This window comes from Cryptomeria japonica, chromosome 8 (assembly GCF_030272615.1).
Source record: "Cryptomeria japonica chromosome 8, Sugi_1.0, whole genome shotgun sequence".
Classification (NCBI taxonomy): domain Eukaryota; kingdom Viridiplantae; phylum Streptophyta; class Pinopsida; order Cupressales; family Cupressaceae; genus Cryptomeria; species Cryptomeria japonica.
In genome coordinates this window covers 685,971,286-686,259,643 of record NC_081412.1, presented here as the reverse complement: position 1 = coordinate 686,259,643, position 288,358 = coordinate 685,971,286, and the positions used below count along the sequence as shown (strand labels likewise).

The following is a 288,358-nucleotide window of genomic DNA, read 5'->3' as shown; positions in this document are numbered from 1 at the left end:
CATTATTCTTCTAATTTTTAATTCCCTCCACTCATTCTCTCTCCTAGTCAATTCCTCCTACAAAATCTTATCTACCCTAATCCCATCTAATCATTCTTCTAATCCTTCTTCTAATGAGTTGCTAGTGGCCAATCATCATGATTAGCCACAAAGTCAACTCCTTGTCCCTTCCATCCAACCACCCTCCTTAAATGCTCTTTCCTAGGTGAATGTGAGATTTTCAAATTCTCACATTCCTCTAGGCATCCCATCCTCCAAGGAATTTTTAATTCCTCCAATCACCATGAACATCCTTTTTGAAGAATTTTTAATTCTTCATCTCTATCCCTCAAGGAATATTTTATTCCTTGTTCTTCCCTAGGCACATTGGGAAGTCTTCCCAATGAGCCTTGAGGAGTGTGGAGACAAGAAATGCCTTTAAGGCATATCTCTTGATATCCACACTTGTCTTGTCATCCCCTCTTGGGCCTTATGTGGACTCACAAGAAATCTCGACCCTCCATCTTGGGTCAATCCTAGCCCTCCATTTCTCCTCTTCTCTTCCTATAAATCGAGGACTCCATCCCCTCATATATCATCTCCAAGTTTAGTAAATCCATGCTGCTAGTTTGTGCCCAAGAAACCATCCTCATACCCTTACTATACCAAAATTTGCACCCATCCATACTTAGCCATTTCATCCTTTGATCATCAATCCATCCTCTCTCATCCATCTATCATATATCATTTGTGCACAATATTAGAGAGTCAACCACATTATTCCTATCGGACCAATCATATCAAGCTAGGAAGAGGCGCATTCTTGACTTCAACAAGAGTCTGAATTGGAGGAACAAGAGAATCCTCTCTTGGCAAGCTATAAAGGTCGATTTATATTTTGATCTTTTGGTTGTTTTATATCCTTTGTCATTGATTCAATCTAACCTTGCATTTTAGAGTTTTCCCTTGTTTCAAGTTGTACTCATAAAAGAATATAGTCTTGAAATCATTTTTGCAATCAGCACATCAAAGTTATAGTCATTGTAATAGATTAAAGGTATAGTCCTATAATTCTTAAAAGGCAGTCAACATTGCAAAGGTAGTGAATGAAATAATAAAGTTAGAAAAGATCATCATAATAGGTGTCCTTCACTCTCACGAAGGTAACCCTAGAGACAAGGACTTGAAAAGCACATGACCAACAAAACAGTCATAACAACCTTCTTAATAGTCATTACTCCTCATGAAGGATAGTGCAAGGAGCAGTAAAAGTCATGAGAATTGTTTTATCAATGAACACACGGGAATGCCTTCCAAATTTACCTTATAGCAGTCATAGCTACAATGATAATGTAGAGATGACATGAATGAAAGATCTGAGATACAATTAATTACACTAAAGGCAATAACTTCACAAAGGAGAGAAGGTTTTCACTGTCATAAAGTGAAAATGAGCCATATTCATATCAGAGCAGCCAAAGATCTCAGTATGAGTAATGATCTCAAGAATCATTGTCAAAGAGATAGTTCTAAAAGTTTGCTACAAAGTAGTAAGGACATATTATGAGACAATAATAGCAATGAAAATGGTCATGCATACAAAAGACTAGATGGAGGGTTGAAAGTCAAGCTTGATCAGCCAAAAGACTAAGTCAAAATAGAGGAGCAAACCCTTTATAAGTAGTCTGTGGAACTTTTTTTTGAAGGATGGAAAGGTCATGTAAAGGACAATGTTATATGAATGAGTGTGTTTAATTAAAGAGAGAATTTCTTGTTCTTAAGATGGCAAACTCATTCTCATTCAAACCCATGACCATGGAAGACACTTCTCTATCCATCACAAAAGTTCCAAGTTGCAAAAAAATGAAACAATTATTTTCAAAAGATAATGAAAAGAACATAGCAGCCAATCATTACAATCCTAGTAGAGGGATATGAGATTGAAAGACAATTTCAAATGATGCAGCCATGACAGAGTATGTAGTAGACTTGTGGAACACATTGTTACAACATATAGGGAAACTCTCCCAAAGTCTAGAAGCAAGGAGTTGTGACAAAATTTATAGCAACAAAAGAGGAGAGTCAAGTTCAATGCCAATATAAATGCTAACAAAGAAAGCAATCTTTGAAATAGAGTACTATGGTAGTTTAAAATGCAGTCCCAATGAGCTAAAACTATAGAGAATGATGTAATCATAATACAAATATTAAGAGGTGAACAACATCTTCTAAGAGGCACACAATGCTTGTCAAAGGACAACCTTTAGGGTTGGAAGACACTCAAAGATCAAACAACAACCGTAGTTACTATTTTTTATGAAACTCAATAACAGTGAATAAGGTCAGTAGGAACCATCAACACAATTGGATCAGCCCTTCCTGAAGTAGTTATGCCTTCAAAGAATGCAGGTTCTTCGTCACAGTCATGATTCTGTCACTACGAAGACCAAGCTTCATCAAGGTTTTAGTCTAAAAGACACTCCATGGAGCATACATAGTCATCATGACAAGGAAAGATCATAGCTTGCCGGTCAAAATAGAGTTTCAAGAAAGCAACACCAAGAACAATGAAAAATGAAAGATCTAATTTATTCACAGCCTCAAACAATAGAACAACATGGCTTTCTTTGAGAAGGCAAAATGTAGACCTAAAGGCAGAGATCACACAAGGTTTGCATGACTATAAGGAAGGAAAATTCTTAAACAACCAAAGATAATCAAGGCATACAATAAATACAATCTATGAAGATCCAAGGTCATAACCAAGCACTCTTTGATAGGTAACAAGGCATAAGGGATAACATTAGAATTTTTTGTAGTAGTCCATGAAAATGATAGTGAATACACTGTTCATAAAGGGAAGTTATAACTCTAAAAGTACAATACACAACTCCAAAACACAATAAAGTCAAGGAAGTCCTATCAAAAGATTCATGAAGGAAGACATCAACAATAAGAGATTATCAAATATTGTTGAAGGAAGACATCAACAATAAGAGATTATCAAATGCCTATATAAGACAAAAAAAAGTTTGTAGAGAACCTCAAGTGTTTGGAAGGTTCTCAAGAATGACAGAGAATGCAAAGTTAAGTTTGAAGAAAGCAACGACCTTATGGAATGAAGACCATGATGTTTTCAAAAGATGATAATAATGTGTTCATGCTAAGATAGTGAAGATGAGGATTATGAGCAGTACTCTTTGTCAAAAGAAGAAGTCGTCCTAATAAGAAGAAGTAGTCAAGATAGTGTAGACACTTAAAAATAATTATTTTTAATTCTTCACATAATTAATTAATTAATTATGTTAATTCAAATTCTCCTCAATATTAATTAAATATAATTGATATTGTCACTATAGTATGTGACTGATTTATTTAATAAATCAATCCCTTTTTTTATTCTTCTAAAAATTGAATTCTCACAAATCTCCCTCTTAGCTAATTAATTTCAATTAATTAGTTAACCCACATGCTTCCTACAAACCATCTTCTTAATTCATCATTAACCTAATAAAGTCTTCTAGAAACTCCCTAAACTCACTTAACCTTATTCTTCTAATTTTTAGTTCCCTCCACTCATTCTCTCTCCTAGTCAAATCCTCCTACAAATCCTAATCCCACCTAACATTTCCTCTAATCCCCCTCCTAATGAGTTGCTAATGGCTAATCATCATGATTGGCCATGAAGTCAACTCCTTGTCCCTTCCATCCAACCACTAGCTTTTAATGCTCTTTTCCTAGGTGAATGTCAGATATTCAAAATCTCACAATCCTCTAAGCATCCCCTCTCCCAAGGAATTTTTAATTCCTTCTTATTCCTCCAATCCCTATGATTATCCATTTTTGGAGAATTTTTAATTCCTCCTCTCCATTCTTCAAGGAATGTCACATCCCTTGATCCTCTCAAGGCACATTGGGAAGCCTTCCCAATGCACCTTGCTCTTCTCAAGGTACCTTGGGAAATCTTCCCAATGCACCTTGAGGAGTGTGGAGACAAGAAATGCCTTTAAGGTATATCTCTTGGTCTCCACACCCACTCTTGAGCCTTGTGTGAGCTCACAAGCAATCCTAGCCCTGCATCTTGAATCCATCCTAGCCATCCATTCTTCCTCTCCTCTTCCTATAAATTGAGGACTCCATCCCTCCATTCTTCATCTCTAAGTTTAGTAATCTTATGTTGTCCTTTTGAGCCCAGGAAATCATCTTGGCAACCTTATCATGTTCAAATCATATCTCATCCACATTTGATCATCTCATCCTTATCATCTTCCAAATCCATTCCATTTGTGCACAACATTGGAGAGGCATCCACATCAAGCAAGCAAGAGGAGCACATCAAGTAGAGCATCACCAAGGGGCGCCTTCACTTCATCAAGCTCAATCCGAGGGAGAGGTATAAGGTTTGTGAGGTATATGCATTCTTATTCTTGTTTTAAGCATTTCAAATTATGTTTGATTTGCATGTTTTTTATGAATTTTTGTGCGTTGTGAGACGCAGATTCTGGAATAGCGCGACTACAGAAAAAAAAAAAAAAAAAAAAAACACTTTGGTGGCTCTGTATTTCAGCACGAGCACTCTGCGCATTCTCCCATCTCCTCCTCATTCTTCTTCTTCTATCTATCTTTTGTTTCTTTTCTATTTCTATTTCAGCACGACAGCTCTGCGATTAGCGCGAGCATTTTTGTAAAAAATTGAATTCCTGTTATCTTCTCTGTTATCTGCTTTGTTTAATTTCAATAATCTGTCTGACCGCAGGAATTAATTAAAAATTTTGTTTCTGCGTGATCCTCATTTCTGTTTCTTTTCTGTTCCTGTGCAATCCTCATTTTTGTAAAAATTCAAATTTGAAATTTTTAGACACTAACTGTGTTTTCGATTTTTAGGCACTTAGGCTTAATTAGGGGGATAAATGAATCATTGTCTTTTGTGTTTGTGGAAAGTGTGTAAGTAGGAGAGTATGCTCTTGTCTATCTAGACAATCAGAAATCTAGACCTTTGGCACTTTTCTATCTGTTTAGCGCGACTGTCTGCAAATCTGCCCTGTTAAATTTAGGAATTAAAAAAAAAAAAAAAAATTAATAATCTGTTTAGTTTTAATAATTTGTCTGTCCGCAAGAATTTTTCCCTCCAAACTTCACTAGATCCCCCGCATGGCCATTTTGCACATTTCCTTCCTAGGGGACCTTTTCCCAAAATCCACTTTTTAAAGCCCAAAATCCCACATTCCTCTATTTTTAGGGTTTGCCATAAGTCCTTCCACTTTTACCCAATCACCTCCAAATTTTTCCACATTGTCTATCTCCAACTTTTGCTTCTTTGTCCCTCTTGGACAAATTTTTCCATTCCTTCACCTCTCCTCCAAAATCCTCATTTTAAGCTTGCCTATCCCTTGGAAAGTGGCAAAAACCTAGTCAAACCCCACTTACCCATCAAAGCTTCCTCCAAATCCACATTTGTCATTAGTAAAAAAAAATTTACTCATGTTTTTCTACTTATTCCCAAAAATTCAAAAAAAATAATATTTTTGTCATTTTGTTGTCTTTTGCAGGACGCTTGTTGAAGACTCCATTTTTCAAACTACTAATCAAGTTGTTTTGCAGGTTGCCTAGCTGATTCAACCAAATATTGTGCATTTATTTAAATTAGGCACCTAGATATTGATTAAAATGGAATGAACCATTGTCTTATGTGTCTTTAAGAAAAGCATAAAGGTAGGAGAGTATGCTCTCGTCTTACTAGATGATCAGAAATCTAGACCCTCCAACCTTTTCTTGTTTGATTGCGTGTTTACCCCTAGCGGGCCTGCCCTCCCAACTTGCTCTTTGAGAAGGTAAGAGGGGAACGACCCAAGTGAGTACACCCAGACTTGGGGTTCCCAACTCACTATAATAAATAGGCCATTGACTACGAAAGGGTCAATGGTTGGGGCTATATGAGAGTTCACTCTCACATTGGGTGCTTAGTAGGATCCTAGAGATCTCAATCACGCCTGCGTGACTACTAATTTCTTGGTGCTTTGTTGGGTTATAGGCCTCAATTGCGCTTGCGCAACTTCGAAGGGTAGCTCCTAACGGGAAGACTTACTAAACACCTTGTTCATAGTGGCCAAAAACCTTCTAGTCATTGGTGCAGGAGGTCGAACCTCCGAAGCCGCCCATATTTTTACAGCTCTTAGTAGAGACACAAAGTTCGCCATGAGGATTTTTCATGGGAATTGATGCTTGGCTACCCTGAGAAGTGAGTGTCGTGGAGGGGAGCCAGTGGGGTCAAGCATCTAAGTGTCCGCTCTGGGTAAGCGTAGCTGGGAAACTGATTGGGATCCAATGACTATTGTCCTCGCCAGCCTTAAGAATGTTGTATATGGGAATGAGTGTCTTTGAGATAATATGCATTTGATCATTGTGTTTATTTTGTTTGATACATACTTTCCAAGAGAAGACTAAAAACACATCACTATCCCCAAACACTTTGCAAAAACACTTGTCAACACACAAACAATTGTCCAAGTCATTACCCACACAAAGTCCAAAATTGCGTCAAAACTCCGTCCGTCCCATGTTTCATAAGCCCAAGAGAGAAGCTAAGAGTTCATCCTCTCCATCAACATTCAAGATTGTCCTCTGAAACACCAACTATCATCCAAATTAGGGTGGTCGTGTCCCTTCATATAACTTGTCATTCGAATCTATCCTCCATTGAGTCATGTTCATGCCAAGAACAACCTAGTCATCAAGTTTCTTCTAAGCCATCACTATCATACCTCCTCCATCAATCATCCTCAAATTTCCTAAGGACTTAGCACATCAAATCAATCTCCCTCCATTATCAAATCAATTATCAAAATTCAAATCCAATCATCCTCTAATCCAATTTAACCTCGCATTAAGGTTACATGCCTTGTGAAATTCCATTTAGACCTCATCATTAATCAATTTGCTCTCGTGTTTGAAGGGGAATCCTCTCCAAGTACCTTTTGCCTATTCCTTTTGAGGCAATCAAGACTCTTAACTCACGTCTTTACTTTGCTTAGGGTCATTAGTCAACCCTTGGTATAAGAGAGGCTTTTTTAATCATCAATCCAAGGTCTAAATTCTACACAACTTGGCCATCACCTTACTTGTGGTTGCATCCACCACCTAAAATCCTCATCCAAGGACTTAGGTGTCAAATCCGGGCTCTAATCCAAGAACCATACCAATCAACAAAATCCCTTGTCATAAAAGACAAAAACCAAAATTCCACAAGTATCTTGCTAAGTCCTTTCATCACAAATTTCCCCCTCCAAACTTTTCCAAGGTTATTCGTGTATGGTCACAACTCGATCCCAAAAGAGAAAGATGGTTGAACAACAATATGGCATGTCAGACATTAGTGCCCTATATGAAGATCCCACACAAGATCCTACACAAAGTGGGCAACCTAGCAATCAAGATCAAAGTCAAAATCTTAACATGGTTAGCCAAGATGAACTCTCTCCGGAAGTGCAAACTTTCCTAGTGGATTCTTATAACCAAGAGATGATGGAAAAGTTTATTCAACACAATCCCATTGCACTTCTAAAAACTCTCCTTGAAAATGGAGCTCAACTTCTGCCTGAATTTAATAGATCCGCTCTCGCCCAACAACCACAAGGAGACCTCACTCCCACACAAAGTGTTGCACCTATTATTCAAACTCAATCAATCACAGCCCCATCAATCATCCAAGCTCAATGCCACCCGCGACACCTCCCACCGTGGTCTCTATCCCACCTTCTTCCTCCTTACCATCTATACCACTATCAAATCCGATCTCATCTATTCTCCAACACACTTCTATACCACCTCCTTCTATTCAACCACATATTTCTATTCCACAAACTTCCCTTCCTGCCAACAATGTTGCAAATTTCATACGGGTCGTACTCAATCCCGTCACAATAGTTTGCGGACCGCAACCAACTATCACACAAATCCCTGTGACATCGGTCCTCACATCTCATGTTCCCACCTCCTCATCATATCAATACATTGGTGGTGGTGCACCTTCTTTGGCTCACCCAATTCTTGGGGCAAATACAATTCATCATTATCAAAGTCCACAACAAGACCTCATCAAGGAAATTCAAGACATGAAAAATATCATCAAGGACATGAAACAAAGGACTAATAAAAGGAGAACTTACTCATTCGAAGAGTTTTACCCTTGTCCTTACGACCCGTCTATATCAGTTGCACCCTGTCCCTCGGGATTTGAGATCCCCAAATTCACCAAGTATGAAGGCAAGGGAGACCCCCGCGACCATGTCCGAGAATTCCACATCTTATGCCAAGAAGTCTCCTATAGTGACCTTTATCTTCACAGACTCTTTCCCAAGAGTCTCACAGGAGACGCCCTGGCATGGTTCTCATCTCTACTGCGAGGTTCCATTGTCTCCTTTCCAGACTTGGTAGAAAAATTTGTGGCCCACTATGCTTACAACATGGTTAATGATGTTTCTATGATGGACCTATGCAATACAAAACAAAGGCCCGGAGAAACCTTCGCCAATTTCCTACAAAAATGGCAACATCTTATCAAGAAATTCCAGTGGGACATGCCAGAACAACATCAAATTGAGCTATTTCAAAAGAACTTGGTGCCTGAACTTTCGAGACCCTTAATATCCCAATGTATCAAATCCTTCCAAAAATTAACCGATAAGGGCCTTGCCCTCGAACGTGTCTTGATGGAGAAAGGAACCTTGAAACATTACCAGAAGTCGACACAACGTTCTCCCTCTTATCATAATGACAAGCCAAAATTCTGGTCTAAAAACAAAAACATGGTCAATGATGGTGTAACTGATGCAAAGCAAGTCCAAACCGTGGCCGCTCCCCCAAAATCCACCACCAATAATCATCAATTCAATAATCAAAACAATCAAAATAAATCCCAAAAACCTCACAACAATGTCTCAATCCAGGGATGACTACCCCGATCGAATAACAAGACCCCAAGAGACTTCACTCCTCTTGCTGAGCCTATTGAAATGGTTTTTCAAAAACTTGTCCAAGCAAGTGTGGTGGTTTTTCCAATCACTCGCTCGTTTGACCCCAATCAACCTAAACCAAGATGGTATAATGAAAATGAGTATTGTGAATACCATCGTATCAAGGGGCATGATACATGAAAGTGTATGAAACTCAAAATCTACAGACAAGACCTCATTGATAGGGGTGAGATTGAAGTAGCAAATGCAAAACCTAGTAATAACAATGACAAACTCAAAATGTACCAGGAACCCTTCCCGAAGCATGATAAAGGAAAAGCCTCATCATCTAACGCAGTGGGTTATGACTACGCTAATCACATAACCGGCTTTGATTTTTTAGTAGGTCGCATTGAACCTATAGACAATCATATCAATGTCATAACCATCCAAGGAGTTAATCCTCCTTCTTCCCAAAGCAGACCAAATCCTGCTAGGATGGTCATTCAAGGCACCACGCCTTCCACCTCCCATTTCCAGAATGACTGCAATATAACTACACGCTGAGGTAAAATCACCATCCAAGGAGTCCCTCCCCCACCAAATCCACCGCCCATGTCTTCCACCTACTGATATGACCTCCTGGACCAACTTGGGAAGACCCCCACTCAGATCTCCATTTTGGAACTTCTTAAAACTTCCCCGGTCCATAAAGAAATTTTGGAACAAACCTTTCTTGAATCATGCATTCCTGATAACATCAACGCCACCCAATTCCAAGCTCTCATTGGAAACCTTGTTGCCTAGCAGCACCTTCTATTTACCTCCAAAGATGTGCTCGCAGATGAAGACCATAACAAACCTTTGCACATCGAAGCTCTTATCCACAAGCACAAGGTCAAATGTATCCTAATAGATGGTGGATCCAGGCTTAATCTGTATACATACAAATTAATAAAACAATTGGGACTTTCTGAGGACCTAGTAGACACATCAGGAAGGATCACAATAAAGGCATATGATGATGCAGAAAGAGTTTCAAAGGGCATGATCACCTTACCTCTTCAAGTGGGCCCCATTACAATTGAAACCCCTTGCCAAGTACTAGATCTTGATCTCCCCTACAACATTCTCCTTGGTCGGCCATGGATTCAGTCCTTGAAGGCTGTACCCTCCACCTATCACCAATGCATCAAATTCCCCTTCAATGGAAGAGAGATAACTATCAAAAGTGATCCACAACCCTTCCAGTATTGCAAACTCCTAGAGGAAAACCATCCATATCATTGCCCATTAAATAGACCCTCACCAACGCCTCCATCTGACACATCAAATGTTACCTCCACATCATCCCAACCAGATAATCAAATCAAGATCTTGGAAAATGGCTATGGAGAATATAAATTGGAGGACGTCTTATTAATAGGCAACCTCCCTCTCTCTCCTAAGTCATTTGGCAAACCAAAAGAGCTCAAAAAGGACCCAAAACCAGTCGTGCAATGCCAAAATACCACCTTCCAGCAATGGGGCCCACTTAATGAGGAGAGCCTTGAAGCAGATGTCTCTTCTTGGTTGTACCGGGAAGAGGATGATGATCCAACAAGAATATCCAAAAAAATGTACCCAAAAGCATCTACCATAGTTGAAAGAATGGGTTACAAAGGACACAACCTGGGACCAGAGGAAAAAGGAAGAAAAGCACCCATAAATCCTATCTCCTACAGATACAACAGAAGCTTGAGGTACACCTCGGTGCCTAAGATTACTATCGTTGGTGCCCCTTCTAGTCCTTCTTCGGATATCGAAAGCGCGGACGAAGAGGAATTTCATGAAATGCCTTATGAATACGAGAAAGATATCTTCTTTGACACTTACATCAATAACATCACCCCCGTAGCCCCTCCCACTTCACACAAGCTACATCTTGTCCATCCTGAACTCATTGACTGGGGCCAACGAGACAAACCCACTTTAGATATCTGCACCGATGATAATGCTCTCATTACTCTCCTGACGACGCAAAACTTGGAAGATTGTAACAGAATCGAGGGTATTCAACTACACGAAAAGGGATACTTTGGTAGTCAGGTCAATTCCCTTAGCCACAAAAAAGATAATAAAAAGAAAAGACATGATTCCCTAGGTGAAAACCTCCCTGAGGCACCTTTGGATGAACAAAAAATAAAAACAAAGGGCGTATCCGAAAGTGAAAACTTGGAAAAGGCACTTGACGATGAGGGACTTGACCTCCCTACCATTGGTTACCTTCTGCAAGACAAATCAAATTTGTTGATAGAAGAAACAAACAACATCAACATGGGCACCAAAGTCATTCCGAAAAATGTGCTCATTACCAAATCCTTCATAGAAATAGAGAAACAAGATTTCATCAACTTCCTTACAGAGGTAAAAATTAATTTTGCATGGTCCTATGCCGATATGCCAAGGTTGGATCCTGCCTTGGTGGTTCACAATCTTGTTGTCCGCCTAGATGAAAAACCTGTAAAACAAAATCTATGCAAAATGCATCCACATATTGCTCTCCTGGTCAAGGCAGAACTCCAAAAGATGTTAGATGCAGAATTCATCAAACCCATAGACTACACTGAATGGGTCTCTAACATTGTACCTGTCGGGGGCATCCGCATCTACACAGATTTCTGAGATCTAAATAGAGCTTGTCCTAAAGATGATTTCCCACTCCCCAATATAGACATGTTTGTGGACCTTACAACATGACATGAAATGTTATTGTTAATGGATGGGTTTTCCAGATACGACCAAATCAGGATAGCAGATGAGGATCAACATAAAACCACATTCACAACACCATGGGGTACTTTCTGTTATTGGGTCATGCCTTTTGGTCTCAAAAATGCTGGAGCTACATACCAACGTTCCATGACAACAATTTTTCATGACCTCTTACACAAAATTATGGAGGACTATGTGGATGATCTTCTAGGCAAGTCTAAGACAAGACAAGAACACATTCTCATTCTAAAGCAGATCTTTGAAAGATTAGAAAAATACAAACTACGCCTGAATCCCAAAAAGTGTGTGTTTGAAGTCACATCAAGAAAATTATTAGGATTCATTGTTTCCCACAGAGGCATCGAGGTCGATCCTGCAAAAGTAAAAGCTATCATTTAAATGCCTCCACCAAAAAATCTCAGACAACTGCGCAGTCTCCAGGGAAAACTCCAATCTGTTAGACGTTTTATTTCACAACTAGCAGATAAGTGTCATCCATTTGCACACCTCCTGCGCAAGGACACAAAATTCAAATGGGACTGCTTATGCCAAAAGGCCTTTGAGAAACTAAAAGAATATATCTAGCATCACCTCCAGTGTTGATGCCTCCTACTCTTGGAAAACCCCTTATTTTGTATATATGTGCTACTGCAGTGGCATTGGGGGCATTATTGGCACAGACAAACGACCAAGGGAAAGAACATGCCATTTACTACATCAATCAAACACTGGTAGGATATGAACTCAATTATACCCCCATTGAAAGAGCATGTTTGGCATTAGTGTTTAGCACACAGAAACTACGACACTATATGTGAAACAACAAGACAAAATCAATTGCTAAAATTGATCCCCTTAAATATCTCCTGTCAAAAGTTGCTCTCACTGGTAGAACCACCAAACGGGTCATGCTCCTAAGTGAGTTTGACATCGAATATGTGGACAGAAAGGCAATCAAGGGACAAGTCATTGCAGATCAGTTGGCCGAAGCTCCACTTCCAGGTGACCATCCTATTCTCATAGAATTACCATATGAGTTCAGTATGACTGTTTCCACATCCTCCACATGGCAATTATACTTTGATGGCTCCTGCACCCAAAATGGATCAGGGGCAGGATTATTATTGGTCACACCTCAAGGAGATGGCATCCCCAAATCATACAAGATAGCCTTTGCATGTACCAACAATATAGCAGAATACGAAGCACTCATCACAGGTTTGCGCTTGGCTGTCCACTGAAAAATAAAGGAATTACAAGTCTATGGTGATTCTCAGCTCGTCATAAAACAAGTCAATGACGAATACCAGACAAAAGATGATAAACTCCTTCCCTACCATACCATGGTTGAAGATATTAAGCAACATTTCACGACAATCAAGTTTGATCAAATTCCACGAACAAACAACAGGGTTGCAGATGCAATGGCCACCATTGGCTCCCTCCTTCAAATGCTAGCACACGGTCAGAAGTGCGAGTTTTTGGTTGAGCAATTGTTTATACCGGCATATGACCTACCAGAGTCTGAAATGGTGTGTGTTCTTGTTGGTCCTGAGTCCCCTTGGTACCAAGAAACCTTCACTTTCCTCAAAGACAACACCATTCCCCCACATCTCACCAAAACCCAACAACAAACATTCATTCGCCGATGTGCTTGTTACACCATCCTTGGAGACACCTTGTTCAGAAGGCATTTTGATGGTTCCCTCCTAAGGTGTTTAGATAAAAAAGCGCATTACACGAAGTACACGAGGGCATCTGTGGGGCACACTCAAGTGGGCTCACATTGGCTAAAAAACTTTTAAGAACAGGATACTATTGGCCTAAAATGGAAGAATATGCATACAACTATGTGAAGAAATGCATCCCTTGCCAGCAACATGGTGACAAGATTCATGCACCGTCACAAGAATTGCAGCCATTCATTACACCATGGCCCTTCTCATAGTGGGGGCTCGATCTCATTGGGAAAATCCACCCCTCATCCTCCAATGGACATAAATTCATTATCACTGCCACCGAGTATTTTATCAAGTGGGTAGAGGCTATCCCTCTCACTTTTACCACTGGTAAGCAAATATCCAAATTCATCCCGAACTATCTAGTCTGTTGGTATGGCATCCCAAAATTTATTATCATAGATAATGGCAAACAATTTAAAAACTAGGATATCAAAGAACTCTGCCAAAAATTCAACATCCAACATCGCTTCTCCACCCCATATTATCCCCAAGGCAACGGCCAAGCTGAGGCTTCTAATAAAACCTTAATCAAAATCCTCAAAAAGACAGTCAATGAAGCTGGCCGTGATTGGCACCTCCAACTCCATCCCACTTTGTGGGCCTACCGTACCTCCATCTGCACCCCCATAGGTGCCACCCCTTATTCCCTGGTCTTTGGCTCCAAAACCATCCTTCCCCTTGAGAGCGAGATCCCCTCTCTAAGGGTATCACTGCAAGACATCCTACCAGAGGAAGAATACAGAATTGCCCACTTACAAGAGCTAGAATTATTAGATGAAAGGCGCCTCAAGGCCTTGAACCATCTCCGGGTATATCAAACCGCTTGCGAATGAGTTATCACAAAAGAGTCAGAACCCGGGAGTTCCAAGTTGGTGATCTTGTCCTCATGGAGAATCAGAAAAATCTACAAGAAAGAGAAAAGAAAGGCAAGTTCGAACCTAATTGGCTTGGACCATATGTAATCACAACAAAATATGGATCAGGAGCTTATCAGATGGCTACTCCTGAAGGCAATCCTTTGGATGATCCAATGAATATCATGCACCTCAAAATATTTTATGCTTAGTCCTCAGAAAGTCTTAAATTGTCAAAAAAAATTAAAAAAATAATAAATAAATATATTAAAAATAAATAAAAAATCGTCCATTAGTGAAAACCACTTTGTGGTGCTATGGACAAGTACCTTGGTGAAAACCTCCATGCAAGCGCCAAGGTAAATAATCAGATCCACTGTCTATCCGATCGACACTACAAATCGTCTGCCATCCAGCCCACCCATGCACAACATTCCTTCTTTTCCGTCTCCCAATAAAACATGCGTATGATGATGAGTCTTTGCCTGAGTCATGAACAAGGAATGTCCCATTAAAACTGAGCTTTTATGCCTCTGTGTAAGCTTCAAGAAGTCTTCAGAAACAATCCCAAGTCCACGGGTCACTCTCCAAAACTATAGAATCACTTGCCTAATCCAAAAGCCCACTTTGCCCTAGGGATGACCCCTTCCCTCGCCGGGCAACCTAATCCTTCCTCCTAGTTCTACTCTTGGCAAGAGGTATCATTTGGTTGCAAGGAAGTGACTTGTTAGATTTTGTTAGATCTTTTTATATAGACTTGCATCTTTTTCCCTATGACTGCCTGGGTTCTTCCATATCCAGGTACGTTATGATAGGCGCATACTGGGGCATATTTCATCGTATGGCATGTTTTGGATCCCTCTTGTATAAACCGACGACCTGGTACTAGTGTTTATCAATACTTACCTTCTCGTGTACAAGAGGTATCGATGTGTTTGAGGGTTTCCTTGCACGAACCCACAACTTTGTATTAGTGTTTCTTAACACTTGCATTGTTGTGTGCAAGAAATTCTCGTTTGTCTACAGAGTCAGTCCACGCCCTGGGTTTCTCATGGCATCCCGATTTCTTTTATCAGTGGTGCAAGCCACTCAGGGCAACATCAAACTAGGTTGGCTCTCCACATTTGTTGTGCACAAAATCTCACCATCATTCCATCAAATCCTAAACTCAATAATCCCATGGAGTTCTCAATTTCCCCCACTTCCCATCTATTCCATATTCTTCTATCTAAGATCATTGTGTTATTATTGGCATATTCCCTCTTTTTATTAATTCATTCACATTATGTAAAGTGCATTTCTTAGACAAACATTTTTATTTTTATTTTATTTTTCCACAAAACATTTACCATATAAGATTGCATCACATAAATAAAAGATACACTCATCCATATAGCATTACATTTAGACTGCATCATAAATCATTCCCACATGTGTATTTATACATAAAACATAAAAATCACTCATCCTGCATCCAAAAACTATGTCAGCAACACATCATAAACATACATACATAAGCATCCACTTTGCATCACAAAATAGATTAGCATAGCACATCCATGATTGCATCCATATATGACATCATAAGAGAAACAAAAATAATCCATCACAATAAATGCTACACATCATCTGTCACCAATCGAATCATGTATACATATATATATAAAGAGGAAAATATGTCTGTCATGATACAATGACCCCTCATTGGGTCCGTTGTGGTGTATATGGGCCCCCGTGAGGGCCCATCTTCCCCTGCGGTCTTACCTCTCCTATTCTTCCTTCCAAATTCTTCGCGACTGCTTCATATTTCTTCCTCATTTATCCCTTCCACCCTGATTCTTCTTCCTCTCTTTTTTTGAGAATTTTTCGTCCTTTTTTTCGAAAAAATTCTCGAGGGGGCATACACCTCCCATGCTTTATGCTGGGGCATCCTTTTCTTCTTCTATCTTCTACACATCGCCAAAATGTAGACACTTCAAAATAATTATTTTTTATTATTTTTAATTCCTCACATAATTAATTCTGATTCTGATCATGTCTTATACAGGATGAATCCTTCCTAAAACAAGATGTTGTGATCAATCATGTCTTATACAGGATGAATCCTTCCTGAAACCAGACGTTGCGCTTTGATCATGTCTTATACAGGATTAATCATTCCTGAAACCAGCCGTTGTGATCAGTCATGTCTTATACAAGATGAATCCTTCCTGAAACCAGACATTGCGCTCTGATCATGTCTTATACAGGACGAATCCTTCCTGAAACCAGACGTTGTGATCAGTCATGTCTTATACAGGATGAATCCTTCCTAAAACCAGACGTTGCGCTCTGATCATGTCTTATACAGGATGAATCCTTCCTGAAACCAGGCATTGTGATCAGTCATGTCTTATACAGGATGAATCCTTCCTGAAACCAGGCATTGTGATCAGTCATGTCTTATACAGGATGAATCCTTCCTAAAATCAGACACTCTAATCATGTCTTATACAGGATGAATCCTTCCTAAAACCAGACGTTGTGATCAGTCATGTCTTATACAGGATGAATCCTTCTTGAAACCAGACGTTGCGCTCTAATCATGTCTTATACAAGATGAATCCTTCCTGAAACTAGACGCTCTGATCATGTCTTATACAAGATGAGTCCTTCCTACAACTAGACGCTCTGATCAATCATGTCTTATACAAGATGAATCCTTCCTGAAACCAGACGCTTTGATCATCTTTGTCTTATACAGGATGAATCCTTCCTGAAACCATACTGAATCTAGATCTTATCAATCGAATCGATCAAAAAAATTCAATCTTATCTAAGCAATCAAGCTAATTGAAGAACTTGCATTTTCATCAAAACACAGTTGCAAGAGCTGGGGCATCTTATCAAATCAATATCATCATCAAAAAACAAGATTATTCTTTGAATCAACGCGTCATCACACCTCACTTCAAAGAGGGGCAAAATGTAGACAGTTAAAAATAATTATTTTTAATTATTTTTAATTCTTCACATAATTAATTAATTAATTATGTTAATTCAAATTCTCCTCAATATTAATTAAATATAATTGATATTGTCACTATAGTATGTGACTGATTTATTTAATAAATCAATCCCTTTCTTTATTCTTCTAAAAATTGAATTCTCACAAATCTCCCTCTTAGCTAATTAATTTCAATTAATTAGTTAACCCACATGCTTCCTACAAACCATCTTCTTAATTCATCATTAACCTAATAAAGTCTTCTAGAAACTCCCTAAACTCACTTAACCTTATTCTTCTAATTTTTAATTCCCTCCACTCATTCTCTCTCCTAGTCAAATCCTCCTACAAATCCTAATCCCACCTAACATTTCCTCTAATCCCCCTCCTAATGAGTTGCTAATGGCTAATCATCATGATTAGCCACGAAGTCAACTCCTTGTCCCTTCCATCCAACCACTAACTTTTAATGCTCCTATCCTAGGTGAATGTGAGATTTTCAAAATCTCACAATCCTCTAGGCATCCCCTCTCCCAAGGAATTTTTAATTCCTTCTTATTCCTTCAATCCCTATGATTATCCATTTTTGGAGAATTTTTAATTCCTCCTCTCCATTCTTCAAGGAATATCACATCCCTTGATCCTCTCAAGGCACATTGGGAAGCCTTCCCAATGCACCTTGCTCCTCTCAAGGCACATTGGGAAGCCTTCCCAATGCATCTTGCTCTTCTCAAGGTACCTTGGGAAATCTTCCCAATGCACCTTGAGGAGTGTGGAGACAAGAAATGCCTTTAAGGCACATCTCTTGGTCTCCACACCCACTCTTGGGCCTTGTGTGAGCTCACAAGCAATCCTAGCCCTTCATCTTGAATCCATCCTAGCCATCCATTCTTCCTCTCCTCTTCCTATAAATTGAGGACTCCATCCCTCCATTCTTCATCTCCAAGTTTAGTAATCTTATGTTGTCCTTTTGAGCCCAGGAAATCATCTTGGCAACCTTATTATGTTCAAATCATATCTCATCCATACTTGATCATCTCATCCTTATCATCTTCCAAATCCATTGCATTTGTGCACAACATTGGAGAGCCATCCACATCAAGCAAGCAAGAGGAGCACATCAAGTGGAGCATCACCAAGGGGCGCCTTCACTTCATCAAGCTCAATCCGAGGGAGAGGTATAAGGTTTTTGAGGTATATGCATCCTTATTCTTGTTTTAAGCATTTCAAATTATGTCTTTCAATTTCGTATGATTATATGTTTGATTTGCATGTTTTATAACTAAATCCACTTCACAAGTCTTTTTCCCCTCTTCAGATAGTAGTCACAACAGTGAATAAAAGTCTCATTGAAATCAAAAGAATAATCATGGTATGGGAAGTATATACAGACCAGGTTCTTTGGGCATTGGAGTAGTCATCATTCATCAAAGATAATATTATGTGCCAAGTGTCATAAATAACAATCAGGAAAGAAGTTCAGTATTTTTTAAAGGCTTATGACTGTCCAAATAGAGCACAGAGAACATTAGAGAGTTACACAACATTCCTTAAAGAGCAATGAGGTTAAAATACAATGAGATCATGATAGTAGTGAATAGTAGCATAATAAAGATTACTGGAGATAAAGTGAACAACTCAAATAGAGGATCTACAAACTTCAATATCAATACCCTAAGGGCAATCATCATACCAATAAAGGTCCCAAAACACAGTCAAGGTGCTGAAAATTAATAGACACATTCATAGAGCTAATGATCAAAGTTGTTACAGTCATGGATGGAATGGATGATAGTGCTCCAAATACAATATCAATGAATAGTAGTGATCGATCCAAATCAATGGCAGTGTAAAGATATAGTGTCATCATAAGGCTCATAATTCAGTGAGTAGAGTCTTTGAGTTGGAGAGCAACAAATAGATTGAATGGTGACACTAAGTTGACCCTCTACAAACCTGAAACTAAATGCAATGGTATCCCAAAAGGTGAAGTCACGATCCAGCAATGATTCATTGCAAACTTAGACAGTGACAATAAAGCTAAATACAGTCCCAAATATCCATGCAACAGTCAAAAGGATAGTCAATGACAAATTATGCTACTAACAAAAGGAGGGTTTCCATCAAAATATTATGAAGGAGATTATGTCTAGAGTTGTGATTATCCATCACAAGGGAAATATATGGATAGTACATAGTGCAACTATGAAGAAATAACACAAAGAACAATAATGATAGTTAGTGATTCATTATGAAGAGGAAGGGTCATAAATGCAGTCTTTCATTAACCCTTTGTAGCAGTTCAAGCATGTGCAATGCAATCACATTCATCAAATGGAGTTTATAGAGCATGATGGTAAGATTCAAATTCAAACTAATCATTAATGCAACCAAGCTCAAATTTCAAAAAATGTTAAGGGGTTGTCCAAAGAGAAATCCCACAATTTGAGGAGTTTTTTGAGGGTTAAACAATAGTTTTCACCTGATTTGAGGGTGCTTTTGGGAGCAAAATTAGCTCCATATCTTCAATTCTAGTCCTCGTTTTGAGGGATTTCCAAGTCCATCCGCCCAACCAACTAGCTTTCAAATTCAAAAGTCAGTTGGACCTAATTTTGAGGAGAAGGAGCAGCCAACTCATCAAGTCAACTCAGTCATGGAGCCAAAGGGATCCAAGGAATTCAAATTTCAAAATTTTGGAGCCTTCTCTTAGTATAAGTCAGATTTCTTCTTCTCTCATCTCTAGTTCTAAGTTTTATCTTTGTTGTAGAAGCATGATATGGACTTGTAACTCATTCCTCATGAGATTTTTAGTCAATCTATAGCATTTTTGCAGACTTGTAATGAGCTTTGTTCCTATTTTTCAATAAAGAAGCCTAATTCTTTCTCAATTATTTCTATTCCAGTTTTGTAAGTGAGTAATATGATAGGAATATTGTGATTTTATTTTGAAACCCTTTATTTTTGTTTCATTCCTTCAATGCTTTGGTTTAGAAACAACATGTTATAGTGCGAGTCAATGAAGGTGTTGTTAATTTTGATGTATGAAATTGTGAAAACAACATTGTTTTCCCTTATACAAACATCAAAAAATATTAAACCTTTCATATGAAACATTATTATGGACATGTGTAGTTAGGTTGTGAGCTAATATAGCTTCATAGTTGAGTATATTGCGAGTCCAACAACAGGACAAGTCTTTTCATTCAATCGATGTAGAACCTGTTAATCAGTATTTTCAGTTTTAAAAACATCTTCTTATCCCTTTTCTCAAGCGAAATCAATAGTTTCTAGGATATCTAAAGGGGAGCCAGCCTATAATTTGGAGGTTCGTCTTCATAATGAGCAACCTAGAGGCTCAAAGATGTTCCAATATTTCATGGGATTGTTGAGCATCACGCTTAGCTTTTGGGTGCTAATCCTTGTGACAACAATAACATAGAGGGAGTACGAAATATGATATACAAAGAGAAATAAGTTATTCCCAAAAGAGGTTAATAATTAGATGACCCCATCAAGACTATTGTTGGAACATTTGTTGTCATTTTTATTAAAGATTGAGGCTCAACTAATTTTGGAGCATCAAACCCATGTTTATCAAATGTTATTATGAAAAATAGAAAGCATGGTACAAAATGTAGTTTTAGGCTCACCTACTTTTGGATAATAAAAAACCATGTGTTATCAATTGTTGCAATGGAAAATATAAAGCACGATAGCTTGTAAACTTTCTCTTGATTATGCTCTTCTATAGGCTTAAGCTTATTTTTTCTTTTATTAAAGGACAACCTAGAAACGTGTCCTTGCTAACAAAGGCCATAAACATTGACATAAACTTAATAGTTGGTACTTAAAATAAGCTACAAAATTTGATATCTAGAAATCTTGATTTCAAGTCCCTAGATAAGCAAACCACTTCTCACATTTTGTCAACATGAAACTAGGTCAAACCTCTAGCAATCAGTAATTAATTTCTCATATTATCTTGTTAAAACCTCCACAATCAACAATCAATTTCTCATATTTTCTATAGTTGTGTCTAAGCCATATCTTAAACTCCTAATGTAGCTTATAACCCTAATTTCATGTCCTAAAACAAGCAATGCTACTTCTTAAGTGCTCCTAGTATAAACCAAGTCAAAAATTTAAGGCTATTGCACTAATTCATAAAAATTCTTGTTTTTACATGGTAAAGAGAGCCTTGATGTCAATTTTTTTTATTATACGCAACTATTGCTTCCCACTCGTCCTGCCTTCCTCTTGGAGATAGATTAAGCTGGACTTGCTTAAAAAACATTGTCTACTCATATCTATTGTATTATAAATCTTATGTGGTGCTTTAATATTTTTAAAATTATTCTTCATTTAGAGTAGTTCTATTGAGATTTTATGGCAACTTTAAGGGCAAAGTTTAATTCCATTTTACATTGAGTACCCTTGCAACTAGGTGTATGTTAGCAAATGATTTTTTGTTGTGTGCCATGCATAGGTTTATAGATTTTACAGTGCCCTAAACCCCTTTTTAATTTGGCTTTTGTAGATGTCCTTTTGTCTTTTTTCTATCAAAGTATTGTTGATGGTGTTTTGATGCACTATCAAACACAGATAAAATACTAAGTATTATATCCTCTTGAGTAAAGAATCTCAAATACTTAAAATATGTGAAGGACCACTTGAGATGACTCCAAGGTTCTTTTATGTTAGGTCTTGACTTGTTGGATAGCTTCAATGGTATTGATGTGATTTGTTGTACGTACGAGAGGACTTACGTTGAACACTTGAATGCTCGAATGATGCTGGAACGTGGATTTCACTTGACTTGATTTTAAAAAAGGAAAAAAGGAATAAGGGTTGAAGAGACTATTCTAACTCTAAGAATGTAGGAGCAATGAATGATCTTTGATTAAACTCTAGTTAAGTCTTGCTTCGACATGCAACGAACATCTCCAAAGGCCTAGTGCAATCTTCTAAGGATAGCTTTAATGATTTTCAAATCATCACTACAAGCATAGACACCATCATGTTTATGCATATCAATGAAGGAATGATAATTGAAGTTAAGCTTCGCTGAATGATTCCAGTTGACTACGCAAGGCACATTACCATCGGCAAGGTGTTAGTAGTATGGATATACAAATTTCACCATTGATCACACAAGTCTTCCATTCATCTAAATAACATGAAATTAAAATGAGAAGTATAGAGACCATGCAAATTTTTCAATCAACACATAGATTCACCATTTCTTCAATGAAGTTTACATGTCTTTTGCAACAATATCTTGGCAACAATCTTTGCCTTCTCTTTCTACTCTACTCTAAAATGCTATCTGCTCTTGAACTACTAGCTATTGACTATTAACCTTACAAATGAAGAAGTGAGGCCTTTTATAGTGCTCTCATTACATTTCAGTGGCTCAGATCGATTTGAGATCAATGGCCAAGATTACAAGACATAAACCCTAATTAGGGTTTGTTGAACCCATTACAAAGCATTAAATGCTTGACCAATGAAATGTTTATATTTTAAGGGACACATGTCCTTCTGTGAAAATTCAACCAATAAGTGACAAGGGCAGGTACGTAGATCTTCGTGCCCATGTAGCAGTTATCTTCTTTGTTAGGTTCATCGAATCTGGATGCCTTCTTGTGAAATAATGTAATTGGATGTAATGATGACTAGGGGCCACTTTATCTTGATTGATCTTTGTAACTCATCACAAGTATGTAATTGAATGAGGCATATCTCTTGATACTCAACATTTGCAAGTGCTTGATGTGATGATGACTTTTCTCAAGTTGATCTTCAAATTTTGATTAACTCTTTTGAAACAATCGCTTCGTCTCAATCACCTGCGAGCTTTCATTTGGCTATACTGGCAATGATTCTTGGATTTCTGAAGATTGTAAAAATTCCATCTTGAGTGCGTGATGTTGATAGTTGTTCGTCATGTTGATAGCTCGCATTAGACCCTATCGTTGCCTATACATGATCTTCATCGTGCCTTGAAGTGCATAGATCCTACTTTTCTTTGCGTGGCCTCGCAACTTGACGATCACTTTCTTCGACAATTTGTCTCTCTTTCACCTGTTTCTCTTCTCGTGGAGGAGATGTCACATCTTGTTCATCATCATCTTCAATGTACACATATGTGTCGCTACCTACTTTGTCATTGACTGGTTTGGGTGACGCTACTTTGTCTTGTGCAACCTGTTGTTTCCCTTTGTCTGTGATCGCTTGACTTGTTTTCATCCGATACGGTATCGGGATCGTAGTGTCTCGCCCATTCAACGATGAGCTCGTTGCATTGCATTGCTAAAGTGAAGCTAGCTGCCTTGACAATGCCACTTTCTTCATGTCGACGCGTCTGAGGTTCCTATCGCCTACATTGCTCCAATATGACTTGATCTTTGACTCGACGATGATGCTCTTCAAGTCCTCCTTGATAAGCACCTGCCGCAACCCTGCCATCATGTGCCTGCGAGAATTGGCTAAGTTAGTTCTTTGTCATTGCGAATAAGTAATTAATAACTAAAAATCCTTAACGGTAATTCAGACCTTAATCGAACAAAACACCCTAAACAAAGCAAAGGCAATGAAAACCTCATGACGACCACTAAATCAGCCATAATGAAAGGCTTGACTATTGATGAAACATCGAGGGAAATTACATGACAAGTTGACCAAATATATATATTTTTAATGATTAATCGTTGGTTGCATTCAAACCTTCAGATTGTCAACTTAGGAGAGCCTATGAGGTGACTTCAATCTGAATGTCGTCTGAAACATTAATGAAAATCAGCCTAATTCACTGACAAAAGCATCCAACAACATCATTTTTGTTAATGAAGTCAATTTGGAGGAATGAATCGATATTTTACCACTTCTCAAAATTATTCCAAAGAGGATCAATCTGATAGAATGTTGATAATTACTGAGACAACTTAAATTTCATTTCTGAACTCAGATCGCCATCCTGGGGTCAGATTTTGACTGTCCTCCTATCGCTGTTGAAGTACAAATTTCTGACCAAAACTCAGAATCGTGGCCTTTCAAAGTCAAACTCAGTGTGACCTGTATATTGTGATGCTTCCCTGAACATATATCGCTGAGTATAGTTGACTGTTGACAATCAAAATCTGATCACTGTGGGAATAATATAAATTCAGATTACTTGATCAGAAGTGACCATGTCGCAAGGTATCAAATCGCATTAGAATAAAGTTGCCATCTCTGAACGAGATTGCTATCCTTGTCAAGGGTTTAAACATAGAGTCGTTGATCACCAATTCGCTGTCATCAATTTGGAGGTGTTGTCATTGCCAAGTGAAGTCGCGACATGAAATGTAGTCACTGATGCCTCTGAGATAAAATCGTTGAAGTCCAAATGGTGAATTCGCTGATACAGAAGATCATAATCGCTGCCAAAGATGAAAGGAGTTCGCTGATATTGATAACTCGGTCAAATCATATACACAGGACAATATCGCCCTGAAATCGATCAATAAAATGATCAATTTCAACTTATAATTGTTTTGAGGGAGATACATCATCACACACGCCTTAGCCATCTTGCATTCAATGTCGCCACAATTAAAATAAAGAGGCGATCTGATCATAACCACCTAATATCGCATGGGTAAATGAGGCGCTATGTACAAATTCGAGGCATGTTTATAAATCGCTTTCCCCACAATTGGCTACATGGCCCCACATATTGAATGATAGGCATCGATGAAAGGTTTGCAATCTGATTCAGTAGTCATGGCATTGGAGTTTGGACAGATACACTTGAGTGCCACTTTCATTTAATGCCTTTGATGGCCACTTCAACATCATCGCTTGATCCTTGACCCCCACTTTGTAGTCACCATATCATAAAGAATCGATTTTAAATACTTGTAATAAAGCGATCATCTTCATTTGATGCCTGCCATTCCTTATTTAAACCTTTTCATCACGTTTGCATCGATCATGGGACAAGACTTCCTCGTGGGCACTGGCTATCCAGGGGAAAATTTGCACCGCCTGGATAGCCGTGCTTTCCGTGCCTCTGCCACTCCGTATACGGTGCCTCGAAAATAAGCCACCATCTGCCTGTCGTGCGTGGAAACCGAGACCACCGGCTTTGACTGGGAAAGGAAGCAAAATTTTTTTGTAAGGATCCCTTTAAAAAAATTAATTACATTTTTAATTTATTTTTTTATTAAATTTTCAATATATTTTTTATATTTTTTTTTACTAATATGTTTTTTAATTTTTTAATATATTTTTAGTTATATTATATATATTTTTTAATTAATAAATTTTAATTATATTTTTATCGAATTATATATATAATATATTTTCTTTTTTAACACACTTTATTTATATTTTTAATATATTTTATGTAATATTATTTAATATTTTTTTAATAAATTTAAATTATATTTTTAATAATTTTTTAATACATTTTATTTATATTATATTAATGTTAATTTTTAAAAAAAATTTAAAAAATTGGAGAGAGAGAGAGAGGGAGCGTTGAGAGAGAAAAACAAATAAAGAGGGGAAGGGAGAATAGGGAGAGTGAGGTTGAGAGAGACAGAGTGGGGGGGATTGAGGGTGAAAGAGCTATAGAGAGAGATGGAGAGAGGGGTTGAAAGAGAAAGAGGTAGAGTGAGGGAGAGGGAGAGAGTGAGAGGTTGAGAGAAATAAAAAGATAAAGAGAGATTGAAATTTTAAAATGTTAAAAAATTGGAGAGAGAACAAAGAGAGAGAGATTGTTCACTTCACAAGATTAAGGTAGACATGTATTTCATTTGGACTATGTAATTAAATGTAGAATATACATTTATTTATGAATTATGTAATATAATTTAAAATTTAATATATATAATTAAATATAATAATACATTTAAAAATATAAATAAAATACATTAAAAAATAAAGAAAATATATTAAAAAATAAATATAAAAAACTATTAAAAGTTTACTAAAAAATATTTATGAAAATATAAATAAAATATTTAAATTTAAAATATGATAAATAAACAAATATAAAAAAAAAAAATACATTTAAAAAAATAATATAATTTTTTTTTATATTTAAAAAAATTATTTATATTTAAAAAAAAAAATTATATTATTTTTTTAAATGTATTTTTTTTTTTATATTTGTTTATTTATCATATTTTAAATTTAAATATTTTATTTATATTTTCATAAATATTTTTTAGTAAACTTTTAATAGTTTTTTATATTTATTTTTTAATATATTTTCTTTATTTTTTAATGTATTTTATTTATATTTTTAAATGTATTATTATATTTAATTATATATATTAAATTTTAAATTATATTACATAATTCATAAATAAATGTATATTCTACATTTAATTACATAGTCCAAATGAAATACATGTCTACCTTAATCTTGTGAAGTGAACAATCTCTCTCTCTTTGTTCTCTCTCCAATTTTTTAACATTTTAAAATTTCAATCTCTCTTTATCTTTTTATTTCTCTCAACCCCTCACTCTCTCCCTCTCCCTCACTCTACCTCTTTCTCTTTCAACCCCTCTCTCCATCTCTCTCTATAGCTCTTTCACCCTCAATCCCCCCCACTCTGTCTCTCTCAACCTCACTCTCCCTATTCTCCCTTCCCCTCTTTATTTGTTTCTCTCTCTCAACGCTCCCTCTCTCTCTCTCTCCAATTTTTTAAATTTTTTTTAAAAATTAACATTAATATAATATAAATAAAATGTATTAAAAAATTATTAAAAATATAATTTAAATTTATTAAAAAAATATTAAATAATATTACATAAAATATATTAAAAATATAAATAAAGTGTGTTAAAAAAGAAAATATATTATATATATAATTCGATAAAAATATAATTAAAATTTATTAATTAAAAAATATATATAATATAACTAAAAATATATTAAAAAATTAAAAAACATATTAGTAAAAAAAAATATAAAAAATATATTGAAAATTTAATAAAAAAATAAATTAAAAATGTAATTAATTTTTTTAAAGGGATCCTTACAAAAAAAATTTGCTTCCTTTCCCAGTCAAAGCCGGTGGTCTCGGTTTCCACGCATGACAGGCAGATGGTGGCTTATTTTCGAGGCACCGTATACGGAGTGGCAGAGGCACGGAAAGCACGGCTATCCAGGCAGTGCAAATTTTCCCCTGGATAGCCAGTGCCTTCATCGTGTGAGTTGGTGCCATTAAATGTTTTCGCTTGCGTTATCGGTTCTCCTTCGTGCATTGCTTCAATTCAATAACTTGCATTGCCTACAATTCCAATGTGTGCATTGCATCGTTGAATGCCCTCTTTTAGTTATTGTCGTTCACCATCTTCATTAAATGTCTTCAAATCGATCATTGTTAAGACACATCGAACTTAAACACACAATGTCTCATATTGAATGTACCTTTATCGATCCATTGAGTCATCATGTTGAACGCGACATGAGGATACGTAGCGCAATGCAAGTGTTGCAGATAGCGTTCATAAAGCGTTTGTGAGGTAGTATCGTTTTTCTCTATTGCATTGATTTCGCGACATCATTGTGTGACGCTCCTTGTTCATTTCTTTATTTTTTCGTTCGCCGCACAACATCTTCTTTGTTAATTAATTATGTCTTCAATGCATGACGCGTGCGAGGCATGACAAGCACAACGCTATCGCGTAAGTGCAAAGGCTTGATGTGATGTATGTAAAAATCCATGATAAGTGCGAAAGCAACACGCGACGAGCACATGGCAACAATGCGCAAAGGTAATGGGTGACGACTAAGCGCAGTAAGTGCAATGCGATGTGTGCAAGCAACACACAAAGCGATGCACGACATATGTGAAAATCCATGATAAGTGCGAGAGCAACACGCGATGAGCGCATGATAGCGATGCGCAAAGGTAATGCATGACGACTAAGTGCATTAAGTGCAACGCGATGTGCGATAGCAACATAAAGGCGACAACGACGCGACATCGTTGAACGACAACGACGCGACACCGTTGCGCGATCACAACACAACATCGCTACACGACGACAACGCAACATCACTGTGTGACGTATGTGAAAGCAAAGCGCGATGCATGTAAAAGCAAAGCGCGACGTATGACCATGCCTTAGTCAAAATTTTCAATTTTTTGGATTTTTCACTTTTTACATTTTTTTGGATTTTTTAAATTTTGATTTTCTTTTTTAAAATTTTGAATTTTTTATTTTTTTGGTTTTTTTAAATTTTGAATTTTTTTTGTATTTTTTTATTTTAAAAGATGTTAACTCTAAACTATACTAAAGTAGGAAACCTATAGTTACAACTATGCTTAAAAAAGTGGGGGTCCCTATTTGCAATGGGGCGATGTGTGATTTGGTCACAACAAGTATTTTATGTGTTAGAAACCTCTTAACAAAAGTAGAGGAAGTAGTGTCCAAGTATTCCTAGCGAATTGGAAGATAGATTGGAGATGGAATTAATTAATGACAACAACAACCAATGTACGAGCCATGTTTTTATAGTTAGTTCTGAATAAGGTTTTGTTTGCACATTGTAATGGCTCCCTAGAGATTGAATTTTTTTTTTTTTTTTTGGTTTAAATAAACTGATTACATTCATTTTGTAAAGAATTTTGATAGTTCAAAACCTTAAGTAAAAAAAACTAAAAATTGACAAATCACACAAAAATCATACTTAGGAATATCTTTTGATGCCTTGCAAATGTCGTTCCGGATGATTTCTATCATCTTATGTCTACTTCTCTCTCTAGATGCCGACAAAGAGCACACAATCAAGTAGAAGGACTAGTTAAAATAGAGTGCAAACAACATAAATATAAATACAGCTGTAAATTTTACAGACGAAAACAGTCATCCAGGAGGAGCTCTTCTCGACGGCGCTGTTCTTCTGGCTCTGATTTCTTTGACAACAGAGTAAAAATTAGTGCAAAACTTGCACTTCAAAGGTTAGTTCAGCATTTTCTTTTTGTTCTTGTTTTCCCTCAAATTGGCCTCGGTTTCGATTGTATGTAGAGGGGTTAAGGTTGTCAGTGTTTTGATTTCTTGATTAGGATTTACTTTTTTGAGAATTTGAATTAGATTTTAAAGCTGTTTCAATTTTTATTAGGGTTTTTTGTGATTTCGTCTCCTGCGATTTAGCTTGGTTAGGGTTTTGAAAAACTCAGCAGAGGTTATTTGGGGGTTTTGGGAAGATGGATACGCTGGACGCAGACATAGAAAGGATTCAGGAGGAAAGACGGAAAAAAGAACAGGAAATGGCAGCGCTGTCCGCCGTTACATTTGACAAAGATTTGTACGGGGGAAACAACAGATTTGAGGGTTATGAGCGTTCCATTCCCGTGAATAATGAGGATGAAGAGGAAGGGGACGCGGCAGAGAGAGAGATTGCGAGGAAATTGGCGTCTTACACGGCCCCCAAGTCTCTGCTAAAGGATTTGCCACAGACTGGGGAGGATGACGATCTAGGGTTTAAGAAGCCGCAGAGGATTATTGATAGAGAGGATGATTATAGAAAACGGAGGCTCAACAGAATTATATCGCCCGACAGAAATGATGCCTTTGCCATGGGGGATAAAACCCCGGACACTGCAGTTCGAACCTATGCGGATGTTATGCGCGAGGAGGCACTGAAGAGGGAGAAAGAGGAAACGTTGAGGCTGATTGCGAAGAAGCATCAGGAGGAGAAGGAGAAGGGGAAGGAGGCCGGGGCCACTCAGCAGGATGTGTCGCAGGCATCTCAGAAAAGGAGGAATAGGTGGGATCAGGCTCAGGAACAGGAGAATGCTGCCAAAAAGGCAAAAGTTTCTTTGGCTTCTTCGGATTGGGACGCCCCTGATGCCACCCCCGGGATTAGTAGATGGGATGCCACACCGACTCCAGGGAGGGCAAATGTTGATGCCACGCCTGCAATTAACAGGCGGAATAGATGGGACGAAACACCTACTCCTGGGAGGCTTGCCGATGCGGATGCAACTCCTGTTGGAGGCGTCACACCTGGTGCTACTCCGGCAGGGATGACTTGGGATGCAACTCCAAAGCTTTCTGGATTGGCCACTCCTACACCCAAGAAGCAGAGGTCAAGGTGGGACGAGACACCGGCAACAATGGGCAGTGCCACACCAATGGCCGGTGCAACGCCTTCATCCTTTACGCCAGGTGTTACTCCCATGGGTGGGATTGATCTGCCTACACCCACTCCTACGGCTATCAATTTGAGGGGTGCCATTACTCCTGAGCAGTATAATTTGCTGAGGTGGGAGAAGGATATCGAAGAGAGAAATAGGCCTCTGACAGATGAGGAGCTGGATGCTATGTTTCCACTGGAGGGGTATAAGATCTTGGATCCTCCAGCTTCTTACGTGCCCATCAGGACTCCAGCTAGGAAGCTCCTTGCGACACCCACTCCACTCATGGGTACACCACTTTACAGTATTCCCGAGGAGAATAGAGGCCAGCAGTTTGATGTCCCCAAAGAGGTTCCTGGTGGCTTGCCTTTCATGAAACCTGAAGATTATCAGTACTTTGGTGTGCTATTGAATGAGGAAGATGAGGAGGAGCTTTCTCCAGAGGATCAGAAAGAGCGTAAGATAATGAAGCTGTTGCTGAAGGTAAAAAATGGTACGCCACCACAGAGAAAAACAGCATTGAGGCAGCTTACTGATAAAGCAAGGGAGTTTGGTGCTGGACCTCTTTTTAATCAGATTTTGCCTTTGCTCATGTCCCCAACGCTGGAAGATCAAGAGAGGCATCTCCTAGTGAAGGTTATTGATCGAGTTCTTTACAAGTTAGACGAACTGGTTAGGCCATTTGTACATAAGATTCTTGTGGTTATTGAGCCACTTCTTATAGATGAAGATTACTATGCCCGTGTGGAAGGGAGAGAAATTATCTCAAATTTGAGCAAAGCTGCAGGACTGGCCACTATGATTGCTGCCATGAGACCTGATATTGATAATATTGATGAATATGTTCGATGCTGAAGGTAAAAAGTGGTACGCCACCACAGAGAAAAACAGCATTGAGGCAGCTTACTGATAAAGCAAGGGAGTTTGGTGCTGGACCTCTTTTTAATCAGATTTTGCCTTTGCTCATGTCCCCAACGCTGGAAGATCAAGAGAGGCATCTCCTAGTGAAGGTTATTGATCGAGTTCTTTACAAGTTAGACGAACTGGTTAGGCCATTTGTACATAAGATTCTTGTGGTTATTGAGCCACTTCTTATAGATGAAGATTACTATGCCCGTGTGGAAGGGAGAGAAATTATCTCAAATTTGAGCAAAGCTGCAGGACTGGCCACTATGATTGCTGCCATGAGACCTGATATTGATAATATTGATGAATATGTTCGAAACACAACTGCAAGGGCTTTTAGTGTTGTTGCTTCTGCTTTAGGAATTCCAGCTCTCCTGCCTTTTTTGAAGGCAGTGTGTCAAAGCAAGAAGTCATGGCAAGCTCGACATACCGGTATAAAGATTGTTCAACAAATAGCTATTCTTATGGGTTGTGCTGTTCTCCCACATTTGAGGTCACTAGTTGAAATCATAGAGCACGGTCTTAATGATGAGAATCAAAAAGTGAGAACTATCACTGCATTGTCCCTTGTTGCCCTTGCAGAGGCGGCAGCACCTTATGGTATTGAAAGTTTTGATTCTGTTCTTAAACCTCTGTGGAAGGGAATCCGCTCCCATAGAGGTAAGGTTCTTGCAGCCTTCTTGAAGGCAATTGGGTTTATCATACCTTTAATGGATGCTATGTATGCAAGTTACTATACAAAGGAAGTGATGGGCATCTTGATCCGTGAGTTCCAGTCTCCTGATGAAGAAATGAAGAAGATTGTTCTGAAAGTTGTTAAACAATGTGTCAGTACAGAGGGTGTTGAAGCAGATTATATCAGAGCAGAAATTCTTCCTGAATTTTTCCGTAATTTCTGGGTTCGTAGAATGGCTCTGGATCGAAGGAACTACAGACAACTGGTAGATACAACTGTTGAGATAGCTAACAAGGTAGGAGTTGCAGACATTGTGGGAAGAACTGTTGAAGACCTTAAAGATGAAAGTGAACCTTACCGTCGGATGGTAATGGAGACAATTGAAAAAGTAGTTGCCAACTTGGGTGCTTCAGATATTGATGCTCGCTTGGAGGAATTGCTGATTGATGGTATACTTTATGCTTTCCAAGAGCAGACCAGCGATGATGCAAATGTGATGTTGAATGGTTTTGGTGCTGTAGTGAACGCGCTAGGTCAGAGGGTTAAACCATACTTGCCTCAAATTTGTGGTACCATCAAGTGGAGACTCAATAACAAGAGTGCAAAGGTCCGACAGCAAGCTGCAGATCTTATTTCCCGAATTGCTGTTATAATGAAGCAGTGTCAAGAAGAGCAGCTCATGGGTCACTTGGGTGTTGTGCTTTATGAATACTTGGGAGAAGAATATCCAGAAGTTTTAGGATCCATTCTAGGGGCATTGAAGGCTATAGTAAATGTTATTGGTATGACCAAGATGACTCCTCCAATTAAAGATTTGTTACCCCGTTTAACTCCAATTTTGAAAAATAGACACGAAAAGGTCCAGGAGAATTGTATAGATCTCGTTGGAAGAATTGCTGACAGGGGAGCAGAGTTTGTACCTGCTCGAGAATGGATGAGAATTTGCTTTGAACTGTTGGAGATGTTGAAAGCCCATAAGAAGGGGATTCGAAGGGCAACCGTGAATACATTTGGATACATTGCAAAGGCAATTGGACCACAGGATGTGCTTGCCACTTTGTTGAATAATTTAAAGGTTCAAGAACGCCAGAATCGTGTCTGTACGACAGTAGCTATTGCTATAGTGGCAGAGACTTGTTCTCCATTCACTGTTCTGCCAGCACTCATGAATGAATATCGGGTGCCAGAGTTGAATGTTCAAAATGGTGTGCTTAAGTCACTTTCATTTCTTTTTGAATATATAGGGGAGATGGGAAAGGATTACATATATGCTGTGACACCATTACTTGAAGATGCACTTATGGATCGAGATCTCGTGCATAGGCAAACAGCAGCTTCGGCAGTGAAACACATGGCTTTGGGTGTTGCAGGACTTGGCTGTGAGGATGCTTTGCTACACTTGCTAAATTATGTATGGCCAAATATATTTGAGACATCACCTCATGTCATAAATGCTGTCATGGAAGCAATTGAAGGGATGCGGGTTGCTTTAGGAGCAGCAGGTGTTCTCAATTACTGCCTCCAAGGTTTATTTCACCCAGCAAGAAAAGTTCGTGAGGTCTACTGGAAGATTTATAACTCACTTTACATTGGAGCTCAAGATGGACTTGTGGCTGCTTACCCCACTCTAGAAGACGAGTTTAATAATGTATACAGTCGTCCAGAGTTAATTATGTTTGTTTAGATTAGACAGAGAAAAGAAATGCTTCTCTGAGAGATTTCTACTGTTACTGTACACTTATTTGAATAAATCCCATGGCATATTGCTTTATTGTATGTATTTTATAAACCTTCTGATTATACTTGTTAACTGCATAAGCAACTTCCAATGCCTGTAAATATTTGGAGCTCTGAGTTTACTTGCTTCCTTACATCTGTCTTGGATCCATGCTCTCTGTTTCTCTCAATGCATTAAACACCATGCAAGATCGCTTAGTTTCTTACTGTCACGACTCGAATTAGACCTTAGTTAGATTTATTTATTATGTCAGATACCTTTTGATTAACTTTTAATAATGATAGATGATATTGTGTGGTTTAGTGACAATGATGATGGTTAGTTATTTTATGATGATAATGTTTTAATGATACTTTACTGTTATGATTAATAATACTTAATAATGATGTTTTATTGATATGATGTCGTTATTTAATGATGATAAATAATAATGTTATGATGTTAATATTTTGCTAGATTTTTATGTAATGGGATCTGACGAATTTTTGTCAAGTATAAGTTGCAGGGTAACCGTCAAAGGCGGACATATGATCGAGGAGGGGTTTTTCTAGCTCGCCAGTAGCAACTTAAGTATTGGAACCTTGTGCAAAGTACCCAATTAGATAAGCAATTAGTAAATTAAATTAGGGAGTCTAAAATATATTGATAAAATAAAAATAATAATAAGGATAAATTATTAAATATACAAGTATTTAATATTACAATCAAGTTAGAAATAATTATAAAATAATTATTTAAAAGAGAGTAAATAAATTAATTAGTTGAGTAATTAAAAATAAAATTATTTCATAATTAAATTATAAAATATAAAAGATATTTAAGATATAATATCTTATAAATACTAAAATTAGAGGACTAATTAAAATAAATAATGAGATTAATTCAAGAAATTAATTAAAATATTAATTAATAAATTTAAATAAATGATCAAGGCATGCAAAAATACAATGTTAGAATAAACTTATGTACTAAAAATATAGACGATATGTGAGAGCCTAATAATTAATTATTTTCTTAAAGACTAAATCTTTAACAAATTGTAATTTAATAAAATCAATTAACTATTTTGTGAGTTCTAATTTTAATAATTAGTTTTATTTTAAGAATTTAATCATGCAAACAATTAAAATTTATTTTTAGAGAATTCAATGTTTATAAATATAAGAATAAACCTGTTATTTGATCATTCCAATTCTTTTTGAGCTTCTTGATTCGTGTGATTGCTGTGAAGTCGACAAGGTAGATTGAAGAGATTGTTTAAAATTTGGGAAACGCCTACAATTCTTCTTTCTTACAACCAGTTGATTTATTTTACATATTTTATTGAGTCTTTATTTGATCTTTTTCTTTTAAAATTGGGTATTGTGGATTTAATGCTAATTTGTTTGATGTGTCAGTTGTGTTGTCAACACCTTCTTCTCGATTTATCATAAAAAGTAGATACTGGGTTTTTAGGAAATTTATTGGGTTTTTGTGTTTCCAATATTTTTAGTTACTGTGAAAATTTCAGAGAAATTGGGATCTGGGTTTTTAAGAAAATACTGAAACATTACGACTGTATTTGGAAAGTCTTGATAGTGGTAAATTCTAACTTAAATAGAGATTCTTAATTTAAAATTATTGAAAATATTAAAATTTAATTTTGATTTGAGGAAATTATATTATAAAGGGAAAATTTATAAAAATCTATAAAGAAAACATATAATAATATTATTCTGACATTAATCCGCGGAGGGTTAATTATTTTTCTGTCTATGAGGGATGATTATGGAACGAGAGTGCTTGTTTATGGGCTAACCAGGGAAGGGTGATTTTCTTCACCTCCCCAATAGGGTAATGATGGCCATCATATTTATTTATTTATTTTTCTCCCTGCCATAACACATGTAGTTAGTTCAACCAGGATGGGTTGTTAGTTCTACATGATTGCACAAGATTAATTTTGCTACTAGTTGGTACCGGCTTGCTAGGATACTCCGTCGTGAGTGACGGGAGCTTATCAAGAGCACCGGGAAGCTTATGCTTCATTTGGTTGGGCGGATAAAACGCCTAGGTCATATGTCTGTCATCCGGTTTGCGAGAGGAGGTTATCCAGGTCAAACGGAGGCGACACATCCGGAGACAAAGAAAGTCAGAGATTCCAGATAAAATTTTATGTAATAATTAAAGATGTATATTTTATTTCATTGTAAAGACCAGAATGGTCGCATGTAGAGGTTATGAAAAAAGACCTATAAAGGTCACATGATGTAAAGCGACAAGAAGTCGCCATGCAATGTAACTGACAAATTAAAAAAAAGAAGAAAAAGGGCTACTAACATACTAACCCACTAACATGCATGATTTACTTTCTTAGATTAGTTTTCATTTACGCATGCACGCATATTTAATTATCTGGTAGATTATTTAATTATGAGTTTTTGCATATTAATTTAATTCGTAATAATTTCATGCATATGATTTACGCTACTCATGCGCACACGTAACTTGACATCGTAACTAATTATGGTTTGCATTCTATTGGACCTCATACGTAATTTTAGATTGTTATTGTTCACATGCACATTTAATTCCTACAAGTTATTTATGAGTTGCATGGTTGTTCAGTTACTTATCTATTACTTGCATGTTAATAATTATTGCTTTTGCATGTGTAATAATAGTTAATTTAATAATTAATTAAAACAGTGAGTTTAAGTTTGGTTTAACTAGGGTTAGGACAAGCGGGTCCTTACACTTACATTCTGTAGTATGGATGGAGATCGAATTCTGATGTTAGTCTTTATGAGTTAGATGCAAGCTACTGTTAATTCCTCTTCATTCGTAAGAAGTATGCTCTTGCCATGATCAATTACTACAAGCATGCTATGTTTATGTTGGATACAAGCAAACTCTAGAATATCTGAATTCACCTTTTTTACTCAATGTATGTACTCCAATTCCAGTTACTTTTCTTTGGATTGACAGTTCTTGCTAGGACAAAGCAAATAGATGTTTATCTTTCAATCTTTGCCCAGCTTCTTGACTTAAAGAAAATTGATCCATATGAAACTCTTTGTAACTGCGCCTGAATGTTGTGAAGGAAATTAACTGATTGCAACATTAGACAGGACAGATTTTATTTGTTGTTTGTAACTAGGTAAGATGGGTTCGGATTGCCTTAAGGCAACATTCGAACCCATATAGGACTGGGTCCTATCCTAAAGGGGTAACGTGCCCCCAAGTTAAGGTCAGGCCCTATAACCTTCACGCCACCCTAAAATGCACCACGCCTCAATAAATAAATTGGCGCCAAAAGGAGGAAGGCCAACTTGGATTTAACAAAGGTTAAAGACTCATATAAATAAAGTCAACTTGCAAATACAATCATTCACTTCACTTCATATGCAATCAGCGAACTATCTCTGCAATTAAAGGTGCGAAACTTGAAGAGGATTGTGCGAACCTGTCCAAAGGATATAAGGCATTTTTGGTGGAGACTTGGTGTATTTAGAAGGGCAGATCTGATATACAAAAGAGGATCAGATCTGGAGAATCAAGCTAAGTATTGTAGTTGTACAATTAAGAGTGAATACATAATCTGACCTGTGGGTCTTTAGTGTTGGGTTTTTCCTCCGTGTTGGTTTTCCCAGGGTATTTTGTGTTTGTCTCCTGATCTCTTGTTTCATTTGTGGATTTACTTGATTATTATTTACTAAATGCTAACAAATAATTAATGTTACAAATCTGATTACTAAACTAGGGCACAAATTTAACATTATTTGGTTGGTTTTACCTACTTTATATATTGGTGTCATTTATGCCATCTCTTACCTTAGTTGTTGATCACGAGCTTATGCAAACACTGTACATATTGGATTCTGAGTTTGTGAAATGTATAATGGTTGGCTCCTTAATGATCTTAGATATTAATAGTTTGTGTTCATCAAATGAAATATCCCATTATCGTACTAGTTCTAGCAAAGAGAAGGCCAGCGAAGGAATTTAGAAATTAATTTGATAGGACCGAGAGTCACCATTAAAAACATGATACTTCACTTGATAGGAGACCTCTGGTATTGCATAATGAGCATACTGTATATGGAAAACAACAAATTCCTCCAAGATAATCATAATCTTCTACATACAAACGATGTCAGTATTAGTTTGCAAAGGGCAAACAAAGGGCAAAACCTTCTGGTGGGTAAATCCCTAGGGGGAATTGTAATTAGATGTAATCACAGAGCAATGGAAGTTGAAAAAAATGAACACTCTAAGAGTATTTTCAATTGTTCATCATTTGCAAACATGTTTTTGAGCTTTATTGCTATATGGTAGTACTCTAGGTATAAACAATATTTAAATTGTAAATTAGACCTATTGTGTTTGCTTTTCTTGTGTTGTTTTCATATATTCAGTCACTTTAATATTAACTAGTTTTTGCAAGAGCAATCTTAGTAATTTGCGACTGTAAAACCTCCAAATTCTGATGAAAAAGGGCACATTTAATTAATATTACGGTTTGTTAAATTTTTAACTTTTGGGTGAGCCCTCCAGATTTATATTTTATTAAGTGTAGGACCTTTGGGATCTACCCTGATGGGTTGTCTTGTTTTGTAGCACTCCCACACCATTGTCCAAGGTGGCTCAATATTGAGCTTGATTTACTATTTACATTGTAATTGTTTAACGAATCATGCTTAAATTCAGGCAATCTTTAGGATCCTTCTAGGGGTTGAAGTATCATCACATTTGTATTCTGTGTTCTACAATTTTAGCTTAGGTTGAGTAGGGAATCTTTAAGGTCCTTTTAAGAGACAGGTATTATTATATTTAGCACATCATACAAAAGAACCACTTAGCCTGTGTTTTTTAAAGTCTTATGGGTGATGTGATAAAGGCTAGATAGCCACCAGCTTAGCCTTTTTTTAAAGTCCTGTTGTGACGTATTCACACATCGCCCCATTGGAAATGGGAACCCCTATTTTTTTTGCTTTCTGGGGTTTGCTTTCTAGGTTTTTAGGGTTTTGTTTGTTAGCCTTTGCATTTTGAGTGTCGCCAGAGAGATCACTAAGATGGCAAGCTCTGCTTGAGCTAGGGGGAGTCAACATGTGCTCTAGGTTAGGGTTTCTTTGAAAGTCTCCCTTAGGCCTAGTCTTGCTCTTGTTGCTAATAGTGTCTTGTTTGAGTTTTAGGAGGTCAATAAAGCTTGGTGAGTGAATATCATCTTTGAAGATTTGAGTTAGGTCAAATTGGTGAGTGATGAAATCTGGAATGTCATCCTAATCTTCAAATGTCCTAAAATTTGGCTAAGTCCGGAATGTCATCGTGATCTTGAAATTTGACTAAGTCTGAAAAATTGAAGAATCCTCCAAAAACTAGATTTTGCATTATAACTCTTGGATGTCCGAAACCACTCTCAAACATCCTGACAGTATATATGGAATATAACTTGAAGTATAAGAAGAAAGATATAAATGTTATATTCCATATATGAATCTTGATAGAGAGACCAAAATGTCAAAGTTCGCTCCTGACCCTTCCAAAGGGTCCAAAGCGAATTTCAATTTCGCTCCTAACCCTTCCAAAGGGTTCAGAGCGAATTCCTCTATAAGGCATTCTACTTTGATCCAAACTTAGAACTAACTCATTCTCAGGCATTAATGAGGGCCAAACACTTATTTGGAGTGAATAAATATGAAAATGAAATCATGATTTGAGCATAAGGAGGAATTTCGCTCCTGACTCTTCCAAAGGGTCCAGAGCGAAATTCATATGAGACCCTTTTTTCTTCACAAAACCTTGAAGTGAATGCTAACTGGGACTGGAGGATGATCAGGAGGGGCCTAATAAGTTATATCCAAGCCAAAGAAGGGAGGAAAAAGGTGAAAATGAGCCTAAAATGAGAATTTCGCTCCTGACCCTTCCAAAGGGTCCAAAGCGAAATCCACTTTTCCTCTATTTTGCTGTTTGATATGGCCAAGTTTTGGATTTTTGAGGCATGGTTGAGGAGGTTTTGATGCATATTTGCCTTTGAGAAGAGGTTTGAGGCGATGAAGTGGTAGAAATCAACCCAAAAGGAGAATTCCGCTCCTGACCCTTCCAAAGGGTCCAGAGTGAAATTCCCTATAGGTCCTGTCCTTGGCCTCTAGAGTGAAATCCTCAGTTTGACCCCCTATCTTGCCTAAAATGATGAAAATGACCTTGTTTTGAGCTAAAAGGATGGCAGATGGATTTTTATTATTGTGAGGAGAAGTGAGTTTGATCAAGCTTGAAGGCAAAGAGAAGCAATGGAGTGTGAAATCAACCTTAGTTAAGAAATTCGCTCCTGACCCTTCCAAAGGGTCCAGAGCGAAATTCCAAGAACACACCCTTTTCTTCCTTGTTTGGACCAAGATCTTAGTTCCTTGGGAGTATTTGGAAGTAAATCAACATGTTTTGCCTTAGGAAGGGAATGAGGGCAAAGGGAATGAAGAATCAAGCCTCAATCTTGAATTTTGCTCCTGACCCTTCCAAAGGGTCCAAAGCGAAATTCCTAAAACCTACCTTTTCCTCTCAATTCAATGTCTAGCATAGTGTGGATCAAATTTGAAGATGTCCTTAGGCAGCTTTGATTTGCTTATGATCATCAAACGTGAAGGAATTGAGCTAAAACTAGAATTTCGCTCCTGACCCTTCCAAAGGGTCCAAAGTGAAATTCTTGAAGGACACCTATTTCCCTTTCAAAACAAGTCAAGTTCTTGGTTTTTATGGCATATATAGGTGTGGAGTGGCGTGTCCTTGCCTTTTGAGGTGGTTTGGAGTTGAAAGAATGCAGAAATGTGCTCAAAACTAGAATTTCGCTCCTCGCCCTTCCAAAGGGTCCAGAGCGAAATTCCTAAAATCCACCTTTTCCTTTCATTTTTGTGTCAAGCTTAGTGTGGATCAAGGTAGATTGAGCTTGGAGGGACCCCTAGGCATGCCTTGGAATGGATTGTGGCCACCAATGACCAAGATTTTGAGCTAGGACAAGGATTTCGCTCCTAACCCTTCTAAAGGGTCCAGGGCGAAATCCTAAATAGGTCCTGTCCTTGGCCATGACTTTTAGTGAAATTCTCCTTTCTAGCCATTTTGAGGGTCAAGCAAGTGTTGCATGTATGGGAGAGGGATCCAAAGATGAGAGTCCAAGTATAGAGAGTGAAAAGGATAGACCTTGGTGAAGGAAAACAAGCAAGTCAAGAATTTTGCTCCTGACCCTTCCAAAGGGTCTAGAGCGAAATTCTCAATTTCACCTAATTTTCTCATGATGAAGGTCAAGTTGTGGATTCCTAGGCTTTGGTGAAGAGAAGGATAGTGTATGCTTTCCTTGGAAGACATTTTGGAGTAGAGACATGATAAAACTTATCCTAAAATGCAAATTTTGCTCCTGACCCTTCCAAAGGGTCCAAAGCGAAATCCTTAAAAAACTCCATTTTGCTCCAATTTTGCATCAAACTTGGTGTTGGTTGAGATTGAGGGCATCCATAGACATGTATCTGAGCAAGTATGGTCACAAAGTGAAGAATTTGAGCCAAGAATGCAAATTTCGCTCCTGACCCTTCCAAAGGGTCCAAAGTGAAATTCTAAATAGGTCGTGTCCTTGGCCTAGGTCCAAAGCAAAATCCTCTTTTTGGTCTTTTTGGGGGTCAAATCAATGATATCTTCAGGAGAAAGCAATTCAAAGGTCAAGAGAAGTTCAAGGCAAGGAGATGATGAAATTTGAGCTAAAATGCGAATTTCGCTCCTAACCCTTCCAAAGGGTCCAGAGCGAAATTTTTATAGGGCCTGTCCCTAGAGAGGATATTGAGAAAAATTCCATTTTGATGTCTTCTCATTAATGATTTAAGGTGGAAAATGCTATGTTGAAATGAATATGTCATATGTGCTTAATCATCCTTTGGTTTATTTTGCAGATGAAAGAAAATCAAGCCTGGACAAGGACAACCTATTCCAGTCCATCCTCATCAAGGACATTCCAAAAGCACAAAGATGGACTCAAGGTATTTTGAAATGTTGGAAAACTACAGGTGTTCAAGAAGTTGCCAAAACCTTCACTTTACCACGCTAAGGAACCACATGATGACAAAGAAAGGCTTTGACAACACTTCAGGGTGAGATGTGCTACTAGAGAAGGAAGACTTGACAATAAGGAAGCCTCATCAAGCAAAGGAAGTACATCATTCATCACGTCAGCGACAAAAAAGGATCAACCAAGTCACAAGCGTTAGACAAGGTGGCATCCCAGTCATCATTCCTCCAGTCGGATTGGTCCACCTCAGCATGACCAGATTCAATGTACCTAATTTATCGGAGGTGACACAAACTTCGGTTTACCTACCCCTGCTTCCTATTGGTCCTCGCTCCGAGAATGTAATTTTCTAATTGGCTAAGGAAGTTTGTTGTAACAAACCCTAATTAGGGTTTCTATCTTGTAATCCTAGCCATTGGTTCTAAGTCAATCAGAGTCGTCTGTTTGTAAAGGGTTCTCTATATAAAGCCCTGGCTCCTCATTTGTAAAGGTTAATAGGGAAAAGTCAGAGAGTAGGAAATAGTTAGAGTAGAGTAGAAAGAGAAGGCAAAGATTGTTGCAAAAGACTTGTAAACTTCATTGAAGAAATGGTGAATTATATGGGTCGATTCAACAATTTGCATGGTCTCTATACTTCTCAAATTTTATTTCATGTTATTAAGTGAATGGAAGAAATTTGCATGATCAACGATGAAATTCGTATATACATACTACTAGCGGTTTGTTGATTGCAGACTTGCCTTGCATAGTCAGCTAGAATCATTCAGCTTAACCTTAACTTCAATTATCGCTTCTTCATTGATATGCATCAACCCGATGGTGTCCATGCTTGTAGCGGTGATCTAAAAATCATGAAGCTTTCCTCAGAAGACCGCACTAATCTTTTGGAGATGATCCTAGGATGTCAAAGCAAGACTTAGTTAGAATTTTATCAAAGGTCATTCATTGCTCTTACGTTCTTAGTGTTAGAAATAGATCCTGTTCCAACCCTTATCCTTTTTCTCTTTTTCAAAATCAAGGGCCGGTGAAATTCCACGTTCCAGTAATATCCAAAGCAAATCAGACATTCAGGTTGTCGAAAGCAAGTCCCCTTGTGATTCCAGCAAAATCACATCATACCGCAAAGAGCTTATCCACACGTAGAGAACCTACATATCAAAACCTTTGAGTTACTCTGACTGATCCTTCGGCGAGATCTTTAGCAATCAGGAAACTTTGTTCAAAAGAGGATAAGGTACCTTTAGGTATTTTATTCTGTGTTTGGTCGTGTACAAAAGACACATCAACAAGTCCTTCGTGTGATGTGTTGGATAGCCACTAGCTTATTTATTTAGAGCTCAATAACGACCATAAATTTAGATTAGGTGATCGTATCTGAATTGAAAATTTGAAACATTCACCAATCTTCCACTACTCATGTAGTAATATGCTCTCCACAATGCTAAGTAGTGTGTCACATCCCTAATTACACGCACGGAAAAAAAAATTCTATGTTACCTATTATATTGCTTAAAATAAAACAAAAATAGGATTCAAATTCAAAATTACAAAACAACAGGCCAACATATTCATAAATATCAAATATTGGTAGGAACATGGAGGCATGAAACACATTAATTAAGTTTGGAGGTAGGGAACACATAAATTAAGTTTGGAGGTGACATGACAAATGCATTATTGATAGATATTGTGCTAAATAATTATTAAATAGCAATAATCAATTAGATATAATTGATTATTAGATATATGCATTAATAAATATGTTTCAACTTTATGATATACTTTATTTCATTTTTTTTTTTTAAATTTAATTGAACAAAGCAAAATACAAGTATTATATATGTAGTCACATAAATCTGTCCACTTAATTAAATGAATACTTAGTATTTATTTGATTATTTAACCATCAATTAATAATTAATTAAATTAATATTTAATTAATTCATCTTAACCCTATTCTCCTATTAATTAAATAAATTATTCAATTTATTTGATTTAAATCACTTAACCAAATTCAGACCATTAATTAAATAAATAAATCATATTTATTTAATTAAATATTCTCTCACATTTAAATAACTTAATATTTATTTAAATCCCCCAAAATCCCACCTCTCACATTTAAATAAATTAACATTTATTTAAATCACCTTTATCCTCTACCCACTTGCATTTTCCTACAAATGCAAGTTGCACAATTATTTTAAATAAATAATTTATTTAAAACACCTTTATCCTCCACCCACTTGTATTTTCCTACAAAAGCAAGTTGCACAACTATTTTAAATAAATTATTTATTTAAAATCCTATTTATCCTCACCCACTTGAAACCTTTAATGGTTTCCCTTAAAGTCTTCAAACTTGATGGCTTCCTTCTATAGTCTTCTTAAGCCTTTAATGGTTTCCCTTAAAGTCTTCAAACTTAATGGCTTCCCTTAAAGTCTTCTTAAGACTTTAATGGTTTTTCCTTAAAGTCTTCAAGCCTTTAATGGTTTCCCTCAAAGTCTTCAAGCATTTTAATGCTTTATCTTCCCTTTTCTCATTTAAATAAATTAATATTTATTTGAATATTTATCCAAATGCAAATTACACCATTTAATTGAAATAAATGATTTTATTTTAATTGAAAATACCAAAATTTCTCCCACTTGCATTTTCCTACAAAATCCACTTGCATGCTTAAACCCCTTCTAGATTCTTCTAAACCCTTCCTAATTAACCTAATCCATCCCCTAAATATTGTCACATTCCTAAGCAAATTGGAGTCACTTCTCAAAGACTCCAAAGTCTTTGAAAAACAATTAATGCTTTGTGTGTTCAACGAATTAACCTCTAAAGTCTTCCAAACCACTTATGGCTCTTACATGACCATTAATGGTTAATTCCACTTGCACCCATGGTTAAGGACTTTGACCCCTAACTTAACCCTCATGTAACCCATGTGTCTCTTCAAAGCATTTATTTCTTTGACTAAGGTAACCATCATGTCCCCTCAAGCATTTAATGCTCCTTATCACTCCTCTCAAGCCTCCTCATGGTGACACCTGTCAACATGGGATTGGGTTGAAAGTCTCACATGGATTGAATATCTTTCACTTCTAACCCTTGTTAAGATTGCTCAATCTTAACCCTTCATTTCCCCATTTCTTCTATAAATAGAACCCTTCTCCTCAAGCAAAAGAGAGAAGCATTTTAGAGGATTGTTGTTATACTGGCATTAGCATAGAGCTTTCTCATAGCATCACTATCTACACTTGCATAGCATTTGCTTATCATATTCAACTATCTTGAATCTCCATATGGCATCCATGGCTAGTGCTAAAAGCTGAGAGCTACACTCATTTGGGACTTGGAGAGGAGAGGAACAAGGGAGGAGCAACTATGAGCATCTTGATTAGCTATTTTATTCTATGTTTATATGCTTTCTATTTCATGCTTAATATCTCTCTTGATATGCCTGTTTAGGATAATCTTTTGTTGCTAACACTAACGTTTGTTTCTTGTGCTCTTGTGTGTGTTGCCATCAAACAGATTTTCTAATCCTTTTTGCAGAGCATCAATATAAAATTTTGTTTGTTTGACACTCATGATGTGGGTTGTCTTTCATATTTTGAAAGCTTTGTTAATTATATTATTGATTAGTATCTTGATAATCTTTTAGTTTGATGATTGTAATATGATACTAGATCTTAGTTGAGTTTGTAATATGATTTATTGTATTAAAGGTTATGGATAAATGTTTGTACATATCAAAGAATTGTGAGCATTGCACATTTGAGAGTAAGACATTTAGATTGCTGCCCATAGATACATATAGAAGAATTGTGACGATGTCACCATTATAGAGTAAGAAATATTTGAATATGAAAGTTGTATAGAATTCTTTTTTTCATAGTCTCGTTAAGTAGAATCAAAGGGCAACATTTGTTGGCAAAGCATGTCATACAATTCATACAAAATGTGCCAAGGTTCGTTGCTGAAAATTGCACAATATTTTGTTTGAAAAAACATGACATTTTGCTATCGAAAATTGTGGCCTCCTTTTTCAAAAAAACTATGGTTTTTTTTTTCTCGAAAATCGCGTATTTTAGAAATTATGCCTTTTTTTTTGGAACAAAATTGAGCTGGAAAATCCAATATTTCTCTTTATAAAAATGGAATTATAGGTTTTTAGAGAAATGGAGTATTTTTTTAAGTTTTTTAATTTTCTTTTTTGAAGGTTTTTAAATCCTTGATTGGGTAGAAAATAGACATTTTTGGATGATTTTCAAGGCCAATTACAACTATGGTAATTGTTTGAGCATTCAAAACACTTCCGTACATCAAGAATCCTATTTGCTACATTAGGAATCAAAGTAGGAGGCATTTATATATTTTTCTTACTTAGAGATTGCAAGTTGAGGGAGAGGAACAATATAAATGGCTTCATCACCCAACATTGTGTAGAAAGACAACCAAAATGTTAATTAAAAATGTCATGCAAATATTGTTCCTAGTAAAATAAATCGACTAGCTATTGCAAATAAAAAGTGAAAAATTTGGTGCACATGACCATGAAGTGGTAATGCTAATCAAGTTATTTGTGATAGAATAAATGGTTTCTAAAATCTAATCAGGAAGGACTATTTGTTGAAATTTGGAAGTATTTGTGAGATTCGTATACGTAGACAAGGGCAAATACTTCTTCATAAAAAGCGTGTTATTTTCAATTTTTATGAACACAATTATTTCATTGCAAGGGCATTCACCCAAGATTAAGGGTATTAGGGAATTTTGGAATATACACTCCAATAATAAACATGATGAGTCAAGAGTCTTAGTTGGCTATCTATAACATCTAGTTCGTTGTCAATCATTTCAGTTTATTGTCAAATGTATTTGTTATTTTATATGAAAATGGTCGAGTCTTCTAAACCTTTAAAATTGTAATTTGTGATGAATGAAATAAGTTTTCTTGGTCCTGTTTTGATCTACACTTTGTTCTCTGTTTTTAATTTTGTATCACACCCCACTCAAAAACTTGGGTGCATAGTAAGAGTTTAAGGAGTAATGGGGAAGAGAGCCCAACCCCTTTATAAAGGAGAATATGCTAAGAGCATTGTTTATGTTGATCTTGATGCTATTGTCACTTCTTTTTCCTTAGTCACTACCATTTCTAGCCCGCATTTGTCAATTGTGGAAGTTTTGTTGTTTGAGATTTTTCATTTTTGGTGGCAGAAGGAATATCCATGGGATTTGGGGACTTCATGTCAATTATTTGATGCAGGAGCATCCTCGGTCTATGAGCAATCTTTTTTTTTTGCTCGATAATGGGTCGTAGCCGAAAATTTTATTGAAATAATTTTAAACCTATTATAACCTGACTCACTAGGGGCACATGTAGGAAAGAGTCAGGCAGAGAAAACCACTTGTCCAGCCCTGTGAAGAGAAAAGAAAAATAAGATACAATCTGGACCCGTCAATTCACGGGTTTACAAAGGAGTTGGTCATGTCAGAATATATGTTACAAATTCCTTACTAATCATACAAATTACATTGCACTGAGGTGACATACATTGTCCCATATTATACATTTGACCAAATTAATTACATACATCTGTCATAAACATTTCTTGTCCTATACCACTAATCCCAGTGGTACTGTTCATTTTCTGGATCTGCTGCTTGAATTAATTGCTCTAAATTATAGAGCCTACTCACCATCTCAGCCCTAGGCTAGTCCGAATTTCACCTGCACTCACAATGCAATCTAAACCAATCTTCCATGATATGTTAGTTGGTCCCTATGAAAATTTCATAAGCGCTTTCTGTAACTTGATTATGCATATGACAGGCAAGATTAAGATAGCTAGAATCACTAGAATATTAAAACATTAGTAAAATGCTAACATTGTCACAACATACAATATGCCTTTTTTGATACCACCATGTTACTATAACGGTATGCCACTATACAATATGATAGGCCACCATGACAAACCAGATACTAAGAAGTAAGTGACCAAGGGCAGAGTATGCCAATACTATATATATATATATATATATATATATATATATATATATATATATATATATATATATATATATATATATATATATATATATATATATATATATATATTGGCATTAATCTGAATAAATGTGTAAATCAAGGAAATATACAGTCCATATATATATATATATCTATCAATTCGAATTGCAAACTATATATATATATATACATATATATATATAGAGAGAGAGAGAGAGTATAAATAAGAACTATACAATCATCAACAAATGCCATAATCAACCAATTAAAGTTTGTGTACCAGGTGTATTTAGTCTATATATATTGTATATACATCCTAGTTTAAATTACGTATATAATGATGTATGCACAAATCCAGAAATGCTTGAAGAAAATAGATACAAGGATATATGATGTAAATAAACCCATGCCTTAGTCTGAGAAACACCTAATGTCTGAGATGCAAATGAATACTTAACTTTTTGAAGGTATATATATGCCAAATATGTGTAAGTGTTGATGTAGATTTGTAGGTGAATACAATTATCACTATCTCTAGTTCATCCTAAGCTCGATCACCTCAAAGAGACTGATTGAATAAGGTCCTATTTGCCCCATCTGCACCATCATTTCCCAGTTTGTCCACCATAGTGTTAGCCTCCCTATATAAATGATTCACAGTAAAATCGTTAAAATTTGTTAACAAAGATAGAGCTTTGTCCAACAAGCATCTTAGCTCCCAATTTGGCATATGTTTAGATCTCAGGGCATTAATTATGATTGCAGAGTCCCCATCCACTTCTAACCTGTTAATCTTGAGTTTCATGCATAGATTCAAATCTTCGATTAATCCAAAGAGCTCAACCATATTGTTGGTGCAGTGGCCTAAGTGAGTTGATTTGGATCCAATCCATATCCCATTATTTGCATGAATAATGCATATAGCACCAGCCTTGCCTGGATTCCCATGAGAAGCCCTATCGAAATTCAATTTATGCCAACCATATTTTGGAGGTATCCATTTGCATGCCAATATTAATGCCCTTTTATCAATGTCATCTCTACCTGAGAAAGGGGGAATCTTGATCCCACACCATTGTTTTTTGATAAGATTGTCCCAATCTGTGAAGACTTTTGTTAATACATAATAGCTTCGGTAAGATAAATGATTGAATGAGAGATAAATGAAGTCTCTCATTCAATCATTTATCATATCGATAACTATGATAAAACCATCAAGCAATTAATTCATCCTTGATAGCGATTCTATATTTGCATATGAGCAATCTATTGATAATCACACTATCTATCTTCCTCATGTTCATCTATCTAATGAATTTTGTATTTAGATGAATATCAACTAAACATAAATGATGATGACACCAATTAATATATACCGAATTGAATATATATTATATCGGGTTACATGTAATATTATATCAGGGTGCATATAATATATATCGGGTTGCATATAAGGTATATATATCGGGTGGTAATGTATTAATCACCGATAGTTATCGGTTGTCAAGGCTAACACACCGAAAACTATCGGCTGTTAGCATTGACAGTCACCGATATACTATCGGTTATTAATGCTGAGTTAAATACACCGATGAACTTCTAGTTATGATCACCGATTGGCATTTACCGTAACATGCTTTTGTTAAGTATAAACAAAAGGTATGATCAAGTAATGTCTTGATCGGTCATGACCGATCAAGGCATTGCTTGATCGTGCCTCCTTTGTCATATACTTATAGTAAGTGGCATTCTTGAGATAGGACATAGAAAATATTAAATGCTCCTCTCATCTACCACAAGAAAGAAGATAGTTAGACATATACAATAAGAACTTAATAATACAAATCAGATAATAGAATTATAACTTGCATATTGAATGTAAATTGAACATCATTTACAACTTTATCATGTTGTGGGATGGTCAAGTTCTTATTATTGTAAACTTTCGTTATGGATGCCTCAATTTTGGCCAAAAGGTTTTCAACCTGCATCTCAGATTCCTTAAAAATACAACGGTTTCTCTCCTTCCAGATTTTCCATATAACTAGGGTCGGGCTGCAGATACAAAGATTATAGAATAAACTATTTGTTTTGATGATTGACTAACTTCTAAACCAATCTGAAAGATTGGGGAGAAGGGCACTTGACCAACCCAATTGCCCCATTAACCAGTTCCAACATTTTTGGGTGTAATTGCAAGTCATGATCAGATGTGAGTTTGTTTCTTCATCTTGTCTGCATAGAAGGCAGATCGAGAAACCTTCAAATCCTCTTTTCTTGAATTGCTCTGCTGTCATAACTCTTCCTTGAATGGCAAACCAAGCAAAGACTCCAGCCTTAGGAAGGCAATATTTGTCCCACCAGAGTCGGAATGGAATGTTGTCTTTGAAGATGCTTGCTTCATTATATATTGTTTTAAAGTCATCTTTGTAATTGTATTGCCCGTCTTTAGCCTTCAACCATACAAGTTTTTCTGACTCTTGCCTAAATATGATTAACCTGTTCCTCAAAATTTGTGGTAGTTTCTGAGCTCTACTATCATCCATGTGATTGCTCAGTACTTTCCATTTCCATCCAACAGTTAGATCAGGGTCAAATACAACATAATCCCTGACATACTTGCCCCAAAGCTGGATAAGGTGATCTTGGATACCTCTGGTGTCCATTAATTTTTCTATTGGTGGATGCCCCCCCATGAGTCCTCCCAGAATAGGGCAGACCTGCCATCATGAATACCCCAGAACAAGTATTGAGTTACGTGCCTTTTGCAATCTAGCATAGAGTTCCATATTCTAGACCCTCTAGGGGGGTTAGGGAGTCTAAAAATCGATTCTCTACAATTGCTCATAAGATATTTGTGTCTAAGAATCTTTTCCTATTTGGCCTCCAAGTGAATGTAGGCCCTCCAAACCAGTTTTGCCCCAAGAGCCCTATTTTGCCAATGAATGTTTCTAATCCCCGTACCTCCATCTTGCCTTTCTCTGCAAATTTTATCCCAAGAAATTAAAGCCATCTTCTTCTTCTCTACTGAACCTTGCAAATAAAAATTTCTAATAATCTTAAACAACCTTTTGTGTGCCCCCGAAGAGAGTGGGATGCAAGATAGAAGATATATGGGCATAGCAACTAGAATTGATTTAATTAGTGTAACTCTTCCTGTACCAAACAACCAATGCTCCTTCCAAGTAGATAACCTTTTTAGCAATTTCTCAGTCAGAGGGTCCCAAAGTCTTCTTGTCGTGGTTCCTTTGTCAATGGGAATACCAAGATAAATGTTGGGAAGGTGTCCAATCCTAAAGCCAAGGATCGAAGCAATTTGTGTCTCCTCAATTGGCTTTGTGTTGAAGAAGAATATCTAAGATTTTTCAACGTTGACAATCTCGCTTGAAGCCTGACCATATTGATTCAACACATTTTTTAGCTCACGTGCCTCTTTAACATCCCCTTTCCTTAAGAGCATTGTGTCATCTGCGAATTGTTGGTGTGTGCAGGGATCCACCTCGTTGGTGATTCTAATACCATTAATTTTCCCTAGCCTACAAGTGCTTTCAAGCTCCTTCTTAAGGCTTCAAACATAATTATGAATAGGAAGGGAGACTGAGGATCACTTTGTCGTAAACCTCTTGATATCTCAAAGAATCCCTCAGGTTTCCCATTGATTAAAATTGAGAATCTGGGGCTTGAGATGTAGTAGAATACCACTCCACCCATTGTTTGTCAAAACCAAAGGCTCTCAGGCAACTCCATAAGAAGTGCCAATCGATTTTATGATAGGCCTTCTTGATATCTGATTTGATCAACATGATGGGCTTCCTCTGGGATTGTATGGAGTGTATAGCTTCTTGGACTATGACAATTCCATCCAATATCAATCTATTCAGAACGAATCTTGTTTGTTCTTCTGAGATTATATTAGGGGGCAATTTTTTAATCTATTTGCGATAACTTTGGCTAGTAGTTTATATAGCATGTTGCATAAGGATATGGGCCTGGAATCATCCCATTTTGAAGGGTTTTCCTTTTGGGGTAGTAACACGATAAATGTATTATCTATTTCTTTTAGTAATCTCCCAACATTTCGAGCAGATTCAAGGGCCACTGTTACCTCATCATCAATTATGTGCCAACATTTCTGATAAAAGCCCACAAGGAAACCGTCTGGCTCGAGTGCCCTATCAACTTGAAATTGTGATAGGGCAAGATCCACCTCAACCTTTGTAAACTTAGCATTTAGCATTTTGTTATCATCATTGTCTATAAATTTAGGAATGTTCTTTATCAGTTCTTTGTTATTAGATAAGTCTGAGAATTCCCAATTGTTCAGAATATTCCTAAAGTATAGCATTACCTCTTCTACGATCTGCATATTATTGTCTATTACTTGCCCATTTTCTAGGGAGATCTGAGTGATTCTATTCATTGCTCTCCTCATTTTGACACTCATGTGAAAGAATTTGGTGTTCTTATCACCATCTTCTAACCAAGCTTCTCTAGATTTTCGCTTCCATAAAATTTCCTCCTTGGCTAGGATATTTTCATATTCACATAACAATTTTTTTCCCGCCACATAAGTCTCTTGAACCATACCATTGAGCATCACCTCTGGATTCACACCTTCTAATTCCATTTCAATCCTGGCTTTTTCCTTGAAAATGTCTTTAAATATCTCCTTGTTCCAATCCAGTAATCTATGTTGATCATTTTCAATTTTGATGCTAGGCAATACATCTTAGATCCAGAGAAATGCCCAGTTGTCCACCAATTCTGAATGTTAGGGATGAAGTCCTCATGTTTAAGCCACATTAATTCAAACTTAAAGGGGCGGCCTATTGTTTTAACTTCTCCCATTATTTCCAGCAATGTTGGGTAATGGTCAGATCCAGACCATGGCAGAACAGAGGCTTTCATTTCAGATGAAAAGGTGGAAAGATCACCTTTGAAGAAAAATATGTTTAGTGTCTCTGCAATGTTGCAAAATCCAAGTCTTCTATTGTTCCAAGTGTGAACCCCTTCCTCTGTTTTTATTTCCAGCAAGTTACTATCACAAACCCAGTTTATAAAGTCAATTTGAGGTTGGCGTATGGTTTTAATTCCCCCACGTTTATCAGATTGATAAAGGATAGTGTTGAAATCCCCTACGATTATGAAGTATTGGGAGGGTTGACCACACAAACATCGACTGATTTCTTGCCATACCAATCTCTTTTTATCTGTAGGGATTGGCCCATAAACATTCAAAAGGGTGAATTTCAATTTATCAGTGACGGATCTAATTGAGCTAGCCATCCAGTGTTGCATTCTGACACTACTAGTGTAGGAGATTGTGCCTTTCTTCCAAAATATAGCTAGACCCCCCAAAATCCCTAATTGAATCAACAGCCTCCACATGCCAATTAGTAAGTTTCCTCCCAAAATTGGATAACTCGCTTAAACATAGTTTAGTTTTTTGCAACATCACTATGTCAACTTGAGATTTCATGATGTTGCGCTTGATCAAGCGCTGCTTATTAGGGGCACCCATGCCCCTAACATTCCAAGTTAGAATGTTTACTGCTCTTCGGGGGGGATTCTCTTTCCCTGAGCAAAGGAGAGTGGTTATCTTTACCTACCCTTTTACCTCTCTGTCCATCCTCCTCTTGTCTAAAAAAGACTTTCTACCTCTTCTAGCGGAAGATAAACCACAATCAGGTGCCTTTATATTTCATGTTTCCTGAAGGATCCCTCTATCTTCATTATTCTCATGGCTCCCAACCAACTCCAATTTGTTCTCTTCCTCCTTCATATTAATAAGTTCATTGATAATGAACCTTTTTTCCTCCTCTTCATTCATCCCTACCACTACAGGGCATGTCTCATCAAATTCCAGAGGGGTATCCTTCACTATCTCAACCTAACTTTGCACAGGCGAGATCATCTCCATCGGATTCTGGGACGTAGGAACACTCACTGCTCCATCCAACCTACCAACTCTAGGCAAGGGATCAACAACAACATTAGTCTGAGTAGCGGTATTAGATTCATCCACAATCTCCTCTGCAATCTTGCCCATCAGGTTGTTGATGACACTGTCAAGCTCCTTCTGGATAATCCTCTCATTATCATTCAAAGGAGATCTCTCTTTACTGCCAGTATTGGAAGCCATAACAACTCTTGCGCTCCCAGACCCCCTACTCCTATCAAGGTTGTGGGGAAGGACCCGAGCTGGAATGTTAATGTCATTCTGTTGGGGCTGGACATTGATCATGAAACCCCCAATGTCATTGTTAAATCTAATATCTATCTTTTCTACTGGTTCTATCAGTTTCGAATTTTGGGATTTCTCATTGCTAGGGCATTTTGATGATCAAAAGGATATGACATCAGATATCGAGCCGGAATAGCACTCTGGTTTAAGGTCGTACTTACCATCTATTGTTGTTAGAATTATGTTTTTTAATTTGTTGATATTAGAATCTACATCAATAGGGCATTTTGATGATCAAAAGGATATGACATCAGATATCGAGCCGGAATAGCACTCTGGTTTAAGGTCATACTTACCATCTATTGTTGTTAGAATTATGTTTTTAAATTTGTTGATATTAGAATCTACATCAATAAGCATTTTAATATCCGAGTTGTCAGTCCAGTTTTCCTCCAAACCAATGAATCCCCCAAGTTTATCCCCAATATCAATAAGAATGCATAGATGCATAAGTTCAACAGGAGTATTATGAAAAATAATCCAATTCAAGACCGTTTTCAATTCGAAATTTTTTGCATCAAATTTGGGTTGTCAGTCAAAAAATTTAAAATTGTATCCCTTGAAAAATAAATAATTACCATGAAGTATTTTATGTTTTAGCGATTCATTGTTGCATTCTATATAAATAAAGTTATTTGAGAGTGTTGTGATACTTAGTCATTGAATATATCCCTCCACCAATCAATAATGGCAGATACAGAGATACCACTACCACACCACTTGGCAAAGGGGTCGTGCTCCAGGCAAAATTCTCTGAGATCCAAGGCAGCCTTAGGTGCTGAAATTTCAATGCATTCAGAAGCATTCGATAAGATTTTGGGGCACCTGCTTGGATGATGCCATAAGATCAACATAGTTTGATTTTTTTTTTGGGAACCTTTTGTATCTTGGTTTTGGTCTAGAGTATCTAGCGCCCTTCTGAAGATTAAGCCTATTAAGATCGCAAGAATCCCCGACACAAGTAGGTTTTAACAAAACCTCCACAGGATCCTTCAGGGGGTGAAATCAGTTCTGGGCCAAGTTCATGGGAGGTCGTTGATTCCTGGGTTGAGGAGCTCTGAATCCTAGAGGTATCTGATTTGCCCCTGAAGCGAATGGAGGGGTCGCTGATGTGATTGGAACTACCCAAATTTGAGAGGGTCGATGGCCTTCTTTAGCCTGAGCGACCCATCTTCTTTCACCCCTGAGCGTCTTCCTACTCTTCACCGTCCTCCATGGATGATCCTGCAGAGGGGGAGCCCTACCAAAATTCAAGGCGATGTCGGGGCCTCAAATCACCAATACCAACACATGAATTCACGTTGTCACCGAAAAATTGCAGAGCCATATTTTTTGGATTAAGAAATCTCATAATTTGGTCTATGAGCAATCTTGCATCAACCAAAAATATTTCCTTTCGGTTTAGTTCTTGTTAAGTTTTGTGTGCAGTTTCTGTGTTCCTACCGATATGTTTCGATGGTGGCTTTCTTTTCATTACAGATCAGATTTTTGATTTCCAGGCTTGTTTATATGCTTAATTCTAGATTCTCAGTCCATTTGGATTCTTTTTCAGCAAGATATTGCTTCCGGTTTGGCTATTACTGGGTTTTGGGCAGTTTTTGAGCTTAACGGCTAATTGGAGATTTCTTCCTTATCAGAGCGGTTTCTCGACGTGTGGATCTATTTTGTGTCTTGCTAGATATTCCTAAGTCCTTGGCCGACCTTCTTGTTGATCTGCACTTCTTGGTTGTTCTTCTTTGAAGAGATTTACTTTCATTCTTGGGGCCAACCTATTTACATGTTTCATTTTCTTGCATTGGTAAATGTAATCTTTTGTGGCCGACCCGGATATGTTCCAGAGGGTATATATATGGTATTATGTAATCATTTGTTGGGCAGTAGATCAGAATAAGGATTTGGATTCAAGATTAGAGATTCAAATGACTCTGAGAGTTCCGGATGGATTGTATCTGGCATGTTATCCTACATGTAACCGGTTGATTACCGGATGTTCTATTATGAATGTATGATGATAACTGAATGGTTGCCGAAGGTTATAAGACAATGATATGATCTGATTCTATAATCCATCAATGTTTCATTGTTGCTTCCATTGTGTTACTCTTGCTGTATGAGTCGATCAATTCTTTTTGAGGATCCACCGGTCATGGCTGCACCAAGTGGCATCAGAGCGAGTTATGAGTCGGTTGGTGGAAGAGCTAGTTGCGAACCTTGAGGCATTTCTTTGGGTGAACAATTCACTGAGTGGAGGAAAGTTGCGAGTGTGTTCAATAGATCGCCAAGTGTGAGACAATTGAAACCAGTAGTCAGATCGTCGAGTTGAAGCAGTTCATCGGAGCAAAGGAGGAGAGGCCACCTAGAAGGATGAACCCCCAGAGGGTAGAGTAGATGATGGAGGATTTCAAGAATGAGATGAAGAATGAGATCTAGAACGCATTGGTTGGTTTGCAGAGGAATTCGGAGTCTGAAGATGAGTATGAAGAAGCTGGAGAGGATCTTGAGGCCAAAGAGGTTGATGTACCAGAAGATGGAAGAGAGGAAAGATTTCTGAGAGTAGTGGCACAAGCGAGTAAAGTGCATAAAGTGGACGTTTCAAACTTTTCCAGGATGTTGAATCCAAAGGATCTGATTGATTGGATCGAAGAGATGGAGGACTACTTCGAGTTTGAGGATATTAAGGGCCCACAGAGAGTCTGGTTGGCACAGACTAAGTTGAAAGGGCATGTTGCCTTATGGTGGGAAGAATTGTAGAGAGATGGGGAGGAGAATGGTGAAATGAAGATCACCCGGTGGAGAAAAATGATTGCAATATTAAAGGCCAAGTTCATACCGAGAGACTATGAGTTGGAATTGTTCAAGAAGTTGCAGAACCTAAAGTAGAGAAACATGAGTGTGAAAGAGTATACTGAGGAATTCTACAAGGTGATGATCAAATCTGGGCATAGAGAGATGGATAGAGAAAAGGTGGTGAGGTAAATAATTTGACTTGCATTTAACATTTAGGATGAGATGAGTATGTTGAGGATTTCCACACTTCATGAAGAAGCTTACTAGTATGCTTTGAAGGCTGAGGAGAAGGTGAGAAGAAGACAACAAAATAACCCTAGAGGGAAGGAGAGATACAAAGGATATATGAGTGGCAGTATAGAGAAGTAGAATGTTGAAGATGAATCAAAACCTAAGTGGAGTAAAGAATCGGATTAGAAAACACAGAGAAAAGGCAATGGTAGTAGCAGTAGAGACTTTCCCGGTAAATGTTTCAAGTGTGGAGAAACTGGACATAGATTTTATGAATGTAAGTAGGGAATGGAAAGAAGTCATGTGGCAAATGAGGAATCGGAAGGTGGAGTTACCAGAACTGGGTGTGCACCAGAGCAAAGAGAGTCTCTTATGTTCAGAAGAGTCATGATGGAGCAGAGCAGTGAAGATATCGGACCTACTCAAAGGAGTCTTTTTCGAACTGTGCACAAATTAGGTGGTAAGTGTTGCAAGGTTATTGTGGATAGTGGAAGTACTGATAATTTGGTATTTGAGAAGATGGTAGTGAAGCTTGGATTGAAGAGGCTTGAACACCCTTGTCCTTACAAGGTAAGTTGGTTACAAGATGATCAAAAGTTACAAGTAAAGGAACAATGTTTGGTGAGTTTTAATATTGGACCTTTTAGGGATGAGGTCTTGTGTGATGCATCTATGAGTGCTTGTCATGTCTTGTTTGGAAGACCTTGACAGTTTGATAGAGGAACTATTTATGACTGTAGAAGAAACCTAATCACTATTGAGAAGGATGGGTAGAAGTTCACATTGGCTTCTTTGAAGGAGAAAGAGAAGGAGGTGAAGAATTAGGGTCTTGAGAGAAGTTGTAGTACTAAGAAACCAGTTGCAGAGGTTATATCAGAAAGTGGCATGAATTTGCAGAAGGATTTGATAGATAAGTTTGATAGACAGATCGAACTAGATGGCAGTAAGGTTGTGATAGTGAACCAGATGAAGTCTTGTGGTAGAAACAAATCAGAGTTGCAGAGGAAAGAGAACAATAAGAAGAGACAGTGTGCAGATCTGAAGCAAGGGAAGATAAATAAAGAGAATCAAGAGTTAGAGAATCCGGTTGAGGTTCCGGAGGAGCTAAGAAAGATTTTTGGATCATAAATGAGCATGTGATCTATATCCCGAATCCTTTTCGATGTTCATGAGTTGCCTCTCATGGAACATCTCTTTCTACCTAGGGTGTCTGATGCAAGAGCATCCCCGATCTATGAGCAATCTTGCATCAACCAAAAATATTTCTTTTCAGTTTAGTTCTTGTTCAGTTTCGTGTGCAGTTTATGTGTTCCTACCAGTATGTTCCAGTGGTGGCTTGCTTTTCATTGCAGATCATATTTTTGGTTTCCAGGCTTGTTTATGTGCTTAATTCTAGATTCTCACTCCATCTGGATTCTTTTTTGGCAAGATATTGCTTCTGGTTTGGTTGTTACCAGGTTCTAGGCAGTTTCTAAACTTAACGCCTAATTGGAGATTTCTTCCTTTCCAGAGCAGTTTCTTGGCATGTGGATCTATTTTGGGTCTTGGTATATGTTCCTAAGTCCTTGATCGACCTTCTTGATGATCCACACTTCTTGGTTTTTCTTTTTCGGAGAGATTTCCTTTCATTCTTGGGGCCAACCTATTTACACATTTCATTTTCCTGCATTGGTAAATGTAATCTTTTGTGGCCGACTCAGATATGTTTCAGAGGGTATATATATGGTATTATGTAATCATTTGGAGGGAAGTATATCATAATGAGGATTTAGATTCATGATTAGAGATCCGAATGACTCTGAGAGTTTCAGATGGATTGTATCCGGCATGTTAGCCTGCATGTAACCGATTGATTACCAGATGTTCTATGATGAATGTATGATGATAATCGGTTGGTTACCAGAGGTTATAAGACAATAATATGATTTGATTATGTAATATTTCAATGTTTTATTATTGCTTCCGTTGTGTTACTCTTGCTGCATGAGCCAAACATTTCTCTTTGAGGATCCATCGGTCATGGTTGCACCGATATTATAGGGAGAGTTTTGACTTGCAATGAAAGAGAAGTTACAGAGTGGGATGTGCATTAGAATTTGCCTCCTTAGGTAACACAACTTGTAGCCACTTGTTAATCTCTTGGAATGGCCCATCAAGTTGTAGCCATGGTTGTGGAAATATTTTTGAACTGTACCAATAAAATGGACCCAAAAAAAGGCTATCCAAAAGGGGATTTTGCCTCCTAGCGAAGGAGAATGTGCATGGGAAATGGGAACAATAGGTCAAATAGTATTTTGAAGAGGTCTCATTTTTTAGACATCTAGGGACATAGTAGAGAATAGTAGAGGCTCAATAGTCTGAGGTACTTGTGGATCAAAGAAAATATATCCCATTGGTGTTATGAGACATACATGTGAGAATTGATATCCAATAGTTTAAAGACGGATCCGAAATCGAAAAGTTTAGCATATACCTTTACGAGGGTGATGAAACACTTCATGATAATAAATGGTGTCCAATGATGTTGGGAACTTGGATGCATGCTAGGTGACTATACTTGCAATTGGGGAGGATCTTGAAGAAGTCTTACTAGTCTGAGAACTGTTTTCAAATAATAAGATTCTACATAATGTATTATTTTATGTTCTTATTTAGCTTATTATTGTAATGCTAATAGGGGTGTTGGAATATACACTCCAACAATAAACACATGTCAAGTTTTAGTTAGATGTCTATATCATCTAATTTGTTATCAATCATTTCAATTTGTTGTCAAACATCCTAGTTAATTGTCAAATATATTTGCTATTTTGTAAGAAGATAGTTGAGTCTTATACACCTTTAAAATTGTAAGTTGTTGGTGAATAAAGTGTTTTTTGTCGTATTTCAATGTTCTCTCTTTTCTTTGTTCTTTGGTTTTAATAGGGGGTAATTCATAAAAAAACTTAAGAGGAGTACATGGTAGTAATCACACTAAAAACTTACCATGTTCTTACAAACATTTTATTGAGACCTTAAAAATCACCCTTACAAATGTCGACCTAAAGTTTGTTGAGTTAGGAATGAGATAGTTCAATAGTAGTAGTGAAACAAAGTGTCAAATAAGACTTTATAGCCAAAGAGAAGGGCAAATAAAATGGTCACTAAAGAGAGGGCAAAACAATAGTAAGGTTGTAATAAGGAATCTAGAAAACATCACATGTCATTACTATGATAAGATGGGTCATATGAAGAAGCACTACAAAAAAAGGTTGGCTAATAAAAAATCCAACTTGGGAGGGTCTTAGTAGAAGGATTATATTAGAAGACATATAGAGTAGTCAACCTCTATGCATTCATGGCATACAAAACCATAGAGCCATCCACAACATCTACTTGGTCGTGATTAATGTGTACCTATTTATGCTTGATTGTGTTTAGTTTCAGGACCGTTTCCATTAACTTGGTGCATTCCCCTATTCACAACTTTTTTCCCAACCCAAAATACTAGGACTAGGGTGCCTAACGTCCCTATCCAGACAACTTGGCCTTGAAATTTAAAATATGAATGTTGGTTGTGTGAGTAGTGGAAATTTTCCCTTCGATGGCGACCCTCACTAAAAATTAAATTTGAAAAGGTGTAAGTTGTATATAAATACAACCCCCTCTCTAATTTTAAACTCTAACTATCAACTATCATATCCTATGAGCATTCAATCAAGCACAAGTAATCAAGGAGAAAAGCATTCAAGCGTACATCTTTATTATTACAACATGATCAATCACAATATGTTTCTGCATGATGAAAGCATGCATTAACATCTTCTAGCAACATCAAGCCTTATGTGAGACTTCATGCCAAGGGTTTCATATTTGAGGTAATATTTGTCATTCCAACTTTTCCATTATTGTTTAGCCTTTGTCCTCCTTAGGACAAACTCTCTTTAACATCAATCATAGTTGTGGTGGAGGTGGAAACACCAACATGGGATTTAGCCTTTGTCCTCCTTAGGACAAGCTCTCTTTTACATCAATCATAGTTGTTGTGGAGGTGGAAACACCAACATGGGGTTTGACTTAGGCAAGCCCCTATACAACACAACCCTTTTTTCCCATTTTTCATGTGTGCATGTTCAAATCTAACAACATAAAGTGTAATAGGAACATAAGTAAGCTGCTACAAGTTGCAACGACTTTTGAATAGGCAAAAACATTTGGACTAGGGTACCCGACACACATGTTTGGCTATTTTCGATCGAATATTTGAGAGACAAACCTACATGACCTACTGATTGCAATTTTGCTCCTTTCTATTCACACAAACACTCTCAAAATGGGGTGTCCAAACACACCAATCCGACACTTTTAGGCTTAGTTTGCAGTTTCAAGTTCACTTATATGTCTTATTTCCAACTATGATCTAATGTGTTGAATTTTTGTTCTATAATTTATTGTTATCACTTAAAGTCATCATTTTCATATCACCAAACCTAAAGCATACATACACTCATCTCAATTCTATTACATTTTTAAAAAGGGAACACATATCCAAGTGTTTAGCTCTCACATTAAGATTGGAATTGAACCTATTTATGTGTCCCAATGATCACGTGCACACATTTGAGATCTTAGTTTGCATCAATAGACCTAGGATATCATTTTCACACATATTAATAAGCTTTCCAAAAATTATAATTTTAAATATATTATAAATATTTTTTTATATCTTTATTGAACATAAGTTTTTTTAGTGATCTCACCAAGGTCATTGTTGTCCACGCAAGACAAGAATAGTAAAACAGGTTTTAAAATTTTTTAAAATATCTATGCACAAGGTAATGGTGTTGTTTCAACAAAAATAGTTAGTTTGGATATATATAGAAAAAAGTGCATTGTGAAATAAACATGTGTCTAATTTCAATTTGCTCTCACTTCAAAAATTAATTAAAAAATGTAACATAAAATTATGAAAAAAATTATGTGCACTAGATAAAATAGTGTTACAAATCTATGTTTAAGAATTTATAAATTTATTCTTTTTTGTAAAAAATAGTTATACATTATGGAATAAATGTCTTTTTAAAAATGTAGTTAACTATATTTTTTAATTATTAGAATTTAATAAAAAATTCACAAATAATTTAAAAGATATATATTTAGAATCTAAATATAAATTAGTTTGGATATATATAGGAAAAGGTGCATTGTGAAATAAACATGTGTCTAATTACAATTTGCTCTCACTTCAAAAATTAATTAAAAAATGTAACTTAAAATTATGTGCACTAGATAAAATGGTGTTACAAATCTATGTTTAAGAGTTTATAATTTTATTCTTTTTGTAAAAATTAGTTATGCATTATGGAATAAATTTCACTTCTTAAAAATGTAGTTTACTATATTTTTTAATTATTAGAATTTAATAAAAAATTCACAAATAATTTTAAAAATATATAATTAGAATCTAAATACAAATTTGGAAAAATCACTAGTTCACATCATCTTCAATTTCTTAATGGTTTAGTTGTTATGGGTGACATAAAGTGAGAATTTGGTTAAAATTGTTTATCAAAATGCCCTGATTTGACTAAAAAGTGGGTTGCACTATTGTGGGATCACCTTGTACCCTAGACTATCAACAAAATACAAGGCCTAATCTTTATATGCAAAGGTTTAATTTTCACGTGTGTTGATCTCTAATTTGATACTTGGGGAGACTATCATGGTTTTATCTCTTCATACTTTCATGGAAACCTTGAATTACCATAGTTACAAGTCATGGAAAAAGGTCATACAAGAAGTTAGAATGGACAAATAATATTGATCATGTCTTATTATTAATTTCTTATAGTATCTATTATAACTTATTTGAAATTTCACTCATTGATTGTTTTCTCGCTCTATGGACCAAATTTAGGGGTTGCATTAAGTCACTCATTCTTCTCCGTTTCATAATAGACAACCTCATACTCATTAATGATGCAAATAATATTCCTTTTGATGATAGTAATATACACGAGCTTGTATATCTAGAGGGTTTTTTCTTTTTGGGGGGAGTTTTTTCCTATGGGTCCCTTTAGAGAGTTTTATGTAATTGGGTACCTCATCAGACCTAGTGCTAGTGAAAGGAAACTTGCAACCTCATAATGACAATTTCCAATAATTTATAAGAGAAATCTATGCAAATATGTGCTCAGAATCAATATGCAAAAGAATAGACAACATATCCATCAAAGGTGACACAAGATATAGCCTAGGAAAAGCCTTGTAAGGAAAAAACTTAGCCTCGATAAATATCCATCCTTGATGTATTATTCAACAATGCAACATTACAATACATCCATGAACACCTTTAAATCATAATCCCTCTACAACCACTCCATGTGAACAAGTATGCAACCACACATCCCATGCCATACTTCAAACCCTCACAAATGCTACAAGAGATTCTCTCAACAAAATAGCCAAAATAGCCAACCTTAAACAACTACCCTTGTGGTTTATTTTATAGAAACAAACTCCCACAAAATCACCAAGTGGTATTATATAAAACCATGTGACTAACACCTTGGATTATAAACCGTTGACTCCACATTCAATATTGGGTACTAAGTTTTCACTTTATTAAATTACTCTCCCCAATATATAATAAATACATTACATGTGACATGCTATACATAAAATGGTCCCAAGAATGTTAACTCCTAGTGATGCAAGTCCATCTAGGTTCCCCTAGATGCAACCCACACATAATAATAAATAATACATTACAAACATTATGCAAGGTGCACAACACCTAATTCCCAACAACTAGGACCCATCATTTCAATCTACATCTTTAAGTTACACTTAAGGGGGTGTTAGAGTACAAAAAGGGTTGTGGACATGATTGGTTCATAATTCTAGTAACCATTCAACCATCATAGATTAAGCTTACTTAGGAAATCTTATTATCATAGGTAATATTTGTCTTTTTAGTATCATTTCATAGGATTAAGATACATATCATATGTTACTACTTATCAAGTTGCCATTAGTTTTTATATTCAAAGTCATACTATATATTCTAGTCGGTTAACACTACCGAATCATGCAGTCAGTATAAACAGAGAAGTCGGTATGCACAGTCTAGTCAGTTAAAGAAGAAAGCAGTCACAGAATACAGTGTACACCGAAGTCGTCTACCGAATATCTTTTTATGGCCACCGAGGAGTAAAGTTAACACACTGAGTTGATATTCATCGAGTGAAACGTGTTACCAGATACATTGAACCTGGACATGCATATGAAAACATGTTACAAGAATCGAGGCACATCTAACCGTTATACATTGGAAATTGCACTAGAAGATTGTGTATGATTACAAGGTCAATCTAACAAATGAAATATTTTGTTTAGTTATTCATTCGAGGAATCTTGTTTGTAAGATCAAAGCAATGAATTGGATCACCGTTTTAAGAGATCTATTTATACAGCATGGATTAAGAACAAGGTGTGTGCATATATGTATGAAGGAAGACTGTTATAGAGACACAGAGGTCACCGAGAAGGTTTTCAGAGAACAGTTGAAGAACAGAGTAAACAGAAGGGTTTACCGAGTTACTATATGGGTTACCGAGGTATACTATAAGCAAGGTAATCTTATTCTGAGCACATAGAATCTTCTATAACATTTCAGATGTAAAGTTGCAGATGTTTGTAATGATTTTATTGTAATATTGTGAAGTTGAAAGAGAAACCTTTAACAGGGTAAAAGACTCTAACCAGGTCTATAAATTGTAAAGCCTCTAACCAGGTGCAGCTTTCAGAATAATGTTGTGAAATCCTTTAGCAAGGTACATCTAATAGATCTTGTTACTCCTAACAGGGTAAGCTATCAGAAATAGCTAAATGTAGCTCTAATCGAGCAATCTTTATTATTGCAATAGTGAAGTTGTGGGTGCCATCCCCACCGCAGTTTTTCTCTCTAACCAAGAGTTTCCGCGTAACCAAAATATATGTGTTATGGAGTGAATCATGTATGATTGTTATCTGTTTGTTTTAACTTTATTTTATGTTACTGCACTATTCTGTTTATGCATAACAGTAAGGTTATTATTAAAGAAAAGTTTTGGAGTACTGATTCACCCCTCCCCTCTCAGTACATTAGTTTTCCATATTGGGCCTGACAATTGGTATCAGAGCTTGAATCTTGGAAAAGGGTTTAACTACCTAAAGAGAAAGATCTTATCAATGGAAGGCTATAAACAATCTAGGAGGATTGTGTATCTACAAGAAGAGCTGGATCATGCAAATCAAGTGATTGCAGACATGCAAAGGCAAATGCAAAAATCTCTGAAAGTAAGAAGAAGATTATCTGATGACTTACAGGATTCTCAAGAGTTAGTGGAACAAATTGAGACATCATTTGAGAATAGTATATCTGAAGAGACTGAAGAAATGATTGGAGCACTGAAAGAAAAGAATAAAGCATTGACTGATCAACTAAAAGCAATGAAAAGAGAACATGAACATTTCAGTACAGAGATGACTGAAAATCTAGATGCATTGAGGACAACTGAGGATAAAGCAAGAGATCTACAAAGAGATAAACAACAACTTGAAGTCTTAGTATCTGATAAGAATGATGAAATCATAAGGTTGACTGGGATTCAACAAAATATGACAGATCAACTAGGTTATGCACATCATGAAGCAATTCTAAAGAATGATGAAAATCAAGCATTGAAACTTGAAGTATCAAGGTTGACTGATGAACTTGAAACAGAGAAGAAATCCAAAGAAACATTGAAGAAGAGTTATGATGCATCAAAGATGTTGGATGAGCAACTGAATACAAGAAGACCCAACAAAGATGCAGGACTCGGTTACAAAGGAAAAGACTCTACCGAGAAAGGAATTCATACTACCGAGAGAGGAGAATCATCAAAGCAAGCTGGAAACAGGAATAACATCAAAAAGAAGAAGCCTATTTGCTACTACTATGGAAATCAAGGTCACACTGCCAACATATGCCAGATCAGAAAAGGTAAGCAACTGAATATCACTAAGTCAAATGAGTATTGTTACAATTGCAATAAATATGGTCACACATCTAATCAATGTAGGACAAAATCTGTTAACAACTATCAGAATGCAAAATTCAAAGGATTTTGTAGAAACTGCAATAGATATGGACATAGTACCGAGAAGTGCTGGTCTAAGCAAAAGAATCACATGCGGTGTGTACACCGAGCAAACACCAGTGGTTACCGAACTCACACAAATCTTTACCGACAATATGTAGCAGTACCATGGGATTATAATACAAGGATATGGTGTGAATGTTGTGGAAGATATGGACATATTAATGCCAATTGTTTTATAAGGTTTCAAATGAACAACCGAAGATCATGGAGAAATCCTGGTATGGCATGTTTTCATTGTCACAAAGCTGGACATTTAGCTAGAGATTGCAGAGATCAACCTAGAAGAGACACTGAAGAGATAAAAGAAAAATTTAAGATGATTTGGAAAAAGAAGGAAATCATGTCAGATGAAGAAAGCACCTTACCTACCGAGTTAGGTGCACCTATTCCAAATTAATCAGAAAAGGTATGAAGGGACTGCATTCTCTAAAGGTTAAATCATAAGAGTTCCTATTCTATTATGTACAAAATTCAAAATTTGCATAGTCAAGATGCATTAGTAAGTTTGAAATTCTATCAAAAGTACTTTACAGGAAACCTATCACGTCGGTGTATACAGGAAGCTTGTCAAGTCGGTAAATGAGGGAAATTTGGTTACTTGGTTAAAATGAAAAAAAAGGAGTAAATCGGTTAAAGGTAAACCGAGTGCATTTAATGTTTTGACCTAATCCGCACGGAGCTCGATAAGGTATTTTCGTGGTCATTCTCATTCACCAAGTTTTCGAGAAAGCAGAGAAGAACGAATCAAGGTGATCAAACTTCATTCAGAGCGAATTTCAAGGTATTTACATCAAATCTCATCACACTGTTAAGCTGGTTTTCAATCTTGTCAAATTGCTACTATCTACCGAGTGTGAAGCGTCAGTCGTTTGTAAACCGTCAAACCCTAAGGATAGTTTGCTAAGTTTTCCCTTCAATCTATAATGGTGCCCAAGATCCAAGATCCCATAGTTGTCAAGAATGTGGAGAAGCCCTCGCTGAAGTATTCTTTGACTCCTAAAGTCGCCTCTGAACCGGATGACAAAACTACATTCTCACTCATCCCTGATCAAGTCTTGTTAGTAGAAGATGTTAGATTCTTCACCAAGTGTCGTGTTGAAGAACTCAGTCATGTTGAGATTGGTGATACATATGATGAACTTTGTACCGATGGCAAAATGGATAGCAAGTCATATCAAAATTAAGGGATTAACTGAAGCCCTAGCCTATCCCCGTGTGTTCAAACCCCAATGGGTTAAGTTTGTTTTAATCATAGTCAATGATGATTTTATGTGGCTAGAGGAGCAACCATTCAAAATCACTAAGGAAATCATTCACGTGATCACCGGGTATCCTATCTATGATCATGCACAAGCACAGAAAATGATATCACAGAAGGAGTTAATCAGTCTAACTGGAGTAGAATCTGATTATCGAGGACTGAAATTGAACAATGTCACTGATGCAGAACTTAAATTTGCAATTAGAGTTATTGGTTACTGTTTCTTCCAATCAGCAAGGGAAAACAGTGTACCATGTGCAGCAGTTGACTTAGCCTACAAAATAGTGAAAAAGGGAATGAAAGTAGACCTATGTGAAGTACTACTGAAGAACTTATTTGAGAACCTGAACACAATAAGAAAGCCGAAGAAGAACAACTCGGCAAATACACTGAAGTTTGGTTCACTTCTTGTATGCATGTTTTTCTACTTTGAGAAGTTCTTTCCCTCGGTCGGTAAAGTAGTTTGGGAGCTACACCGACCTATCACCCATCAAATAAATGACTTTATCAAGAAATTGGGAGATAATTTTAATGATATCATGGATGACTATTTCAGCAAATTTCAAGAGAAGATGCACAACAGGTATAGGATTCCACCACAGCTGGTAGAAAAATATAAGGATGATATATGTTTTGAGGTAGACTCCGATTACTGTTATATGAACGTTGTTGAACCAAGGACTCAATCTTTGCCACCAATGGGTTATGAGATTGACTATGATTTTACACAACAACAAATTGATGCCTATCTGTCATTGCCAAGGCATGCTACTGAACTAAGATATGGTACTTATGAAGAAGTGAAAGAAAAAGTGAAAATGAGCATTGTAGTACCTAAAGCTACAAGAAAGGCTACCAAGATGATAAGGTTTTATCTAAGAAATTCAAAGAAGAATCCTCCTCTACACCTGTCAAAGGCACTCTTGCCATTACCGAAGAGGAATCAGAAGCTCAAGAGGCAGCAATAACATTAAGTACCGAGTTGCCTAAGGGTAAAGTTTTGAAAAGAAAGAAACAGGACATTACAAAGGCCCTACCGACTCCACCAACAAAGAGACCCAACACTAGAGCATCAGCTGCATCACCGAGGAAGAAGCAAAAGAGTGTTATTGTTCCCAAGGTAACCAAGACCTACAAGAAATCTACTTGAAGACTCATTTTGGCAAAAGAGTCCAGTGATACATAATCCGATGATGCAAACAAAGTTCAGATTGTAAAAAGCAAGAAGGTAAATATTCACAGTGTTGAAAACTTTTGTGCCAATCTTAAAGAATATGGTGGATTTGTAGGATTTAGATATGTTAAGTATGAGACTAGGAATAATGATGAGAAGTGACAAATTGAAGAAGCTATCATCTGCACACTTTTAAAGTTTCGGCTAGCTCCATTAGAACTAGTAAAGTCACTTCCAAGTGAATTATACCTACATATTGATAACAGATGGAAATATGCAATGGACTCAGAGAAACAAATAAGAGAAAGAAATCTAGTCCATCTATTTCCTTATAGGTCTGTAGCAGAAATAAAGGAGCATTTGACAACATACAATTCTAAATTTCTTGTCAAACAGAGAGCCTTAAAATTGATGAATGGGCTATACATTGATGTAGAAAATGAGACAAAAGCCAAGTGGCTGGATATCTTCAAACGAAAGGATGTCGGTGAACAATCTCAAATTGAAATTGTTGATGTCACCAAGCAAGATGCTGATGTCACCGAGCAAGGTCCTGATGCTACCGAGCAAGACCCGACTGACACTATTCAAATTGATGAAGATGTCATGGATGCAGAAGCACCAGAGCAGGAAATGATAGAAGGCACTACCTATGCAAAACTTGTATCTAGTGAATCTGTGATAGTACAAGTTCAGCCTTATCTATCGGTCAAGCCACCTATCTCTACCGAAGCTCCTAAGGATACAGATCAAGGTACCGAAGGTCATAAGTCTGAAGCAGCAGAAGATACAACTAAAGATCAGAAGTCTCAAGCACCATCAAGCACTGCAAATGTTACAACTGAGACCCCTAGTACCAAGACACCCAAGGACACCACAACGACTACAGGAATAGACCAAAGTGTTGCATCTACCGAGCAACCTACCGAGGGTCAGCAAGCCTCACAAGCACTTGTCTTAGTGCACCCGACCAAAGGTAAAGAGAAGAAGGTGAGAAAGCATAGTTTCAAGATTGATTTAACTAAACCGATAGTGTTGCCCAATGTGGATATCTCAAAATTAAAAGGGCAAGCACTTACTGATTTCGGTGAACTATGCAAAGCAAAGGCCAAACAAGAAAAATAATTGGCTATTCAAAAGAAGAATAAAGTACTACAGAAGGTGAAGACACTACTCACAGATATGCTACCTTCAGCAACAGTGTCAACCGATGCAGCCATCCACATTCAACTAGATGAACTCCTTACTCAAATAGAAACATCTGGAGTTGATGCATCTGAGTACTTAAGCAAGCTAAGAGATAAAGAGCTTACTGCAAAGATGATAGAAGAGGTACAAAAAGCTCTCGCTATAGGAAAAGTAAAGCTTGTCAAATTCATTGCTGAGTTGTCCCCTCAACTCAAGCATATTCTTTATTTATTTCAGAAACTTTGTACATTTTCCTTATTCATTAAAGATATCAAGAATAAAACTGATGCAATTGAGAAAGAGATCACCGATCTCTCCAATAAGTTGACCACCGAGCCTAATTCAGCTTAGAATTTTTATACCAAGCTTCAACAGCTCATGGCTCAACAGTTAGAACTCAGAAATGAAGAGCATCAGATTAGGATGGATATAATGACCCTGCAGACATTATTCCTTCCTCATCTCTCATCAGTTCAAGAGCAGATTAACCAAGCTACACGCCTATCAACTACACAAGAGGGAAGCACTCTTGATGGCTTAATATCACTATTGGCTGATATTCAAGCACAAAATTCTTTAATGGAAAGTGTAAAGGATGCACTCTCAGTCACACTCACCGATGCCCGGAACAAGTATAAATCTATTTTTTATCAGTTACCGCCCCCGGATGGAAATTAAGTTTTTGATGTTTGTCAAAAAAGGGGAGTAATACTACATAAGGATACTACATAAGGGGGGTAATATATTATATTTGGAGTGATACAGTTTTGATAATACAATTTTGAGTATTGTATATGAGGGAGTATACCGAGCAGAGTATGCACAACTAGCAGAGCAAGCATAGAACAACACCAAGCATGCAAAATCCAAGTAATATACAGAATAATGATAAGGGGAGTATATCTACATATACTATTTCATTGACTATTGTATATATTGTCAAGTGTAGTCATTTTGCAAAGTATATAGATTTTTGAGTTATGACTTTGAAAGTAGTTTTTGTCAAACATCTCAACTAATGTCAAAAGGGGAGATTGTTACTACTTATCAAGTTGCCATTAGTTTTTATATTCAAAGTCATACTATATATTCTAGTCGGTTAACACTATTGAATCATGCAGTCGGTATAAACAGAGAAGTCGGTATGCACAGTCTAGTTGGTTAAAGAAGAAAGTAGTCACAGAATACAGTGTACACCAAAGCCGTCTACCGAGTATCTTTTTATAGCTACCGAGCAGTAAAGTTAACACACCAAGTTGATATTCACTAAGTGAAACATGTTACTAGATACATTGAACCTGGACATACATATGAAAACATGTTACAAGAATCGAGGCACATCTAACCGTTATACATTGGAAATCACACTAGAAGATTGTGTATGATTACAAGGTCAATCTAACCAATGAAATATTTTGTTTAGTTATTCATTTGAGGAATCTTGTTTGTAAGATCGAAGCAATGAATTGGATCATCGTTTTAAGAGATCTATTTATACAACATGGATTAAGAACAAGGTGTGTGCATATATGTATGAAGGAAGACTGTTACAGAGACACAGAGGTCACCGAGAAGGTTTTCAGAGAACAGTCGAAGAACAGAGTAAACAGAAGGGTTTATCGAGTTACTATATGGGTTACCGAGGTATGCTATAAGCAAGGTAATCTTATTCTGAGCACATAGAATCTTCTATAACATTTCAGATGTAAAGTTGCAGATGTTTGTAATGATTTTATTGTAATATTGTGAAGTTGAAAGAGAAACCTTTAACAGGGTAAAAGACTCTAACCAAGTATATAAATTGTAAAGCCTCTAACCAGGTGCAACTTTCAAAATAATGTTGTGAAATCCTTTAGCAAGGTAGATCTAATAGATCTTGTTACTCCTAACAGGGTAAGCTATCAGAAATAGCTAAATGTAGCTCTAACCGAGCAATCTTTATTATTGCAGTAGTGAAGTTGTGGGTGCCATCCCCACCACAGTTTTTCTCTCTAACCAAGAGTTTTTGCGTAACCAAAATATATGTGTTATGGAGTGAATAATGTATGATTGTTATCTGTTTGTTTTAACTTTATTTTATGTTACTGCGCTATTATGTTTATGCATAACAGTAAGGTTATGATTAAAGAAAAGTTTTGGAGTACTGATTCACCCCTCCCCTCTCAGTACATTAGCTTTCCATATTGGGCCTAACATCATAATCCTATTGTATACTCCTATCTAACATTTTTTGTATCATTGAGGATACCAACGGCTCTCATGTCCAATGACTCTCCCACCCAAGTGCATTTGAACTCCCAGAGTGAACCTACTAGGATTCCCCCCCCTTTGGTTGCCCCTATGGGTGCTATCACTCCTGGTGCTGCTATCGTGTTTGGGTTGGAGGCCCCCTCGTTGATCATTGGTGTCCCCACCTTCGTTGGTGTTGCCAGTCGTTCTGTTGTGCGTGCTCCCAAAACCTTTTTTCCTGGTCGTCACAAATTTTCTCATGTGGCTCATTCTACAATGCACCCCTCCAAGCAGATTTGTCCTCTGCCCTATGCCAAATACTCCTCAGTGGTGGTTTGTGGACAAGATGTTGTGGATAACATCAACTTCTATCAACGTTGCGTCGTAGTGTGTAGATTTGCGGGTTTTTGGTCTTCTCTTCTAGACCTTCATCATTGGGTAAGTGACTCCTGGAAGCCTTTGGTTACTCATAGCATTGAGCTTTTTCCTTGTGCCAAGGGGTTTTTTATTACTTCTTTTACCTCTGCTCGTGATAGGGACATGATTTTGGGCATGTTGTGGGCTTGGGAGGACCAATCTCTCTCCATTAAACCCTGGATAGCTTTGTTTAACCCTCTTACTGAACCTCTTAACATGCAACATGTTTAGGTTCGCCTCCCTAATCTCCCCCTTCATGTCTGGGAACATTCTTGCTATGAGGCCATCGACAACTCCATTAGACGTTTCTTGAAGGTTGATGATGCTACTTCTTTAATGGGTCACTCCATTTTTGTTCGCATCTTAATGGATATTGACATTTTTGCATCTCTCCTTAGGGATGTGGTTTCAATGGTTGGGGATAGGCCCTTGACCCAACTACTGGACTTTGAGGGACTCCCCTTTTGTTGTAGGAGATATTTTTCTATAGGTCATCTTGCTTCTAATTGTTTGTTGCCTTGACACAAAGGTACTGCCACCTGGTGAAAAGACACTACTACTGAACACTTGGTGATTAATGCTTTGGACTTTACCTCTATGGGCTCTTCTCAGGAGGATGACGTCTCATCTCAGGATGATATTGTTGTTGAATCTTGATACCCACTTGCCTCTTCGACCGTTGAATCCTTTGTCCCTGTGACTCCTCTAGATCTGCAACGTTTTTCTTCTTCGGTTGTTTCTACTCATGATGGCTCTCTTCTGCAACAACATGTTGTTGTCTCATCCCCCGTTGTTGTTGCTATTTGCATCCCTCCCTACAAGACTCCCCTTTTGTTGAGCTTAATGATAGCATTACCTAGACTATTGTCAGTCACAAACGTAAAGGGAAGTCTCCTTCCACCCCCCAAAACACTCTTACTTGAGTTGGGTTTTGGGTTGTTTCTTCTTTAACAGGGTCAAGTGTTTTCATGTCAGGCTTGTTCTGGGGTTTGTACCCCTCTAAGTTTTCTTTACTGCCTATGGGTTGTTGTAATAAGGGTCAACACCCTTGTTTTTTGTTGCTTCTTTAATAAAAAACATTGTCCGTATTAAAACAAAAATCTTGTCTTAATAAGATGAATTAGAAGTAGGTAATTTATACTTTAATACTTTATTGATCTCATTTAGAATTGTGTTCTCCATCTTAAATTTTCTAATTTCTTGTTTGTCTAGAAGAATTGATGTTATTGTAAATATTGGCTAATCGTTGGCTTTTAAAATAAAAAGTGTGGTCTCTTTGTTAATAAAATCTTACACTGAATTTGTCCTTCATTTGAGAACAAGTATGTAGGTTTAGATCAATTATCAATCATGGATTCATCCTTTGCATCTAGATTTGGACTTGACAATACAATTTTTCTTTATTTCTCACTTGGTTGACCTTCACCTATTTTTCTCTTATTTGATATCTAATTATTGGTGATATTTAAAAATTCCTTGGAAGAGTTATCATTATTTTTCCCCTAGGCCAACCTTAAAAAATGTGTAAACGATCAAAGTAAACAAGCAAAGGCTCTCTAATAATTCATGAAGCTTTGTTACTCCTAGTGCACCAAATCCAAATATTTCAATATAACTTACCAATGTAATACTCTATATGAAAGAATTTGTGAATTTTAGACAATAAAAATGCATGCTAGTTAACACTTTTAAATACTAATGCAATATATCATGTTTCTAAAACATGTACTTAGTTGACTCAAAGTTAGAAAATAAGGGACCCAAGTGGTGAGAATTTTGACTTTAAATTTTAGCAAAACAAGGGTTAAGTCTATGACCACAAAAAATGACTTTAGGTGGGTGAACTATAATGACCTAAATAAATTTTAAGAAAAAATATTTAAATTTTTAGTCACATGAGGGCTAGGTGAGAGCAAACAAAATCATTCAATTCTTACAAGGGATGAATAATGATTTTATATCTTATTCTAAAATGCTTAAAAGATGAATTAATAGATTGCATGAACAATACAAATAAGCAAGAATATCATAAATAGACAACATAGAAATATGAATCAAATATGCTATTACAATGGGGATGACCCTACAGTGCAATGGTGTTGCAACTCCATGTTAATATGGAGGTCATGAGTTTGATTCTTCAGACTCGCTTGATGTTGTGTGGTGGTTTCGTTGCAGTTTATTCGTGCAGGTGACCATTGATGACTATTGTGGGGGTGTTAATATCCCCATCTTTTCCCATGTACCCATTCGCGGTTTTAGTTGTTGGTTTGGTCCCTTCTACAGTGGAGCTTTGCCCTGCTCTTACAGTTGTGGTGTTCATGCCATGTTGGATGATCTCGATGTTTCTCCAACCTGCATTGGCCCTACTTTGCCCCTGACGGTTCCTCCTCATGTTGCGGTCAACCCAATACTGTGCCATAATGTTGATGATTTATGATTCCCCTTACTAGATTAAGGAGTGATAAGGTGCCTTGTGTTGGAGAGATAAGGAGAGAAGTATTGGAGTGATAAGGTGTGTGGAGTGATAAGGGGAGTTAGATAGGTGTGGCATAACATAAATATGAAAAGAGGTGTTGAACATTGTTGCAGCTAGGATATGTTGTTGTCATTAATGTCAACATATCCATGTGATTTATTGCTCTAGTGTTTGTAGATTGGTTTATTGGCTTCATGATTCAGTGTTTGGAGTATTTCTAGTATCAGTACATCTTTCTGTATTGGTTTTGGTGATCCGGGAAGCTTAATTGATCATATCATATGATCCGGTTTGCAGTTTGGTTTTTTTAATCAATGCTTTGCAGAGTTTGTTATTTCCTCTAGTATATTATGTTGTGATCAGATCTTGAGCTGAGTTTCTGGGAAATTGTTTGGGATGTTCATGTGTATCTTCATTGTAGATGGTTCATGATTTGGTGCTTTGCAAGTTATCTTTCTTCATGACAATTGTTGGTGTTTGAGTATTCTTGAGGTTCAGATGTTGATCGATGAAGATTTGATAAGTGGTGTTGGTGCAGCTGTTACAGATGATTCTAACATGCTTGTTGGTGTTTCCTAATCATGTCCTATTTGTTTTGATGATCTACATTGATCGTTGTGCAAGTTTTTGGTGATTTTGCTAACCCGGCGATGTTCTTCATGTTATGCGGTATTCTTGGTGGTGTAGTGTGTTGCAGTTGATCTTGGTGTGATTTCCAATGGTGTTGCATATTTGGAGATTTGATTTAGGTCCATGTTATATCATTTATATCATTACATTGATCTGGTGGTCGGTCTTGGTATTGTGTAATGTAATTTTATAATTGTGAGATGAGGGTTTAGTCGGCCTTGTTGTCAAGATTGATGAATTGTATAAATAGGTGATAAAGTCATGTAATTTTGATAAAAGGGGTAGTGTTTGCATTATCAAAGAGTGGTGTATGTGAGCTTAAGAGAAATTATCCTTCGGTATTGATATTGAGAAAAAAATTTGGAGGGTTGAAAAGAAGACATATGTGCTTAACTGGAATTGTCATTAGGCATTAGCAGATGTTGTTATTGCAGTTCATTCCTTCCAGATTGTAATCTGAATCTTGTTGTAAGTCAATGAGACTTCCCTAAGGGTTGTAGCCTTTCAGGTTATTATATTTGAGCAGTGATCTCTAGGCAGTGAGCCTGAATGCAAGTGCATTCCCCATTGTAATATTTTCACATACTACTGCAGAGTATCATCTTATTGTGGGTAGGTTCCTACCGTGGTTTTTTCCTTAACCGGGTTTTCCACATAAAAATCTTGGTTTTGTGTGTTATGCCATCTATTTGTCTATGTTTGTTGTTGCATTTTATTAGATTTGTGATTATGATTAAGTTTGTTAATCCAGTGAAAACTGATTCAGCCCCCTCCCCCTCTCAGTTTTCCTTCATTGTTGTTGCCAACAATCTGTATCAGAGCTAGATCCTTTGGAAGAAGCTTAATCGCTTGAGAAGATCCGGGATGGCAACTGGAAGTAGAATTGTTATCTTTAGGAAGGAGATTTTGAGATTTGATGGAAGTAACTATGCTATATGGAAGAATCGAATGGAGGTGCACTTGAGATGTCTTGGAGAGGATTACTGGAAGATTACTAAGAATGCATATTATGTTCCTCTGAATGGACAGGTTTTTGCTAATGAGATCAAGAAAGATAAAAATAACATTAGAGCCGAGGAAGCATTGTCGAGCGCCCTAACTAATTCAGAAATGACAAGTGTAATGGGACTTCATATTGCACTTGAGATTTGGGAGAAGCTTGAAACCTTGTATGAAGGAGATAAACAAGTCAAAGTTGCTAATTTGCAAAGTTTGAAAGGGAAGTATGGGATGCTAAGAATGGGAGAAGATGAGAACATAAATTCCTTTATGGCTAGGGTGAATGAACTTGTCCTAGGCATCAGATGTGCTGGTGGAACCCTTGAAGAAGATGAAAATTGGATAAAGGCTATGGAAGAAGAATTAGATCATATTGAAAAGAATAACACATGGGAACTTGGACCTAGACCTAAAGACAAGAATGTGATTGGTACTAAATGGGTATTCAGGAACAAATTGAATGAAGTCGGTGAAGTTGTCAAAAACAAAGCAAGATTGGTATGCAAAGGATATTCACAGAAAGAAGGAATTGATTATGAGGAGAATTTTCCTCTGGTAGCTATACTTGAAGCCATTAGACTGTTTCTTGCATATGTTACGTATAAGGATTTCAAGGTATATCAGATGGGTGTCAAGTCATCTTTTTTAAATGATGATCTTGAGGAAGAAGTCTACATTGAGAAACCTAATGGATTTTCATTATCAGATGATGGGGACATGGTATGCAAACTGACAAAAAGCTCTTTATGGATTGAAGCAAGCCCCTAGAGCCTGGTATGCTAGATTGGATAAGTATTTGTTGACATTGGGATTTAATAAAGGTACGACTAATAGTAATCTATATTTCAAGATTGAGAATGATAACATTTTAATTGTTGAAATTTTTGTTGATGATATTATCTTTGGAGGAGATGATAACTTGAGTATGAAGTTTGTCAATGATATGCAGGAAGAATTTGAGATGTCTATGATAGGAGAGATGAAATTTTTCTTAAGATTGCAGATTTCACAAACTAAAAAAGGTATTTTTATATCTCAAACTAAATATGTGAAGGAATTACTGAAGAAATTACTAATGTGAAGGAATTACTAAATATGTTGATCGATGAAGATTTGATAAGTGGTGTTGGTGCAGTTGTTATAGATGATTCTAACGTGTTCGTTGGTGTTTCCTAATCATGTCTTATTTGTTTTGATGATTTGCATTGATCGTTGTGCAAGTTTTTAGTGATTTTGTTGAACCGGTGATGTTATGTGTGTTATGTGGTATTCTTGGTGGTGTAGCGTGTTGCAGTTAATCTTGGCGTGATTTTCGGTGGTGTTGCGTATTTGGAGATTTGATATAGGTTCATGTTATATCATTATATTGCTCTGGTGGTCGATCTTTGTATCGTGTAATGTAATTTTGTAATTGAGAGATGAGGGTTTAGTCAACCTTGTTGTCAAGGTTGATGAATTGTATAAATAAGTGATAAAGTCATGTAATTTGGATAAAAGGGGTAGTGTATGCATTATCAGAGAGTGGTGTAGGTGAGATTAATTGAAATTATCTTTCAGTATTGTTATTGAGCAAAATTTTTGGAGGGTAGCAGAGCAGACATATGTGCTTAACCGGAATTTTCATCAGGCATTAGGAGATGTTATTATTGCACTTCATTCCTTTCAGATTATAGTCTAAATATTTTTGTAAGTTAGTGAGACTTTCCTGAGGGTTGTAGCCTTCCAGATTATTATAGCAGTGAGCTCTAGGCAGTGAACCTGAATGCAGGGGCATTGGTGCAATCACCAGTTAGGAGGGAACTCAAAGAGATCAATCTGGGTTGGTTGGCAAGAGTAAACACAACTGAAACAGAAGGATATGATGGAGGCAATGCATAACTGAATGAATTATATCACAAAGACTTATTACAATCAATCGATAACAACCAGGTTATAGAAATCGGCTCACTGACCTACTAAAACATGCTTGATTACAGAATAGGTCACAACAAGGACCTCAAATCTTAGGATCTATCTTCTATGTTCTATCTATTAACTGATCTCTACTTGTCTACATTCTAGTGCTCAATTACAATGATTTATACAACCCAAGGGGATTCGGTCGGCCTAAAAGGGATCAAATGCCGAAGAACAAGACTTAATGTGTAAAAGAACAAGGTCGGCCTCTGCCAAATAAATTTCTCGGGAAAACCCAAAGGTTGAAGTGTAGATCAAAGGGAAGGTCAGTCACATAATAAGAAACATCGAAATCCATTCGCAGGGCTCTGCAAGCTACGAAAGGGATCTGATAGATCCCGATAGATCACAAATGCAAATAAGTCCAGGCAACCGGTACTAGAAAACTGTCATGGAAACTGATAGTGATAACATGCCTGAAAATGATTCAAATGCTCCACGGCTTGGGAATAAAGTAGATGATCAAGTCCTCAAGAAAAATCCAACTCCTCAAGATCGGGTGAGCCAATGCCAGAAAATGTTGAAACTGTAAAACATAAAGGAAATACTTTTGGTTGATGCAAGATTGCCAAGAACCCGGGATGCTCCTGCATCAGACATCTGGGGTTGATGAAAAATGTGAGTCTCTCACTTTGCTAGGGTCAGAGGAAAACCAAGGTGGTCTACCTCTACCTGAGAAATCGAAGATGAATCTTCAACTGGTCTGCCTTTCCACTTTGCTAGATACTCCTTATATTGACAACTCTGACTACTACACCCAATCCTTCTATCCAAAATGTCTTCAATCTGATTTGGTTCCTTTCAGAGAAATTGTTTCTCCAAGTCTGCAATACTATCCTCACTGAATTCTGATTCATGATCCCAATGTAGTTCTACAATGTTAAATACAGGTGAAATACTTAGACTATCCGGTAAGTCTACTTTATATGCATTTCCGAAACTGAACTTTCTCAAAATCTTGCAAGGTCCAAACTTCCTCATCTGCAACTTATTATAAGTTCCAACTGGGAATCTTTATTTTCTCATATATACCATCACTTCATCACCAACTTCAAATTCCTTATGTATCCTCTTCTCATATTCTTTCTCCTTATACTTGTTGTTCATGTTCTCCAAATCCTGCTTAACTTGAATATGTAAGTCCTTTTTGTGATTTGCTAATTCTTCCACTTCTGCATTTCTCCAGTCTTCACTGCTAATATCTCTTAATTCTGATATAACTCTAGGGTGTGCTCTGGTAACAATCTCAAAAGGTGTCCTTCAATACTCTTATTTATTGAATTATTGTAGGCAAACTCTGCTTTTGCAAGAATCAAATCCCAACTTACAGTTTTGTCTCCAACTAAGCATCTTAACAAATTTCTCAAGCTTCGGTTAACTACTTATGTTTGTCCATCAGTCTGTGGGTGAAAAGTAGAAATGAACTTCAAATATGTCTTCATCTTCTTCCAAAGTGTTCTTCAAAAATAACCAACAAACTTAGTATCTCTATTTGAAACTATTCTCTTAGGTAATCCATGCAATCTCACCACTTCCTTGAAAAATAGGTCAGCTATATGCACTGCATCTAATGTCTTCTTACAAGGTATGAAATGAGCCATCTTCGAGAAACTATCCACTATCACAAATATAGAATCATTCCCTCTCTGTGTTTTAGGCAATCCAAGTATGAAATCCATGATTATGTGTTGCATTGATGTTTTGTCATTGATGCCAACACTAGTTGTTTGGATGTTTTACTGGAACGCTTCTGGTCCCAATAGGTTGAGTGGTTTTTGGTTAACTTGGATCCGACATGATCTAGTAGGCTCTGGTATAGTCTGGTGATGGAATAAGCTTGTTCATAATACTCATGCTCATATTTGGTCAGTTGGTTTTGGTTTGGAGATCAGATGCTATCCTACTTGCTTAGAAGATTGGTTTCTAGTTCCGGCAAGGGTTTCACTGGCAGAGATTTTGATGGAGATCTTTGATGAATTGCATAAGTGGTATTGGTGTAGCTTCTGGTGAAGATTCGGGATGTTGTTGGTGATCATGTTCAAGACTTGGTGGATGGAGATTATTGTTGTGGCGTGTGGACCTATACTTGGTCCCGCTTGATCTAGGTTATGGACGACCTTTAATGTAATGTGTGGGTTGGACCTATTAATGTATTTTTAGGATGTCTTATGTGTTGATATTATTTGTTTTTTCTAAGGCCGACATGGTTTGTAATTATGTAATTGGTTTACTGTCTGGTGGCAGACCTGATTTTTTTTGTCAAGGATTTGTATATATAGATGTAAGATCTCATTGTAGATCATCATGGCTTTTGTTAGAGGTCATGGTCAAGGAATGTAATGTATGAATAATGTAATATCATTCGGGAAGAGGAGTTGTTCGATCATTGGAGATCGAATTGGGTTTATGTAAGAGGATTTAGTCCTCAAGTATTGAGCTTAACCGGAACTGTACTCAGACATAGGAGATGTTATCTTTTGCATTTCAAAACTTCTCTAGATTGTAGTCTAGATTTGTATGTAGTCAGTGAGGCTCCTTTTGTGATGAGCAGTACGATCTAGGCTGTTGGCCTTCCTGCAAGTGCAAGCCCCTCAATTGTAATTCACATACTTACTGCCGAAGTATTATCTGACTGTGGGTAGAATTCCCACCATGGTTTTTCCCTTTACTAGGTTTTCCACATACAAATCTTGGTGTCATGTGGATGGTATTTATTATGTGATTATTGTTTATGCTTAATTTGTTTGTCTGTTGTTCTGGTATTAAATTTTAATTTGCTAATGGTTCTGGTAATATATGACAGCTGATTCACCCCCCTGTCAGTTGTCTTATGGCTATTTGAATTGTCTAACAATTGGTATCAGAGCTTTGGTCCTCTCTGCAGAAAGCTTAACCACTTGAGGAAGATCCTATGGCGACTAACAACTCAAGTTCATCCAGTTCTTCTGGAACTATCTTTCAAAGGGATATTGTGAGGCTTGATGGAACAAATTACACAGTATGGATGATTTGGATGGAGACTCATCTGAGATGTCTTGGCAAGGAGATTTGGGAGATCACACACAATGGTGTCACACCCTATAATTTGGGATCTGGCAATCCTCCTTTGGAAAACCTAGACAAGGAGCTTGAAAATGATTGAAGAGAAAGAGAAGCCCTCTTGTGTGCACTTTCTAATAAGAAAATAATGGGATTAACAGACAAATCATCTGGAGAGGCTATATGGGATAACTTGGAGACTCTTAATGAAGGTGACCCTACAGTAAAAATTGCTAAACTTGATGGTTACCAGGTGAGATATGAAAACCTGAAGATGGAAGAAGATGAAAAGATTACTGCATTCATGGAAAGGGTAAATGAGATTGTTATGGGAATTCAATGTTGTGGTGGAACTCTGAGGGAAAATGAAATTGTTTCTAAAGTCCTAAGAGACCTACCACCGCCTTACAAAATGAAGGCTACTACTATTAATGAGTTCAGAACAATGGCTAATACATCTATCAACAGTGATACCTTGGTTGGGAAACTATCTGCTTTTGAGCTTGAAGAATTTGGACCTTCTAGAGCTGTGAAGTCTGAACTCACTTTTCATGCATCTACATCTACAACCGGTAAGCAAGAGTGGAAAGATTTTTATGCAAAGGAATTAGAAGAGATGAAGAGAGAAGATGATGAGTTTGAGAAACTTGAAGCACTATTTGCTAGAAGAGTACTGAAAGGACCGGTAGGAAGTAAGTATGAAGGAAAAGCACCTTTTAAATGTTTTGCACGTAATAAGATTGGTCATTTTGCGTCTGGATGTCATGAAAGAAATTCAAGATTTGAAGAAAGAGTTAGAAGATCATTTAAGCCTAAACCTGGATATCAGAACAAGTATAAATACAAGAAAAATAGAGACAAATCATGCTACATAGCGGATGAGGAAGGCATTACTGATTTTGATATTGAACCGACAGAAGACTCTACTAGTGGATCCGGCAATGGGAAGGAATGGGTATTCCTGGCTATCAAGGAAGATAATCCGGCACTGGAAGAGAATGTACCTGAAGAGAAGGCACTTGCTGCTAAAATTGAAGACAAGGATGAATGGGTAATTAACAGTGGTTGTTCACATCATACGACTGGAGATAAAGGGAAGTTTATGTCTTTGCAAGAATTTGATGGTGGTCTAGCTAGATTTGGAGATGACAAGGCATGTATGATCAAAGGAAAAGGAACTATATCATTGGATGGTAAGAACAATAATGACAATTTTTATTATGTTGAAGGTTTGAGGCATAATCTTTTGAGTGTAGGACAATTGGTAGATGAGGGATTTCAATTACAATTCAAGGATGGGAAATACAAAATCATTAACAGATCTGGCTTGGAGATTGCAACAAGTAAACCGACAAAAGGTAATATATTTCATTTGAATTCCGATGAGAAGACATGTTTGATTACATCGATTGATGAGAGTTGCCTTTGGCATAAAAGGCTATGTCATGTTAATTTTGATTGCATTGTGAAGATTAGTTCAACTAAGGCAATTAGGGATATACCTAAGATTATAAAGCCCTATAATTCAGTATGTAAAGAATGTCAAATGGGTAAACAAGTCAGAACCTCTTTTAGGAGTATACAAGATAAATCAAATGATGTTCTTGATCTTATTCATACTGATTTATATGGTCCTGCTAGAGTTAAAAGTTTTCAAGGTGATAGATATTTCATGCTAATCATTGATGATTATTCTAGAATGATGTGGGTTACTTTTCTGAGAGAAAAATATGAAGCATTTGAAAAGTTTAAAATCTTTAAGGCTAAAGTGGAAACTGAGACAAGATTAAAGATTAAATGTTTGAGATCAGATCATGGTGGTGAATTCACATCCGGTGAGTTTAATAACTTTTGTGACAAGCATGGTATAAGAAGACAATTTTATGCTCCTTGGTTACCTCCACAGAATGGAGTTATGGAAAGGAAGAACAAAACTTGTTATTATTTATTAAGTTGTCATTAGTTTTATGTCCAAAGTCATCCTATATACTCTAGTCGGTTAATACTACTGAAATATTCAGTCGGTAAGCACTAAAGCAATTGGTTACAGAAGAAAGGAGTCACAGAGTTAAGTATACACCGAGTTGTCTACCGAGTAACATTCTATGTCTACCGAGCATCAAAGAAGGTATAACAAGTAATCTGAACCAAATAGAAACATGTTACTAGATTCAATGAACCTGGACACATATGTAGAAACGTGTTACAAGATTCAAGAACAGGGAACAGTTATTGCATAGGAAATTGCACTTCAAGATTTTGTATGATTTTGAGGAAGTTTATCCAATGAAATAATTTCTATGTTTATTCATTCGATGAATCTTGTTTGTAAGATCGAAGCATGAACAAATCACCATCCCAGAGATCTATTTATATAGAATGATTTGAGAATCAAAATAAGAGACATGTGTGTGATAGATAAGTTGAAAAAGGAAAATCATAAAAAGACACATTGAGTTGTGACTACTACAACTGTCAGAGATATTCAGAGGTCACTGAGAAAGTCTTCAGAGAACAGTTTAAGGGACAGAGTAAACTAAAGGGTTTACCGAGTTGATTTATCAATTACCGAGGTATGGTATGAGCAAGTTAATTTCATATTGAGCATATAGAATCTGCTATAACATTTCAAATGTAAAGTTGCAGATATTTGTAAAGATTTTATTGAATCATTTGAGTTGTAATAGAAACCTCTAACAGGGTAAAAGACTCTAACAAAGTCTATAAATTGTAAAGCCTTTAACCAGGTACAATATTTTGTATAAGTGTTGTAAAATCTTTTAGCAAGGTAGATCTAAAGATCTTGATACTCCTAACAGACACATTGAGTTGTGACTACTACAACTGTCAGAGATATTCAGAGGTCACCGAGAAAGTCTTCAGAGAACAGTTTAAGGGACAAAGTAAACTAAAGGGTTTACCAAGTTGATTTATCAATTACCGAGGTATGGTATGAGCAAGGTAATTTCATATTGAGCATATAGAATCTGCTATAACATTTCAAATGTAAAGTTGCAGATATTTGTAAAGATTTTATTGAATCATTTGAGTTGTAATAGAAACCTCTAACAGGGTAAAAGACTCTAACAAAGTCTATAAATTGTAAAGCCTTTAACCAGGTACAATATTTTGTATAAGTGTTGTAAAATATTTTAGCAAGGTAGATCTAAAGATCTTGATACTCCTAACAGGGTAAGCTATCAGAAATAGCTAAACATGTAGCTCTAACCGAGCAACCTTTATTATTGCAGTAGTGAAGTTGTGGGTGCCATCCCCACCGCACTTTTTTCTCTCTAACCAAGAGTTTTTGCGTAACCAAAATATTTGTGTTATGGAGTGAAATGTGTATGAATGTTACTTCTATAATTATGTGTTAGCTTTATATTATGAGATCAACAGTTTACAGTTTATGTTTATCAGTAAGATTGTTTTTGGAGAAAAGTTTTGAAGTACTGATTCACCCCTCCCCTCTCAGTACATTAGCTTTCATTGTTGGACCTAACAAAACTATCTTGGATGTTGCTAGAATAATGATGATGGAAGTGAGTCTACCTCATATCTACTAGAGAGAATCAGTTAGCATAGTGGTTTATACATTCAACAAAGTACATATCAAAGGAGAAACTGGTAAGACGCCTTATGAATTATGGTTTGGCAATACACCTACAATTAAGTATTTCAACATTTTTGGTAGTAAAGTTATATCAGGAGAGATGATATTATTGGGAAATGTGATCCTAGATGTGATGAAGGCATATTTCTTAGTTATTCTAATGAAAGCAAAGCATATAGATCTTATAACAAGAGATTGCACAGGATTGTGGAGAGTGCTAATGTCAAAGTAGATGAGCTGAACAGAAGTCAAATCAGAGTTTATGAGAAGGAACCAATAGTGGAAATGATTATATCTCAATCGGTAGCACCTTTACTAAAAAAAGAGTTGAACCAGTTACTCCGGTAGTATGAGAGAATTCTGCAGTAACTGAAGAATGAGGAAGAGGAGCAGAAAGTCAGAAGACTATTAGGTATGTGAGATTGAATCATTTAGAAGATCAAATCATTGGGGATAAGAGAAATGGAGTGATGACAAGAAGAAGACTAGAAACTAATGAGGTGTGTTTAATTTCACAAGTTGAACTGGTATCAGTAATTGAGGCATGTAAAGATGAATATTGGTTGAAAGCTATGGAAGAATAATTAGATCAGATTGAGAAAAATAACACATGGACCTTGGTTCCCCGACCTAAAAATAAAAATATTATTGGAACTAAATGGGGTTTTAAGAATAAATTGAATGAGGATGTCAAGTTATAAGGAATAAGGCTAGATTGGTTTGTAAAGGATATTCTCAGAAGGAAGGAATTGATTATGGAGAGACTTTTGTACCTGTAGCTAGGATTGAAGCTGTAAGATTATTTCTTGCCTATGTTGCTTTTAAAAACTACAAGGTTTATCAGATGGATATTAAATGTGCATTTTTTAATGGGGATCTTGATGAGGAAGTTTATATTGAGCAACCTGATGGTTTTTCACTATCAGATGATACTGATATGGTTTGCAGGCTAAGGAAAGCTATATATGGATTGAAACAAGCACCTAGAGCTTAGTATGCAAGGTTGGATAAATATCTTTTAAATCTTGGTTTTACTAAGGGTAGTGCTGATAATAATTTATATTATAAGATCATTGATGATCATATACTGATTTAATCAGTATTTGTTGATGACATTATTTTTGGAGGTGAAGATAAGTTATGCATTGAATTTTTAAAAAATATGGAGAAAGAAATTGAGATGTCTATGATTGGTGAGATGAAATTTTTCTTAGGTTTGCAGATTACTCAGACTAACAAAGGTATTTTCATCTATCAAGCTAAATATGATAAGGAATTGTTGAAGAAATTTGGTATGGAAGATTTTGAACCGGTAAGTACTCCTATGGTTACAAGTGAGAAATTGACAAGAAAAGATGTTTCTACACCAGTAAATCCTACAAGATACAAATATATGATTGGAATTCTGTTTTATTTGACTCAAACTAGGCCTGACATTATGAATTTTGTTTGTATTTTTTCAATATTTCAGAGTGATCCTAAAGAAAATCATGAGATGGCAGTGAAAAGGATTTTTAGATACTTGCAAGGTACATCAGAATATGGCTTGTGGTACCCTAAGGATGATAACTTTACTTTATGTGCATATACAGATGTTGATTAGGCTGGAGATGTTGATGACCGGAAAAGTACTTCTGATGGAGCTTTCTTTCTTGGAAAGAAGTTGGTTTCATGGATCAGCAAGAAATAGTCATGTACTTCTTTATCTACTGCTGAAGTTGAGTATGTTGATGTTGCTACTAATTGTACACAAGTTTTATGGATGAAGCAAATGTTGAGTGATATAAAGGTGAATTATGATGCACCGGTATTTATTCACTGTGATAACTCTACTGCTATTGATATATCAAAGAATCTGGTATTTCATTCTAAAACAAAGCACATATCTATCAAATATAACTTTTTGAAGGAGAATGTGGAAGCAAATAAAGTTAGACTAGTTTATGTGAACACTAAAGAGCAGATTGCAGATATTTTCACTAAACCTTTGTCAAAGGAATCATTTGAGTACCTGAGAGACAGATTGGGAGTTTCTACCCCTCCAGTAGAGACTTGATTGATGCAGTTTGGCATCAGTCTGGCATGCATTATCAGAAATACTATTCATTCTGGCATTGATGTGGGATGCTACTACTCAGGGGGAGTAGTCAGCTTTGTGATTCAATGGCTTATGTTTTTGCTTTGATATTTTTGTTAGATTTCTGGCATTGATGTCAAAGGGGGAGTGATATTGATGAGAAAAAGGAAGAGAAATTCAGAGCTTTACAAAGATATTATTTAGAGGGGGGGATATTGATTTTCAAAGCTATCTGTGGGAGATTGTTGGTTGTTTTCTATTGGGGGAAATTTGTTTGGCATTTCTTGGTACTTAGATGGTTTTCACATCTAGTGTTGCCATCAATTCCAAAGGGGGAGATTGTTGGCCATTTGGTGGAATTCATTATGTGTTGCATTGATGTTTTGTCATTGATGCCAACACTAGTTGTTTGGATGATTTATCAACACCCTTTTGGTCTCGATAGGTTGAGTGGTTTTTGGTTAACTTAGATCTGGCATGATCTGGTAGGCTCCGGTATAGGCTGGTGATGGAATAGGCTTGTTCATAATACTCATGCTCATATTTGGTCAGTTGGTTTTGGTTTGGAGATCGGATGCTATCCTGCTTGCTTAGAAGATTGGTTTTTGGTTCTGACGAGGGTTTCACCGGTAGAGCTTTTGATTGAGATCTTTGATGAATTGCATAAGTGGCATTGGTGCAGCTTCTGGTAAAGATTTAGGATTTTTTTGGTGATCATGTTCGAGACTTGGTGGATGGAGATCATTGTTGTGACGTGTGGACCTATACTTGGTCCCGGTTGATCTAGGTTATGGACCAGCTTTAATGTTACGTGTGGGTAGGACATATTCATGTATTTTTGGGATGTCTTATGTGTTGATATTATTTGTTTGGTCTAAGGATGACATGGTTTGTAATTATGTAATTGGTTTATTGTCTGGTGGCCGACCTAATTGTTTTTGGTTGAGGATTTGTATATATAGATGTAAGATCTCATTGTAGATCATCATGGTTATTGTTAGAGGTCATGGTCAAAGAATGTAATGTATGAATAATGTAATATCATTCAGGCAGAGGAGTTGGTTTATCATTCAAGATCGAATTGGGTTTATGTAAGAGGATTTAATCCTCTGGTATTGAGCATAACTAGAACTGTACTCGAGCATAGGAGATGCTATCTTTTGTAGTTCAACACTTCTCCCAATCATAGTCTGGATTTTTATGTAGTTAGTGAGGCTCCTTTTGTGATGAGCAGTGTGCTCTAGGCTATTGGCCTTATTGCAAGTGCAAGCCCAATTTTAATTCACATACTTACTGGAGAAGTATTATTTGACTGTGGGTAGGCTTCCCACCGTGGTTTTTCCATTTACCATGTTTTTCACATACAAATCTTGGTGTCGTGTGGATGGTATTTATTCTATGATTATTGTTTATACTTAATTGGTTTGTTTGTTGTCTCAGTATTAAAGTTTAAATTGCTAATAGTTTCGGTAATCTGTGACAACTGATTCACCCCCCTCCCTCTCAGTTGTCTTTCAGTTATTTAAATTGTCTAACAATGTCTTCCCAAGGTCTCTCTGGTACTGTCAAATGTTTATACAATCCCGCATTCTGGCTACTACCCTTAGCAACTTGACAAACTCTACAACTTTGCACATATTTCCTAACATCCTTATGAATCTAGGGCCAAAAGTAATTCTCACTCACCACTGGTACTATTTTATCAACACCAAAGTGTCTTGCTAATCCTCCACTATGTTTCTCCTTTATCAAATTATCCCTCATAGAACTCTTAGGTATGCACAATTGAACTCCTATGGATAATATCCCATCCTGAATGAAGTAATTCAACCACTTGTTTATATCTGTCATAACCGGTTCTCTACATGCTCTCCAAGGTTCTCCAAAATCAAGGTCATCATCATACAAGGTTTTCAACTCCTCAAATCCTAATAATGCCACTCTCATCTCTGTCAGCAAATTCCTTCTTCTACTCAATGCATCATCAACTTTGTTAGATTTCCCACTTCTATGCTTCAACACAAAGGTGTTACTCTGCAAAAATTATACCCATCTCATATGTCTCTGATTCAACTTAATCTGACTGTTCAAATACTAGAAAGATTGATGATCTATATACAACACAAACTCTTTAGGCAACAGGTAATGTCTCCACTTCTTCAAGGCTTGAACTATGGCATAAAATTCTTGATCATACACTAAATATCTCCTCCAGACATCATTCTATTTTTCACGGGAATAAGCTACTGCTCTCCCTTCCCGACTCAATACGGCTCCAATTGCAGTTCCACTTGAACCACAATCCACTTGAAATACTTTATTGAAATCCGGTAAAGCTAACACAGGATGCTCAGTCAATTTTGCTTCAACAGTTAAAAACTTTTCTTTGCTTTGGAGGTCCACCTGAATTCCTTCCTATCTCCCCTCATTGTCTCAGTTATAGGGTTACAAACTGAATTGAAATTTCTAATGAACTTCTAGTAGAAACTAGCCAATCCATGAAATCATCTTACATCTCCAATGCTTTCGAGTGTAGGCCATTCAACAATTGCTTTTACTTTCTCAGGGTCCATCTTCAAACCATCCTCAGATATCACAAATCCCAAATAGACTAACTCTTCCCTAATGAGAGTACACTTCTTAAGGTTTATCACCAACTTTTCTTTTCTCAACCTCTACAAAACTCATCTCAAATGCAACACATTCTCCTCTTTTGTCTTACTAAAAATCAGAATGTCATCCAAATATACAACAACAAACTTACCCAAGAATTTCTTCAATACCTCATTCATCAACCTCATGAAAGTACTCAGTGCATTAGTTAACCCAAAAGGCATCACCTACCATTCATATAGTCCTTCATTTGTCTTGAATGTTGTCACCCACTCATCTCCTTCTCTGATACTGATCTGATGATATCCACTCTTCAAGTCTATCTTTGTAAAGTATTTGGCTCCACTTAAACAGTCCATTATGTCATCCATCCTAGGCAAAGGAAACTAGCATTTCATTGTGATCTTGTTTATTGCTCTAAAATCGATACACATCCTCCATTCTCCATTCTTCTTAGGTGCTAATATTTTTGGTACTACACAAGGACTCAAAATTTCTCTGATCAAACCTTTCTTCAAAAATTCATGTACTTTTCTATTCAACTCTTCATTCTTTGTTGGTGTCATCTGATGTGCAGCTTTGTTAGGCAAACTAGCTCCGGGAACCAACTCCATGCAATGACTGATACTTCTCACAGGTGGTAATCCATCACGCACTTTATCTGAAATGATGTCTTCATACTCTATCAGCAACTCCTTTATCTCTTCTAGTTGTTCTTCTACATGCTCTGGATTCTCAGTCTTCTTAGGAACTAAGGCAAAACACACATTCACATGTCTCATTCCATCCAGGAATTTCCTTTCATCCACTATATAGATTCTAGCATTCGTACAAACTTCACTCTTCAAAGGCTCCTCCAAGGGCAACAAATTTTTCTTCATCCCATTGGCCACAATAGTGTATGTATTATTCCTCCCATCATGTATTGCCTATCTATCAAACTGCCAAGGTCTACCCAACAAAAGGTGACAAATATCCATAGGCATAATATCACACAAGACTTCATTGTGATTATTCTTAATTTTCAATTTCACCAAGCATTGCTCACTTACTAATAACTTATGATCATCCTGAATCCATGCTATCTGATAAGGCTTAGGGTGTTTCAATCTTTTCAAATTCAACTTATTCACCATCTCTTTTGAAATAAGATTATATGAACTACCACTATAAATAACAACTTTATAGCACTTATCGGATACCTTACAGCTAGTTTTGAACAAATTCTTCCTCTGCAAGGGCTCTTCATCTCTCCCGGTGTGTAACAAACCTCTCATCATCATCAACAGTTCTCCATCTTCCAGTTTATTAGCTAATCCGGTGAGGCTTTCTTCCACCACTACTGTTGTTCTAGTATTCTTTGTCTTCTTATACTCGAAAGCACAATGTCCTTCTCCTCCACACTTATAGAAAGTTCCTCTAAACACTCTCTTGTCTTGTTTTCTATCATATTTTCCAAAATTCTTATTCCGGTAGCCATTTGGTTCTCTCCTCTAGTAGAAATTTCTATCATATTTCCAATATGAATCACCTTCTTTGCTCACTTCCTTGTTTGTGTTCTGATCCATACATGTTTCTCTACCTCTGGTATATCCTCTTCCTCCTTGAAATCTTTCTCCGGAAAACCTTCCACCTCTACCTCTCTGTCTCTGCTCATGTCTTTTGTTCAGCTTCTCTTCTACTTTAAGAGCATACTGGTAAGCTTCTTCAACACTCTGTACTTTCATCAAACTGAGTTCATCTTGTATAGACATCTGCAATCCATTCAAATATCTTGCAACTTTTTCAACTTCATCATCAATATGTTTGGCTCCGATATTCAACTTGTAAAATGTTTTAGTGTACTACTTCACACTAGATTCCTTCTGCCTCAAATTATGCAACTTCTGGAAAAGATTCACTTGATAATCAACTAGCATAAATTTTGATTTCACTTAGCAACCATATGATCCCATGTTTTGATCTTCTCTTTACCTCTTCTTTGTTTATCAACCTACAAATGCTCCCACCAAAGAGATAGATGACCCTTCAACTGGGTACAGGCATATTTCACCTTTCTTTCTTCTGCAGTGTTTTCAAAATCAAAATATTTCTCCATCTCCGAGATCCAATCCATTAATTCAACTGAATCCAACTTTCCATCATATTCTAGTGGGGTAAAATGAGGTTTAAAATTCACCCTACTCAAAAAACCTCAAAAACCTCTCTTTATCTGGATTTATCGCTTGGGGGTTTACTTGTTCTATCAGGGCTTCTTCTCCTTCATCTTCACTTACATCTTCAATATGTCGGCCTCTACTCTGGGTTGTCTCAACGACTTCCAATCGGGTTGCAATTCCTCACAATATTTCCATCACAACAGGGTCTGCATTCCCACGCGCTCTACCATTCCTCTTCGTGTTGATGGTATGATGAAAGAATAAGTATTTGGTCAACTACTGAGAGGGGGGGTGAATCAGTAGATAGAAAAAATGATATAAACCTCACCAATCTCAAAAATTAATCTCTCAAAGTAAACTTAGAATTAACAATGTAATACCTTTGTCAAGATAAAAACTCATAGGATAAACTAGTTGACTGTTACAACAAATTAACAGTAAACAACTTCTTCATTTCTCAATACTTCTGGTTATCATGAATTATCAAAATAGTTTAGTTAAGTAATTCAACCATGAAAACATAACCACAAAAACATTCACCACTTGACACAAATTTTTTGACATGGAAACCAAAATAGGTAAAAACCACGGTGAGATGAGACTCACAAGATAACTATCTGAACTTTTCTGAAGTTTGCCTTGTTAGGAGCCTAGCTTGTTAAACCTTTACAAAAAGTCCTGTGAAGAACTGATCTTGTTAGGAATCACCCAGTTAAGGGATTGACTACAAATGCCTTGTTAGAAGCAATACTTTGTCAGGAGTAACCTTGGTAGAGGATTTGAAAATCCAATCTAATGGATCACCTTGTTAGAGGATTTGAATAACACCAAGCTTATTAGAGCTTACCCGGTTAGGGGATTTCAATTTTGCTGTAATTGTTAGAAAACAATAGGATTTTGTTGATCTATCTAAATAGTACTACACTTGCTTGATCAGATCCATTTCATGCTCCTATCTATCTTTACTCAAATTGCAAATACATCATCCAGTTCGGCAACCACACACTCAACTGATATGTGCTCACTCTTTGCCAACTCATTAAACTAAACAACTTCATTGACCTTATAAACAAATCAATCAAGTTGGTAACACAACAAAAACCTAATTCTCATAGAGATTACAAACAAATCGGTTCAAGTGTGACCATTGGATTACATAGCAATCTTTGCGCATCAATCAAGAAAACCTTGATCACTCCATGATCACTACTTCATCGAACTTAGTAACTCATCACGTTCTTTGCATTAGATGCAATACATTTGCTCATTCCCTAGATAAAAACCATTACAACAACTCGCCAAAATCTCTTGGAATTGTCTTCATACAATAATTATACGTGTCATAATCATTACCGCTCATCATCAGATCATAAACCAATATAACTAATTCACCAAACTTAATTGGCTAGGGTTTATCAAAAACAATAGGTAGGGTTTACTAGTTACAACAATAGATAAGGTTTACACTGGTTACCGGTTCACTCCAAAAATTCTTCCTACCGGTTACAGTAACAATATTACAATAATATTAACAATATCATTACCGATTAATTGACATCAATGACAACATAACATATCATTAATGCAATCTTCATGCAAATGCCAACAATCTCCCCCTTTGGCATTGATGGAAATACAAATATCAATACCATTGATCGTTGTGTGATTGTGAATAGGAATCCTGGTTTACATTACCAAGTATTCACCATGCTCTCCATGTCTTCATCTTGTCACTATTTCTCCTTCCCATAATCACATAATTCTTCTCCCCCTTCGACAGCAATGCCAATTTGAAAGTAAAACATGTAATGTCAAATTTCACTGTGCATTATCAACAATCTGCAACTTGATGCTCCCCCTGCGGAATGAATCCACTTCTACACCAGTCCTTCTGTAAAATTTTACAAGTACCTTCGGGACTCATGTAATCTACATCATACTTAACTAACTTCATGAAGAGGGACAACACCTAACTGACTTGTAAGATACTCAAAAGTAGTCTTAGGTAGAGGTTTACTAAAAATATGTGCAAGTTGTTCATTGGTAGAAACATGCTCCAAGATCACATCTTTACTCTGCACTTTTTCACTCAAGAAATGATACTTCAATTCAATATACTTGGTTTGTGCATGTAAAACAGGGTTCTTGGAAATATTTATGGCACTTGTATTATCACATAAAATATTTATAGGATCTGAAATCTTCATCTTAAAACCTTCCAAAATGTGCCTCATCCATATAGCCTGTGTGCAATTCATGTAAGCTACAACATACTCAGCTTCAGCAGTAGATTGTGAAGTACAACTTTGCTTCTTACTACTCCATGAAACAAGTCTTCCTCTAACAAAAAATGCTCCATCAGTTTTGCTTTTCCGGTCATCAACATTTCCTACCCAATCTGCATTTGTGTACACCTTCAAGTCAAAATTTCCTCCATATGGATACCATAACCCATAATCAACAGTACCTTTCAAGTATCTAAAAATTCTTTCAGTTGCTATCAAATGTGTTTCCTTAGGATTCTTCTAGAATCTAGCAACTATTCCAACTACATGAGCTATGTCTGGTTTGTTGTGGACAACATAGTGCAATTTCCCAATCATTGACCTGTATTCCTTCTCATCAATAGATTTGGACTCAACTTCCTTAGACAACTTACAACCTGTAACCATAGGTGTCCCAACTGGCTTATAGTCACTCATACCAAATGTCTTCAAGACCTCTTTCACATACTTAGATTATGTGACAAAAATACCATTCTTCATTTGTTGTATTTGCAAGCCTATGAAAATTTTTTATTTCTCCCACTAAAGACATTTCAAACTCATTTTTCATTTCATCTGCAAAATTGTTGCTCGTGTCATCATTACCTCCAAATATGATATCATCAACAAATACTTCGCTGACTAGTATTTTATCTCCTTTGGATTTGAGATAAATGTTACTATCATCATTGGTTCTCAGAAAGCTTATCTTCATCAGATGTGTATGAAGCCTTTCATACCATGCTCTTGGTGCCTACTTTAATCCATATAAAGCTTTATGCAATCTGCATACCATTTTTTTCTTATCAGTCAGAGCATAACAATCTGGCTACTCAATGTATACTTCTTCTTCTAGTATCCCATTCAAAAATGCAAACTTAACATCCATCTGGTATACCTTGAATTTCTTGTGTGCTGCAAATGCAAGTAAAGTTCTGACACCTTCCAGTCTTCCCACTGGTGCAAAGTCTTCTCCTTCCTCTTGTGCATAACCTTTGCAAACCAACCTAGCTTTGTTGCGAACTACAACACCATCTTCAGTCAACTTGTTCCTGAATACCCACTTAGTACCTATCACATTTTTATTTACTAGTCGGGGTACTAAGGTCCATGTGTTGTTCTTCTCAATTTTATCTAATCCTCCTCCATAGCTTTAACCCAATGATCATCACCAAATGCTTCCTTAGTAGTTCTTTGTTCAATAGTGGAGATCATGCAAGAATTCTCTTTGATTCTTCTTCTGGTTAGTACTCCAACATCCTTATCCCCAATAATTTGTTCAGGATTTCGATTCAGTCTCACATATCTTGAAATAACATGATCATTATTTTCAGGTTCAACTTCTTCATTATCATCATCTTCTTTTGAATTTATCTGTTCCGGTTGAACTAGTACATCAATATTTGCTTTGTCAGTTTCAAATTTCACTGTTTTTTGTTCCAAAGACAAAATGCGAGGATCTTCATCCTTTTTCTCTGAACCGGTTTCCTCTGAAACTTTAGAATTTTCATCCACTCAAACATCAACACTCTCAATAATTCTTTGTGTTCGGTTGTTAAAACACTTGCAGGCCTTACTCTTGGTGGAATAGCTAACAAATATACCTTCATCACTTTTAGCCTCAAATTTTCTAATATAATCACTAGCAGCTTCAACAACTGACCGGTTGTTTCTCTCTGCGATACCATTCTATTGTGGTGTCCTATGTGCAGAAAGATGTCATTTGATACCATTTTCTTCACAATACCTAGTGAATTCCTCAAAAGTAAATTCACCACCTTGATTTGTCCTCAAACACTTTATCTTCTTACCGCTCTCTTTCTCAACTAAGGCTCCGAATGCCTTGAACTTACCAAAAGCTTTAGTCTTATCCTTCAAGAATGTGACCCACATCATCCTTGAGCAATCATCAATGAGATCGTAAAATATTTGTCACCTTGAATACTTTTTGTTCTTATTGGTCCACAAAGATCAGTATGAACCAAATCTAACAAATGTTCCATTGAAAAAGATTTGCTTTTGAAAGTTGAGGATGTCATCTTTCCCAACTGACATTCTTTGCACAGAGCATTAATCGGTTTGTCTAACTGAGGCAAATCTCTCACTGTCTTGGACTTACTCACTTTAACAATGATATCAAAGTTTATATGACAAAATATCCTATGTCAAAGCCAACTATCATCTATCTTTGCAATTAAATAGTTGTTGACTTTAGGATTAAGGTGAAACAATTTACATTTAGTTTTCTTCCTGGTTGCACTCAGTTCACCTTTATTGCCATATATTTTGTACATACCATTTTTAAACTCCAATGGGTATCCTTTGTCATTGATTTGTGCCACACTTAAAAGATTTTGCTTTAAACCTTCAACCCAGTAGACATCATCTGCATTACTCTTTCCATTAAGAGAAATAGTTCCCTTACCTTTAACCATGCAGGGTAAGTCATTACCAAATCTTACCACTCTGCCCTCAAATTCCCTCAGAGAAATAAATTTTCTCTGATAACTGGTCATGTGTGAACAACCACTATTAATGATCCAATTATCAGAGTTATCCATCTTGGATATTAATGCCTTCTGGTCTGACATCCCTTCTTTAACGACTACAAACACAATGTCTTCATTAGCATCACCATCAGATTCTTCATCAGTGATACCACCATCAACAATAATAAGACAATGTCTTTTTCCTTTACCCTTATACTTCTTGAATTCCCTCGTTTGTGCTCATTATCACCATTAGGACAGTTAGAAGCAATGTGTCCAATCTTGTTGCATGCAAAACATTTCAAAGGTAATTTGCCTCTATATTTACCTCTACCTCTAGGCAACCACTTGGCCAACAATGCTTCAAGCTCAACTAAACTCTCTTCATCATCACCTTCTCTATTGGATTTGGATTCATAACTGTGACTAGCATCTCTACTTTTCCTCACAGATGGGTTAGAAATAGAAGCTCTAAATGTAGACTCATATTTTTCTCCACTACCATCATAACTATTTAATTCAAAAGCAGTAAGCTTTCCAATGATGGAGTCAAGAGTTACCTTAGTTTTATTTATGGACTTCAGCTCCTGAATAGCTGCAACTCGGATAGCATAGACCGGTAGCAAGGTTCTCAATACCTTACTGAACACTATGGAATCTTTCACTTTACCTCCTACACTCCTAATTTCACCAACTATCTATTTTATCCTTTGACCATAGTGTTGGATATTCTCACCTTCAACCATTCACATGTCATCAAACTTCCCTCTTATACTCTCTTCTTTAACAATCTTAATATGTTCATTACCACTATAAATCTCTTCAAGTTTTTTCCATACCTCATATGCAGTTTCAAGACCATGAACATCTACATACTTTGCATCAGACAAAGAAATGATAATAGCCTCCAGTGCTTGATGGTTTTTTTGTTTCTCTTTCTTCTAATCATCAATCAACATCCCAGTAGGTGCAACATACTTAGTATCGACATGCTCCCAATACTGACTTCCCAAACTCTTGATGTAAAGTTTCATTCTGTCACTCCATATCCAGTAGTTCTCTCTATTAAACTTCATACCTTCCTTCTTCATCATGATCTACAAGATCTTTACCTCAAGATATTAGGCTTAGACCTTAGAGGACCTGATACGCTCTGATACCAATTGATGGTATAATGAAAGAATAAGTATCTGGTCAACTATTGAGAGGGGGGTTGAATCAATAGATAGAAAAACTGATATAAACTTCACCAATCTCAAAAATTAATCTCTCAAAGTAAACTTAGAATTAACAATGTAATACCTTTGTCAAGATAAAAACTCATAGGATAAACCAGTTGACTGTTACAACAAATTAACAGTAAACAACTTCTTCATTTCTCAATGCTTCTGGTTATCATGACTTATCAAAATAGTTAAGTAGTTAAGTAAATCAACCATGAAAACATAACCACAAAAAAATTCACCACTTGACACAAATATTTTTGACGTGGAAACCAAATTAGGTAAAAACCACGATGAGATGAGACTCACAAGATAACTATCTGAACTCTTTTGAAGTTTGCCCTGTTAGGAACCTAGCCTGTTAAAGCTTTACAAAAAGTCGTGTTAAGAACTAATCCTATTAGGAATCACCCGGTTAAGGGATTGACTACAAATGCATTGTTAGAAACAATGCCCTGTAAGGAGTAACCTTGGTAGAGGATTTGAAAATCCAATCTAATTGATCACCTTGTTAGAGGATTTGAATAACACCAACCTTGTTAGAGCTTACCCGGTTAGGGGATGTCAATTTTGTTATAATTGTTAGAAAACAACAAGAGTTTGTTGATCTGCCTAAATAGCACTACACTTGCTTGATCAGATCCATTTCATGCTCCTATCTGCCTTTACTCAAACTGCAGATACATCATCCGGATCGGCAACCACACACTCAACTGATTTGTGCTCACTCTTTGCCAACTCATTAAAATAAACAACTTCATCGACCTTATAAATAAATCAATTAGGTCAATAACACAACAAAAACATAATTCTCATAGAGATTACAAACAAATCAGTTCAAGTGTGACCGTTGGATTATATAGCAATCTATGCACATCAATCAAGAAAACCTTGATCGCTTCTTGATCATCGCTTCATCGAACTTAGTAACTCATCGCGTGCTTTGCATTAGATGCAATAAATTTTCTCATTCCCTAAACAAAAACCATTACAACAACTCGCCAAAATCTCTTAGAATTGTCTTCATACAATAATCATGTGTGTCATAATCATTACCACTCATCATCAGATCATAAACCAATATAACTAATTCACCAAAATTAATTGGTTAGGGTTATCAAAAACAACAGGTAGGGTTTACCAGTTACAACAATAGATAAGATTTACATCGGTTACCGGTTCACTCCACATTTCTTCCTACCAGTTACAGTAACAATATTACAACAATATCAATAATATCATTACCGGTTAATTGGCATCAATTAAAACATAACATATGATTAGTGCAATCTTCATGTAAATGCCAACACGCGCTATCTTAACGCCAGTCCTCTGCAGCTGCAGGTCAGATCCACATTCTGCCACCCTACAACAAAATTTCTTAGGACAATGCAATCTTCGAAATGAAAGCTTGCTCTAATACCACTTGGTGCAGTCATTGGTTAGGAGAGACCTCAAAGATATCAATCTGGGCCAGTCAGCAAGAGTAAACACAAGGATATGATGGAGGCAATGCAAAACTAAATGAATTATATCATGAAAACTGATTACAATCAACTAGTAACAATCAGGTTACAGAAATTGACTCACTAACTTGCTAAAACATGCTTAATTACAGAACAAGTCATAACCGGGACCTAAAATCTTAGGATCTATCTTCTATGTTCTAATCTCTACTTGTCTATATTCTAGTGCTCAATTACAATGATTTATACGATCCAAGGGGATCAAGTCAGCCCAAAAGGGATCAAATGCCGAAGAACAAGACCTAATGTGTAAAAGAACAAGGTCGGCCTCCGCCAAAGAAATTCCTCCAAAAAATCCAAAGAATGAAGTGTAGATCAAAGGGCAGGTCGGCCAAACACCAAGGAACATCAGAATCCATGCTCAGGCCTCCGCAAGATATGGTAGGTCTCTAGTAGATCCCGAGAGATCACAAATGCAAATAGGTTTAGATTGTTAGGATAACCGGTGAACAACTGAGAGGGGGGGTGAATCAGTTGTTAATAGATTATAACTTTTAACCCACAATACAACCTTAAACAAATCAAGTACTGGTAAAGCACATACACATGTCGATAAACAACACAACTTAACAATTAACCAGATAATCAATGTAAAGCAACCATACCACATAACACCATGATTTGTACGTGGAAAACTTGGAAAGGGAAAAACCATGGTGGGAAGCCTACCCACAGTCAGATGATACTTCTGTAGAAAGTATGTGTTACAATGATGGGCATGCACTTGAAGGATGACACACTACCTAGAGCGTACTACTCATTACAAAAGAGTCTCACTGACTACAGAGAGGCTACAACCATCTCAAGATAAATGGACAACAATCCAATAGAGTGAACTGCTAGAAATAACATCTACCATGCCTGAATACAGTCCCAGTTAAGCTCAGTGTTGGAGGACTAAATCCTCTTCTGAATCCAATTCGATCACCAATGATCGACCAACTCCTCTGCCTAAATTATATTATAATATTCGCACATTACTTTCCTTGAACATGACCTTTCCAATAGCCATGATACACTACAAAGAGTTTGGACCTCTTATTTATACAAACCCTAAGGCCTAAACCAATTAGGTCAGCCACCTAAAGATATTACAATAAGATCATTACATGATTCCATATTACAATGATATGCCATGTTGGCTTAAGACCGAAACAATAATAACTGTAGTCACATAAATCTGTCCATTTTAATTAAATGAATATTTGCTATTTATTTGATTAAAAATCCACTAGCCATTAGTTAATTAAATTAATATTTAATTAATTCATCTTCAAAACATTCTCCTATTAATTAAATAAATTATTCAATTTATTTTAATTCATTCATTATACCAATTTCAAATCAATTAAATAAATAAAATATATTTATTTCATTTAATCCTCTATTCCTCTTTTAAATAAATTAAATCAAACATTTATTTAAATCATTTATCCCCCCCACTTGCATTTTCCTACAAATGCAACTTGCACACATTTATTGAAATAAACTAATTTTATTTTAATAAAAATCCTATTTTCCCTCACCCACCAAATCCAATTGCATTCCTAAACCCCCTTCTAGATTCTTCTAACCCCTTCCTAATTAGCCTAATCCATTCCCTAATTATTGTCACATTCCTAAGCAACTTTAAGTCACTTCTCAAAGACTCCAAAGTCTTTGAAAAGCATTTAATGCTTTGTGTGTTCAACAATTTAACCTCCAAAGTCTTCCAAAACCACTAATGGCTCTTACATGACCATTAATGGCTCTACATAACCATTTATGGTTATTTCAACTTGCACTCATGTGTCTCCTCAAGCATTTATTGCTTTGACCATGGTTATCACTTTTGCCTTTGCACAAGAGTTTATCCATTGGATAAAAGCTTTATTCTTTGAATAAGGAGTATTCATTCAATTAACCTTGACCCTAACCCCCAAGTTAACTCCCAAGGTCATGTCAAGCATTTAATGCTTATTCCCTCTCCTCTCAACCTATCTCACATTGACACTTGTCATCCTAGGATTGGGTTGAAAGCCCTCACATGGATTTGAAATCATTCAATCCTGACCCTTGTTGAGATGGCTCAATCTCAACCATCCATTGCTCCATTTTACCTATAAATAAAGCTCATTTCTTCATAATCCAGATCCTGAAAACTTGTATGCATTTAAGCTATAGGCATTTTGAGAGAGCATTTTAGTATAATCGACTAATATCTTGTCATTTTGGTTAAAATGAATCATTTTAGTATCAATAGCATAGTATTAGCTTTTTATTCACATTTAGAGCAAATACTTCAATCTCAAACCTCCATAAGCATCCATAGTGCAAAAATATGCTGAGAGATACACTATTTTGGAACTTGGAGAGGAGAGGAACAAATGAGAAGAAACCAAGAGCATCTTAGGAGGCATTTGGAGACGCCTCATCATATTTACCTTCTTAGTTAGATATGTTATCATGCTTTTGATATCTCTTTTGATATGCTTGTGTAGGAAAGTATTTTGTTTGTGATTTCTGACACTAACAGTTTGCCTTTTCTTTTTGTTTGTGTTTGGTTATCATTGACTAACCTTCCCTTTTTGCAGAGCACCGATAACAAATCCATAAATCATCTCAAGACATCCTGGTAACGTGTAGAGTACACGTTAGCATGATACCAGTCCATAAACTAGATAGGTATCAAACCTAATCTAGGTCCACCACACCAAAGAATTATCTTCAAACAATTGAAGCACAATCAAAGAACATATTCAGCATCCTGAAATCCATGAAGAAGCTGCACCAATACCAATTATGCATCCTATCACAATTCCTTAATGAAAGCTCTATCGGTAAAACCTTAAACCAGTGTCGGTAAGGGTTTACCAGAGTGTATGATAGCATCTGATTACCAAGCCAATACCAACTGACCAAAACATGCTCATGGAGCATATAACACATGAAATCAAACATACTTTACTGATCCAAACATGTCGGAAGTTTCCAATAGATAGTATCTTCTGTCGGTACCACTAGATCTTCTACCAGTAACCAAAACTTGTATGTCGATAACCAACCATAATAGCTAGTGTTGACATCAATGACAAAACATCAATGCAACACATTATCAATTCATCCATGATGCCAACATGGACAACCCATACCAGAAAACTATCACGGAAACTGGTAGCGATAACTTGCCAAAAAATGATTCAAATGCTTTATAGTGTGGGAATAAGGTAGATGATCAAGTCCTCAAGAAAAATCCAACTCCTTGAGATCCGGTGAGCCAATTCCAAAAAACGCATAATGAAATGTTGAAACTATAAAACAGAAAGAAAAACAGAGAGGAAATATTTTTGGTTGATGCGAGATTGCCAAGAACCGGGAATGCTCCTGCATGAGACATCTAGGGTTGATGAAAATAGTGAGTCTCTCACTTTCCTGGGATCAGAGGAAAACCAAGGTGGTCTACCTTTGCCTAAGAAATCCAAGATGAATCTTCAACTGGTCTTCCTTTCCACTTTACTAGATACTCCTTCTTTGATTGCTCTGGGTACTATGCCCAATCCTACTGTCCAAAATGTCTTCAATCTGATCTGGTTCCTTTTGGGGCAACTGATTCTCCAAGTCTGCAATACTGTCCTTACTGAATTCTGATTCATGATACTGATGTAGGTCTGCAATGTTAAATATAGGTGAAATACTTAGACTATCTGGTAACTCCACTTCATATGCATTTCTGGAACTGAACTTTCTCAAAATCTTGCAAGGTCCAAACTTCCTCATCTGCAAATTGTTATAAGTTCCAACCAAGAATCTTTCTTTTCTCAAATATATTATCACTTCATTACCAACTTCAAATTCCTTATGACTCCTCTTCTCATCTTCTTTCTCATTATACTTGTTGTTCAAGTTCTCCAAATGCTTCTTAACTTGAATATGTAAGTCCTTTATGTGATCTGCAAATTCTTTTGCTTTTTCACTTCTTCGATCTTCACTAGTAATATCTCTTAATTCTGATATACCTCTACGGTGTGCTCTGGTAACAATATCAAAAGGTGTCCTTCTGGTACTCTTGTTTATTGAATTAATGTAGGCAAACTCTCCTTATGCAAGAATCAAATCCCAACTTCCGGTTTTGTCTCCAACTAAGCATCTTAACAAAATTCCCAAGCTTTGGTTAACTACTTTTGTCTGTCCACCAGTTTGTGGGTGAAAAGTAGAACTGAACTTCAAATCCATCTTCATCTTCTTCCCAAGTGTTCTCCAAAATAACCAAAAAACTTAGTATCTCTGTCTGAAACTATGCTCTTAGGTAATCCATGCAATCTCAGCACTTCCTTGAAAAATAGGACAGTTATATGCACTACATCTAATGTCTTCTTACAAGGTATGAAATGAGCCATCTTTGAGAATCTATCCACTATCACAAATATAGAATCATTCCCTCTTTGGGTTTTAGGCAATCCAAGTATGAAATCCATGCTTATGCCTTCCCAAGGTCTCTCTAGTATTGTCAAAGGTTTATACAATCCCACATTCTCACTACTACCCTTTCCAACTTGACAAACTCTACCAACTTTGAACATATTTCCTAACATCCTTATGAATCTGGGGCCAAAAGTAATGCTCACTCACCACTAGTACTATTTTATCAACACCAAAGTGTATGTCTAATCCTCTACTATGTTTCTCTTTTATCAGATTCTCCCTCATATAACTCTTAGGTATGCACAACTGAACTCCTCTTAATAACATCCCATTTTGAATGAAGTAATCCAACCACTTGCTTCTATCTATCGTAACCAGTTCTCTATATACTCTCCAAGCTTCTGCAAAATCTGGGTCATCATCATACAAGATCTTCAACTCCTCAAATCCTAATATTTTCACTCTCGTCTCTGTCAACAAATTCCTTCTTCTACTCAATGCATCAGCAATTTGGTTAGATTTCCCACTTCTATGCTTCAACACAAAGGTGTAACTCTGCAAAAATTGTACCCATCTCATATGTCTCTGATTCAACTTACTCAGACTGTTCAAATACTACAAATCTTGATGATCCATATATAACACAAACTCCTTAGGCAAGGAGTAATGTCTCCACTTCTTCAAGGCTTAAACTATGGCATAAAATTCTTGATCATACACTAAATATCTCCTTTGGGCATCCTTCAATTTCTCACTGAAATAAGCTACTTCTCTCCCTTCTTGACTCAATACGACTCCAATTGCAGTTCCACTTGCATCACAATCCACTTGAAATTCTTTATTGAAATCTAGTAAAGATAACACATGTTGCTCATTCACTTTCCGCTTCAACAGTTCAAAACTTTTGTTTGCTCTGGTGGTCCACTTGAATTCCTTCCTATCTCCCCTCATTGTCTTAGTCATAGGGTTAAAAACTGAACTGAAATTTTTGATGAACTTTTGGTAGAAACTAGCCAATCCGTGAAATGATCTTACCTCTCCAATACTTTCCAGTGTAGGCCATTCAATAATTTCTTTTACTTTCTCAGGGTCCATCTTCAAACTATCCTTAGATATCACAAATCCCAAATAGAATGATTCTTCCTTCATGAATGTACACTTCTCAAGGTTTATCACCAACTTTTCTTCTCTCAACCTTTGCAAAACTTGTCTCAAATGCAAAAAATGCTTCTCTTTTGTCTTACTAAAAATAAGAATGTCACCCAAATATACAATAACAAACTTACCCAGGAATTTCTTCAATACCTTATTCATCAGCCTCATGAAAGTACTTGGTGCATTAGTTAATCCAAAAGGCATCACCAACCATTCATACAATCCTTCATTTGTCTTGAATGTTGTCTTATACTCATTTCCTTCTCTGATCCTGATCTGATGATATCCACTCTTTAAGTTTATCTTTGTAAAGTATTTGGCTCCATCCTAGGCAAAGGAAACTAGTATTTCACTATGATATTGTTGATTGCTCTAGAATCGGTACACACCTTCCATTCTCTATTCTTCTTAGGTGCTAATATTGTTGCCACTGCACAAGGACTCAATATTTCTCTAATCAAACCTTTCTTCAACAATTCCTGCACTTGTATATTCAACTCTTCATTCTCTGTCGGTGTCATCTGGTGTGTAGCTTTGTTAGGAAAACTAGCTATGGGAACCAGGTCCATGCAATGAATGATACTTCTCATAGGTGGTAATCCATCAGACACATTATCTGAAATGATATCTTCATACACAATCAACAACTCCTTTATCTCTTATGGTTGTTCTTCTTCATGCTCCAGATTCTCAGTCTTCTTAGGAACTAAGGAAAAACACACTTTCTCATATCTCATTCCATCCAAGAATTTCCTTTCATCTGCTAAATAGATTCTAGCATTCGTATAGACTTTACTCTTCAAAGGCTCCTCCAAGTGCAACAAGGTTTGCTTCATCTCATTGGCCACAATAGTGTATGCATTCTTCCTCCCATCATGTGTTTCCTATCTATCAAGCTGCCAAGGTCTACCCAACAAAAGGTGACAAATATCCATAGGCATAATATCACACAAGACTTCATCATGATAATTCTCAATTTTCAATTTCACTAAACATTTCTCACTTACTAATAACTTATGGTCATCTTGAATCCATGCTATCTGATAAGGCTTAGGGTGTTTCAATCTTTTCAAATTCAACTTCTTCACCATCTCTTCTAAAACAAGATTATTTGAACTACCACTATCAATCACAACTTTACAACACTCGTTGAATACCTTACATTTGGTCTTGAACAAATTCTTCCTCTGCAAGGGTTCTTCATCTCTCCTAGTATGACACAAAGCTCTCCTCATCATCAACAGTTCTCCATCTTCAGGGTTTATTAGTTGATCTAGTGGGGCATTCTTCCACCATTGTTGTTCTTCTGATATTCTATGTCTGCTTACACTTGAAAGAACGATGTCCTTCTCCTCCACACTTATAAAAAGTTCCTCTAAACACTCTCTTGTCTTGTCTTTTGTCATCTTTTCCAAAATTCTCATTCCGATAGCCATCTGGTTCTCTCCTCCAGTAGAAATTTTTATCATTTTTCCAGTATCAATTAATTTATTTGCTCACTTCCTTGTGCTTGTTTTGATCCATACAGGTTCCTTTACCTTTGGTATATCCTCTTACTCCTTGAAATATTCCTCCAGAAAACCTTCGACCTCTACCTCTTTGTCTCTGCTCATGTCTTTTGTTCAGCTTCTCTTCTGCTTTCAGAGCATACTGGTAAGCTTCTTCAACACTCTGCACTTTGATCAAACTGAGTTCATCTTTTATAGACATCCACAAAATTTAAATATCTTGCAACTTGTTCAACTTCATCATCAATATGTTTGATTCCAGAACAAATTCACTTGATAATCAACTACCATAAATTTTGATTTCAACTTAGCAACCATCTGATCCCATGTTTTGATCTTCTCTTTACTTCTTCTCTGTCTATCAACATGCAAATGCTCCCACCAAAGAGATACATGACCCTTCAACTAGAAACAAACATATTTCATCTTTGTTTCTTCTACGATATTTTTAAAATCAAAATATTTCTCCATCTCTGAGATCCAATCCATCAATTCATCTGAAGCCAACTTTCCATCATATTTTGTTGGGGTAAAATGAGGTTTAGTATTCGCTCTACTCAAAAACCTCTCTTCATCTGGATCGATCATCGGTGGGTTTACTTGTTTTGTCGGGGCTTCTTCTCCTTCATCTTCACTTACATCTGCAATATGTCAGCCTCTTCTCTCGGTTGTCTCAACAACTTCCAACTACATTGCAATTCCTCGCAACATTTCCATCACAATAGGGTCTGCATTCCCATGCGCTTCACCATTCCTATTTCCTCTTCCCACCATCTTCATGCTAGTCCTCTGCAGTTGCAGGTCACATCCATAGTCTTCCATCCTACAACAAAAAAAAATTAGGACAACACAATCTCTAGAATGAAAGCTTGCTCTAATACCACTTGGTGCAGTCACCAGTTAGGAGGGACCTCAAAGAGATCAATCTGGGCCGATCATCAAGAGTAAACACAAGGGAAACATGAGGAGATGATGGAGGCAATGCAAAATTGAATGAATTATATCATGAAAACTGATTACAATCAATCGATAACCACTAGGTTACAGAAACCGGCTCACTGACCTGCTAAAACATGCTTAATTAATGAACAGGTCACAACTAGGACCTCAAATCTTAAGATCTATCTTCTATGTTCTATCTCTTAACTGATATCTACTTGTTTACATTCTAGTACTCAATTACAATGATCTATACGATTCAAGGGGATTCGGTCAGCCCAAAAGGGATCAAATGTCGAAGAACAAGACCTACCGTGTAAAAGAACAAGCTCGGTCTCCGCCAAATAAATTTTTTCAGAAAATCCAAAGAATGAAGTGTAGATCAAAGGGAAGGTCAACCACACATCAAGGAACATCAGAATCAATGCTCGGGATTCCACAAGCTATGAAAGAGATCCGATACATCCCGGTGGATCACAAATGCAAATAGGTCCAAGCAACCGGTACTAGAAAATTGTCACAGAAAACTATAGCGATAACTTGTCGAAAAATGATTCAAATGCTCTGTGGTTTGGGAATTAAGGTAGATGATCAAGTCCTCAAGAAAAATCCAACTCCTCAAGATCCGATTAACCAATTCTAGAAAATGCATCATGAGATAATGAAACTGTAAAACAAAAAGAAAAACAGAAAGGAAATATTTTTGGTTGATGCAAGATTGCCAAGAACCAGGGATGCTCCTGCATCATGCATTCCTCATTGTAATATTTTCACATACTACGGTCGAGTATCATATTATTGTGGGTTGGTTCCCATCATGTTTTTTCCCTTAATTGGGTTTTCGATGTCAAAATATTGGTGTCGTGTGTTGTGCCATCTATTTGCCTATCTTTGTTGTTGTTGCAGTTAATTAGATTTGTGACTGTGCTTAAGTTTGTTAATACGGTTAAAACTGATTCACCCCCCCTCCTGCCCTCTCAGTTTTTTGTCATTGTTGTTTCCAACAATAGGAAATCAAAATCATTGAGGTGTTATACCTAATCATGTAATTCCACAGGGAGGGGGTCCCCCATTTTGACCCCCACTGGTTTGTAGCTTTGGTCAAAAGAGATTACTAATAAAAAAATGCTATTAGAATATGTTGTTCAAAGTACAAATGCTTTTGACAAAATGAAACAAAAGATAAGCACAATTATAACATTTGAATAAGATTTTTTTGGGAAGAGGTTTTATCCTTTAATTTTTAAATCCAAGTGTTTTCATTCTTAAATTGATAGTTGACCATGAGGCTCAAGCTATGGGAAAGTTATATGAAAAATTATAGTTGTCTCAAAGGCTATGAAAGCACCTTTTTATAGTAGTAGGACATAAATTCCAATGCTCCATTCCTCTTCAAAATTAGCAATTAATTTATTAATGAGATTCATTTTTAAAAATAACTTTTGTTGCATGGTGTGCGACCTTGGTCTCCTTGTGTTGTGAAGCGTAGCGCTTGGGTTTTTGACATGGCTTAATTGCCTCCTACGGATTCTATTCAAACCTTTCTTCAACAATTCTTGCACTTTTCTATTCAACTCTTCATTCTCTGTCGTTGTCATCCGAAGTGCAGCTTTGTTAGGCAAACTAGCTCTGGGAACCAAATCCATCCAATGACTGATACTTCTCAAAGGTGGTAATCCATCAGGCACTTTATCTGAAATGATGTCTTCATACTCTGTCAGCAACTCTTTTATTTCTTCTGGTTATTCTTCTTCATTCTCTAGATTCTTAGTCTTCTTAGGAACTAAGGCAAAACACACATTCACATGTCTCATTCCATCCAGGAATTTCCTTCCATCCACTAAATAGATTCTAGCATTCGTATAGACTTCACTCTTCAAAGGCTCCTCCAAGGACAACAAAGTTTGCTTCATCCCATTGGCCACAATAGTGTATGTAGTATTCCTCCCATCATGTATTGCCTGCCTTTCAAACTGCCAAGGTCTACCCAACAAAAGGTGACAAATATCCATAGGCATAATATCACACAAGACTTCATCATCATTATTCGCAATTTTCAATGTCACCAAGAATTGCTCACTTACTAATAACTTTTGATCATCCTGAATCCATGCTATTTGATAAGGCTTAGGGTGTTTCAATCTTTTCAAATTCAACTTGTATATGGTGAAAATGGATACAACAATATTGAAAGACTAAATGAATTCAACCACAAAACCCTAGCCTAACAACAACAAAGATCCACCATAACATATGAAGATTACCTAAGACAATGAAAATCAAATGAAATCACACAGATTATACCATCACATGTCCAATAGGGTTTGGATCTCCATTCTTCCTATCTCCATTGATCTTGCTTGATATATTTGCTCTCAGATTTTATATGCACAAGATCTCAACAAAGAACGGAAATGTGGCTGCAAGTAGGATCGCATATGAAAGTGCAAAAGTGTAGTGTAGTCGAGTGCGTAATTGAGTTAGGGTTTGATAATGAAGGAAGCATCTCTTTATATAGAAGACACTATATGAAATGGAGGGATAAGATTGAGAGGTGTAAAAAGAGGTCGGCTATGATTAGAGGGTAGGTAGAGGAAATAAGAAAATAATGAAAGGGTAGGTAGTGTAGGAATTAAGAGATGAATGACATGTGTCATGGGTAGAAAAGGCTAATGAATTAATTAAATAAATAAAGATTTATTTAATTAATAGAAGAAGTGGGATTAATTAAATAAATAAGATATTTATTTAATTTAGGAAAAAGATAATTTAAATAAATAAATGTATTTATTTAAATGAGAAATAAGGCTAGAAGAGGATAAATGAATTAATTAAATAAATAAGGATTTATTTAATTAATAGAAGAATTAGGCTCAAATAATTAAATAAATAAATTAGACATGACAATTTTAGGTGTCTACATTTTGCCCCTCTTTGAGACAATGCAGCTTGTCACGTTGTTTCAAAGAAGATAAGATAAACTGATACAAAGTTGCCCCAAGATGGGAATGATATGCCCCCTCGAGAGATTGGATGAAAATGTCTGAAAAGATCGCAGACAATCTCTCGATAAGAAAGAAAGGCTAGAATGGACTGACCGGATAGAGTGACAGAGTCATGGGATAAAGAAGACTGACTCGGGAGACGAGGGTTAGGGCTAGGTTAGGGCTAGGGAAGTCTATAAAATAGACCACGAGGGGAATACATCCTCATTGTCATCCACACATCCAAGAGATCAGAGTGCAGAGTGAGAATAGAGCAGTAGCAGTCAGCAGCAATGGCATTGGTGCATAGATTCGATGGCGTTCGCCGATTTCAAAGGCCAGTCGATGCAGGAGAGCCAGTAAGTACCACAAAACCTCTTTGTGCCTTATTGCATTAATTGTTGTCATTAATGCATCTCAGGTAGTGCAATAAATGCACTTTAGGATAATGTCAAATAATGTCAAAAACGTGTAGGCGTGTCTGTGTTTGTTCCAGGCACGTCTATGAATTCAGTAGTGTCTATGTCAAATGTGAACGCATCTATGTTGTGCAGGCACATTTGTGAAATGTGGGTATGTCTGTGCAGGATAGGCACATCTGTGCAAAACAGAGGCACGTCTGTGTAATGCAGGCACATCTGTGCAAAGCAAGCGCGTTTATGTCATGAAGGCGCGTTTATGTCTTCAAGGTCAAATCGGCAGTTCTGTGATGAACATACGTTGTCGATTGGATAAGCCACTAAGAGGATACACTCAAGCAGGTCCTCTAGGGAAGACTAGAATAGCAGATAGGGCTAGGTTTGACAATTCTGTGATAGAACATACGTTGCCAATTAGGAAACTACTCAAGAGGATTCACTCAAGCAGAGGCCCTAGGATAGGATAGATCAAGGCACTTTGTGATGAATAGTGAGTACCAAGACATAGTACTGTGTGATGAAGAGGGAGTACCAATAGGTGCAGCACTTTGTGATGAACAGTGAGTGCAAATATGAGCAACACTTTGTGATGAACAGGGAGTGCAAAACTCATAGTACTTTGTGATGAATAGGGAGTACCACTAGGATAGATAGCAACACTTTGTGATGAACAGTGAGTGTCACTGGGATAGATAGCAACACTTTGTGATGAACAGTGAGTGTCACTAGGATAGAAGCAACACTTTATGATGAACAGTGAGTGTCACTTTGACTGACATGATTGCTTTGCTTGACTGCAGGAGTATTTGCCTATGCTAGAGTCACGAGAGAGATTCCCGTCGACGCAGAGATTACAACCAGAGCTAACATTCGAGGACCGAGCTACTATTGAGGGTATGGATCTACAATACATTCTGTATGTGCCTGAGTTTTGGGCGAACATGGGGTTGCTGACTGCGCTGGCTGAGAGATGGCACTCAGAGACATGCACGTTTCATTTGCCGATGGGCGAGATGACAGTCACCTTGGAGGATGTATACAGGATTCTGTGGATACCGATCAATGGGGAGTTAGTTCCTTACGATCAAGATGGAGATAGGGATGCACTGAGACGAATGTTTCAGGATCCAGGACTGGAGATGAGGGTTGGACATATGGCTTGGGACACGATGATATGGACTAGATTGGCGCTAGCGGCGGTGCTAGTAGGAGTGATCAGTGGGTTCCTCTGTATCAGTTTTGTACCATTTTGTATGATGATGTAGACACCTGCGGGTGATTGTAGCCATATGATTTTGACATCATTGTATCATGACACTTATGATTTTAATATATATATGAGATGATTCATCCTTGCAGCACCTATATGCATGTGTATCTATGTGATGTATGTTTCTATGTGATGGTTATGATATGGATGCAAATATGTACATAATGAAATGCAATATTTTTGTTCTGTTATGTTTTTAATATGTTATGCCAATGCAAATGTGAATGTATGAAATGCAAATGAATATGATAATGCAAATGATTATTTACATGATGAAAATGTAAAATGTGCTAATATGTGTTGTGTGCAGGATGTGATGCAATTGTAATATCTATATGTATGTATGAAATGCTAATATGTGATAATGCAGGTGCAACTACATGAAATGCAAATATTTTTGGTGTGTCGTTATACTCAGTCATGTGATAATGGGCTACACGGACTCAAGAAGGACGATGGAAGTCAATCAAGAAATGGGGATGGAAGATAGAAGATATGAAAGTGAAAGAGCTTCTTGTGCGTTATCATCATTGAGCTTTATTATGGCAAGTAGGTTATGACAATCAAGGCATATGTTTGACCCAGAAAGTCATTGTACCTGTTTGCATGGAGACAAGATAGTTGCAAACAAGGAATGGCCCAGTTCACACTAGACTCACAGTGTCCTCATATCCTTGGACAAGTCATAGCATTACTAAGAGACAATCCACAGACAGCAAAAGAAAATAGGTGACGATACCCCATCCTCGCCTTTCTAGTCAAAGACATCCTGGAGATAGAATCTCTAGTCATAGACATCCTGGAAAAGCTAAAAGACATGTCACCAAAAAGATAAAATCAAAAGAAAACCAAGACTCGACACCAACATCCACTGTAGTCTTCAAGTTTAGTGTCTCTTGTCACTTGTATAAGTCTATTGATTATGGTCACAATGTTTACTTTCATAAAAAGGCTAGATAGCACTGAACCATATGTTGTCTGAGTCTGTTGAAAGATTTGATTTGTTGAAGCCCATTGTTGTTGTTGTCTCATCTGAAACTGACTGAATCCATAAAATTGATACTTTATTGCGGAGAAGACGAAACTTTATTGCGGATTGGTGATGCGAATGTTTCTTTATTGCGGATTATGCGTGGATAGACTGAAGAAAACTGGAAGAAATTGTACTCCTAAGAACGTGCGATGCTCTCAGTTCCACACACATCACTAGACATAGGATTTGCCTTAGCCATAGATAGGAGCTGATTTATTATGGATGGAAAAGGGGCGAAAATGAATGTTTATTATGAATGGCGAACCAATCTTGGGTAGATCAATAATAAGCCATGATAGGAATGGGTAAGTTTATTATGGATGGATAGGTTGTGAGTGTGTGCAAAAAGTGAAAGGATGAAATGGAATCCTAAAGGAGGGAGGAGCAATGTCTCTACACATGGCGCTGGTGACCCAGTTTTCACCATGGTACTTGCCCAGGGCGCCACTGAAGTGATTTTCACTGTTGGACAAAATGTTTTTTGTTTTTCAATTTTTATTTTTGTGTCACAAGGCACCTGTTTGCCAGGTTTTCACCAAGTAACAATTTTTTTTTTTTTATGATTTTTTTGTATTTTGAATTTTTTTAATTTTTTTGTATTTTGAATGAGGATACTCTGAAGAGTTATGTGTAAAACCTATGAAGGTGCATGCTATTGATGGGATCCTCCAAAGGTTAACCCTCTATGGTTGAGAGCTGATATGCACCAGATCCATAGGTTGTTGTAATGATGTAAGGGCCAAGCCAATTTGGTTCGAACTTGCCTTTCTTCTCTCTATCTTGCTGATTTCTAGGATTTTCTCTGAGAACCAAATCACCTACCTCAAATGTGCAAGGCTTGACTTTGTGATTGTAGCTGCAATGTTCCTTGACTGAATTATGTGTAGCTCAAGTGACTTTTTTCCTTGATAAAGGAACTGAGATAGAATTACTAGCGTGTGGACTACGTAGGCCCATATGCATGTCGCCTAAAGAAGTTTGGGCATCCCTGACAACAAAGTCCCTTGAGAAAGCTCCATTAAAGGTCCATGATGTATCGCCAAAAGGTAAAGTATGTGTGGAACAAGTGGATGAGTTATGAAGGCTTATGATTGTGAAAAGAAGTGAAAGTAGGATAGCATGATGGAGACTTAGGATCAACAAGTATGCTTTTTGACTTGAAATTTTAGAACTTTTGCCCCCAGTTATTTTGGTATTAGGGGAGATCAACTCTTGCTCTTTTTGCTTCACAGGATTTTTATCCTTGACTTTGATTTTTGCAGAGCCCAGTAGCTTTTGATTTTGATTTGGACCGAAGGACTTTTCTTTATTTTTGACTTTTAGATTTTTCTTTTCAAAGCTTGATTTTTGATCCCCAATGAGTAAAGGCTTTTGTAATTCTTGTTGATCCAATTCTGGAAGTGGAGTGGAAATAGAATGAGTGGATGATATGGTAAGGCTATGTGAGTTCTCAAGAGGGCTGGCGATACGCTCAATAGATTCTTTGTTGGAACCACTCTTAGGATTATTGATATCAAGAGATGCTTGCACCACTGGAGGAGATTTGCATTCGGACTTAGTAGCCACAACACTAGGTGGTTCACACCCAATTCCTTGCAAATTGTTTATAGATTGTTCCTGTCAATTGAATGTCTTAGGAGATAGTGAGAATTGATCAACATGAAAGATATACTCACCACATCCCACGTCTTTAATCTTGAACTTTTCTTTTAGCTCTGTTTGCTTTGATGTTGAAGCTTTTAATGATTTTGGATCCACATATGTTGATGAAGGAATAGCTTCTCGATTGACTGGGATTATTATTTCTGATCTAGGTCACAGATTGTTGCAATATATGAATGGATTTGGGTCAGCTTTGACAGTCACTTCAACTCCATTGTGTGGAAACTTGATACATCGATGATATGTAGATGGTATTGCGCTCATCTCATGAATCCATGGATGTCCTAGCAATATGTTGTATGTGAGATCTAGATCAAGGACTTGACAAACCACATCTTTAGTAACTAGACCAACTCTAAGAGGCAAGGTGATTGTGCCTCTGGATGAACGCTCTTCATCATCATATGCTTTGATGGTAATTTTGTTTGCAGCATTCACAGCTTTGTCTGAATATCCCAATTGTTTAATAGTGCTCAATGTGCAAATGTTCAAACCTGCTCCTCCATCTATCAAGACTCGTTTTATTCAATGTTTGTGTATGAAGGCTTCGATGTGTAAAGGTGCATTATGTGGCCAACTTATGGAGGCGTCATCAGCTTCTGTGAATGTAAGGGAATGTGGAACGGAAAGGTATCCCACCATGGCTTGAAACTGGTCCACGTTCAGATTAGTAGGGATAGGAGTGTCTCTCAAGATTCTGTCAAGAATGGCTTTATGTGTAGGAGATATGCATAAAAGCTCAAGGATGGAGATGAGTGCGGGTGTCTTCCCTAACTATTCTACAAGATCGTACTCAGGCTTGGTTGATGAGGAAGCGGTTTTTTTAGTTGGAACACCTTGCAAAGTGAATTTACCTCGACGAGTTGTGACATTACATTCAGAGGTAGGTTCGGAAGAAGATCCAACGCCTTTTAGGACAATCTTGGGTCTTTAGGTAGAATTCTCAGGTGTTTTGTCCTTGATGATAATGGTAGAGACATAATTGTCCATCGAGATGTGATTGATAGTTGAATCATAGTTATAGGATGCTCTGGTATAGTTGGTTTGGTCATCTGTGGCTTTAGCTTTTCCCTTGTCATGTTTTGGGATGGTTCCTTAAAAATTTCATGTTCTTGATTGGATGAGTGTCCTTCAACCTCAATGTCACCTCTATCAATGAGATCTTGTATGATGTTCTTCATTCGATGGCAATTTCTTGTTTTATGTCCCTTGCTTTTATGAAATTCACAATACTCATCATCATTCCACCAATTTGGTTTGACCTTTGGCTCATATGGAGGTAGATCTGGAATTGTTATTATCTTGTTTGCCACTAGCTTTTTGAAAACTAACTCAAGTGGTTCTCCCAATGGGGTGTACTTCCTTCATGACTTTGAAGTTGTTTGAGTATTCACGTGATTGTTTGTAGAACTTGATCCAGAAAAAATGATTTTTGGTCGTACCATATTGGCATCAACAACACCATCATTGACTGTGTTCTTGTTTTTATTCCAAAATCTTGGCTTGTCTTTTCCTTTAAAGTCATCTTTGTTTTCCTTGAATATCTTAATGACTCCTTGTTCAATTAGGACCTTCTCTATTGTTAAGCCTTTTTCAATGACATCCTTGAAGGTGGACAAACAAGCTTTCCTCAAGTCATAACCAATGTCTTTGTTGACATTCTGGGTGAACATCTCTACCATTTGTTTTTGTGGAATTTCACAAGAGCATCTTCTAGCTAGATTTTTCCATCTTTGTAAAAATGATGAAAAGGATTCTCCATCCTTTTGCTTGGTGTTGCACAAGGTAGTGACTGATATGTCTGTCTCTATGTTATATGAGAAGTGTTGGATAAATGCCTCTGCTAGATCACCCCAAGACTTAATTCCAGGTGGAAGTTGGGAGAACCATTCCATAGCTTGATCACCTAAGCTTTGTGGGAATAATCTCATCAAATATGTCTCTTCTGCTGCTACCTCAATGCAAGTTGTGAAAAATTGTCTTATATGTGCCTTAGGATCCCCTTTTCCTCTGTACTTATCAAACTTAGGTGTCACAAAGTGTGTAGGAAATGGAGGCATTGGAATGCTCTTGTCAAATGGATAAGGACATATGTCTCTCATTGTGTATGTTGGCTTCGGTGTATTTATGTCCTCCATTTTCTTTTGTAAATCCTTGATTTGTTGTTCCAAATTGCTCGTAGGTGGAGACCGACTTCTTGGACCATACCCCATACTTGAGGCACCAATTGGAGGAGGAGCATGTTGCATATATGGATGATATTGATCATACACATGTTCATATGGAGGAGGTCTATAATGATGTTGTGTATATGGACCACTTGGTATATAGTCATGTTGAGGAATGGAATATCTGCTTTGTCCATGTATACCATACTCTATAGGCATGTCATGAGTTTGTTCTAGTGTGTTGCCCCCAAATTTGATGCAGGGTTTCCTTGTGTCCAAATTTTGAGCATGACTTTGAATATCCAATTGCTTGGGTGGTTGATCCTTAGCATTGGTATGTGATTGAGCATATTTTTCTGCATAAGACTTCCATAATGGTCTACGAAGGTGAGTATCATATGCTTGACCATATGTATGTGGGACCTCTGGTTTTTGAAACAAAGATGATGGTGATTCAGGCACCATATGTGGTCCTCTATTGCCTCCACTATTAGACCTCCTTTGATCCATGTTGGAGTGAGGTTGTTGCAAAGGTCGATTTTCCATTATTTGAGACATGTCAAAATCATGAGGGATCTTGGTTCCACTTTGTGTCATCACTTGTAGAAAATATTGTCTATCTCTCCTCATTATTTCCTCAACCAATCGATCGAAATGAGGATTCATAATGGTTTCTTCCACTTCTGCTGAATGTACGGAAAAGTTGTCCATATTGTCATTGTGTGTATCATTGTTGTTTGTAGTGTCCATGTTCTCAACATTTGGAATGTTTCTATAGGCATCCATGTCAGGTAATGTAGTATGATCAGAATTCAAAAAGATATCATTGTCATACTCATAAGAACTCATGTTTGCAGATTCTTAAGCCTCTTTAGCTTCTCTCCTAGATTTTTGTAAACGGGTTTCAACCATGAACTAGGTATTGATCAAGATGTGTGAGACTAGATGAAAATGGAAAGATATGAAAGACCAAGAGTTGGATGGAATGTAAATGAATCTAAAGTGTAAGACCAAGTATGTATGTAGTAGAGTAGGTGTGGCTTCCAAAGAGATGATAGTTTCTCTTGATGAGGTAAGTTGACCTTGACTCTAAGTAAGACCAAATGAGACCCAAAGGTGATAGACCTTGATGAGGGACCACTTAGCAAAGTGTTGTTGTATGTAGTATGTTGACAAAGCAAGATGAGGACAAGCAAGTGACCTTTTGACTCAAGTTTAGACAAATGTGAATGTAATGTAAGGTGTAAAGCAATGATGAACTTTGTGAGACCCAAAGACAGGTTGAATGCTAGATGAAAACCCTAGAGAGATAACCTAGGAAGCTCAATAAGTCTGAAATTGACTGTTCTTATTTGCTGAATTATGAAAGTTTTCAATTCTGAACACAGACGTGCCTGTATACTTCACAGACGCGCTAAAAGGACACAGATGCTATTATGTCAGACACAGACGCGTTTCTGAAATGTTGCAATGTTGCTCAAAAGACACAGATGCATTTCTACCCTTCACAGATGCGGTTATATGACACAGACGCGGTTCTGTTGGACACAGACGTGTTTCTGCAAAATTTGTGCAATTTTTCCAATCTGTGAAACTGTTTTGTTGTGACCAAATCTGAATGTTTGACTATTTTTCATGACAAGAGGACATAGTGTTGATGAGGACTCAATGTTTGCAAGTGTTTAGACTCCAAAATGACTCAAAGACAAGTGTGTTGTTTGATGTAAAATTGTTTTGCATACACTTGAAGACACAAAAGACACAATGTTTTGATGTTTGGTCTTGAATGTTTGATTGTTCAAAATAAGTCAAGCACAATTCTTATGGCTGGCCAAGATAATAGTTGTTGATCACACATTGAGTTTCCCCCGAGGCTACGCTATTCAGAGTGGATACTTAGATGCTTGACCCCACTGGCTCCACCCTCGGCACTCACTTCTTGGGGCAGCCAAGCATCAGTCCCCATGAAAACTCCCCATGGTGAACTTTGTATCTCTACTAAGAACCATATGTGTGTAGGCCGCTACTAGAGGTCCAACCTCCTGCCCCAACAACTAGAAGGATTTTGGATTCTAAAGCAAAAAGGTGCTAGTAAGGGCATCCGCTCGTGTGGCCATACATGTGGCACTTTCAGCTCTGTAAATACAGAAGGCTGCCAGCCAGTAGGGGTTACGCCCTACAAATGATCAAATAAATTTGATCAAATGGGTTTATGGGGAGACATAGTGTCAGTATGAACTAATCAGCACACGTTATTCATAGTTTTCACCATGAATACAGTTATTTATAGTGGTTTGGAAGAAGATAGCTTTTCTTTTGCTACCACTTGGGTCGTTCTTTCCTCACTAGTAGTCCTAATGACCACACAGGGAGATAGACCCCCTAAAGATTAAACAAAAAGAGCCTATTGCCCAAGACACAAAGGACACTGGTTCAATTTTAGTGCACCAATTGAAGTGTTTGATAATCTATGAAAACAAGGCACACAATAAAGATCAAAATAAAATCCTTGTCAGGGTCCTACAACAAATATTTTTTAGTAGTTTGGATTGTTTCAAATGATCACCCCTTCCTGCAAGCACACAAGTTAGGTAAATTTTAGATCCAAAAGACTTTGTGAAATAGGGGCCTTCAACAATGCGTTTTGTTGACCAATTCAAATATCTGATTCATCACAAAAAAAAACACCTATAAAATTTCAAGAGATTTCCATAAATGTAAGAAAATCCAAAAAAATTGCTAATTTGCTCCAAAAATTAATTTTTTATGAAAAATCATAAAAAATTCATATAAAATGCAAAATAGATCCAAAAAATCTGAAATTTTTATTGGAAAGTCCTGATAGTCTTCCAAACCTGCATAAAAAAAATTCTACAACAAATCCAATCAGTTTGTGAGATATGAGTAAAATAATGCAAAACCCTAATTTTCAAAGATCCGATTTTTGAGGAATAATTTTGCATCAAATTTAAAATCACAAAGAACAGATCCTACGTATAATTTTGAGAGATTTCCAAAAATGTAAGAAAATCTGAAAAATTCACTAATTTTCTCTCAAAATTAATTTTTTATGAAAAATCATACAAAATTCATATAAAATGAACCTTTGATCCAAAAAATCTGAAATTTTTACTGAACACTTCAAATAAATTTCTTGACTTGCAAAAAAAATTTTATGCCAAAATTCAAAGTCGTTTGTGAGATTTAATCCAAATAAGCAAAAACTCTAATTTTTAAAGATCCGATTTTTAGGGAAATATTTTGCATCAAAATTAAAATCACAAAGAACATATCCTGTGTATAATTATGTGAGATTTCCAAAAATTAAGAAAATCCAAAAAATTCGCTCATTTGCTCTCAAAATTATTTTTTTATGAAAATTCATAGAAAATTAAAATATGTTCTAATAGATCTGAATTTTTCATTAAGAGCTCCTGATACTGTCTTCAACTTGCAAAAAAAAATTGATGCAAAATTTCCAAGCCGTTTGTGAGATATGATCAAATCTCTCGAAGATCTTGATTTTGTGTCCAAAACCCTAGCTGCACAAGGTTATTCTCCAAATTGTTTTATAAAACAGCAATATAGGGTTAGAAAAACCTGCAAAAAACACAAATCTAACAAAAATCAATGTCCCACAGGGTGTGCCAAAATGTATATGGTGAAAATGGATACAACAATATTGAAAGACTAAATGAATTCAACCACAAAACCTTAGCCTAACAACAACAAAGATCCACCATAACCTATGAAGATTACCTAAGACAATTAAAATTAAATGAAATCACAAAGATTATACCATCACATGTCCAATAGGGTTTGGATCTCCATTCTTCCTATCTCCATTGATCTTGCTTGATATATTTGCTCTCAGATTTAATATGCACAAAAGCTCAACAAAGAACGGAAATGTGGTTGCAAGTAGGATCGCATATGAAAGTGCAAAAGCGTAGTGTAGTCGAGTGCGTAATTGAGTTAGGGTTTGATAATGAAGGAAGCATCCCCTTATATAGAAGACACTATATGAAATGGAGGGATAAGATTGAGAGGTGTAAAAAGAGGTCGGCTATGATTAGAGGGTAGGTGGAGGAAATAAGAAAATAATGAAAGGGTAGGTAGTGTAGGAATTAAGAGATAAATGACATGTGTCATGGGTAGAAAAGGCTAATGAATTAATTAAATAAATAAAGATTTATTTAATTAATAGAAGAAGTGGGATTAATTAAATAAATAAGATATTTATTTAATTTAGGAAAAAGATCATTTAAATAAATAAATGTATTTATTTAAATGAGAAATAAGGCTAGAAGAGGATAAATGAATTAATTAAATAAATAAGGATTTACTTAATTAATAGAAGAATTAGGCTCAAATAATTAAATAAATAAAATATTTATTTAATTAGACATGACAATTTTAGGTGTCTACACAACTTATTCACCATCTCTTCTGAAATAAGATTATCTAAACTAGCACTATAAATAACAACTTTATAGCACTTATCGGATACCTTACGGCTCGTCTTGAACAAATTCTTCCTCTGCAAGGGTTCTTCATCTCTCCCGGTGTGTAACAAATCTCTCATCATCATCAACAGTTCTCCATCTTCCAGTTTATTAGCTAATCTGGTGGGGCTTTCTTCCACCACTGCTGTTTTTCCACTATTCTTTGTCTTCTTACACTTGAAAGCACAATGTCCTTCTCCTCCACACTTATAGCAAGTTCCTCTAAACACTCTCTTGTCTTGTCTTCTGTCATATTTTCCAAAATTCTTATTCCGGTAGCCATTTAGTTCTCTCCTCTGGTAGAAATTTCTATCATCTTTCCAGTATGAATCACCTTCTTTGCTCACTTCTTTGTCCGTGTTCTGATCCATACAAGTTTCTCTACCTTTGGTATATCCTCTTCCTCCTTGAAATCTTTCTCCGAAAAACCTTCCACCTCTACCTCTTTGTCTCTGCTCATGTCTTTTGTTCAGCTTCTCTTCTGCTTTCAGAGCATACTGGTAAGCTTCTTCAACACTCTGCGCTTTGATCAAACTGAGTTCATCTTGTATAGACATCCGCAATCCATTCAAATATCTTGCAACTTGTTCAACTTCATCATCAATATGTTTGGATCTGATATTCAATTTGTAAAATGTTTTGGTGTACTCCTTCACACTAGATTCCTTCTGCCTCAAATTATTCAACTTCCGGAACAAATTCACTTGATAATCAACTAGAATAAATTTTGATTTCAACTTAGCAACCATCTGATCCCATGTTTTGATTTTCTCTTTACCTCTTCTTTGTTTATCAACCTGCAAATACTCTCACCAAAGAGATAGATGACCCTTCAACCGGGTACAAGCATATTTCACCTTTCTTTCTTCTGCAGTGTTTTCTGTAGACACCTAAAAAAGTCTCATTGATCATGTACTAATTATTCCTTTAATTGATTAAATAATCTTTATTATTTAATTAATTTAGTTAATCTATTTCTTCTATTTTCATATTTCCTCATCATTTCACTAATTATTCTATTTTCTTATTCTATCATCCTTTAATCATTTTAAATCCTTTTCTAAATATTAATTAAATATTTATTATTTAATTAATTATGGTTAATTTCTCAATTTAAATAATCTCTATTATTTAAATAAATTACTAATTATTCAATTTCTCTCTCTAATCATCATTCAATCATCAACCCTTTTCTAAATATTAATTAAATATTTATTATTTAATTAATTATGATTTAATCCTTTAAAATTAAATAATCTTTATTATTTGATTAAATTCCATTTCTAAAATAATTAAATTGTTTCTTTAAATTATTTAATTAACTAATTAATTCTTCCATTTTCAAATCCCCAAATTCTAATTTCATTTAATTTCTCATTTGTTCTAATTTCTTCCAAATTCAATACAAATTCAATACATGTGCATGATTTCAAAAACTAAATTGAAAATCAAAATCAAGTTCTAAATATATTCAAATACTAAATTGAATTAATAAATTCAATATTTGAATTAAAATCTTATGCAAAAATTAAATTAAAAATCTAAATCTAAATGCAAGCACATGCTAAATTAATTAATTCAATCAATTGATTAATTAAATCATTTATCTCTCCAATCTCTATTTCTATCTTTCAGTTAGCTTTTTCTAAGTTAAGCTCTTTGTGTCATCTTCTTTATTTCCTCCAATCATCCTTTTTCTATCTTCAGTTAGCTTTTTCTCAATCAGTTGACTCAATTAATCTATTCAATCTATTGAGTTTCACTTCTACAATCAGCAGTTCAACTATCAATTTTCATTTGAGCTCACCTGAGTTCACACCTCTTAATCAATCTGTTCCACCTTTCAATCAATCTTCTCCAATTTTCTATAAATTGAGCATCCAATCTCCATTTTCAATAATCACAAACTTTGAATCTTTTTGTCACTTGCAAGTTACCAGTGCAATATCTGAGAGCCATCATACCACGAAGAGGAGAAGAGCAATGGAAGCAATACGCAGTCACGGAATAGGGAGTTTTTTATTTGATTTGATGATTTATAATTCCTATTTCTCAATTGCGTTATTCCATTGTATTGTTTGTCAAATTCTGATTAAGATAGGTATTCATGATTTCCCTTGTTTCTAAATGATTACTTTGTTTATAGAAGATGAATTTTGCATCCCACATTTTCAAAATCAAAATATTTCTCCATCTCTGAGATCCAATCCATCAATTCATCCGAAGCCAACTTTCCATCATATTCCGGTGGGGTAAAATGAGGTTTAGTATTCTCCCTACTCAAAAACCTCTCTTCATCTGGATTGATCACTTGGGGGTTTACTTTTTCTGCCAGGGCTTCTTCTCCTTCAAGTAGTATCACGCAATCACCTCTGTCAAGTTTTGAGTTTCAGTTTTTTGTTGGTTTAATTTTACTGCTAATCTTTTGTTTGCAGCCTGTGGCGGATTCGAAGAGGGGATTAGATTAGTAATTTTGCATGCACACCTCACTGATAGTTCTAATACTTAATATAAGTACAGATCCAATAGCCAACAAGATGTGAGGGGGGGGGGGGGGGGGGTGTGAATCATACAAACTTAATCTTCCATTAAAACATCAGATTCAACCTCGGTAACATATATATCAATAATATAACCAAAACTGTCAAACATGCAAACTCAAAAGCACATAAACATCATAAACCTCATAACACCAGATTTAACGTGGAAACCCAAAAAGGGAAAAACCACTGTGGGATTTCGGACCAACTAAGAAATATACTCTTCTAGAGTATGCTCGATTAAAAGCAAATCCTGTTAAAGATTACAAACACATTGCTAGATGTGACCCAGTTAAGGGATTTCCCTCAGATCTGTTAGGATCTTCACCTTGTTATAAGTGACCTTGTTAAAAGATTTCAAACACTCAATTAGAATGTCACCTTGCTAGAGGGTTTTACAAATAAGACTGTTAAGTCCACTCGGTTAAGAGATTTTCTGTCACTTTCACAAAATAACAGTAATAAAAATCTATCTGCAACTTCACATCTAAAATGCTAAAGTAGATTCCTATTTGTTCAATATAATCTAGACATAGAACTAATCTTGTCTATCTGTTGGGCTTCTATACTCTGTTATTCAAACAGGTCTTCAAGCTTCTGTGCTCGGTAATCACTATGTAGCATCCCTGTGCATACACTTGCCCGCATACCTTGTTTATCAACAATTTCCTATTTATAAACAATTAGGTAACCGCTTAATCTCCTTGATCACATTTCCCATGATCAATCATAGCCATCAAATCTTCAATCTTGTCCAGGTTCAATGCATCTTTCGATCTGAAAATGTTTTACCCTGCCTTGGAACTTGCATATTAGTCTTGGAACTTGTGCCAGGGTATTGCGGTTCAATCTACGTTGTAGATCTTTATGCCGACTTTCCATTGCCTTAGATTCATTAACAAACTTCATCCACGACTCACCAATCATTTAATCAGCTCCATCTCATCAGCTTCCTTCATTAAATAACGCATGCAAACATTTAATGCATTCTGTTATAGCTCGGTTACAACTCGGTTATAACTCGGTGAATACTAAACTTCACTCGGTAGACATTCCGCTTTCATTAACCGATAGCGATAACCTTAGGGTTTACCGACTAGGTTCCTTAGGGTTTACCGACTAGGTTCTTTGCTTGGTAACATAGTATAGTATTAACCTTCACAATTTACAGCATATGTATGATGTTAAAACAATCTAAACATCATGATCTCATCATTGTCTGACTCGGTAGTAGTTGCCCATTGTATACCTTATTCATCATAATCTTTCCTGTGTCTTTTACCGACATCTTTATACTCTTTTAAATCATACTTCTCAAGATATGGCAACATCATACTGAATTAGAAAATCAATTTCTTGACATCAATGGAAAAATAATAATATCAAGACCGTAAACATCTTTAATCAGTTATATCCATAATCATCAACAACCTTCTCAATATCCTTATGAAATGCCAACAATCTTTCATTGTTTGCTATAATGCAATATTGCCAACACTCACACTTCAATTTTTAGTGCTTAAAATCAACAATAGTTAAAATAGTTAAAATTGACATGCATGGATAATCTCACAGTTCAATGTTGGTGCTTAAAATAAACATGGGCTAAAATTGACATGCATGCATCTTACACTTGGTTTTTGGTGCTTAAAAATCAAACAAATGGTTAAAATTGACATGTATGCCTTCATCCTTGGATTTGGTGTTTAAAATTGACATGTATGCCTTCATTCTTGGATTTGGTGTTTAAAATTGACATGCACATGTGGATCTAACACCTAAATTTGGGTTATAAAACGAACGTGAATCAGGCTGCATTAGATTAAATCATTTTTAATTTTCTTAAGGGAAAAGAACTTTTTATTTGTTTCTGGGTTGGACCTACTATTGCACTAATTGACTTTCTACTCGCCATCGGGCTCTTAGGAGAAAGAAGGAAGGTGACAATGACATCCAAATTTTCTTTTGTTCTATGTAATGAGGGGTATCTTTGACTAGGGATTTCATCACCCCACAGAGGTACTTCGAATAGGGATTCGTTGGGGATATCATCTCTCCCAGCGTACTCTCGAGCGGGTTTTTCAAGCCGCTATATAAATATATTGGTCAGGCGGCTAGAGTGTTGAGTGAATTTGATGTATGTGGGGGCCTTCCCTGCACCAATAAGCTCAACTAAAGCCTTAAGTGGCTTGCTCTGAGAATCCGTCGTTGGATCGGGATCCCTTGAAACCTAATACTAAGAACCAAATTAGTTGACAAAAATCCTACGTTTAGTGGTTCTAAGAGTGTGGATCGTACCCCATAGATACCCCTCATGTACCTTACATTATGAGACAAAAATCCCTTGGTGATAAGATCTTTGGATCTTTGGGGTAAGAGAAACTGGCATGCCCAAGAAGTGTGTGTCATGGAGTGGAGCTAGTGCTACCAAACTCTCTATCTGTCCATCTTGTTTCGGTATTTTGTTGTGGGGGCCTCACTGAATGGTGTCCAATATCTAGCCTAAGATTGTATTCCATGTTTTTTTATGTATCGTTGTGATAGACCAGTATTGAGTCAGTCCCTTGGGCTATTTCAGGCCCTATCCCACGTATCTCTGAATTTTTTGAGATTGTATGAAAATTGAGTCAGATAGCTATACATACTTACCAGCCATTGTTCTCAGATTTGGAAAACTGCAAAACATTGTCCTACACACGAACTTACCAAAAACAAAGTCTATTTTGAAACTGATTCTCAGAAGTCCTTACATACTTGTGACTATAGGCAGTCCCTTACATAGTCTTTTGCATAGTCCCACTTACGTCCTCATTATCGTCCTACATAGTCTCATTTACGTCCTCATTATCATCCTAAGTCTTTTGCATTATCATCCATATTAGTTGCATAGTCTTGCATTATCATATATGTCTTCATCTAGACCTCATATATGTCTAAGTCCATTGTAAATTATAGGTTCATAGCATGTGCATTCATGGGTCTCCTGGGTGATGGTTTGCTCCCCTTCGAGCAACCTAATCTAGTTCCAAATGGCGGTCAATGAGAAATCATTGATGGTCTAGCTAACTTAGCTTGGGATTTGAGAAGAAGCACACCTCAATATATAGGAGTCATACACGAGATAAACATTGAGTCTAGGATTTCCCATATAATTGATAGAGAGATTGAGGTTGAACAACTTCGTCAACAAATGGAAAGACTTTCTTTAGAGAAATCTAGAAATTCTAAAAAGATCTCACATCAAAATCCTCAATAGAGTCTAGTGTAGTCTTGCATACCTCATATTTACGTCTACTGTCTAGTGTTAGGTCATCATCTTGCATAGAACCATCCTCATATAGGCAATTTTAGATGCTCGTCACAAGGTCCTAGAAAGAAAAAGGAATAATGGACCCGAACAACACACAATCTATAAACCCTACTTGGAACATGGACATGTCAATAGGTCAACACTCAGGTACACAAACAATGTCCACCTTAAATGAATTACAACAACATCTGAAAAAGGAAGAAATTAAGTTTGCACGGCAAGACCCACATGTCCTCATGATCCTAGATGCACTTATACATAGCGATAGGGATAAGTATCTTACGATGTTAATACAAAATGGGGCAAAACTACCTGAGGATTTTGATGTCACAAAGATTTTACCACCAAGAAAACTTTAGGTCAAGATAACAATCAAACACCACCCTTGACACAAATACAAGAAACAACCCCCAGTCAAACGTGCCTCTCCAAACAAATGTCAACACCAATGCAAACTTTCAAACAAGCGTGTCATCTTCAGCGTTCAATGCTAGTATACCATCACAGAGCATACCAATAATATCAAGTGTCTCAGCACCTATTCAAATGCAAGCAACAAGTGCAACCCAACCTCCAGCTTCCTATTATATGGGATCCACGTATAGTTATCAAAATGCAAATCTAGGTATTGCCAATACAGCAAGTACAACTCAACCAAACATGGGTTTGCATATCGCCTATTTCACAGTACCTATTGGAACACACAACACACAAGGTTATAATCTTGGTACCTTCCAACAACCTCCTAGTTGTGCAACCATGAATCCTTTTGTGGGACATACACAAACACAAGGTATACCTTTGACACCAACAGATATTCTGACACAACAAATACAGAATTTGCAACAACAAATGACGACCATGCAAACTGGTAACGATAAAAAGAGCTACACAATGCAGGACTTACGTCCTTATCCATTTGATCACACATTATACATGCCACCTTTCCCAAAACACTTTGAAACACCCAAATTTGATAGATATCATGGGAAGGGTGATCCTAGAGATCATATCAGAGAATTTTTTACAGCATGTATAGAAGTTGCCTCAGAAGATACTTATCTAATGAGACTATTTCCTAAAAGTCTGGGAGGCCCGACTTTAGAGTGGTTTTCACATTTACCACCAACCATCACGTCATGGGGGGAATTAGCTGAACAATTTATTGCAAACTTCTCGCACAACATTGACACCCCAGTTACTTTGATGGACTTATGTGCCACTAAAAAATACGAGAATGAAACATTTGCATCCTTCATACAACAATGGAGTGCTCTCTATAGGAGGTGCAAGACAGTTATCCTAGAAACAGAGCAAGTGGATATGTTTATAGAAAATTTGATTCCTAAGATTAAATATCCGATACAAATGCAATGTCTAACCACATTTAAACAAATCACCGAAAAGGCTCTTAAATGTGAGAAGGGATTAGTAGAACAAGGTCTTATTAAGTATGGCAACACCAACAACAATGACAAATCTAAGTTTTGGTCGAAAAAAAAAATGTGACCAATGATGGTATTGTAGACGCCAGAACAATAAACAAAACTCAACTCGTCTTATCTTTGGGAACGAGTCAGTCAACAAATCCACATACAGGGAATAACACAACATCAACAACTGTAAATGCTACGCAAAACACGAACACAAGATACCTCTAGGTAAACGCTCCAAGAAGAAATTACACACCTTTAGGAGAACCTATTGAGTCAGCACTCAAAAAATTAATACAGACAAACATGATTACTTTACCTAAAGTAAGAATATATGAACCAGGTCCTTTCAAACCCACATGGTGGAACGACAATGATTTATGCGATTATCATAAGACTAAAGGTCACAAAACGGCAAGTTGCTACAAATTGAAAAACTTGGTCCAAGATATGATAGACCAAGGGGACATCACAGATGATATTGATAAGACCTCAGCAAACACAAACCATACAATTTTTAAGGATCCTTTTGTTAAGCATGACAAAGGAAAAGCTACCACATCAGGTACCCAAGACAATACGACTAACCACACGAAGGTCTCATATGACTACACTATTCATGCCATTAGCTCAAGAGATACAACAAACAATGATTCACAAGAAACACCTGCTTAGGAGGACCATCATCAAGACACTCATAAAGATGACAACCAAATTTGCATGATATCCGAAGCACCAAAGTACGATGATGACACAAATCTTTGTCTCAGAGACTAGGGGCATGATCAACCATCTCACTCAGGTTGGTTTGAAGATGAACTCATAGAACATATTATGGATGTCAAACATACACATCAAGAATATGAAGAGGGATTGAACATAAATCTTGATAAAATAGCCTATGATACAAATGATACAATTGCTACAATCACAATTACTCCCAGAGATAGAGACTGTGCAGTGGTTACTCGTAGGTCAAAGGTAACTTTACAAGGGATACCACAAAATCAACCACCACCAGCAGGGACTTACAATGTAGTTGAGCAACTTAAGAAAACTCCAGCACAGATATCATTATTCGAACTATTGTGTATTTCACCCAATCATAGAGCTATACTGGACAAAGCACTTTAAGATTCAGTAGTGGACAGAGATATACATGAACATGCTTTCCAGTCTATGGTAGGAAATCTGACACAAAGCACACATATTACATTCATAGAACAAGATATTCCTAATGATAAATTGCTTCATAATGACCCACTACATCTAGAAGCTTACATTCATAAGAAAAGAATCAAAAGAGTACTCATAGATGGGGGAGCCAGTCTCAATATTTGTACTTTAAATTTGGTCAAAGCATTGGGATATTCTGAACTTCACATTGATGCTTCCAAAAGGATAAATATCAAGGCTTATGATGACGAAGATCGTCCATCTAAAGGCATTGTAATATTACCTGTACAAGTAGGACCAGCAACAACAGAGGTCGCTTTTCAAGTCTTGGATAGAGAGCTGGGATATAACATGTTATTGAGCCACCCATGGATTCACACCATGCAAGCAGTACCATCCACATTCCATCAGTGTGTCAAATTCCCATACAATGGTATTGAAATCACCATAAAGGGGGATCCAAATCCATTCCAACATTGTAATTATTTGAAAGACAGTGTCAATAATCAGGTCGCACCTCTCACTACACAGCTGGAAACATTAAAGATCACATAAACAAAAAAACATATGCCTACAACATCCTCCTTACAAATAAAGGATATGGGTTATGGAGAGTACTCTATTGCAAATACTTTAAGTGGGAAAGAGTTGTCTCTTTCACCTAAGTCCTTAAGGAAACCTCACACTACAATGCAAAAGCAAGACAAAGGAAAAGAAATTATCAGATACACAGACTCGTGCTCTTTCATTAGATGGGGTGACTTACAAGAAGAATCCTTGAATGAAGATGTTAACCATTGGATATATAGAGAAGAAGATCATATGACAATACCCAGAATACACACAGATCAGTATGGCAATGGATTCAAAATACTCCAAAGACATGGATATGATGGTACCACAAGCCTTGGGTTATAGAAACAAGGAAGACTAGAACCTATCATTCCTAATGATAATCCAGGAAATCAAGGATTATGGTACAAGCATGTACAACATATCACTGAAGCAAGACAACGTACTCTTGATATACTAAATCAACCAAGCAAACCCTTAGATTACATATCACAAAGTAATTTGTCCACACAAGCGCTTCCATCTTCATCTCAAACAAGAAATCGGGTACTTACATCACCAAGTGCAGAATCAGATGGGGAAGACATGAGACAACTCTTGCAAGAACCTACCATTGAGTTACAAAATGATGCAGCTAGTGACACAACAGTACAGGCTAATGTGGCAACAGAGGCAGGATTACCCCCACCACCTGAATCCCACCCATGGTTATTGTCACTACTTCTACCACGAGAAGCAACTCAAGCTCAACCTAACGAGATAGATGAAGAAAGATTGCAAAGGCTTATACCAGGCTTAAGAAGGGTCACTAATGGGAAAAGAAGACCAGTCAATCTACAACAGAATCAGGGACATGAACAAGAAGAAATAAGTGATGATAGCTCATATGATGAAACATATATTGAAAGTGAGACAGACTCTCATGATTACGAATTCTTATCACTCCATGATTCTAGCCCACCAGAAAGGGTAATATTACCCCTAGAGAAGGGAGTAATGATTTACTCCATGATTCTAGCCCACCAGAAAGGGTAATATTCTAGCCAATCAAACAATCAAGTCTTCATGTTATCTGAGTCTGCTAAAGAAGGGAGTAATGATTTACCCCTAGTACATTCACACTTGATTGATTGGGGCAAGAAGGAAAACCAATGCTAGATTGGTTTGAAAACGATGAAGCAATTTCAAAATTTCTAGGAGCCAAAGAGGGATTTCTGCAAGGTGATCATAAAGCAGGGTTTGCTATAGACCTAAATAGAACGGCATACTTTGGAGAAGAAAGTAGTCCTCCAACAGAAGATAAGGATCAAACTATCTATAATGACAAAAGTGACTTGGGTAATCTTCCTATGGAAAGAGAAAGTTCAGCACTGCTTACAAAGGAAATAGAAGAAGTAAACATAGTAGAAGGGGAGGTTGTACATAACATCCATCTGGAAAAATCATTGAGCAAAGAAGAAAAAGATAGATTCATTCACTTTTTTAAGCAATGACCTATCAACTTTTCTTGGTCCTATTCAGACATGTCGAGCTTAGACTCTGAATTAGTGTTACATCACTTACCATTGATACTAGGAGTTAAACCTTACAAGCAAAAATTGAGAAAAATGCATCCAAGTATCGCATTACTAGTTAAAATATAACTACAAAAGTTGTTGGATGTAGGTTTTATCAGACCTATTGACTACGCAGAATGGATATCCAACCTGGTACCTGTGACCAAGCCCACATGAGGCATCAGAATCTGTACGGATTTTTGAGATCTAAATCTGTTGGCAAATGCACACTCCAATGAGACATTGTAGGTGATTGAAGGTTTTGTCATTGATGGCAACCTTACAATCCTATGACACTGGCAAGGCAATCCACCGGCACTAGCAAGATCAGACTCTACACCGACACATAGATCACCGGCACCGGCAATGAAAGGAAGCATACCGGCACAAGAAGCAGACAGGAATTTTGTTAATTATATATTTTGTTTATTATTATAAAATCATTGTAAGCCGACTTGGCAAATTGTAAAATGACTCTTATATAAAAGAGTTCATTGTAGTTTATTGAAAGAAGAATTATGCAAGCATGGAAGAATGTAATTAGGTGAAATAAGGCAGACCTATTACGCGAATTATAGGTTAAGGGTTTATGTAAGAAGCAGAGCTATAAACCGATACTGGATCTAGCATAGTAGATGCTATTTTGAAGCATTACATCACATTGGATTTATATAATCCATTTTGTAAGTCAATGAGACTTCCCATTTTGTAATTGAGCAGTGAGCTCTAGGCACTTGGCCTTCCTGCATGTGCAGGCCCCTCTTGTAGCAGTAATATTCTCTTATTGGCCAGTAAGTGAATATTGTGGGTCATAAATCGTTAAACTATTGTGTTATGGTGTGTTTTTCATGTGGTTGTTTCTATCTCTGTTTACTGCATTACTTTTTGTTTACCGGTGCACAGTATTAATTTGTTCTTCATGTTTTAAGTTAAGAAATTCATCAAACTGGATAGATACTGATTCACCCCCCCCCCCTCTCAGTATCTGTGGGAATCCTAACAAAATAAAGCTTGCCCTAAGGATGACTTCCTGCTACCCAATATCGACATGATAGTTGACCTAACAGCTGGAAATGAGATGCTATCCTTAATGGATGGTTTTTCAGGATACAACCAAATTAAAATTGCACCAGAAGATCAACATAAAATGGCCTTTACATGCCCATGGGGAACATACTACTGGAATGTAATGTCATTTGGTCTTAAAAATGTCGGAGCAACATACCAAAGAGCCATGAAAACATTGTTTCATGACATGATTCATAACATAATGGAAGATTACGTAGATGACATATTGGCTAAATCACAAACCAGAGAAAGTCACCTTGCAGTTCTTACACAAATATTTGATCGGTTGAAACAGTATAATGTCAGATTAAACCCGAAGAAGTGTGTGTTTGGTGTAACAACAGGTAAACTGTTAGGGTTTATAGTATCAAACAGAGGAATTGAAATAGACCCTGCCAAGGTCAAGGAAATCATTGATATGCAACCTCCGTCAACACTTAAACAACTCAGAGGGTTACAAGGAAGATTGCAATCCATAAGGAGATTCATAGCAGAGTTGGCAAATAAGTGTCACCCATTCCAACATTTATTCAGGAAAGGAGTTTCTTTTAAATGGACAGAACAATGCCAGGAAGCTTTCCAAGCTCTAAAAGATTATCTTTTGAACACACCAATGTTAATATCTCCTACTCCAGGACAACCTCTATTGTTATACATATCAGCAATGAACTCATCTCTGGGAGCTCTATTGGCACAGCATGACAAAAATGGAAAAGAAAGAGTCATTTATTATATAAGTAGGACTCTGATCGTCTATGAGCTTAATTATACCCCCATAAAGAGAGCATGCTTAGCATTAATCTTTGCATCCCAAAAGCTCAGACATTACATGTTGATTCATAAGGTACAACTCATTGCACGCTTTGACCCACTCAAGTACCTATTGAGCAGAGCAACATTGACCGGGCGATTGGCTAAGTGGGTTATGATCTTGAGCGAGTTTGATATAGAATACATAGACAGAAAAGCTATCAAAGGACAAATCATAGCAGATCAATTAGCAGAAGCTCCTATACATGATAGTCACCCATTGCTGATAGACTTTCCAGACAAATCCATGTTTACACTAACTGCCTCAGTAATGTGGAAGTTATACTTTGATGGGTCATATACAAGTCACGGATCTAGAGCAGGCATTCTCTTCATTACTACTTAAGGGGATGTTATACATAAGTCATTTAGGATCAATTTCCCATGTACCATCAATATGGCCGAATATGAAGCTCTCCTCATAGGGCTTCGTACAACTGTACAATGGAAAATACAAGAGTTACAGGTCTATGGTGATACGCAGTTAATCATAAACCAAGTGAATGATGATTACAACATGAAGGATGATAAACTCATCCCTTATAAAAAGTTAGTCGAAGATTACAAGGAGCACTTTAGAAAAATTACCTTCGAACAAGTCCCAAGAATACAAAACAAGGCAGCAGATGCAATGGCAACCATAGGATCTCTTCTGAATATGCCTGCTAACGAAACTCAGTTTGAGTTTATCATAGAACAGTTAATGCTACCTGCATATGAGACTCCCCTATCAGACTATGTATGTGCAATTGTGGGTCCAGAATCACCTTGGTACAATGAAATATATACATATTTGTACACCCAATACATGTCACCGGATCTATCTAGAAATCAAAAGAAGACCTTTATTCATCAGGCATCTAGATACACCATTATAGCTAATACTTTGTATAGAAAGGGTTTCGATGGAACTCTTCTCCGATGTGTGGATGAGAATGAAGCACACCTTGCTTTAAAAGAAGTCCATGATGGAATTTGTGGGGCTCACCAAAGCGGTCCGCCATTGTCAAAGAAATTGCTGAGAACAGGGTATTACTGGCTAACCATGGAAAAGGACGCTTACAAGTATGTACAGAAGTGTAAACAATGCCAAATGCATGGAGACCTTATTCATGCACAAGCACAAGATCTTCAACCCATCACATCACCATGGCCATTTTCACAATGGGGATTAGATCTAGTGGGTAAAATCAACCCTACTTCTTCCAATGGGCACAAGTTTATCTTGGCAGCTACTGAATACTTTACCAAATGGGTTGAGGCAATTCCTTTAACATACACTACTTGAAAGAAGATAGCAAAATTTATGCTAAATTACATTATATGTAGATATGGAGTTCCAATGTGCTTTGTTACAGATAACGGTCGTCCATTAAAAAACCAGGAAGTGAAAGAATTGTGTGACAAATTTCACATACAACGGAGATTTGCCATGCCATATTATCCACAAAGTAATGGACAAGCAGAGGCTACAAATAAAACAATATTGACAATTCTTAAGAAAGTAGTCACTGACACAGGACGGGACTGGCATCTCCAGTTAAATCTCGCTCTCTGGGCTTACAGAACAGGAGTACGCACACCTACAGGAGCAACACCATATTCCTTGGTCTATGGTACAGAAGCGATACTCCCTATTGAAATAGAAATACCATCTCTAAGAGTATCCTTATAGAACATTATATCAAAAGAAGACTACAGGGTAGCAAGGTTGCAAGAACTCAAGACCCTTGATGAAAAACGACAAACAACATTCAATCATTTACAAGGATATCAAAACAAACTGAGACCAAGTTATAATAAAAGGGTCCGCCCATGAACTTTTCAAGTGGGAGATCTAGTACTTAAAGAGAATCAAAGGAACTTAGCAGAATGAGAAAGGCTAGGGAAATTCAAACCTAATTGGCTAGGTCCTTTCATTATAACAAGGGTCATAGGCAATGGAGCCTATCATTTGGCTACCATGGAGGGAGATCCAATCTCTGACCCTATGAACAACATGCACCTTAAGCGATATTATACCTAAAGGTTGTGTAGTTTAGGTTTTACTTTCTGCATTGCATATCATATCATTTAAAACACTGCATTACATGTAGTTTCCTTTTTTAGACGCATCGCATTCTTAAATTTTCCACATTTTCATATAGCAGCATCAATAAAACAAGACAACTGTTTGATTTTATCATTCGTTTACATCTAAGGAAAACAAGGGTCATCTCCTTTCTTAGACATTCGGACATGAAGTCTTTGAGGTCCTAAGGTCATTCATTTTCAACATTACCCTGTGACGACGCTTTACTTATGGTTGGGTAGTGATTTCACTATTTGAAACTTGTTAACCCACAATCTATCAATTGCTATATCTCAAACACAATAAATCTTTAATTTACTCAAGACACCTAGTTGATCATATGACTAGTGAAAAATCTAAAATTCTACTTCAGCGCCACTGTAATTTTCATACCCAAGTAGGTTTCATTACTTACAAGTCAAGGCAAGAAAAAAAAAAGAACTATGCCAAATATCCATCTAAAGGCAAAAAGAGCAATGATATATAACTGAAATATCATGTATACAAATGCGATAAAAATCTTGACTATGGGAACATACAAGTAACTCCATCAGGGCTATGAACACCTACTGGCAATGGAGCCATATTTGAGAAATTACAGTCTATAACCTCATCGAAGCTCTCAAGGCTTGCTGGCAGCGAGGCTCTATTCAGGATGCTTTTGAAGTTAGGAAAACCATGTAGCTAGTCATATAGGATACTAAGGATCTTTAGTGAACACAAGAGCAGGAATTAACTCATCTGCACACACATGGGCAAAAGAAGATCAAAGTTTCAAGAACCAGTGGGGAAGTTTTCCGCATCTCCATTTGTAAATCCTAGTCACTAAGTGTGTTGAGATGAATGTTCTGAAGGGCCTTAGAGATCGACCGACTGCTTATCTATGAAATGTTTTGCACCTCCATTTCAAATTGGTGTATTACAAATGCAAAAACAAACACAGTCAACCTTGTTCGAATAGGAAATGCATTTTAATCCTACATATTGCATTCACATAGGTCATGTCAAAAATCCATTTGTCTCCACATACATTCTACAAATCATCATGTCATACAAGTCTGCACACTGGGGGCATAACTGAAAAAATCCTAAAAATCAGATAAAGTCCTGAAAAAATCCTTAAAATCATATAAAGTCCTGAAAAAAATCCTAAAAATCAAATAAAGTCTTGAAAAAATACCAAAAACAACCATATAACGTCCTTCAAAAATATCCAAAAACATTGAAAAATTCAAAATTCAAAAACATTGAAAATCCAAAAACATTGAAAAAACTCAAAATCCAAAAACAATGAAAAATTCAAAATTCAAAAACATTGAAAAAACTTAAAATCCAAAAACAGTGAAAACCAAAAAATACCAAAAACATCCATATAATGTCTTGAAAAAATACCAAAAACATCCATATAACACCCTTCAAAAATATCCAAAAAACATTGAAATATTCGGAAAAATTCAAAAACATTCAAATACGATCCTAAAAAATATCAAACAAAAACATTCAAATACAAGTCTAAAAAAATACCAAAAACATTCAAATATTGATCCACATAATCCAAAAACATCAAAAAAAGCTCTTGGAAAAGACCTAAAAATCAAAAATCAATCAATCAAAAACTTGCAATAACATGTCTTGTGAGAAACAAATACCCTAGAAGATATCCAGCAAACACTTTGCACGAAGTTAACAAAGAATATGACTATCCAGTCAAACATCTGCAATCAACTGATCAAACTGTCTTATCAATCGTATCATATCCATATCAACGTGATCATTATCTTGTCTTAAACAAAAGAGGATACACTCGAAATCAGACACGTCAGTCTTAAACGGGGTCCTCAACTTTCTAAGATCAGACATTATCAACCATCACATCAAACAACTGAGAACGAAGGCACAAGGTCAGTATAGCTGCTGAATTTTGTCCGGCTCAGTCTTTATCTTTTTATCATTTTGGTGACAGATATTGTTCCTATGCTACTCAAGGATGTCCACAAGTGACTAGAGGAGCAATGATGGGCATTATCTTTTTCTTTGTTTGTTGCTTGTTTGCTACGTGTTTGTTTCTTCAATGAGATATCTTTACATCTTGGTTCCTTATACCCGGATGTGCTAAGCTCCATTGTTCAATAATAAGGCTCAGTGATGAATATATATTGCGCAATAAATAATGACACATGTTCGTGAATCATTCAATTTCATTCTCATTCTCATCTCATCTTCTTATTGCTAGTTGGTTGATTCTTTTCTCATCATCTCTTTCTAAATCATTTTCTATCATCTAACATTATTCTATTTCTTTCATCAATGCATTCTCTCATATTTTGTCTCAATGTCATCTTCACATCACCTATCTCTATCTGCAATCAACTAACTATTCTTTCATCTCACATTCTTCTTTTTTCGAGAGATCATTCATGTCTTTAATGCACAAACAATCTCTCGAGGGGGCATTACACCCTAAGTATCACCAAGGCATACTGGGGCAGAATTTTTCATTTTCTTTGAAACAACATCGTTCTGACATTGTCTCAAAGAGGGGCAAATGTAGACACCTAAAAATGTCTCATTGATCATGTACTAATTATTCCTCTAATTGATTAAATAATCTTTATTATTTAATTAATTTAATTAATCTATTTCTTCTAATTTCATATTTCCTCATCATTTCACTAATTATTCTACTTTCTTATTCTATCATCATTTAATCATTTTAAATCATTTTCTAAATATTAATTAAATATTTATTATTTAAATAATCTTTATTATTTAAATAAATTACTAATTATTCAATTTCTATCTCTAATCATCATTCAATCATCAACCCTTTTCTAAATATTAATTAAATATTTATTATTTAATTAATTATGATTTAATCCTTTAAAATTAAATAATCTTTATTATTTGATTTAATTCCATTTCTAAAATAATTAAATTGTTTCTTTAAATTATTTAATTAACTAATTAATTCTTCCATTTCCAAATCCCCAAATTCTAATTTCATTTAATTTCTCATTTCTTCTAATTTCTTCCAAATTCAATACATGTGCATGATTTCAAAAACCAAATTGAAAATCAAAGTCAAGTTCTAAATATATTCAAATACTAAATTGAATTAATAAATTCAATATTTGAATTAAAATCTCATGCAAAGATTAAATTAAAAATCTAAATCTAAATGCAAGCACATGCTAAATTAATTAATTCAATCAATTGATTAATTAAATCATTTATCTCTACAATCTCTATTTCTATCTTTCAGTTAGCTTTTTCTAAATTAAGCTCTTTGTGTCATCTTCTTTATTTCCTCCGATCATCCTTTTTCTACCTTCAGTTAGCTTTTTCTCAATCAGTTGACTCAATTAATCTATTCAATCTATTGAGTTTCACTTCTACAATCAGCAGTTCAACTATCAATTTTCATTTGAGCTCACCTGAGTTCACACCTCTTGATCAATCTGTTGCACCTTTCAATCAATCTTCTCCAATTTTCTCTAAATTGAGCATCCAATCTTCATTTTCAATAATCACAAACTTTGAATCTTTGTGTCACTTGTAGGTTACCAGCGCAATATCTGAGAGCCATCATACCACGAAGAGGAGTAGAGCAATGGAAGCAATACGCAGTCACAGAATAGGGATTTTTTTATTTGATTTGATGATTTATAATTCCTATTACTCAATTGCGCTATTCCATTGTATTGTTTGTTAAATTCTGATTAGGATAGGTATTCGTGATTTCCCTTGTTTCTAATTGGTTACTTTGTTAATAGAAGATGAATTTTGCATCCCACATTTTCAAAATCAAAATATTTCTCCATCAATTCATCCGAAGCCAACTTTCCATCATATTTTGGTGGGGTAAAATGAGGTTTAGTATTCGCCCTACTCAAAAACCTCTCTTCGTCTGGATTGATTGCTTGGGGGTTTACTTGTTCTGCTAGGGCTTCTTCTTCTTCATCATCACTTACATCTTCAATATGTCGGCCTCTACTCTGGGTTGTCTCAATGACTTCCAATCGGGTTGCAATTCCTCGCAATATTTCCATCACAACAGGGTCTGCATTCCCACACGCTCCACCATTCCTCTTCACGCTGATGGTATGATGAAAGAATAAGTATCTGGTCAATTACTGAGAGGGGGGTGAATCAGTAGATAGAAAAATTGATATAAACTTCACCAATATCAAAAATTAATCTCTCAAAGTAAACTTAGAATTAACAATGTAATACCTTTGTCAAGATAAAAACTCATAGGATAAACTGGTTGACTGTTACAATAAATTAACAGTAAACAACGTCTTCATTTCTCAATGCTTCCGGTTATCATGAATTATCAAAATAGTTTAGTTAAGTAATTCAACCATGAAAACATAACCACAAAAACATTCACCACTTGACACAAATTTTTTGACATGGAAACCAAAATAGGTAAAAACCACGGTGAGATGAGACTCACAAGATAACTATCTGAACTTTTCTGAAGTTTGCCTTGTTAGGAGCCTAGCTTGTTAAACCTTTACAAAAAGTCCTGTGAAGAACTGATCTTGTTAGGAATCACCCAGTTAAGGGATTGACTACAAATGCCTTGTTAGAAGCAATACTTTGTCAGGAGTAACCTCGGTAGAGGATTTGAAAATCCAATATAATGGATCACCTTGTTAGAGGATTTGAATAACACCAAGCTTATTAGAGCTTACCCGGTTAGGGGATTTCAATTTTGTTGTAATTGTTAGAAAACAACAGGATTTTGTTGATCTATCTAAATAGTACTACACTTGCTTGATCAGATCCATTTCATGCTCCTATGTGTCTTTACTCAAACTGCAGATACATCATCCAGTTCGGCAACCACACACTCAACTGATATGTGCTCACTCTTTGCGAGCTCATTAAACTAAACAACTTCATTGACCTTATAAACAAATCAATCAAGTTGATAACACAATAAAAACCTAATTCTCATAGAGATTACAAACAAATCGGTTCAAGTGTGACCGTTGGATTACATAGCAATCTCTGCACATCAATCAAGAAAACCTTCATCACTCTGTGATCACTAATTCGTCGAACTTAGTAACGCATCATGTGCTTTGTATTAGATGCAATACATTTTCTCATTCCCTAGATAAAAACCATTACAACAACTTGCCAAAATCTCTTGGAGTTGTCTTCATATAATAATTATGTGTCATAATCATTACCGCTCATCATCATATCATAAACCAATATAACTAATTCACCAAACTTAATCGGTTAGGGTTTATCAAAAACAATAGATAGGGTTTACTGGTTACAACAATAGATAAGGTTTACACCAGTTACCAGTTCACTCCACAAATTCTTCCTACCGGTTACAGTAATAATATTACAATAATATCAATAATATCATTACCGATTAATTGACATCAATGACAATATAACATATCATTAATGCAATCTTCATGAAAATGCCAACAATCTCCCCCTTTGACATTGATGGCAATACAAATATCAATATCATTGATTGTTGTGTGATTGTGAATAGGAATCTTGGTTTACATTACCAAGTATTCACCATGCTCTCCATGTCTTCATCTTGTCACTATTTCTCCTTCCCATAATCACATAATTCTTCTCCCCCTTTGACAGCAATGCCAATTTGAAAGTAAAACATGTAATGTCAAATTTCACTATGCATCATCAATAGTCTACAACTTGATGCTCCCCCTACAGAATAAATCCACTTCTACACCAATCCTTCTGTAAAATTCTACAAGTACCTCGAGGACTGATGTAATCTACATCATACTTAACTAACTTCATGAAGAGGGACAACACCTAACTGACTTATAAGATACTCAAAAGTAGTCTTAGGCAGAGGTTTAGTAAAAATATATGCAAGTTGTTCATTGGTAGAAACATGCTCCAAGATCACATCTTTACTCTGCACTTTTTTACTCAAGAAATGATACTTCAATTCAATATGCTTGGTTTGTGCATGTAAAACAGGGTTCTTGGAAACATTTATGGCACTTGTATTATCACATAAAATCTTTATAGGTTCTGAAATCTTCATCTTAAAACCTTCCAAAATGTGTCTCATCCATATAGCTTGTGTGCAATTCATGTAAGTTGCAACATACTCAGCTTCGGCAGTAGATTGTGAAATACAACTCTGCTTCTTACTACTCCATGAAACAAGTCTTCCTCCAAGAAAAAATGCTCCATCGGTTGTGTTTTTCCGGTTATCAACATTTCCTACCCAATCTGCATCTGTGTACACCTTCAAGTCAAAATTTCCTCCATATGGATACCATAACCCATAATCAACAATACCTTTCAAGTATCTAAAGAATCTAGCAACTATTCCACCTACATGAGCTATGTCTGGTCTGTTGTGGACAACATAGTGCAATTTCCCAATCATTGACCTGTATTCCTTCTCATCAATAGATTTGGACTCAACTTCCTTAGACAACTTACAACCTGTAACCATAGGTGTCCCAACTGGCTTATAGTCACTCATACCAAATGTCTTCAAAACCTCTTTCACATACTTAGATTATGTGACAAAAATACCATTCTTCATTTGTTGTATTTGCAAGCCTATGAAATTTTTTTATTTCTCCCACTAAAGACATTTCAAACTCATTTTTCATTTCATCTGCAAAACTGTTGCTCGTGTCATCATTACCTCCAAATATGATATCATCAACAAATACTTCGCTGACTAGTATTTTATCTCCTTTGGATTTGAGATAAATGTTACTATCATCATTGGTTCTCAGAAAGCCTATCTTCATCAGATTTGTATGAAGCCTTTCATACCATGCTCTTGGTGCCTACTTTAATCCATATAAAGCTTTATGCAATTTGCATACCATGTCTTTCTTATCAGTCAGAGCATAACCATCTGGCTACTTAATGTATACTTCTTCTTCTAGTATCCCATTCAAAAATGCAAACTTAACATCCATCTGGTATACCTTGAATTTCTTGTGTGCTGCAAATGCAAGTAAAGTTCTGCCACCTTTCAGTCTTGCCACTGGTGCAAAGTCTTCTCCTTCCTCTTGTGCATAACCTTTGCAAACCAACCTAGCTTTGTTGCGAACTACAACACCATCTTCATTCAACTTGTTCTTGAATACCCACTTAGTACCTATCACATTTTTATTTATTGGTCGGGGTACTAGGGTACATGTGTTGTTCTTCTCAATTTTATCTAATTCTTCCTCCAAAGCTTTATCCCAATGATCATCACCAAATGCTTCCTTAGCAGTTCTTGGTTCAATAGTGGAGATCATGCAATAATTCTCTCTGATTCTTCTTCTGGTTAGTACTCCAACATCCTTATCCTCAATAATTTGTTCACAATTTCGATTCAGTCTCACATATCTTGAAATAATATAATCATTATTTTAAGGTTCAACTTCTTCATCATCATCTTCTTTTGAATTTATCTGTTTCGATTGAACTGGTACATTAATATTTGCTTTGTCGGTTTTAGATTTCACTATTTCTGATTCCAAAAACAAAATGCGAGGATCTTCATCCTTTTTCTCTGAGCTGGTTTCCTCCGAGACTTTAGGATTTTCATCCACTTGAACATCAGCACTCTCAATAATTCTTTGTGTTCGATTGTTAAAACACTTGTAGGCCTTACTCTTGGTGGAATAGCTAACAAATATACCTTCATCACTTTTAGCCTCAAATTTTCTAATATAATCACTAGCAGCTTCAACAACTGATCGGTTGTTTCTCTCTGCGATACCATTCTGTTGTGGTGTCCTAGGTGCAGAAAGATGTCGTTTGATACCATTTTCTTCACAATACCTAGTGAATTCCTTAGAAGTAAATTCACCGCCTTGATTTGTCCTCAAACACTTTATCTTCTTACCACTATCTTTCTCAACTAAGGCTCTGAATGCCTTGAACTTGTCAAAAGCTTCAGTCTTATCCTTCAAGAATGCGACCCACATCATCCTTGAGCAATCATCAATGAGATCGTAAAATATCTGTCACCTTGAATACTTTTTGTTCTTATTGGTCCACAAAGATCCGTATGAACCAAATCTAACAAATGTTCCATTGAAAAAGATTTGCTTTGGAAAGTTGAGGATGTCATCTTTCCCAACTGACATTCTTTTCATAGAGCATTAATCGGTTTGTCTAATTGAGGAAAACCTTTCACTATCTTGGACTTACTCACTTTAACAATGTTATCAAAGTTTATATGACAAAATCTCCTATGCCAAAGCCAACTATCATCTATCTTTGCAATTAAACAGTTGTTGACTTTAGGATTAAGGTGAGACAAGTTACCTTTAGTTTGCTTCCCAGTTGCAATCAGTTCACCTTCATTTCCATATATTTTGTACATGCCATTTTTAAACTCCAATGGGTATCCTTTGTCATTGATTTGTGGCACACTTAAAAAATTATGATTTAAACCTTCAACCCAGTAGACATCATTTGCACTACTCTTTCCATTAAGAGAAACAGTTCCCTTACCTTTAACCATGCAGGGTGAGTCATTACCAAATCTTACCACTCTGCCATCAAATTCCCTCAAAGAAATAAATTTGCTCTGATCACTGCTCATGTGTGAACAACCACTATCAATGATCCAATTATCAAAGTGTAGTCACACAAATCTGTCCAGCCTAATTAAATAAATAAACGCTATTTATTTGATTAAAAATCCACTAGCCATCAGTTAATTAAATTAATATTTAATTAATTTATCCCCAAACATTCTTTTATTAATTAAATAAATTATTCAATTTATTTTAATTAATTCATTAAATCAAATTCCAATCAATTAAATGAATAAAATCTATTTATTTAATTAAATCCCCTTTTTCCTCTTTTAAATAAATTAAATAAAACATTTATTTAAAATCATTATCCCCCCCACTTGCATTTTCCTACAAATGCAACTTGCACACATTTATTGGAATAAATGAATTTTTATTTTAATAAAATCCTATTTTCCCTCACCCACCAAATCCACTTGCAAAATCTAATCCCCTTCTAGATTCTTCTAACCCCTTCCTAATTAGCCTAATCCATCCCCTAATTATTGTCACATTCCTAAGCAAAATGGAGTCACTTCTCAAAGACTTAAAAAGTCTTTGAAAAGCATTTAATGCTTTGTGTGTTCAACAAATTAACCCCCAAAGTCTTCCAAGACCACTAATGGCTCTTACATGACCATTTATGGCTCTTACATAACCATTTATGGTTATTTCAAACTTGTCCCCCCGAACATTTATTGTTTTGACCATATTCATTCATTTCACATTTGCACAAGAGTTTATCCATTGGATAAAAGCTTTATTCTTTGAATAAAAAGTTTATTCATTCAACTAACCTTGACTTTAACTCCCAAGGTCATATCAAGTATTTAATGTTTATTCCCTCTCCTCTCAACCTATCTCACATTGACACTTGTCATCCTGGGATTGGGTTGAAAGGCCTCACATGGATTTGAAATCATTCAATCCTAACCCTTGTTGAGATTACTCAATCTCAACCATCCATTGCTCCATTTTCCCTATAAATAGAGCTCATTTCTTCATAATCCAGATCCTGAAAACTTGTATGCATTTAACCTATAGGCATTTTAGAGAGCATTTTAGCATAGAAAACTCATGTATTGTCATTTTGGTTAAAATAAATCATTTTAGTATCAATAGCTTAATATTAGCTTCTTTATTTACATTTAGAGCAATATTTCAAATCTCAATCCTCCATAAGCATCCATAGTGCAAAATGTTGTTGAGAGCTACACTATTTTGGAACTTGGAGAGGAGAGGAACAAGGGAGAAGGAGCTAAGAACATGATAAGAGGCATTTGGAGATGCCTCATTATCTTTGTTTCGTTTTTTAGATATATTAGCATGATTTTAGCATCTCTTTTGATATGTCTGTTTAGATTAGTTTTTGATTGACTAACACTAACTATTTTCTTGTGTGTCTTGTGTTGTTTGTCATTTGCTAACCTTGTCCATTTGGTAGAGCATCATTTGGTGAACCCGACGTGAATCGAAACACCAAAAATATCATTTTTTTTTTAAAAACTAACATGTCTGAATGTTGAAAGTATCACACAGGTTGCGCTTTGGCGCTATTGAACTCGTTCTAGCGCTATCGATACTTATGCTTTTAGCGCTATTGTTTTTACAATAGCGCTATTGTCTCAAGTTCAACGCTTTTGAAACCGTTTTGGTGCTTTTGACGTTGTTTTGGTGCTATTAACCCTTTTTCTGCGCTTTTGCCTCTCTGTCTTTCCCCTTCTTTCAACGCGTTTGCGTTAAATAGCGCCTCTGTTCAAACACAGACTAGCGCTATTGTAACAGAATGTCGTAAAAATCACCTTGTAACCAAAAAAAATAAAAAAATTTAGGCTTGTGGAAGCCCCCCTTGGATATGGATTTTACTAACTGGTTATTGTTTGTGCAGGTTTAAAACTCACCATTAAAAATCACAAACTTTCTTTTGGTGCTTTAAAACTTGAACAAAACAAATTTTCTTTGTTTTCTAGTTAGGGTCACTTGTCTTTGGGGCATTAAAACTGAACAAAAACAAACATTTGCTTTCATTGCAAGTTAGGACTTTATTTCTTTTGGGGCTTAAAATAAACAAAATTTATTTTCTTGCATCAACCTAAAGAAATTTACAATCAACACTTTGTTTTGGGCAATCTAAAAAGAACAAGTCATTTTTCATTCAAGCTCAAAAACAATTTTACTTCAAGCAAAACATGCTTTTTGTTAAGTTGACCAGGATTTCATTTTTCCTAGTTTACAAAACATATTGCCTTTGAAAGTTAAAAAGAACATCATGACTGTTGGAGCAACATCTCCAAATAGTTAGACCACATTGCGATGATGAGTTAAAAAGAACAAAGTGTTTTTCATGCTTAGCACACTTGTGCAAAAAGTCGGTCGAGTGGTCCCACTTCTAACACACACTATCCTATCCCTTGGCTTTTGTGGTCTTAGGTGCAAGAGAAAAGTGTTAGTAACACTCAAATTTTATCTTTTTAAGAGAGGTCTGCCAAGGGATCGATACTCTTGGGAACGACCTTGAGCGGTAAATCCTTCGAGCCGCTATAGAAATCAGGTGAGAGCGAAAGCTGTAGCCTTGGGTATAGTTGTTCCTATAGTGTAACTGGCCGAAAGGACAAATGGGCCCCACCACCAGTTACAAGGCTCTTAAGTGAGTCACTGCAGAATGAACTTATGTCCAAAAACATCGAACATGACTAAACACCTTTTAGTAGTAGCCCACCCGTTCTATTGATTGAGGATATTTGCGATATAATTTAGTGCAAGAGCATAGATGGTTTTGCTCCCAAGATACTCACCATACATATTTCCTTGAGTAGAAACATAGCTTTTTGAAAAGTCACTTGTGGCTTGATAAAAGTGGTGACTTCCCCATCATAGGGATCATCTATTTGTTATGCTCGTGCAAGACATAGTATATCACATCCTTACCTACCACGGCGGGATTCATAAAGTATGTAGTACCAAAGTCGAAGAAATATCAAGATGTGGGCTAAATTTATCACAACTAGCCATTTGACCTTAGGGATAAAAAGTGTTTGAAGTGTGTTCGTTTTAAAGACCAAGTGCAAATTGAGCCGACTTCAGGCTTTGGAAATACACCTTAAAATACATCTAAAGGAAGGGTCATATAAAAGTCCAAGGATTGGGTTGATCTAGACCCATACTCATTTGTGCCTTTGGGGGCAACATTCTTGTGTTTGTGTGCTTGCTTTGTTTTCTTGTCAAAGAAACATCAAATCAGAAAATCAATCCCAAAAACAAAGTATTCATCCAACATCTTTCAAAACAACCCAGCACATCAAAAACAAAGTGCAAAATAACAAAGAGTCAAATTTTATGACCATTCTTCACATCTTGCGAAAGAAGAAGCGTCATCAGAATATCAACTTGAAAAGAAGACCATTAAGCTCAAAGGCTTTGATCAAAAGGAGGAAATTATTGTATATAAATAGACAAATCTTTGTCTCCCATAGAGTTTTTCTGTGTCACTTGCGCCTCTACCTTCAAGGCAAAACAAATGAATTTGATTCAGAATCATTGAACCGCAGAGCTTTTATGCAATATAGAGCTCTAAGTTATCACAAAAACCAAGGAGGAAAGATTAATCCCAACTTTTTCCCAAACGTTTGTATCACATACAACACAGCTCGAGAAATACCACCAACACCCAAAAGGGAAGAGGTAGAGTTTGTCCCATTTGTAACACAAAGTTTTTATTGAAGTTGAAAACATTTCATCCATTATTTTACTCATACATCATCACTTCATCATCAATCCATCCCAACTCTCAAAACATTAAGAAGTTCTTGTCCCAAGTTCTCTTTTAGATATTGCTTGAATCAAAAACATCACATCACTTTTTAGATTGTTTCTACATCTAGGATAAGCTCATCCTAAGAGACACATCTACGCAGGTTAAAACTAGTTCATGAGTGAATCCTCTCATTACTAGGTAGTTAAATCTGTAACACATCTCAGATTTCTCTAAACCTTATCACATCCAACCTTATCAAAACAAACAAGCAATTCAAAGAAGGAATTTCGGTTACATCTACCTTAAAAGTGCTAGAGATCCACATGCAACACAATTCACCAACCATCAATCTCTCATTTCATCAAAAACTCATCATCATTTTCACACAACTTCAACAAAAGCTTGTAAACAAAATGGCCCAAACCCAATCACAGTCAAGGCAACGAGAAATAGAAATGGAAGAAGAAGAAGAGGAAAATCTCAATGAATTTCAAGAAGCACTTGGAGGAAATGCAAATGATGAAAACCCAAGTACTCCCACTCCTGCAACAATAGAAAGGGCCCAGCATAACCCTCTCTTTAACAGATTTTTTGATGAAATACTCAGGAGCAATGCGGATGCTCATTTTTTAAAGCTCGCTCAAGAAGGAGCAAAACTCCCCTCTGACTTTGATCTGGCCCAATTAAGACAAGCATCAGAATGACAAAGTCACCATGAAGAGGACAGAGGAAGAGATCCCATCAGATATAACATTCCTCGAGGTAACCCACCACCTCCTCCTCCAAATGAAATGGAGATGTTGCAGCAACAAGTCAAGAATCTCGCCCAACAACTTCATAGTGGTGTCAAAACTAACCAATTCTCACTTAATGACATATGTCCCTATCCTTTTGATAGGAATCTTTATATGCCACCCTTTCCATGAGGATTCGAAACACCCAAATTCAAAAAATATAGAGGAAAGGGAGATCCTCGTGATCATGTCAGAGAATTTCATTCTGCTTGCCTCGAAGTGGCATATGAAGACACCTACCTAATGCGTCTTTTTCCCCAAAGCTTGGGAGGAACAACCACATCATGGTTTTCCCGACTATCAGGTGGCATTAGAACATTTGAGGAACTCATCCAGAAATTCCTAGCTCATTACTCTCATAACATTGAACGCGACATCACCATGGCTGATCTGTGTAACACTAAACAAAAACCAGGTGAACTATTCTCAGTCTTCCTGCAATGATGGCGTCAAATGTCTAGCAGACGTTCTCCTCAGTTACCTGAACAAGAACTAGTGGAAATATTCATTTCCAACTTAAACGAAGAAATGGAATTTCACCTGGATGTCAAAGACACTGACTCTTTTAATGATATGATCACCAAGGGTTTGAAATGTGAAAGGGCACTTATCAAGAAAGGACTCATCAAAATCTATAATGAACCAAAGGATGGTCCTCGCCCATTCTTCAATAGTGATAAACCAAGCTTCTGGAATAAAAATAAGAATATCGTCAACGATGGAGTTGTGGATGCCAAGACTATACAAAATGCACAACCTGTGGTTCGGTTTGCAGGACAAAATCCTTCACCTCAGAATAACACAAATGTCCCTTCGAATCAAGGTCGCATCACATCTCATGATGAACCTAGACCTCGTCAGCAAAAACAAAAACGCACATACACTCCCTTAGGGGAACCCATTGAAACAGTGTTGCGACAACTCATTTCTCAAAATTTGGTCACTCTACCAAAAACATCAAACTATGAACCTCAGGTCAAACCTGCATGGTGGAGAGATACTGAACACTGTGATTTCCACCAAGGAAGAGGACACAAGACAAGTAATTGTCACCGATTGAAAGATCTTATTCAGGATCTTATTGACCGAGGAGAAATTGAAATTGAAGGACATGACCCAAAAACAACCAATAATGATCATCTAATGTTCAAAAATCCACTTCCATCACAAGATCAAAGGGGTCCTTCCACTTCCAGGTGAGGCACTGATACCACTGATTATACACAGGCTACATATAATTACACTGTAAATCATTTGTACGATGCTAGTGAACAAGTTGCAACTATAACCTTCAAAAATCCCAACTCAAATTGCAATGTTGTTACACGTCATGGCAAAGTCACCATAAAGGCAGCTCCATAAGGCACCACCTCCATCCCAAAGCAGTACAATCTTGTGGAACAATTAGACAAAATGCTTGCGCTTATATCCATTTTAGAGCTTTTACACCTATCACCATCCCATAAAACTATCTTGGATCAAGCACTCCAAGAGGCATCAGTCCCTGCAAACCTGAATACAGACCAATTTCAAGCCATGGTTGGAAGTCTAAAGTCATCACCTTGTCTCACTTTTTCCGAAAGTGACAACTCTTCCTTCCAACAATCTCATAACGCTTCGCTACACATTGAAGGCTTTATCAACCAGCATAGGATCAAGCGAGTCTTGATTGATAATGGAGCAGGCCTGAATATTTGTACACTACAGTTGGTCACAGCATTGGGATATGAAATAGAATCAGTGGATCCTCGTAAGAAGATCACAATCAAAGCCTATGACGATGCGGAGCATTCCTCCAACGGAGTTGTGGTACTACCAATCCGAGTGGGCCCTGTGGTAAAGCACATCATCTGTCAGGTTCTGGACCTTCCTCTACCATACAATCTATTGTTAGGAAGACCTTGGATACATGCCATGCAAGCCGTTCCATCTACCTACCATCAATGTATCAAGTTCCCACATAACGGTGTAGAGGTCACAATCCTGGGCGATGCAAATCCCTTTGCGTATTGCCATAATATCAACCATCAACCAGAGATTACCGTTCCTAATAATAGAGAAGCTATTTCCTTCACATCATATATAAGTCCTGCCTCTCTTACCAGTTCGAACACCACTATACCCAAGCAAGAAAAGCTTAAGATGAAGATAGCAAAGGAAGGTCCTGGGGAATACAACTTGAGTCAACTTTTGTGTGGGACAAATACCCATTTCCCCTAGAACACATGGTAAACCACAGCAGGTACTCCAGCAACCACTAGTCATGCCAGCATGTGCTTTGACGCCTTTCATCCTTGGAAAGAGTCAAGAAGAAGAAACCCAAGATGAAGACTTGGCGGACTGGATCTATAAAGATCCCATCATCACTGATATACCGCAAGTTAAACTTCCTATAGATCAGTATGGCAAAGGTCTCCTCATTATGCAAAGAATGGGGTATGATGGTCAGAGTGCTTTGGGATATTGCAAACAAGGACAACATGAACCCCTGCTGCCAGAATTAAAGCCCAAAGGTAATACAGGCCTAGGCTTTGAAAAAGAGATCTTTCCTAAACTCAAATTCAAAGGAAAACCCAGCAAACCATTATGTCAGCCTACTGCCAAAAGGATACCTTTCATTATCAAAGCAGCCTCAAGCACCATCCCAACTGCCCCACCGAGGCTCAAAACCCCAACACCACCATCTACAATACCACTCATTCCACCAAACGAACCTGTAATCCCATCAGCAGCACCATTAGCAGCAGCAACTGTATCAAAACCCGTAGCAACATCTATAGCACTAGCAGTTCCAACAGAAGCAACTAAGTCAATATTACCAATACTCTCAGTACCATATTCTTTTATCCCCATCAATCTTCCTGTAGCACCGATCACTACAAAGGTACATCAACCAATCACACCTGCAGTATTTAACTCAAAAGACATCCCAGTATGGTATAGTAATCGGATGCTAGAAAGTGACTCAGAGACCGACTCACATGAGTGGGAATTTGATTCTGTATAGCTTCACACTTCAGATGAGGAAGATGCATCACTACCTCCGCCACACAAAGACATCCCTGTTTACGAAGAAGCACAGATAAAGACCTCTTGGGTTCCTGAGCTGGAAACATCTTCCACAGACCTTACATCTCATCCTACGCCTGATTCTGGCAGGGAGAGTACCATCAATGACCTTCACCATAACGTCTTAACCCTCACTGATACATCTAATGCACTTAACCTAATCGATGAAGTAATGCCCATTATCCACCCTGAACTCATCGAATGGAACCAACCAAATCCGCCATTTCTTGACTTCTTCCAAAATGATGAGGCCATCATTGACTTTTTGGAATTAAGGGATAACCTACCAAGTGGGGATCACAAAGCTGGGTACGCCATTGAACTTAATAGCGCAGCATACTTCGGGGCGGATGCCAAACCTTTCAGCTGCAAAAATATAACAATAAAACATGGATCTTCCAGTGAAAACCACACTATGGCACTGTTTGATCCAACAAAAGTAAAAAGAAAGAGCGTATCCAATGGTGAAAACCTCTCTGAGGCGCCTGAGGATGAATGGTTTGACATTCTCCCTGCTAATGCACAATAGGAACGATCAATGATTCTCATCGAGGAAACCAAAGAATACAATGTGGGGACTCCTGAAGATCCTCACCTCATACATCTGGCATCTCTTCTCACTCCAGAGGAACAGCCTAAGTTTATAGAGTTCTTCCAAAAGTGCCAGATCAACTTTGCATGGTCATATGTAGACATGCCTGGGCTTGATCCTGATTTAGTCATGCATCATCTTACCGTAGTAGCAAGAGCCAAACCTGTCAAGCAGAAGCTTCGTAAGATGCATCCTCAAATTGCAGTACTAGTCAAAACAGAACTCAAGAAACTCCTAGATGTTGGTTTCATTAGGCCAATTGATTATGCAGAATGGATCTCCAACATTGTGCCTGTCGGCAAGCCAAAAGGGGGCATTTGCATTTGTACTAACTTCAAAGATCTTAATAAGGCCTGTCCTAAGGATGACTTCCCCCTTCCAAATATCGACATCATAGTGGATCTGACAGCAGGACATGCCATGCTTTCACTCATGGATGGCTTTTCAAGATACAATCAGATAAAGATCGCACCAGAAGATCAACATAAGACAGCCTTCACATGTCCATGGGGCACATATTCCTAGAATGTAATGCCTTTCGGTCTAAAGAATGCAGGAGCGACCTATCAAAGAGCAATGACCACCATCTTCCATGACATGATGCATACTATGATGGAAGATTGTGTGGATGACTTACTAGCAAAATCACTCACTAGAGAAGGTCATTTGGACATATTAGAGAGAATCTTTGATAGACTGGAACAATATCATGTTCGACTCAACCCAAAGAAATGTGTCTTTGGAGTAACCTCCGGGAAACTTCTGGGATACATTGTCTCAAGCAAAGGCATTGAGGTCGATCCAGCAAAGGTTAAGGCAATCATGGACATGCCACCTCCAAAGAATATCAGTCAACTAAGGACACTACAAGGATAGCTCCAATCAATCTGCAGATTCATCGCACAACTGGCTAATAAGTGTCACCCATTCACACACCTGCTACACAAGAACATCCACTTTTAGTGGGATGCCCGATGCCAACAAGCATTTTAGACGCTTAAAGACTATCTCATGAATACGCCATTGCTAATCCCACCAGATCCAAGTAGACCGTTGTTACTCTATATCTCAGTGACAAGTACAGCATTGGGTGTACTACTGGCACAACATAATACAGAAGGAAAAGAGTGTGTTGTTTACTACATCTCTCGCACACTGGTGGGCTATGAACTCAATTACACACCTATTGAGCGAGCTTGCCTAGCAGTAATCCTGGCAGCCACTAAACTGAGGCACTATCTGTTAACGCACAAGGTACAACTCATTGCAAAGATTGATCCACTCAAGTATTTACTTAGTAAAGCAGCATTGACAAGCCGCTTGGCCAAATGGGTGATGATTCTGAGTGAATTTGACATCGAGTATGTAGATCGTAAAGCTATCAAAGGTCAAGTTATTGCAGATCAGTTGGTTGATGCACCTCTCATAGGTGATCATCCTCTCATTTCCAATTTTCCAGATGAAGAGATATTCATGATCACAACAACACAAACATGGAAACTATACTTTGATGGTTCGTACACTAGGCATGGCTCGGGGGCAGGCATCCTATTTATCACACCCCAAGGTGATAGCATCCCGAAGTCTTACAAGCTCACATTTCCATGCACCAACAACATAGCAGAGTATGAGGCCTTGATCACGGGACTCAGGTTAGTCGTACAATGGAAATTACAAGAACTACAAGTATATGGCGACTCACAACTGGTCATTCGACAAGCAACTGATGAATATCAGACCAAGGATGATAAACTCATGCCATATAAGCAAATGGTGGACAATCTAAAGTCATCATTTACTACAATTTCCTTTGAGCAGATACCAAGAGATCAGAATCGAGCTACTGACACTATGGCTACCATCACATCTCACCTAGATCTTCCACAAAATTCAACATGCTATGAGCTCTTGGTAGAACAGCTTTGGATTCCCGCTTATGATATCCCCGAATCCGAAATGATATGTCGCCTTGTCGGTTCTGAATCCCCATGGTAGGGTGAATTCTACACCTATCTCCGCAATCACACCCTTCCTCCCAACCAATCAAATAACCAACGTAAAACCTTCATTCGCCAAACTGCTCGCTATACCATTATTGCTGAAACCCTATACCGCCGCGGTCTTGATGGTACTCTCCTTCGATGTATGGAACAAGGTGAGATAACAAAGGCTTTGGAAGAAGTCCATGAAGGAATTTGTGGGACTCACTCAAGTGGTCCATCACTAGCCAAGAAACTCCTGCGCAATGGATACTATTGGCCATCTATGGAAAAAGATTCCTACTACTTTGTCAGAAAATGCAAGAAATGTCAAGTTCATGGCAACCTGATACATGCACCAGCATAGGAATTGCAACCAATCACAACACCATGGCCTTTTTTTCAATGGGGCCTTGACCTTGTAGGTAAGATTCATCCATCTTCATCCAATGGCCATAAATTCATTATTACCGCCACTGAATATTTCACAAAGTGGATTGAAGCTGTTCCACTTACCCAAGTCACCGGCAAGCAGATCGCCTCATTCATCCTCAACTACATCATCTGCCGGTATGGTGTGCCCATGTCCATCATCACAGATAATGGTCTTCCTTTTAAAAATCAGGATGTCTGTGAACTTTGTGAGAAATTTCACATCCAACACCGCTTTTCCACTCCCTATTACCCACAAGGCAATGGTCAGGCCGAAGCATCCAATAAAAACATATTAAGAATCCTAAAGAAGACAGTCAATGATGTCGGCTGTGATTGGCATGTTCAACTAAATCTAGCACTATGGGCATATCGAACTAGCATTCAAACCCCTACAGGTGCAACTCCTTATTCATTAGTCTATGGTGCAGAAGCTATCTTGCCTATTGAGGTCGAAATACCATCATTACAGGTTTCCTTGCACAATCTCATCGATGATGAAGCATATAGAGTATCCCGTCTTCAGGACTTAGAGTTACTTGATGAGAAGCGACAAGCTGCATATAATCACCTCAAAGCCTATCAGCAAAGCATGAGTAAAAGCTACAATCACCGAGTTAGATCTCATACATTTGAGGTAGGTGATCTTGTTCTACGAGAGGATCCTCGTAATCAAGCAAATAGAGAACATCAAGGCAAGTTTGAATCAAACTGGCTAGGCCCATATGTTGTCACTGCTGTATTCGGGTCCAGGGCATATCAGTTGGCTACATCAAAAGGAGAACCGCTTGCAGATCCAATCAACAGCATGCACCTCAAATGGTTTTATACCTAAGCTGAACAGAGCATCAGGCTCCCCTACATACCATAAAATACCAAAAACATTCAAACAAATGTCCTGAAGAAAATACAAAAAAAAAACACCAAAAAGAGTAAGAGAAAAATCATGCATCCAAATGGTTAACAACCACTCCGGTGGCACCTTGCGTAAGTACGATGGTGAAAACCTAGCAAACAGGCACCACTCGTAAAGGCTATGGCTCCATTGTCTTTCAGACTTGTTGCGATCACATCTACTTCATACATACATCCATCCATCCAAAACCATGGCTTGTTATTCATCTGCAATTAAGATAGTACTCCATGCGTCTTGCATCCCACTTTGTCATAGTCATGTCTACACTTGGGGGCAATGCCCTTAAATCTAGTTGGTGGAAGTGGATTCTACATTACTGGTGATTCATTGGGTAAAACATTCAAAACTATTTCACAAAATCCAAAAACATTCAAAAATGACTCACAAAATCCAAAAACATTCAGAAATGTCTCACAAAAGTCCAAAAACATCGAAAAACCATCAAAAATCAAACAAAAACACAGCAACACCTCGTACATACTCATCCATGCAGATACAAAGCAAACATTGACATAATACTCACACGATGACCATTTACCAATCAAACCACACAATCAACATCAACAAATCGGAAATTGTCTTTAACAAGGATGCATCCTTCCTTACCAAAACAAAGACAAAAGTGACGTTTTCTTTGACAAGAAAATTATGTTAAGCTATCAAATACTTGGTTGATTTGTGAGTACAATCATTCGTTTATCTGTATCAGGATCTTTCAGCATTATTTTGTATCATTTGCACATTATTTCCGATGAAGTTTTGGGGCATGTACTAATGGTGTCTACGTGGGAAGTTCACCAAGCTACGTGATCTTATGCCAAATGCAGTCATAGATCATTACGGCTTGCTGACTACAGCGTATACCTCGACCATATGGGCATGAACCATTACCAAGGATTCTTATTCTTTATGTATATACTGTTTGTTTAGAGGTACAATGCTCTTCCTTTGGTTCCTCCTACCTCATCCAAACTGGATAAAGGTTTTGTATCTCTTAGTACGGTATGCACTTGTCTCAGGATATGATCAGCCTAAGATCAAGCAGGACAATCCAAGTCATGCATGAACGGAGATAATCCTTGTCTGTTCCGCAAGCAATACTCTGGTCGACTTGACCCTTATATCAAGTCGTTTGTATTAACTTGCTATATAAAATCCATGTAAGGAATACTCAGGTCATCTTGAATCATTATGTCAAGATGCTTGTATTCTCTTCCAACATTTTAAAAGCTCAATGATGAAAATAGAGCACTATGGATCGTCATTTCATCTCATCTGTTTATATCTTGCATTTTGTTGCATATCACCCATCCACTCATTATTCATATGTAGGCTTTATATACAAAAGTGACCATTAAAACTGGTCTTGGATACAATCACGACCGAGTACTCTGCGACATCATCAATGCATCATGCAAAGTCTTAAAAACCTTGCATTCCTCATGGTCATATCATCATCGCATTTAGTTGCATCTTGCATTAAGTACATTCATGTCATTTTTAAACATTGCATATAGTTCATTTTTGACATTAGTTTTTATTAAACATTTGCATCATTACATCAATCATAAATAATTAGATTCATTCGTAGGATCAAATTGTCTTTGATTGTTTTAAATCATTTACTAGGCATTCATTCAGTATCAATTATCCATCCTCATTTTATTATCCTTTTCTCATTTATTATTGCATACATTCATTTATAGTTAAAAGGTGCATTCATTCATTATTAAGTACCTTATTATGCTCATTTTAGGATTCATTCACATTTCATTCATTATCCTCTTTTTAATTGCATTACGGCGCAGTTATTAAAAACCATAAGTTATAATATCATCACATTATCATTTTTACTTAAAATCATATTTAAAGCATTTAGAATCATAAAACCATTTGTTTCCAAAACACATTGGTTCATACCATTTTATATATATCCATTATACATATGCATTCATTTAAACATTATCATATAAACATTTGTACTTTACATTTTGTTTATCCATATTACATTCATCTAAACACATCTAGATGCATATCCATACATAAAATCATTCATTCAACCATTGCATTAACATCATCGCATAAATTATCATCGCATAGGAAACACCAAAATCCTGTTCATAAATCATCATAAGCATACATCATCATCATGGCATCACATACATAAAGCATTACATCAAAAATCAAACAAATCATACATATATAAACCTGCATTCATATGTCAGTATCCCACATCATAAATCATCATAAAAACATGCATATAAGAAGCATCTCATCAAATGCATACATATACACATATCCATCTAAGCAATAACTCATCATCCTGCATAAGCATCCATACATATCAACTGCATATCACCAAAATATGGGATCTCCTCATATATATCATCTCATACCTCAAAGTACAATGAAGTCTACAAAATCAGCTACCAAGAGCCATCCAAGATACAGTCCAAAAAATAAAAAAAGATACAATACATGCATGCAAAAATGCTCTCTCAAATGCCACTCTAGCTAGATGTTGTACCACCACCACCATCGCCACCTGCTCTCCCACTGGTGCCCGCACCAGCTGATCCATCTCTCCGTGGAGGCCTCATCGAACCACCACTCCCTCCTGCATCCCCTGATCTCTCCCTCCGCAGCGGACCCATCACACCCCCACTGCTCTGCACCCTCTGCGATCGCTCTGATCTAGCCTGCTGCATCTAAGAATAGCTAAGAGCTCGCTGACTAACTAGCACCACCTGCTCATATAAACCCTGCCAGTAGTCTATCTCCGCCTGTACTCATCGCATCTCCCTCATGACCTCCCCCGTAGGCCCCTGTGCTCCTACTTCGACCCGAACTCTCTCCTGCAGCTCTGCCAATCTCTCCACTGCACTATCCCTCTCTCGCATCACCACCACCAGCTCTGACTCCCATGCAAATAGCTGCACATCCCTAGCTGCCACCTCTGCCTCCAAATCCTCTATCCGAGTCTGCAAACGTACTATCATATGATCTCGCAGATCTCCAGTGGCTCCCTCCCCAGTATCCATAGCCACCTCACCTGCATCACCCTCTCCAGTAGTCCCCTCCCCTCTGTCCATCGGGATCTCCCTCTCCATCCCCCTCCCACTCAGCTAAACTCCTCCCTGTATCAATGGTCCCTTTGATATCTGTAGAGGCAGTCCACCTCTCCCTCTCCGCTGACTCCGCATCCCCAACCCACCACCTCCTCCACCTCCACCTCCTCCTCCTCCACCTCCTCCTCCTCCACCTCCTCCACCTGCCCTCGGTCCTCAACCTCCTACCCTCCTCTGCCTCCGTCCCCTCTCATCCTCAAAATCCGGGATCGGCTCTTCTAGATCAGAGATCCGTAAGATCGGGTGCGCTGCCCGGTACTGCGTGTACTCATCTGTAACACCTGCATCCACGACCCTCGATCGTATGTCCCATAGTCTTGCCTACAGTGTCTGGAACTCTACCAGTGCCTGATCATATGGTAGCACTGGCCCCCATGCGTACCTCTCCCGAATAACCCATGCATACTCTCCTGACCCACTGGACAGTCCCTGCTGCCGTCCAAACTGTCTCAGCACTCTCCCGGGCACCTGTCTCTCCACATGGTATGAGGTCCTCCCAATGAGGAATCGAGTCATAAAAACATAAGGCAGGGCCTCTGCATCATCATCCCATGGCTCACACTTCAGGTAGGATTGCCATATCACTATATCCAGATCGTCCAGCGCCCGCCGCCACCACTCTAACTTCCCCAGGTGGGGCTGACTCATCATACCACTATACATGAACATGTACGGCTGATCTACTGCCCAGAATCTCAAACTCACTGGTCGAGTCACTGGTAGGTGCTCCCAAGCCCAAATTTGGAGCAACGTCATGCCCACTACTAAGGAACCCCTCTCCTGGTAAACCACCTCATGGAGCTCCTGGTACAGGTGCACCAGCATCCACGGCCCCCACGCAAATCAGGTCCCCTTGGTCATCATCATCTCGATAACCTGTCCCCACCCCACAGCCAATCCATGTGATCGTCTGTCTGGACAAAGAAGTCCTCCCACAATACCTGATAAAACTGCTGGAAGAGGCTCATATAACGCCGCTATCTCCTCCCAGGCAATGGAGCCATCATCAATGAAAATGTCCTCATCAAAAATCCTCTACACTGTAAGAGTCCCCCAGGATCTGTCATATGTAACTAGCTCCCCCCGAATCAGAATCCGCAGGATGCGCCACACATCCTCTAAGGTCACTGTCATCTCCCCCTGTGCCAGATGGAAGGTGCACATCTCGTTGTGCCACCGCTCTGCTAAAGCTGTGATCAATCTGTGATTCATATGAATCACGGGCATGTGCATCACCTCATATAGTCCCATCACGGCAATGCAATCTATCTCTGCCTGTGTCAATCGATCCCGCAACCCCTGTGTCGCAGGATGTCGCTCACATAATTGCAACGCGCCCAGCTCCTCCTACACATGGGCATTCATCAATCACCATTAGTTGTTTTGTTTTCAAACTTTTTTAAGTTTAAACCTAGACTATCAGCAGATACTTTGATCAAGTATCTTCGGGTCTCAACAGGTAAGCAATCATGGCCACCTAGACTTCAACGGGCATTTATCTTAAATGACCTAAGTCTCATCAAGCTGCTATGGTTCAAAACAACTCCCACTTCACATCGCCATCCATCCATCAATGGCATCAGAAGATTTTCTTCATCCAAACTAGGGCATCTCTTTATCCTAAGGCAAAAGTGTTATTTTACCAACAAAAGCGCTAGTTTCTCAACAATAGCGCTACAACCCTAACAAAAGCGCTCAATCAACTATCCAATAGCGCTCAAACTGCAAATGCGCTAAAACAACTACACAGTAGCGCTACTTAAGATCAATAGCACTCAAACAAACCCTCAATAGCGCCTAAACTTGCATACAATAACACTACAACAAAATAAAAGTGCTCAAACAATGGGGCAATAGCGTCATTGCGGCACAGTAGCGCTAATTCATAGAGCAAAACCGCCAAAACCGTAGTTCTAGCGCTCTTGCTCCGACTTGACTTGGACTTAGTTAAAAACCTATCAAAAATGCATAAAAATTAAAATTTCGAATTTGCGTACTGCTGGTCCGTAGTCATCTGGGCGCTGGAACCGTCAGACTCACTCAAATCTGTGCTCTACAATCGGTATTGGCATCCTGACTGCTGCTCACTCCTCCAAATGTCACTCTCAGAGCTCTGGTTTTCACACTGGTCGCGATTACAAATGATCCTGTTTTCACCCCTTTCACCCCATTTATACCCTTTGTTGTCACCGTAACTTCCCCCCGCTCACCGCCGTGGTCCCCGTGAATTTCCCAAGCCCCCCATTTCTCCATTTTTCTCCCGTTTTCTTCTTTTTTCACCCGTATGGCTAACTCCTCTTCTACCACCCTGCCAATTTTCATTATTTTTCGAGAGATCGCTCGATTTTTCAAAAAAATTCGGCCCATCTCTCGAGGGGGCATACCACCCATTAAATTTACATTTTATGGGGCATTTCTTCACACCAGTTTTTCTTTCTTTGAAACGACGTGATAAACCGCACCGTCTCAAAGAGGGGCAAATATAGTCACACAAATCTGTCCAGTCTAATTAAATAAATAAACGCTATTTATTTGATTAAAAATCCACTAGCCATCAGTTAATTAAATTAATGTTTAATTAATTTATCCCCAAACATTCTTCTACTAATTAAATAAATTATTCAATTTATTTTAATTAATTCATTAAATCAAATTTCAATCAATTAAATGAATAAAATCTATTTATTTAATTAAATCCCCTTTTTCCTCTTTTAAATAAATTAAATAAAACATTTATTTAAAATCATCGTCCCCCCCACTTGCATTTTCCTACAAATGCAACTTGCACACATTTATTGAAATAAATGAATTTTTATTTTAATAAAATCCTATTTTCCCTCACCCACCAAATCCACTTGCAAAATCTAATCCCCTTCTAGATTCTTCTAACCCCTTCTAATTAGTCTAATCCATCCCCTAATTATTGTCACATTCCTAAGCAAAATGGAGTCACTTCTCAAAGACTTAAAAAGTCTTTGAAAAGCATTTAATGCTTTGTGTGTTCAACAAATTAACCCCCAAAGTCTTCCAAGACCACTAATGGCTCTTACATGACCATTTATGGCTCTTACATAACCATTTATGGTTATTTCAAACTTGTCCCCCCAAACATTTATTGTTTTGACCATATTCATTCATTTCACATTTGCACAAGAGTTTATCCATTGGATAAAAGCTTTATTCTTTGAATAAAAAGTTTATTCATTCAACTAACCTTGATTTTAACTCCCAAGGTCATATCAAGCATTTAATGCTTATTCCCTCTCCTCTCAACCTATCTCACATTGACACTTGTCATCTTGGGATTGGGTTGAAAGCCCTCACATGGATTTGAAATCATTCAATCCTGACCCTTGTTGAGATTACTTAATCTCAACCATCCATTGCTCCATTTTCCCTATAAATAGAGCTCATTTCTTCATAATCCAGATCCTGAAAACTTGTATGCATTTAACCTATAGGCATTTTAGAGAGCATTTTAGCATAGCAAACTCATATATTGTCATTTTGGTTAAAATAAATCATTTTAGTATCAATAGTTTAATATTAGCTTCTTTATGTACATTTAGAGCAATATTTCAAATCTCAATCCTCCATAAGCATCCATAGTGCAAAAAGCTGCTGAGAGCTACACTATTTTGGAACTTGGAAAGGAGAGGAACAAGGGAGAAGGAGCTAAGAACATGCTAAGAGGCATTTGGAGATGCCTCATTATCTTTGTTTCGTTTGTTAGATATATTAACATGATTTTAGCATCTCTTTTGATATGTTTGTTTAGATTAGTTTTTGATTGACTAACACTAACTATTTTCTTGTGTGTCTTGTGTTGTTTGTCATTTGCTAACCTTGTCCATTTGGCAGAGCATCACAAAGTTATCCATCTTGGATACTAATGTCTTTTGGTCTGACATCTCTTCTTTAATGGCTACAAACATAATGTCTTCATTAGCATCACCATCTGATTCCCCATTAGTGATACCACCATCAACAATAATAAGACAATCTCTTTTGCCTTTACCCTTATACTTCTTGAATTCGCTCGTATGTGCTCATTATCACCATTAGGATAGTTAGTAGCAATGTGTCTAATCTTGTTGCATGCAAAACATTTCAAAGGATTTTTGCCTCTATATTTACCTCTACCTCTAGGCAACCACTTGGCCAACAATGCTTCAATCTCAACTAAATTGTCTTCATCATTAGCTTCTTTATTAGATCTAGATTCATAACTATGATTGACATCTCTATTTTTCCTCACAGATGGGTTAGAAACAGAAGCTCTAAATGCAAACTCAGATTTTTGTCCACTACCATCATAACCATTTAATTCAAAAGCAGTAAAATTGCCAATGATGGAGTCAAGAGTTACCTTAGTTTTGTCAATGGACTTCAACTCCTGAATAGCTGCAACTCGAATAGCATAGACCGGTAGCAGGGTTCTCAATACCTTACTGATCACTGTGGAGTCTTTCACTTTACCTCCTACACTCTTAATTTCAACAACTATCTATTTTATCCTTTAACCATACTGCTGGATATTCTCACCTTCAACCATTTTCATGTCATCAAACTTCCCTCTTATACTCGCTTCTTTAACAATCTTAATATGTTCATTACCGCTATAAATCTCTTCAAGTTTTTCCATACCTCATATGCAGTTTCAAGACCATGAACATCTACATACTCTACATCAGATAAAGAAATGATAATAGCCTCCTGTGCTTGATGGTTTTTTTGTTGCTCTTTCTTTGGATCTTCAGTCAGCATCCCAGTAGGTGCAACATACTTAGTATCGACATGCTCCCAATACTGACTTCCCAAACTCTTGATGTAAATTTTCATTATGTCACTCCATATCCTATAGTTCTCTCTATTAAACTTCATACCTTCCTTCTTCATCATGATCTGCAAGATCTTTACCTCAAGCTATTAGGCTTAGACCTTAGAGGACCTGATACGCTCTGATACCAATTGATTGTATGATGAAAGAATAAGTATCCGGTCAACTATTGAGAGGGGGGTTGAATCCGTAGATAGAAAAACTAATATAAACTTCACCAATCTCAAAAATTAATCTCTCAAAGTAAACTTAGAATTAGCAATGTAATACCTTTGTTAAGATAAAAACTCATAGGATAAACCGGTTGACTGTTACAACAAATTAACAGTAAACAACTTCTTCATTTCTCAATGCTTCCAGTTATCATGACTTATCAAAATAGTTAAGTAGTTAAGTAAATCAACCATGAAAACATAACCACAAAAACATTCACCACTTGACACAAATATTTTTGACGTGGAAACCAAAATAGGTAAAAACCACAGTGAGATGAGACTCACAAGATAACTATCTGAACTCTTTTAAAGTTCACCCTATTAGGAGCCTAGCTTGTTAAATCTTTAAAAAAAATCATGTTAAGAACTAATCCTGTTAGGAATCACCCGGTTAAGGGATTGACTACAAATGTCTTGTTAGAAGCAATACCCTGTAAGGAGTAACCTCAGTAGAGGATTTGAAAATCCAATCTAATGGATCACCTTGTTAGAGCTTACCCAATTAGGAGATTTCAATTCTGTTGTAATTGTTAGAAAACAACTAGAGTTTGTTGATCTACCTGAATAGCACAACACTTTCTTGATCAGATCCATTTCATGCTCCTATCTGCCTTTACTCAAACTGTAGATACATCATCCGGTTGGGCAACCACACACTCAACTTATTTGTGCTCACTCTTTGCCAACTCATTAAACTAAACAACTTCATCGACCTTATAAACAAATCAATTAGGTTGGTAACACAACAAAAACATAATTCTCATAGAGATTACAAACAAATTAGTTCAAGTGTGACCATTGGATTACATAGCAATCTCTACACATCAATCAAGAAAACCTTGATCGCTCCTTGATCACCACTTCATCAAACTTAGTAACTCATCACGCGCTTTGCATTAGATGCAATACATTTGCTCATTCCCTAGACAAAAACCATTACAATAACTCACCAAAATCTCTTAGAATTGTCTTCATACAATAATCATGTGTGTCATAATCATTACCACTCATCATCAGATCATAAACCAATATAACTAATTTACCAAAATTAATTGGTTAGGGTTATCAAAAACAACAGGTAGGGTTTACCGATTACAACAATAGATAAGGTTTACATCGGTTACCGGTTCACTCCACATTTCTTCCTACCAGTTACAGTAACAATATTACAACAATATCATTACCAGTTAATTGGCATCAATTACAACATAACATATCATTAATGCAATCTTCATGTGAATGCCAACACGTGCTATCTTCACGCCAGTCCTCTGCAGCTGCAGATCAGATCCACATTCTGCCACCCTACAACAAAATTTCTTAGGACAACGCAATCTCTGGAATGAAAGCTCGCTCTAATACCACTTGGTGCAGTCACCAGTTAGGAGAGACCTCAAAGAGATCAATCTGGGCTGGTTAGCAAGAGTAAACACAAGGATATGATAGAGGCAATGCAAAACTAAATGAATTATATCATGAAAACTGATTACAATCAAACAGTAACAACCAGGTTATAGAAACTGACTCACTAACCTACTAAAACATGCTTGATTACAGAACAAGTCATAAGCGGGACCTAAAATCTTAGGATCTATCTTCTATGTTCTATCTCTTAACTAATCTCTACTTGTCTACATTGTAGTGCTCAATTACAATGATTTATACGATCCAAGGGGATCAAGTCAGCCCAAAAGGGATCAAATGCCGAAGAACAAGACCTAATGTGTAAAAGAACAAGGTCGGCCTCCGCCAAAGAAATTCCTCCAAAAAATCCAAAGAATTAAGAGTAGATCAAAGGGAAGGTCAGCCACATGCCAAGGAACATCAAAATCCACGCTCAGGGCTCCGCAAGATATGGTAGGTCTGTGGTAGATCCCGATAGATCACAAATACAAATAGGTTTAGATTGTTAGGATAACCGATGAACAACTGAGAGGGGGGGTGAATCAGTTGTTAACAGATTATAACTTTTAATCCACAATACAACCTTAAACAAATCAAGTATTGGTAAAGCACATACAGATGTCGATAGGAAGAGATATCGGTAAACAATACAACTTAACAATTAACCAGATAATCAATGCAAAGAAACCATACCACATAACGCCATGATTTGTATGTGAAAAAACCATAAAGGGAAAAACCATGGTGGGAAGCCTACCCACAGTTAGATGATACTTCTGCAAAAAGTATGTGTTACAATGAGGGGCTTGCACTTGCAAGACGACACACTACCTAGAGTGTACTACTCATTACAAAAGAGTCTCACTGACTACAGAGAGGCTACAACCATCTCAAGATAAATGGACAACAATCCAATAGAGTGAACTACTAGAAATAGCATCTACCATGCCTGAATACAGTCCCGATTAAGCTCAGTGTCGGAGGACTAAATCCTCTTCTGAATCCAATTCAATCACCAATTATCTACCAACTCCTCTGCCTGAATTATATTATAATATTTGCACATTACATTCCTTGATCATGACCTTTCCAATAACGATGATACACTACAAAGAGTTTCGACCTCTTATTTATACAAACCCTAAGGCCTAAACCAATTAGGTCAGCCACCTAAAGATATTACAATAAGATCGTTACATGATTCCATATTCCAATGATATGCCATGTTGGCTTAAGACCGAAACAATAATAACAAATCCATAAATCATCTCAAGACATCCCGGTAACATGTAGAGTACACGTTAGCATGATATCGGTCCATAAACTAGATAGGTACCAGACCTATTCTAGGTCCACCATGCCAAAGAAATATCTTCAAACAGTTGAAGCATGATCAAAGAACATATTCAGCATCCTGAAATCCATGAAGAAGTTGCACCAATACCAATTATGCATCCTGTCACAATTCCTTAATGAAAGATCTGTCGGTAAAACCTTAAACCAGTGTCGGTAAGGGTTTACCAGAGTGTATGATAGCATCTGATTACCAAGCCAATACCAACTAACCAAGACATGCTCATGGAGCATATAACACATGAAACCAAACATCCTTTACTGATCCATACATGTCGAAAGTTTCCAACAGAAAGTCTCTTATGTCGGTACCACTAGATCTTCTACCAATAACCAAAACTTGTACGTCGATAACCAACCATAATATCTAGTGTTGACATCAATGCAACACATAATCAATTCATCTGTAATGCCAACACAAACAACCCGTACCAGAAAACTATCACGGAAACCAGTAGCGATAACTTGCCGAAAAATGTTTCAAATGTTTTGCGGTGTGGGAATAAGGTAGATGATCAAGTCCTCAAGCAAAATCCAACTCCTCGAGATCCGGTGAGCCAATGCCTAAAAATGCATAATGAAATGTTGAAACTGTAAAACAGAAAGAAAAATAGAAAGGAAATATTTTTGGTTGATGAGAGATTGCCAAGAACCGGGAATGCTCCTGCATGAGACATCTGGGGTTGATGAAAACAGTGAGTCTCTCACTTTGCTGGAATCAGAGGAAAACCAAGGTGGTCTACCTTTGCCTGAGAAATCCAAGATGAATCTTCAGCTGGTCATCCTTTCCACTTTACTACATACTCCTTATACTGATTGCTCTGGGTACTACACCCATTTTTACTGTCCAAAATGTCTTCAATCTGATCCGGTTCCTTCCGGGGCAACTGATTCTCCAAGTCTGCAATACTGTCCTTACTGAATTCTGATTCATGATACTGATGTAGGTCTGCAATGTTAAATATAGGTGAAATACTTAGACTATCTGGTAACTCCACTTCATATGCATTTCTGGAACTGAACTTTCTCAAAATCTTGCAAGGTCCAAACTTCCTCATCTGCAAATTGTTATAAGTTCCAACCAAGAATCTTTCTTTTCTCAAATATATTATCACTTCATTACCAACTTCAAATTCCTTATGACTCCTCTTCTCATCTTCTTTCTCGTTATACTTGTTGTTCAAGTTCTCCAAATGCTTCTTAACTTGAATATGTAAGTCCTTTATGTGATCTGCAAATTCTTTTGCTTTTTCACTTCTTCGATCTTCACTAGTAATATCTCTTAATTCTGATATACCTCTATGGTGTGCTCTGGTAACAATATCAAAAGGTGTCCTTCTGGTACTCTTGTTTATTGAATTAATGTAGGCAAACTCTCCTTATGCAAGAATCAAATCCCAACTTCCGGTTTTGTCTCCAACTAAGCATCTTAACAAAATTCCCAAGCTTTGGTTAACTACTTTTGTCTATCCACCAGTTTGTGGGTGAAAAGTAGAACTGAACTTCAAATCCATCTTCATCTTCTTCCAAAGTGTTCTCCAAAAATAACTAACAAACTTAGTATCTCTATCTCAAACTATGCTCTTAGGTAATCCATGCAATCTCACCACTTCCTTGAAAAATAGGTCAGCTATATGTACTAAATCTGATATCTTCTTACAAGGTGTGAAATGAGCCATCTTCAAGAATCTATCCACTATCACAAATATAGAATCATTCCCTCTCTGGGTTTTAGGCAATTCAAGTATGAAATCCATGCTTATGCCTTCCCAAGGTCTCTCTGGTATTGTCAAAGGTTTATACAATCCCACATTCTCACTACTACCCTTTCCAACTTGACAAACTCTACCAACTTTGAACATATTTCCTAACATCCTTATAAATTTGGGGCCAAAAGTAATGCTCACTCACCACTGGTACTATTTTATCAACACCAAAGTGTATGTCTAATCCTCCACTATGTTTCTCTTTTATCAGATTCTCCCTCAAAGAACTCTTAGGTATGCATAACTAAACTCCTCTTAATAACATTCCATCCTGAATGAAGTAATCCAACCACTTGCTTCTATCTGTCGTAACCGGTTCTCTATATGCTCTCCAAGGTTCTGTGAAATCCGGGTCATCATCATACAAGATCTTCAACTCATCAAATCCTAATATTTTCACTCTCGTCTATGTCAACAAATTCCTTCTTCTACTCAATGCATCAGCAATTTGGTTAGATTTCCCACTTCTATGCTTCAACACAAAGGTGTAACTCTGCAATTATTCTACCCATCTCATATGTCTCTGATTCAACTTACTCTGACTGTTCAAATACTACAAATCTTGATGATCCATATATAACACAAACTCCTTAGGAAAGGAGTAATGTCTCCATTTCTTCAAGGCTTGAACTATGGCATAAAATTCTTGATCATACACTAAATATCTCCTCTTGGCATCCTTCAATTTCTCACTGAAATAAGCTACTGCTCTCCCTTCTTGACTCAATACGGCTCCAATTGCAGTTCCACTTGCATCACAATCCACTTAAAATTCTTTATTGAAATCTAGTAAAGATAACATAGGTTGCTCATTCACTTTCCGCTTCAACAGTTCAAAACTTTTGTTTGCTCTGATGGTCCACTTGAATTCCTTCCTATCTCCCCTCATTGTTTGAGTCATAGGGTTACAAACTGAACTAAAATTTTTCATGAACTTCTGGTAGAAACTAGCCAATCCATGAAATGATCTTACCTCTCCAATGTTTTCCAGTGTAGGTCATTCAATAATTTCGTTTACTTTCTCAGGGTCCATCTTCAAACTATCCTGAGATATCACAAATCCCAAATAGAATAATTCTTCCTTCATGAATGTACACTTCTTAAGGTTTATCACCAACTTTTCTTCTCTCAACCTCGCAAAACTCATCTCAAATGCAAAAAATGCTTCTTTTTTGTCTTACTGAAAATAAGAATGTCATCCAAATATACAATAACAAACTTACCCAGGAATTTCTTCAATTCCTCATTCATCAGCCTCATGAAAGTACTTGGTGCATTAGTTAATCCAAAAGGCATCACCAACCATTCATACAATCCTTCATTTGTCTTGAATGTTGTCTTCCACTCATTTCCTTCTCTTATCCTAATCTGATTATATCCGCTCTTTAAGTTTATCTTTGTAAAGTATTTGGCTCCATCCTAGGCAAAGGAAACTAGTATTTCACTATGATATTGTTTATTGCTCTGGAATCGGTACACATCCTCCATTCTCCATTCTTCTTAGGTGCTAATATTGTTGCCACTGCACAAGGACTCAATATTTCTCTGATCAAACCTTTCTTCAACAATTCCGGCACGTGTCTATTCAACTCTTCATTCTCTGTCGGTGTCATCCGGTGTGTAGCTTTGTTAGGAAAACTAGCTCTAGGAACCAGGTCCATGCAATGAATGATACTTCTCATAGGTGGTAATCCATCAGGCACATTATCTGAAATGATGTCTTCATACACAATCAGCAACTCCTCTATCTCTTCTGGTTGTTCTTCTTCATGCTCCAGATTCTCAGTCTTCTTAGGAACTAAGGCAAAACATACTTTCTCATATCTCATTCCATCCAGGAATTTCCTTCCATCCGCTAAACAGATTCTAGCATTCGTATAGACTTCACTCTTCAAATGCTTCATCCCATTGGCCACAATAGTGTATGCATTCTTCCTCCCATCATGTATTGCCTGTCTATCAAATTCCCAAGGTCTACCCAACAAAAGGTGACAAATATCCATAGGCATAATATCACACAAGACTTCATCATGATAATTCTCAATTTTCAATTTCACCAAACATTGCTCACTCACTAATAACTTATGATCATCTTGAATCCATGCTATCCGATAAGGCTTAGGGTGTTTCAATCTTTTCAAATTCAACTTGTAGTCACATAAATATGTCCACTTAATTAAATGAATACTTAGTATTTATTTGATTATTTAACCATCAATTAATGAATTAATTATATTAATATTTAATTAATTCATCTTAACCCTCTTCTCCTATTAATTAAATAAATTATTCAATTTATTTGATTTAATTCACTTAACCAAATTCAGACCATTAATTAAATAAATAAATCATATTTATTTAATTAAATCTTCTCTCACATTTAAATAAATTAATATTTATTTAAATCCCCCAAAATCCCACCTCTCACATTTAAATAAATTAACATTTATTTAAATCACCTTTATCCTCCACCCACTTGTATTTTCCTACAAAAGCAAGTTGCACAACTATTTTAAATAAATTATTTATTTAAAATCCTATTTATCCTCACCCACTTGAAACCTTTAATGGTTTCCCTTAAAGTATTCAAACTTGATGGCTTTAAAGTCTTCAAACTTGATGGCTTCCTTCTATAGTCTTCTTAAGACTTTAATGGTTTTCCTTAAAGTCTCCAAGCCTTTAATGGTTTCCCTCAAAGTCTTCATGCATTTTAATGTTTTATCTTCCTTTTTCTCATTTAAATAAATTAATATTTATTTGAATATTTATCCAAATGCAAATTACACCATTTAATTGAAATAAATGATTTTATTTTAATTGAAAATACCAAAATTCCTCCCACTTGCATTTTCCTACAAAATCCACTTGCATGCCTAAACCTCTTCTAGATTCTTCTAAACCCTTCCTAATTAACCTAATCCATCCCCTAAATATTGTCACATTCCTAAGCAAATTGGAGTCACTTCTCAAAGACTCCAAAGTCTTTGAAAAGCAATTAATGCTTTGTGTGTTCAACAAATTAACCTCTAAAGTCTTCCAAACCACTTATGGCTCTTACATGACCATTAATGGTTAATTCCACTTGCACCCATGGTTAAGGACTTTGACCCCTAACTTAACCCTCATGTAACCCATGTGTCTCTTCAAAGCATTTATTTCTTTGACTAGGGTAACCATCATGTCCCCTCAAGCATTTAATGCTCCTTATCTCTCCTCTCAAGCCTCCTCATGGTGACACTTGTCAACATGGGATTGGGTTGAAAGTCTCACATGGATTGAATATCTTTCAATCCTAACCCTTGTTAAGATTACTCAATCTTAACCCTTCATTTCCTCATTTCTTCTATAAATATAACCCTTCTCCTCAAGCAAAAAAGAGAAGCATTAGAGTATTGTTGTTATATTGGCATTAGCATAGAGCTTTCTCATAGCATCACTATCTACACTTGCATAGCATTTGCTTATCATATTCAACCATCTTGAATCTCCATATGGCATCCATGGCTAGTGCTAAAAGTTGAGAGCTACACTCATTTGGGACTTGGAGAGGAGAGGAACAAGGGAGGAGCAACTATGAGCATCTTGATTAGCTATTTTATTCTATGTTTATATGCTTTCTATTTCATGCTTAATATCTCTCTTGATATGCCTGTTTAGGATAATCTTTTTGTTGCTAACACTAACGTTTGTTTCTTGTGCTCTTGTGTGTGTTGCCATCAAACAGATTTTCTAATCCTTTTTGCAGAGCATCATTTGGTGAACCCAACGTGAATCCAAACACCAAAAAGATCAACTTTTTTTTTTAACCAATAACATGTTTGAATGTTGAAAATGTCACACAGGTTGCGCTTTTGACACTGTTTTGGCGCGTTTGACATTGTTTTGGTGTTATTCACCTTGTTTCAGCGCTTTTCCCTTCTCTGTCTTTCCCTTTCTTTTAGTGCGTTTGTGTTAAATAACGCCTCTGTTCAAACGCAGACTAGCGCTATTGTAACAGAACGTTGTACAAATCACCTTGTAACCAAAAAAAAAAAAAAAAAATTAGGCTTGTAGAAACCCACCAAAACATGCGGATTTTTCTAACTAATTGTCTTTTATGCAGGTTCTAATCTTTTTGTGCAGAGGAAGGAGTTAGTTTAAATGCTTTAAAAGTTTCTTTTTTACTTTCTTTCAACAAAAGTTGGTTAAAAAGAATCCATTTTTCCTTCTTGCACAAGTTAAAATAAACCTCACATTTTATTTTAGAGTGCATAAAATGAACCTCAAACTTGTTTTTGGTGCTTAAAAAGAAAATTCATCTTTCTTTATTGCAAAGTAAAAAAAACAACAAATTTCAAAATTTTGCTTTCATTGCAAGTTAGGGATACATTTTGTTTTGGTGCTTAAAATCAACAAAACAAATTTTCTTTCTTACATCAAACTTAAAAATCACAAGCCACACTTCAATTTTTGGGCAAATAAAAAGAACAATCCACTTGTTTTGATTTTTGCAAAAACAAATTTTACTTCAAGCAAACGTGTTTTTCATTAAGTTGACCAGGATTTCCGAATTCTAGGTTACAAAACACATTGCCTTTGAAGTTAAAAAGAACACCATGGTTGTTGGAGCAACATCTCCAAATAGTTAGATCACATTTGTAATGGTGGATTAAAAAGAACAAGTGTCTTTCGTACTTGGCACACTTGTGCAAAAAGTCAGTCGAGTGGTCCTACCTCTAACACACACTATCCTCTCCCTTGGCTTTCGTGGTCCTAGGTGCAAGAGAAAAGTGTTAGTAACACTCAAAATTTTATCTTTTTAAGAGAGGCCTGCCAAGGGATCGATACTCTTGGGAACGACCTCGAGCGGTAAATCCTTCGAGCCGCTATAGAAATCAAGTGAGAGCAAAAGTTGTAGCCTTGGGTATAGCTGTTCCTACAGTGTAACTGGCTGAAAGGACAAATGGGCCCCACCACCAGTTACAAGGCTCTTAAGTGAGTCACTGCAGAATGAACTTATGTCCAAAAACATCGAACATGACTAAACACCTTTAAGTAGTAGCCCACCCGTTCTATTGATTGAGGATATTTGCGATATAATTTAGTGCAAGAGCATAGATGGTTTTGCTCCCAAGATACTCACCATACATATTTCCTTGAGTAGAAACATAGCTTTTTGAAAAGTCACTTGTGGCTTGATAAAAGTGGTGACTCCCCCATCATATGGATCATCTATTTTTTATGCTCGTGCAAGACTTAGTATATCACATCCTTACCTGCCACGATGGGATTCATAAGGTATGTAGTACCAAAGTCGAAGAAATATCAAGATGTGGGCTAAATTTATCACAACTGGCCATTTGACCTTAGGGATAAAAAGTGTTTGAAATGTGTTCATTTTAAAGACCAAGTGCAAATTGAGCCGACTTCAAGCTTTGAAAATACACCTTAAAATACATCTAAAGGAAGGGTCATATACAAGTCCAAAGATTGGGTTGATCTAGACCCATACTCATTTGTGCCTTTGAGGCAACATTTTGGTGTTTGTGTGCTTGCTTTGTTTTCTTGTCAAAGAAACATCAAATCAGAAAATCAATCCCAAAAACAAAGTATTCATCCAACCAAACATCTTTCAAAAACAACCAAATATATCAAAAACAAAGTGCAAACAACAAAAGAGTCAAAAAATTTATGACCATTCTTCACATCTTGTGAAAGAAGAAGCATCATCAAAATATCAACTTGAAAAGAAGACCATTGAGCTCAAAGGCTTTGATCAAAAGGAGGAAATTCTTCTATATAAATAGACAAATCTTTGTCTCACATAGAGTCTTTCTGCGTCACATGCGTCTCTACCTTCAAGGCAAAACAAACGAATTTGATTCAGAATCATTAAATCGCAGAGCTTTTATGCAATATAGAGCTCTGAGTTATCACAAAAATTAAGGAGGAAAGATTAATCTAAACTTCTTCCCAAATGTCTGCATCACCTACAACACAGCTCGAGAAATACCTCCAACACCTGAAAGAGAAGAGGTAGAGTTCGTTCCATTTGTAACACAAAGCTTTTATTGAAGTTGAAAACACTTTCATCCATCATCTTTCTCATACATCATCACTTCATCATCAATCCGTCCCAACTCTCAAAACATTAAGAGGTTCTTGTCCCAAGTTCTTTTTTTAGATATTGCTTGAAATCAAACACATCACATCACTTTTTAGATTGTTTCTACATCTAGGATAAGCTCATCCTAAGAGACACATCTACGCAGGTTAAAACTAGTTCATGAGTGAATCCTCTCATTACTAGGTAGTTAAATCTGTAACACATCTCAGATTTCTCTACACCTTATCACATCAAAACTTATCAAACAAACAAGCAATTCAAAGAAGGAATTTTGGTTACATCCACCTTAAAAGTGCTAGAGATCCATGTGCAACACAATTCACCAACCATCAACCTTTCATTTCAACAAAAACTCATCATCATTTTCACACAACTTCAACAAAAAGCTTATAAACAAAATGGCCCAAACCCGATCACAGTCCAGGCAACAAGAAATAGAAAGGGAAGAAGAAGAAGAGGAAAATCTCAATGAATTTCAAGAAGCACTTGGAGGAAATGCAAATGACAAAAACCCAAGTACTCCCACTCCTGCAACAATAGAAAGGGCTCAGCATAACCCTCTCTTTAACAGACTTTTTGACGAAATACTCAAGAGCAATGCGGATGCTCACTTCTTAAGACTCGCTCAAGAAGGAGCAAAACTCCCCTCTGACTTTGATCTTGCCCAATTAAGACAAGAATCAGAAAGACAAAGTCGCCATGAAGAGGAAAGAGGTAGAGATCCCATCAGATATAACATTCCTCGAGGTAACCCACCACCTCCTCCTCCAAATGAAATGGAGATGTTGCGGCAACAAGTCAAGAATCTCGCCCAAAAACTTCATAGTTGTGTCAAGACTAACCAATTCTCACTCAATGACATCTGTCCCTATCCTTTTGATAGGGATCTTTACATGCCACCATTTCCACGAGGATTCGAAACACCCAAATTTGAAAAATATAGAGGAAAGGGAGATCCTCGTGATCATGTCAAAGAATTTCATTCCGCTTGTCTTGAAGTGGCATATGAAGACACCTACCTAATGCGCCTTTTTCCCCAAAGCTTGGGAGGAACAACCACATCATGGTTTTCCCGACTACCAGGTGGCATTAGAACATTTGAGGAACTCATCTAGAAGTTCCTAGCTCATTACTCTCATAACATTGAATGCGATGTCACCATGGCTGATCTATGCAACACCAAACAAAAACCAGGTGAGCAATTCTCAGTATTCCTGCAATGATGGCGTCAAATGTCTAGCAGACGTTCTCTTCAGTTACCTGAACAAGAACTAGTGGAAATATTCATTTCCAACTTAAACGAAGAAATGGAATTTCACCTAGATGTCAAAGACACAGACTCTTTTAATGATATGATCACCAAGGGTTTGAAGTGTGAAAGGGCACTTATCAAGAAGGGACTCATCAAAATCTTTAATGAACCAAAAGATGGTCCTCGCCCACGCTTCAACAGCAATAAACCAAACTTCTAGAATAAAAACAAGAATATCGTCAATGATGGGGTTGTGGATGCCAGGACTATCCAAAACGCACAACCTGTGGTTTGGTTTGCAGGACAAAATCCTCCACCTCAAAACAACACAAATGTTCCTTCTAATCAAGGTCGCATCACATCTCATGATGAACCTAGACCTCGTCAGCAAAAACAGAAACGCACATACACTCCCTTAGGGGAACCCATTGAAACAGTGTTGCGACAACTCATTTCTCAAAATTTGGTCACTCTACCTAAGCTATCAAACTATGATCCTCAGGTCAAACCGGCATGGTGGAGAGATACTGAACACTGTGAATTCCATCAAGGAAGAGGGCACAAGACAAGTAATTGTCACCGATTGAAAGATCTTATTCAGGATCTTATTGATCGAGGAGAAATTGAAATTGAAGGACATGACCCAAAAACAACAAATAATGATCATCTGATGTTCAAAAATCCACTTCCATCACAAGATCAAAGGGGTCCTTCCACTTCTAGGCGAGGCACTGATACCACTGATTATACACAGGTTGCGTATAATTACACTGTAAATCATCTGTATGATGCCAATGAACAAGTTGCAACTATAACCTTCAAAAATCTCAACTCAAATTGCAATGTTGTTACACATCGCGACAAAGTTACCATAAAGGCAGCTCCATAAGGCACCACCTACATCCCAAAGCAGTACAATCTTGTGGAACAATTAGACAAAACCCCTACGCTTATATCCATTTTAGAGCTTTTGCGTTTATCGCCATCTCATAAAACTATCTTGGATCAAGCACTCCAAGAGGCGTCAGTCCCTGCAAACCTGAATACAGACCAATTTCAAGCAATGGTTGGAAGTCTAAAGTCATCACCTTGTCTCACTTTTTCCGGAAGTGACAACTCTTCCTTCCAGCAACCTCATAACGCTTCGCTACACATCGAAGGATTTATTAACCAGCATAGGATCAAGTGAGTCTTGATCGATAATGGAGCAGGCCTGAATATTTGTACACTGTAGTTGGTCACAGCATTGGGATATGCAATAGAATCAGTGGATCCTCGTCAGAAGATCACAATCAAAGCCTATGACGATGCGGAGCGTTCATCCAAAGGAGCTATGGTACTACCAATCCGCGTGGGCCCCGTGGTAAAGCACATCATTTGTCAGGTTCTGGACCTTCCTCTGCCATACAATCTATTGTTAGGAAGACCTTGGATACATGCCATGCAAGTCGTTCCATCTACCTACCATCAATGTATCAAGTTCCCACATAACGGTGTAGAGATCACAATTCTGGGTGAAGCAAATCCCTTTGCATATTGCCATAATATCAACCATCAACCAGAGATTACCGTTCCTAATAATAGAGAAGCCATTTCCTCCACATCATATATAAGTACCGCCTCTCTTGCCCGTTCAAACACCATTATACCCAAGCAAGAAAAGCTTAAGATGAAGATAGCAGAGGAAGGTCCTGGGGAATACAACTTGAGTCAACTCTTTTGTGTGGGACAAATGCCCACTTCTCCTAGAACTCATGGTAAACCACAGCAGGTACTCCAGCAACCACTAAACATACCAGCATGTGCTTTGACACCTTTCGTTCTTGGAAAGAGTCAAGAGGAAGAAACACAAGATGAGGACTTGGTGGAATGGATTTATAAAGATCCCATCACCACTGATAAACCATGAGTTACACTTCCTATAGAACAGTATGGCAAAGGTCTCCTCATTATGCAAAGAATGGGGTATGATGGTCAAAGTGCTTTGGGATATTGCAAACAAGGACGACATGAACCCCTGCTACCGGAATTCAAGCCCAAAGGTAATACAGGCCTTGGCTTTCAAAAAGAGATCTTTCCTAAACTCAAGTTCAAAGGACAACCCAAAAAACCATTTTGTCCACCTACTGCAAAGTGGGCACCTTTCATAATCAAAGCACCCTCAAGCACCATCCCAACAGCCCCACTGAGGCTCAAAACCCCAACACAACTATCACCAATGCCACTCATCCCATCAAACGAACTCATCAGTCGCACCATTAGTAGCAGTAACTGTATCAGCACCCGCAGCAGCATCTATAACACCAGCAGTCCTAGCAGAAGCAACGGAATCAATATTACCAATACTCCCTATAACAGATTCCTTGATCCCCCTCAATCGCCCTGCAGCACCGATCATTACAAAGGTACATCAACCAATCACACCTGCAGTATTTAACTCAAAGGACATCCCAGTATGGTATAGTAATCGGATGCTGGAAAGTGATTCAGAGACTGACTCACGTGAGTGGTAATTTGATTCTGTACAGCTTAACACTTCAGATGAGGAAGACACATCACCACCTCCACCATGCAAAGATATCCCTGTTTACGGAGAAGCACAGATAAAGACCACTTGGGTTCCTGAGCTGGAAACATCTTCCACAGACCCTACGTTTCATCCTACGCCTGATTCTGACAGGGAGAGTACCATTAACGACCTTCACCATAACGTCTTAACCCTCACTGATACATCTAACGCACTTAACCTAATCGATGAAGTAATGCCCATTATCCACCCTAAACTCGTTGAATGGAACCAACCAAATCCTCCATGTCTTGACTTCTTCCAAAACAATGAGGCCATCATTAACTTTTTGGAATTAAGGGATAACCTACCAAGTGAGGATCACAAAGCTGGATTCGCCATTGAACTTAATAGCGCAGCATACTTCAGGGCGGATGCCAAACCTTTCAGCTGCAAACATATAACAATAAAACATGGATCTTCCAGTGAAAACCACACTGTGGCACTATTTGATCCGACAAAAGTAAAAAGAAAGAGCGTATCCAACGGTGAAAACCTCTCTGAGGCACCTGAGGATGAAGGGTTTGACATTCTCCCTGCTAATGTACAACAGGAACGATCAACGATTCTCATCGAGGAAACCAAAGAATACAATGTGGGGACTCCTGAAAATCCTCATATCATACATCTGGCATCTCTTCTCACTCTAGAGGAACAGCCTAAATTTATAGAGTTCTTCCAGAAGCGTCAGATCAACTTTGCATGGTCATATGCAGACATGCCTGGGCTTGATCTTGATTTAGTCATGCATCACCTCACCGTAGCAGAAGGAGCCAAACCTGTCAAGTAGAAGCTTCGTAAGATGCATCCTCAGATTGCAGTGCTAGTCAAAACAGAACTCAAGAAACTCCTAGATGTTGGCTTCATTAGGCCAATTGATTATGCAGAATGGATCTCCAATATTGTGCCTGTCGGCAAACCAAAAGGGGGCATCCGCATTTGTACTGACTTCAGAGATCTGAATAAAGCATGTCCTAAGGATGACTTCCCCTTACCAAATATCGACATCCTAGTGGATCTAACAGTAGGACACGCCATGCTTTCACTCATGGATGGCTTTTCAGGATACAATCAGATAAAGATTGCACCAGAAGATCAACATAAGACAGCCTTCACATGTCCATGGGGCACATATTGCTAGAATGTAATGCCTTTCGGCCTCAAGAATGCGGGAGTAACCTATCAAAGAGCAATGACCACCATCTTCCATGACATGATGCATACCATGATGGAAGATTATGTGGATGACTTACTAGCAAAATCACTCACCAGAAAAGGACATCTCCACATCTTAGATAAAATCTTTGATAGACTGGAACAATACCATGTTCGACTCAACCCATAGAAATGTGTCTTTGGAGTGACCTCCGGGAAGCTTCTAGGATACATTGTCTCAAGCAAAGGCATTGAGGTCGATCCAGCAAAGGTTAAGGCAATCATGGACATGCCACCTCCAAAGAATATCAGTCAGCTAAGGACACTACAAGGATGGCTTCAATCCATCCGAAGATTCATTGCACAATTGGCTGATAAGTGTCACCCATTTACACATCTGCTACACAAGAACATCCGCTTTCAGTGGGATGCCCGATGCCAGCAAGCATTTCAGACGCTTAAAGACTATCTCATGAATCCACCATTGTTGATGCCACCAGATCCAAGTAGACCATTGTTACTCTATATCTCGGCAACAAGTACAGCATTAGGTGTATTACTGGCACAACATAATGCAGAAGGAAAAGAGTGTGCTATTTACTACATCTCTCGCACACTGGTAGGCTATGAACTCAATTACACCCCTATTGAGCAAACTTGCCTAGCAGTAATCTTAGCAGCCACAAAATTGAGACACTATCTGTTAACACACAAGGTACAACTCATTGCAAAGATTGATCCACTCAAGTATATACTTAACAAAGCAGCATTGACAGGCCGCTTGGCCAAATGGGTGATGATTCTAAGTGAATTTGACATTGAGTACATAGACCGTAAAGCTATCAAAGGTCAGGTTATTGCAGATCAGTTGGCTGATGCACCTCTCATAGGTGATCATCCTCTTATTTCCAATTTTCTAGATGAGGAGATATTCATGATCACAGCAGCACAACCATGGAAACTATATTTTGATGGTTCATACACTAGGCACGGCTCGGGGGCAGGCATTCTGTTTATCACACCTCAGGGTGATAGCATCCTGAAGTCTTACAGGCTCACATTTCCATGCACAAACAACATAGCAGAGTATGAGGCCTTGATCACAGGACTCAGGTTAGCCATCCAATGGAAATTACAAGAACTGCAAGTATATGGCGATTCCCAACTAGTCATTCGACAAGCAACAGATGAATATCAGACCAAAGATGATAAACTCATGCCATATAAGCAAATGGTGGACACTCTAAAGACATCATTTACTACTATCACTTTTGAGTAGATACCAAGAGATCAGAATTGAGCTGCTGACGCTATGGCTACCATCGCATCTCTCCTAGATCTTCCACAAAATTCAACACGCTACGAGTTCTTGGTAGAACAGCTTTGGATCCCCGCTTATGATATCCCTGAATCCGAGATGATATGTCGCCTTGTCGGTTCTGAATCCCCATGGTACGGTGAGTTCTACACCTATCTCTGCGATCACACCCTTCCTCCCAACCAATCAAATAACCAACATAAAACCTTCATTCGCCAAACTGCTCGATATACCATTATTGCCGAAACCCTATACCGACGCGGTCTTGATGGTACTCTCCTTCGATGTTTGGAACAAGGTGAGATAACAAAGGCTTTGGAAGAGGTACATGAAGGAATTTGCGGGACTCATTCAAGTGGTCCATCACTAGCCAAGAAACTCCTGCGAGCTGGATATTATTGGCCATCTATGGAAAAAGATTCCTACTACTTTGTCAGGAAGTGCAAGAAATGTCAAGTTCATGGCGACCTGATACATGCACCAGCTCAAGAACTGCAACCAATCACGACACCATGGCCTTTCTGTCAATGGGGCCTTGACCTTGTGGGTAAGATTCATCCATCTTCATCCAATGGCCACAAATTCATTATTACCGCCACCGAATATTTCACAAAGTGGATCAAAGTTGTTCCACTTACCCAAGTCACCGGCAAGCAGATCGCCTCATTCATCCTCAACTACATCATCTGTCGGTATGGTGTGCCCATGTCCATCATCACAGATAATGGTCTCCCTTTCAAAAATCAAGATGTCTGTGAACTTTGTGAGAAATTTCATATCCAACACCGCTTTTCCACCCCCTATTACCCACAAGGCAATGGTCAGGCCGAAGCATCCAATAAAAACATATTGAGGATCCTAAAGAAGATAGTCAATGATGCCGGCCGTGACTAACATGTTCAACTAAATCCGACACTATGGGCATATCGAACTAGCATTCGAACCCCTACAGGTGCAACTCCTTATTCATTGGTCTATGGTGCAGAAGCTATCTTGCCTATTGAGGTCGAGATACCGTCACTACGGGTTTCCTTGCACAATCTCATTGATGATGAAGCTTACAGAGTCTCACGTCTTCAGGACTTAGAGTTACTTGATGAGAAGCGACAAGCTGCCTACAACCATCTCAAAGCCTATCAGCAGCGCATGAGCAGAAGCTACAATCACCGAGTTAAACCTCGTACATTTGAGGTAGGTGATCTTGTTCTACGAGAAAAATCCTCGCAACCAACCAAACCGAGAACATCAGGGCAAGTTTGAATCAAACTGGCTGGGCCCATATGTTGTCACTACTGTGTTCGGGTCCGGGGCATATCAGTTGGCTACATCAGAAGGAGAACCGCTTGCAGATCCAATCAACAACATGCACCTCAAACGGTTTTATACCTAAGGTGTTTAGAGCATCAGGCTCCCCTGCATACCAGAAAATACCGAAAACATTCAGAAAAATGTCCTGAAAAAAAATACAAAAACAGTCAAAAAAAAAGTAAAGAAAGATCACGCATCCAAACGGTGAACAACCACTCTGGTGGCACCTTGGGTAAGTACGATGGTGAAAACCTGGCAAACAGGCACCACTCGTAAAGGCTATGGCTCCATTGTCTTTCAGGCTCATTGCGATCACATTCATATACACATACATCCATCCGAAAAACCATGGCTTGTTATTTCTCTGCAATTATGATAAATACTTCATGCATCTTGCATCCCGCTTCTTCATAAGTCATGTCTAAAATTGGGGGCAATGCCTTTAAACTATTGATGGAAGTGGATTCTACATTGTCTTATGATTCATTAAGTTCTTCATTCAAGCAATCATCAAAATACCAAAAACATTGGAAAATGTCTCAACACAATCCAAAAACATTCAAAAATGTCTCACAAAATACCAAAAACATTCAAAAATGTCTCACAAAATACCAAAAACATTCAAAAACAATACAAAATCCAAAAACATCAGAAAACATCAAGCATCACACAAAAACATGGCAACACCTTGTACATACTCATCCATGCAGATACCAAAACAAACATTGACAAAATACTCACACAATGACCACTTATCAATCAACCACACAATCCACATCAACACTCAAAAACTGTCTTCAACAAGGATGCATCCTTCCTTACCAAAACAAAGAAAAGATGACGTTTTCTTTGACAAGAAAATTATGTTAAGCTATCAAAATACTTGGTTGATTTGTGAGTACAATCATTTGTTTATCTGTATCGGGATCTTTTCAGCATTGTTTTGTTTTGTTTGCGCATTATTTCCGATGAAGTTCTGGGGCATGTACTAATGGTGTCTACGTGAGAAGTTCACTAAGCTATGTGATCATAGGCAAAAATACAGTCATAGATCACTATGGCTTGCTAACTACAGCGTATACCTCGACCATATGAGCATGAACCATTACCAAGGATCCATATTCTTTATTCTTAATGTATATATTCTTTGTTTGCAGGTACAATTCTCTTTCTTTGGTTCCTCCTACCTCATCCAAACTGGATAAAGTTTTTATCTCTTAGTACGGTATGCACTTGTCTCAGGATATGATCAGCCTAAGATCAAGGAGGACGATCCAAGTCATGCATGAAAGGAGATAATCCTTGTCTGTTCCGCAAGCAATACTCAGGTCAACTTGATCCATTATATCAAGTTGCTTGTATTAACTTGCTATATAAAATCCATGTAAGAAATACTCTGGTCATCTTGAATCTTTATGTCAAGTTGCTTGTATTTTCTTACAACATTTTAAAGCTCAATGATGAAAAATAAAGCACCATGGATCGTCATTCCATCTCATCTGTATATATTGCATTTCATTGCATTCCACCCATCCATACATTCATAATAGCTGCATATCATGCATACATAGTCATAATAATGCATACTCTATTTTACTCATCTTCTTCCATAGGACTCGGTCCTAGTCCTCCATATCTTCTATCTAACATCAAATCCCCCCTCACCCTCCCTATCTTGATCATCAACATCATCCTAATCCCTTCATCGCTTCCCATCTTCACTCATCCACAAAATTAAGCCAGTTACTCTGTCTACATAGATACATCGACTCCCACACACCTAGACTATCAACAGATACTCTGATCAAGTATCTTCGGGTCTCAACAGGTAATCGATCATGGTAATCCTAGACTACATCAGGCATTTATCATAATGACCTAGTCTCAACGGGGCTGCCATGATTCCCCACAACCATCCATCACACGCACACACTATCAATTGATCAACCAATCAAACACAATCCAACGGACAATTACATCCATTGTCTACGTCTCAACGAGTATTTTGCTTCATATACCTTGACTTCATCGGGCAATTACATCAATTGTCTAAGTCACATCAGGTCACTTTGATTCACTTACTCAGACTTTATCATGTCCAAGCGACCAACTGACATCAACTGTCACGCTTTGACTTGACTGGGGCAATTAAACCGATTGCACCAGATTGTCCAACCAATTTTGATCAATTGTATAGCATCAATGCAAACCCCACACTACATCTGCTATGTATCTCTTGCATGACCTCAGGGTACCCACTGGCTTGTTGTTTCTTCATATTCACTCCATTTTCTCCCATTCTTTCATCATTAGTTCTAATTTCTTCTATTCTACCTCCCCTCCACTTTTCATTCTTTTTCGAGAGATCGCCCGATTTTTCAAAAAAAAAATTGGCCCATCTCTCGAGGGGGCATACCACCCATTAAATTTACATTTTATGGGGTATTTCTTCACACCTATTTTTCTTTCTTTGAAACGACGTGATAAACTACACCGTCTCAAAGAGGGGCAAATGTAGTCACATAAATCTGTCCACTTAATTAAATGAATACTTAGTATTTATTTGATTATTTAACCATCAATTAATGAATTAATTAAATTAATATTTAATTAATTCATCTTAACCCTCTTCTCCTATTAATTAAATAAATTATTCAATTTATTTGATTTAATTCACTTAACCAAATTCAGACCATTAATTAAATAAATAAATCATATTTATTTAATTAAATCTTCTCTCACATTTAAATAAATTAATATTTATTTAAATCCCCCAAAATCCCACCTCTCACATTTAAATAAATTAACATTTATTTAAATCACCTTTATCCTCCACCCACTTGTATTTTCCTACAAAAGCAAGTTGCACAACTATTTTAAATAAATTATTTATTTAAAATCCTATTTATCCTCACCCACTTGAAACCTTTAATGGTTTCCCTTAAAGTATTCAAACTTGATGGCTTCCTTCTATAGTCTTCTTAAGACTTTAATGGTTTTCCTTAAAGTCTTCAAGCCTTTAATGGTTTCCCTCAAAGTCTTCATGCATTTTAATGCTTTATCTTCCTTTTTCTCATTTAAATAAATTAATATTTATTTGAATATTTATCCAAATGCAAATTACACCATTTAATTGAAATAAATGATTTTATTTTAATTGAAAATACCAAAATTCCTCCCACTTGCATTTTCCTACAAAATCCACTTGCATGCCTAAACCCCTTCTAGATTCTTCTAAACCCTTCCTAATTAACCTAATCCATCCCCTAAATATTGTCACATTCCTAAGCAAATTGGAGTCACTTCTCAAAGACTCCAAAGTCTTTGAAAAGCAATTAATGCTTTGTGTGTTCAACAAATTAACCTCTAAAGTCTTCCAAACCACTTATGGCTCTTACATGACCATTAATGGTTAATTCCACTTGCACCCATGGTTAAGGACTTTGACCCCTAACTTAACCCTCATGTAACCCATGTGTCTCTTCAAAGCATTTATTTCTTTGACTAGGGTAACCATCATGTCCCCTCAAGCATTTAATGCTCCTTATCTCTCCTCTCAAGCCTCCTCATGGTGACACTTGTCAACATGGGATTGGGTTGAAAGTCTCACATGGATTGAATATCTTTCAATCCTAACCCTTGTTAAGATTACTCAATCTTAACCCTTCATTTCCCCATTTCTTCTATAAATAGAACCCTTCTCCTCAAGCAAAAAAGAGAAGCATTAGAGTATTGTTGTTATACTGGCATTAGCATAGAGCTTTCTCATAGAATCACTATCTACACTTGCATAGCATTTGCTTATCATATTCAACCATCTTGAATCTCCATATGGCATCCATGGCTAGTGCTAAAAGCTGAGAGCTACACTCATTTGGGACTTGGAGAGGAGAGGAACAAGGGAGGAGCAACTATGAGCATCTTGATTAGCTATTTTATTCTATGTTTATATGCTTTCTATTTCATGCTTAATATCTCTCTTGATATGCCTGTTTAGGATAATCTTTTTGTTGCTAACACTAACGTTTGTTTCTTGTGCTCTTGTGTGTGTTGCCATCAAACAGATTTTCTAATCCTTTTTGCAGAGCATCACAACTTATTCACCATCTCTTCTAAAACAAGATTATTTGAACTACCACTATCAATAACAACTTTATAACACTCACCTGATACCTTACATTTGGTCTTGAACAAATTCTTCCTCTGCAAGGGCTCTTCATCTCTCCCAGTATGACACAAAGCTCTCCTCATCATCAACAGTTCTCCATCTCCCGGTTTATTAGCTGATCCAGTGGGGCTTTATTCCACCATTGTTGTTCTTCTGGTATTCTATGTCTTCTTACACTCGAAAGAACGATGTCCTTCTCCTCCACACTTATAGAAAGTTCCTCTAAACACTCTCTTGTCTTGTCTTTTGTCATCTTTTCCAAAATTCTCATTCCACTAGCCATCTGGTTCTCTCCTCCAGCAGAAGTGTTTATCATCTTTCCAGTATGAATTACCTTCTTTGATCTCTTCCTTATGCTTGTTTTGATCCGTATAGGTTCTTTACCTTCGGTATATCCTCTTCCTCCTTGAAATATTCCTCCGAAAAACCTTCGACCTCTACCTCTTTGTCTTTGCTCATGTCTTTTGTTCAGCTTCTCTTCTGCTTTCAGAGCATACTGGTAAGCTTCTTCAACACTCTGCACTTTGATCAAACTGAGTTCATCTTTTATAGACATCCGTAAAATTCAAATATCTTGCAACTTGTTCAACTTCATCATCAATATGTTTGGATCTAATATTCAACTTGTAAAATGCTTCAGTGTACTCCTTCACACTAGACTCTTTCTGCCTCAAATTCTGCAACTTTCAAAACAAATTCACTTGATAATCAACTGCCATAAATTTTGATTTCAACTTAGCAACCATCTGATCCCATGTTTTGGTCTTCTCTTTACCTCTTCTTTGTCTATCAACCTGCAAATGCTTCCACCAAATAGATGCATGACCCTTCAACTGGATACAAACATATTTCACCTTTGTTTCTTCTGTGATATTTTCAAAATCAAAATATTTCTCCATCTCTGAGATCCAATTCATCTGAAGCCAACTTTCCATCATATTTTGTTGGGGTAAAATGAGGTTTAGTATTCGCTCTACTCGAAACCCTCAAAAACCTCTCTTCATCTGGATCGATCGTCGGTGGGTTTACGTGTTTTGTCAAGGCTTCTTCTCCTTCATCTTCACTTACATCTTCAATATGTCAGCCTCTTCTCTGGGTTGTCTCAACAGCTTCCAACTGCACTGCAATTCCTCATAATATTTCCATCACAATAGGGTCTTCATTCCCACGCACTCCACCATTCCTATTTCCTCTTTGCACCATCTTCACGCTAGTCCTCTGCAACTGCAGGTCACATCCACAGTCTTCCATCCTACAACAAAAAATTTCAGGACAACGCAATCTCCAGAATGAAAGCTCGCTCTGATACCACTTAGTGAAGTCACCAGTTAGGAGGGACCTCAAAGAGATCAATCTGGGCCAATCATCAAGAGTAAACACAACGGAAACACAAGGATAAGATGGAGGCAATGCAAAATTGAATGAATTATATCATGAAAACTGATTACAATCAACCAGTAACCACTAGGTTACAGAAACTGACTCACTGACCTGCTAAAACATGCTTAATTAATGAACAGGTCACAACTAGGACCTCAAATCTTAAGATCTATCTTCTATGTTCTATCTCTTAACTGATCTCTACTTGTTTACATTCTAGTGCTCAATTACAATGATTTATACAATCCAAGGGGATTCGGTCGGCCCAAAAGGGATCAAATGTCGAAGAACAAGACCTACTGTGTAAAAGAACAAGGTTGGTCTCTGCCAAATAAATTTTTCCAGAAAATCCAAAGGATGAAGTGTAGATCAAAGGGAAGGTCGACCACACGTCAAGGAACATCAGAATCAACGCTCGGGACTCCACAAGCTACGGAAGGGATCCGATAGATCCTGGTAGATCACAAATGCAAATAGGTCCAGGCAACCGGTACTAGAAAATTGTCACAGAAACCTATAGCGATGACTTGTCGAAAAATGATTCAAATGCTCCGCAATTTGGGAATTAAGGTAGATGATCAAGTCCTCAAGCAAAATCCAACTCCTCGAGATCCGGTTAACCAATTCCAAAAAATGCATCATTAAATAATGAAACTGTAAAACAAAAAGAAAAACAGAAAGGAAATATTTTTGGTTGATGCAAGATTGCCAAGAACCAGGGATGCTCCTACATCATACATTCCCCATTGTAATATTTTCACATACTACCTGCAAAGTATCGTATTATTGTGGGTAGGTTCCCACTGTGGTTTTTCCCTTAATTGGGTTTTCAACATCAAAATCTTGGTGTTGTGTGTTGTGCCATCTATTTGCTTATCTTTGTTGTTGTTGCAATTAATTAGATTTGTGACTGTGATTAAGTTTGTTAATACGGTTAAAACTGATTCACCCCCCCCCTCCTTCCCTCTCAGTTTTATGTCATTGTTGTTGCCAACAATAGTAAATCAAAATCATCAAGGTGTTATACCTCATTATGTAATTCTACGGGGAGGGGGTCCCCCATTGTGACCCCCACTGGTTCGTAACTCCAGTCAAAAGAGATTACTGATAAAAAAAAATGCTATTAGAATATGTGGTTCAAAGTACAAATTCTTTTGACAAAATGAAACAAAAGATAAGCACAATTATAACATTTGAACAAGATTTTTTTGGGAAGAGGTTTTATCCTTTAATTTTTAAATCCAAGTGTTTTCATTCTTAAATTGATAGTGAACCATGAGGCTCACGTTATGGCAAAGTTATATGAAAATTTATAGTTGTCTCAAAGGCTATGAAAGCACCTTTTTATAGTAGTAGGAGGACATACATTCCAATGCTCCATTCCTCTTCAGAATTAGCAATTAATTTATTAATGAGATTCATTTTTAAAAATAACTTCTGCTACAAGGTGTGCGCCCTTGGTCTCCTTGTGTTGTGCTGCGTAGCGCTTGGGTTTGTGACATGGCTTAACTGCATCCTATGGATTCTATAAGTCTAGTGATTGTATCAGGCATTAATAGGTCAATCTTTTGGTGCAATGACAACCACACTTGTAACAAGTCGTATCAGAGCTTGGTCACAGGTTCAAACCCCTTGCTTGTGTTTGGGGGGATTGTTGCAAGTTGTGCACCCTTGGTCTCCTTGTGTTGTGCAGTGCAATGCTCGGGTTTGTGACATGGCTTAACCACCTCATGTGGATCTTGTAAGTCTAGCAATTGTATCGGGCATTAACAGGTCGATATTTTGGTGCAACAACAACCACACTTGTAACAACTCCACTCTATATCATAACCCCTTATTAATTTCTTGTCATATAATTAATCATAAACTTGTTATAAAATTCTTTATGATGAAGATGCCAAGTATCCTAGGGATTACAACACCCTTTTATGAAAACCCATTCCCTCATATGCGAGAACTAAATATTATATTACTACTATTTTCTTTTTACTTCTATTTCTCCAACCCATGAAAATATTTTTATATCCTTATCAAAAAGTAGGGTTGGGCTACATATGTTAAATTAATTAAAATGGGACACTACAAATCTACCTTTATTGAAACTACACTATATATCTACCCTTCTTGAAATTGTTTGTCTACAAACAATGTAGTTCTAATTGTTTAAATATCTTTGATTTTGCCCAAAAAATATTGACGTTTATTTTTTCTTTAAGTATCAAGAGATGATGATGAGGGGTGATTATGATGATAGTAGAGCCCAAGTTAATGAAAGTTTGAGATTCCTTATTGTTGGCAGCAACAATGCAGGAAAACTAAGAAGGGGAGAGTGAATTAGTTTTCACCAAACTCAAAAAAATTAACCTCAACTTCAGATCTAATCATGAACAACAATAACAAAGATAAACACCACATCACAACACACATAACACATATATTTTTGACGTGGAAAACCCGATTAAGGGAAAAACCACGATGGGAGCCTACCCACAATATGATGATACTCTGCAGTAGTATGTGAAAATATTACAATGGAGAATGCACATGCATTCAGGCACATTGCCTAGAGCTCACTACTCAAAACAACAAAAGGGCTACAATCCTGGGAAGGCTCACTGCCTTACAAAGATCAGACAACAATCTGGATTACATGAACTGAAAGAATAACATCTCCAAATGCTTGATCACAGTTTCTGTTAAGCACAGTGTTTGCACAACAACACTTCTCTTCTCTTCTCTACTACTAAAAGATAAATTTGCTTGTTCGCACATACAATACTCTCACATATCGTAGACACAACCGCAGACACACATCTAACATGATTACAACACTTATTTATACAAATCATCAATCTTAACCTCAAGGTCGGCTCAACAAATAGAACCTAATTACAAAATTACATCACACGGTACATAGATCAATAACTGAACCAATACAATGTCGGCAAGGACATAGCATGGACCCAAATCAAATCCTTGAACATGCAACACCACTGAATATCTCGCCAAGGTCATCTGCAACACGCAACAACCATCGATTTAGCCAAAAAATTGTATAACACAAAGAATACCACTGAACCAATAAGATCTTCAATAATGCACACCACGATCAATGCGCACCACCAAAATACATAGAACATGATCAAACATCGACAAGCAACGTGAATTCCACCGCAATAACTGCAACAACTCGAATAACAAGAGTCATCATTATTTCATCATTGGAGCTCAAGAACACCAACAACAAACTGAAAGATATGCTTGTGAAGTTCCAAATCATGAACCATTTGAACTAGGGAGAAACATGAATGTCCCAAACACTCTCCAAAATCTGCACCATATAAGGAATTAGTTTTGGAGCAATACAATCCAAAAATCACAACTCTATAATGCAAAATTAACTGAAAAAAACAATCATCACATTGGATCACATAACTCAATCAAATCACCTTCCAGAATATTGAAAGTCATATTGAATCAACTAGAGATAAGTATCTCAAAACCCATTGAAATGCATCAGCACATCTGCAACCAAACCAACTCAACTCACTGCAACAAACCAATTCTCTGCAAAATAGGAATATGTTGACGTCAATGACAACAACTCTAATATCCAACAATGTCCCCCTTTGGCATTGATGGAAACATATGAATGTGAAAAACAAACAATGCAAAAAAATAAAACAACTTTGACAATCTTCCCCTGAGATCATACACACACATCTTTCTACCACACATAGATAAGACAGTTTTTCACATGCATCTCTCCCCCTTTGACAACAATGCCAAAGACACATATAAGTCGTTATTCTCTCTCTCAAATAATCTCTCCCCTTAGAAAAAACTTTCAAACAATTCTGAACAATTAAATCACACACTGACTACTCCCCCAGAGCAGCAACACCCACTCATCAATCCGAATAACAAGATAAGACTATGAAGTTCACCGGATCGATGAAACTCAGTGCGTCTAGTTCATAACAGGAGGGGAAATCACCCCTAACGTCTCTCTTAGATATACAAATGTATCTATAGGCAAAGGATTCGTGAAGATATCTACAATCTGTTCCTTTGTAGATACATACTCCAATCTGATTTCTTTCGCATTCACCTTCTCTCTCAAGAAATGAAACTTGATTGATATATGTTTTGTCTTAGAATGCAACACCAAATTCTTAGAAATATTGATAGCACTTGAATTATCACAATATATAACAGTAGGCTCATTATAAACAACTCTAATATCCTTCAACATTTGCTTCATCCAAATTACTTGAGTATAGTTTCTAGTAGCAACAATGTATTCAACTTATGCAATAGATAAAGAAATAGAATTTTGCTTCTTCCTTGCCCAAGAAATTAACTTCTTTCCCAAAAATAATTCTCCACCGGTCATCAACATCACCTACCTAATTAGCATCTGTATAACCACTCAAAATAAAATCATCATTCTTCGGATACCACAAACCATAATCAATGGTTCCCTTCAAATATTTGAATATCCTCTTCACAATAGTAAGATGACATTCCTTAGGATCAGCCTAGAATCTTGCAACAAGACATACAACATTCATAATGCCAGGTCTATTCTGAGTCAAATAAAGTAGTCCACCAATCATAGATCTATATAGGGTCTGATTAGCCTTCGGATATTCATCATCTTTTGTCATCTTGCATCCAGTCATCATAGGAGTTCCAACAGGTTTGGAATCATCCAACCCAAACTTCTTCATCAATTCCTTCACATGCTTTGATCAAGATATGAAAATGCCTTTGTCAATCTGTGTAATTTTCAATCCCAAAAAAAATCATCTCACCTATCATAGACATCTCAAATTCTTTTTCCATATCATCAACAAACTTCTTACTCAATTATCATCTCCTCCAAAAATAATTTCATCAAAAAAGACTTCAACAATCAAAATATTATCATTATCAATCTTGAAGTATAAGTTACTATCAACAATACTTTACAAAATCCCAACTTCATCAAATACCTATCCAATTTGGCGTACCAAGCTCTAGGGACTTGTTTAAGTCCATACAATGCTTTCTTCAATTTGCATACCATGTCTTCTTAATCTATCAATGAAAATCCATCTGGTTTCTCAATGTAGACTTCCTCTTCCAATTCACCATTCAAAAAGGGTGACCTCACATCCATCTAATATATCTTGAATTTCTTATGAACAACATATGCAAGAAATAATCTAATAGCTTCGATTCTAGCTACCGGAGAAAAAGTCTCCTCAAAATCAATACCTTCCATTTGTGAATAGCCTTTACATACTAGTCTTGCTTTGTTTCTAACAACTTCTCCATCTTCATTTAGCTTATTCTAGAACACCCGTTTAGTACCAATCACATTCTTGTCCTTAGGTCTTGGAACAAGTTCCCATGTATTATTCTTCTCAATCTGATCTAACTCTTCATCCATAGCTTTTACCCAGTTTTCATCTTTACAGGCTTCAGCAACATCTTTAGGCTCACTTTTGGAAATCAAACATGTCTCTTCAACAACAATTCTTCTCCTAGTTATCACATCTTTATTTTTATCACCAATAATCTGATTCTCTGAATGATTTAATCTTACATACCTAGGAGTCTTCTGATTCTCAGTCTCTTGAACTTCTTCACTGCTAGCAACATCTTGATTTACTATATGTTTCAGATCACTCTGCTTCATGCTCGAAGTCTGCACTTGCTTTGAAATAACATCCTAATCATTAGATTCATACCTGCATGCTCTGATTTGTTTCTCGTGACACTTTCCACTATTTTTCTTAGTCTTTTGTTGTAACACTGGAAGGCTTTACTCTTAGTAGAATATCCCAAAAAGATTCCTTCATCACATCTTGCATCAAATTTTTCTATATCCTCATCTCTTTTGATATAACATTTGCTTCCAAATATTCTGAAATATCTAACTATAGGAACATGACCAGACCATAACTCATAAGGATTCTTACCAGCATCACCTTTTATATGCACCCAGTTAAATGTGTACACAACTGTGCTAACAACTTCTCTCCAATAGATATGCGGAACATTTCCTTCAATCATCATAGTTCTAGCATAATCCAAAACAATTGTATTCTTCCTTTCAACAACTTCATTCTGTTGAGGAGTTTGCAGAGCAGATAATTGTCTTCTAGTTCCATGTTCTTCACAAAAGGAATTAAACTCACCGGAAGGGAATTCTCCTCCTCTGTTAGATCTTAAACACTTCGGCTTCAATCCTATCTCTATCTCCACTCTAGCTTTGAATATTTTGAATTTCTCCAGTGTTTCAAATTTCTCCCTTAAAAAAGTGACCCACATCATTCTGAAATAGTCATCAATCAGCGACATAAAGTATCTCTCACTCTGCAAGCTTCTCACCCTAGATGGTCCACATAAATTAGTATGCACAAAGATCTAATATACTAGTTAGATGAATATAGTTTTCTCCTAAATGAAATTCTTGTTTGTTTTCCCAATTGACATTATTTACACACTAGATTGGTAGGCTTCACTATCTTAAGCAGATCTCTAACAGCTTGAGTAGAATTTATCTTAATCATGCAGTCAAAGTTAACATGACATATTCTCCTATGCCGCAACAAACTCTCGTCAATCTAAGCAATTAAGCAAATTTTCTCACCAGCATTCAGATAAAAGATATTACCTTTAGTTTTAATTCCTGATGCAATTTCTATATCAGAGCTATTCAAGATCTTACATTTTCCATTCTTGAATTGCAAATCATCTCCCTTATCAACCATCTATCCAACACTCAAAATATTATGCTTCAAACCTTCAACATATAAAACATCATCAGTATTATTCTTACCATCAAGAGAAATAGAACCTCTACCACATATTACACAAGCTTTGTTGTCTCCAAATCTTACTACACCACCATCATAATTCTCCATATTCACAAATTTACCTTTATCGTCTATCATATGATGTGAACAACCACTTTCAATCACCCATTCATATTTCTCTTCAATCTTAGTAGCCAAGGATCTTTCTTCAACAATACAACTCGTAGAATCTGTAGGTATCGGATCATCTTCCTTGATAGAAATGAACACAAATTCATCTTCAAAATTCCCTTTCTTAGACTCGTCATCTATCACGCCTTCATCAGTAGCATAATAACATTTCTTCTAATATCTATACTTGTGGTTAGGCTTGTAAGGCTTATCATACTTTGACACTCTTTTTGTTTTTTCAGGACACCTAGAAGCAAAATGATCAATCTTATTGCATGAAAAGCATTTCAAAGGTAACTTCCCTTCATACTTACTGGCTCCCTTAGACAATCTTGTGACAATAAATGCTTCAAGCTCTTCCAACTCTTTTTCTTTTTCTTCTATCTCTCATTTCCCTTTCATATCTGGAAACCCTAGTTGAACTCTCTCCTAGATCATACTTCTGCTTCCCGAATACAGTAGCTTTAAATGCAATCTCAACTTTTCCATGTGATTCACCAAGTTCACTCAATTCAAAAGTAGCAAGCTTACCAACCAACATATCTCTTGTCACAGTTTGAATCTCATCAATAGCAACAACTTTGTGTTTATAAGCAAGAGGCAAAGATCTTAACACTTTAGCTACAATCTCATCTTCTTCAAGGACACCACCGACACATCTGATGTTCAACACAAGATCATTCACTTTAGCCATAAAGGATGAAATATTTTCATCTTCTCTCATTCTCAACAGCTCGTACTTTCCTTTCAAGCTCTGCAATTTAGCAACTTTCACATGTTTATCTCCTTCATACAAGGTTTCTAGCTTCTCCCAAATCTCATGTATAGTCTGCAATCCCATCACATTAGTCATGTTTGCATTTGTCAAGGCACTTAGCAATGCTTCTTTAGCTCTTATATTATGTTCAACATCCTTGATCTCAGTTGTAGTAGCAGGACCATTCTGAGGAACATTGTAGGGATTCTTCGTGGTCTTCCAATAATATTCTCCAAGATAGTTCAAGTGAACTTCCATCCAGTTATTCCATATAGAGTAATTAGTTCCATCAAATCTTAGACTCTCCTTCTTGAAAATGACATTTGTCATCCTGGATCTCATCAAGTGGTCAAGCTCCTTCTAGAGGACCTAGCTCTGATACCAATTGTTGGTAGCAACAATGCAGGAAAATTGAGAGAAGGGGGGGTGAATCAGTTTTCACCAAACTCAAACAAATTAACCTCAACTTCAAATCTAGTCATGAACAACAACAATAAAGATAAACACCACATCAACAACACACATAACATATAGACTTTTGCTGTGGAAAACCACGGTGGGAACCTACCCACAATATGATGATACTCTGCAGTAGTATGTGAAAATATTACATTGGAGAATGCACATGCATTCAGGCACACTGCCTAGAGCTCGCTGCTCAAAACAACAAAATGGCTACAACCCTAGGAAGACTTGTTGCCTTACAAAGATTAGACAACAATCTGGATTACATGTACTGAAAGAATAGCATCTCCAAATGCCTGATCATAGTTCCGATTAAACACATTGTCTGCACAACAATACTTCTTTATTCTTCTCTACTACCGAAAGATAAATTTGCTTGTTTTCACATACAATACTCTCACAGATCATAGACACAACCATAGACACACATCTAACATGATTATAACACTTATTTATACAAATCATCATCCTTAACCTCAAGGTCGGCTCAACACATAAAACCTAATTAAAAAATTACATCACATGATACATAGATCAATAACTGGACCAATACAATGTCGGCAAGAACATAGCATGGACCCAAATCAAATCTTTGAATAGGCAACACCACCGAATATCTTGCCAAGATCATTCGCAACACTTAGAAACCATAAGGTCGGCCAAAAAGTCGTATAACACGAAGAATACTACCGGACCAATAAGATCTTCAATATCACGCACCACAATCAATGCAGACCACCAAGACACATAAAACATGATTAAAGAACATCAACAAGCAACGTGAATTCCACCGCAATAACCACAATAACTCGGATAACAAGAGTTATCATTATTTCATCACCAGAGCTCAAGAACACCAACAACAAACTGAAATATATGCTTGTGAAGTTCCAAATCATGAACCATCCAAACGGGGGACACATAGCTCAATTAAATCACCTTCCGAAACACTGAAACTCATACGGAATCAATTAGAAATAAGTGTATACGGTAAAAATGGATAACAACAATAATATTGAAAGATTAAATGAATTCAACCACAAAACCCTAGCCTAACAACAACAAAGATCCACCATAACATATGAAGATTACCTAAGACAATGCAAATCAAATGAAATCACAAAGATTATACCATCACATGTCCAACAGGGTTTGAATCTCCATTCTTCCTATCTCCATTGATCTTGCTTGATATAATTGCTCTCATATTTTATGTGTGCACAAGAGCTCAACAAAGAACAAAAATGTGGTTGCAAGTAGGATCGCATATGAAAGATCGAATGCTAGGATGCTTGATTAGAATGTATATGTCCAGGGGGGGTTGATAATGAAGGAAGCATCTCCTTATATAGAAGACACTATAAGAAATGAAGGGATAAGATTGAGAGGTGTAAAAGATAATGGTCGGCTATGATTAAAGGGTAGGTAGAGGAAATAAGAAAATAATTAAAGGGTAGGTAGTGTAGGAATTAAGAGATGAATGACATGTGTCATGGGTGGAAAAGGCTAATGAATTAATTAAATAAATAAAGATTCATTTCATTAATAGAAGAAGTGGGATCAATTAAATAAATAAGAGCATTTATTTAATTTAGGAAAAAGGATAATTTAAATAAATAAATGTATTTATTTAAATGAGAAATAAGGCTAGAAGAGGATAAATGAATTAATTAAATAAATAAAGATTTATTTAATTAATAGAAGAATTAGGATTAAAATAATTAAATAAATATAATATTTATTTAATTAGACTAGACAATTTTAGATGTCTACATTTTGCCCCTCTTTGAGACAATGCAGCTTGTCGCGTTGTTTCAAAGAAGATAATATGAACTGATACGAAGTTGCCCCAAGATGGGAATGATATGCCCCCTCGAGAGATTGGATGAAAATATCTGAAAAGATCATAGACAATCTCTCGATAAGAAATAAAGGCTAGAATGGACTGACCGGATAGAGTGACAGAGTCATGGGATAAAGAAGACTGACTCGGGAAACGAGGGCTAGGGCTAGGGCTAGGGCAGTCTATAAAATAGACCATGAGGGGAATACATCCTCATTGTCATCCACACATCCAAGAGATCAGAGTGTAGAGAGAGAATAGAGTAGCAGCAGTCAGCAGCGATGGCATTGGTTCACAGATTCGATCGTGTTCGCTGATTTCAGAGGCCAGCAGATGCAGGAGAGTCGGTAAGTACCACAAAACCTCCTTGTACTTTGTCGCAATAAATGTTGTCATTAATGCATCTTAGGTAGCACAATAAATGCATTCTAGAATATGTCAAACAAGGTCAAAAAATGTCGAGGCGCGTCTGTGTTGATGTTAGGCGCGTCTAGGTTAGCTAGGCGTGTATGTGTTTGTGTTAGGCACATCTATGAAGGAAAAGGCGTCTATGTCAAATGCAAGTGCGTTTGTATTGTGCAGGTGTGTTTGTGCTATGTGGGCACATCTATGCAGAGCATAGGCACATCTGTGCAATATGTAAGCGTGTTTATGTCATGAAGGCGCATTTGTGTCTTCTAGGCCAAATCGACAGTTCTGTGATGAACATATGTTGTCAATTGGATAAGCTACTGAGAGGATACACTCAAGCAGAGGCCCTAGGATAAGATAGATCAAGGCACTTTGTGATGAACAGGGAGTACCAAGACATAGTACTTTGTGATGAACAAGGAGTACTAATATGAGCAGCACTTTGTGATGAACAGGGAGTACCAAGACATAGTACTTTGTGATGAACAAGGAGTACTAATATGAGCAGCACTTTGTGATGAACATGGAGTGCAAATATAAGCAGCACTTTGTGATGAACAGAGAGTGCAAAAACACGTAGTACTTTGTGATGAACAGGGAGTACCACTAGGATAAATAGCAACACTTTGTGATGAACAGTGAGTGTCACTAGAATAAAAAGCAACACTTTGTGATGAACAGTGAATGTTACTAAGATAGAGTATCATAAGCACTTAAGATAATAAGCAGCATTTTGTGATGAACAGGGAATGCCACTATGACTGACATGATTGATTTGCTTGACTGCAGGAGTACCTACCTATGCTAGAGTCACGGGAGAGATTCTCATCGACTCAGAGTTTACGACCGGAGCTGACATTTGAGGATAGAGCAGCAATTGAGGTTATGGACCTGTGACATATTCTATATGTGCTTGAGTTTCGGGCGAACATGGGGTTGTTGACTGCTTTAGCTAAGAGATGGCACTCAGAGACTTGTAGTTTCCATTTGCCGATGGGTGAGATGACAATCACCTTAGAGGATGTTTATAGGATTCTGAGGATACCGATCGATGGGGAGTTGATACCCTATGATCGAGATGGAGATAGGGATGTACTGAGATGAGTGTTTCAGGATCTGGGATTGGAGATGAGAGCAAGACACGTGGCATGGGATACCATGACACCGACAAAATTGGCACTACCATCAGTACTAGCAGGAGTGATCAGTGGGTTCCTGTGTCTGGATAGGGCGACACGAGGATTGGTTGTGGGCTAGGGGAGTACATTGGAGACACTGGTGACATAGCATACCAGATATGCCTGGGGACCATGCATGCTGGCACATTTGTACAATGAGCTTCATCATTTTGTATATCATGGATCCATAGGATTGGGCTGCAAAGTGACATTATTGCAGTTATGGGCTTATGAGCATCTGCCAGTTACCCGATCGATTCATTTCAGAGGTAGGGGCCATGGGCATAGTTTTGTTCACTTATATGATATGATTATATCTCAGTCGCAGATCAGGAGACTGGAGCACTGACACAGGGTCATTGATGAGGTTGACATTATGGTATGGAGACCATACCGAGAGTGCAAGGAGTGGGAGGATGATGCAGTGGAGCTGCCATACACCTTCAGGAGTAGGTATCTGATTGGGCAGACACCCTTTGTACTGGAGAGGCAGTTGGTAGGCAGTTTGGCAGGATTCAGCGGATGCCACGGGGTTCCAGGATGTATGCTCGGATAGTGAGAGATCAGGCACACTTCGGGCCTTTGTTATCATATGATCAGGTAGTGATGCAGCCGATAGAGATGATTCCCTTGCCCTGGGATATGTGGTCAGAGATAGAGGATGCAGGGATGGATGTAAAGTATACTGCATATTGGGTTGAGCATCAATTTCCTCGACTGACAGATCCAGGTGAGCAGATAGATGGAGATGGCGAGGGGAATGAGGATGATGATGGAGATGGCGGAGGTAGAGGCTAACGGAGGAGGTGAGGTGTGATAGGGGAGAGGAGAGTGACTCCATGGAGAGAGGGTGGAGAGGAGAGACAGGCTCGGGTGGTGAGAGGCAGAGGTGGATTGCCTTTACAGATGCCAGTAGCATAGGGTCCCAGACAGGTATAGGGATAGGGACAGGGACAGGGACAGGGGTAGCCATATGAGCAGCCACAGGTACGGAGACAACCACAATTGCAGGGGCAGCCACAAGGGGGATAGGAGGAGGATGAGCTATTGAAGTTGAGGGAGATCTACCAGGGACAGGCAGATGAGATCCAGGATCTCAAGCGGGAGAGGGATAGACTCAAGAGACAGCTGAGGGACACAGAGCGGGAGAGAGATCAGGATATCTAGCACTATACAGAAGCTGAGACAGCACTGAGGGCAGGGAGGCAGGCAACAGAGGACACAGAAGCTAGTTATACTTATGTTCTATGAGCTGGGGAGGAGATAGGCTACTAGAGAGACCTATACTATGGATCTATGCCACTAGAGCAGCGGGCTAGGAGCTTCCGGAGACCATCGAGGACTACAACGACTACTGGAGGGAGAGACAGGAGACAAGCGTCTAGCGGTGGGGTTATGGGTCCTCCACCACCACCAGATAGAGGGGACAAAAGAGATGATCCTGGGGCGGGTCCTTCCAGGGCTCAGACTCCGTCGAGGCCAGGTGGCTCCGAGGGAGGGAGTTCATCATAGCCTTAGAGGGCTCCCTTTGTATCAGTTTTGTACCATTTTGTATGATGACACCTTCAGGTGATTGTAGCCATATGATTTTGAAATCATTGTATATATTTTTGGCATGTCATTATACTCAATCATGTGATAGCAGGCTACACGGACTCAAGAAGGATGATGGAAGTCAATCAAGAAAGGGGGATTAAAGATAGAAGATATGGAATTGAAAGAGCTTCTTGTGCATTATCATCATTGAGCTTTATTATGGCAAAATAGGTTATGACAATCGAGGCATATGTTCGACCCAGAAAGTCATTGTACCTATTTGCATGGATATTAGATAGTCGCAAACAAGGAATGCACCAGTTCACACTAGACTCACAGTGTCCTCATATCCTTGGACAAGTCATAGCATTACTAAGAGACAATCTGCAGACAGCAAAGAAAAATAGGTGACGATACCCCATCCTCACCTTTCTTGTCAAAGACATCCTGGAGATAGAATCTCTAGTCAAAGACATCCCAGAAAAGCTAAAAGACATGTCACCTGAAAGATAAAATCAAAAGAAAACAAAGACTCGACACCAACATCCACTGTAGTCCTCAAGTTTAGTGTCTCTTGTCACTTGTATAGGTTTTATTTGATTGTGGTCACAATGTTTGCTTTCACAAAAAGGATAGATCACACTGAACCATAATGTTGTCTGAGTCTGTTGAAAAATTTGATTTGTTGAAGCCCATTGTTGCTGTTGTGTCTCATCTGAAACTGATTGAATCCATGAAACTGATACTTTATTGCGGAGAAGACATAACTTTATTGCAGATTGGCGATGCAAATGATGCTTTATTGCGGATTGTGATGCAAATGCTACTTTATTGTGGATTATGCACGGATAGACTGAAGAAAACTGGAAGAAACTGTACTCCTCAGAAAATGTGATGCTCTCAGTTCCACACTCTTTACTAGATGTAGGATTTGCCTTAGCCACAGATAGGAGCTGATTTATTATGGATGGAAAGGGGTGAAAAGGAATGTTTATTATGAATGGTGAACCAATCTTGGGTAGATCAATAACAAGCCATAATGGGAATAGGTAAGTTTATTATGAATGAATAGGTTGTGAGTGTGTGCAAAGTGAAAGGATGAAATGGAATCCTAAAGGAGGGAGGAGCAATGTCTCTACGCATGGCACGGGTGACCCAGTTTTCACCATGGTACTTGCCCAAGGCGCCACCGAAGTGGTTTTCACCGTTGGACAAAATGTTTTTTGTTTTTTCAATTTTTTTTGTGTCACAAGGTGCCTATTTGCCAGGTTTTCACCAAGTAACGATTTTTTATGTTTATGATTTTTTTTTTGTCTTTTTTGATTTTTTTTTTTTTTTTTAATTTTTGAATTAGGATACTCTGAAGAGCTGTGTAAAATCTGCGAAGGTGCATGTTGTTGATAGGATCATCCAAAGGTTTGCCCTCTGTGGTTGAGAGCTGATATGCACCAGATCCATATGTTGTTGTGATGATGTAAGGACCAAGCCAGTTTGGTTCGAACTTGCCCTTCTTCTCTCTATCTTGTTGATTTTTAGGATTTTCTTTGAGAACTAAGTCACCTACCTCAAATGTGCGAGGCTTTACCTTATGATTGTAGCTACATTGTTCCTTGACTGAATGATGTGTAGCTTGAGTGACTGTCTTCCTTGATAAAGGAACTAAGATAGAATTACTAGTGTGTGAACTACACAGGCCTATATGCGTGTCACCTGAAGACGTTTGGGCACCCTTGATAACAAATTCCTTTGAGGAAGCTCCATTAAAGGTCCGTGATGTATCACCAGAAGGGAAAGGATGTGTGGAACAAGTGGATGAGTTATGAAGGCTTATGATTGTGAAAAGAAGTGAAAGTAGGATAGCATGATGGAGACTTAGGATCAACAACTATTCTTTTTGACTTGCAATTGTAGACCTTTTGCCCCCAGTTATTTTGATATTAGGGGAGATCAACTCTTGTTCTTTTTTATTCATATGATTTTTATCTTTGACCTTGATTTTTTCAGAGTCCAATAGCTTTTGATTTTGATTTGGACTGAAGGACTTCTCTTTATTTTTGACTTTTAGATTTATTTTTTCAAAGATTGATTTTTGATCCCCAATTAGTAAGGGCTCTTGTGATTCTTGTTGATCCAAGTCTGGGAGAGGAGTGGAAATGGAATGAATGGATGAAATAGTAAGGCTATGTGAGTTCTCAAGAGGGTTGGCGATACGCTCAATAGATTCTTTGCTGGAACCACTCTTCGGACTATTGATATCAAGAGTTGCTTGCGCCACTAAAAGAGATTTGCATTCAAACTTAGTAGCCACAACACTAGGTGGTTCACACCCAATTCCTTGGCAATGCAAATTGTTTATAGATTGTTCCTGTCGACTGAATGTCTTAGAAGATAGTGGGAGTTGATCAACATGAAAGATATACTCACCACATCCCATGTCTTTAAACTTGAACTTTTCTTTGATCTCTGCTTGTTTTGATGTAGAAGCTTTCAAGGATTCTGGATCCACATATGTTGAAGATGGAATAACCTCTCGATTGACTGATATTGTTATTTCTGATCTAGGTCGCAGATTGTTGCAATATATGAATGGATTTGGGTCAGCTTTGATGGTCACTTCAACTCCATTGTGTGGGAACTTGATACATCGATGATATGTAGATGGGACTGCGCTCATCTCATGAATCCATGGGCATCCCAGCAATATGTTGTATGTGAGCTCTGGGTCTAGGACTTGAAAAACCACATCCTTTGTAACTGGCCCTATTCTGAGAGGTAAGGTGACCGTGTCTTTGGATGAACGCTCTTCATCATCATATGCCTTGATGGTAATTTTGTTTGTAGCATTCATATCTTTTTCAGAATATCCCAATTGTTTAATGGTGATCAATATACAAATGTTTAGACCTGCTCCTCCATCTATTAGGACTCATTTTATTCGATGTTTGTGTAGGAAGGCTTCAATGTGTAAAGGTGCATTATGTGGTTGGCTCACGGAGGCGTCACCATCTTCTATGAATGTAAGGGAGTATGGAACGGAAAGGTATCCCACCATGGCTTGAAACTAGTCCACGTTCAGATCAGTAGGGACAGAAGTGTCTCTCAAATTTTTGTCAAGAATGGCTTTATGTGCGGGGCATATGCGCAAAAGCTCAAGGATGGAGATAAGCGCGGGTGTCTTCCCTAACTGTTCTACAAGGTCATACCCAAGTTTAGTTGATGAGGAAGCGGTGGATTTAACTGGAGAACCTTGCAAGGTGAATTTACCTCGACGAGTTGTAACATTACATTCAGATGTAGGTTCGGAAGAAGATCCAATGCCTTTTAGGATAATCTTGGGTTTTTGGGTAGAATTCTCAGGTGTTTTGTCCTTGATGATAATGATAGAGACATAATTATCCATTGAAATGTGATTGACAGTTGAATTATAGCTATAAGATGCTCTGGTATAGTTGGTTTGGTCATTTGTGGCTTTAGATTTTCCCTTGTCATGCTTTGGGAATGGTTCTTTAAACATTTCATGTTCTTGATTGGATGAGTGTCCTTCAATACCAATGTCACCTCTATCAATGAGATCTTGTATGATGTTCTTCAATCGATGACAATTTCCTATTTTATATCCCTTTCTCTTATGAAATTCACAATACTCATCATCATTCCACCAATTTGGTTTAACCTTTGGCTCATATGGAGGCAAATCTGGAATTGTTATTATCTTGTTTGCCATTAGCTTCTTGAAAATTGATTCTAGTGGTTCTCCCAATGGGGTGTACTTCCTTCGTGATTTTGAAGTTGTTTGAGTATTCATTTGATTGTTTGTAGAGCTTGATCCAAAAAAAAACGATTTTGGGTTGTACTGTATTGGCATCCACAACACCATCATTGACTATGTTCCTGTTTTTGTTCCAAAATCTTGGCTTGTCTTTTCCTTTATAGTCCTCCTTGTTTTCTTTGAATATCTTAATTACTCCTTGCTCAATTAGGGCCTTTTATGTCGCTAAGCCTTTTTCAATGACGTCCTTGAAGGTGGACAAACAAGCTTTTCATAGGTCATAACCAATGTCTTTGTTAACATTCTGGGTGAACATCTCTACCATTTGTTTTTGTGGAATTTCACAAGAGCATCTGCTAGCTAGATTCCTCCATCTTTGTAAAAATGATGAAAAATACTCTCCCTCTATCATAACCCCTCTTTGGACATTGGATTAAATAAATACGATAATTAAAACATTTATTAAATTAACATTTAATAATATTGAAAAATCGTCTCATTTATGAGACTTCACGATTTTCCTCTAATATATAATTATTAATGTTTATTATTATTTGTTATGATTATTATTCATTATTATTGTTATATATGATTATTATTTATTATTTTTAATATACTAACTATCAAACAATTATAATGCAATAAGCGTTGGAATAGATTGAGAATCAGCAAAATCGAAAATATCTCTTGAAGACGACCTTTAATGTTTACCATGATGAGAACCGGTAAACACGGGAATCATTATACATACCGATAAATCAATTATCGGAAGTGTTTGACTATTAATTCATATTGTATAACCCATATGCATCGGACCTAATAGAACTCTTTTTCATCGTACCTGTGGAAGAATGGAGAGTCACGAATGCGGAAGATCTGTACTTAGATCGTTAAAGAGTCTCCTATATTGGAGATCATGACTCATATTCCTTGCGGGCATTCACTCGATTGCGGGCCATGAGATGATGGCGGTGATGAAACAAATACTATCTTATTGCATCACATGTGGTTATGAACGGTTTTACATAACCGATTCCATCTATTAATGTATTGGTTAATATCATTTATGGTTGTTTGTTATTAATTATACATAATCGATTATATTTATATCGGTTTGGTTATTATTCTGATTACATTTATGAATCGGTTTGTCTTCAAAAGCCATCGGTCTCTTGGTAAAGAGTCACGAGCTCTTAGGAAGACTTTAAGTTTCATATATAAGTATTGGAAAAAAAGGGGAGGAGGACATCAACAAGTCAATAATACACTGTATACGTGAATATATACATATAGATCATGGGAAGTTTGTCTCTTATTAGTGATCCATTTTGGATCGCTCCTTGTGAGCAATTACCTTGGGCATACTATCAATTGCATAAGGAACAAAGTCAGCAGTCTGGGAGAACACCATATCTTATTATAAAGGAAGAAATACCACGTGGGAGGCCTCTGATCTGACAGAGAAATCAGAATTTAAGGAAAAAGACTTCAACAGAAATTTAAGTTAATTAATATTAGAAGGAGCTTGCCAAAGTGCTTTGTGGGCCCACCCAATAATTATTCAGAATATTATAATAAAAGAATCTTCCAATAGTATTTGTAGAAAAGGTTGAAGATTTCACAACTTTTGTTGTGTGTTTTAGCAGCAGCTCCACTATAGGGAATGGGGCCCACTTGTAATATTTGGAGATATTGTTTGTGTTTTCAATTTCAACACCACTTAAGCTTTTACAAGGAATCTGGGAATTTTTGTTTGTGATTTGAGCCAAAGGGTTAACAAATGTTTAAGAGGGGTCAACAACATGCTGAAGAATTTTGCTTGGGAGAGTGCCAAGGTAAGTACTACTCTTTTAAATTCAATATTTTAATGAAATGTGTTTTTTTAATAATTTTATGTTTATTAATATATTATCATTCTCACTTTAATTTGAAATTGATGTCTCAGTATTAAATTATGGTAAGTCTTAAATGGGGACATTACACCCTCCTTTTGTTTGGTGTTGCACAAAGTAGTGACTGATATGTTTGTCTCTATGTTGTATGAGAAATGTTGGATAAATGCCTCTGCTAGATCACCCCATGACTTAATTCCAGGTGGGATTTGGGAGAACCATTCCATAGCTTGATCACCTAAGCTTTTTGGGAATAATCTCATCAAATATGTCTCTTCTGCTGCTACCTCAATGCAAGTTGTGAAAAATTATCTTATATGTGCCTTAGGATCTCCTTTGCCTCTATACTTATCAAACTTAGGTGTCACAAAGTGTGTAGAAAATGGAGGCATTGAAATGCTTTTGTCAAATGGATAAGGACATATGTCTCTGATTGTGTAAGTTGGCTTCGATGTATTTATGTCCTCCATTTTCTTTTGTAAGTCCTTGATTTGCTGTTCCAAATTGTTCTTAAGTGGAGATCGACTTCTTGGACCATACCCCATGCCTGAACCACCAAGTGGAGGAGGAGCATGTTGCATATATGGATGATATTGATCATACACATGTTTATATGGAGGAGGTCTATAATGATGTTGCGTATATGGACCACTTGGTATAGAGTCATGGTGAGGAATACAATATCTATTTTGTCCATGTATACCATACTCTATAGGAATGTCATGAGTTTGTTCTCGTGTGGTGCCCCCAAATTTGACGTGGGGTTTCCTTGTGTCCAAATTTTGATCATGCCTTTCGATATCTAATTGCCTAGGTGGTTTATCCTTAGCATTGGTATGTGATTGAGCATATTTTTTTGCATAAGACTTCCATGATAGTCTGCGAAGGTGAGTATCATGAGCTTGACCATGTGTGTATGGGACTTCTAGTTTTTGAAACAAAGATGATGGTGATTCAAGCACCATATGTGGTCCTCTATTGCCTCCACTATTAGGTCTCATTTGATCCATGTTGAGGTGAGGTTGTTGTAAAGGTCAATTTTCCATTATTTGAGACATGTCAAAATCATGAGGGATCTTGGCTCCACTTTGTTCCATCACTTGTAAGAAGTATTGTCTATCTCTCCTCATTATTTCCTCAACCAATCTATTGAAATGGGGATCCATAATGGAGTCTTCCACTTCTGTTGAATGTATGGAAAAGTTGTCCATATTGTCATTGTGTGTACCATTGTTGTTTATAGTTTCCATGTTCTCAACATTTGGAATTTTTCTATAAGCATCCATGTTAGGTAATGTAGTATGATCAGAATTGAAAAAGATATCATTGTCATACTCATAGGAACTCATGTTTGCAGACTCTTGAGCCTCTTTAGCTTCTCTCCTAGATTTTTGGGAACGGGTTTCAACCATGAACTAGGTATTGACCAAGATGTGTGAGACTGGATGAAAATGGAAAGATATGAAATACCGAGAGTTGGATGGAATGTAAATGAATCTGAAGTGTACTTACAATGTCCAAAGTGTAAGATCAAGTATGTATATAGTAGAGTAGGTGTGACTTCCAAAGAGATGATAGTTTCTCTTGATGAGGTAAGTTGATCTTGACTCTAAGTAAGACCAAATGAGACCCAAAGGTAATGGACCTTGATGAGGGACCACTTAGCAAAATGTTGTTGTATGTAATATGTTGACAAAGTATGATGAGGACAAGCAAGTGACCTTTTGACTCAAGTTTAGATAAATGTGTATGTAATGTAAGGTGTAAAGAAATGATGGACTTTGTGAGACCCAAAGACAGGTTGAATTCTCGATGAAAACCCGGAGAGATAGCCTAGGAAGCTCAAGAATTTTGAAACTGATTGTTCTTGTTTGCTGGACTGTAAATTTTTTTCAATTCTAAACATAGACGTGCTTGTATACTTCACAGACACGCTTAAATGACACAGACATGATTCTGTCCGACACAGACATGTTTCTGAGATGTTGTAAGTGCAATGTTGCTCAAAAGACACAGACGCGTTTCTGCCCTTCATAGACGCAGGTAGATGACACAAACATGGTTCTGTCAGACACAGACATGTTTCTAAAAACTTTGTGCAATTTTTCTAATCTGTGAAGTGACTTGTTGTGACCAAATCTGAATTTTTGACTATTTTTCATGATAAGAGGACACAATGTTGATGAGGACTCAATGTTTGCAAGTGTTTGGACTCAAAATGACTCCAAGAAAAGTATGTTGTTTGATGTGAAATTGTTCTGATTAATTGAAAAATAGGTTTTGAGGACCCGAAACCATTACAACATAGTTAAATAGAAAGCTAAGAAAATAGAGTCCACATACAAAGCAACTGGTCAAAAAACCAGCGAACAGAAAAAATAGCTAAACAACAAAAAACAACAAAGGACCCAAGGAGACACTACATAGTAATTTTCTTCAGCAAATCCTCTGCCTTAGTCACCAGCTCATCATAGGTCACCCCAACTACTTTTAGCTCCTCCAGGTCCTTATTCACTTTCTTTTCCTTCCTCTTTCCATGGGTGCTTGTTCTGGGACCTTGGGCTTCCCCGGTTCCTTCCACATCCAGGTCAATTTCCTGGGTTTCCTTTTCATCATCAAGCTTGCTGATGAGGGTATGGGTGTTGTTGGCTAAGATTTTCAGAATGCTGAGACTCTGCTCCACAATGTTCTTGAGGCACTCCTCTATCTTGTCCACTTTGGCAACTGTATCCGAGAGCATTTTTTCGCTAGTTTCCTCCAGGGTTTTTCTATCTTGTATCTCCTTTTCAATTTTCTCAAACCGAGGATTAAAGGCATCTTTGATGTCTTCCGCTTTGGCAATTGTGTTCTTCAGATCTTCGATATAATCGGCCATAGTGTTCCCCTCTCCAATGTTAATGGTCTCCAGGATCATGACTCTGTTGCAGAGTTTTTTGTATTCATCCGCAGTATTCTTATTCCCATCAATAAGCCATTCAATGGTTTTCATAAAACCCTTCAAGGCCTCGGGGTGAGGACCAGGAGAAGGAGTAACTTTACCAGGGGTTACCTGTTCATCTTTAGCGATATGGAGGGTACAAAATAGTGTCGGTGGCCCTGAGGGTCTCCTCCATAGTCTCCATCTCCAGGCTTTGTTCAGCTTCCAGGGTTCTTGTTTGCTTATCCTCTTCCGGTTCCTTGCCTATCTCCTCCGGATCTTTGTCAGTCTCCTCTATTTTCTTTTGCTTCTTCCTGGGTTGGGCTTGGTTCTTACTTTTTTCCTTTAGCACTCCCTTAGGGTTCTTCTTCTCCTCAGGGAAATCAGAGTCCTCTTCTTCCGAAGAAATACTAATCAAGGGTTTGCTTTGGGGTTTTTTGCTCTTAGAAGAAGAGGGTCTTGATTTCCTCTTCTTGCTCCTCTCATACTTTGAGTCATCAGAGCTTTCCTCATTATCAGTCGAGGAATCATTATCTGAATCCTCCTCCTTCGAGAAATCAGAATCAGACATTTCTTCTTTCGAATCCACAGAGTGCTGCATTCTGTTGATTTTACTGGCCTTTAAATGATCATAAATGAGGACCATAAGTCCCTGGTGCATTGCAGTGTCACCCCGAGGATTTTCTTTATATGCTTTTAGGGACGCATTCATAGAACAAAGCAAGAAGTAAGGAAAATTCACCTTATCATTATGCCTAAAATGATTTAAGAGGACAAAGTGATATCCATATACTTTCGTAAACCTGCCATCTAGAGTTATATACCTCATTAAAACAAAGAGAATTTCCCACCAGGGTTTTGCAAAAGCCCTAGGTGGGTAATAGGTTTTACTCAACTTTACCAGTCTTTTCTTCTCTTTCTTCGTGACAGGGTACCTTTCAATGGCTTCCCTACTGACCTTCCTGTCTCTGTAGAAGTTGCAGCCCTCCCTTTTGAGTCTCGTAGCTTTAGCTATTAATTCTTCATCAATTTCCACCAGTTGGTCGCCCATTTTAAGCTTGCCCTTCTTCCACTTTTTGCAGAAGAAGCTGGTTATCTTTCCATTGCGGCCATGGAGTCTCTCAATGAAGCTCGAAAGACCACCCTTTTGCAAAATTTCCCACACCTCTTCTTTCTGTTTCCACTCCTTGCAACTTCCTGGCTCATATCTTCTCCTATTTCCGCCCATGGTGTCATTTCTCACAGTCAAGTTTAGGTTACAGAGCTGGTGAAACAGAAAGCTTGTCGAAGTTAAAACAAAAACCTAGAAAGCATGCGTAGCATTAGTGATTTGACAGGTTATAATGCACGTTCTGCTAGCTTTGATGTTATAATGAGTAATTCCCTCATTATCAAAGTAACTCGAAGTGCTTACTTCAGTACATATCATAATTGCCCTATCAATCAAGATTCTTTGGGGTATTTTGATATCTTTCATTTATTATGATTTGTCTTACATCTCCGGGAAGACCGCTCTCACCTGTCCACGTGGTAATTGTCTCATTCTTCACCGCCACGTTTGCAGCCCAATCAGCATTACAGTTGGCCTCCCGATATATATGGGATATGTGGCATTTTGTGAAATTGTTTTACATACACTTGAAGACACAATGTTTTGATGTTTGGTCTTGAATGTTTGATTGTTCAAAATAAGACAAGCACAATTCTTATGGTTGGCCAGGACAATAGTTGTTGCTTCCCACATGAGGCTACGCTATTCAGAGCGGATACTTAGATGCTTGACCCCACTGGCTCCACCCTCGGCACTCACTTCTCGGGGCAGCCAAGCATCAGTCCCCATGAAAAATCCCCGTGGTGAACTTTGTATCTCTACTAAGAACCATATGTATGTGGGCCACTCCAGAGGTCCGACCTCCTGTCCCAACAACTAGAAGGATTTTGGCTTCTAAAACAAAAAGGTGCTAGTAAGGGGATATGCTCGTGTGGCCATACATGCGACACTTTTAGCTTTGTAAATATAGAAGACTCCCAACCGATAGGGGTTACGCCCTACAACTGATCAAATAAATTCAATCAAACGAGTTTATGGGGAGACATAGTGTCGGTATGAACTAATTAGCACATGTTATCCATAGTTTTTACCATGAATACAGTTGTTTATAGTGGTTCGGAAGAGGTGGGTTTTCCTCGCTACCACTTGGGTCGTTCTCTCCTCACTAGTAGTCCTAATTACCACACGGGGAGACTGATCATCTAAAGATTAAACAAAAAGAGCGTATTGCCCAAGACACAAAAGACATTGGTTCAATTTTAGTGCACCTATTGAAGTGTTTGATAATCTATGAAAACAAGGCACACAATAAAGATCAAAAGAAAATCTTTGTCATGGTCCTGCACCAAAGATTTGTTAGTAGTTTGGATTGTTTCAAATGATCACCCCTTCTTGCAAGCACACAAGTTAGGTAAATTTTAGATCCAAAAGACTTTGTGAAATAAGGCCCTTCAACAATGCATTTTTGCTTTCAAAACAAGTTGCACCAATTTCGTTAGATCTGAAGATGTTAGCTCAATATAAACTAGATCTGAAATCCGAATGACGAAAAACCGAATCAAAGAAGCCAAAATACAATGACTAAACACAGACGCGGTTATAATTAACACAAACGCTATATAAACACGTAAACGCGGTTAAATCCGACACAAACGTTGTTCCCAAACACAGACCCGGTTCCTGAACACAAACACTTTTGGAGACCTCACAGACGCGAATAGGGAACACAGACGCATTTCTCGGAATCTGCAAAAAAATGAAATAATGTCAAAGACGCAAACATGATTCCAGATGTCACAGACGTGACAGAAAATCAAAAATGCAATCTCAAAATGCACAAACATGAAAATGTCGAAATGTTGTCAGAAATGTCAGATCTGCAACTTCAAAAACAAAAAATCTGCAACAAAAGATGTTAAATGCAAAAGGGACAAGAGTCCCACCAGGCATGCCAAAATGTATACGGTGAAAAAGGATAACAACAATAATATTGAAAGACTAAACGAATTCAACCACAAAACCCTAGCCTAACAACAACAAAGATCCACCATAACATATGAAGATTACCTAAGACAATGCAAATAAAATGAAATCACAAAGATTATACCATCACATGTCCAATATGGTTTGAATCTCCATTCTTCCTATCTCCATTGATCTTGCTTGATATAATTGCTCTCAGATTTTATGTGTGCACAAGAGCTCAACAAAGAAAGGAATTGTGGTTGCAAGTAGGATCGCATATGAAAGATCGAATGCTAGGATGCTTGATTAGAATGTATATGTCTAGGGGGGGTTGTTAATGAAGGAAGCATCTCCTTATATAGAAGACACTATAAGAAATGAAGGGATAAGATTGAGAGGTGTAAAAGATAAATGGTCAGCTATGATTAAAGGGTAGGTAGAGGAAATAAGAAAATAATAAAAGGGTAAGTAGTGTAGGAATTAAGAGATGAATGACATGTGTCATGGGTGGAAAAGGCTAATGAATTAATTAAATAAATAAAGATTCATTTAATTAATAGAAGAAGTGGGATCAATTAAATAAATAAGAGTATCTATTTAATTTAGGAAAAAGGATAATTTAAATAAATAAATGTATTTATTTAAATGAGAAATAAGGCTAGAAGAGGATAAATTAATTAATTAAATAAATAAAGATTTATTTAATTAATAGAACAATTAGGATTAAAATAATTAAATAAATAAAATATTTATTTAATTAGATTGGACAATTTTAGGTGTATACTGAATCAAATAGAGATAAGTATTTCAAAACCCATTAATCTGCATCAGCACATTTGTAACCAAACCAACTCAACTCAGTGCAACAAACCAATTCTCTGCAACACAGGAATATGTTGACATCAATGACAACGATACATTCCAACAACTCTGATGCAGAGGCCTCCTTACACCTAAGGACAAGTCCAAAAGGTTAGAGCTAGACCCTTCAAATATCAAAATGACCCTACAAGAAAGGACTCCACACCTTAAGGTTTAGAACTACTCTCCACTACTCAAGCCTAACACCTATTCAAGATGAGTAAAAGGCTTCAACTTATCAAACATGCCTTACCGGTGACTCCTGCCCTTAGGGATTTTGAATTTGGTCTATACATGGAATCTAAGAACTATTCCAAGCATTGTTTTAGGACTTAGGCATCAATTCCTTATACCTCCTTTGGAAACCTACCCCTTAGGCTAGTAGCCCTCCTATACCGGTATTTTACCTTTAACTCCAAAATCTTCCAAACACTTTGACAAAATACTCACCATTCTAGATACCCTTTTGGGAGTTACATTCATCCCCAAAATGGGTTGGCAAGATCTACAACCTAAAGGTCTGATCCCCTTAGAAGCCTAGAGACCTAATTAGGGCGATTAGGCTTAATTTACAAAGCAAACCCCTTTACCAGTATCACAACTGCAAAACCAGCTCTATGAGCATGTGAGGGATGGTGAATAACTTCTAATTCCATGGTTACACACTTGGAATCCACTGCTATCATATTTTTAGGATGATTGTCCTAAATCTTGTCCTAGGTAGTCACATAGAGATGCCTACCTAATTTTGCTTCCTTCTCCACAGAATCAAGTATCCCCTCCAAAAACCCATGCAAACCTTAATTTACACTAACCAATCTTGCATTCCACTAAAGGAAAGAAATTCTAGAGGTAGGCGATGCAAGATATGGCCATTATTTGGCGAAACCCTAGTCAAACCCTGGTTTCCCGGGTTACAGTTAGAAAAATAAGGGTTTCTCACTACATAGAAATAATCAAAGCCTTAGATCACCACCAAATCAAAGCTAATTTTCCCCTCTACCTAATCCATGAATTGTGTGCTTCAATCCAATCCGTATAGGCACATGCAATCAGTGCAAAGACAAAAATTTTGGGAAAACTTCAATATTTTTGTGTTCAATTGCTTCACAAATTCACAACACAACATCAACAACCTTGGTAATCATGTCCACAAGTTTTATATAGCTCCCCAACGGTTTCCAACTGAATTTGGAGGAGGTTGGAGCCGTTGAAAGACTTCCTCAACCGCATTTCAAAAAGTTGCCCTTTTGCACTCAAAAGTTGCATTTTCCAAAAGTTGCAATTTTATAATTTTGCATAAAATGTTGTCACACTTACTAAGGTTGGGATCCACACACTTGGATCAACCAAACACTCCTAAAACATGTCAAAAACCTATCAAACACAAAACTAAACCATCTACTACCCCTATTGACTGTTAGGATTAATGACAGTCCCAAAGATACTGAGAGGGGGCGGTGAATCAGTATCTAACCGGTTAACAAAATATTTGACCTTATTAAGTATTTTGCATTCCAAAACATTGTATCGGTAAATAAGAATTAATGCAATAAATATGAACAATAAAGACAACATAGAAAGCACGCCATAACACAAGATTTTTAACAAGGAAACCTGGTGTGGGAAAAACCTCAGTGGGATTTGTGACCCACAATATTCACTCACTGGCCAATGAATGGATATTACTTACAATGTGGTGCCTGCACATGCAGGAAGGCCAACTGCCTAGAACTCACTGCTCAAATACAAAAGAAAGTCTCACTGACTTACAAAATAGATTATGAAAATCCAATATAATGTACTGCTACAATTTAACATCTGCTATGCTAGGTTCAATACCGGTTTAAGCTCATACTATAACCATAAACCCTTATACAAAATCTTCCTTAATATTCATTCATCACTTCTACATATCCATCATGTTCATCCTATATCAAAATGATTTACAAGACCTCATACATATATGAGTCTTATTACAATATGCCATGTCGGTTGGTGTAGGAGTACCTAAGCACTAAGAGGATACAAGAAGATAAAATACAATTCATGAGTAAATTCAATCACATTTGAGTTTTTATGTTTATTTTAAGTCATGGTGAATCAATTTGTAAGGCTAATTAGAGCCATTTGTAAAAAGTTGTCAAATTGTCCTAGTTAAAGTCTTAATTGGTCAAATGGGTTAAAAATTGTGAAATGGCCCTTGAAATGGTAATAAGCATGTATAAGATTTTTAAATGGTCATTTGGACATGTATTGAAGGTTTTTATAAAGCCATGAAGTCATTTGTGCAAAAGTGTAAAAGTTGTCAACTTCACAACAAAATATTGTCAAGCAAAGTTGCAAAAATGCAACAAAAGATGCAAAAGGGGTTAAAACTTGGTTATGAGAGGTAGTTGTAATGGTTATGAGAGGTAGTTGTAAGGTCAAAACTGACCAAGATTCTATAAAAAGGTATTGTATGGTCGTTCCAAATGAGAAAGAGAAGAAAGGAAGAAAGTAGAACATTTTGATACATTTTGGTGCATTCTACTATTGTTATTTTGATTGGCTTTCCAGTTTTTATGTTGGTTCCAGGCCTTGTACGACCATGTATGTCCTAGAAACCTTTGTGTATATATAATGGATAGTTATATATGTGAATTAACTTTCTTTTCCTTTTGGTTTGGAGTGATTATTTTTAGAAATCAAGAAGTTATGAAGTTTTTGGTGAAAGTTGTTGATTGCAGATTTGAGGTTTCCTAAGAACATGCATGTTTCACCGTATGGTATGGACTCATATGGAATAATTATGACTGATAAATAGATTTATTGGAAATATATGTGAATCCTCTTTCTTTTCCTTTTGGTCTGAGACATTTTTGTTTATATTTGTGGAAGTTATGAAGATTTTGGTGAAAACTGGTTTTAAACTGTCTTCAATGGAGTTGCAGGCAATGATTTGTCTTTATATAATGATTATACCATTGAAAAATTTAATGGATTACATATTATGAAATTAAATCCATAAAGGGTTTTTGACAAATTGGTTTTGGATCATTTGGGTTTGTTTTTTGAAAGATATTTGATGCCCTAGACAGACTGGGCATGCACATGCTTTGTTTGGGGACAACAAAAATGGGTCTCAATCCAGCGGCCATAACTTTTAATCGAACTGTTGGATGTGGGTAATTGTTGGATATGTTGTTTTTATGTTATTCAGGGTCTAACCGAAGGGATTGAGGTGTTTGTATCTAGTTAGAGAGTTATAGACCTCTGTGTATAGGTCTATCCAAGGGAACAACAAGTTGGCAAGTTTGATACCTAGATTAAGGTTATGTTTTCTTGATTGATTGATTGTTGAAGTTTGATGAAATATGCCTCTAATGAGTTTTTCTCATGATTAAAATATGGATGGATCAGCATGATTGTAGATTTGTGATTGGTTTTCTAAGATGCTCTACATCAAATTGGCATCAGAGCTCAGAAGATTCTGAGCGTGTAGATATAGCGCCGAAAGAGGCAATCTACACCAGGATTTTGGGTTGAGCAAAGGTTTCGGATTTGATTATTGTTATTGAGTTTTTATGGTTGCAGGTGCATGTTCGCTCGCTACATGTGGGCAGACAAGAAGGTCTGTTAAGAGGGTCAAAGAAGATGGTCCATTGGGTGTCGCCAAAAGTCCTGGGGAGAGAGGCATGAAGGGACTCCCAAGTGAGGGACATAGGCTATTGGTGTTTGTAGTAGCATGGAGGAGTGGACTTCAGATTAGAGATGCAACTTAGAGGCAGCTAGAATAAACTCCATTGATAGGAGTCACAGTTGAAGGATAGAGAGAGTGCAGTGGAGGCATCAATCCAATGATGAAGACGAAGAGGCAAAGTTTTGTTTGCAGGTTCTTAACCAGAGTGTTTCCATGGGACATGGAAACATTTCAAGGTCAGGAGTATGGTGCAGGAGTACCTAAGCACCAAGAGGATACAAGAAGATAAAATACAATTCATGAGTAAATTCAATCACAGTTGAGTTTTTATTTTCATTTTAAGTCATGGTGAATCAATATGTAAGGCTAATTAGAGCCATTTGTAAAAAGTTGTCAAATTGTCCTAGTTAAGGTCTTAATTGGTCAAATGGGTTAAAAATTGTGGAATGACCCTTAAAATGGTAATAATCATGTATAATATTTTTAAATGGTCATTTGGACATGTATTGAAGGTTTTTATAAAGCCATGAAGTCATTTGTGCAAAAGTGTAAAAGTTGTCAACTTGACAACAAAATGTTGTCAAGCAAAGTTGCAAAAGGGGTTAAAAGTTGGTTATAAGAGGTAATTGTAAGGTCAAAAATGACCAATATTCTATAAAAAGGTATTGTATGGTCATTCCAAATGAGAAAGAGAAGAAAGGGAAGAAAGGAGAACATTTTGATACATTTTGGTGTATTCTACTATTGTTATTTTGATTGATTTTTCAATTTTTATGTTGGTTCCAAGCCTTGTAGGACCATGTATGGCCTGGAAACCTTTGTATATATATATAATTTATAGTCAGATATGTGAATTAAATTTCTTTTCCTTTTGGTTTGGAGTGATTTTTTGTAGAAATGAAGAAGTTATGAAGTTTTTGGTGAAAGTTGTTGATTGCAGATTTGAGGTTTCCTGAGAACAGTCATGTTCCAGTGTATGGTATGGACTCATATGGAATAATTATAAACACTAAATATATGTATTGGAAAGATATGTGAATCCTCTTTCTTTTCCTTTTGGTCTGAGACATTTTTGTTTATATTTGTGGAAGTTATGAAGATTTTGGTGAAAACTGGTTTTAAACTGTCTTCAATGGAGTTGCAGGCAATGATTTATCTTTATATAATGATTAAATCATTGGAAAATTTAATGGATTACATATTATGAAATTAAATCCATAAACGGTTTGTGTGAAATTATTTTGGGATAATTTGGGTTTGTTTTTTGAAAGATATTTTATGCCCTAGGCAAACTAGGCATGCACATGCTTTGTTTGGGGACAACAAAAATGAGTTTCAATGCAGCGGCCATAACTTTTAATTGAACTGTTGGATGTGGATAATTTTTGGATATGTTTTTTTTAATCCTATTATTCAAGGTTTGACTAATTGGATTGAGGTTTTTTTAAATGGTTAGAGAGTTATAGACTTTTGTGTATAGGTCTATCCAAGGGAACAACAAGTTAGCAAGTTTGATACCTAGATTAAGTTTATGTTTTCTTGATTGATTGATTGTTGAAGTGTGATGAAATATTCCTCTAATGAGTTGTTCTCGTGATAAAAATATGGATGGATCAGCATGATCTTAGAGTTTCAATTGGTTTTCCAGGATGCTCTGCATCATCGGCTTACAAAAAGATATTTACAATTAAATACAATAATCAAAATCTTGTCGGCTGGGGTGCCGGTATACACTATTGTCGCTGCCAGTGAAGTGTCTATCGGTGTAGTGTCTGTCAGTGTCAGTGCCTGTCGGTGCCATAAGATTGCAAGGTTTCCATCAATAACAACACCTTCAATCACCTTCAACTACCATTAGAGTGTGTAATGCCAACATTGACCACATAGTCCCAATTGGCTTATCAAATTGCCTAATTGGTGACATGGGCTTACATGGTGGAGCTTATTGAATACATGAAACAAACTTGCATAACACAAGACACACTAAGACACTACAATGATCCTAGTTTTCATCCTTAGAGCCATGATTGGAATGTTAATGAGGTACCCCTGCACCAAACTCTAATATCCAACACTTATCTAGTGGCCATCTTAGAAGCATGTCACCAAACACCATACTACACTTTTCTATGATATCCTAATACTAGTATGATAAATGTTGCGATTACATAAACTTTGAGTTGAGATGTCTTTCAATATAAAGCAACTAACTGCCTATGATATTGGTTCATTATAAAATGTCCCTTCAATATTCTTAGTTGTGATCACTTGATGTTATCTCTCAAGTTTACCCTTAAGTATTTTGTATTCCCCCATAGATTTCAACTTCAATTCCATAGATTGATATTTTTGGAAAATTTCCTAAGGGAATACAACCACTATACACCAATTGTTGATATGCGATGACTGATCAGCAAAGTACTGTACACTCAACACATATTTTCGTCGGGGTTCCAGGGCCAGGTCGGGCCTCGAGAAAGCGGGCGAAGCCCGCTGCGGGGGTTCGGAGGCGGTAGCCCCCGAGAAAAAAAAAATTGTCATTTTTTGTTGATGAAAACCGACATTATAATAAAACCCTAAAAAGGCCGACTTTGTTGGTTGCCCTAAAATGCATGTTATAAGCAGTTGGGATGCTTAAGGCATTGTAAGGTTGATGTACTATTTTTGTTGGATAATAAGAAAGATTGGACGGCTGTGTATGGTGGACGTAACCCATTTTGGGTGAACCATGTTAAATCTTTGTGTTATCTGTGTCCTGTTTTATTTCTTTATCTTTTGTATTTAAATTTGCATATAATTGTTAGTTCATATTTGCTTCGGATCTACTTGAAACCCTAACAATTAGTATCAGAGCGAGGTTTTATGTAAATTGGCAGAACTCCCATATTTGAGTGGGAGCAATGGAGGATTCCAAATTCAAGGTCGAAAAGTTTAACGATCAGAACTATCAGTTATGGAAAATGCAAATGGAGGATTACCTGTATCAAAAGGATTTGTGGCGGCCATTGGAAGGAAAGGCAAAGAAAGCGACCACAATGTCAAATGAAAAGTGGGACATTTTAGATAGAAAGGCACTAGGATCCATTCGATTGTGCCTTGCACCGTTTGTAGCATTTAATATCACAAAAGCAAAAATGACTGTAGATTTGATGGCGACATTGGCTAAGTTGTATGAGAAACCCTCGGCTTCGAATAAGATATTTCTTATGAAGCGTTTGTTTAATTTGAAAATGAGTGAGGGAGGATCTATAGCGGAGCACTTAAATGAATTTAATACAATTACCAGTCAATTGTCTTCGGTAAAAATTACCTTTGCAGAAGAGGTTAGGGCTCTCTTGATTTTATGTTCTTTGCCAGAAAGCTGGAATAGCTTGGTTATGGCTATAAGTAACTCTGTCTCTGGTAAAAATACTTTGATATTTGATGATATTGTTGGTGTTATCCTAAGTGAGGAAATGCAAAGGAAAAGCACAGGTGAGACTCCAACATCATCAAGCAGTGTTTTGAATGTGGAGAACAGAGGAAGATCAAAGGAAAGAGGAAAAGGCCCTTGGAATGAGAAGTCATGAGGGAAGCCAAAGAAAGGACGCTCTCAATCTAGAGGAAAGAAAGATTGTTGGTACTGCAGAAAGCCTGGTCATCTAAAGAAAGACTGTTGGTCTTGAAAAAACAAAGAAGGAGACAAAAATGAAAATGACAGTAAGGAAGCTAATATTGCAAGTAATACTTTACAAGATGCTTTAATCTTATGTTTGGATAACGTTAATGATTCCTGGGTAATAAATTTTGGGGCTTCATTTCATGCTACACCCCATAGAAAATATTTTCTAGATTATGTTCAAGGTGATTTTGGATAGGTATATTTGGGTGATGATGAGCCCTGTCAAATTGTTGGAAAAGGAAAGATAAAGATCAAGTTGCAGAATGGAAAGATTGGTTTCTGCAGGAGGTAAGACATGTTCCTAACTTAAGAAGAAATTTAATTTATGCAGGGCAACTAGGTAGTGAAGGTTGCATAGTTACCTTCTCAAACAGTATCTGGAAGGTCACTAAAGGATCATTAGTAGTAGCTAAAGGTGCAAAGGTAGGCACATTATATCCGTGTACTGGTAACAATTACTCTACCTTAGCTGCTACAAATAAAGTTACTGCAGGGACAACAACAATAAATGTTGCAAGAACAAATTCGATAATGTGGCACCATAGGCTTGGGCACATGAGTGACAAAGGGATGAAAATCCTTCACTCCAAAAATCTATTGCCAGGACTAAAGAAGATTGATTTGGAGTTCTATGAAAACTGTGTTTATGGCAAATAGAAAAGAGTCAGATTTCTCAAGGTTGGGAAAAAGAAGAAGAGTGAGAAGTTAGAGCTTGTGCAATCAGATGTATGGGGACTGGCTCAGGTATCATCTCTTGGTGGCTCTTGTTATTATGTTATTTTTATTGATGACTCAACTAGAAAAACATGGGTATATTTCTTAAAACAAAAATCTGATGTTTTTAAAACTTTTAAGAAATGGAAAGCTTTGGTTGAGAATGAGACAAGAAAAAAGTTGAAGTGTATCAGATCGGATAATGGAGGTGAGTACTGCAGCAAAGCATTTGAATATTACTACTCCTTAAATGGGATTTGAAAGCAGAAGACAGTTCCAGGAACTCCACAGGAAAATGGCATGTCAGAGAGAATGAATAGGACTATCATGCAACGCGCGAAGAGCATGAGATTACATGCTGGATTTCCCTTATATTTTTGGGCAGATGTTGTACATGTTGTTGTCTATTTGATAAATAGAGGACCTTCAACCCCTTTGGATGGTGGTATTCCAGAGGAGGCATGGACTGGTAAAAAGGTAAATTATTCTTTTTTGAAAACTTTTGGTTGTGAAGCTTTTGTCCATATTGATAAAGAAAATAGAACCAAGCTTGATGCTAAATCTCAGAAATGTACCTTCATTGGATATGGGATAAATGAATATGGCTTTCGGTTATGGGATTTTGAAAATAAGAAAATAATTAGAAGTAGAAATGTTATATTCAATGAGAAGGTTATGTATAAAGAACAGATGTAGGAAAAGAAGCATGAACAGGACAAACAAGAATATGTGGTGTTGGATGAGATTCTTGAAAATGAAATGCCACAGGTACCTGATGCTCAGCAACAACAGAATGTCCCACAAACTCCTGCAAGTGTTAGATGTTCTACGAGGTCAAGTAGACCCCCTGAAAGATTTTCTCCTTCTTTGTATTCTATATTATTAACTGATTCTCGTGAACCAGAAGAATATGAAGAAGTAATGCAGGTGGATGCCAAACAACAGTGGGAGCTAGGCATGAAAGAGGAGATGGACTCCTTGATGAAAAATAAGACTTGGGAATTAGTCCCTTTACCTACAGAAAAAAGAGACTTGCCTAACAAATGGGTTTATCGGCTGAAGGAGGAGGAAGGAGGTCTGAAAAGATATAAGGCCAGACTTGTGGTAAAAGGTTTTGCACAGAAAAAGGGTATAGATTATGATGAAATATTTTCTCTAGTTGTAAAAATGACTTCAATTAGAACTGTACTTAGTCTTGTGGTTGCAGATGATTTACATCTTGAACAATTAGATGTCAAAACAGCTTTTCTCCATGGAGATTTGGAGGAGGAAATTTACATGTTGCAACCATAGGGATATGAGGTGAAAGGTAAGGAGAACTCGGTGTGCAAGTTGAAGAAAAGTTTGTATGGCCTAAAGTAAGCACCCCGACAATGGTATTTAAAATTTGATAGTTTCATGGCTGAACATGATTATCATAGATGTCATTCTGATCATTGTGTATACTTTAAGAGATTGGATAATGGCAGTTATATTATCCCATTGCTTTATGTTGATGACATGCTTGTTGTTGGGTCTAACATGCAACACATAAATGATCTTAAACAAAAATTAGCTAGGTCATTTGCTATGAAGGATTTGGGTGCAGCTAAGCAAATTCTCGGTATGAGGATTACATGGGATAGTAAAAATAGAACCTTGAATTTGTCCCAAAGGGAGTATATAAAGAAGGTGTTGAAAAGATTTAACATGCGGGATGCAAAAGTAGTTAGTACACCTTTGGCTAGTCATTTCAAATTGACTAAGGAGATGGTGCAGAAGCACCAACTTTAAAAACTTGATTATCCTACCTTGTTATGACTCCTAAGGGGTCTTGGATTGTTTATTTCATGCTAGGAGTCATTGGTCTTGTTTTTTATCCATTTGTGAGGCCTAGTCCCAGGTTTGGCAATTTATGAGCCACTTGGTCAACTATGGTCAAAGGGTCATAAAAATTTAGTTTTGAGTTATTTTCTTGTTTTTGGCAATAAATTGTTCCTTCATGACCATTGGTAGGATTTAGAAAGTTAGTTTGTACTTTTAAGTGCTTTTGAGCAAAAATTGTCAAAACGTGTCAATGTTGTCATCACAACACTGGACAATTTTTTGTTTGTAAGCAAATATCCTTCCCCATTGGCTAACTAGTTAGAAAATTGGTTGTAACTGATGGGGGGTGCCTTCATAAGCCCTTTTAGGTGGGTGATGAAGGAGTTGATGTAAATTTTCATTTGGCAATCAATAAAAAAACCTTGTTTTCCTGCAAATAGTCACGTTTTTGCTCTTGTACGGATTATTTTCGGACTGCTAGGAGCTTCTAACTTATGGATTCAGATTGAGGGGCCTTTTACCTTTATTTTTATTTTTATTTTTATTTTAGGTCTCTAAGTGCTCTAGTTCGAAAGTTATTGCATTTTTACTAAAAACAGTTTTGAAACCCTCCTAAACCTAAGGTTTTGACCTATTTTTGCATTTCCTCTCATGGCCACCGTACAAAAAATTTAAAACTTGGTGGAATGAAAGGTTGTATATGTAATCAATGATTCTGGAAGAAATTTTCAGGTTGGCAGGTGTCTTTGGCCTTTGCTTTGATTTTTAGGCTGGCATCCTCATGTGACAACCTAGTTTCAAAATGCAAAATTGGTGATAAAACAAAATAGGGGTTGAACCAATGCACAAAATCCTAGATTTGGTCAATTGGGGTGTGGAAAAAACTTTTTAAATTGGTGAAACTTTTTGATCAATCATATTTCATACACTTCCTTCACAAACCCACCTACTTAAGCCTAATTAGGCCTACTTGCATTTGTGAAGGGCAGCAGGTCTCCTTTGTTTTCCAGACCACCTCCTTTTTGATTTAGAACTTTTTTAATAAAGGGTATTTGGATATCCATTTTTTTTTGTTGGTCATTTGCAAATTTGCAAATTTGTTTTGATAAGTCCACTTGAGTATACAAGGATTTTGGGGTTTTACAAAGGAACCTTGTTGAATTGATCAGTTTGTTGTGTCACCACACCTTGAGCATGTTTTTATGGGTATTTTCATCCACCTTGACCATTTGGTTTGATCCCTTCTCACTATTTTGTCAAAATTCCAACTTGAAGCCAAGTTTGGTGTCTAGTCGGTTTGAGTAGGCTTGAGCAGTTTTCAACTTTTGATCCTAAGATCTTGTCAATGTTATCCTTAGGGTCCAGAATGTTGTTTATGATTAATTGAAGGGTGTTTTTAAGGTGTAATTCTGGTTGATAGGGTGTTTTGGGTTTCCTTGGTGGCCTATTGTGACAGTTTTGTCCTGAATTGCACTCACCTAGCCTAGCACTTGCATCAGGAGATGTGCCCAAAGAAACAAGAAGAGGTAAATAAAATGTCTAACATCCTGTATTCATCAGTTGTTGGTAGTTTGATATATGCAATGGTTTGCACAAGGCCAGATATTGCACATGCAATGGGAGTTGTGAGTAGGTTTATGAGTAATCTGGGTATGGAACATTGAAATGTTGTGAAATGGATTCTTCGGTATCTGAAAGGAACTACTATGAAGGCATTATGTTTCAAAGGATCTAATGATGCTCTGAGTGGAGTTGTTGACTCTGATCTGACAGGCGATATCAATTCACGAAGGAGTACTACAGGGTATGTTTTTACTATAGGAGGAACTACAGTCAATTGGATTTCTAGGCTGCAAAAGGTTGTTGCACTTTCAACCACTGAAGCTGAGTATGTTGCTGCTACAGAAGCCAGCAAGGAGATGATTTGGTAACAATATTTTTCTGGAGGAATTGGGTCAGACACAAGAGGATCGCCCATTGTATATCGATAGCCAGAGTGCCATTCATCTTGCAAAGAACTCTACTTTTCATTCAAGGACAAAGAACATTCAGCTCAGGTACCACTTCATTCAGACTGTTTTGGAGGAGGGTCAGTTACGGCTTGAGAAGATTCACACAAGTGAGAATCCCGTCGATATGTTCACAAAGGTAGTTCCACAGGAGAAGCTGATTTCTTCATTAGTTTTTGTTGGTCTTCTTGATTGATAATTGTGGAATCTATACCAGTCGAGTCCCAGTGTTTTATCCAGTGGATGTTACAAGCACAGTGGTGTCATCTAGTATCAGTCTCCAAGTGGGAGATTGTTTGGTGTGGAGCCTGATCAGTCTCCGAGTGGGAGATTGTTGATATGTGGCGACTGATCAGCAAAGTACTGTACACTCAGCATGTATTCTCATTGGGGTCCGGGGCCGGGCCAGGCCCCAAGAAAGCAGGCGAAGCCCGCTGCAGGGGTTCGGGGGCAGCAGCCCCCGAGAAATTTTTTTTTGCCATTTTTTGTTGGTGAAAACCGACATTGTAATAAAACCCTAAAAAGACCGACTTTGTTGGTTGCCCTAAAAATGCATGTTATAAGCAGCTGAGATGCTTAAGGCATTGTAAGGTTGATGTACTATTTTTGTTGGATAATAAGAAAGATTGGACGTTGTGTATGGTGGACGTAACCCATTTTGGGTGAACCACGTTAAATCTTTGTGTTATTTGTGTCTTGTTTTATTTCTTTATCTTTTGTATTTTTATCTACATATAATTGTTAGTTCATATTTGCTTCGGATCTGCTTGAAACCCTAACACCAATGACTATATCTGCTTCCCCTAACCCAGCCACATATAACTAATTATACACATTATATTCATTAAGACATAACTCAATCTACTGAATTAATTTTGTACATGGAATTAAGACATAACTCAAAACAATAAGCATCTAATTTGGTACTTCACTCAAACTTAGGGACAAGAATTCCTAATTGAGTAGCTATCAAACCCCATTATCTTGGTCTATTTATGTTATCCACTTGAGGACATACAACTTGAAATGGGCTAGCACAGTATGTGCACTAAGATCTTGAAGGAGCAATTCTATCCTAATCTCAAGTAAATTAAATGTTGAATAAAACCACATAAGAAGGCAATATGCTCCTATATCTTAACACAAGGAAGTGGCATCAAATTTTACTATCAAAATATGAACTTACCTAACCTATGCAGAAACAATTGTTTTGTTCTGTCATGGCTACAGGAATATACACAGGTTATCAATCTAGTGGCTACAGGAGCAGACGGTGAACGACTTACCATAAGAAAATTAAATTACTTCAAAAAATAAGTGCATAAAAAAAGAAATGTATAGAATCCTCACCAAGTGGGTCCCTTGGAGTGAGTATTCTGAATTAGAAGTTACGACAGAAGTTAACTATGAAGCTTGCATAACCGTATCAAAACACCATAACCTTATTCAAGATAGTAAATTCGCTTTTTATTCAGAATCAACCCCACATCATAACACAGTCTAATATCAAAAATAGAAAATAACTCTACTAGGAAACTTTAGAAGGATTTATATAAGATTCATCCTTACAACAGTTTTCCACAATAGCCACTCCACTCCTAATATCTAGGTGGATGATTTTATTTAGAATATAAAGTCTAAGAGAACTAAGAAAAACGGGACTCTACTCCATCCTTGAACATTTGTAAATATTCCCTAGATTTACTCTAATATCCAACATGGTTATTTAACAAAATCATTAATAGAACATGACTATTGTTGAAGGCTCCTTAATAACTTTCAAATAGCTATCGCCCAAGTTGTAACAACCTTTGACCCTTTCATGCCTCACTGTACAGTCTTGTCCAGGTTGCCACACTATTGACAATAAAGCCCCGTTTCATCAAAAAAATTCTTCCACGCAACTACAACATCATGGTTAGCACAAGTACTTCTATTCACATTTCATGACCATTCATTGCAACACATTTATCATCATAAAAAGATAAAGTAAATACTTATATTTGCATTCATACAATTCACTATTTTGTCATAATGAATATTTCAAACTTTAGACAACATATGATAGTTTTGATACTTAATGTTAAGTATAGATGCCAAGCTAATAAGATGAGAGGGGGGGGTGAATCATACAAACTTAATCTTCCAGAAAAACAACAGATTCAACCTCAGTAACATATACTTCAGTAATATAACCAAAACTGCTAAACATGCAAACTCAAAAGCATATAAACATAATAAAACTCATAACACCGGATTTAACGTGGAAACACAAATAGGGAAAAACCACTATGAGATTTCAGACCCACTAAGAAATATACTCTTCTAGAGTATGCTCGATTAAAAGCAAATCTTGTTAAAGATTACAAACACATTGCTAGATGTGACCCGGTTAAGGGATTTTCCTCAGATCTATTAGGATCTTCACCTTGTTAGAAGTGACTTTGTTAAAGGATTTCAAACACTCACTTAGAATGTCACCTTGCTAGAGGGTTTTACAAATAAGATTGTTAAGTCCACTTGGTTAAGAGATTTTCTGTCACTTTACAAAATAACAGTAATACAAATCTATCTGCAACTTCACATCTAAAATGCTAAAGTAGATTCTTATTTTCTCAATACAATCTAGTCATAGGACTTATCTTGTCCATCTATTGGGCTCTATACTCTGTTATTCAAACAGGTCTTCAAGCTTCTGTGCTCGGTAATCACTATGTAGCATCCCTGTGCATACACTTGCCCGCATACATTGTTTATCAATAGTTCATTATTTATAAGCAATTTGTCAACCGCTTAATCTCCTTGATCACATTTCCCATGATCAATCATAGCCATCGGATATTCAAACTTGACTAGGTTCAATGTATCCTTCGATCTAAAAATGTTTTACCCCGCCTTGGAACTTGCATCCATTTCTTGGAACTTGTGCTAGGGTATTGCGGTTCAATCTGAGATGTAGATCTTCCTGCCGATTTTCCTTTGCCATAGATTCTTTAACAAACTTCATTCACGGCATACCTATCATTTAATCATAACCAGCTCATCAGCTTCCTTCATTAAATAATGCTTTTATTCATTCAATGCATTCTGTTATTACTCGGTTGCAACTCAGTAAATATTGAACTTCACTCGGTAGACATTTTGCCTTCATTAACCGATAGCGATAACCTTAGGGTTTACCGACTAGGTTCCTTAGGGTTTATCGATTAGGTTCTTTACTCGGTAACATAGTATAGTATCAACCTTACAATCAACAACATATGTAGGATATCAAAACAATCTAAACATCATGATCTCATCATTGTCTAACTCACTAATAGTTGCCCATTGAATAACTTATTCCTCCCCTTATTCATCACATTCTTTCTGTGTCTTTTACCGACATCTTTATACTCATCAAATCATACTTCTTAAGATATGGCAACATCATACTGAATTAGTAAATCAATTTCTTGACATCAATGACAAAATAATAATATTAAGACAGTAAACATCCTTAATCAGTTATATCCATAATCATCAATAACCTTCTCAATATCCTTATTGAAAAGCCAACAATCTCCCTTTGTCTGTTATAATGCCAACAATCTCCCCCTTTGGCTTTGATGGCAAAACCAATTGATTTGACCTAATTTATTTGGATTGTTGTTCTGAAATGCTGAAATGCTCTCCCCCTGTCATCAATCTTCTCCCCCATACATTAGTCTTCTCCCCTTTTCTTCAATCTTCTCCCCCTTTGACAACAATGCCAAAAAGTAAAGAGTTAAACATAATTTCTTCCTATATGAAGTGATTTCTTGCTGTTATGTGTCAACTTAGTCTCAGTCAGAGCATTTTGTCTTCAATTCTTGTTTCCTGTTATTGTTTCCTGCACACCTTTAGAAAACATCCTAAAGTGTGTAAATGAGCATCAACTCCTAAAAGATATTCTATAGAGTCATCGAATTGATACTTTCACCAAACTCAGTCAGTGAATGGAAGATAGGGGTAGGACCCCTAACTTACTTCTGAGATACTCAAAAGTGTCCCTTGGCAGTGGCTTGGTGAAGATATCTGTTATTTGTTCCTTTGTGCTAACATACTCCAACACCACTTTCTTCTCTTGAGCTTCTTCTCTAAGATAATGATATTTGATAGAGATGTGCTTTGTCTTAGAGTGCATAACAGGATTCTTTGAAATGTTAATGGCACTAGTATTGTCACAGAATATAGTTACTGGCTCGGTAACTTGTTCATTTATACCTTCCAATAGTTGTTTGATCTATGCTATATTGGTACAATTCAATGCTGCAGCAACGTATTCAGCTTCTGCTATTGACTGTGAAACACATCCTTGTTTCTTGCTAAGCCAACTCACTAGTCTTTCTCCTAAAAAGAAAGCTCCTCCACTTGTGCTTTTTCTGTCATCAATGTTGCCTACCCAATCAACATCAGTATAAACTTTTAAATCAAAAACATTTCCTTTCTGATATGCTAAGCCATAATCTTTAGTGCCTTTCAAGTATCTGAAAATTCTCTTGATTGTTGTCATGTATTTCTTTGGGATCTGCAAAGAATCTTGCAACTATACCTATTGCATGTGCTATATCTGGCCTGTTGTGAACAACATATTGTAGTTTTCCAATCATGGATCCGTAAAGTGTCTCATCAACAGATGCAGATTCATCATTCTTTGATAATTTACAGTTGGTAGTCATAGGAGTACTTACTAGTTTTGAATCCTCCATTCCAAATTTCTTCAAGATTTCCTTTATGTATTTGGATTGAGTAATGAAAATCTCATCTTTCATTTGCAGTATTTGTAAACCTATAAAATACTTTATCTCACCAATTAATGGCATCTCAAATTCTTTGCTCATTTCATTTCCAAAGTTCTTGCATAGAGAGTCATTTCCACAAAATATAATATCATCAACAAATATGGCTGAGATCAGTATTCCGTTTTCATCATTCTTCATGTACATATTGTTGTTTTCACTTGTTCTTATAAAACCAATTTTGATCAGATAAGAGTGCAATCTTTCATACCATGCTCTAGGTGCTTGTTTCAAACCATATAAAGCTTTGTTCAATTTACATACCTGATCATTATTCTTGTCTTCAACAAATCTTTCAGGTTGTTCAATAAAAACTTCTTCCTCTAATATACCATTCAGAAATGCAGATTTGACATCCATTTGATATACCTTGAAATTCTTGTAAGCAGCATATGCCAACAATGTTCTTACTCATTCAAGTCTTTCCATAGGTGCAAAAGTCTCACCATAATCAATTCCTTCTTCTTGGGCATAACCTTTGCAAACTAGTCTTGCTTTATTACTAATGACCTCACCTTTTTCATTCAGCTTGTTTCTGAAAATCCACTTTGTACCGATTACATTTTTGTCCTTCGGTCTTGGGACCAGTGTCCATGTGTCATTCTTCTTGATTTGATCAATCTCTTCTGTCATAGCATTTATCCAATCTTCACTGTTAAATGCCTCTTTCACTATCCTCGGTTCAAATTCAGATATCAGACATGTGTTCTGTCTCAGTTTGTTCTTTGTCATCATTGGATCATTCTTATCTCCTATAATATGACTTGATGCATGATGTCTTCTGACATACTTGGCTAATACAGGCTCGGTAGGCTCTGTATGATCTTCTTCATCACTTGGTAACTAAATATTCTCTTCATTTCCTTCAACAGTTTTCTCAGTAATACTTGTCAGTTGAACATAGACAAATTCATCATAATCTTCTGGTTCCTTGGAATTTCCTTCATCATTTCTTTCTGCAAATTCATCAATTTTCACATTTGCACTTTCTACTATTTTGTTAGATGATTTGATCAGACATTTAAATGCTTTGCTTCTAGAAGAATAACCTAGAAATGTTCCTTCTTCACTTTTCTGATCAAACTTTCCATTTCTATCATCTTTGTGAACATAGCATCTACCTCCAAAGATTTTAAAATAACCTACATTAGGTTTCTTGTCATACCAGATCTCATATGGTGTCTTCAAAGTTCCTTTCTTTAGTTGTACTCGGTTCAGGGTGTAAAATGTTGTGCTTATTGCTTCTCTCCAAAATGTTTGTGACACTAGATCTATTTCTTCTCTCAGCAATTCCATTTTGTTGTGGAGTTCTCAGTGCAGAGACTTGTCTTTTTATACCATGATCATTGTAGAATAAGTTGAACTCATTAGATGTGAACTCTCCTCCTCTATCTTATCTAAGACATTTTAGTTGTCTTCTTGTTTCATTTTCAACTCTTGCCTTGTACCATTTAAACATTTGAAAAGCTTCTAATTTTTCTTTTAAAAAAACATTACTGACATCATCCTTGAGTAATCATCCACAAATAATATGAAATATTTATCACCATAATAACTCTGAACTTTCATAGGACCACAAAGATCAGTATGCACAAGATCTAAAATTCCCTTAGAAGTGTAGGACTTACTTGTAAAGCTTGATCTTGTTATCTTACCCATCTGGCATCCTCGGCACATAGCATTCTCAAGTTTTTCCAAACTCGGTAGACCTCTTACTCGATGCATCTTGCTTATCTTGATCAAATTATCAAAATTTACATGACAAAATCTTTTATGCCATAACCAGGTATCATCTATCTTTGCATACAAACACTTGTTCCAAGTTGAGTCAAGGTGAAATGTGTTACCTTTTGTTTGTGTCGCGGTAGCAGCTAACTTTCCATGCTTGTCATGAACTTTGACAATTCCTTTCTGAAATTCTATTCGGTAATCTGTGTTGTTTAGTTGTGCTACACTCAACAAATTGTATTTCAAACCTTCAACCCAATAAACATCATTGCATTTTGCATTGTCAAGAAGTGTTATAGATCCTTTACCTTTTACCGAACATGGTGAATCATTACCAAATCTTACATAGCCTCCATCATAATCTTCTAATGTAACAAATTTGTGTTTATCACCTGTCATGTGATGTGAGCATCCACTATCTATGATCCAAGAATCATTAGTATTTATGTGAGATATTAGGGCTTTTTCTTCATACCTTTCTTCATCTGATCCATCTTTGATAGCCACATAAACTACTTCCTCTATATCAGTTTCATCTGATTTATCATCATTGGACTCCTCATCAGCTATTAGGCATGACTTTCTATCTCTTCTCCTAAAATCTCGGTGTCCTCTGTAATGATTATTTTTCTGTCTGTCATCTCGATAATCTCTCTTTTCAGTAGATTCTTTGTCAGGATAGTTAGAAGCCATATGCCCTATCTTATCACAATTGAAACATTTCAAAGGTAGTTTTCATTTATACTTACCTTTGCCTCTATGTAACCTTCTGGCTAATAGTGCTTCAAACTCTTCTTGCTTTCTGATTTCCTCATACAGTTTGTGCACTTTTTCCATGTTCTTGCGAAATCTTTCACTTGCTCCACTGTGATCCCCTTCAGTGTACTTACTCATTCTATCATTGTAATCATCAGATTTACCAATATGAAAAGAACTAAATGCAGATTCAACTTTATTTACCAAAGACCCACTATTATCAAAATTACTTAACTCAAATGCATGTAGCTTACCAATAGTAGCATCTAAATAAATTGGCATATTGGGTATAGACCTCAATTCATTGATTACAGAGACTCAGATTGCATAGGTTGGTAGAAGGGTTCTTAACAACTTACTTGTTATATCCTTTTCTTCAATAGTTCCACCTGCTCCTTTGATTTGATTGACAATCTCCTTTAGTCTTGTACTGTACTGGGTTATGTTCTCACCTTCATTCATCCTCATAGATTCAAGTTGTCCTCTTAGACTTTCCACTTTTGCTCTTTGAACATGTTCATCGCCGCCATACATAGATATGAGCTTGTCCCACATTACCTTTGCATCATTGCAGCCTTCTAGATCATTAAACTCTGAGTCAATCAATGCAGATGTTATTTCAATCATTGCTTGGATATGTTCTTGATTTGCCTTTATCTCTTCCATTGTCAATGGATAAGTGCTTGGTGTAATGAAATCATTCTCCAGATAATATACAGCATATTCTCCAACTCCTGATAGGTGCAGCTTCATCCTTTTCTGCCATGTAGAGAAACTTGACTTGTTCAGCTTCGATGCATCCCTCTTATACATCTTTAGATCTTTTCCTCAAGTGCCTTTAAACTTTTTCTTCTGGAGTCCAAAGCTCTGATACCAATTGATAGTTCTGATACTTAATGTTAAGTACAGATGCCAAGCTAATAAGATAAGAGGGGGGGGTGAATCATACAAACTTAATCTTCCAGAAAAACAACAGATTCAAACTCAGTAACATATACTTCAGTAATATAACCAAAACTGCTAAACATGCAAACTCAAAAGCATATAAACATCATAAAACTCATAACACCAGATTTAATGTGGAAACCCAAATAGGGAAAAACCAATGTGGGATTTCGAACCCACTAAGAAATATACTCTTCTAGAGTATGCTCGGTTAAAAGCAAATCCTGTTAAAGATTACAAACACATTGCTAGATGTGACTCGGTTAAGGGATTTCCCTCAGATCTGTTAGGATCTTCACCTTGTTAGAAGTGACCTTGTTAAAGGATTTCAAACACTCACTCAGAATGTCACCTTGCTAGAGGGTTTTACAAATAAGACTGTTAAGTCCACTCGGTTAAGAGATTTTATGTCACTTTACAAAATAACAGTAATAAAAATCTATCTGCAACTTCACATCTAAAATGCTAAAGCAGATTCTTATTTGCTCAATACAATCTAGTCATAGGACTTATCTTGTCCATCTGTTGGGCTCTATACTCTGTTATTCAAACAGGTCTTCAAGCTTCTGTGCTCGGTAATCACTATGTAGCATCCCTATGCATACACTTGCCCGCATACATTGTTTATCAGCATTCATTATTTATAAGCAATTTGCCAACCACTTAATCTCCTTGATCACATTTCCCATGATCAATCATAGCCATTGGATCTTCAAACTTGACTAGGTTCAATATATCCTTCGATCTGAAAACGTTTTACCCCACCTTGGAACTTGCATACATTTCTTGGAACTTGTGCTAGGGTATTGCGGTTCAATCTGAGCTGTAGATCTTCCTGCCGATTTTCCTTTGCCATAGATTCTTTAACAAACTTCATTCACGGCATACCAATCATTTAATCATAACCAGCTCATCAGCTTCCTTCATTAAATAGTGCTTTTATTCATTCAATGAATTTTGTTATTACTCGGTTGCAACTCAGTAAATACTAAACTTCACTCGGTAGACATTTTGCCTTCATTAACCGATGGCGATAACCTTAGGGTTTACCGACTAGGTTCCTTAGGGTTTACCGACTAGGTTCTTTGCTCGATAACATAGTATAGTATCAACCTTACAATCAACAACATATGTAGGATATCAAAACAATCTAAACATCATGATCTCATCATTGTCTAACTTGCTAATAGTTGCTCATTGAATAACTTATTCCTCCCCTTATTCATCACATTCTTTCTATGTCTTTTACCGACATCTTTATACTCATCAAATCATACTTCTTAAGATATGGCAACATCATACTAAATTAGTAAATCAATTTCTTGACATCAATGATAAAATAATAATATTAAGACAGTAAACATCCTTAATCAGTTATATCCATAATCATCAACAATCTTCTCAATATCCTTATTGAAATGCCAACAATCTCCCTTTGTCTATTATCTGCCAACAATCTCCCTTTGTCTGTTATAATGCCAACAAACATAACCATCATGTAGGCTCAAAAAGTCAGTCAAAGTATATATCATAGCATCCTAATAGTCGGTATATAAAGTCTTAGGTGTCATAAAATTAGTACAAACAAGAACAAAAACTATGACTCATCAGTAAGTAGACCCAATATCAATAAGCATTGTAATTGAATATCCATAGAACTCACGATGAACTTTGAATGGATGATATTGTGGCACTCTTATGATAGTAGCAAATATACCTTTACTAATTCTTGCACCCTTTATCTCGAGCTTAGGCTCAATGCCTACTTTCTTATTGCTTGTTGTAGTGGTTCTTTAGCTTCAGTCTCCTCCTCATCATACATCATCTCAATATAATGAATTTGGCTATTGCTAAGGCATATGTGAGGAGATCTTGTTGACTATTTTTGTGTCAACCTTAGCCATGCAGACAATCGATCTAAGATATCTTCACTGGCTAAAAAACCTATTAAAACCCCATGCCTAAAACCCTAAACCCTTAAGGCTTTTGCCTTACCTTTCTCGGCCTTATTCTTTTCCTTCGTTGACTGGTTGGGGCGGTCATTTCACTTAAATTTTACCGACTATAGGGTCCCTTCTTCATAGCGGGACTGACCCCTTTCACCCGCTACCGACTGGCAGGAGTTATTATTATGGCTATGTTGTTTTGGTCACAAACTTCCACTTTTGTTCTATGCTTCCACTATTCAATTTTCGCACGACACTGCGATAAATGATGTAGCTGGGAGGAAAAGGAGTTGTTATCATTGAAGTTTACCTATTGCTCTTTTCTTGCAGACAAGAACAATACGATTGTTCCACTTTCGTGCGACTGCGCGATGAGCAATGCGGTCGGGGGGAATAAAGTGTTATCGTTGTTTTGTAGTGATCAGGAACTGGGTCCCACCCTTGGCTACGAGGTTGCTATATTCTTTTTGCTAGTGGGACCAAGTTTTAGTGGCGAATATTTGCCAATGGCAAATTTTTCACGTCGGCGACCTGGGAAATGACGAATATTTTGTACCGACTGGGGGTGGCCATGTCGCTAGAACATTATCAATTTTCGTCAAATTCATGGCCTGATAGCCATATGTTTTATGCAATAAATGTTTCTATGCAATGATTTCGCCAATATAATATACGATGGACACATGATAAATTTAATTTTTTCACTTACACTCTCTGAGGTTGCCTTAATAGACGACCTTAATTCGCCTATAGGCATGTGAAGATTTGTTAGCCAGGAGGACCCAATTCGCCCGACATCTTGCCAACGCGTGTCTCCATTCACCCCAACTTTCGCCAACTATATTGTATTTGCCAATTATTTGGACAACCTATAATCGCCTCAAAAATTACATAAGTCGTGTTATAGTTACGTGGGATTCGCCAAATATTTGTATACCATATAAAATTCCCGCAGAATTCGCCATATAAGGATTGGTATAAATACATGCAAAGATCAAATCTATCTCAACACAATATGGTGGTTCTAGGCTCTAAAATCTTATCAATAGAGAAGTTTCAGACCAAGGAAAATCATTGTTGTTGACTGCATTGGCGACTGCTAGTGACCTAAAGGTGAGCGACCATATTTTTAAAGTGTTATAATATTATTCTAAATTTATCTATATTTATTTGCATTGTTGAGTTCATTTTTATTCAGTGGCGACCCGTCAGTGCCAAGTAGTCAGGACTCGGGGGGGACATTCAGACCCCAGACATCTAGATTGTAGGCCATAGGGCCAATGAAACATATATTATACATTATAGTCTATTATTGCTTCTTCAACAAATTGATATTTTTTTGGCAGCCTTTATTTCGTTGGAGATGTCGAACAGGAAGAGGGGTAGGAAACCCGAATGTGGGGAAGGCCATGAGAGGCCAACAAAAAGAAGAACGTTGTCTTCGTACTTTGGCATTGGAAAAGATTGTGGTGAAAATCAAGAAGGTACATCATCACAAGTACAAGTACAAAATTCGCCACCTACACCACATGTTGAAGACGGCGGCGAACCTGATATCTTAGATCGGGATGATCTTGAAGAAAATTATTTGGTAGATGCCCCAGTTAGCCGGAATGATATAATCGACTTGGGTGATAATGCCATTGATGATAATTCACGAAAGGGGAAAAGAAAAACCATATCAAAAAAGGGTGAAGCACAATCAAAAAAGGATCAAGAGTGGGATATGTCAGTGAGGAATTTTCAAATTAGTTGGGCATCAAAGTATCCATTCATTGAACCAGTGGAGAATCCAATTGAAGGCAAGCCTCCAATAGAATGCAGGTGTAAGATTTGCACTTGAAAACATAACAAGGAAATTAGGTTGCAGCTAAAATTTGACACCATAGAAAAGCATATGGGTAAAGTTTATGAAAAACAAATGATAGACGGGGTTGAAAAATTAGTGATAGGATGGAAAACAAAGGAGGAATGTAAGCATGTGAGGAATGTCGAAGAGTATTATTTTCATGAGAAAATACAAACGAAGCTTACTGAAGTTAAAGGTTCTATTGAAGCTAGTTTTAGAAAAGTAATGCAAATAGAACAACTGGGAAAAAATGTTCAGTTAAGCGTTGTTTTTTATATTTTGAGCAGAGGGTGTGCTATGACAGATTTCCCATCAATTAGTGGTTTATTACACTTTTTGAAAGTTCCTAGCTATCCTAATAGACACTAGTTAGTAAATAGTGGATGGGAATGGGCAAGTTGTCTTGTTGAGGTTGAAAAAGAAGATGTAAAGAAAAAAATAAGAGAGTCAAACTTTATTGCATTTTCTTTAGACGAAGTTACGGCAGTAGACAATACTTCATGGGTATGCATGCATGTTTATACTGTAAAGAATCGTACCTGCCAACCTCATCTACCATTTGTTGCTGAAATGAAGGAGAGTGCGACAACAAAAAATTTATTTCAACTAGTAAAGAGAAGTTTAATTGAATATGAAGGTATGGATGACATGACGGTAGCCAAAAAATTGGTTTGTGTTGGAGCAGATGGAACTTCAGTAATGCAAGGTCACAGGAACGGTCTTTGTACAAGGATTGAAACTTAATTTGCACCGTACATTACTCCAATTCACTGCATGGCTCACAGAATGAATCTAGCTTTTGGAATTATGAGCAAGTTTGCTTCGGTTAAAAAAATTGAAATTTTAATCAGAGAGCTCTACTCACACTTCTATCGAAGTCCCAAGCGATTTATGGAATTTCAACACTTTGCTAATGGAATAATTGATGGGAACAAGCTTCTTAAGGATAATGATACCATGTGGATCTCTTTGGATGGTCCAGTGCATTGAGTGTTTTCAGAATATCCATCCTTGATTGGACTATTTCACACAACTCGCGACGAATCAGATCAACCAAAATTTCCTGACCTTCTTTGGAGGTTAAGTAATTTAGAGACACTCTTAACTTTAGCATCTCTTCTACCCATGCTAGAGGAAATGAGGAATATTATGAAGGCTGCCCAAAAAAGAGCTTTGTATATTGAAGAATATGCTACGATGTGTAAGATGACATGCATGACCCTCGACAATCTCTATCGAAATCAACCAATACAATCTGATGAAAAATTTGTTAAGTGGCAGACACTTACAGATTTGAACAATCTTGATAACTTTTTACAAATTGATGCAGACGGGGAGGTATGTGCCAATGTACAAGGAGTTGAGATACCAATGCACTTCTATGCCACGGTTGACCCCGAGGAACCGGGAAAGCGCCCCAGGAAGCAACTACCAAGAGTTACAAGGGAAGATTTTGACAAGATTGTTGAAACTGTAACTACTTCTGTGAAGAAAATTGTGTATGATCTTTCCTCACAAATTAGAAGCATATTCCCTCCTAACAACCTTCTTGAAGCCATGTATATTGTGTTTCCTCATTATTGGAGCCTCAACATTGCATCTGATTTTCAAAGTAAGCTATTGATTTTGATAAAACAATTTTGCATATCCAGAGAATTGAATGGAGTAACTATAAATGGAATATTATATGAAACTCATATTTGAGAGCAATCATCTCATTTTGCATACTATGAAAGAACAATATGGAAAAATGGAGAACCCCCGTGAAGAGGGATCAGTAACAAGGCTTTGGAAAACTATAGCTGAGAACTCAGCATTGCGTGATTCAATGCCAGAATATTTGAAGCTTGTTGATTTATGTCTTACCATGATATTGGGTTCGGTGGAAGATGAGAGAGTTTTCAGTGCTTTGGGGTTCCTAAAATCAAAGCTAAGAAACAAACTAGACAAAAATTTGGAAAATTGCTTGAGGCTCTATACATCTAGGTATGATGTCCACACTTTTCCTTACGATAGGGCACTACAAATCTGGAGGTCCAAATGTGAAAGAAGAGGTCTGGGCAACACTTCAAACCAAAGTGTCAGTGGGACTATTGACTCATGTATTGGATCTACTGGTAGCATTGAGATGTAGTTCAGCAAAGGTATGCAGACTCGGAGTGAAGAAACCACAAACAAGAATCAAGAAAGTTCTGAATTTGATGAGGATGAATGGCAACTGTAAGAGATTGGTATTTATTAATCTTATTAATGTACCTTATCATTCATATTACAAAAGCATATTACTTTTTGCAATTTGAATTTAATATTGATTTATAATTGTATTTTTCAACTTTCTATTTCCATATTTAAAATAACATAATAAAAAAAGAGCATAATGTGTTTATTGATATAGAGATGTTTGTTGTTTATCTAGACATGTTTGAGTCTCAAATCTGTGTGATACATTCCAAAACCATATGATACAATTAATTCAATAGTAATACACATGTCGAGAACTTAGATTTTCATTAATTCTTTCAAAATATAGCCATATGATACAACTCGTTCAATAGTAATACACCAATCTGTGTGATTCTTCATGCAAATTGCAAAAGTGAATACAAAGTTTCAGAACCCTTTGCAAATGACCCTGAATTCCCTTTTATAGAAACAAGAGAGCAATAACAACTCCTGTGTGATTCTCCAATGTCCATGTAAAAGTGAATACAAAGTTTCAGAACCCTTTGCAAATGACCCTAAATTCCCTTTTATAGAAACAAGGGAGCAACAATAGCTTCAGGTCGAATTGCAAGTTTGCAATGTTAGGTCCCGAAGATAACTGAGAGGGGGGGGGGGGGGAGGTGAATCAGTTGTCAAATAAATTTAAACCAAAATGCATTTAACCAGCTTAATGCTTAATACCGGTAAACTGGTTAAATATGTCGGTAGACAGTGTTAATAGTAAATTACTATACTGGTAAGGATTAATGCATGAAACATAAACATAAAGTCATCCACAACACATAACATCAATATTTGTACGTGGAAACCCTGTAAGGGGAAAAACCATAGTGGGAAACCTTACCCACAATCAGATGATACTACTACAGATAGTAAGTGTACACAAATGGGGTCTGCACATGCAGAAAGGCCAACAGCCTAGAGCTCACTGCTCAAACACAAAATGGGAGTCACACTGACTACAGTTGGATGGTTAAATCCAATAAAAATGTACTGCACAAAATAGCATCTTCATATGCTGGATTCAGTACCGGTGTAATGCTGATATGCTTCTACAAAAACCTAGCTTCACCTTCAAATGATGTCTTCGTGTATACCTCTGCTTAATCTCACATATACCTTCACTCAATACTTTTTCGCATTCCACACTTGATCTTACAAATAAGATCTTACATTTATACCATACCTTAAGACCAATTTTAGTAGGTCGGCTCTACAAGATATTACAATAAAAACATTTTACATACAATACAATATCCGATGCAATAACCGATTAAACATGTCGGCTTAATGTATTTACAACAATAATAAATCATCTCCATATCGTGTCATTCTAATCTGGAAAAGATAAACCTGCCGGTGTAACCCTAGATAACCCTGGACCTATTTGCCGGTAAAAGCAAATATGAAAATATGAATATGCCAATGATCAATTCCTCAAAACAAAGTGTCCACACGATGTCTTCGACATTATCAAGTGTCTTCCATATCATTCCAGGTGTCGGTGAACATTATATCTTGTTGGTGAACCATATGCCAGTAACTGTGCAATAGTTACTTGCTTGCCGGTGAATGTTGTTGATCTCCAAAGTGCTTGTTTTCAGTAGGTGTTGACATCAATGACAAAACCATACCAAAATACCAACATGCAACATGTAAAGAATCAACATCAAAATCACAAACTCAACACAGATTTATATGGCCATCACAGGCTGTATTAGCAATTTAACATTTGCTACATGTCTGGTGTCTCCTGTTCAAAAAATAGAGTTCAAAATTAAATATTAATTCACGCCATGACAAATTAATTATAGATAATAGCAGTGCCTAAAACCTAGTAATCAAAAATAGAGAAATGCATAAATGTTAAAGCAAGGGAGAATTTGAGAATACAAATTTACTAGCTGAAGTTTTGCACTGTGCATCAGAGATTCATAGGCTGGATTAGCAAAATAGCAAACAGAAAAAACATAAAACTTTGAAATTAAGAGTAAACGAAGAAAATTGTGCAATACATACTATGATTCTTAAGATTTATGTGCCAGTTTTTGTAGGGTGCTCCACTCTTCATCTGATGGGAGGTTAATATTATGTAAACTATGGAAAGTCAATTGCAACTTCATCAACATTCCATATTTAGAAGATTGACTTGACATCATTGTTTCATCTAATACCGAATTTAGAGTTGTAAATGGTTGGATGAATTCCAGAAAGCTTTAGGGAGTTGTGTTCTTAGGAAGCAAGTCTAAATCAGACTTCATTTTTATCTCCATGCTTTTTTCGTAAGCTTCTTTTCCAATGAATTTATTTGATGGGTCAACGGTCTTAGGCAAACCAAGTTGAATCAAATTATTTTTCTTTTCTTGCAGCTTCAATATCTTTTTTCACAATTTTTCATAAATTCTAATGTTTCCCTTAGCTTTTGACATTTTTGAATGATAGATGGTGTCTTAACTGTGGCATCAATGTGGCTCTTAATTCCCTTGGATGCCAAGTAGCTGTCACTAGAACTGTAGACTACTTGCAGAATCTTTTTTGCCATATCCTCTTTTGAATAAACATGTATGCTCTTCTTAAAGTGCCCTTTGATTTTCATATAAATTACTCTCAAATTTTCATTTCAATTCAAACCATTCACACAACTTGTCACTCCTCTGCATTATTTGTCGCCAAATGTTTTCTTGTATATACTTCATTGTATTTTTCATATTATCTTTCAATCTATCCTCCAAAGTTTTTATTTTATCATTTGCATTGTGCGGGTCTTCTTTCATTTGTGCACAATTTTTTCTTTCTTCCTCTACTTCCTCTTGCAATTGTTTTTCTTTTTCCTTCCCATGATCCAATAGATCCTGTAATTTTCTCATTTTGGCAGCAACAGACTCATAACTTTTGTATAATTTTTGATAACTGGCTCTTTCCTCATCAATTTTTTTACTGTTTTTAGCCAGTTTTTCTGTCAGGTCCTTCAATTTTGCATTCATCTTCTCCTTCTCTGCAATTTCTACTGCATAGCCCGAATTTTTTATCCTTTTCTGTAAATCATTGCACTTGCTATCTGCTACTTTCCTCCTTGATTTTTCATTTTCTAGGTCTGCCTATAACTTTTCTATTTGTTTCTCCAGTTTATTTTTTTCTCTCTCCACCTTTAGCAATGAAGTGTAGACCACTTCGTTAGTCCTTTTTGACACACTAATTTTATCCACATTATGTACTTTGGAAAAATCCATTTGGAGGGTGCTAACTTGAAATTCAGAGGGATCTATCTAACTGTGTGGTGGATTTTTATCTTTAGTTGAGTTCGGGGGCATAACAACCATGAACTCCATCATATCTTTCTGTGGGTCATATGTTGGAAATACCCTATTCCTTGCAGGCTATTCGTTTAAAACTTCAGTCAGGGAAACCCTATGAAATGCTTTCTTTTTTTCTTTATTTGCTTTTGTTGTGTGTTCATATTTTTCATAGTAATCATGAAATTGAAAATCTGGGCTTGTTGAAGCAATTGAATGTTTGAAAGGTGACATAGGAATACCAGAGGCTCCAATTCCACTTATTCCTGTGGTTTTAACTAATGCTTGATTAGGATTACCAACATCGGTTCCTGATCCTGGCCCACTCCCACTAACCCTTTCATGTGTAGTTTTCATAATCTTTTTAGGTGTGTGATCTGAAGCTGCAAATGATTATTTTGTAGTGTCAGTGGCACTTGATATAGGATTCTGAATAGTATTAGTATCTACCACTAGTGGCGTCTTGTGGGAGATATTTTGGTGTAGCCCTTGTCCAACAACAAGACAACTAGTATCAGTAGTACTAGTAGTACCCATGCCAACCCCACCAATCACAATGTCACTTGATTGAACAATAATGGGAATATTATCCCCAGATTCCCCACCCGTGGCAGTGGCACTTGATTCACCACCAATGGGAATACCATGATGTGGTGGTGGTTGTGGATTTGAACCTAAAACAAATGTAGGTGGACCCTAAGGGTAATGAGTAGTACCTATTCGTGATGAATGTGAAGAATCAAGTCCAATGACTGGTTTAACAAGAGCTTTTGATTTTGACTCTGATGGAAGTTGTACCTGAAGTGGATACCAAATGCCCTCTCTTCTGGCACCTAGACCACCACCTTCAACACCCATTTTTTTCACAATGCTTGCCCCTTTGCTATATTTTTCTTTCATGGACTCATTGACTCCACCTAATATTTTAGGGACTATAGTAGTTGTTGGAGGGGGCTCAACCTCATACTCATCTTCATCTTCACTCCTGTCATATGTTGTTGTGGGATGCTCCATATTCCACAATTTGCTAAACTCTCCATCCTCATTGATGGTCTCAAATTTTGCACTTGTCTTTGGTACACCGAGATTCTTCCTCATAGTCCAAAAATTATTTATTTTGGTTTGTGTCCAAAAATTCTCTTTACATTCTTGCAGAATTGATTTGGGAATAGATTTCTTAGATGGATTAGCAGATTTTAGGTAGAAATTGTGGGACCTCCTATTTTGGATGCCCTGGCCCTCCTCTGTTGTCCTTTGTGTGTGCAATGTCATAATTTGTGATGAAATTTCTTTTGTGTAAATGTTATTGTCAGTTGCAATTTTCTCCATCTCTTTTTTAACCTCATCCTAGGAGTCCATGTTTCTAATCTTTTCTAGCAATGGTTTACTTTTATGTTGACATAATGCTGAAGAGTTCCCATTTTTCTTAAGCCTTGCTTGAACTACACTGATTGGATCATACTGCCAGAGACCCTCATTACCAAATTTAAAAACTATCAAAAAATCATGTGCCACATTGAATGCTTTTCTCTCAAATGTGAACCCTCCACATGAGAAAGGCAAGGAAGGAAATATGCTCTTCGTTTGCTGACCATGGAAGTGCCTATTTGTGCTCTCCAATTGTTGTACATACTCCAATGCAAATACCCTCTATGTCACGTGTATTGGAAGTCTGTATGGTTTTACTACCGATCCATAAAACTTTAACATAGTGAATTCTTCCATGAAGAACCAGTCAGCCAATTCTATTTTACTTCTGAGTTGAATGCAATCTCTACATGACACAGGCAACCTAGGCATTGGAGTGCTTGTAATTTCATTATACATTGGTGCCAAAAAGAAGTCTACAAAATGGTTGTAGTTCTTTCTATTATCATGCATCCTTATCTTTGGTGTCCATTCATATATTGGACACTTCATTCTCTTCCCAGTCTTCTCATCAATCTTATAGTTCACAATTTGAAGCTTGTTGGTCTCGAATATTGCACAATACTTGGATAGAAGGAGATAGCACAAGTAGGATGAGAACCTAAATGTCTTACAGGAACCTTTTTTGATCATTAGTAATTGTTTTTGCATGGATTGAACAATGTGCTCAATGAAATTATATCTTATTGGCTAACCTACACAATGGATATTATAAATCATTTCAAGAAGGCTTGCACCCACTTCCCTATCATTTTCCAATTCCAAGCAAAACGACAACAAGAAAATAGTATCCCCAACCCATGGAACAAAAATGTTAGAATCATAAGGAGGCTTATGATTCTAATTCAACACAATACCAGTACCACTCTTTATTAGATCTTTGATAAATGAATCTCTGTGACTTGGATCGAGTCTCATAATTGTCTGCCATCTTTTCAAGGTCACTTTGGATGTTTGAGTTTTAGGCTTCAAATCCTAGGTTCAACAAACGAGCAAATTCTCCCTCGTTTATGGATAGAATTTCCTCTTTTGTATTTTTATTGACAATTATTTTTTTATCTTCATCATAATTTTCGGCGCAGACCATGACAAAATCAGGGCAAGGGAATACTTCAGGTAACACCACGCTTCCCAATCTAGCATCCCACAATGCGATTTTATATGTTCTTTGTTTTAACATTGGGTTGAAAACAATAAATTTTGCCCTACATGCATCTGTCGCCTTACTAGACAATGCATATCTAATATCTATGATACGCTTTTCACCATGGATAGCAGGGTCATAAATATCATGGTATTCATCAGCGAAACCTGGTGTTTTAACCAGTTTGGTTAGGTACATTTTGTTTTTCACTTGGCTTCCTGTTGAACTACTACTTCCCATTTTCCCCATCGTTGTTATTGTTAATAATTCAAAATAATGTTAGATAAAAACTTGAAAATGCTAACCCTCAAATTGGACCACGAGATTTAAAAAAGTAAAAAAGGCGGGATGTAGGTCTTCTAGATTTTACTAGGAATTTCTATTTCACTAGATTGGCGCAGACAACCTCTATTGCAACTTGCATTCCTTAATCTAGTAGTTGTTTCTGAATCTCCCTCGATTTACAGGTTTGTCCATGAAATGAAATACGATTATGATTTACGAGTCTCTTAGTTTGAAAACTTTGAAAAAAGTAGAAAAGTAATACCTAAAGGGCAAAATATCTAGAATCATGTTGTAATTTTATTAATTACTATTAATAACTATTTGATGCCGAAGGACAAAACATTCATTACTTTAGTATAAATTCTGAGGACATTAAGGATCATGTTGTAATTTTATGAATTATTATTAATAACTATTCGATGCCGAAGGACAAAACATTCATTACTTCGGTATAAATTCTGAGGACATTAAATGTAAAACGTTCAATTTCGGGCGAAGTTCTCACAAATGTGTTCACTTCCCACATTCGGGCTGAAATCCACCCTAAGTCGTTGATCTTTGCTCATCCAACAGACGAGGGACCAAGGTACCTGTTGTCAAATGTCATGGGTCCCATGACTTCTGCCATTTTTCGAGCACGTCACCATACTCGTGTGACTTTACGGGTCTGTTTTTTTAAGTCTATTAAATAATAATTTTAAACTTCCACCCGAAAAAGAGCTTTATAGACTTAATTATATTTAATTAAATTTAAAACGTTTCCATTCTGGGCGAAGTTCTCACAAATGTGTTCACTTCCCACATTCGGGCCGAAATCCACCCTAAGTCATTGATCTTTGCTCATCCAACGGACGATGGTACCTATTGTTAGTTGTCGTGGGTCCCATGACTTCTGTCAGTTTTCGAGCACGTCACCATACTCGTGTCACTTTTCGGGTCTATTTTTTAAGTTTGTTTAATCATTTTAAACTTCCACCCGAAAAAGAGCTTTATACTTATAAACTTAATTATATTTAATTATATTTAAAATGTTCAATTCTATGTGAAGTTCTCACAAATATGTTCACTTCCCACATTCAGGCCGAAATCCACCCTAAGTTGTTGATCGTTCATCCAACGGACGATGGTACCTATTTTCAAATGTCTTGGGTCCCATGACTTGAGACTTCTGCCATTTTTCTGGCACGTCACCATACTCGTGTCACTTTTCGGGTCTGTTTTTTAAGTCTATTTAATCATTTTAAACTTCTACCCGAAAAAGAACTTTATAGACTTAATTATATTTAATTAAATTTAAAATGTTCAATTCTGGGCGAAGTTCTCACAAATGTGTTCACTTCCCACATTCAGGCCAAAATCCACCCTAAGTCGTTGATCTTTGTTCATCCAACGGACGATGGTACATGTTTTCAAATGTAGTGGGTCCCACGACTTCTGTCATTTTTCTGGCACGTCACCATACTCGTGTCACTTTTCGGGTTTGTTTTTTAAGTCTATTTAATCATTTTAAACTTCTGCCCAAAAAGAGCTTTATAGACTTAATTATATTTAATTAAATTTAAAATGTTCAATTTCTGACAAAGTTCTCACAAATGTGTTCACTTCCCACATTTGGGCTGAAATCCACCCTAAGTCGTTGATCTTTGCTCATCCAACGGACGATGATACCTATTGAGTGTTGTCGGATGTCGTCAGTCCCATAATAAGAGACATTTAAATTTTAAAGATGTGCAATAGTTTGAGATAACTATTAAATATAATGTTAATATTATTTGTAAAAAAATGAAATTAAAAAATAGTATAAAACATGAAACTTAGTTTCTAGAACAAAACAAATAACTAAATAAAAATATAAATTTTGATATACAATTTGAAAGGTAAAAGTTTAATATAAAAAAAAACATTCAATATTAAATCTAAAATATTAATTTAAAGTTTAACAAAATTCTTTAAAAATATGTTTACGATATATAATTTTAAAAAATAGTTTAAAAATATATATAAAAGTTCAACATAAATTTAGAGTATTAATTCAAAGTTTAACAAAAGTCTTTAAAAATATGTTTACAATATATAATTTTAAAAAATAGTTTAAAAAAAAGGGTGCATGAGTAGCCGAGTTGGTGTGAAGGTGAGTCGTGAGGCGTAGTGTTAGGCTAATGATCTCGGTGCTACGCAACAACTCTGGTTCGATTCTCACTAGTGTTACCATAAACCCTTTTAACTTTTTAATGGGTCTTCGGGGGTTCATCCAGCTTTTTCTGTAGAGAAAGTAAAATGGGAACCACCGAGCAAACAATGGATAAAGATCAATTTTGATGGTGCATCAAAAGGAAACCCGGGAACCTCAGGCGCGGGTGTGGTGGCGAGAGACGACAATAGATTTATCCTATTCAAAGGAGCTCAGAGACTGCAGGATGGCACTAATAATGAAGCAGAGATCCAGGCAGCCTTCCTAGCAACAAAACTACCCTCAAACATGAAAGTTCAAAGACTTCATCTAGAAGGGGACTCTCAGATAGTGGTTAATGCAATAGCTAGAGGCAACACGCCATGTTGGAAGCTAAACAGATGGGTGGCGATGATTCGAGAGAAACTCAACACATTTGTGGAGTTCTGTGTCACACATATTAGGAGGGGAGCAAATGCGTTGGCAGTTATGCTATCAAACATTGGTAGTGAATTGGATAATTGCGCGACTAAATGGTGGAAAGGCGATGGTCGTGTGTGGGAGTGGTACTAATTGCAGTCTTTTAAAAAATGTGCAGTCCTCAACTTATTAAGGCGAGCAAATTTGGAAAGTACAAATGCCAAGGTGGCGAATGTTTGTTGCAGAAGGAGTTGTCTGCGGCAGGTCGCACGAACAGAGGGAGGGGAGGATGGCAGGAAATCTTTTTCTTGATCTCATGGCATTAATGCCTTATCCTACACATTCATTACCTGACCTATACAATAGAGGCATAATTTATTACCTTTTGATATGTGTGCCAGTTTTTGTATTGAAGCAGAACAAATCTGTATTTTGTAGTCTTTGTATGACATTTTTTGCAGGAAGTGCTTTTGAAATCGCAGGTGACCATGGAGGTCAATTTCATGCTACGAACAGACAGGAAGTTGGTGCCCTTTTTGGGCAAATATCTGATAAACGAATGCAAGGACTTTTTCGGTTTAAGGAGGAGAAGTTGTGGGTGGCAGCTCGATTATACTTGCGGAGGAGGTGGCACATATTAGCCACCGGTATCAAACTAACATGGAGGTTTATTCTCTAATTTTGACGTGGGCTTGTGAATTCGAACCGGAGGTGGAAAAGGTAAAACTCACATTGGTCAAATTGATTGATGGGGATTTTTTGATGAACCTGGATTCAATTTTGGAGTGGGTGGTGTCGCGATTTGGCATTCGAATTAAAGAAGGGGATGACCAGGAGGAATTTCTTCCTTTTATTTGTGGCCCAGGGGATGAAATCAAATACTAGTGTCGTGAACGTGCTCGTGTGGGGTGGGAAGCGATGAAACTATTTGTGAAATTAACCTGGGTGGATGAAGTCCTGAAGGCTCTGCATGTGGTGGCAAGGATGGATGTTGGTAGGGAATTGAGAGATAGGTTCGAAGAAGGAAGGGCCATACAGCTACTGGCAAGCTTGGAGGGCGACCTCGACTTCGGGTACCTAGACTGCATTCCAAAAATGAAAGCTGAAGTGGCCAAAGGAAAAGCATCGATCTCCAAGGAGGGAAGGGAGGAGGCGACCCAGGGGGTTAGTGAGTGAGCGGCCTATCGGCCTGTCTTTTTTAATTTGCTTCCAAATGATCTCATTTGTTAGTTTTAACTCCAAAACTTTTATTACTGTTGGAACATTTGTTATGGATATCCAGAAATGAACTGGTTTTTTAGTTTGCTTGCTATAAGTTGTAGGGTGGGATAATTTATAAGTTTGGACTGTGGGCAATATGGTTTTCTCTATGTCTATGTTTATGCATGGTGAATGACTGCAAATTTTGTATCTTGAAAATTTTGAATCAATAGAATGAAAAAACCTTTACCGGTCAAAAAAAAAAAGTTTAAAAATATATATAAAAGTTCAACATAAATTTAGTGTAATATAAATTTTAATTTAATAAATAAATAAAGACTAAAAATATATATAAAAGTTCAACATAATTAGTTTAATATAAATTTAATTTATTAAAAATAAAATAAGTAAGTTTAATATAACTAAAATAAGTAAATTTAATATAATTAAATTTAGTTTAATATAAGTAAGTTGGAGTTTTAGTTCAAACCTTAACTATATATTTATAAAATTATAATCAACCATAATCAATATACAAATAATTAATGGAATGAACTGAATATATATATATATATATATATATATATATATATATATATATATATATATAGAGAGAGAGAGAGAGAGAGAGAGAGAGAGAGAGAGAGAGAGAGAGAGAGAGAGAGAGAGAGAGAGAGAGAGAGAGAGAGAGAGAGAGAGAGAGAGAGAGAGAGAGAGAGGCATTACATAAAAAAGATCACAATATTAAATTTATTTTCATTGTTTAACAAATAATTGAAATAACATAACTCATATACAAAAAGCACTTGAAAAAAATTAATTAATAAAAATGAAATAGAATTATAGAAGCATTTTTATATCCATAAGACTCTAAGAGGCAAATTGAAACAAACTGGAATTTGAAAAATTATCATTAATATTTATGCTTTGGAAATTTACAATTTTTACGTCTGAAGTCTGAGACTTGAGTCCCTCAAAAACTTAAAAGCCAAAATGAGTGAGTCACTGAGCCTGTTAGGTTTCGAGGACATAGGAAAAAAAAAAACTACTAGGGGCCCAGGGGGCGGGGCTAGGGCACAAGTAGTGGATGGTTTATAACTTTGCCCTAAGAATCTGGCTCTCCTTCCATGTAGAATTCTTCAGACAACATAAGCTGAGAGAATTCTTCAAGCCACATGTAGTTTGGAAAGTCATCCAGGTGCAACCATTTCCGGAGGAAGTCCCTGCCAATCTGCGCCCATTTCCTGTGACGCATCAAGTGCTCTGCATTCAGGTTCAGGAGAAATGGTTGCTTGGCCACTGGCACTGTTTGGTTAGGGAGGAGAAGCTTGGATAATTCACTCGCCCAAGGGATCTCCACCCCTACTTTTGCAAGGACGACAACAATAATGTCATCTCCAAGGAAGTCTTCCTTAAAAACCTTCCTCAACAACATCAACATATCCACCTTGTCTCCTCCGAGGTCCAGAAGAGATGCTAAGAAACAAGATGTAATGTTCGTGTTAACACGGTATCTATTTTCATTTCGCAGAAACTCTCTTCCCAACACCATCCGCACAGCCTCATTGGTGAATGACCCGACCTCCTTGTAGACTGATTGGAGGGTTTGGTCCTTAACGGAGCCCAGAAAGGTCCTCTGCAAAAATGCTTCTCAAGCGGATGGGAGTGTCCATCTTGAGAAAATAGATTAACAAATTAAACAACCTAAGCCTATAAACCTAAACCAGAGGAAGAATTTAAATACCGTGAGCTCCGACGGTTTATCTACCAAATGGCAAAGGCTAATTGAAGATGAAAGAAGCAGAGATCGTATATAAATAAAGCTCTTGATTGTAATAATTACTTCTCTAACCGTATTAATTGCTTTAAAAAAATTTAAATCTTTCGTATCTCTGCAAATCTTTCCCATAAATGCACGAGTGTGCGAAATTGGAAACAACTATAAACCAATACCAAGTTGGCAAGTACCACAATGGAAGTCGTGGGGACAAAGTGGACTACAGTAAGTGAATAGATATATATTAAATGACTAAAATTATCAATCGTGATTCGTGACATTTGATACGTGTCTATTGAATCCAATTCCATTTCGGGCACTTTCTGGTGAGCTATGTTCTCTTCAGAAAATTGGGTCGAAATAAAACTTCAACCATTGATCTACGATCATTGAAAGGTTTAAAATCATTGATGGATTTTAGGTATGTGTCACCCTTCACGTATCAAAGAGGCCACGCTTATTGATACATCGTGCAGAGTCCGAACTCAATGTGATGTACTGATGTGATGTGATGTGCCTTGTCTATTAATGGCAATGAATTCATGAAATCACCAATAGATTATATATTTTTCCATAAATAACAAAATATTCGCCAAAACAAATTCAATAATTTTCAGGCGGTGGATAAAAATCGCCAATACATTTAAATAATTTTTCCTTCGGAGTAAAATTTTTCGCCCATACAATTATATATTTGTTCCTTTTAACAAAAATTATTCGCCTCCTACAATATAATTTTCCCCATAGAACAAGGTATAATTCGCCAGAAATTTATGGAATTTTCGTACGCTAAAAAAAAATCGCCAATACAAAATAATTTTTTGCCCTATTTTTAAAAAAAAATTCTCCATCCATATGAAAATTTTCCCCCTAAAATAATGTCTGATTCGCCAAGATTTTACATAGTTACCCGAGGGGTGGTTTCTTAAAGTTATCCCTGGGACCAACTCATTTTTATGGCACATGCTTCCTCGCCACCCCATGAGAGATTTCAAAGGGTTGTGAATGAAGCAAGGGATAGAGGGGAAGTGAAGAGATCCTTTTCCCCACCACCCTGCAAGGCAAGTATGGATATGCGAATATGGATATCGCGAGGTCCAAATGATTATCCCTAACCGTCGCTTACCCCCTGCGATATGGCAATAGTCCACTAGTAGTGTAGATGTTTCATCACGGTATCGCAATAGTCCACTAGTAGTGTAGATGTTTCATCACGGTATAGTCCACTAGTAGTGTAGATGTTGCATTCACAGGAAAGGGAAGAAACACATTTCAATCTAGGAGCATCACCTCTTTTCCCTTTCAGTATTCGTTCTCCCGTTTTCCCCTCGGATCATTAGAATAGGTTTTATAACTGTTGGGTTGGTCCAACACCGCATCTTGATTGATAAGGAAAATAACCTATCATGTTGTAGATCTAATTCATCATTTTAAACCTCATGCACAAGCATAATAGCATGTGAAAGATCTATCTTTGTTTCTTCAAACATCTCTTCTTGTTTTTTGGTAACCTGGTGGTCTTGAGAAATTACAACTTGTGTAGTCTGATAATCATGCAAAGGTAGGTATCTTCTAAAACTTGGGAAGGCATATTGATGAACTTCCTCCTTTATAAGATCATCTAGAATATAGGGATTTGGTTGGGCTTCTTGAATAAGCTCCTCGTAAGGATGTACTTTCTCAAGAACAAGCTCTTGAAATGAAGGAGGACTCCTAAAACTTGGAATTTTAGACTTGGGAGATGCATGAGACCCACCTTGTCTAAAACTTGGAACTTTGAATTTGGGGCTCTCTTGCCTTGCAAGCGACAACTTTATCTTAGCCTCTTTTGCAGCGATACATTGTTTGAGACTCTCATCAAACTGTCTCTTTTTCATCTCATGTTGTTGATCCTGAAGATAAGCTTGATAATCTCCCTGTTGCAAATCCCATTGTTATAGATATCTTGGGGCCTCCAACTCTTGTTGTTGTTGTTGAGCCTAATATGCCATCTCCTCTTGCTGTTGAAGTTGAGCTTGATAGGCTATCTCCTCATTGATCTCATCTATCAACCCCCTCAACCCTAACATCGTATTTTTTAAATCTACAATTTGCACTTCATCATTGTTTTGAGGATGATTAGGCTGCCAAGAAGGTTGTGTAGGGGTGGGTAGGTGGTATGAATTAGGAAAATACCCACCCGCTGCTATAAAAAAGTTGTTGGGGTTGAAACTAGGAGCAGTCCTAGTTTGGGCTTGTTGGTAAGTAGGGGAAGAATGGCTTGCATCTCATAGAATGGTGGTGAATAGAAGTTACACCCATGATATGAACATGGATCTATTCAACCAAAGACTCATAACATACCCCAAATTCGCCAAATGATTGTAGAGTCATCGAGTGCTTGAAAGATGTTGCCTCCAAAAGGCTTGATGAACTGAAGAACACACTGAATCTTCTGTTGGTTTGGGCTTAGGACTATTTAAACAGTAAATTTCTTCTTAGAGTCACCTATCTTATTACATGCAAAGCATTTAAAAGATGATTTTCCTTCATACTTACTTCCCGTCGGTCCTTTAGCTACTCTTCTAGCAAATAAGGCTTCAAGTTTCTCAAACTCTTCATCTTCTTTCTCCATATCCCCTAGTTCCTTCGCATATAAAGCTTTCCAATCACTCTTGTCGGTAGATGATGTAGATGCATGAAAAGCTGGTTCAAATTTTACAGCTCCAAAAGGTCCAAATTCCTCAAGTTCAAAAGCAGATAATTTTCGAACCAAGGTATCCTTATTAACAGAGGTGTTTGCCATAGTTCTCAACTCATTAATTGCAGTAGCCTTCATCTTATAAGCCGGTGGCAAAGCTCTCAGTACTTTAGAAACTATTTCATCTTCGCTCAGAGATCCACCACAACATTGATTTCCCATAACTATCTCATTAACTCTCTCCATAAAAGCAGTAATCCTTTCATCTTCTTCCATCTTCAAGTTCTCATACCTCACCCAGTAACCATCAAGTTTAGCAATTTTAACAGTAGGGTCACCTTCATTCAGAGTCTCCAATTTGTCCCATATAGCCTTTGCAGTTGATTTTTTTGTTAGTCCCATTATTTGCTAATCAGAAAGTGCACACAAAAGGGCTTCTCTAGCTCTACAATCATTCTGAAGCTCCTTATCCAGGCCTACCGGAGGAGGATTGCCAGATGTCGGATTAAAAGGTGTTACTCCTTTCTGAGTGATCTCCCAAATTTATTTTCCAAGACATCTTAGATGAGTCTCCATCTGAATCTTCCATACCTTGTAATTTGTTCCATCAAGCCTAGGAATTTCTCTCCGGAAAACAGTTGCAAATTATTTGATGAACTTGAACTGTTAGATGTCATAGGATCTTCCTCAAGCGGTTAAGCTTCTGCAGAGAGGACCAAGCTCTGATACCAATTGTTAGACAACTCAGATAACTAGAGGATAACTGAGAGGGGGGGGGGGGTGTGAATCAGTTGTCAACAAATTACAAAACTTTAAGCATTCAAATCCTTATTGCCGGAACACATAAACCCAATATCAAAATGCATAAACCAAATACCGGAATAACTGATATAGCAATTAAGCGTAAACATAAATCACATAACAATTACCATCCATCTAGAACACATGACACCAAGATTTGTATGTGTAAAACTCGGTAAAGGGAAAAACCATGATGGGAAGCCTACCCACAATCAGATAATACTTCATCAGTAAGTATGTGATTACAAAATGAGGGGCTTGCGCATGCAAGAAGGCCAACAGTCTAGAGTGCACTGCTCATCACAAAAGGAGTCTCTAACTATAAAATAAATCCAAACTACAATTCGGAAAGAAGAGTGAACTACAAAGATAACATCTCCTATGCTTGGGTACAGTTCTGGTTAAGCTCAGTACCGGAAGTCTTAAACCTCTCTTACCTTCCCAATTCGATCACTTATGATCGACAAAACTCCTGCATATGATTACAACATTATTCGCACACAGATAATCACATAACCATCCCATAACCATAATCCCATATGCCCATGATCTACAAAGAGATCTTACATCGTATTTATACCAACTCGGGACCTAAACAATTAGGTCAACCATCTAAAAGATAATACAATAAATTCATAACATAAACCCGCAATCCAATGATCAACCAAGTCGGCCTAAGACCGAAACAACATAATCCAATCAATGAATCCAAATGGTAACGCATCAAGATCATCCATAAACATGTTACATAAGTCGATCCATAACCTAGAATAATAAGATAGCATTAGGTCCGGACCCAAATCCAACACCGTCGATCAAGAGGAACACAAACAAGATAACCAACAACATCCTGAAAGCCGTCTAGAATCTGCACCAACACCACTTATCACGTGCATCAAAAGATCTTCAACAAAGCTCTGTCGGTAAAATCCTTACCGGTGACCAAAAGGCTTACTAGAACAAATGATAGTATCTGAGTCATCAAATCCCAAACCAACTAATCACGATACACATTTGAATAGCATGAATGACAAATCTAAACCAAATCCACAAACTAAAGCATACCAGATCAATATCATAATCCATCCGCTCTACCGGAACCAACCAGAAACCAGTAAACAACCAAAACAACTGGTGTTGCCATCAATGACAAAACATCAATGAAACACATAATCAATTCCTCCAAATTGTCAACACTATAAAGGCAAATTTTGTAGCTCTTTCAATTGGTTCTTCTCACTTTTCTCTTGTAGAATTTCTATGTTTTTTGCAACTGTAAATCGCCTTGCCTTTATATTAATAGAGCATTTGTTCTTACCTTATCTCTATTGTCGAATACACTAACTATATGTTGTGCACCTCTTATTCTGCAATCTTTCTTCATTTTGTCTTTTGAGTTCAGTCTATGTTAATTTGCCTGTATGTGTTGTCTATGGACATCTCTCAATTGCTCTCAACATCTAGCTAGGTTCTAACCTCTCTTCTTTTCTTTGGAGATAGTTGTTAATATTGAGATTTGTGTATATCTTTGGGTGGTTTATTGATGTCTTGTGCATTCACAGGCAGGGGAAGAAATATATTTCAATCTAGGTGCATCACCTCTTTCCCCTTTCAACATTCCTTCTCCCATTTTCTCTTTAGATCATTAGAATGGGTTTTATAAGTGTTGGGTTGGTCCAACATCGCACCCCTGATTGATAAGGAAGCCAACCTTCTCCGAGACTCAACCTTACATGTGCAAGGTCCCACACTTAGAGGTTGTTTCCATGTTTCATAAGGTTGGTGAGCACTAGTGTTCAACAAGGGTGCAAACTTTTGTGACTATAGGTCCTTAGTGCTCCTTGTTTGTGACATAATTTTCTTTTTCATTTGAGCTAATTTTTACTCTACTCATTAATATTTTTCACAATATTTGGTTGATGAGTGACTCTCTCTAAATTAAACCCCCCTTATTAAAAATTTCTCTTTTGTAGTCTAGTGGGGCATGGTCTAGGATAAGATCCAAATATATCCTTATTACAAATGAGTCTTAAAGCTCTCTTAACTTCTTGAAGGTATGATAATGTAAAGACGTTGAATACACCCTTGAGTGGCTCATGTATACCTTCTACAAAGAGGAAAGTGATCTTTATTTTGGTATTTCAAGTACCATAACTAATACTCTCTAAAATTTGCTACATGTATATCTAAAGTTTTTTGTTTGTTCTTGGCTAGCTCTTTTAAATAATCTTCCTTATCCTTCTATTCAAATTTGTTTAGGTAATTTTGGCTAAAATTATTAAAATTTTATGAAGTCTTGCCCTTGTGTTATTAGATCATGGTGCCACCAATTGTAGACAACAACCAACACTTGTGAAATGTGACAAAATGGATTGTATCTTCTTCCTTCGCATATATTTGAATGCAAAGTAAATTTGCAACTTTTACAACCAAGAGCAAGCAAATATCTTCTTGCTACCATCAAAGATGGGTGCATTTATTTTGTTCTCCTTCACCTTTTTTTTTTAATTCTTTCCCGTTCTCATTCTAATTGCTCCCTTGACCTTTTCTTTGCTATAAATTATTTCCCAATATCTCCAAGTATTAAAGTGACTCGAAGGCTTCATATTTCCCATAATATTCTTCAAAAAGCCTATCAAGGTCCTTAGCAAAAGTAGTCCCAAGCTCTATTCTTCTTCTTTCCATAGAACATAAACCTATAAAGTTTTGGGATGTAACTAAATGATGGTAAGTATATGGAGAAAAAAAAAATCCTCTTTGATGTTATGGTATGACCTTGATTTTGTAAAGAAATGGTTGCGAACATATTAATTTGGATCTACAACAATTATGTCAACAATTCATTCTCTTTCTTGGCTCATTGTTAATAACTTTGTCATTTTGGCTTTCCCCACCCAGAGTCCTATTTATGGTATCTTGGAAATACTTTGCTCTTTCTTCTTTTGTCACGATTCTTCCATTTCTCTCCATTCTTCATACATTGGTTACATGTTACTTTAATACCATAACGATGAACTCAACAAATTTTAATGTAAATTATATGTCACTTTCCAATCACCAAAATATTGTGAGGGTGAGGTGAGAGCATATGATGGTGGGTGAAAAATAATTATTCAAATAAACAACAACACTTGAAAGATGCAATAATAGATTGCATGAACAATACAAATATTCTAGAGCTAAATAAAAATATATTCAAAATGTTAAAATATTATCAAATAAACAACATATTGATATGAATCACATTTTCCATTATAATACGCTCTTTCTCTAAATGCAAATATCTGTTGGAAAATGAAATAAAAACTTTCAACACAAATATAACATCTGAATGAGATTGTCTTGAAGAGATCTAAGGGGTTTTGTCTCGTGATCTCCAAATCCAAGGGTTTTCGTTGTTGAATCGATGGTTAAACTCGGGGCTCAAAATGTGATAAAAAATATATAGAAAATGATAGTTGTCTCCAAGGCTAGGCAAACATCTTAATTCATAGTAGTAGGACACAAATTTCAATGCCCCACTTCTTTGTCAAAAACAACAAGTAGAATATTAACGAGATTCCTTCCCAAAACAACCTCACTTTATTTGTAACTCAATTAGAAAATATATCGAAAATGACATTCATCTCCAAGGCTAGGCAAACATCTTAGGGGAAAGGACCCAATAGTTGAACATGTTCCAATTGTTGTGATAGAAGTTGTTGATTTAATACCCATACTTTTTGATTTGATATCCATACTTGTTGATTTAATGTCCAATTTTTTTGACAACATTGCACCAATAGTTGCGACTTTAAAGTTTATGATGACTGCCAATAACTGAATAAAATGTACTATTAGTTGTAAAAAGCAACCAATCATGTGATGCCACATCAACTGCACAAGTATTGGGGCCCCTTTTGCACGACTATTGGTCTCACCTTTTTTTTGGGCTGTTTTGGACACCTTGGCAAAAAGCATGCTAATGTGGCCCTAAAACCTTAGTTATAAGCAAGAGACTTGCCAAGTAAGCTTCTATAAAAAATTGGAAGCGATTTGAAATTTCCACGTAAGATTTTGAGAAGCACAGAGTTAGGGTGCACAACTACTGGGTCCTCTCCCCTAGTTCACAGTAGTAAGACAAAAATTTCAATGCCTTGCTTCTTTGTAAAAAATAACAAGTAGAACATTAATGAGATTCCTTCCCAAAACAACCTGACTTTGTTTGTAACTCAATTTCTTGTCATGAAATTTGTAATAAACTTGTCATAGTTATCACAATGAAGATGCCAAGTGTATCGAGGGTTATAACATCAAATTATAAAAACTTCTTATTATATGTTGAAACTAAATAACATTTTAGTGTTATTTTATTACTAATAATTGATTTTTACTTCTACTTTCTCAATCCATAACCCTTTTATTAATATTAATTTTTATATCTTCATAAGACTGGATTAAATCTATATAAGCTAAATTAATTTTATAAAATAGTCCTAAAATAAACTCATGAATAAGACGAATGTGTTAGTGCATGAAAATATTTGTATATAAGATAAATAAAAAATAAAATAAAAAAAACCCAATTTCACACAAAATTATTTCTAAATTGCATTATATTGATCTCTTAGTATTCAATTGTGTTTAATATGGGGTAATCTTCCCTAACCCACCCCCAACTGAATGAAAAAGAATAAAGAGGGAAAGTTTAAAGAATAAATGTGCCGCTCTTCTTTCTCTTTAAGAAAGCAAAATATGTACAGACTGAATCGTTCGCACGCCATTTTATAAATTTGAAGGTAATTTCCTTTCATCGAGGGAGAATAGGCTCTTGACAGTAGTTTTTTTCCAGTTTCAGGCTACCCCACGGTCATATCAGACATGGAGAGATTGCAGAGGATATTTTCAGGCGCGGGCGGCATGGGACCGCCTGCTACAGACGGCCCCATGCTGGATTCCTCAGAGCAGGTCTACATTTCGTCGCTCGCCCTCCTCAAAATGCTCAAGCACGGTAAATATTCATTAAAAAACAATTTACTTTAATGAGTGATTGCAAGTCCATTGACCTAGTTATTTTGGCAAGAAAATTTGAGTAATTGCAGGATTTTTCTAGGTTTTTCATATATAAGAATTTTTTAATTCTTTAACCTTTAGGTTTTTGTTAACTGAGGCCCCTACATCTGCAGGGGTTTATAACAGAAGCCAAAAAAATAAAATTGTGTAGAAATCTTTTTGTCAGGTTTTCAAACTAGATTCTGTTATAATTACAGATTTTTTATTGTTAATTTCTTTTTCTTTTGCAGTATATTTAAAAAAAATATTCAGCAGTGAAACGTTGCAACACATTTTCACACTGCATAACAAGTTAACGTTAAATAAAAAAAATATTTTAACTTTTTGGCCTTAAGATTTTAGCAACATTATTTGATCTATTGTAATTCTTTTTTCTGTTTTTGTCTAAAACAAATTTATGGCTTATAATTTTCACAATGTAGATATTTTTCATAGAGATTTTAACTCTCTGGCAACAAGATTTGATTTGTATGTTTTGGTTTTCTATCTCTGGGAATCTTAGGTCAAGGGCAGCTAGTAACTGTGTGGGGTAAGCTTGGACCATGTTTTTAAGGTTTGTAAGCAGCAGTCACGTTTGATTGTAACTTACGAATGCACCTTATAAATGATTTGCTATACCTTGTTTAGATTTACCTTAGTTATGGTATACATATAATAGGTAGCGTGTCACATTTACTAAGATTGACACTGTTAAGGATATCAGCGGAAGGAGACAGATGATATTGTTTGTGTAGATTAGGACACACATAAAAAGGACATGTAAATTGTAATATTTTTCAAAATGCATGATATTTCATGTCTTAAATTTCTGATGATTGGGGGTGCGTGTAAGCACTGTTAAGTATTGTAAGCTTAAATGAGCATCTTTAGTTAGAATTTTATTATTGTGGGATTTGCCAGATGATCTCCATTATTTGAGAAAGTGTAAGATAGATGCATTGTTAAGTGTGGAAAGCTTATATGAGCATTTTTACTGTTAAATTTTATATATTTGTGGGGTTTGACAGATGACCTTCTCGAGTAGTCATTACATTTTTCCTCATTTATGTTGGGAACAATTGCAAAGCAAGTGGACCCACTTAGCATATCAACATCTTTAATCTGATGCATTGTTAAGTGTGGAAAGCTTATATGAGCATTTTTACTGTTAAATTTTATATATTTGTGGGGTTTGACAGATGACCTTCACGAGTAGTCATTACATTTTTCCTCATTTATGTTGGGAACAATTGCAAAGCAAGTGGACCCACTTAGCATATCAACATCTTTAATCATTTGTTAGTAGGTGCATTGTGTATGTGCAGTAAAATTTTTCTTACATTTCATCTGATTCAAAGGACTCATGATGTTTAGTATCATAAGTTTTTTACTGTATCAAGTGATATCTATGATAAGTTATTATTGTATAGGGTTAGAGGGAGATCTACGGGGTTCTTTTTCTTCCATTGGGCCACAGATATGGGGATTGGGCATTGTTGGGAGCCCTAGTTCCAATTTTTTTTCTTGTGAGTTATTACAAAATTTCTATGATTTGAATATTTTACTTTTCTGGCCTTTAGATTTTAGCAACGTTATTACAATCATTTGAGTTGGAAAAACCCTAATAAGTCACTTCCTTCATTGGAAGGTACTGCGTGGAATAGTTAATTGCGGCACAATGTCAAGTTGGTATGTGCCAATATTTAGTAGTTGGTACAATAAATTCCATTTAATGTTGTGAGGACTCCTTATTAGGAGCAATTAGCCATTGCACTGACTATGGCAAGTAAAAGGTTTAAGGTACCAATCCCTATGAGTTGAATGGGCCATTACTAGATGATGTGGTCATTAACACAAATCAGTAAAGTAGATGGACACAAAAATAATTTGGAAAAATAAGGGCTGCAACGTGTTATCTAACAGATGGACAGATGGTAGTATTGCACCTTGATCAATTTCCTTATGACTTTACAGTTACTGTTTTTGAATTCAGCTGGTATCTTTAATAAATTCAATGTTTGTGACACCTTGTACAACTTGTTGGATGAGGTGGTGGTGGAGGCAGAAGTGGATAATGTTGTCTAGAGAGTAACAAACATTTTTTAAGCTGATAGACTTTTTGAGGCAATGTACCATACACAGTTTTTGAGCCCTGGCACCATTTACTTTGTTGAACTTCATCTCAAGGATACAGAGAAACTTAGCTAGGTTAAGAATGTGGTGGAATCTCATGAGAGATCAATTTCATCTCAAAGAGTATCACATTCACATCGTCCAAACTTAAGCCCATGTTTGTGAGTGAAATGTGGTTGGAGAGTCCTTGTTTTAGGAAGGTTGGATTGGAGAGGGTCTGTTGTGACCATTTCACACATCGCCCCATCAAAGATGGGGACCCCTTCTTTTTGTTTCCAACAGCAGTAGTCAGTTGATCAAATGGTTAGCATTTTGAGAGTAGGCTCCAAAATTCTTTAAATGTAAAGATCAAATCACTCTTATGCAACAACAACAATCCTTGCATAACCAATGGAAGCCTTTGCACAACAACTAAGCTCTCTCCAACAACTAGAGTTTCTTGCTTAACAACTTGAAACCATTGTGCAACAATAGGAATACCATACACAACAACTTGAATCCCTTGCAAAGCAACTAGAATGCATGTAGAGTCTTTTGGATCCCATGTGTTGCCATTGAAGGGTCTTGCATAACCACATTGCCCAACAATAGAATTACTTGTGCAACAATTGGAAGTAGTTGGACAACAAATTGAAAGCTCTTGCACAATAACATAAATTTTTTGCACAACAACAAAAAGATTTTACGTAGCCATTATGAACTTTTGTACACTAACAAACAAAATCCCTTGTGAAGCAACCATGAATTCTTGTACAACAAAAAAAAATCTTTTGTACAACAACTAGTAGCACTCGCACAACACTTGTGTTCACTTGCACAAAAAGTAGAGTTTCCTGTACAACAACATGAAAACCTTGTGTAGCACAAGGACTACCTTGCATTGCACATATTCCTCTTTCTTGTATCTTTAGTAGCTCACAAAAGTAACCTGGTTTATGTGTATTCATCCCAAATCTTTTTTAGATCTGCCCACTTTTGAAAAGAGGCCAAGATTTAAGATGTAAATTCCAACCTAATAATTTTGTACCATTATAAGCTCTAATATCCGCATGAGATTGAACTAATTTTGAAATGACAATTTCCAACTTAGAGAGGATTTCCTTTATATTTAGGCGTTTGTTTAAGAAGATTCCCCAATTACTCTCTTTTCAAATTACACATAACTAACAAGGTACTAGAAGGCTTAAACTCTATAATTTTACAATTTGCTGATTTTGTAAACCAGAAATTTCAATTTGATGATATAATTTTAAAAAAAATCCGTTTTAATTTAATTTGTTGATTTCATTTTTAATCTTTTTTTTGTTGTATAGGTGTTATAATCATTGGTTATGGTTCTACAATTGATGGACGCTGATAAAAACCCCATGGAGTATCTATATGAGGCCATGTACAAGACCAAAGAGACGATTCAACATTTCTATGGATTGAATAAAAGCAAATATGAACCCATTTGATGCATTATTGATTAGAGGTCACCTTCAAATTGACAACTCCAATATATTCATGTTGTTGCCCATTTTTCTAACTCTAAGCTTTTTTTCATAGTTCATTTAGAGAAAATGAGAAGGTTATGCATGGCCTCAACATATGTATGGTGAGGGTGGTTTTCAATGAAAATTATGGAGAAGACACAATACATAATGAGTTACAATTTTTTGAGGGGCTAGAGGGTTGGTTGTTTTCTTCACCTCTATTCATTTGTAGGAGAACTACTCTATAGCTAGGTGAAAAAAATGTATTTTGTACGTGTAGCTTATAAGATTAATTATTTTGACTCTTTAAATTCATAAAATCCTTAAGAAATTATAAATGTTGCCCTTACAAGTTTGATTTTGGTGCAACAATACCAAATATTCAGAAAAATGCGTTCATACTTTGCCCCAGCTCTATAGCACTTAAGAGTTGTAAAAACAACTGGTTTGTTTTGAGGCCATTTACACAAAGAAATACAATAAATTGATTCAAAAGCACTTGAATGACCTTGTCTTTGTGCAAAAGAATCTTTGATTGCATGCAAATGAGGTAGAGGGGTAGGAGACACTTGAGGCATTTGACTTTGATGACATCAATTCCTGTTCAAATTGGGTCGCTGAGGATGTGGATTAATATTTTAATGGTGTCCAGGTTTGAGAACCTAATTAAAGGATACGAACTAGGCAACCCTTTTACAAAATTGTAACACAATTTCAACTAGTAGATAACAGAAACTTTCAACAACTCAAAAAAAAACAGCACAACATTTCCATACATCAGCATTCTTTTTCCAGCTCTCAAGCCCAGGTGCTCAGCCTGAGACACTTCACTTAGAAATTATTTATTTCAAACATGACAATCTGCATTCTGGGTGTCCTACATGTTCAACTCAGTCAAAAACATTCTGTTTTTTTCTCTGCATTCTATTTCTTCTTATTTTCTTAAAATTATTTGTTTAATCAAGTTCCAACATCGTATCCCTCACTGCTAAAAGAGGGGGCATTTGAAACCACCCATCCTAAAATTAGACTTGGCAGCCACCCCACTCGCCAAGGATAAAAACCTAACTAATAAAAGGTAAGCGCAGGGTCAGCTACATTGTGTCAGTCAGAAAATAAATGCTTGTGCCAACATAACAGTCAACAACTCTTCAAGGTCAAATATTATTCCTTGAGCATCCAACAGCCCAAAATAGGAAATGAAACTGTCGAATCATTGCATCATCATAACAATTCCAACGAGGGCTAAAAATGTGGCCGTCATATTGGCGCCAAAGAGGGCTAAAAATAGAAGTAATCAGCCAGTCATGGAAGCAAATTGGAAATAAATCCAACTCAGCCACTGCAAACACACAAAAAAAGGCAAACAAGAGAAACTCAATGCCAAAATTGAGTAAACAACAGAAGAGAATGATTCATGAGTCTATAACATTTAACAAAGAACTATTATCCCATGCTTGGCCAACTCAGATGTAGGCATCCAGATTGCTTCTTCCATTGGCTTATTCCTCCACTTGATCAAATTTTCTTTGTATTACTTCCCTTGCGTCTTCTTGCTTTTTCGGATATCTGTGAGAACTTCAACTTCATCTCTTTTCTTTTCAAGCAATTGTTGTATCCAACTTTATTCCTTGGAAGTGGCACAATGTTCTTCACACTTTGATCTTGGTAATAATGATATAGAACAGTAATTTTGAAAATTAGTGAAATATCTGTATCATCAAGAAGTTCTAATTCATAGGCATTCGCTACAAACTTCCTAAAATCTTGCATGGTCCAATTTACTTCCATTTCATCTTGTTATAGGTTCCTTGGGGAAATCTCTCTTTCCTTAAATGTGTTACTAATAAATCCCCAACTTGAAATTCTTTCTCTTTTCTTCTTTGTTCAGCATGCTTGTTGTACTTCATTGCATTGTTCTCCAAGTTTTTCTTGTGTACATAATCAACACAGTCCTCTGTTGCTGCACTCTTTTTTTCTAAATCAGCAGTATCTCTTAAGGTATCCACCCTCCTTGGGTTAAATCCATACACAATCTGAAAAGGGGTTTTGGTGGTGCTTCTATTTATTTAATTATTGTAGGCAGATTATGCTTGGGCAAGAATCAAGTCCCATTGAGTGGGCTTCTTTCCTACTAAGCACTGGAAAAGATCTCCCAAACTCCTGTTTACAACTTCAGTCTGCCCATCCATTTGAGAATGGTAGGCTGAACTAAAACTTAGCTTAGTGTCCGATTTTCTCCACACTGTTCACCAAAAGTGTTCCACAAATTTTGTATCTTTATCTGAGTCTACTTTTGGTTAAACCATGGAGTCCTATTTTCTTATTAAAGAACAAATTTGCAACATGAGATGCATCATTTGTGACTTCTTATAGGGAACAAAATGGGCCGTTTCAGAGAATCTTTATTCAAACACGACAGTTTGCATTCTGGGTGTCCTACAGGTTCAACTCAGTCAAAAGAAGCATACTTTTTTTTCTCTGCATTCTATTTCTTCTCTTTTGTTAAAAATTTATTCCCTTAATCAAGTTCCAATGTACCATCCTCCACTGCCGCATCCCCTTTAAAATAGCATTTTCTCAAAAAAGGAGAGGACATCAGAAACCATCCAGCCTAAAATTAGACCTGGCAGCTACCCCACTTGCCAAGGATAAAAACTTAACTGATAAATGGTAGGTGTATGGTATTTAAACTCCGTCAGCCAGAAATTAAATATTTGCGTCCACCACCTGCAAACAATAAAAAAATACAAGGCAAAGAAGAGGAATTCAATTCCAAAACTGAGCAAATAGCAGAAAATAAGGTTGGTCAGATGCTCCTGCATTGGGTTTAGTGCAAATGAGATCATTGATTTGGAGAGGAAGGCAGCCAAATGGGCAACATATGAGGAGGCAGAAGGGGATCCACCAATGGGGATTTCAGTGCATTCACATCATGTCCCTATGCATGAGGCTCATGTTGCTCCTCAACAAGAAGCTACATCAGTATCATCCAGTTTGAGGATGCCCATGGGCCATGACCACAACCATTTAGGAGCTTTAGTTGCAGATGAAATTTACAGATTATGAACATTGAAATTATAAATTGTAATTTTATTTATATTGAAACTTGAAGTTGATCAGTATCATTGTATTGAACCTGTATATTGATCAATAATGTGTATTGAACGTTATTATTGATCTATATATGAGCAACAATTCTACAACTTATGTTTTTTTTAATCTTCAAGAAAATTGCAGAGTTTTCACCAAGGCTGAGTATTGGGTTTTTTTGGCTCTGTTGAGTTAGAACTATTAGTAGTAGTATGTTTGTGGTCATTTAACTTTAGAGCCTTAAGGTTTAGGTGGTTATTGAAAAGAAACTTCAGCAAGATAGAGTTGATCTTGAGCTGTAGATTCCTGTAGGTAATTAGTCGAGCTCTCTCCCAATAAAGAGAATTCAGTCTTCTATCTGTCAAACCGTAAATCAGCAGGACCAAGTGCATGTGTTCAGATGGGACCTCACTGAGCAAGACCCTATTCTGCCATTGAGAGATGGGATCTGCCAAGTACACTTATTTGGATCTCATGTTCAGAACTAACAAATTTTTTGGCTGTGAGAAATTATTTTACTTTGAGTCTTTTGTGCTGTGTGATTCAGTAGTGTGTCGATATGAGGCCTTTTTATTGGTAAATCTTCAGTGATATTTTAGGTCATATTCAAAATTCAAATGCTACAATTTTACTACATGTTCAATGGAGTTTCAGGCTACCTTATTCCAGTGAGTTGGATTTGAACCAATGTGATGCTTTTACAAGTGCTGCCATTTACAATTACACCACAACTTCTGGAATAGAAAACAAATTGTGAACTCCTAGAAAATAATATTTATTTTTAAGGATTCAATTCTTACCATTTTACCCTATATTTGCGTAAAACTTAAGGAAAATACAATCAACTTTGTACCTTTTATATTTAATAACACTATGTTGCTGGTTTGCTCGCCTGCAAACCTGGATTCTGGTCCAATTTGCTTCAGGGTTGGATATGCACATATTGTGGTAAGTAAAAACAGTAAAAGGAGAAGCAAAAATAAAAAAAAGAGTAAAAGAATTTGCCACGGGTTTGTTCTGAATCCGTGACATACCCACCTGGGACAAATCTGGGCTGCAAGACATGAACCCAGAGGAGCCAGAACACTTGCTGTGAATCTGTGGGATTTTTAATTTATTTTTAAAATATATTTTAAAAAATTGTTGTTATTTGCTCCCATATGTACCCTGGCTGTAAATCATGTCCTCCTTTTATTGCTTTTACTTATCATGCTAAGTGTAGATCCAGATACATTCACGGCCTTCTGTGTAGTGGATATCACATCCTCCACAATTTTTATGAATGGCTTGCCTTGCTTGAGTCTGAGAGAGGTGTCTGCAAAGCACCTTATCACATCCACCCTGAGCATCCCGGCAAACATATCAGGGAGCCTCTTTGGGTTTGGTGTGATAAATTCTGGGAATATCAATGGTTCATGCAGACATAGATGTGGGTGGGCAGGTTCTTCCTCATACACACACTTAAAGCTGCTGAAATGTTTTCAGTTTTTCATATTGCAAGGAAAATTGCTTTTGGCCTTTGTGTGGATATTTCCAACAGATTTTTTTCTCAGACGGTCAAAGCTGGGAATGTCTTTCCCAAGGAAGCACTTCATTTTCTTCAAAACATTGGTCGCAGTTCTTTGAGAGTGATAGCTGCATTTAACAGTCAAATTCCGGAGATCTCTATTCTCCAGTTGGTCACCTTTGCCTGTAACCTAGCCATTCCTGCACAAGTTCTGGGCAAGCTACTCCAGATTAGTCTGGAGGAGGTGGAAAATTCAGAGAGAGTCTTGGTGGCAGTTGAAAGAGTTATGGCTTCATCTTGTGCTCACAATGAACCCAGTGATAAGTGATATCACAAGTATTGTGAATTTACCTAGTTCTGGAGCTGGTAAATATATGAGTCTTTCTTTTGTTTCAATCAGATATCATTATATATTTAATTTTAATATCAGAGTTGATGAGCATCGAATGTATCCATCATGACATTCAAGTTTGACAAGTTTCGACATTCAAGTTTGACAAATTGGCATCAAAGTAGTATTTTATGGTTGTTTTGTTAATTGTATGCATGTTATGTGGTTATCTGAACTTAATTCATGTTTTAAAGCTAAAATATTATACATTTAAAATTTTATATGTTTTTTGTATAGGCATACCCAAAACTTACCTAACCCCATTTTTTTTGTCATATTGGCATTCTCGAATCCTGGTACCATAACCTGATCCCAAACCGGCAACTTATTATTAACATCATTAAACAATGACGTCCTATGAATTCTTGTGACATGATATACACAACTTGCAATGTGAGTGGTGCCTTGGATTGTCTAAATCTCATTGCCCTCCAATTATGATCCATAGTAGCTATGGACATCGAGAAACTCTCTTGTCACATGCAAGACTATCGAGATTTAATCATTTGCAAGGCTGGGATGATTTGTTGAGTGATTGAGTGTAATTCCTGGATGATTGGGATTGCCTAGCTCTAGTGACTACTGTCATGCATTCCCTGTAGGAGAATTGTTTTGCAGTTGTGCTTTGAACTTGCGCATTCCAATAAGTGTTGAGCTTCGAAATTGCCAAGAGAAGAACCTATGTTGTATTATTAGCTAGGTTTTTAACCAATTGACACCCTTCTTCATTACAGTTTCAACCAACTGACAAAAATAATAACAAACACTGATCCTATACACTAGCCAATTTTGCCTTAAAGCAACAGGTGCTAAAGCCATGCATAAGGAAAATTCGACATTTGAAATACAGGCAAAAATGATCATTATGCAGCATAATAAATGAGAAGTCTGATTGGATGTCAAAATAGCAAGCGAACAACTAAACATAATTTGCATTTCTTTTTGGTGTTACTATAGATTATAATTGTACATCTTGAGTTACTTCATTAAAATTAATATGCTTCAGGAGTCTGAATATAAAGTTCTATCAAAAGTAACCTTTATGTTGTTTTCTCATTCAGTTCCCTCTGCAATTAAACATTGATTGTTGTTAATGTTTATTCCTGGAGTTCACCTCTCTAGCGTGTGTCAAGTGAAGTTTATTCCTTTACATAATTACATAGGAAGCAAAATCTGAGTACTTAAGTGCAACTGCTGATGTTTTGCATGTGGACTTGTGTATACTCAGGTAGAGCTGGAGTACCAATGGAGGTTATGGGACTGATGCTTGGTGAATTTGTTGATGAGTACACAGTTCGAGTAGTAGATGTATTTGCTATGCCCCAAAGCGGTACTGGAGTAAGTGTTGAAGCAGTTGATCATGTTTTTCAGACGAATATGCTTGACATGCTTAAGCAGACTGGCAGGTAATTTTCATTTTGGAACTAGAGTACCTCTCTCCCTCAAAATGTCTGATTTTGCTTGAACTATTCTATTGAAACTTTTTATTTTAGATGACTCGAGTTATACATGTCTGGCCCAATAAAATTTTATATGAAATTGCTTTGGACGTTTGAATGCACAATTCACTATCACAGATGCTTACCAATTGATGACTGAAACTGAATACAAATCTGCTCAAATTAAAAGAACCTTGCAGAAAGTTGCATACATAGTGTTGCTTTCTAAGACAATTGTTAAGTTCAAGCAGAACGACAATGTGACATACTGTCTGTTACAGAAAATAATGAAGATGCTGCAAGAAAACATGATACAACAGCTTCTTTATCATAGAGAAACCCAGTGGTGGAAAACTACATGTACATGGGCCATGACTCTGTTCTTCTCTTACCAATTGCAAATCGGCTTCATAAAGTGCACGAGTGACTCTCAATGGGAGTAACTGGTAATGCTGTCAACTACAAACCCTCCGTTAAATTGTCACTCACTTTCTGTGATGCAAAATTGGACTTTCTCAGACCTACTAGACCACTGTGCACTCCAAATGCAGCAAACTCTGTAGTGGCTCTACATAGACTCGATCACATGTACATGAAGAAGGTAAAGGGGATGCTTTAAAATGTTTTCTTCCCTTGACAAATCATGGAAGACAAAGCTGGGATATTTGAATGATGCAGAAGTCCTGTTGTTTAATAAAGAATCTAAGGGGTTCCCTATCAGATGCTTCTGCCAATGAGACATAGTGGAAGACAAAACTTGGATAATTTGAATGATGCACAGCCCAGTTACCTTTTTTCTGGAAGCCCCCAAAGTTTGTGAGTGATGGGTTTAGAACAAGTTAAAGGCATCCAAATGGACACCAATTGTTCTCTTATCAGTTTAGGCCCCTTCGTCTGTTTCGTCAGTTGGTAACAGGTTTAGTATCAGTTGAACCCAAGTCTTTGCTATTTTGGCACTTTTTAATGAGTTTGCCATGGGTTAAAAATTTAAAGCTATACAGTGATGTGTTCTGCTCCCAAACTTTGCATCCCCATCTCTACACCTGTTTCTGGGACATGGACGATGGACACCTCATATGCCTTGTCCTGGAAACCATAGATCGCAAACTTGGACTCAGAGAGTACTCAGCAAGCCCAAACTTTTTGACTCAGCAAAAACTCGACAATAACTAGGGTTTTGAAAAGAAAAAAATTGTGTTTTTACCCATTTTACCCATTGTGCATTTTTTACGTTACATTTTTTGCGTGTTCTGAGCACGTCCGGCGATTTTTTGGTGAGTAAGAGCGATCCCTGCAACTCATGAGTAAACCCGTGAGTCACAAAGGGCAGAAAATGACAAGTACTTGCCAACACGGTGAGTACTTGCTGAGTATGTAAACCATGCTGGAAGCAGTAAGTGATTCCTGTAATGTCTGTCATCTGTTCCACGGATGTCAAGAGGTCCACTATTGAACAATAAAATATATATTTTTTTTATTGCTATCATATTTGAGTCAATGACCATTGAATCTCAAATATGATGCATTGTCAATGTCTAGACTTGAATCTTGTTGTCATATACATCTAAACTTTGTAAACATTTCCATATATATAATTTTTATATTGCTGTTCTCCAAAAAATGGCCTTCTAGATTGGTATTGCTTATATGTCCTGGCATTTCTGGGACATTCCCAGAAGTGCCATGAAACATAAGCCAAAAGTCATTGGTGATGTGTTTTTTGTATGGACTGAATGTCTCATCTGAGTGTTATCACATGTTTCTGCCTTCTTATGTTTCCTTATTCCTAAGTATCATTGAACTATGTTTACTGGTGGCATTGTTCCAATCTGTCATGTGAAGGTTGCTAATATTTTTTCTTAATGTATTGGTTCTGTATAAGTTTGATGTCTTCATTTCAGTTATGTAGTGGTCTTAATCAGATGTCTGTGCATCACTTAGTCTTTGATGGATCAATTTTATATCAAGCTTGGGACACATTTAGTTAAAAGAATTCTGAAAAGAATGTAACATACAAATCAGAATCTCCGCATAAGCAATTGGATGCCTTGATTTCTATGTTTGTTGCCTTGGAAAACACTTGGGAAGCTATTTTCAGGAATAGAACTATGAAGAACAAAGTTCTACTGTAGGAAGAAAATGATTGTCTCGCCATTCGTTATGGAGAACAAAAGTATGTACTATCATATATAGAAATTCTAATGTATGCACAAATGAGGATCTTTGTTAATCCTCTGTTCTTGCTGTGTGAATGTCTCATTGCTAGTTGAAGGTTTATTGTTCAAGATTCTTTAGAAGGCCTTTATCATTGTTCTTTCCCATGTGAAGTAAAGTCAAAGTTTCACCACTGATTTCTGTTTTGCCAGCCTTTTGCATGTCATAATCAGGTTAATTATCTGAATCTTCTTGCAAGGTTTAACCTAAAATATTTTGTTGTGTTGCTGGATATGCCCACTCCTCCTCCTTAGATGTGTGTACTGCTGTATCTGGTATGGATATGGGTACAGTATGACATGGATGTGGGTCAGGTACTGTAACTGCGCATGCCAAAAATATATGACTTTTCCAGCTGTGCTGGAAACTGTGCGATTTGGATTTTAAAAAACTGACTTGAATCTCCCCAAAATTATAATAAAAACCTAAAAATGTGCAAAACAATACATTGAACATGTTATTAGAATATTTAATTATATTTTAGTCACCTATATTTAATTATATAGGTGATCCCTATATTTTAGTCACCTATATTTAATATTGCAAATGGGGACCTCCACTTTTTTTTTTCTGTTTTCTAGGTTGGTAGAGTCTTGGCTATTAGCCTTTGCGTTCAGGAGGGGTAGTCTCTCAAAGGCCAGTATGAGACAATTCCTTCGTCTGGTAATCATCTTTGAAATAGAAAAAATCTGAGATGAAATGTCGAGTCGAGTGTAGAAGGTCAAGTAAGGTGTCAATTTGAGCAAGATTAGAAGAAAGGGGTTTGGTAAGTGAAACCCTTGGATGAAATTCCACTAGATATTGAATGATTTCCTTTACCATCCAAGAGGTTTGATGGCACTTGACTGAGAGGCAGGATGCAAGGGTGAAAATTTAGTGAAGTGCATGAAGATTTCCTTTGCTCCCTTGGAGGAGCGAATGTGATTTCCTTTGCTCATCAATTGGAGCAAAATTTACTTCCTTTGCTCCTCCTTAGGAGCGAACTTCCCTCCATTGCATTCTAAAAGGTGAGTTAATGAACTTCGATGCGTGGAGAACATACCTTGAGCATTTCTTATGCTTCACCTTGTATATTGCCATGGCATGAGCAAGTGAAAGGATCAAATTCTGAAAGTTTAAACCTTAAGTCACTTCCATTTCTCCCTCCCAGGAGCGAATTTGACTTCCTTTGCTCCTCCTTAGGAGCGAATTTGACTTCCATTGCTCCCTTGCTGGAGCGAACTTGACTTCCTTTGCTATTGTGACCCCCAGCATGACTCCTATTGCATTCTAGAGGTCTGAAATGGATGCAGTGAATCCAATGGAAAGGATGAATTGATGAAAAAGTTGATAGAAAGAGCTGAGGATGGTAAGTTTGCTGCACTTCCATTGCTCCTTCCTTGGAGTGAAGTGCACTTCCCTTGCTCCTTCTTAGGAGCGAAATTCCTCCCATTGCCTTCTAAGGAGCATAAGGTCATCATATGCTGCCAAGCAAAGAATCTAATTTCCAGTCAGCAACCTAAAAATTTGACTATGTCTGAGCAAACTTCCTTTGCTCCTTCTTGGGAGCAAATGTGATTTCTCTTGCTCCTCCTTAGGAGCGAATTTCACTTCCTTTGCTCTTCCTTAGGAGCGAAGTCACTTCTCTTGCATACTCAATGGTGATTTGATGAATTTTAATTAAGGGGGAGAACGAATCTAGATGCTTCACCTTGCATGGAACCCTACCTTTGCCCATGAAAAGGACCAAGTTGATGAAAATTTTGATGAGGAACCGCTGGAAATGTTGAAGTTTAATGCACTTCCTTTGCTCCTTAGGAGTGGAAATCACTCCTTTGCTCCATCATTGGAGCGAATTCCACTTCCTTTGCTCCATCTTTGGAGCGAACTTCCTAATTCCTATGCCCAACAACTTGAATGAATACATTTTGGCGTCAGGGTTTGAGTCTTGTTCAGTTGCAATCAAGTCAGCCTTTGGAGATAATACTAATTGCATTTAAAGCCTTATGAGGTGGGCCTAAGAGCTAAGAAGGCACATCTTTTCCCTCGCACACCTATAAAGGCTAATCTAAAATCAGTCATTTGTTCACTTTAAGCAAGCATATTCCTTCTCTACATAAGCAAGACCGAACCTCACTTCCTTTGCCAATGGAAAGGAGTCACCTCCCTTATAAATGCACTTATCAGACCTGCAACACATAAAAAATCAGAGTCCATATCAAATTGAGAGGGTGTGTAAAGGTTATATATCATGTGCGTTTGATACCATACTTGTTTTGTTTTGCAAATGCGAGAGGATGATGATGCAAATTACAAAACAACACCTTGAAAGAGTAAAAGGAGGAAGATTTCAAGATCACCGCCACCATACATCTTCAAGAAGAAAACTTCATCAGCAAGCACAAGGGTATGAAGGAAGGTGATTACACAGGAAGGATCTCAAGTTATTCAAGAACTCTCACCGCATCATGTTGACATGAAGAGGTCAAAACCTTGAAGTGTAAAGGAGAGATCATACAACTATCTCAAGGCAAGATAACCAAGCAAAGATGGAGAATTGACTTAATCATGATGATGCTTCCCATCATCACCACATCGAGCGAGCTTGAGATGTTGAGTATCAAGAGATATTGCTCAACATTCCTTCATGATAATCTGTTAAGTCTACAAGCAAACTGAGGTGTCATCCTAGTCACTACTCACCCAATCAGAAGGTTCCACATTAGTATGTTTGGATGTAATGAACCAAGCTCATCCATAGAGGCACAAACTCCAATATACCTACCCTCACATCTATTGGTCAAATATTCAAGAGAGGACATGTGTCCAAATATTGTAATTATTTCATTGGCTAAGAAGAGTTTTTTGTAACACCCCCTAATTAGGGTTTCATCTTGGCCATTGATTCCAAATTGATCCGAGCCTTTGAATTGTAATGAACTCTATATATAAGGCTCAAAGTCATTTGTAAAGGTTAATAGGAAGTTAATAGAAAAGGAGAATATAAAAAATAGGGGAATTTAATAATAGTTAGAAGTTGGATTAGAATAGGAGGAATTGTTGCTAAGACTTGTAAATGAAGATACTCTTTTCATTGAAGTCATGGTGAAATGTATTATTTCAATAAGTCACATGGTTTCTACATCTCATTTGCTTTCATGTTGATTAGATTGAATGGAGGAATTTGTCAAATGCATTTGTGTGGAATCCATTTAGTCCATACCACTAGCCTCTTGTTGATTGTTAGTGTGCCTTGCATGGTCAACTAGAGCTATATGAGCTTAACTTCAATTGTTATACGTCCATTGTTTATGCATTAACTTGGATGGTAATGATTTGAACATCTTTGAATTATACCTTGGATGATTGCATTGAACTTGTGTCAGATTGTTCGATTTGATGGTGAGACCTTGCCTAGTAGGATTGCATCGAATCATTCACCTTTTCTGCATTCTAGACCTTAGAATAGAATTCCTCAACCCTTTCCCGTTTGTCCTTTTTTTTCAATTCAAGTTAGTTTAGGAAAGAAAGCATCACAAGATTGCAATATCAGATGATCAAGTTCCAGTAGTATTCAAGCATTTATGTACAGCGTAAGTCCCCTTGTGATTCCAGCATGATCACATCAAACCATTGAGCTTATCTACACATCGTGACCTGACATTAGGAACCTTGGAGTCTTCCAATTGATCACAAAGTTTAGCATTTGGGAGGACTTTGTTCAAGAGAGGATAAGATACTTTTGGGTATTTTATTCTGTGTGTTTGATTGTGCATAAAAAACACATCAACACGTCCGACAAGAGCCGAGCTTTCTTTCTGAAGAATATGCTGTTTTCTATCATGGCGGATGAAAAGACATCTATCTAGGCACATATTTTGAAGATCAAGGACATCCATGACCAGTTGCAAGCTATTGGCCGCACCATGGCTGGAGAGGGTATGGTAGTGATCACGCTGAAAAACCTTCCTAGATCCTACGAGCATATCATTGATACGCTCAATACCACTTCTACTAGTGTTGATCCGAAGTTTTCTGATCTTTGCAATAAGCTTCTGTAGCAGGATTGATGGAAGCAACAGTTTGGAAGCAGTGCTAGTTTGTCAACTGAACAAGCCTTCATAGCCACAGCCTCTGATGAGCACAAAGGTAAAGCTCTATCCTTCTAGCAAAAAGGACAAGGTCAAGGTCAATCTCAGCAGTCTTCGAAGAAGAAGAGCTTATAGTGTAACTATTGTCATCAGTTTGGCCATTTGGTGAAAGATTGCAAGAAGTTGATAGCATCCTAGCAATCCAAACAGGGAGGGTTCAAGCAGAAAGCCAATTCTACCACGCATCCTGATCAGAAGGAATCTGCCTTGTATGCGTTCATGGCCCAAAGCCCATTTGATGATGTACAATCATCAGCCTAGTACATTGACTTTGGAGCCGCTCGACATTTCACACATCGTTGGGATTGGTTTACATAGTACATGCCTTTCATTGATTCAGTAATCTTTGGAGGAGGCGAAGAGTATAATGTTGTCGGTAAGGGCAACGCTCAAATTTCATCTGGTGGGAGGGATTTGATATTCCTCAATGTATTACCTGGTATGAAGCTCAATCTAATGTCAGTCAATCAGATTATGCAGCATTCTCCACAGCTGGATGTCGTCTTTGGTTTGCACAAGTGCATCATTGTTGACAAAGAGACTCGCACTACAGTTGCTGTTGGCATTGAGGATCATGGTCTTTATAGACTTGTTGATTCTGGTAGTTCTCAGGAGCTTGCCATGGCAGCTAGGAGTACTTTCATCAGCACTCTTTGGCATCAACATTATGGGCGCTTGAATGTTCATTATCTCTCTCAGTTGGTTCGAGAGGATCTAGTTGTAGGATTAACTGAGATTCAAACTCAGAATTATGGAGTTTGCGGAGCTTGTCAAGCTGGAAAGCAGCGTAGGACTTCGTTTTCAGATGGAGACGCTTGGAGAGCATTCAAGGTCTTACAACTCGTTCATGCGGATATCTGTGGTCCCATGAACACTCCATCAATCACTGGATGCAGGTATTTTCTATTGTTTGTTGATGATTTCAGTAGATGCATGTGGGTGTATTTTCTCAAGAAGAAAGTAGAGGTGTTTACCATGTTTCAGAAGTTTAAGGCCTCGGTGGAAAAAGAGTCTGGCTATTAGATAGTCACTCTTCGGTTCGACAATGGAGGGGAATTTTGTTCTACAGAGTTCACCAACTTTTGTGCATCACATGGCATTAAGCATCATCTTACCACACCTTACACCCCTCACCAAAACGATGTTGTTGAGCATAGGAACTGTAGAATCACTGAGATGGCTTGGTCTATGTTGGAACATGGAGATGTTCCAAAGCAGTTTTGGGCGGAAGCAGTCTTCACTACAGTCTATCTTTTGAACTGGTCTCCTACAAAGGCCGTTAAGAAGATGACTCCAGAGGAAGCTTGGTCTGGTAGGAAGCCCAAAATTAGTCATTTGAATTTTTTTGGCTCTACAGCTTATGTTTGGATTCCTGATGCCAAGCGCACCAAACTAGATTCCAAGAGTCATAAATTGATGTTCACTGGCTACAGTGACAACCATAAGGCTTATCGCTTGATTGATGTAGACATTGATCGTCTTATATTCAATCAAGATGTTGTATTTGATGAAGAATGAGGGCCTTTTCAGCCCGATACTCTTGTTTTGAGCACTGAGGATCAGCCTCCAAAGTCTACAAGTATGGGTGTTCACCTTCCCTTAGCTCCACTTGATGGGAGGGATTCTGCTTACTCTATAGTTGTGGGGTCTCCCAGGCATGACATTGTGCCACTTGACTTTCCTCAGGACCATTCGGATCCACATCCAGATGAGCTTGCTCTAGATATTCCAGGTAATCTTCTTCATCCTGCAACAGATGTTGGTACTTCTACACTCCGGCCTAAAGTGGTGGGCCAAGACCATTGGTGATGTTCATGATGATGAGCTCATTGAGGGTAGATCATATAGAGGTAAGAGGAAGCAGAACACAGTTAATTTTGCTCTTATGGCCAACATTCACAGTATTTATGAGCCTTAGACATATATAGAGGCTAAAGGTGTACTTGAGTGGGAACATGTTATGGCAGTTGAGCAACATAGTCTTTTGAAAAACCACGCTTGGGTATTGTCAGATCTTCCACTAGGGAAGAAGCCCATTGGCTGCAAATGGGTGTTTAAAGTTAAGCATAAAGCTGATGGAACCCTTGATAAATACAAGGCTCGGTTAGTAGCAAAAGGGTTTTCACATAATGAGGGCATTGACTACGAGGAGACATTTGCTCCCACAGCCAAGATGAGTACCATTCGGCTTGTCCTCGCTCTCTCAACTCAGTTTGGATGGAAAGTCCATCAAATGGATGTCAAGAGTGCCTTCCTCAATGGTGATTTGTAGGAAGTCTACATGACACAACCTCTAGGTTTCAAGGTTGCCGGAAAAGAACATCAGGCATGTAGACTAGTCAAAGCACTCTATGGCCTCAAACAAGCTCCTCATGCATGGTATATAAAAATTGATAAGTAATTGATTGATCAAGGCTTTCAGAGGAGTCCTTCTGATCCCAATTTGTATGTCAAAAAAACGGGTGATGATATTCTATTTCTAGTCATCTATGTTGATGATCTCATCATTACTGGCAGTGCAACACATTTGATCAAGCAGGTCAAACAAAATTTGTGCAAGAATTTTGACATGATAGTTTTGGGACTTTTCCATTATTGTCTCGGTGTAGAGGTTTGGCAGATTGATAGTCACATATTCATTTCTCAGTCAAAGTATGTCATGGGCCTGCTGGATAAATTTCAGATGCAAGATTGCAAAGCTGCATCTACACCTACGGAGATATGTCTGAAATTATCAACCAAATCAGATTCACTTGTGGTAGATGAATCTTCATTCAGGCAACTAGTGGGCAGCCTCATCTATCACGCTATCACTAGACCTGACATCAGTTATGTTGTGAGCTATATTTCTCGCTTCATGTCAGCCCCAAAAGCTAATCATTGGATTGCAGCGAAGCTATGTGAAGGGCACTCCTAATTTTGGCATTTTGTACAAGAGAAGCAAAGATCCTAGGCTGGTTGGTTTTATTAGACTTAGATTGGGTAGGTTATGTTGATGACAAAAAGTCAACCTCTGGGTATGTTTTCAGCTTGGGCACAAGTGCAGTCACATGGACCAGCAAGAAGCAACATGCAATAGCCCTTTCCTCGATTGAAGAAGAGTATTGGGGAACTATTAAGGCAACATGTGAGGCAATTTGGCTACATAGGATGCTTGCAGACATGCAAATGTCTCAATTAGGACCTACTCCCTTGTTTTGTGATAATCAAGGGGTTTTGAAATTAGCAAAAAATCTAGTCTTTCATGAGTGGACCAAGCATGTGGAACTACATTGTCATTTCATCCGCGAGCATGTTGAAGATGGATCAGTGATATTGCAGTACATTCCAACAGAAGATCAGATTGCAGATATCTTCACTAAGTCTCCGAGCCTGATAAAGTTTGTCAAATTTAGAGGGCAACTTGATGTACTAGATAGAATGACCATGACGAGAGGGTATTAGAATATTTAATTATATTTTAGTCACCTATAATTAGTTCTTTTATTAATGGTCATTTAGCTTTTTTGTTTTTACTTTTAGCTAGTTAAGTGTAAACTATTGCTTCTTTATTAAAGATGCATGGTTAGCTTTCTATTATTTGGCTTTTTAAGTTTTATTTAGTATTTAGCTTTTTAGTCATTCACTTAAATGATTTGTTCTTTTTATAGAACATCGTCTTGTAAACTCTATATATACATTTTTCACCAAGGTTGTAGGGAAACGTCTCCGTGACCACCTGGTACGGGTATCCGGTACTGGTTCGCGTATCCGGTATAGGAGGCGCCTAAGGATTCTTTGGTGCCTCTGGGAGGACTTGGGTGGGAGACAGGAGGAAGTGTCTTGAGGAATCTTGGTCGGAAAAAGGGCAAAACAGTGGCGTGTGACTTTTTCGCGACTTTTCCTCCAGTCAAAACACTGTTGCAACCCTAAAAAGTGCCTTTTTTTTCGTGGCAAAACACTGCGAACACGTTTGAGCCACGCGATTTGTTTTTTTCAGGCATTTTTAACTGCGTGAAGGGATTTTCGGGGTTTATGGGAGAGGAAAGCTAATCCAACTGGAATTTGTTCTGTGCGAACTGCAAAACAAGTATTCCACTAATCCGTGACCGTAATCCACGAATTTGTTCTGTGCGAACTTCAAATTTTGTTTACTGCCGATATTCATGGGTTCATGATTTTTCTGGTTCTAACTTCTACGATTTTTCACAGTTCATATACTATGAATTTGTTTTAAGACTTAAGTTAAAACAAATTATTAATTTTAATTTTATGATGTATTTGAAAACTTTTAAGTTTTAACTTTTTGCATTTATATATTTTATATTGTATTTGATATTTCACTATGACACAATGATTGTATGACATTTTGATCCTAAACTTCATAGTTAATGTTAATTCTTGTTTTGAAAGTTCAATGTCATCATATTTTCAGATTTTCTATAATTTATTAAATTATATTAAAAAAAATTGGCGTCTCCAAGTACCCCGTCTCCTATTTTGAAAAAATAGCCATACCAGTACCAGTACCAGTCTCCGGTGTCTCCAAGTACCCCCGTACCCATGCAACCTTGTTTTTCACATATAAAGGACTTTTGATAAACCATTTATGTAGTGACTGTATTGGATAAGATGACTGCTTGTTCTGGATGAAGTGCATGAATAAGTAATGTCAGAAGCACATTCGTATTAAAGGCAAGCAAGCGAGCTTGGATTGATCCAGCCAATCAGGGACAAAATCCGACAAATCAAACTTGCTGCTCAAATATTGTTCGGCAACATCACAAGGAGTGATGTAATGTCCTTTTTGGGATATTCATGATTTTTTGTAATGTCCTTTCTGGGATATTCCTCATTTTTGCTTTAAATTTTAAAACAACAATTCAAACTCAAGATGTAAATTGCATTATATGTATAATTTATAAATCTATGAATAATTCTGAAAATAGAACTTATCTTCATTTTCTGTGATAAATCTTCAAACTGTCATGCCAAAGATCAACAATACTTGGATCATTAAATCATAGCATGATACTCAATTGATCAAATCGGGAATTCCCCGTAAATACCTTGCAAATCTGCTGAATTAAAAGACCCTGTTCCTAACTCAACAGTGACAAAACCAAGGACCCTGTCCCTAGTTTGTTAAAGGTAGGAAAAGAGCCCATCTCTCCAAACCTTAGCCTACCTTGTGAGCCTGGATCCTGTCCGGTTTGCAAGTACTAACTAGAATTCAAAATTGATATCTTAATGTATTTGCTATACTATTGCTGATTGCTTGAAAGAATTAATGCCTGAATGATTGATATTTGAATGGTTGAGGTCTGTATAATTGATTGATTGATTGCTGTTGAATGCTTTTTGACATTTGAATGATTGATGTTAGTATGATTGATTGATTATTGAATGAATTTCTGATTATGTATATAGCTGAATGAATTGATATTTGATGCTGAATTCCTACTTTTATGATTCTCCCTTCATTAATCCTTTCTTGATTGCTTGAATGATTCTTCTTTGATTGATATCCCCTTTATACTTCACTGGTGAAAGACTCATGAGAATTGAGTCACCACCCTTCATTACTGCCTTTGATTGGTCTATGTATGTTTGTAGACAGGAGATGGTTGTAGGATGGTACCATTCACATCCTGGTTTTGGATGTTGGCTATCAGGTGTTGATATCAACACCCAGCAGGTAATTAGGACATTTTAACTTAATGGCATCGTTAAACTCTCTAGTTAAATTGTTATATTTGTTTGTGGTGTAAATGGTGAAATTGATTGGGTATTCTTGCAGAGCTTTGAGGCTCTAAATCCACGAGCTGTTGCTGTGGTTGTTGATCCTATTCAAAGTGTAAAGGGAAAGGTTGTGATTGATGCATTCCGCTTAATCAATCCACAAACTATGATGCTTGGGCAGGAGCCTCGACAAACAACTTCAAATCTTGGGCATCTGAATAAACCATCAATTCAAGTAAGGAACTAGTAGGTATTATAGGATTTTAAGAGTTAATTGAATTTAGTTATTACTTTTATTTTGAATTACACAAGTTGGGTGTTGACAGAATTTTCAAGAGTTACTAATTGCATTTAATCTGTACTCTGAGTTTTCTTCATAGGCATTGATCCATGGTTTGAATCGACATTATTATTCGATTGCTATTAACTATCGAAAAAATGAGTTAGAAGAAAAGATGCTACTCAACTTGCATAAGAAGAAATGGGCTGATGGTCTGACCCTGCAACGCTTTGATTGTCATGCTAAGACAAATGAACAGACAGTTCAGGTTGGGAGTTGGGTTAAGCATGTCCTGAATTTAATTATAATCTGTTTGCATGCTCTAATTTGCACATTTAGCATCTCATCCAAAATGTTCTTGTCTGCAGGAAATGCTTGATCTTGCAGTCAAGTATAATAAGGCTGTACAAGAAGAGGACCAACTACCTCCTGAAAAGCTTGCTATTGCCAATGTAGGAAGACAAGATGCTAAAAAGCATCTGGAGGAACATGTCTCGAATCTGATGTCTTCAAACATAGTTCAGACCCTAGGGACGATGCTTGATACAGTTGTTTTCTAAGTTGATTGTGTTTACTATCTTTGAGGTCCCAGAAACGAGTAAACATCTTTGGCTTTCACATCTCTGCATTTATCAAAATAATCAGGCAGCAAATGTAAGGAGTGTTGACCAAACCTCTATGATCTTTATTTGTTAGAATTTAGAATGAGACTGCATATTCAAGGAATCAAGGGTTTGTCAAAATTTGGTCAAAGCTCATTAGTCATGGATCTAACGGTTGAGGTTTCATATCCTATGGTTGTAACTGCAATTGAAGTTGAATGATTGTGACCGAGACTGTGGAGTGTACAATGTTAGTATATCGATTATTTAGATGTTTGAGGTGTTTTTGAAATTTAAATGTATGCAACAGTAAACATGAAAACAAAGAGTGGTGTTTAAGCCTTGCTGGTGATTGATGGGTGCTTATTCTTTTGTATTCTAATTGTTTAATATTTTCTTTAGCAGCTGCTAACAAGAATCAGAAATTTAGTCAGCTGAGATGCTGACAGATAAAGTAAGGAAGAAGATGTTTACCAGAGATGAACTCTGGACATGGGTGGAGATGACTAACCAATTTCCTTGTACACATATTTTAATGTTTCTGTACTCTTGGGTATGAAATTCTGATGAATGATGATCATGTAAAAAGTTAATATGAATGGTTGTGTATTGTCAATTGGTTGCACGTGACAAAAAGTCTTGAAAACTTATCATCATACCAAATGAGATAAAGTCGCAGTTCTGAAAATTTATCATAGAATATCATACCAAAGGATTCTAACCAATTTCCTTGCGCACTAAAAAATAAATAAAAAATTCTTTAATGTTTTTTTACTCTTGGGTATGAAATTTGTGTTGAATGTTGATTACGTAAAACAGTTAATATACAATGGCTATGTATTGTCAATTGGTTGCAAGTGAAAAAACTAGTCTTGAAAACTGATCATACCAAATGAGATGTTGCAATCTTGAAAACTGATCATAGGATATCATAAGCTACTTGACTTGTTAAATGTTTTACTAAGAGGATTATATTGTCACTTGATTGCAAGTGATAAAATTGCAGGCTTGAAGAGTGATTATAGAACATCATTTGAGCCACAAGCTAAAGGAATGCCATTTCCATTAGGTACATCATATGTAGGAGTTTCGTTAGCATCTACATTGACTTTGGCAAGCTCTACCATAGACGCATCAAGTTGATACATTTAGGGGTTATATCCCAATTTTTCACCGTTAATTTTTTGTAATCATTTCTTATGAGATAAAGTGATGCAAGTTGGAATGGATATATAAATTAGTCTTAAGATTTTCTTCTTTCATTTTGCAGCTAGTTGTTTATACTTTTTGAGTGAAGAGAAAGTCAATGCAACTTAAATATAAAATGATTAATATTTAAAATGCATATATAGAATTTTGATTGCAATTGGTTGGAGGAACAAATAATCTTGGCCTTGGATGTACCACCATTTGCAAGCAATTTTCTTTTATTAATCTTGAAGAACACAAATGTTATGGCTTCGTTGTAAAAATGTTTTTTTAACATCATCAACCAGGTTTGGATTTGAAAAGGTTTTTCAGAATTATATCTTTATCTAATAGCAAATTCATCATATCTACATGTTATAGTTCTCCTTGGCTAAAATGTATCTATGTTAATACTATCTGGGATAATGTATATGCAAGGAGATGCAAGGGTGTTCTTACCTCATTTGAGCAGCCATGAATGATTTTTTTTTCACACTTCGATTTTTTTTATTTGTATTTAAAATAATAAATTTGTTATATTTGCATCTTATAGTTCTCCTTGGCAAATAAAATATCTTTGTGCCATACTATTTGGGGATGATGCATATGCAAGGAGATGCAAGGGTGTGTTTGTTTTGTTTGGATGGTAATGAGTGAATTGAAATTTTTTTAGGTCATCTTTTTTGGCTATTATGTTTTAATTTTTTTTTATCATGGAAGTGATGTTATTATAGTTTTTTAACAAATATGGTTGATCGATATCATCAAATTTGATCATATTCATGATATGAATGGTGAAATTGAAGATTGTCAACGCAAGTCAAACTATCATCCATAATCAATGTTGTGACCTTTTGGGCCTCTTCTGAATTTGATTGTTTCCAAATACTCCAGTAGTGGCTAATGACCATGGCATCCAATGCCTCCCATGTTTTCATAGATCATCTCAAAACAATTGTATGTGATTCGTGAATCAAGTCTTAGCAAGCTAATGCTGTAAAAAATAACAATTTAAAATGTATGTGAATATGACATTGAAATTTAAAAATAATTTAAACTTATTTTCAACGACTTCAAACTTTTGGGAGTCTCAAAGATGTTTTGTGGCACATGAGTTTGTCACAAACATTTGAATCTCTTAAACTTCACTTTATTTGAGTGCCAATCACTTGTATCACCAAGTCAAAAGAGCATATAATATCCAATGTTCAATTTTTACATATTTTTTCATTTAAAGTACTTTTGTCTTTTAATTTTTCATTGTTTGTAATGATGGACAATATCATTAGCACCCATGATCTTTATGGACTCAATGAAGATTTTAAAAATGAAGTCAACATCTTTGACTTGCCTTTCACAATCAATCACCTAAAAAAATTTGTCCCTTTAGACGACAACAATATTTATTGAAGGTTGGTTTTTGCAATCTTTCAATTTATCATAAACAATGAATGCTCCTATTTCAATCCATGAATACCTAATTGTTTTTAAAGATGTCTACAATTTTTTTGTCAATGTGATGATCTCACCAAGTTGAAAATGTTACAATTGACACAAACACATGATGTAATTTTTTTATTTGCAATATTTCTTGCTTCATTCTAAAATACTTTAAACAATGGGCTTCTTTTATGGGAAGATGCATGATCTTTTTCTTGGATGGATGTTGTCTCTAATGAAGGATACTGGGAGACTATTATTGAAAGAAATTTTTGTGGCTTTGAAGGAGAATTTGTAAATGGCTTCAGTGACGTTTTCTTTGCTAAAAGATAGAGATTTTAATTTTGCTCTCACAAGATCAACTTAAAATTGTTATATAGTGAATGTCATAATTTGTTCTTCTGGTAACCTTTGTTTGACCTTTCACATATCCTAATCTCATATCCATTAATAGAGCATAATTGAGTTTTCACTTTAACATATGAACTTCTAGATTAGATCCCAAATTAATTACAATTTCAATGAAAAATCTCACCTTTTTTCAAGCATCATGACATATTTCAAAGAGAAAATTATACTTAAACTGTTTATTTGTTGGAAGGTTCATTGGACTTAAACTAGTACTCATTTCAAATATATTGTTATATAAAAATAAAAATAAAAATGCAACCCTACAATATGTATAAACTAATAAAAATAAGAAACATTCAAAACAAACAAAAAATAATTTGAAAAATAAAAAAAACTTAAAGTTGTTCAAAAATTTGTTAGACAACTTATCTTAAATTAATATATGTTCTTTGTGCAAGCTAGATTCCTCATCGTAGCACTCATTGAAAAAATATTAACAATCTTTTAAAATGCAAAAATGACATACAATGAATGAGTTTGTGAAATAGGCTCATTATTGTGAAACAACTCTTAATATGGGTACGTTTTAGGGTTTTAGGCATTTTTTATGTTTTAAAAAAAAACATTTTAATGCTTGAAAAATCATTTTAAAAGTCATTTTTGACCATTTATTGAGACAGGTGCACCTAGGGGTACCCGGAAGTGTCCAAGGTGCAGCCTTGTTGCTTCAAGGACCTTGTGGGTACATTGTAGGTCCATGCCCTGTATGTCATCATGGGACCAATACTTGGACGGACACGTCTATTCTGGCTCCAAAACGGCAATACGGATTGACTAACACGCGAGTTAGTCGCGCGTTTTACACCGTCGAGTTTGTAATAAACGGTTGCGATTGACTAACCTGTCGCTAACACGCTGTACGAAAGGTCTGTTTTGGAGCCAGAATAGCTTCAGCCTACTTGGACTGGGGCCTTAGGTGGGCATACTTTGGCAACATTTTAGGATGTCCTGTTGTTTTTATCTTGAGAAAATAAGGTAAGCATTGGCTATATACTAACATATTGACAAGGAATAACATTATGTATTTAACTACAGCGCTCTCTTAAATAAGAGTTCGAACTATTTCGAACTACTTATGAAAAGGCATTTGCAATTTTGTTGTATTTTGGTAGTGATGGTTTATGGTGTTCGTCAACTGAAATTTAGATCAATACATGTTGTGTAACAATGCGACATAACAATTTTGTTCAAACTTGTGCACGGCAATTTTTAGTATTAAAATAAACATCATGTTTTCTATTTATAATATAAACTATATATTGATTTTCTGCTATAACTCTTCTTCAAACTCTTGATTTTCTCGTATGTCTACTTTGTAAGTGCTTTTAGATCTGTCTGAATCATAAGTTTTCGTCCTTAACTTGCTAGGAGAATTTAAGAGGTTTTGTCCTTAAAACTCTTTATTTATTTTCTTGGAGGATCTTCATCCTCTTTGGCTGTAATTCACTGGTAAACAGTCATTAGATTTATTCTAAAAAATTGATGATTTTCTCAATGAAATGATTAGCCCTTTATCCATTTTTTGAAAGAGTCGCCACCCTTAACAAGAAATTGAGTCACCACCCTTCATTGCTGCCCTTTGAGAGAAATAATTTATTTTTAATTAAACAAATGTGCCAGTGCTACTTCCTATTGCTAGCGTCACTTCATTACTTAATTGATTGCATATGAGGTGGGTGCTGCTATTAAATTGCCTAACTCGTGCAAATGGGCTGCGACAGGTAGCAATTTTGCAGGACCATGACAAAGAGCCAAACAAAAAGCGTATTAAATCCGCCATATGAATTCCATGCTTAGATTTCTACCATAACAGCAACATGTACTTAGTATAGGAGTAATAGCATTGGAAGAGTCAGACTTCAATGTTTGATTTGTATTAAATCCGCCATATGAATTCCATGCTTAGATTTCTACCATAACAGCAACATGTACTTAGTATAGGAGTAATAGCATTGGAAGAGTCAGACTTCAATGTTTGATTTGTTAGTGAATCGGTTAATACTTAATTTCTGATTAACGAGGTGGATTGGGTTATGTCAGATTCCTATTTCTTTTCCCATTATGAATTTGGCGTGGAAGCTCTCAAAATTAAATATTTTATTTCAGACATGGATAAGTTATAGTATGACTTCTCAAATGTCAAATTTTCATGGCAAATC

At 36.9% G+C, this 288,358-nt stretch overlaps 3 protein-coding genes across 3 annotated transcripts; all 3 read left to right on the top strand.

Moving 5' to 3' along the window:
• The first annotated feature begins 29,028 nt into the window (after nucleotides 1-29,028).
• Nucleotides 29,029-33,844, top strand: LOC131032362 (uncharacterized). Its single transcript, XM_059209511.1, has 3 exons — nucleotides 29,029-29,229; nucleotides 29,391-31,044; nucleotides 31,419-33,844. The coding sequence occupies exons 2-3, from the start codon at nucleotides 29,476-29,478 to the stop codon at nucleotides 33,672-33,674; spliced, it is 3,825 nt and encodes a 1,274-aa protein (XP_059065494.1). The 5' UTR covers nucleotides 29,029-29,229; nucleotides 29,391-29,475; the 3' UTR covers nucleotides 33,675-33,844.
• A 22,332-nt stretch (nucleotides 33,845-56,176) lies between these two features.
• LOC131857916 (uncharacterized) lies at nucleotides 56,177-248,839 on the top strand. The gene is made up of 4 exons (XM_059210704.1): nucleotides 56,177-56,215; nucleotides 56,482-56,721; nucleotides 57,334-57,508; nucleotides 248,352-248,839. Exons 1-4 carry the CDS (start codon nucleotides 56,177-56,179, stop codon nucleotides 248,837-248,839), a joined length of 942 nt encoding a protein of 313 aa, XP_059066687.1.
• A 10,935-nt stretch (nucleotides 248,840-259,774) lies between these two features.
• LOC131032369 (26S proteasome non-ATPase regulatory subunit 14 homolog) lies at nucleotides 259,775-283,512 on the top strand. The gene is made up of 6 exons (XM_057963317.2): nucleotides 259,775-260,134; nucleotides 270,003-270,180; nucleotides 282,153-282,234; nucleotides 282,337-282,513; nucleotides 282,659-282,826; nucleotides 282,927-283,512. The coding sequence occupies exons 1-6, from the start codon at nucleotides 260,005-260,007 to the stop codon at nucleotides 283,116-283,118; spliced, it is 927 nt and encodes a 308-aa protein (XP_057819300.1). The 5' UTR covers nucleotides 259,775-260,004; the 3' UTR covers nucleotides 283,119-283,512.
• Nucleotides 283,513-288,358: the final 4,846 nt, after the last annotated feature.

Coding starts and splice junctions, on each gene's coding strand:
- LOC131032362 (XM_059209511.1), top strand. CDS start 29,476: ATGGATACGCTGGACGCAGACATAGAAAGGATTCAGGAGGAAAGACGG. Junction 31,045..31,418: donor AGAGGCATCTCCTAGTGAAG/GTTATTGATCGA, acceptor CTCCTAGTGAAG/GTTATTGATCGAGTTCTTTA.
- LOC131857916 (XM_059210704.1), top strand. CDS start 56,177: ATGGCTGCACCAAGTGGCATCAGAGCGAGTTATGAGTCG. Junction 56,216..56,481: donor TCAGAGCGAGTTATGAGTCG/GTTGGTGGAAGA, acceptor GTTGGTTTGCAG/AGGAATTCGGAGTCTGAAGA. Junction 57,509..248,351: donor AACTGTGCACAAATTAGGTG/GTAAGTGTTGCA, acceptor GGGTTCATCCAG/CTTTTTCTGTAGAGAAAGTA.
- LOC131032369 (XM_057963317.2), top strand. CDS start 260,005: ATGGAGAGATTGCAGAGGATATTTTCAGGCGCGGGCGGCATGGGACCG. Junction 282,235..282,336: donor TTGATATCAACACCCAGCAG/GTAATTAGGACA, acceptor GTATTCTTGCAG/AGCTTTGAGGCTCTAAATCC. Junction 282,514..282,658: donor TGAATAAACCATCAATTCAA/GTAAGGAACTAG, acceptor TTTTCTTCATAG/GCATTGATCCATGGTTTGAA.